A 288358-nucleotide genomic window follows, 5' to 3' on the forward strand; every position below is an offset into this window, starting at 1 on the left:
CTAATATCCCCTATAAGCCGACGACACCCAACTCTATTACAAAATCAAGTCACCCAGTGACATACTACATCTCAACGCCACACTGAGCAAGATACAATCTTGGTTTAACTCCAACCACCTAAAGTTAAAACCCAAGAAAACAGAAGTAATAATGTTCTCCACCAAAAGTAGCTACCTACCAATCCAAGACTGGCACAACGACCTGAATGCACTAAATTGTTCTCTCACTCTTTCCAACTGGGCAAAATCCTTAGGCATCACCCTGGACAAAAACATGTCAATGAAGGATCAGATCAAAAACTCTGCCAAAGGAGCGCTTTACACACTGAAGCACCTCAAAAAAATTAAACCTGAGAGGAGGAGCTTAGCACGCATCCAAGATGGTCGCGTGAGCTGTGAGCTCCCGAAACCCTCGCCGCCTCCACCGTCTATCCTGGGGCAAATCCTGTTTCTGACGGCGGGTTCTAATAGCTAAGACTCTCCTGAACTGAAAGGCCTTTTTCAGAATTTGAATCGGATGCCGGACGCCCGAATTACTCCTTCCTGAAGCCTGGAGGCCTACAACGTGGCTCATCCCGTGACTTGGGCATCTGGAGCACCCCGAAAGTAGTTGAACAACAACGGCTTGTGGTAGGGGATGGCTACCCGGGGTCTACTTTTGGTTTCGTTTTCTCTGGCTACGAAGATTGGAGGTTGCTACCTAGTGATCAAGCTGGCCTGTGAGCGCAGTCGCTTGACTGATCTTCACCGACGCCCTGCATTTCAGTCTCTCGTGGTTTTTCCTTGTGGGGAGCCATTTACACCAGGTCCCAAAAGCCCCTGAGGGGTGCGCAACCCACCATGGCGGCCAAATCTGATAGTGACAAGCGGTCCCTCAAGAATGTGACTTGCGGTGGCGTGACTCAGACCACCATTATGGACAGCTTTGCGCGCAATAAGGTCTCGCCCAGCGGGACTGGTAAAACCCCGGAGGACCTTGGTGGTGGCCCCCCTGAGTCGGAGGAGCCAACTCTTCGAGACGTGATGGGCGCCATCGCTAGCATACAATCATCGATGGGCCAACAATACGAAACCTTGGCAGCCAAGATCGACACGGTGGCGGTGGATGTGGGCCTGATCAGGGCGGACTTGGCCAAGACTAACGAGAGAGTCAAGTCGTTGAATGTCAAGACAGCCAGTCTCACCACTGATGTCTCCGAACTCCAGACTGAGATCGGGACTCTTCGTACCTCGAGTGACCAGTTTGCCCGCCGGCTTGAGGATTTCGAAAGTCGCGCTAGGCGCAATAATGTCCGCATAGTCGGAGTTCCGGAGTCCTCAGCCGATCAATCGACGGACTTACTCGTTGAAGATCTGATCATCAACCACCTCGCCCCTAAGGGCCTGAGTAACCTTTTTGTGGTGGAGCGTGCCCACAGAGTCCTGGGCGGCAGACGCAAGCAGGGGGCTGCCCCGCAACCCATCATTGCACGGATCTTTAACTACAGGGACAGGGACGCCATTTTGCAGGCTTCGAGGACTAGCGGCCCCACCAAGTTTGAGAATGCGTCCATCAACTTTTACCCTGATTTTACCCCTTCGGTGCAGAAGCAGAGACTGGGATTTTCTGGGGTGAAGCGGAGATTAAGAGACCTGGGCATGAAGTATGCTATGCTTTTCCCCGCCCGATTGCGCATTGAACATAGCGAGCGGGTGCTCTTCTTTGATATGCCAGAGGTGGTCAGTGACTGGTTGGACATATTATCTATGCCACGGGACAATGCGGAACAATCCAGAGGTGCTGAAGGCAGTCAACGGGACCAGGAGGAGTAGGGGCACCGGTGTGTGCTACCATCGTATCGTGTTACGGTGGATTGTTATCCTTTTTTGGGTCGATGACATTATTAAAGACAAGCCCTGGGGCGGCGGGGAGTTCCGGACTTTTTCCTCCTCCGGGGGTGTTTCCTTTTTTACTTGTAGTTTAGTTTTCTGGGGTAGGGCGACAGGCACACTGCTGAATGGGGTGGTTTTCTGGTTTTATCGAAGGGGTGCAGGGTGGGGGGTTGTTGTTCTGGTATCCTGGGGGAGAGGGGAGGGGTTTTCTTTTTCTTGTTTGCATTGTTCTTGAGGCTACGTATTGTTGTATGGCTTATTCTGTGCTTCCTTCGTGGGGTTTGGGGGACCCGACTACTCACTTTCGGGATGGAGGGTAGGGGGTTGAGAGTCTTGAGTTGGAATGTCAACGGCTTGGGGGACAAATTAAAACGGGGAATTGTACTCCAATATGTGAAGCGCCATTCTCTCGACATTGTATTACTGCAAGAAATGCATCTGGTGGGGAACACGTTCCATGCAATGAACCGGAGGGGCTACCGGTTGGTGGCACACTTGGGATTCACTTCGGGCTCTAGAGGGGCTGGTATTATGATCCATAGTTCCCTTCCCTTGGAGATTGATGAAACGATATTGGATGACAGGGGAAGGTATGCGGCGATTGTTGGTAGGTGGGAGGGGAGAACGGTTGCCATCCTCTCGATATATGTCCCCCCGGGTTTACAGGCCACCACATTTTTCAACATGGGGAAAATGGTATTGAGGCATCCTGAGGGGCTTCTGGTGGTTGGAGGGGACTTCAACTCGGTGGTTGATGGCCTTGAAGATCAACATCCTCCCAGGGCTCTTACACCATTGCAGTCCTGCCTGAGTGGTTTCTTGGAAACGTTTGATATGGTGGATTGTTGGCGGATGCTTCACCCAGGGCAGGCCCAATATACTTTCCACTCCGGGGTCCATGGGTGCTTAGCCAGGCTTGACTATATTCTTGTGCCCGCAGCCCAGGCCACGACGGTGCGAGAGGCCCGACATTTGCCTAGAGGCATTTTGGATCACTCCCCGCTATGGATCCATATAGATCTCCATTAAGACTCAGGGGACCGGGTCGCCCCAATTAATCCCTGGCATCTCCGTGTTCCAGGGACCAGGGCTGGGGTGATTAAAGCTATAGACCACTACTTCGCTGACAATGTGGGATCGGTGTCTTCGTCTGTGTCCCTATGGGAGGCTTTTAAAACTGTGATACGGGGTCAGACACTGTCGCTAGTCGCCAGCTCTAAGAAGCACCACAATGGAGAGGTTGAACAGCTGGAGTCTGATAAAGTGGCTTTGGAGAGGGATCTTGAGTGTGGGGTCAGAGTGAAAAAGTGCATGTTTTGCAACTGAAGCAGTCTGATTATAAAGCCTTGGTCACGAATGCCGCGAAAGCTATGAGTCGAGAACAACAGGGCCGTTTGTATGATGTGGGCGACAAGGCGGGGAAGTTGATAGCTTGGTTGGACAAGAGGGAGAGATTAAATCGTGTGGTGCCTGTGGTTGAGCGAGTGGATGGTGTACGTGTGACGGATCCGTTGGAGATTGTGGAGGAGTTTGCTTGTCACTTTCGAACGGTGTACGCGCCGGTCCCGGACCGGCCGGAGGAAGACTCCCATCTTTTGCTTAGGGATATCGCTTTGCCTTGCCTGTTCGACTCTGACAGAGAGCTAATGGAGGCGGATTTCTCCACTGATCAAGTAGCGCTTGCTATTCACTCCATCCGCTCTGGAAAAGCCACGGGCCCAAACGGCATACCCATTGAGCTGTACAAGCTGTGTCCGAACAAAATGGAGTCCAGGGAGAGGGGTTCGCTTCCCCATGGCCAGCGCTTAGCGTCTATCGTGGTGATCCCTAAAGAGGGGAAACCCTGTGAATTCTGTACCTCCTATAGACCTATTTCACTTCTGAATGTGGAACCTAAAGTTTTGGCGAAAATATTAGCTAACCGTCTGATTAAAGTGATTGGAGATTTGGTGCACCCAGACCAGTCTGGCTTTGTTCCAGCCCGTAATACCGCACTGAATTTACGCCGTCTTCATGACGTGCTGGCGAGGGTGGAGACGCTACGTGAGCCGGCCATTTTGGTTTCTTTAGATGCCACTATGGCATTTGACACAGTGGAATGGCCATATCTATGGGCGGCTCTGGCAAAGTTTGGCTTCGGACCGGTGTTCATCGGGTGGGTCCGATAACTTTATGAGGAGCCTCTGGCCCAGGTGGTCGTTAACGGTCGTGTGTCGGCTCCCTTTGTTCTGGGGAGGGGTACGCGGCAAGGATGCCCTCTTTCTCTGCTGCTTTTTGCCTTGGCTCTAGAGCCCTTGGCCGCTTGGTTGCGATGGGAGCCGTCCCTTAGGGGTATCAGGTGGACCCCAGGTTTTGAAGATCGCTTTTCACTTTATGCGGACGACATTCTCCTTTACCTCACCTCCCCTCGGAAATCTCTGGGGGTATTGTTCGACGTCCTTAATTCCTTTGGGAGGAACTCTGGACTGGTCATCAATTGGGGTAAGTCTTGTGTGTATTCGCTCACAGACGATGCTCCACTCGTACCGCGCAACTGTCCAATACAAATTTCGTCCACCGGGTTTAAATATTTAGGTATCTATATTTCGCGTGATTCGGCTGTCAGGTATCAGCGCAACTTACTCCCCCCGCTTATTCGCTTAAAAGCAGATGTGAAAGCCTGGAGCAGACTGCCGCTGTCCCTGGTGGGCAGAGCAGCCTTTTTAAAATGATGTCCCTTCCCAGATTTTTGTATGCGCTTCAGAATACACTGGATCTAGTGCCTTCCAGCTACTTCCATGAGATCGAGTGCCTACAGAGGAAACTGCTGTGGGCCGGACGTCCCCGGATTGCCTTGGCTAAGCTTACGTTGCCTTGGTATGATGGCGGTATTGCGTTGCCGGATACACGACGATATTACTGGGCCTCACAACTGAGCTCGGTTAATCATGCGATGTATGGTCCATCTTCTAACCCGGCTTTTGCTATGGATAAATGGCTGCTGCCGGGCGGAGACTATAACAGGGCGCTTTATTCCAAACGGTCCGATGTGGCATTGACTGGGCCTACCAGAGTTGCGGTGCGGGTCTGGTACATCACTAATGCTGCTATGGGCTGGTCAGACACTCTCACTCGAGCGATTTCACTTTACGCAGCTGAGAGGTTGGGCAACTTGTGGACTACAAAGGGTTTCGAAAAATGGGACCTTATTGGGATTAGTAAGGTGGGGGACCTTTGGCGGAAAGACAAGATAAAGTCTTTTGAAGAGTTGCAACTACAATTCAAACCCAGTCATCGAGAATACTTTCGGTACCTACAGGTCCGACACGCCCTTTCCTCTGTTTTTACGGCTGGCACGCTCGTTCCAGAATCCTCTCCCCTGGAGGACAGAGTACTCAGTGGAAACGTCCCGGACAGTACGATCTCTCTTATATATAAAAAGCTGATAAACGACCGAGCAGACCTTCTTCTACAGCTCCGTACGGCCTGGACCGGCGATGGGCTGGAACTTGATGATGAGGACTGGCAGGCGGCGATATCCTCCCCACAGGAGGTAGCAATCTCGGCCCGTCTGAGATTGGTGCAGTTAAAAATCCTACACCGAGTGTACATGACGGGTCCTCGCTTGTTGCGTATGGGGTATGTCTCGGATGATTTGTGTAAGCGTGGGTGTGGCATGGTGGGTACATTCCTTCATATTTTGTGGGAATGTCCGGCGGTAGCGTCCTTTTGGAATCGTGTGCATGGTGTTATGACTGAGGTGACGGGTGTTTCGCTTTTGCCTGAGGCCCGAAGGTGTCTATTGAATGTGTGGGAGCCCAATGATTATAATGTGGCGCAGACGCAGTGGGCCACCGTGGGTAATATGATCGCTAAGCGTGACATTGCGCAATTGTGGGGATCGTCGAGGGCACCCAGTCTGTCGGCCTGGTCTAGAAACATGGACTGGTGCATGTTTCGTGAAAAAACAGTCTACATTGCTCGGGGCAGGCCCAAGAAATGGGGGAGGGTGTGGAATCAGTGGAATCAATATCGTGGTGAAATTTGCACCCCCCCATTTGAGCCTCCACCGGAGGTGTTACACTCCCCTTAGAGTGATGTTGCTTCTAGTTTGGATTTTGTCTATGTATTGCTGGCCATCTCTCTTTCCCCCTTACCCCCTCCCGTCTGCTCTTCCTATAGACTATGTAACAGTTGTGGATGTGGTACTCCGTCCCCAGAAGGATCACTTATGTCTCTGCCTTCCGTTTAGCCTCTGCAGTTATTTTCTTTACTTTTTGGTTGGTTGGTTTTTTCAAAAAACACAAAACAAAAACCTTATTCCTCCTGTGATGTAATGTACGACATGCATGATTGTTTAATTGCCGCCGGGCCCTAGGGTTGTCGGCTGAAGGGCTGTGTATTCATTCATCCTGATATGATTATTGGAAGTGTTGCCAGCCGACCCGATGTGGCCGTATGGCTGCTTTTGTATCTCCATGTTTATCAATAAAGGTTTTTAAAAATAAATAAATAAATTAAACCTTTTATTCCCTTCGATGATTTCAAAATGGTAGTACAATTGCTTGATTATGGGAATGCTATCCTCCCAGGGACCCCAAAAACTCACCTCGCCCTGCTTAGATCAGTTCAAACATGCATGCCCGGCTCATAACAGGTATGAAAAGGTTTGAAAACATCACATCTGCCCTCAAGATTCTCAACTGGCTTCCCATCAAAGGAAGATGTACTTACAAGACTGCCTGTATCACCCACAAAGCCCTTCATTCTTATACCCCCAACTATTTAGACAACAAACTCACAACATCAGGAAGAACTAGAACTTTGAGAAGTTCCAACACACTTATCCTTGTTCCTCCCAAGCCAAAAAGGAAATCAACTCAAACTCGCTCTTTTTCTGGACACACACCCAGCATATGGTAATCTTTCCCCAGTGATCTTCAATGCAAGCCCTCCTTCTACTGCTTCAAAAGAGACCTGAAACCTCATCTCCTCCACTAATACTTTAACACGGGAGCAAACTGAACTATGTTTAAATATTCTCTCTTTCTAAAGACTAGAGATTGCCTGTGACAGTCAGTTATTTTTGTTTTGTTTTTCTCTACTGTCTATTATGTCTTTCTCCCTCAACTCACTATGTGCTCATTGACCACATATGGTAACCACCTTTATTGCCTAACTTTTTTCCCCTGTATATATGTTGTGTGGATTTGAATCTAATATGTCTCGCATCATATGTCATGCAACTTGATTATTGTCTAGTTCACTATTATGTAAAGCGCACTGATACCTACGGGTCTAGCTAGCACTATATAAAACCTATAAAAATAAAAAAAGTCATTTACAAGATTTACTTTCCTAGTATTAAAATGCCCTTTCTTGTTCCACTTCGAACACACTTTTCCATTGCAGGACAATATTTAAAATTACCGGCATGAGACCAGCTGCCACATCTATAGCACAAGACAGGTACCTTCATGGACTTATTTTTGTGTAACATGGTTGTCTTAAATATATCCGCACTGTTTTTCATCACAATATGAACATCACTGTGGAAACGTCCTCTATTTTCTTGGGACACATTTCTCTTAGTGTTCAATACCTTTAGCAATTTCCATAGTTGTGTTGAGTGACTTATCAGTGCTTGTCCATAACCTTTCCTGAATTGCTTTGTTATTAGTTTTCATTGAAATCAGATCTCGTAATACTTGTTCACAGTTTATGTGTTCAAAATCACAGGTTGATGCTTATGATCAATCTTAATACAGATACATATTCTTTACATAGGTGTTGATTCACCAAAATGCCAAGAGTAGCGGAAGTGACATCCCATGCCCTTTGACCCCAGTGAAATAACAGGAAGTGACATCATATGGCCATTGATGTATTCCCAGGAGTGATGCCATGTGACCTTTGACCCTGATGATGTCACAAGTTGTACATCACTAAAGGTATGAATTCTATAATTAGTGCAATATTAATAAAATAGATATACCGTTCATACCAATATCATATCATCCCATGTCTCTTCCATTACCCATCTCTACCTCTCACCGCCCAGCCTCAGGATCTCTCTCACCTCCATATCTGCAACCTACAGACTCCCTTCCCCATCTTCCTCTAATCTTCATTTTTTTATATCATACTCATCACTTTAACATTTTTTCTACATCATCCTATGATGTTTTCTCCTCTCCGAGTTCACCTATTGACCACACTTTTATAAACAAGCCCCTCTCTCTTATTCTCACAGTTCTATTACCTGTTCCCTCCCACTATCAATTCTCATTACCATTGTTCACATATTTCCCTTCATATCCCCCTCGTATCCTCTCATCTCTGTATCAGACATGTGTTTTCTCTTCTTTCTCCATTCTCTGCACACCCATGGCTGGCTCTAATATGGATTCAGAATCTCCCTCTAATTCCTGACGTCATCACTCTAATGTGCTCAGATTTCTCTCCATATTTCACGTTCACCTTCATCTTCCCATTTTCCCTCCCAACCCAAGCCACCATTCTCATTACCGCCACCATTCCCTGTTACACCAGCTGGCTCGAGTTCTCTCAGTTTGTTCCCATACAATCTTCACCCTTTTCTTCCACAACTAATTATATCTGTCTCTTGATTCGTCCTCTCTCTAACCATGCATGGGTGGATCCGTGAGGTGGGTGGGTGCAATGACTGGGCAACACGAGGTGCAGAATGAGGATACCTTCAGAAATGAGGAATTACGCAGAAAATCAGGAATGCCTCGCTGTATTCCCCTTTTAGTTCTCTACTGCTGTACAAAATGTCTTCTATTAATTTCAGCTATTATCAGGGGCTGAAGCTTGCACTGGCGCCGCGGCGTTACCGCAGGTCTTGTAACCCCCATTAGGCCGGAACTTTTTATCTGGAATTTTGTTCATCTCCAGGCAGCGGAGAAAGTGAAAATGCACTGTTCAAGCAAGTGCGTTATTGACCACACCCAAGAAAGGCTCCATACACAGCATGGGGGTCTGTCCAGCCCTCCTTGTGACCTGCTTTTGAAAGTGTCCTTCGCCTAGAACGGTAACAATAAACAGTGGTCACCAGCAACCTGGGGCAGCTGTGGAGGTGTTTGTTACGCCTCTGCATGACAGCATCATGTTCATTCATTAGTGTGTGTATTGGGTTTCAGTATGTCTATTTACAAACTAATCATTTTTTACATTTTTTGGACAGTTGAATACATTAAAATGTTACAGTTTGGGCGGTGCACTGGAAAGTAAACAGGACTCTGTTACTGGCACTACTTTTGCATCTCAGAGTTTACCTTTAAGGACATCCATGGAAAGTCTTCCTGACCTCGCAGCGGTCTCCATATTGCTTTGGCATCTCTCTTTTGGACTTGCAATTAAGTGCTAAAAATTAACTCATTTTTTATAAGGTTAAAGGTAATCCTGCTCAAAAGTAGCTTCGTTGGTATTCCCAGTCACTGCAAGGACTATCCATCCAGGGTAGGATTGCCAGTTTCAGGAAAACAGGAGCCTTGTTTTGCCGTCATGAAGCCTTAAGGCATACATTTCACTCTATATAAATATTTAACTATCTCACTAAGGAGTGCATGGAAGCTGCAGACGCCACGGAGGCCACAAGAAAGTTCCCCCTCTGTTGTGGACGCTCATGTTCAATCCCCCCCTTCATTAAAAAAATATCCTTTCAAGCTTTTCAATTCATGAAGCTGTCGCAGTTTTAAAACCCACGGTTTTAGAGCCTCCTCACAGCTTCTCACATCTGAGTTATTAATTGCCACTAAAAGGCCCTCATTAAGGGTTGAGTTGAGCAGATTTCCAGTATTAGTAAGGCCAACCCTAACAGCTGTGCTACGTTCTGTATCCTGAGTTTGTGCTTCACAAAGATTAAGGACTCTTAAAAAATGCCTACCACTATGGTGACATGCGAATCTTTCCCCTTGCAGTCCCCTTTGTGTTATGTAATATTGTCTATACACTGATTTTCACTCATATGATTCATTGCCTCTGTATGTGTGTGTGATGTAAAGTGCTCCGACACCCTACAGTAGTATGAGAAGCACTATTAAACAAATGAAATACTTGTGGGAGAGGGGCTATGGGAAGATGAAATGCTCTGTGGGAGGGTGATAGTGAGGGAAATAGGCGCCCCCACAAAGATTGTTGTATCCTGGTGCACTTTAAGGTCATCATTTACTATGTTTTAAAAGCTGATACAAATGAATAAATGCTAAAACGTGCTGCGAAATGCACCATTTTTGCCATTTGTTCCCAACTCCCTTGTGGTGGCCAGGATCACTCACTATGCACCTTACAGGGGCTGGTCCGACATTATTTGCCAGGGCTGCTTTGGGTTCCCAGTCCCGCCTTGTGAGAAAGTGCCATCTTTCTTGCACGGTATGCCCCCACATTTCGCTGAATTGCTGATGTGCTTTGACTGAGTGTGCCCTGGACTCCTGCCAATCGGGTACCCAGGGCCTGTGTTCCTTCCTAAAACTGCATTGAAGCCAAAACCCAATTGGCGTCTCTGGCCTCCTATCAGCCCGTGGTAAACTGTACCCTAGGTACCCACGGCATTGTGACCAGAGAAGGCCCCTAACGGGTGAAGCACTTATTGTGCCACCCTTAGAGGTCCTGTGCCTGGACACACACATACTACCCTTGTAGGCCGTGAGTCCTGGTGCAGAACAAAACAGAGAGTCAACATGGCACACATCCCTGGGTGCCATGCCCACAACACACTGCCCTGGCATACCTCATTCACCCCTCCAGCTGAGTGCCCTATGCCAGTGGTGAGGGTACAGGTGCATGAGCCCTGTACCCCTACAGTACCCAGGTCCATTCCTGAGCCCTGTAAGTGCAGTGCTGCCATTAGGAGTATATGGTGCTGAGAGGTCGTCATCACAAACTCCACAATACCATGGTGGCTTCACTGAAGACTGAGAAGTTTGGTATCAAACTTCTCAGCACATCAAACCCACACTGATGCCAGTGTGGACTTTAATGTGAAATGCACGACAGAGAGCATCGTAGAGATGCCCCCTGAAACTAACCAACAACCCGTGTTCTGACTGAGACGCTACCTAGGCTGCCACCCAGCAGACATGTTGCTGGACCCCTGGGTAGAGAGCCATCCGCTCTCATGGGCCTGCAACAATGCACATCCTGAGCGAGGTGCTAGGCCTCCACCCCCAAAATGGGCGGAGGGAGCTTCAAAGGCATGCCGCCTTTGTGAGCTTCTCCAGGCTACTTACTGTACTCAGCAACTGGCCCCCACTGGTTCTGACCTCCACTCTAGTTGGAAGATAGGTGGGAAAACCTAAGTGAGGAAAGTGGGTGTGCCAGTCTCTACCAACCCCACCCCTCAGGTGGGGGAGGCGAGGTGAAGCACAACTCCGGGCTCTCGCCATCTTGAGGATGAGGAGCCCTACCCATTCAGAGACAGGCTCCTGCCCCCTCCCACTGGAGAGTGGCACGTTAGTTGGTGTACTCACCCCAGGGAAGGGACCCATTGGTCCCTGACCTTCCCCTACCTGTAACGCCCCTGGATTTAGTATTTAGGGGCATCCTCAACCTTCCTTCCTCAGATCCCGATTCCAAAACTACAAAGAAGAACAAGAAGAAGAAAACCTGCTGTGCAGCTGTTAACAAGTGGATGACACCAACTGACTTGGCCCCAGCCCTTCCAGCCTGTCGACCCTAGAACCTGCTCCTGCTAAACCCCGGCGGCTCCTGTGGTCAGCAACCTCGATAACCCCGGAGGACCTGACTGCTTTGCTCATCCAAAGACTGGGACTCCCATGAGCAGTGGTTCTGCTCAAAGATCTACAAACCCTGGTGCCAGCCAGGAACCGCAAATCCAGCACGCTCTGCACCCGTCGAACCCAGCCTGTGCCTGAGTGAACAAAGACCACAAGGACGTCCCCCCAGCGACTGTGACCACGAATCCAGCACCCAAGGACCCTCCTTGACGCTCCTGACGACACCTGTACCCTCACAGCCAGGGACACCTCCAACCGCGACCAGCCGAGGGTAAGATTTTCCGACACCAAAAGACACCCCTGCACACGGCACCCCACGACCCACTGTACCCAACTCCTGGGTGTCTACCCTACCCACAGCTTCCAAACTTACCTCTTAAAGTGATGGTCGCACCAGAAGAATCTCCGTCCCCGAGCTTGCAGCCTTTGTTTGTCTTGAAGCTTTCCCATTCAAACCCATTGAACGCCCAACAGCCCAAAAGCACCCTGCACCCAGCCGCCCGAGTGCCACTGGAAGTGCAGCATCTGTTCTATTCTACTTCCCCACTTGCCCTGTGTAAGTGACCAGGAGCTCAGTTCCCACAGCCGTGTGGCCTGCCTGCTAGCAGCCACCAACCAAAGGCCCCCTACCTGCCATAGACTAACATTGGGCCAACACACTCTGCACCCGGCTGCCCCTGTGCTCCTGAGGGTGTAACTACTGTACCTTCCTGCACCTGGGAGACCCTTGAGTCTAACCCCAGAACCTTAACTCTGCCAGCCGAGTACTTACCTGAAAACCAATAACTCACATTTTCTACATAGGGTAACATTGGCTGGTTTTCACTTGGAAATTCTTCCAAGTGTTGAGATTTGCAACTATTGAAATATTCACTCAAAATCATCCGATCAACTAAAACAAAATTAGTCACCTGTTACCAGGAGAGATCCCAGTGCTGGATCTTTGTGCCCAGCACTGACCCTCAAAAGTAATAACAACTGTGATTTTCCGATAACCTAATTTCCTTCCACAGGATAACATTGCCTGGTTTTTACCAGAAATTCTTCTGTGTCGATTTTTTAAACCTACAAATATTCCCTAAAAATCGCCTGTGTAACAAAAACGATTTCTTTTAACTGTTTATAGGAGATGCACCAGGGCTGAATCTTGGATCCAGCCCCGAGTAAGAAAAACGTACGCAAAGTAATTAATATTGTATTTTCTTATAATTCCCATTGAGCTCAATGTTATAATTGTGCTTAACTTGTGTTGCATATAGCAACAACTGTATCTATTGCATTGCAAAGTCTATTGCTATTTGGAAGTATTCAACTGTAGCATCTCATTCTGAGAAAGTATTTGTATACCTACCTGTGGTTCTAAAATAAAACAACAATATATTTTATATACAAAACAATTGGCCTAGAGTTCAGCTCTTGTGTGTGTGAGACTATTTGCTGACTGAGTGTGTACAACAAATGGTTTACACTGTCCTCTGATACTGCCTTACTGCTCGACCAAGCTGCCACTTTAGAGAGTACGTTTATATCTAACTTTAACCTCTGCCAAACCTCTGGAGACTATGGACTCTGTGCACACTGAACCTTACTTTGGTGCAATATATACAGAGCCACTTTCTTACACGCCCTGCTTGGCAGACACGTAACGAACATAATCATGAATTGGTTTGTAAATCTGAAACAAAATTAAACACAAAGCAAAATTAAACCGCTTACTGGGATTGTCATTCTGTGATTGCAGCTAGGTGGCAAAAATGCTTCATTCTGTAAAAGTGCAGGTCATATACCTGAAAGAAAGCAGGGGTGCAGCAATATTGGAAGCAGCCAGTCTATAAACATTCCAAAATCCACACACAGCCTTCAGGCAAAGCAGACTCATGCTTGGTGGAGGCTGGAGGCCTCAAAAGGTGTGGCTAAGCAGCAATTTAGCTGTTCCGACAAGTTGAAACATTTAAATGTTTCAATTTTACTCTGTGCCCAGAGGAATGAAAATGCCTGTTACTGGATTTCTGTTGCTTCCTTTGCATCCTCTAAGGCCAGGGGTCACAAAGGAAGTGCTAGGGGTTGCAAGGAGCAAACTAGTTGCTGCAACCGCGACCCCTACCCAATGTCCATTACTCCTCCACAGACTCATCTATGCCTTGTTTCCTAGAATAAAATTTGAATCTTTCCTTTACAACATTTGTTTTTCTATCATACCTTATGCAAGTTTGTTTAGAAGCATACTGGTAGATGCCTAAATTATCTGGATTAGCTAAAACAGGTAAATTTGTATATTCTTTTAAACATAAAACCATCTAAACAGTGTTTAATAATAGTTTATCAATGTTATTATTATTTTTTAAACATAAGTTAAAATAAGAAAGGTAGTCACCACTGTCGAAATTACTTGCAGGTGAACGCATCACTGTAACTTTACAGTTGCGCATGTAGATGCTGCCGAAGGTCCTCCTTACAATTAGCTGATTGCGATGCACTGTGCGTAGGCGACCATGCGTTATAATAGGGGTTCCCGGCAGAAATTCTGATGTTCGGTGCAAATATACGTGCTTATCCCCAAGGCAAAATGGCTTCCAGTAGTAACATTATTATCCAGGGTAGAGCATGTTACACAGCAACGTGACTCTATGAGCCAGGAAGTAATGGAGATTTTCAGGAAGGGTGCGAGACTTTGCATATGTTCACCCGACCCAATCCGTCAAGTGGTAGACGGCAAACTACATCCAAATATTACAAGAACTGGGGTTAATGATGTCAAAATCGATGTCCAGAGCCTTCCTGAACTTGAACTCTCTGATCCCAATGGTAATTTCCTGAAAGACGTCCAAAAAAAATGTAATTCTTTTCCCACTTGTAGCCAATGTAAGGTAAGTAAGGTTCCCCAAAAATGTCACGGTAACATTTGTCGGAGTTACGACAATCTTTTAATGTGTACAGAAGATAACATCCACAAGAGTATGTCTTTGTCCCGATGTATCCAAGGAATTGGTCCTGACTGAACATTTGCGCCTCCCTTCATCCTACTCGTACATATCCTCCCCGTACATTCCAGTTAACGCTCGCATCATACTAACGTATACATTTCCAATGACAATGTATCATTTAATAATATCATGTGTTACAAAATCTACCTCAACTAGAGCTTCGCAGTCCTGTGAGCTGGCTGGTCATCACACCTACAAGCAAACACTTGGAGGGAACTAGGGGCCAGATGTAGGTCACCAATTACCGGTCGGTAACGGCTGATTAAAGCTGTTACCGACCGGTAATTGGTTTTTGAGATTTATTTATTTATTTATTTATATTCTTATATAGCGCCTGATTCGACCCCCGAAGGGGTATCTCCGCGCTTGTAGGGGCCATTTTTTTACAGAATCGGTAAATTTACCGATTCTGTAAAATACAGAATCGGTAAATTTACCGATTCTGTAAAATACCGAATCGGTAATTTTACCGATTCGGTAAAACCCAGATGTAGGTAGCACTGTTTACAGTGCTACAGGCCTTCAGAATTCAGGGCCCGATGTAGGTAGGCCGTTACCGATCGGTAACGGCCGAAAATACCGATTTTGGGCCCTTACCGATCGGTATACTGCCATCGAGATGTAGGGCAAAGAAAAAACGTCCAAATGGGTACAAATACCGATTCGGAATGACTACCGAATCGAAAATAATCCGATACCTACATACCCCGAATCGGAAATGTAACGAATCGGTAACACACCGAATCGGATAAAAATACCGATTCGGTCCATGTACCGAATCGGTAGTGACACCGAATCGGGAAATATCCGATTCGGTCCATGTACCGATTCGGTAGTGACACCGAATCGGAAAATATCCGAATCGGTCCATGTACCGATTCGGTAGTTACACCGAATCGGAATAATTCCGATTCGGTCCATGTATCGATTCGGTAGAGACAGCGATTCGGAAATAAGCCGAATCGGATAACCTACCGAATCGGTAGAATCACCGATTGGGAAAATCCCCGATTCGGACAGATAGGGAGATGTAGGGAAGCACAGAAATACCGATTTTGGCTCCAAATCGGTATTTTTCACTCGGTATTTAACATGGATCACAATCAGGTGGTAACCAACTCCAACCCATAAAAATAGACCCAAAATGCATTGTAACTTGCAGGATGGCAGCTTTTTATGTCATTGCAAGGCGGCTACGGCTACAGCAGGAAGGACAGAGGGAATGGCAAAGAGAGGAACAGGTCTACAGACAGATGATCACCCTGTTCATGCTCACAGAGGCAGAGATCCTACAGAGGTACAGGCTGGACTCAGACACCATTCTGGAGCTCATCAGGGACCTCAAACCACTGTTGGACCACCCCACCCCAAGGGCACACGCCATCCCAGCGCACGTCCAGGTGCTATGCAGCTTACACCTGCTTTCGTCTGGCAGCTATCAAAGTGGAGTTGCAGCGGTAGGAGGGGTGACCCAGAGCAGCCTGTCAAGGTTCTTCCACACATTTCTTGACTCCATGATACACAGGATAAACCAATACATCTCTTTCCGTGCAACCCACGCAGAACTGGTACAAACTAAAGCTGACTTCTACCAGATGGCACAATTTCCCCAAATCATTGGCTGCATAGATGGCACGCACATTCCGATTTGCCCCCCAGCTGACACAGAATACATATACCGCAATCGGAAGTCTACGCACACCATCAACGTTCAGGTGATCTGCAATGCGAAGTGCACCATCACAGACCTGGTAGCAAAATTCCCAGGGAGTACCCACGACTCCTACATTTTTCAACAGAGCGGCATCTATGCACGGCTGATGGTTGGCGAATTTGGTGAAGGATACCTCCTAGGTGAGACACATCATCAGACCCCCATAACACAAAGTAGCTAAGTGTAATACATGTATGCATGTGAGTAATGTTACCCCTTTTCCTTCTAGGCGACAGTGCATATGCCCTCCGCTCATTCATACTCACCCCCTACCTCAACCCCTCCACACCCAGCCAAAGGAGGTATAACCGGGCCCACAAAAGCACAAGGAATGTAGTTGAACGGACCTTTGGCATCTGGAAAAGTAGATTCCGATGCCTGCACAAGAGTGGAGGTGCAAGGCAGTATACCCCCATCACCTGCTGCAAGATCATAGCTGTCTGTGCAATGTTGCACAACCTTGCGGTGAAGAAGGGCACTGAGGTCGAGTTGTCTGACTACGAGGACCATGACGACGACGATGCTGTGCCACAAACACAACCTGCTGGGGTGTCTACGCCAAGTGATGGCAGATACAGACGTGAGGAGATTACCGAAAACTATTTCTGAGTGAGTACAGATGCACAGACAGGTAAATGGATGTGAGGAAAAGCAAATTTTAATAATGTTGCAACACCGTTACTGCACTGATGTGCAACAAAAGAAAATGTCAATGTAAAGAAAACAAATGTCAAAGGTCCGGGTTGCCTCACCGGCCCTGGCAAGCCTACTTTTTGGTGCGCTTGGCAGCCCCACTGGGGTGTGCCTCACCCCCTTCCGCATGTCCAGCGGCTTCTGCAGAGCGCCTGGTGCTCCGGCGCGGCTCCGACACAGCGCTGGCCGGGCTGCTGCGGCTGCTGCTGTCCCCAGCCTCCCCCAGGTCCAGGGCTGGATTGGCCGCAGTGTTGGAGATGATCATTGCCTCCATGGCTGTTGTTATGCGGGCCATTCCCCTGGTGACCTCAGCGGTGTTCTGTGTCAAGCTTGCCTCCATATTCGCCCCACGTTGGCACAGTTGCGCGGTAGCAGCAGCAAGGCGGCTAATAGAGCGGTTGTGCATGCGGGCATCCCGCCTGCGCGAGTGCTCGTGCTTGTCAAGTCGGCCACATAGCTGTGTGATGGCTGTGGTCAGCCTGCCAAGACCTGCAGCAACTTCCTTATTTGTGTCAACAAAAGCCTTAAACCCTTGCACCATCTCGCCCATCTGCAGGTTGTGCTGGCGGAGCTGGCGCTGGCAGGCCATGATGGACTTTGCCTGCATGCGCTGGATTTTGACCATGCTGCCTTCAAGCCCCTGGAAGACGCTGCCCCCCTGTGCCGGAGGTGCAGTGCTGGAAATGGCACGCCTCCGGGAACTGCTGCTGCCGCCCTGCTGTGTGGGCTGGGGTGCCACTGGTGTTGTGGTGGTGGTGGCTGGGGCCTGACCCGCTGCTCCCTGGATAGGGTTGAGTGGAGCCACAACCATACTCCTGGCTGGAGATGTGGTAGGTGCAGGGTGGGCCGTTGTCGGAGAGTTCTCAGGGGAGAACAGCAATGGGGGTGTGCCAGACATTTGTGGGGAGTGAAGGAATGCGTAGTCAAGTACCAGGTCTCCCTCATTTCCCTGGCCAATGGTGTTGTCCTCCTCCTCCTCCTCCTCCAGGGCAGCCTGACTTTTGCTAGGCCCTGCCACCGCACTGGGAGTTGTTGCTGGTGCTGGTGCCACAGTTGCTTGTGTTCCTCCGCCTGATGGTGCCCCTAGGTATAAAGAAGCATTTGTGAATTGAGTGCCGATGTATTACAGTCACTACAATTAAAGCATTGCACATGTCCTTGCATATCCTGTGACTGTGTTCCACTGTTTTCTATATTGTGGTTCTGCACTGCCATATTTTGCCTACTTCTGCTGCCTACATTTACCATGATGCTTTTCTCTTGTATGTTGGTTACAGTACTGGGCTGGGGTTTGGCTGTGCATTGTGTCTGAAGGGGAGGTGTCTGGTAGGGTGTGTCATGATGCGCATGCTTCTTACCTGTAGCTGTAGGTCTGGCTGAGCTATCCAGGGTCCCGATTCCTGTCACACTCTCCCTCTCAATGGTGCTGGACACCAGTTCCTCCAGCTCAGTGAGGGGTGGCGCCGGGTTCCTGCCTCCACCAGTCAGTTCAGCTTGCCTCTGCAGCTCAGCCATTTTGCGTTTCGTCAGGCTGCGGATGTCATAAAATCGTTTTTTAAGGTCATCAAGGGTCCTGGGGGTGACACCAACTGAGTTGACCTTCTCAGCAATCTCGCTCCAGAGCCTCCTCTTCGTGCTGTCTGGCACAGTGAGGGACAGCCTCCCAAAGAGCTGCCTGTGCACCCTCACCACCTCCTCCACCAACACCTGCAGCTCCATGGTACTAAACTTGGGCTTTCTCTTGTGGCCAGCCTTCTGGCTCTCACTGCTGCTTGCCATCTTGCTATCACAGTTCTCTGGCTCCTGCTCCCACTGCTGCTCACTGTGAGTGTTCAGCTCAGGCTGCCTCTCCAGAAAGTTCTTAATGAGCTGCACCTGCCTGGGTAGCCACTCCCTGCTTGGGTGGGGGAGGGTGGATCTACCTCATTGGCTGTTTCGGATTTTACCGAATCGGATTTTACTGAATCGGATTCTAACGAATCGGATTTTGCCGAATCGGATTGTTCAATGCATTTCTATGGGCATTTTGGCCATGGGGGTGTATTTCGACCTCTGAATCGGTAATTGCCGATTCGGTATGTGCCGATTCGGCAATTTCCGATTCGGTGGTAGCCGATTCGGTACATTCCGATTCGGTCCGTGCCGATCCGGTACGTATCGAATCACAATACCGATGACGAACGAATCGGTATTTTTTCGTTTTCTTTTTCCTACATCTCGTTTTCCGATTTCAGTATACCGATTCGGTGCGCCTCGGTATTTTGAAATCGGAAAAACCGATTTACCTACATCGGGCCCTCAGTATTTTACCACCCAATCCAATTGGGTGGTAAAATACCGAATTCAGGTGTACATGCACATCTGTGCATGTACACCTTTGCCATGTGACACACAGACATGCCCTTAGGGCATGTATGTGTGCCACATGTCACACAAGCCTGTACTTGGGGTGCTAGAGGGTGTCAAAGTGACACCCCCTGCACCCTTGCAGGATTCGGTATTGACCGATTCAGTAAATACCGAATCGGTATTTCCCATTGATTCCTATGGGCTTTATGGCCCATAGGAATCAATGGGCAATACCGATTTGGTATTTACCGAATCGGTAAATACCGAATCATTATGATTCGGTAATTCTAAAATTAGAATTACCTACATCTGCCCCCTTCCTATTTACTGACTCCTAAATACCAAATAGGTAAAATTCGGTATTTAAGAGTCGGTAAATAGGAATTACCTACATCTGGCCCTTGGGAATTATGATTGACAATAAATTCTCTATGGAGGACCATGTGAAGACGGTTTCGAGTACATGCTTTGGAATAATGCTGATGTTGAGAAAGATTTTTCTGTGGATCCCCCTTGCGGCCAGAAAGACCCTAATACAGGCACTGCTAGTCAGTAGACTAGATTCCGGTAATTCACTATTAGATGGAATGAGGGAGGATCTATCATCAAGGCTGCAAGTAGTTCAAAATACAGCAGCGCGTTGGCACTCAATAAACCGGTACACACCCCGTCATTCTCTCTCTTGCGACAATAGCTCTGGCTGCGTTTTTAAGCTTTTGTCTATAGTGTTTAAAGCACTGCAAGGGACAGGTCCGGCGTACCTAAGGAAGAAGTTAATTCCTTATGTCCCCGTGCGCCAACTGAGATCGAGGAATCGGAAACTGCTCTGTCCGGTGAAAATCAATAAAACTAAAATGGGTGGGCGAGCTTTCTCACATCTTGCCCCCTTCCACTGGAACAAACTACCAGACAAGATCCGAGCCTGCTCTACCCTGATTCAGTTTAAGAAACAGCTTAAAACATGGATGTTCTAACAGTTATGAGTCGCCAGCAATGTGCCACCAAGGCGCCGAGAGATCCCTCTGGTGATGATTCATTGTGCGATACAAGTCCCGATAATAATAATAATTGCATATAAAAAAGGGAGATTTTGAAAACAAATTGGAGATATTTTTCCTGTTCATTTACATTGAACTAGAACGAATTTATAAGTAGAGCCTATGTAGATAGGAAGGGTGGGAACTCTGCCCACCTAGGTTTGCAATAATTGAGATTTAGGACCACATTGAACAAAGCCTGGCACAGGTATATATAACTTGAAGCAGGTACATATAGAAGTCTTGATTGACAGACTGAGTATTCAGTGTAGGTAGCCAGGTCAATGGGTTAGAGCTTGATGCTTATGGCTCAGTCCCTTGACAGATTTAGCGAAGTCCCAGTAACACCCTCTGAATCGGGAGAGTGAACTGTGTGACATCACTTGCAGCACTATGACAAGGCGCAGCAGGACAGCGAGGGAGGTACACCAGTGGCCATCAGAGAGACGCAAGATGCAAGACATCTCGCTTCTTTAAGCACTCCGACTAAAGGGCTGTGAACCCTACTCTCAACAACAGGACACGCAACACTCACAACTATCATTGAGTCTGATCAAGTCCCTTAACCTGTCCAGCGAAGCAACCTAGAGATACACTGACATGCAACAATAATATAAGTCTGTCTCAGGCAGTGGCACCCTAGGTGGGGCTTTTAACAGGGTGGAAACCTTTACACTGCTGAGCAGCCCCGACTTATGAAAAGACTACAAAATATATTCACAACCACCCTGCAAGACTTTCTCGATGGAATGGAGACAGACCCCAAGTGTAGAGCTCTCATGTGCCCTTGTGCTCTACTCTACGCTGCACCCCCAGTAAGCAGAAAATGCATGCACCATTGACATAACCTGACCAGCTGCAATATTGAAAGAACATGAGACGCAGACCCATAAGGGGGGTCTCAACATTCACTGGGTGGGGGGGGGGGCGAAGGAGAGAAGATAATACCAATCCAAGGTGTTACAAACAGGGCCCCTCAAAATATGTCTGTACCAGGGCCCCAAAAATCCTTAAGTCGGCACGGATCTATGTGTTGGAGCTCTCTCAGAATCCTTCAGGGGCTGCTAGAGCCATCGGGGTGGTCGGTCCTCTCAAAGTACTCGTAAGTGCTGTTCGACTGCTGATGCCCTGCTCTGGGGTATCGCAGGGAAGCGGAAAGATGGCGCTCTGCAAGTGGGTCTAAGTACCGACATGCTGATCCTCATTTATTTATAAAAGTGAGAACAGAAGCCCCTTCCCCAGGACCTCTGTTACTGCCTGTCACTGCTTGTGCTCCACGGTCATGATGATTACTCACACCACACTTTCACACAAGCACAGTTAAAATCATTAAGTTGACACTGAAAAAGAAGAGAGGCAGGCAGAGAGGAGAGAAGTCGAAATATAGGAATAGACAGAGGTGAGCTAGAGATAGTAATTCATTTTCTGATTGGGCCCCTAGGTAAGTGGGGGCCCTGGGCAAATGTCCGCTTTGCCCGTGTTGCAGCTCTATTGTGAAGCGAATAAATCGGCAGCCTGGGACCTTCCTGGCCTTTTCATTATCTCATCTTGGTGTCAAAATGGATCTGGTGCACACCATCCTCCTGGATTCGAGCCTCGCTTCCTGCATCCATTCCATCGCATCTAACAATTACAGTGCAGTGCGTCTCGCCTAAATCTCCTTGACACACAGTGCTTAATTTGAGCCGGTGCTTTCCGGTGCTCAGCACCGGCACTTAATTGCTAGCACCGGCGCTTCTGACAGGCTGCCATGTGTTTGTATTTTTTAACGGTAATATAGCGCTTACTACTCCAATGTGTTGCGTAGAAGCACTCTTGCCTACATGTGTAAAACTCTGCACTGTAAAGGGTGTGTGTGTGTGAGAAGAAATGATGAAATACCCAACTACTTCCCCACCGACGATCCTGTGTGGCGTGTTGCCGTTTGTCTGTGACAGAAGAACTACGCAAACCATGAAATCGGTGCCTCTAGGTTTATTTTTCGATTTTTCATTTATTTTAATATTTTACCTCGAATTAGGAGCCCACTTAAATTTGCACCCTAAAGGGATGGGGAGTTCGTCCATATGACGTGTCGCCTTGTCTTCACCATATAAGGACTAAAGGATGCGGCAGGAATTGTGCACTCCGCCTCCTTCTCCACAATGTAAAGCGCTTTGAAGCAGGTGTCAAGCGGTGCGGTGCTGTAATACAGGAAAAAATGAATTCTCCCTCGTAGACAGTGGGACGTTTAACAAACAAATGAGGCAATCCATGCGACCTACGCAAGTCCCAATACAGAATGTGCGTCACCCTCGATATCTCCGGAGTGACGTGCTAGACACAGACCACCCAGTACCGCCACATATCACGCCTCCAGTCAATAAGGACCTGTGTGGGAGAGGGCTAAAGGGACCCCAAGGACTTTACAGAGATGCCATTCGCGAGGAGAGGGTAGAAAGTTCTGCGCCTGGGCGCTAGGATGAACTTTACATCCAGGTCTGTAAATTGGACAGTCGAGCAAGGCGTTTCATCATAATGGAAACAGCTACTTCGGAACGGGGATTCCCCCATAGGATTGGGGAATGAAACCATATTTTAATTTATTTACTATTCCTATGTCGTATTTCCTATTGGATTAAATGATTTAAACTTCTGAACAGCTTTCAGTGAGATTTAATTTAAATCTCACTGAAAGCTGTGCAAAAGTTGCTAAACCGAGTTTTTCCACAACAGTATTTCATTTTCAGTGTGCCCTGCACTCGGCTCCCGGGGCCGTCTCGGAGTCTGTAGCTGTGGCTGCTACGTGTTAATGTAACATTTAGGATTCACCACCGGCAGCGGCAAGGCATATTTTCTACATTCGTAACTTCCGTGACTTAGAGTCAGGAGGTCAAGACGAGCTTTGTAGCACACATATCCTGCTGCCACTGTAACGTTTCTCCTTCTCCCCCACAGGACACTAGGGGCCAGATGTAGGTAAGTAACATTTACCGAATCTTAATTACCGAAAATTACCGAATTTTACCGATTCGGTAATTAAGATTCGGTAAATGTGAGGGGTTGGTATGTAGGGAATCCAGATGTTCCCTTTTACCGAATCGGTAAAATTCGGTATTTACCGAATCGGTAAATACCGAATCGGTAAAGCCTATTGATTCCTATGGGCTTCAAAGCCCATAGAAATCAATAGGCTTTACCGATTCGGTATTTACCGAATCGGTAAATACCGAATTTCACAAGGGTGCAGGGGGTGTCACTTTGACAACCCCTGGCACCCCCTAAACAGGATTGGGTGCCATGTGGCAGGCATACCTGCCCTAAGGGCAGGTCTGCCTGTCATATGGCACAGGTGTGCATGCACACATGTGCATGCACACCAGAATCGGTATTTTACCATCAAATAGTTTTTGATGGTAAAATACCGATTCTGTCAGCCATGTGCCAAAGGTAAATAGCCTACCTACATTGCATTTTCGGTAATTTTACCGAATCGGTAAATATTACCGAATCGGTAATTATTTTACCGATTCGGTACATATTACCGAATCGGTAAATTTACCGATTCGGTAATGATACCGATTCGGTAAAATTACCGAAAATGTGCCCCTACATCTCGATAGCCCTTTACCGATCGGAAACGGCCGAAAATCGGTATTTTCGGCCGATTCCGATCGGTAAAGGGCTACCTACATCTGGCCCTAGGACACTGGTTGAAGTGTGGAACACTCGTTTATTGTATAACAAGAAATATACACGAGCTAAGGGCACCGAGCGTCTAACTGTGACAGCTCCGGTCGCCAACTGCCGTTGCTCGCGTTCGCGCCTTTCCTTTCTCCCTTCTCTGCGCATGCGCGCTTATCCGCTCTAGCCTACGGCGTAACGCGTCATCGCGTATACGCCCGTAGACTAGAGCGCATACCACATATCTCCCCCCTTTAATGAAAACAAAGTTATACATTTCCCCTCAACAGTAAAGTGTCCTTCTGCTGCGCACATTGTCAATGTGGGGCACCCAAGGGGGGGGCCGGCACCCAGCTAGTGTCCATCCATCACAAAGTCACTATAACGGGAGGGCACAACAACTGCCCTTCCGCTGCGGGTGTGTCTTACCGGCACGTTCTCTCTCGCCTCTGTCTGTTGTTGGGACACCCCAGCTTCTCTCACGTCTGTTCTCTGCTCTGCATTCGCTTGTACTCCTCCTCCGTCGGTCGGCCTAGCTCCCGGGACTGCTGCTTCACTGTCCTCGCCTGCACCTTCCCCTTGGTTGTCTATGCCGTGCTCAGGAAGGGGTCCAACCTCCGGGTGATCCATGTATCTGTCGACTTCCTCGGCCTTGGGCCAGACTAATATTTTGTTGACTCTGGCCATGCGATCTTGTGACCAGACCTTGCCGTCACTGAGGAGGGCCGCCCTGCCACGCACCTCTTTGACTTGTAGTGGTTGGCTGAATTTGCTTTCGCCCTTCTTTTGTAGGGTGGGGAGTTTGATCCTGACCCACTCCCCTTCTTCCAACGCCGTTTCTTTCGTGCTGCGCCGCTTGTCATAGTGTGCCGCATAGATCTTCTGGGCCTTCTCCAGATTGCGTTGCACCACCGCTGGGGACCACTTGCTGGTGATGGTCTTCTCCCTCCATGCTACGTTGTCCCGGGTGAAGGGATGCCGTCCTCTTAGTACTTGGAACGGACTATACCCCACTACAGAGGGCGTTATCCGGTAGGCCCATATCATGTTCATTACTTCCGCCTCCAAGTCTTTTCCTTGCGATATGGCTGCCTGGATGGAGCCCATGAGCACCCTGTTGAACCTTTCGACCTGGCCGTTGCAAGCTGGATGGTACACGGCCGTTTGTCTCACCTCGATCCCATTCCTCTTCATGTATCTTCCCCATTTGTCCGACACAAATTGCGGGCCATTGTCGCTGAGGATAGTTCTGGGTATTCCCTCTCTGAGGAACACCTCGGTTAGGAACTTCAAGATCGTGTCCGTGTCCATCGACTCTTGTATGTCCACTTCTGGCCACTTAGAATACTTATCTATCAACACACAGATGTACTTATTCACACCTCTACTGTCCAGCACGGGCCCCAGAATGTCTATGGCCACATCCTCCCAGGGGCCATGCGGGGTGTCGAACTTTCCCAGGGCTGGTCGGAGTGGGCGGAGCACCTTGTCCGCTCCTTGGCACTGCCCGCACTCCCGCACTTGTCTCTCAATGTGGGCATCCATTCCTGGCCACCAATACATCTGTTTGACCAACGCCTTGGTTTTCACTATGCCCAGATGCCCCTCATGGAGCAATTTCAGCAGTCGAGGTATTAGTGTCGCTGGGGGCACCACTCTCTCTCCTCTGTACAAGAATATCCCCGAGTCACTCAGGGATAGTTCTTCTCTCATTTCGTAAAACCTTCGGACACCCTCCGTTAGCTTCTTCTTGTCCGGCCACCCCGACGTGAGATGTTTCCTTACTTCCATCTTCTCCTCATCGAGCTCGTAAGCCGCCTGCCATTCCTGTGCACTGATCGACGTCTCGTGATCCTCCATGCTGGCAACCATTTCCTCTGTGTCCGGGGTCTCTCCCGGCGCTTCTTCCATGGCTGATGCCCTGCTGAGGTAATCAGCTACCTTGTTCTGCGTACCTGGGAGGTATTCTACGTCGTACGTGTAATCTAGCAACTTCAGGGTCATTTTCGCTATTCTCGGGGTGGCGGTGTCATGGCCCGATGACGTCAACACCTTGACAAGTGGCTTGTGGTCCGTTTGGAGCCTGAATCTCGTGCCCCATATGAACTGACGAAACTTGTTCAACGCCCACGTGACCGCCAGCATCTCCTTTTCTATTACGCTGTACCTTTGTTCCGTCGGGGACAGCGCCCGGGATGCAAAACTGATTGTTTCTTTGGTGCCGTCTTCCCTTTCCTGTGCCAAGACAGCCCCCAAGCCCTTGTCGCTTGCGTCCGTTGTTACAATAGTCTTGCCCGTGGGGACATACCCCTGCAATGGGATGGCATGGCTGATACAGTCTTTGACGGACTCAAATTCGGACTGGGCCTCCCTGTCCCATTCGAATTTTGTGTTGTGCCTGATTAGCTGTCTCATCCTGTACGTTCTCGTGGCAAAATGTCTGACAAACTTGCTGTAATACTCGGCCATTCCAAGGAATGACCGTACCTCCTCTTTGGTCGTTGGGGCTTTGGCATCCTTTATTGCCTTCACATTTAGTTCCTTCGGCGAGATGCCATGCGTTCCTATCTCGTGCCCTAAGTAGGTCACTGAGCGAGACCCAATTCTGCACTTGCTCCATTCCGCCGTCATTCCTTTGCTTTGCAACACTCCCAACACTTGATGTAGTTTCTTGTCGTGCTCACCCTTGTTGGAGCCCATCACTAGGATGTCGTCTTGGAAGTATTGTACTCCTGAGATGTCTTTAAACAACCTGTGCATCAACTTCTGGAAAACGGCCGCAGCGGATGCCAGGCCGAAGGGCATTCTCCTGAATTGGTAGCATCCAAAGGGTGTTATGAAGGCTGTGTACTTCCTGCTCGACGGGTGCAGTTCTACCTGGTAATATGCGGACGTGAGGTCAATGGTGGAAAAGTGTGTGATGCCTTTTGTCCTTGCTAGCATCTCTTCTATTCTGGGGAGCGGGAACCTCTCCACTATGAGGTTTTTGTTGAGCTCCCTCAGGTCCACACAGAGTCTGACCTTACCATTAGGCTTTTTAACTACCACCAAGGGCGATAGCCATTCCGCACTGTCCACTGGCTCGATGATTTCTAGCTCTTCCAACTTCCGTAGTTCCTGGCGCACCGCCTCACTCGTGGATATCGGTATGTTCCTGACCTTATGCACTACTGGTACTGCTCCCTCCTTGAGGACCAATTTATGCACAAATTTGTCCAGTTTGCCTACCGTGCCCTCGAAGACTTTGGGGTATGCTGCCTTCCAGTCCTCCTCCTTCGAGAGGGGCCATTCATCTGTTAGCAAGATCTGTTCTTTCCCTCCAGGATTGAGTATGATGCCGAGGTCACCTGCGTCTCTCCATCCTAGTACCGATGGGCCCTTCTCCGCTACGTACAGGGTGCACGTGGCTGACCGTCCTCTGAATTCGAACTCCAAGTCCCTGCATCCAACCAGTGGAATGGAATCTTCGGTGTACGAGATGGGTCTGATGTCCGGCGGCCATAGGTCGGGCCCTATGACTGGCGCGAAGTCCTCTTCCCATATCGACCTTTGCACGATGGTCCAGGGGGACCCTGAATCCACGGCCACATGTACTTTGACGCCCCCGATGAGCATGTCGGTGCGGGGTTTGTCCCTCCGCTTTCCTGATACGTCCAACACTTGATCCTCTATGCACAGCACCAGGTCATCCTCTTCCAGGTCGTCCTCCTCACTTACGTTGGCCGTGGCCGCGTCGATGCACTTGATCGTGGACTTCGTCCCTTTCTTCCGGCATACTTTTTCGAAGTGACCGGTCAGTCCACAAAATGAGCATCTGGCGCGAAACGCGGGACATCGTCTGTCCTGGGCCGAGTGCGCTGCACTGCCACACCTGTAGCACGCGAACTTCGTTCCCTGGCTGGGGCGAGACATCTGCTTCCCAGGCCCCCTCGTGTCCTTCCTCGGGTCTCCGTTGGCGCCTTTGGGTTTGCTGGATTGTGGTGCCTCATCGATCTTGTTGATCATCTGTCTCGGCCCACTTTCCCTTTTAGCCGCATCTGCGCCTCTCTTCGACATTTCCGCCGTCTTGACCATCGCCACCACTTCCTTCAGGGTTGTCTCATTCATCGCCCACAGCTTGTCTTGGACTGCTCTGCTGGTAGTGTGCATTACAATTTGGTCTTTGATGTATTCATCCTGCAGGTTCCCGTACCTACACGTGATTGCCAGCCTGCGGAGAGCTGCTACATAGTCGTCGATGGATTCCCCCGCCTCTTGTTTTCTCTGCTGGAAGTTATAGCGGTCTATCGAGACACAAACTGCTGGGCGATAATGGCTGTCCAGGTCGTCCAATGCATTCACAAAGACATCCGTCTCCGCTGCACCCCTCTCTTTGGGCACCAGGTTCTTAAACACCCTTACCCCTTCTGGGCCTAAGTTGTGGAGCAATAGTCTCTTTTTCCTTTCCGGCTTGTATTCACCCTCACTTTCATCTTCAAGGGCCTCAATGTAGTTGAGGAAATATTCTTTCCAGTCTTCCCATTTTAGTTGGGGTTCTCCTGGTCTGGTTAGGAACGGTTAGGCTCGATTTTGCTCGCAATAAAGTGTCTCTCAAAGTCGTTGAAATGTGACTCATAATTGCAATTAAATTATTTAAATGTCACACATACCTATCTGAAATCTTGGCAGCTATGTTTCCGGGTCATGGACGGCAGAGCCACTCACAGTAAAGAGAGTGAGATGCAACCAAGGCTGTGAAAGGTTTCTCTGCCTTGGAACGGAAATGAAAAGCAGACAGAAATACACGGGCCATGAATACTAGAAGCACCATGTGTGGCACAGCTGGAAAGTGTTCAGTTTTTTGGGTAGGGGCTCATAATAGCAGGTTCCTCTGACAGCGAACAATGCAGCCTGCAGGGGCTTGCAGCCAGCCTGGCCTGTCACAGGCCCGCGCAGCTTTTGTATATGATCTTATGTTTCTGGGGACCCTGCAGGGCGGGGCCCCTGAGGACGAGGCTGCCCACTCTCCGAGGTCCAGGCGCAGGTGTCCAGTGTGGAGGAGAAATGAGAAGCCTGGAGGAGGCTCCAGATTTGCACCACCTGCAGGAGAAACCTTTGGGGATAGGCGAGGCGCAAGGGGTGCACGTGCACCACATGCGGGATGAGACACAGACCCCAAATGATCATGCGAGGGCAGTCCATCATGTGCAAGAAGAAGCAAGTAGGCCAGTCAATGCATAACAGAGAGGAGGGTCATGGAACACCATCTACCACCGTACACTACCTAGGGTTGCAGAATAGATTATTTCGCAGCCTTGTGCATTATGGAGCTGTGTTGGAAATTAAAGGTGGTGTCAGAACTCATGTGGCTGCAATTGGATTATACATGGTGGTTGTCGACATTTGGGCTATGCTTGGACACTAGAGGCAGAGCGTGGGTGGTGAATTTGAAGCAATATATAGCGCATATTATGACTGTGCAAGCCTAATGCACCTGGATATTTGATGGACCTGACCCACTATATATCATGGAATCACGGGGTATTACATCTGGCTTTCAGAAGTGCCAGTTGAGGATGTGGGTAGAACCAAAAGAGTAAGTGGGTGGGGCCAGTGGAAGAAGTGGGTGGAGCTGGGAAAGTGGGTGTGGCCTCCTAAAGAAATTGAGCACCTGCACCTAATATTTTACAAATTAAGCACTGTTGACACACTACCATACCCCTGGTTTTTCATATCTCCTTGCCGCACTACCATACTGCTGGTTTTTCATATCTATGTGACCCACTACCATACTCCTGTTTTTTCATATCTCCTTGCCCCACTACCATACTCCTGGTTTTTCATATCTCCTTGACCCACTACCATACTCCTGGTTTTTCATATCTCCTTGACCCACTACCATACTTCTGGTTTTCCATATCTCCTTGACCCACTACCATACCCACTACTATACTCCTGTTTTTTCATATCTCCTTGACCCACTACCATACTCCTGTTTTTTCATATCTCCTTGACCCACTGCCATACTCCTGGGTTTTCATATCTCCGTGACCCACTACCATACTCCTGGTTTTTCATATCTCCTTGACCCACTACCATACTCCTGCTTTTTCATATCTCCTTGACCCACTACCATACTCCTGGTTTTTAATATCTCCTTGACCCACTACCATACCCCTGATTTTTCATATCTTCTTGACCACTACCATACTCCTGGTTTTTCATACATAGTGTTCATGCTTGCAACAGGTTGCAGCAAAATAGCACTAATGATATATAATATATGCATGCGTTTCCTGTACTGTGGGGTGAGACAGATTACCCGGGGTATACAGAGACAGAGTGTGGCAGAGGGACTTAGTAACTACTCCCGTGCACGGCACAGGGATATTTTCTCAATCAAGCCACGCTAGGATTCTTCAACTTCATCCAGACCTTCCTCTTTTTAGGAACATTGCCAACCTCTTGATTAGATGCAGACTGTCTCCTGCAGCTTCCCTCGCTCTTCCTGTTCTCTCCCCTCCCAGGGAGGGACTTGGCCGAATATGTGTAAAATGCCGGGATCGGCTTAGTTCTGAGGGAGGGCAGTGTGAGCATCGGCTCATCCGTGGCATCCTCCCTGCAGTGTTCAGATGCGCCTTTGATACCATGCTTACGTCACATTAACATCACTCTCCCCTAAAAACGCTCTCCAGCTGACAGACCACAGTGGGGGCTATCTTTGATGTCACAAGAATTCGAGGAAGAAAAACACAGGTGGTGATAATGCAATAAGCAAGCAGTGGTGCAACACAGGCTGCAAAAAATGTGAATGACCAGCAAAGAGCAAACGTAAATATGATAAAACAATGCAAGACGAACACTCAGGTAAAGCAACAAGAGCTCGGCAAACATTAGCATGTAACACGACTGTCAATGACACTGAATGACCAGAGCAAACTTAAATATAATACAACAATGCAAGACGAACACTCAGGAGTAAAGCAACAAGAGCTTGGCAAACATTAGCATGTAACACGACTGTCAAAGACACTGAATGACCAGAGCAAACTTAAATATAATACAACAATGCAAGACGAACACTCAGGAGTAAAGCAACAAGAGCTTGGCAAACATTAGCATGTAACACGACTGTCAAAGACACTGAATGACCAGAGCAAACTTAAATATAATACAACAATGCAAGACGAACACTCAGGAGTAAAGCAACAAGAGCTTGGCAAACATTAGCATGTAACACGACTGTCAAAGACACTGAATGACCAGAGCAAACTTAAATATAATACAACAATGCAAGACGAACACTCAGGAGTAAAGCAACAAGAGCTTGGCAAACATTAGCATGTAACACGACTGTCAATGACACTGAATGACCAGAGCAAACTTAAATATAATACAACAATGCAAGACGAACACTCAGGTAAAGCAACAAGAGCTTGGCAAACATTAGCATGTAACACAACTGTCAAAGACACTGAATGACCAGAGCAAACTTAAATATAATACAACAATGCAAGACGAACACTCAGGAGTAAAGCAACAAGAGCTTGGCAAACATTAGCATGTAACACGACTGTCAAAGACACTGAATGACCAGAGCAAACTTAAATATAATACAACAATGCAAGACGAACACTCAGGAGTAAAGCAACAAGAGCTTGGCAAACATTAGCATGTAACACGACTGTCAAAGACACTGAATGACCAGAGCAAACTTAAATATAATACAACAATGCAAGACGAACACTCAGGAGTAAAGCAACAAGAGCTTGGCAAACATTAGCATGTAACACGACTGTCAAAGACACTGAATGACCAGAGCAAACTTAAATATAATACAACAATGCAAGACGAACACTCAGGAGTAAAGCAACAAGAGCTTGGCAAACATTAGCATGCAACAGGACTGTCAAAGACACTGAATGACCAGAGCAAACTTAAATATAATACAACAATGCAAGACGAACACTCAGGTAAAGCAACAAGAGCTTGGCAAACATTATCATGTAACACGACTGTCAAAGACACTGAATGACCAGAGCAAACTTAAATATAATACAACAATGCAAGACGAACACTCAGGAGTAAAGCAACAAGAGCTTGGCAAACATTAGCATGTAACACGACTGTCAAAGACACTGAATGACCAGAGCAAACTTAAATATAATACAACAATGCAAGACGAACACTCAGGAGTAAAGCAACAAGAGCTTGGCAAACATTAGCATGTAACACGACTGTCAAAGACACTGAATGACCAGAGCAAACTTAAATATAATACAACAATGCAAGACGAACACTCAGGAGTAAAGCAACAAGAGCTTGGCAAACATTAGCATGTAACACGACTGTCAAAGACACTGAATGACCAGAGCAAACTTAAATATAATACAACAATGCAAGACGAACACTCAGGAGTAAAGCAACAAGAGCTTGGCAAACATTAGCATGTAACACGACTGTCAATGACACTGAATGACCAGAGCAAACTTAAATATAATACAACAATGCAAGACGAACACTCAGGAGTAAAGCAACAAGAGCTTGGCAAACATTAGCATGTAACACGACTGTCAAAGACACTGAATGACCAGAGCAAACTTAAATATAATACAACAATGCAAGACGAACACTCAGGTAAAGCAACAAGAGCTTGGCAAACATTAGCACGTAACACGACTGTCAAAGACACTGAATGACCAGAGCAAACTTAAATATAATACAACAATGCAAGACGAACACTCAGGAGTAAAGCAACAAGAGCTTGGCAAACATTAGCATGTAACACGACTGTCAAAGACACTGAATGACCAGAGCAAACTTAAATATAATACAACAATGCAAGACGAACACTCAGGAGTAAAGCAACAAGAGCTTGGCAAACATTAGCATGCAACACGAGTGTCAAAGACACTGAATGACCAGCAAAGATCAAACGTAAATATGATAAAACATTGCAAGACGAACACTCAGGTAAAGCAACAAGAGCTTGGCAAACATTAGCATGTAACACGACTGTCAATGACACTGAATGACCAGAGAAAACTTAAATATGATACAACAATGCAAGACGAACACTCAGGAGTAAAGCAACAAGAGCTTGGCAAACATTAGCATGCAACACGACTGTCAAAGACACTGAATGACCAGCAAAGAGCAAACGTAAATATAATACAGCAATGCAAGACAAACACTCAGGAGTAAAGCAACAAGAGCTTGGCAAACATTAGCATGTAACACGACTGTCAAAGACACTGAATGACCAGAGCAAACTTAAATATAATACAACAATGCAAGACGAACACTCAGGAGTAAAGCAACAAGAGCTTGGCAAACATTAGCATGTAACACGACTGTCAAAGACACTGAATGACCAGAGCAAACTTAAATATGATACAACAATGCAAGACGAACACTCAGGTAAAGCAACAAGAGCTTGGCAAACATTAGCATGTAACACGACTGTCAATGACACTGAATGACCAGAGCAAACTTAAATATGATACAACAATGCAAGACGAACACTCAGGAGTAAAGCAACAAGAGCTTGGCAAACATTAGCATGTAACACGACTGTCAAAGACACTGAATGACCAGAGCAAACTTAAATATAATACAACAATGCAAGACGAACACTCAGGAGTAAAGCAACAAGAGCTTGGCAAACATTAGCATGTAACACGACTGTCAAAGACACTGAATGACCAGAGCAAACTTAAATATAATACAACAATGCAAGACGAACACTCAGGAGTAAAGCAACAAGAGCTTGGCAAACATTAGCATGTAACACGACTGTCAAAGACACTGAATGACCAAAGCAAACTTAAATATAATACAACAATGCAAGACGAACACTCAGGAGTAAAGCAACAAGAGCTTGGCAAACATTAGCATGTAACACGACTGTCAAAGACACTGAATGACCAGAGCAAACTTAAATATGATACAGCAATGCAAGACGAACACTCAGGAGTAAAGCAACAAGAGCTTGGCAAACATTAGCATGTAACACGACTGTCAAAGACACTGAATGACCAGAGCAAACTTAAATATAATACAACAATGCAAGACGAACACTCAGGAGTAAAGCAACAAGAGCTTGGCAAACATTAGCATGTAACACGACTGTCAAAGACACTGAATGACCAGAGCAAACTTAAATATAATACAACAATGCAAGACGAACACTCAGGAGTAAAGCAACAAGAGCTTGGCAAACATTAGCATGTAACACGACTGTCAAAGACACTGAATGACCAGAGCAAACTTAAATATAATACAACAATGCAAGACGAACACTCAGGAGTAAAGCAACAAGAGCTTGGCAAACATTAGCATGTAACACGACTGTCAAAGACACTGAATGACCAGAGCAAACTTAAATATAATACAACAATGCAAGACGAACACTCAGGTAAAGCAACAAGAGCTTGGCAAACATTAGCATGTAACACGACTGTCAAAGACACTGAATGACCAGAGCAAACTTAAATATAATACAACAATGCAAGACGAACACTCAGGAGTAAAGCAACAAGAGCTTGGCAAACATTAGCATGTAACACGACTGTCAAAGACACTGAATGACTAGAGCAAACTTAAATATAATACAACAATGCAAGACGAACACTCAGGAGTAAAGCAACAAGAGCTTGGCAAACATTAGCATGTAACACGACTGTCAAAGACACTGAATGACCAGAGCAAACTTAAATATAATACAACAATGCAAGACGAACACTCAGGAGTAAAGCAACAAGAGCTTGGCAAACATTAGCATGTAACACGACTGTCAAAGACACTGAATGACCAGAGCAAACTTAAATATAATACAACAATGCAAGACGAACACTCAGGAGTAAAGCAACAAGAGCTTGGCAAACATTAGCATGTAACACGACTGTCAAAGACACTGAATGACCAGAGCAAACTTAAATATAATACAACAATGCAAGACGAACACTCAGGTAAAGCAACAAGAGCTTGGCAAACATTAGCATGTAACACGACTGTCAAATACACTGAATGACCAGAGCAAACTTAAATATAATACAACAATGCAAGACGAACACTCAGGAGTAAAGCAACAAGAGCTTGGCAAACATTAGCATGTAACACGACTGTCAAAGACACTGAATGACCAGAGCAAACTTAAATATAATACAACAATGCAAGACGAACACTCAGGAGTAAAGCAACAAGAGCTTGGCAAACATTAGCATGTAACACGACTGTCAAAGACACTGAATGACCAGAGCAAACTTAAATATAATACAACAATGCAAGACGAACACTCAGGTAAAGTAACAAGAGCTTGGCAAACATTAGCATGTAACACGACTGTCAAAGACACTGAATGACCAGAGCAAACTTAAATATAATACAACAATGCAAGACGAGCACTCAGGTAAAGCAACAAGAGCTTGGCAAACATTAGCATGTAACACGACTGTCAAAGACACTGAATGACCAGAGCAAACTTAAATATAATACAACATTGCAAGACGAACACTCAGGAGTAAAGCAACAACAGCTTGGCAAACATTAGCATGTAACACGACTGTCAAAGAAATTGAATTACCAGCAAAGAGCAAATTTAAATATTGATACACAACTTCTTTTCAACTGTGTGATAAGGGACTAGACTTTGAGGGTGAGAAGATTAGAATTTTCCTCACTAATGTGTGTAAGTGGCTAAGGAGGAATCAATTGAAATTCAATTTGTAGAAGTTTGAAATGATCTTTTTTGGCTCTCCGCCCTCTGAAGAGTGGAGACGCTGCTGGTCTGGGGATATGTCACCTCCTCTCTCTGTGAAAACTACTGTAAAAAATCTATGCCTCGCGGTGGATGGCACTCTCTCGATGAGATCTCAAGTCCAGTCGGCAGTCGCAACTGCTTAGGCCTACTTCGAATGCTGAGAAAATGTCTTCCCCTTCAAGAGGATCCGTGCCTGGAGGAACAGCAAAACAATTTCCAGATGGAGAATATAGTGATTGCTAGACCTGACAGCCTTTGGTGTGGTCTTCCTCCAAGCGTTTTGCTTTCTCCTCTCTTGTTTGCTAAAATTCATTTTTGTGGGCATTAGGACTTTGTGCACTTTACCACTGCATGGAAAAGTTGGCTTACACCCAACTGGATTTTTTAATTTACTTAGAAATCCTTAGTAACGTGGTACTTCATGTACCCAGTGCTTGTAAAGTAAATACTACTAGTGTTACTCACTTAAGTAGCCCTTGAAAACAGGCCATAGGCCAGCAATAGCAGTCTGTATGCAGATTTAAACTGCCACTATAAACTGGTAAAATAAACCTTAAGTCAGAGCTAAACCTCCCTTTTTGAAACATTTAAGTCACCCTTACGGTAGGTCCTAAACAGCCCATAGGGCAGGGTGCATTGTATTTAAAAGGTAGGACATGTGTTTTTAACTTCTACTTGTCCTGGTAATGAAACACTCCTAAATTCGTTTTTCACTACTGTTAGGCCTACCTCTCTCATAAGATAACATTTGGTTATCTCATTACATTTAATAAGTGCTAACCTTTGATTGGGAACAGATAGAAATACCAAGTTTGGTCGCAAAATAATTATAATTCAGAATCCTCTTTAATGGTAAAGTTGGATTTGAAGTCACAATTCTAAAAATTCTAGTTTTAGAAAGTTAGCATTTTCTTGTCCTAACCATTTGGTGACTGTGTCTTGGGTCACACGACTTGGTGTTGTTGGCCTTTGTGTATTCCTCCCAAACAGTTAGACAAAGAAGGACTAGGTGTTGTCAGGATGGGCCATCCTTACAATTACTGGAGAGTAACTTGTCCTAAAAGAAATAAAAGCAGGTCTATTTGGTTGCTGGAAGGACTATTAATAGTGACTTTTTCAAAAGATCGGTTGTATGAGGTAGTCTCCTTTTTGAAGAAGTGCCCTCACACACCCCAGTGGATGTCATTCTTCATCATGGGGCTTTGCTCCTCATGGGGGTGGTGCTGCAGTCCCCACGGGCCCGCACTAGTGCTGTATTTTTTATTCACTCACGTCACTTCCCACACACCCGCACTCACCACTGCAGCGTTTCTACAAAACAATCTCAAATAAAGAGCCCTCTTGCATGGCCCATGGGGGAAAGCAGTGCCACCCCCACGAGGAGCAACGCCTGATGATGAAGCATGACACCCGCTTGGGTGTGTGAGGGCACTTCTTCAAAAAGGAGGAATTCCCCCCTCTGAGACTACCTCATCCAACCGATATTTTGAAAAAGTCACTTTCACTAGTCCTCCCAGCAACCAAATTGGCCTGCTTTTCTTTCTTTAGGAACAGTTACCCTCCAGTGATTGTAACGTTAGCCTTGGGAGCTCGGGTACTGGACCTCCCTTTTTCCATTTTCTCCCAGTCCCCCCCTTCTTGTGTTCTCGTGGATGGGCCATCCTGCCAGGATGGGAGAGGCAGAACTATTCCCTGCCCAACTTCCATTTTAAAGGTCTGTGTCCAGCAGACTCACGAAGAAACTTGACACCACCCTTTTGTCACCCAAGATCTCTTGGAGCCTGTGATGCGAAAGAAAGGGGAAAAAAAGGAGTATCCAGACCTAGATGTGGGGATGGACTAGAAGTTTTCCCCACCTCAAAGGATGGCACCAGGTTTAAATTTTGGACCTCCTGAATCACTCATCGGTACACTGCTGGACCTTCAGACATTACAGAAGGAGGTCTTCCTTGATCCTCAGAGCACTGCCGCGCTGCTTGAGGCTTGTCTTCTTCACCCAAAGGGCTGCACTTGTGTGTGAGGCTTGCTTTGTTCCCCAAAGGACTGCCTTGCTGCATGAGGCCTGCCTTGCTCTGTGGGAAGGAAGGCTGGACTTGCTTCCTTCAGCCAACTGACTCCAAAGGTCAGTTGGCTGACCTCCTGTTCTGAGCTACAGGGACAGCCTCCCAGTAGCTGCCCAGATAGCCGGGTGCAGCTGGCCCTCCCTGGCCCTGCAACTGCCCTCTGCAGGACTGTGTTCCTAATCCCGAAGAGGTGCTTCCTGTACCCTTAGCTGGTATATTGTGAACTTTGAGAAGGTAACTTTTTAGCGGGACTAACCTGGTCCCTGTAACCGGCCTGCCGTTCATCGCAGTTGGCATGAACTTATGACTTGTTTCAGTCTATCGCAACCTGATACCAACAGTTAGCGGTTTCTGCTTCTTGGTGCTATTTTTACTTAAATCTTTAAAATAGCGTATCTCTGAGTCTACTGAGAAGACGTTTGTGTTTTTGGGCTCATTTCATTTATTAAAGTTTACTCTCTGTTCCTAAATTGGTTTGGGATATCTATTGTGTTGTGTTTTAACTTTATTGCTGCTTGTGGCCGGCATAAATACTTAATGCACTGTCTCTAAGTTAAGCCTGACTACTGTTGATTAATATACCAGAGGGTTAAGCACAGTAGTGTAGCTTGTAGTGACTTTCGTGGTTCACTCTTACAAGTATTTTGGTTGTTGCTTGAGAAGGGTTTTCACCCTCCTCAATCAAAAACCCAATTTCTTTTGGGAGGAAACAGCCATAAGAGATGGTTCTTGTTTTAATCCAGTATACAACCAAACAGTTTGGTTCTAAACTACAGATCACAGTCTGTGTAAGATGATATATCCGGTATGCTTCCAGGAACGCACTGGGGATCTAAGAAAGCATGAGTGATAACAACACATACTTTGTTATCTTGAGTGTCTGGATCCATTAAATATTTGCACTTTGTTTGCATTGTAAAAAGAACAGCAAATTGCATGAGCCCTGAAGAAGGTGAATATACTTTACTTTATTCCACCGAAAACCTGGATTAATTTTTCTGTTTACGATTGCCTACCATCACACTGTTATCACTGGAAAACAAGATTTAGTCAAGTTATATTTTGATAAAAGTAGGGTGGGCGCACACTGCCTCACACCTCAGTCTTCATCAGTGGAGAGCAACAAGTCTCTTTGGGGGTGCTTGAAAGACTTGTTGCTCTGTATTGATGAAGGACTAAACCCAGAAACTAGTGTTTAGAGGTATACAGCACTGGTTGCACCATGAAGGGTGAAAAATTAAAGACTACAACTGAAGTAAGTACTATCATACACTGCATTTACCATAATGCATTGTGTCAAACTGAGTGATATGATGTGATTCAATAAGCGCCCACCCTCCCTTTGTTTGAAAAGGCTCCCTTCATCTAATGAGCTGATGAGCTCTTGTTGATGCTTCTGTGCCCAGCGAGTGGTACAGAGACCTGAGAAGAATTTGGACAGAATTTCCAGCACCCCCAAAAAGACTTGTGGCTCTCTACTGATGAAGGACTATCTCCAGAAACACATGTCTAGAAATATTCAGCACTGGCTACACCAACAAGGGTGAAGAACGAAAGACTACCACTGGAGTAAGTGTTATTATGCATTGCCTTTACTATAATGCTTTGTGGCAAACTGCTAGCTGGGATAAGACGCAGTGTACACCCACCCTCCTTATGCAGAATTCCTGGAGACTATATGATATGATGATGTGTGAAAGGAATAAATATAGAGTTTAGATATGGGTGGATGTATTTTTTAAGAAGTGAACATTGGATTAATTAAGTGTATTTTGTCATAAAGTAATTTATGATTTACATTAATTCAAAACAATTATCTGTAAGACTAAAGGCCTGGTTTAGAGTTTGGTTGACGGGTTACACCGTCAAAAACGTAATGGATGTCCTGTCCGCTTTATTACAGGTGTCAAAGAATATAATGCACTTGTAATAAGGAGTACAGCATAGCCATAACATTCATTAGTAAGTATTTTATCCGCCAAACTCTAATTCCCAACCTAAGTATGTAGTTCTATTCCAAATGATAATCGGTGCAAATTCTTCATACATTTTTATTTACAATAAAAAGAAGAAATGTAAACGTCCAACAGAACCATGAGTTATGGATTACATTTAGTTTAAATTGCTTCAGCATAGGCACATCTGGATAATAGTTCTGTCTGGGCGCCACTAGCTTTCTATAATATGACTCTGAGCCACACACTTTCTCCTCATTGGAAGCTTGTGGCTGCCGTCCCAGCAGTCTACACTGCGGCCAGTCTAGATTCCTCTTCGACTGCAGGCACCATTTGTTTTGATGTGTTTATCTAACCAGTACAAATGGGGGTGGTGATGGACGGAGCATCTGAACCAATCAAACACTCACACCCAGTCAACAGATCTGGGTTTAATCCATCACCGTTCTTTAGGACCGGTTTCTGGCATTCCAGCCGTCTTCAGCCCGGCTTGCTTGAATCCAGTGGCAAAGTGAGCAAGGGACTCGCGTCTGAGCATACCCTGCGACACTTATGGCGGCCAAAAGCGGTACAAAAGGGGGTGGTGATGGATGGAGCATCTGAACCAATCAAACACTCACACCCAGTCAACAGATCTGGGTTTAATCCATCACCGTTCTTTAGCCCACTCTGCCACCCCAGTTCAGACATGGCCATATGCAAATCAGTCTGACCCTGTGCCTCATGGGAACAGTCCAGCCCGAACTGCCAAGCCATGCCTTCCCTGGACTGGAAACACGCTTCCTAGGACCGGTATTTGGCATTACAGCCGTCTTCAGCCAGGCTTGCTTGAATCCACTGGCAAAGTAAGCAAGGAACTCACGTCTGAGCATACCCTGCCAAACTTATGGCGATTTATCTAACCAGCTTTACTGAAGATGGTACCAGTTACAAAGTGCACTTGAATGTTCATGCCCGGGACTTCTAGGTGACCATTCACAAATCTTGGGTTGTAAAATCCCACAGCGGCTGTGCTACAGGAAGAATGTGCCCAACATCCTCTGTATACACCCAGCAGGGGCATATCAAGGGGTATAGTGCTACTCCAACTGTCTTGGCTTTAAGCTAGTGGTTGCCCAGGGTAGGTTTTAGCAAGAAAGAAGGGGGACCCCACATCAATGACAGGCAGGTTGACGGGAAAAATAAGATTCAAGCAAGGAAGGGTAACCTGCCCAATATATTCTACAGATGCCCTCAAAGAGGTCCAGCACAATTTATATTAAACTCTGAACCACAAGAGACTTTCTCATACACAAATTTACAAAGATATAAAAAAGTGTTTTATTGAATGAATGATTTTTTTCATTTTATAAAGTTAATACATATGAATTCATTGTATATGAATCAAGGCTAATAAAAATAGAAAAGATACATAAAAAATGCTTCAGTTACATCCTAACCACGGCCCACACACCATTCAACAACAACATACAGACATGCATACAACTCCAATCAAGCAATCACAAAACACTCCACAAAGATGTCATAATCAATGATGAATTTGGGGACAGTTGGAACAAAATTTCAGACAATTCAGATGATTCCCAGATGGAGAAAACGTCAACGAGCGTTTCGGTGTATAGCGCCAGCCGGGGCTACACCTTCATCAGGGCGGGAGAGATGGGAGGAAGACGGGGCCACAGGGGGGACGGACGTCTTTTTAATATGTCGGGGGCCCAATAAGATATCTCCGGTAAAGGCTGGTCACAATAGGAGTAGATCGTCAGGGCGCGACACAGATCCCAAGGAGGGTATCAGAAAGGTTCAATCCCTTTCTGATTTTCAAGGAGCCATCAGTCCTGGAGATACAATTTGTGAGAATGGGATCGGTTTATCTTGTGAGGATGGGTCCTTTTCCACCGGAGTTCGGGGAAAATCCGGGCACAAATATTGGCGCCGACGCTGCCGAAAGAGATTTGGTTTTAGCAACATCTGTGTAGGGTGTGAGTGAAAAGGAAAATAGGTTATAGATGCTATAGTTCAAGCATTTATGTAAAAAAAATCATTTCAACTGCCACAAAACCTACTTGGGAGTGCCTTTAGGCATTGCACCTTCTAGTAACCTAGAGCCCTCAGCCTAAGTTTGCATCTTCTCTCCTTCGCCGTGGGGGGTCTATTTCTCAGGATTCAGTGCATTCCCCATTTGCAAAAAAGAAGCTAAGTTTAAGCCTCATAAAGATGCCTTGAAAATGTAAAGCCTCTTTTCTGGCATAAGAGCACATCCTACTAAATGAGGACTATCAGCCACCTCTGACAGAACTGGTGCTGAATGCCATGGGCTCAGACTCCTCAGAATCCTGACATGAAGAGGAAGGCAGGACTCAAACTGTTTTCTGAAGACTCTGAATCAGAGGACACTTCAGGGTTTTGCAACACTCCCTTCAGACCGAATAAATAAAAGAAGCACTGTGATCCACCTTCTGACCATCATCTTGATTGGTCAGAGAGTTCCATGATACAAGATATATTGGACGTGCTTAACCCGCATAAGCTAATACACCAGGCCCACTTTATGTCCAGTCTAGATTATAAAATCCTTTCAACAGGCACAGTAGGAACACACTCAGGACAGGGTGTACAGTCCGATACCTTCCTTGACTGTTAAAGAGGCTGCCATCCCCGAATTTGACCCAAAGATGTTCATTTTCATGGAGAAACTTTCAAGGGACTCTAAGAAGGAGTTTGATAGGTCACTGAGTGAATGCTAGGATACACTGTTTGATTTAATGGGCCCCTGACTTAAAAGCTTGATCTACCAATCACAGCATAAGACAGGCTTTAGCTATTAGCCATTGTGTCCTGGCAGAATGGGCACAAAGAGGAAGTTACCTGCTAGGGAATGTGAATTTTGCTAAGGCTTTGAAGAACTGCTTGGTTTGGATCGGGGTGGATCCCAAGTTATGGGATCTCTTCTCTTAAGAGGGGGTTAGGGTGTGCAGTGATTTGGGTTCTGGAACAACTTGGAACTCACACCACTTACTAAACTGTCCCAAGCTGTGGAAAAAGGTAGGGCCGATGACCTTTTTCAGAGTTGCCCGGCGTTAACCGCCTCTATACCCACTCAAGTTACCCAACAAAGAGGCAGGCGCTGGAGACTGGAAGGCAGGAAACAGAAGGTTTATTCCGACGGAGCAGAACACATCAAATCAGACAACAGGGTATCTTCTCGAGGTGCTCTAACCGCATCTCTGAGGCCTGGCCCCTTATACACAAGTTTATTGCTTTATTGCGTAAAACACATCTCTGTCAATACTTTGATGTACGGAAAGACATCCTCGGAATCCCCGCTTCAGGCCCGTTCCCACACACATTTACAGTTGAAGTCCCCACCCCGGTCACAACAGGTGATGATTATCACGCAGCTGGACATTCCGCCGATTCACGGAATGTATGAGGTTGATCGGATCTCATAGGGTGGGGGCTTTGATCAACTCGTGGATCCTTTGATGGGGGAAGCTTCCTACTGTACAGGGGGACAATAAACAGTATCCGCAGGGCCAGGTGGCGGCCTGGGAACGAGTAGGACAAACGGGCACACAGGAAAGGGGCGTTTTATCAAAGGACCCGGGACCATGAAAGGAATGAAGGGAGGTGTCGCGCTGGGAACAGGATGGGGTTCCGAGGCAGAGCTGCGCTGAAGAGGGGTTTATGACCCAAGGCATGTGAGAGCGGGGGCTGTCAGCGTGCGGGGGATGCTTGCGAGGTCAGGAGAGAGAGAGAGAGACGCGCTGGCTATCGGCGATGGGCAGAGAGGCCATGGTACTCAAAATGGCTGCCGCTTACGCGCACGAATGGGCTCGAAAAGGGGGCAAGATGGCGCCGATAATGTTGACACTGCAGCCTAAGTTTTAACAGTCCTCCCTTTTCAACATATCTAGCCAGCTTGTCTACTCAATGTCAATCTTCATTAAATTCCTAACCTCGGCATCATACAATGCTCCCATGCGTTCATTTCCAAAGTCCACAGTCTTAGGGCAAATGCAATTCGCACATAATGAACACAGAGGCGGCAGGCATTGAATTCCTAAGCATAATCCACATATTACAACTACAGGAATCAGGATAATGGTAAACAGTCTCCAGCCCCAGTTCTTAACAGTACTCCAGAACCATCCACCAAGCGACCATTCTTCCTGCTCCTGGTGGACTTCTGAAGAGAGTCTGTGGAGGTGTTCGATGGCCTTGTACACTGAGGGTGAGTTGTCCGGTATATATGTACAGCAGCTGGACCCAATAATGCGGCATGCTCCACCACGGTCCGCAAGAACCACATCTAGAACAAGGCGGTTCTGGAGAGCCACCAGGCGGACCGCTTGAAGCTTGGCTGTGTTGTTAGCAAGGATACCAGCTGTGATGTTCATTGTTGTCTCGACTGCCTGAGTCAGATGTCGGATGGCACGGCTGTTTGCCATCGGGCCCCAGAGTGGAACAAGTCCCTTCATAGCATCGAGGAACTGTGCTCCTGTTGAGTCGGCTTGTTCAATGTCCTTGGCTCGCTTTTGTCTATGGTGACTTGCTGGGGCCACATAGGTCGGAGGAAGGATGAAGGAGATGAAACAAGTGCCCGCCCCCCCAGCCTTTGGGGAGCCAGGTGTAAGCCTTTGTGCCGCAAACGAAGTACATATTTGGAGAGGATACAAAGGAAGGTGGATCGGTAGAGTCCAAAGTTCTGGTGAAACGGCAAGCACTGCGGCCTACCAGCTGTGTCCCAAGCCCTTCTATGCACATATGGCCTGTGACGTTGATGACAGATAGAGCCATAGTCAGAGTGGCAGCAATTCGTTTCCGCAGGTAGGAGAAGGTGGGTCTGGTTGGATTGTTGAACACCTGCATTTCAATTCGTTCTTTAGCAGGGATGTCCATGTGGATAGAGTCGTTGGAGGTCTGCGGGCAGAAGTGTGTCTTGGTTTTGTTTCGCCAGACCTCATGAAAGAAATGCGTCATGGTTTTGCTGGAGGTGGCATTGTCCTTATAGCTTTCTTGCAGGAGGATCAGCCAAGCAAGGCAGGAGCCGTGAATTGAGAAGGGTGAAGGGATGAAAGGTATCGAATGTCCAGTGGTGTGGGGTAGCAACCCACAGATCCAGCAGTTGGTGGCATTGGTGGCAAGATTGTGCTGGTGCAGCAGCTGCACAAAGGAGTTATTCCAAAACTCCTTTCGCCTTTCTCTGAGTTGAGGAGAGAGCGAGATCAGATAATGTTCCTTCATGGTGGTAGGCTGTGCAGTGGTCAGGAATGTTTCATGAGCAGGTGCATTTTCTTCCACAATCCAGAGTGTGGTCATGAGGAGAAAGCAGAAAAGGATTGCGATGAAAAGTGCAATTGTCTTTGAGCTGTGGAGTCTGTCTGTCTTTGGGTTTCTGTAGCAAATGTTCGGGTGTCCGGTTGCTTCCATCACCTTCTTATCGGGCGCTTCCATCACCTTCTTATCGGGCGCTTCCATCACCTTCAAGGGAGCTCGGTAGCGGGCAGAACCAAAGACCTCGTCTGGCTTTCTCTCCTGACAGCCCTTGTTGTGTTAGGCCACCGATCTGAGAATTATGACTTAGTCAATGGTCTGCTTAGCCGAAACTCCCTCCTTTCGACGCAAGTTATACCCTTCTTTGGGTGGCACAGTAGGGTCAGGAATCTTTGCAAGTTCAAGTGTCTCTGTGTACGGGTAGCAATTCAGCGATGGTCGGTCTTTGTTCAGGAGCTCTTCCTGGGTGGTCACGTCTTCAGTTGTCATCAGAGTCGGGGGAATCTTCTTACAATGGTGCGCATGCACCCAGGTCCGCTTTCCTTCCACTCGAAGAGCTGTTCGGGTGGTGGGTAGGACTTGCCAGGGGCCCGTCCACCGGGGTTCCAGACTCTTGGCGCGCTGAAAGTTTTTTATGAGGATAAAATCCCCAGGTTGCAGGTTGTGTCCGGGACCCCTGGAAGCGTCAGGGATGGCATGCAGCACCTGTTGGTGAATGACAGACAGAGTTTCAGTCAACTTATACAAATAATCAGACATTAGGACGTCCAGGACGTCATGAATGGAAGTCGGTTTTGGTGCAGACCAGACGCTCATGGGTCGGCCGAAAACAACCTCATAAAGTGTCAAGTGGTGTTTAGTGGGGGTGGAACGCATCGATAGCAATGCCAGTGGGAGAGCGTCTGGCCATTTCAGTCCCGTGGTAGCCACTATCTTGGCCAGTTTGAGCTTTAGTGTGGCATTGTGTCGCTCGACAAGTCCAGCGGACTGGGGGTGGAAGACTGCGTGGAACTTTTGCTTGATACCCAGCCCCTTTAAGATGAGCTGGATGACTTCGGCTACGAAGTGGGGGCCATTGTCACTCCATAAAATTCGACAAAGGCCGTAGCGAGGGAAGAATTCTTTTAACAGTACTTTTGCAGTGGCCATAGCAGTGTTATCACGGGTTGGGTATACTTCCACCCATTTGCTAAATGCACACACCACGACAAGTACGTATTTCAGGCCTTGGCATCTGTCTAGTTGGATGTAGTCCATCTGCAGGACTTCAAACGGGTGATTGGGAACCCCCGAACCCTCCCCGGGGGACCACAGTTCCTTTCCCAGGGTTATGTTGCAGGCATATCAGGCATTGTTGGACCAGACGTTTGGCGGAGTCTGTGATTTTATCGTTGTGCCAAACTCTGGAGACAAGTTCAATCATGGGGGCTGACCCTATGTGAGCAGGGGAGTGTGCCATAGTCAGTATGGGAATCAGGTATGAGTCAGGTAGCAACCATTTGTTTGTGTCTTTTGTCCGCCAGCAGCCTTCGTCGTCTTTCAATCCCACCCGTGCCCATTCAGCCAATTCGTGTTGTGTGCTAGCCATTTGAATGTCTCTAATAGTGTCCCTAGCGTCGGTCCATTTCTCTGCTTGTGACCTGGTCACGTACATGCGTGTTGTCGTCCTATTTTCAGCTGTCGTTCGAGCAGTGAGGTCGGCTAGTGCATTTCCCTGTCCAATAATGTCTGTCACTTTCTTGTGTGCCTGGCATTTGATGACCGCAAGTCTTTTGGGGAGAAGGACAGCTTCGATCAAGGCGGAGACTAGATCTCCATGTAAGATGGGAGTGCCGTGCGAGGTCAAGAATCCCCTTTCCTTCCAAAGGAGCCCAAAATGGTGAACCACCCCGAAGGCATACTGGCTGTCGGTGTAAATGTTCGCTGTGGTTCCTGCTGTTAGGATGCATGCTCGTGTCAGGGCAATCAGTTCCGCTGCCTGTGCAGATCGTTGTGTAATGCGGGCTGTCTCTACCACAGTTCGGGCTGTGGTGACTGCATAGGCAGCTGAAGTGGTGCCATCGGGGAGTTTGATGCAAGAGCCGTCCACCCACAGCTTTCCGTCGGGGTCAGGAAAAGCCGTGTCTCTGAGGTCAACTCTACTTCTAGTCTGTTCGTCCGTGAGGGTCACACAGTCGTGTACAGGGGGCACATTGGGATCGTTCTCTGGTAGGGGTAACAGAGTTGCTGGGTTCAGTGTGGTGCATCTTTTCAGGGTGATGTGGGGTGCGAGCAGAGTTAGTTCGTATCCAGTCAGTTGTGCACTCGTCAGGTGTTGCGTCTTGGTTTGGTTCAGGAGGGTGTCAACTGCATGGGGTACTAATACCGTGAGGGAATTCGAGAGCACGATCCCCTCACTCTGTCGGATAGAGATAGCAGCGGCAGGTACAGCTCGAAGGCAGGCAGGTAAGGCTCAGGCTACGGGGTCAAGAGTGGCAGAGAAGTAAGCGCACGGCCGTTGCTTTGGGCCAATGGACTGGGTCAGGACAGATAAAGCGCACCCCTCCCTTTCGTGAGTGTAGAGGGAGAAGGGCTTTGTGTAATCGGGGGTACCTAGGACAGGGGCCGAACAAAGGGCATCTCGTAGTTCCGTGAAGGAGGATTGGCATTCAGTGGTCCAAGGGAGGGGGAAAGGGACATCTTTAGCTAGCAGAGAAAGCAGCGGTTTCACAATGAGGCTGAAGTTTGGCAACCACTGTCGGCAGAAGGAGGTGAGGCCAAGTAGGGAGCGGAACTGTTTCTGAGTCTTAGGGACAGGGGTGTCAAGAATGGTTTGGATCTGGTCGGGAGTAAGTTTCCTTCCGTCTTTGGACAGGAGGTGGCCTAAGTAAGTGACCTGGGGTTGGCAGAATTGCAACTTCTTTTTGGAGACCTTGTGGCCATTTTCCGCAAGGAAGTGCAGGAGTTGAATGGTGGCTGTGACTGCTAGTGGAGTGGTGTCGGCCGCCAAAAGGATGTCATCGACGTACTGTATTAACACCACTCCATCGGGTAACTGGACCTGATCCAGCTGTCTCTTGAGGGCCTGACTGTAGATGCTGGGGCTTTCTGTGTAGCCTTGGGGTGCTCGGCAGAACCTATATGAGCGGGCTTTTAGGGTGAAGCCGAAGAGATATCGGCTGTCTGGGTGGATAGGGATAGAGAAAAATGCGTTTTTTAGGTCAATGACAGTGAAGGTGGTGGCAGTAGAAGGAGTCAAGTTCAGGATAGTGGTGATGTCTGAGACCACGGGGTACTGGGGTACAACCACTTTGTTGATCTCTCGAAGGTCAATGATGAAGCGGTATGCTTTCTCATCTCCCTCTCCTTGTTTCTTGATGATGGGCAAGATAGGGCTGTTACAAACGTTGCTAACCACTTCCTCTACCACTCCTGCATCTATCAGTGACTGAATAATCTTTACCAATGCCTTCTCGCCCTCGGGCGATATCCGATATTGTGGGAGTTTCGGGAGTATTGCGTCCGGTCGGACAGTAATGTGCACTGGGTCAATCATCATGCGCCCTACGTCCGAATCTGTCTTGGCCCACAGATACGGAGGCAGAGTGTCAAGCAGGGACGTGTCAGCGTCATTGATAGAAAACATGCGTCGGGAAGGGCAATGTCTAAGCAGAATGGGGTTGTCGTACAGGAAGACTCGAACTCCGTCTTGGGTACATCTAATGGCCGCTCGGAAGTGCTTCAGTAAGTCAAGTCCCATAATGGCGTCAGGAGTATTGGAGGAAAGCAAAAACGTTGTGTCAGTGGTATTGTTTTCTAAGTCGAAGGGGATCGGAGTGGACAAAGGGTTAGTGGAGGGCGTTCCATCGAAACCTATCGATGTCACAAGTGAGCCAGACAAGGGTGCCCTTGGAATCAGTCGTTTAGATAACGCACTACGTGTTGCACCAGTGTCTACCAGAAATGGAGACTTTGTACCCAGGACCTTAGCAGTGACATAAGGGCCTTGCTGGTCAACATAGAGCTCGACTGGATCCCTCCCTTGCCCTTGGCAGTCCTATGCGAAGTTGTGGGCATCGTCACAGTCAGATTGTTGGTACTGATTCTGTCTGGGTCGGTCAAATGTATTCGGTCGGTTTGATCTATCGTTAGTCGTGTCATTCGTGGGCCCCCGTTGCTGTCCTCTATTTCTTGGTCCACCCGCTACGTCTTTGGGGTCCCTATTTCTGTTCATCTCCAAAAGAACTGGGCACTGGGATTTCCAATGGCCGAATCCTTTACAGAAGGCGCACTGGTCCTCTCTAATGTCTATACGTCCAATGTGGGGTGTCGAGGTGCGGTCTTTAGGGGGTGCGTTCTTAGGGACATTTGTCTGGTAGTTTCCTTTGTATTGCTCTCGTCCTATAGTCACCCCTTGCAATTGTGCAATCATCACCCTCTCCTTTAAGTCTTTCTTCTTTTTCTCTGTTGCTCTATCCTTTTCATTTTTCTGGTGTTCGTAATATTGGGCCATCTGAAGGATAGCCGCGGGTTTGGAGGCTGCCCAACTACTCTCACTGGCCTGCAGTTTCTGGGAGACCTCCGGTGACAAACCTTTACCATAATTTTGGACAAACAGATGGTGTCCGGTTGCAGTGGTCATGTCCTGGCCGCTGTAATCGGAGAACACCGTTTCAACCCGGGAGAAGTAGTCCGATACATCCTCCTGGGGTTTCTGACGACAAGCCGTTACTATCGACCAGTCCACTTTCTTTTCTGGAATCAGGGTTTTCAATTTCTGTACAATTTTATCTGGAAGGTCTAAAATAGGTTTCAAAGGTTTCTGTCCAGGTTCTCGTTGTCTAACTATGCCATCGAGTTGTGACCAGGTATGTCCAAACAGCTCAAGGTGGTCGACTTTCCGGATTTGCTTCCACACATCAGCTGGTAGACATAACCCGAAAAACAAGTCGATGTCAGCCAGGGTCATAATCGTCGAACCTAGGGCTGTACCTAATTCAGTATAGAAGGCAGTGGGGTTTTTACGTAAATCGGGCAGAGATTTCCGGAACGTCAGAATATCTTGCCGATCCCATGGCTGGTAGACCCAGTTGTACACTACCCTCCCTCTTGCATCTTGGTGGTTGACGTCATCGTGTGTTCCTAGACCTCGTGGAGGAACCCAGTAGGGGGCAGCTTCTCTTATTGGCATCATGGTGCTAGCTCGCTCAGTTTGTGGTTCGGTTGCTACGGGTGTCGTGGGTTTAGCTTCCGATTCCTGTTCAGTGAGGTGGCGGAAAACCTCAAGCGTACGCGTAAGGAGGTCCGTCACATCACACTCGCCTTCATCCCCGATATCGACCTTCCTGTACAGAGTCGTTAGGCTCTCGGGACCTTTGTCTCGATATCGGTCCTCGTACGCATTCAAGACATGATAACACAGACATACGGTAAAATGTCGTCTGTGGGTCCCTGCATAGGAGTTGAACATATCCGTGATGTGCTCTTCACCTTCCTTTCTTTCTACCAATGTTCTCACTATCTTGTCAATCCCTGCTCGCTCATCCTTGCCTAATCTGTTTGTTCTTGCGGAATCAACCTTTCGGGTCTCAGGGTCATCTAACGCTGTTGCTTGTGCTGTATCTAATACAAGGGGTTCAGCCGGCACAGAGGCCATGGGGGCCGAAGCTCTGGTGCTACTCTCGTCTGTGCTTGGGGGTGGCGGGTGCTGTGCTAAGGGTTGGGAAGGGGCATATGGAAGGGGCATGTAGATGATCGGAGGACCTAACAAGAGATCATCGTTGGCTCGCTGTTTCAAGGGCAATTCAGGATAGAGCGTAGAGGGCGTTCTAACCGGACACTGGTTTGATGTTTCTACCTCTAGTTTCTGTTTGGCTTCCTCTCTTTCCTTAATCTCTTCTTCTAGTTTCTTAGCAGCTAGGTGGGCTGCCTTTCGCAGCTCTTTTCCCAACCTACTCTCATTTCTCTTTTTACGCTGTTCGGTTTCTTTGCGCCACATGCCGAGACTATCAAGCATAGTGGGCGTTGTCTTGTGTTTCCCAAGGGCTGTTTCTAGCGCGCTTATTTTATCCTCATCGAAGGATCCTATCAGTGGCCACTGACTTTCTCGATCCTTTTTCGTATATTTATGCCACAGCTTGCTATACGCTATAGCGATCAATCCATGCTTCATGAACATGTCCTTATTAGGGGTGCCTTCCAGTGGAGCCGGATGGTTCATCTCTAATAAGCGGTCCGGGCTAAACAGGCTACCAATCAGTGGGGAGAAGACAGGCATGACGGATTACAACGGGGACAAAAGTCTGCACTACCTATCTTATCACTGCGTGCAAAGACTAGACAGAATATTTCTATTCTTCGTTGTTTGCAGGCGGTGAATACCTCAAAAGAACCAATATCGAACAGTCAATGTTCGGTCAATCAAACAATCAATGGGGAGAATAAGTAGGCACGACGGGTTACAACGGGGACAAAAGTCTGCGTTACCTACCCTTTCACTACCTGCAAAGAGAGAACCTGTTCTTCCCTGTTTGCAGACAAAGAATCTCCAGAGAACAATCCGCGAACAACAGTTCGGGCCAAATAATCAATCAGTGGGGGAGGAAGATAGGCACGACGGATTACAACGGGGACAAAAGTCTGCGTTACCTATCCTTCACTGCTTGCAAAGAGAGAGCCTGTTGTTTCTCCGTTTGCAAACAGTGAATCTCCAAACAAATCAACAAAAGCGTAATACTAGTATTTTCCAAACAATCAAACAATCATTTCGCAATTCGTCGTGTTTACACGACCTTACCCGGACCGCATGGACAGTTTCTTGTCTTCCGAATCCAGCGCCTGATCGTCCTCTATTCTTCGTGATCTTCGCGGCACTCCTGATGGTTCCCAGTCAGGACCGTAGATCGCTCGAGAGAGGTCTGTTCGGAACCAGTGAAGTTCGGATGATCGGCTGTCAGACGAGGGTCTATCGGACAGGAGCTCTCCCGATCGTTGCAGTCGTTCACTCTGTCGTCGGGACCTCTCCCACTGGATCCACGAGTCGCTGATGGGCCCCACGTTTGGGACGCCAATTGTGGAAAAAGGTAGGGCCGATGACCTTTTTCAGAGTTGCCCGGCGTTAACCGCCTCTATACCCACTCAAGTTACCCAACAAAGAGGCAGGCGCTGGAGACTGGAAGGCAGGAAACAGAAGGTTTATTCCGACGGAGCAGAACACATTAAATCAGACAACAGGGTATCTTCTCGAGGTGCTCTAACCGCATCTCTGAGGCCTGGCCTCTTATATACAAGTTTATTGCTTTATTGCGTAAAACACATCTCTGTCAATACTTTGATGTACGGAAAGACATCCTCGGAATCCCCGCTTCAGGCCCGTTTCCACACACATTTACAGTAGAAGTCCCCACCCCGGTCACAACAGGTGATGATTATCGCGCAGCTGGACATTCCGCCGATTCACGGAATGTATGAGGTTGATCGGATCTCATAGGGTGGGGGCTTTGATCAACTCGTGGATCCTTTGATGGGGGAAGCTTCCTACTGTACAGGGGGGCAATAAACAGTATCGGCAGGGCCAGGTGGCGGCCTGGGAACGAGTAGGACAAACGGGCACACAGGAAAGGGGGGTTTTATCAAAGGACCCGGGACCATGAAAGGAATGAAGGGAGGTGTCGCGCTGGGAACAGGATGGGGTTCCGAGGCAGAGCTGCGCTGAAGAAGGGTTTATGACCCAAGGCATGTGAGAGCGGGGGCTGTCAGCGTGCGGGGGATGCTTGCGAGGTCAGGAGAGAGAGAGAGAGACGCGCTGGCTATCGGCGATGGGCAGAGAGGCCATGGTACTCAAAATTGCTGCCGCTTACGCGCACAAATGGGCTCGAAAAGGGGGCAATATGGCGCCGATAATGTTGACACTGCAGCCTAAGTTTTAACAAAGCCACTACTTACCACAGCCCTTCTCGGGACTTCTAAAAGCACCACACATAAACGCATAAAATACCAACCTGAGAAAGGAATAATACAGATAATTACACATACACAATTAAAGATACTAAGAATCTGAAGCCATAGTCTTAGGGGATATTCATAATAATGTAACAAGAACCAACACCTTCCGGTGACACAAAGCGCACTCTGCACAATACAACATCTTCCGAGGACTCAATGCCCTCTGGCAACACAACGCGCACTCTGCACGATACAACGTCTTCTGACGACTCAATGCCCTCTGGCAACACAACGCGCACTCTGCATGACACAACGTTTTCTGACGACTCAATGCCCTTTGGCAACACAACGTGCACTCTGCACGACACAACGTCTGCTGACGACTCAATGCCCTCTGGCAACACAACGCGCACTCTGCACGACACGAAGTCTCCTGACGACTCAATGCCCTCTGGCAACACAACGCGCACTCTGCACGACACACCGTTTTCTGACGACTCAATGCCCTCTGGCAACACAACGCGCACTCTGCACGATACTTACTTGTTTATAGTCTGCTGACTGTACCTATTTAATGTCTTCCGACGGCGCTGACCTATTTATAGTCTTCCGACTGTTCCTATAATTTGGACAAACCTGTTGGGGGCCGGTTTCCCTTACATGAACAAAAGATCTGAGCTTCCCTGACAGAATGTAGAAGATAAAGATTGCATTTGTAGTTATTCCCTGATTAGAAGCAGCACACCTTCCTGTCATCAGCTACGTATTAAGAAGGGAATTTCTCCATACTTCTCAGCTACCGTATCTGGCTAAGAAGAGCCCACTTGCTCCCTTTCAAAGGAAGACAGACAAATGATACTAATGCAAACTAGGGTCTTTTTATTATAGAATATCAAGGTGGCAAAAAAAGAAGTAAATCAACATTATCACAGTCATAAAACATTCATCCACAAAAAGGCTGGAAAATAAGCATGTGGTTAGATACAATGAACTAACTCGGAACATCTCACCAGTAAAGAAGGCATGTCGATCTCGTTCCTCTCTTTCCCTCTGGCTTGCTCAGGACTCTCTGCTTCACAGCCGTAAGTACACGTCTGTACCACGCTGCTTCAACAGACCACCATCGATAACTCACTCACCAGTTAATCTCTCCCTTCACTAATATAGAGCGCAGTTTCTTATCGAAGCTCCTAGCAAACTCCCCCTATGGTTCCCACTGAATTCCTGTGCCACCTGGTACCAAGGCCACTCCTCAGGGTAGCTAAGCCTTTGTTATGAACTCGGCGCAGAGCGAGCACATTCTTTTGATAAGAACCGGTCCTCTCTGGTTCATAACTAGCGAACAACACATTATAGAGAAAACATAGTCTTTCACCTACAAGCTGTTCAAAAAGATTGTGTCAAGCAGAACAGGGCGTCTCTCACACATAGGCTTTTAGGCCTGAAAAAGAGCAAAGATCATAGAAAGGAGGCATAAGATCATGCCAAAGCAAGGAGGTAAGTTCTGCCAAAAGGTGAGGTAAAGTCGGAAATAAAGTGAGCATCACGCATATACAAATAATAACAAAATATACTGAGATGGTGGTGGGCAATGGTCAACACGACGCCGAAGAGCGCAAAGTCTCTGTCAAAGTTTCTGTCACTACAGGGTGGCAAATGGTTGTTTGGGGGCCTGTATGTTAAGCAGCCTGGCAAATATGTCAGCACCTTTACAGCCTTGGACAATTAACCTCTTGAAGAGGTTTCAATTCTCCATGAAGCAAATCTTTAAGCAAGAGCTTTTTGCAAGGGTTGGCTGTGACTGGGGATGTGCACTTGGCCTCTTCAACTATTAAGGCTCCCTGCGAGCTACACACTTTAGGAACAAGAACATTTGTGTGGACCAAATATGCTTTAAAAATGTTTTCTTCTTCAGAGCACGAAGGAATCTCTAGAAGTGCCTGAAACTCCAGAATTGCCTCCAACAGCGATTTCAATTCAGGATTTTCAAGTGAGAATTATCATACTTTAACAAGTTCAAAATGGGGAAACTTGTGAAATTGTTTGGTCACCAATTGTGGAAGTTGATAAATGATACAAGGGTCTTGCAAACTATTCAATTATTTCACTTAAAGATTTTTGGGACACCTAACCGCCTTATTGCCCAGGGCCATTTTTGATTTCTTCACAGGAAAGACCCATTATAGCAGGCATTGCCTAGCTCCTGGAAAAAGGTGTGATCCAGGGTGCTGTTTTTGCCCAGCAGGTTTTCTGAGCAATATCTTCATGAAGTCACACAGCAGTGATAAATCAAATAGAGCAAAATTCACAGTTACTGTATAGTGGTTCTATCTTTTGAGAGACAACCTTCTGCGGGGCAAATAGATGGTTTATCTGGACTTAAAGGATGCCTGCTTGACCAAACCTATGTTCTGGTCCCACCACAGATTCCTTCACTTTCATTGGTGAGGCCGATCTTACGAGTTTACAGTCAGGCGCCGGTGCAGTGAAACCTGTAAAAAAGATTTTCGGCCTGAAGTCCAAAGACATTTTGCGGTCATAAAGCCTGCGATTTGTAAAATCGCAGGGTGTGAGGGCACTAAATGGCTTTTTTTAAAGGTGCAAAACTAATTTTGTGATCAGTAACAGGATACCAAATAGCAAAATGGGTTTTGAATCACTACTCAAAAAGTGTGTGTTTAGGGTGTTCCTTCTAATTAACAATTTGCTAATGACAGATTCATGTTTTAAAACTGAAATCCGGGTGAAAAACTTGAAAAGTTACGGACTCCTGAGATGAGATGGTAACTCATTAGTAAATGTGAATATAAAAAACAAAAGGCCTAATTTATAAGTTGGTGGTATGGATACTTCTGTCAAAGACAAGATCCCTTTGGACTCCTTCTTAAGCATACAGGTACACCGAACTATCACACATGCACTGTTCAAATTACCAGCATTCATAAGAAAACAAAAAGATAATATAACAATTATACTATATTTTATTATATGTGATCCTGATAGGATTCCAAATGTACAAATTTAAAAAAGCAAATTCATTTTAAAACAACATATACATCGTCAATATGCATCAAATGATCAAATTAGATTAAAACACTTCCTACAAGAACACAATCTGAAAGACTATAATGAGGGAGCAAGCCACAGTTACTTCAGTTTACTACAACTGGTGAATTGCAGTGTCTTTTTTAGGGTAAACTTTTATGTCTATGCTTTGATTGTGCACAGCGAGTGAAAGACACAGAAAATGTGCAGCTGTTCTCACAGCCCTGCCAGCAGCCAAACCCAGCATACACACGGCCTTCATCTATATGCAAGGGTTATTTAGGTCGAGCCTAAACATCGCTTGCACTATCAGCGATCTATTGTATGGGCTTTGTAGGGTCTGACTCCTCCTTTGCTTAGGATTGGCTTTTGTCTGTGTCATTAAAAAATAGTAGTTTGCAAATGGCTAACATTTGCTGCTGTCCCACCTTTTCTCTCAGGTTAATGCCCATGGAGTAATGGCTCGGGAAAGAGCCGCGACGCGCACGCTGCCGTTACCACCTCCACCCAAGCCAGAAAAGACCAGCTGTTGAGCTCCGATCGAGCCGCTGAGAACGGGCGTGTGCCTTTGTGATGCAGAGGGATTCCCCGAGAATGGGCAGCCGTGGTGAAAGCCACAACGCTTAATTCACGTTGACTTTGTTTACTTTTATTGCTTGTTTCAACCTCCTTTCAAACATCTGCGGAATTATTGTCAGGGATTTGAGCTGTTGAATATAAGACATTGCCGCTCTCCAGTGGAACGGAGCGGTATAACACACTACACGTCTTCCTCAACAGTGATTGGTTTCATGCTCCAGGTGTGTCAGGCAGCCAGGACAGGGGATGGCGAGGCAGTGGCACAGTCCTTTGACTCTAAGCAGGGGTGTAACAAACGCCCCCCAACGTGGTGCGGGGGCCCCACTCTCTTCAGTAAATGAAGGGGTCCACTCAGCTGTGAGAGAGGCCTGTGCTAAAGCAGGCCTCTCTCACTCCTAAGCAGGTGCAGGATGTCTGCAGCGCTCTGAGCCCCTCGCCCCCTCCTTCTGACTGAAGAGAAACAAAGTATCAACATACATTGTTTCTCTTCAGTCAGAACGAGCAAAGCCTGGAAAGAGGATGGGGTGGGGGCCCCAGAGAGCAGGAGGCAGCACAGAGCACTGCTCGGGACCCTGATAAGGGTGGGAGTGGGGGCCCCCAGAGAGATGAGATGCAGCACAGAGCACTGCTCGGGACCCTGACAATGACTGGGTGGGGGCCCCAGAGAGAGAGCAGGAGGCAGCACAGAGCACTGCTCGGGACCCTGACAATGACTGGGTGGGGGCCCCAGAGAGAGAGCAGGAGGCAGCACAGAGCACTGCTCGGGACCCTGACAAGGGTGGGTGTGGGGGCCCCCAGAGAACATTCTCCAGGGCAAAGCTCATATGAGAAGGAATGAGGCAGCAAAATGGTGCACTCAGGTAAGCACTCTTGTTAGAACGCACCATGTGGGCATCTGCAGGGGGGGGCAAGGGAGGGCTGAGAAGGGTGCAAGGCAGAGGGGAGAAGGGTGCAAGGTAGAGAGGAGAAGGGTGCAAGGCAGAGAGAAGGGTGCAAAGGCAGAGGGGTGAAGGGTGCAAGGCAGGGAGGAGCAGGGTGCAAGGTAGAGAGGAGAAGGGTGCAAGGTAGAGAGGAGAAGGGTGCAAGGTAGAGAGAAGGGTGCAAAGGCAGAGGGGTGAAGGGTGCAAGGCAGGGAGGAGCAGGGTGCAAGGCAGAGGGGAGAAGAGTGCAAGGGGGAGGGGAGATGGGTGCAAGGCAGAGAGGAGATTGGTGCAAGCCAGAGGGGTGAAGGGTGCAAGGCAGAGGGGAGAAGGGTGCAAGGTAGGGAGGAGAAGGGTGCAAGGCAGAGAGGAGAAGGGTGCAAGGCGGAGGGGTAAAGGGTGAAAGGTAGAAGGGAGAAGGGTGCAAGAGGGAGGGGAGAGGGTGCAAGGGGGAGGGGAGAAGGGTGCAAGACAGAGAGGAGAAGGGTGCAAGGCAGAGAGGAGAAGGGCGCAAGGCAGAGAGGGGAAGGGTGCAAGGCAGAGGGGAGAAGGGTGCAAAGCAGAGAGGAGAAGGGTCCAAGGCAGAAGGGAGAAGGGTGCAAGGCAGAGGGAGAGAAGGGTGCAAGGCAGGGAGGAGAAGGGCACAAGGTAGAGAGGAGAAGAGCACAAGGTAAAGAGGAGAAGGGCGCAAGGCAGAGGGGAGAAGGGCGCAAGGCAGAGTTCGAGAAGGGTGCAAGGCAGAGGGCGAGAAGGGTGCAAGGCAGAGGGCAAGAAGTGTGCAAGGTAGAGGAGAAGGGTGCAAGGTAGAGAGGAGAAGGGTACAAGGTAGAGAGGAGAAGGGTACAAAGCAGAGGGGAGTAGGGTGCAAGGAAGAGGGGAGAAGAGTGCAAGCAGGAGTGGAGATGGGTGCAAGGCAGAGAGGAGATGGGTGCAAGGTGGAGGGAAGAAGGGTGCAAGACAGAGGGGAGAAGGGTGCAAGGTAGAGAGGAGAAGGGTGCAAGGTAGAGAGGAGAAGTGTGCAAGGCAGAGAGGAGAAGGGTGCAAGGCCAAGGGGTGAAGGGTGAAAGGCAGTGGGGAGAAGGGTGGAAGGCAAAGGGGAGAAGGGTGCAAGAGGGAGGGGAGTAGGGTGCAAGGGGGAGGGGAGAAGGGTGCAAGGCAGAGGGGAGAAGGGTGCAAGACAGAGGGGAGAAGGGTGCAAGAGGGAGGGGAGAATGGTGCAAGGCGGAGAGGAGAAGGGTGCAAGGCAGAGAGGAGAAGGGCGCAAGAGGGAGGGGAGAAGGGTGCAAGAGGGAGGGGAGAATGGTGCAAGGGGGAGAGGAGAAGGGTGCAAGGCAGAGGGGAGAAGGGTGCAAGGCAGAGGGGAGAAGGGTGCAAGAGGGAGGGGAGAATGGTGCAAGGGGGAGAGGAGAAGTTTGCAAGGCAGAGGGGAGAAGGGTGCAAGAGGGAGGGGGAGAAGGGTGCAAGGTGGGGGGGGAGAAGGGTGCAAGGCGGAGGGGAGAAGGGTGCTAGGCAGAGAGGAGAAGGGTGCAAGGCAGAGAGGAGAAGGGCGCAAGGCAGAGAGGAAAAGGGTGCAAGGCAGAGAGAAGATGGGTGCCAGGCAGAGAGGAGAAGGGTGCAAGGCAGAGGGGTGATGGGTGAAAGACTTAGGGGAGACGGGTGCAAGAGGGAGGGGAGAAGTGTGCAAGGGGGAGGGGAGAAGGGTACAAGGCAGAAGGGAAAAGGGTGCAAGGGGGTGGCCGAGAAGGGTGCAAGGCAGAGAGGAGAAGGGTGCAAGGCAGAGGGGAGAAGGGTGCAAGGCAGAGAGGAGAAGGGTGCAAGGCAGAGAGGAGAAGAGCTTATGGCAGTGAGGAGAAAGGTGCAAGGTAGAGAGGAGATGGGTGCAAGGCAGAGAGGAGATGGGTGCAAGGCAGAGAGGAGATGGGTGCAAGGCAGAGGGGAGAAGGGTGCAAGGCAGAGGGGAGAAGGGTGCAAGGCAGAGGGGAGAATGGCGCAAGGTAGAAATGGGTGCAAGGGGAGGGGAGAAGGGTGCAAGGGGGAGGAGGAGAAGGGTGCAAGTGGGAGGGGGAGATGGGTGCAAGGCAGAGGGGAGAAGGGTGCAAGGCAGAGGGGAGAAGGGTGCAAGGCAGAGGATAGAAGGGTGCAAGGCAGAGGGGAGAATGGTGCAAGGTAGAAAAGTGTGCAAGGGGGAGATGGAGAAGGGTGCAAGGTAGAAATGGGTGCAAGGGGAGGGGAGAAGGGTGCAAGGGGGAGGGGGAGAAGGGTGCAAGTGGGAGGGGGAGTTGGGTGCAAGGCAGAGGGGAGAAGGGTGCAAGGCAGAGGGGAGAAGGGTGCAAGGCAGAGGATAGAAGGGTGCAAGGCAGAGGGGAGAATGGTGCAAGGTAGAAAAGTGTGCAAGGGGGAGATGGAGAAGGGTGCAAGGGGGAGGGGGAGACAATTAGTGTTGCTGGGGTGCGTTCCCAGCAACATCCATTGCTTTATGACACTGCCTCAGGTTTAGAAGAAATTATAACTCTGAGGCAGCACCAAAAACATATGCCTCCCAAGGGGAGGCATAAGGGAGGAACAAGATGGGTGCCAGGCAGAGAGGAGAAGGGTGCAAGGCAGAGGGGTGATGGGTGAAAGACTTAGGGGAGACGGGTGCAAGAGGGAGGGGAGAAGTGTGCAAGGGGGAGGGGAGAAGGGTACAAGGCAGAAGGGAGAAGGGTGCAAGGGGGTGGCCGAGAAGGGTGCAAGGCAGAGAGGAGAAGTGTGCAAGGCAGAGGGGAGAAGGGTGCAAGGCAGAGAGGAGAAGGGTGCAAGGCAGAGAGGAGAAGGGCTTATGGCAGTGAGGAGAAGGGTGCAAGGTAGAGAGGAGATGGGTGCATGGCAGAGAGGAGATGGGTGCAAGGCAGAGAGGAGATGGGTGCAAGGCAGAGGGGAGAAGGGTGCAAGGGGGAGGGGGAGAAGGGTGCAAGTGGGAGGGGGAGATGGGTGCAAGGCAGAGGGGAGAAGGGTGCAAGGCAGAGGGGAGAAGGGTGCAAGGCAGAGGATAGAAGGGTGCAAGGCAGAGGGGAGAATGGTGCAAGGTAGAAATGGGTGCAAGGGGGAGATGGAGAAGGGTGCAAGGTAGAAATGGGTGCAAGGGGAGGGGAGAAGGGTGCAAGGGGGAGGGGGAGAAGGGTGCAAGTGGGAGGGGGAGTTGGGTGCAAGGCAGAGGGGAGAAGGGTGCAAGGCAGAGGGGAGAAGGGTGCAAGGCAGAGGATAGAAGGGTGCAAGGTAGAAAAGTGTGCAAGGGGGAGATGGAGAAGGGTGCAAGGGGGAGGGGGAGACAATTAGTGTTGCTGGGGTGCGTTCCCAGCAACATCCATTGCTTTATGACACTGCCTCAGGTTTAGAAGAAATTATAACTCTGAGGCAGCACCAAAAACATATGCCTCCCAAGGGGAGGCATAAGGGAGGAACAACGAGGAGAAATATCTTTATTTCTCCTCGTTTTTCCTTTTTAGGTCGAGCCTTGCGCAACACTCATGCGCTGCTCTATGGAAGGCTACTTGTGAGCACTCCACACTGTTCCTAAACTTCTCTGTGGGAGTTAGTTTACATATTCTATTGGCCTTTGCGTGTTGCTTTCAGTAATGAAAGCGCGCAAATGGCTAAAGACGGCAGCACGTCCCACCTTTCTTTCAAACGTTAAATCCCACGGCCTAAGGTTCTGGGGAGCAAGCAGCGGCGCGCTGCATTCCTCACCGTGGATCAGGTTACTGCGACTCTGCTTTCACTTTCGCATGCATCGGCAGCCACAATGCCAGCTGCATTCATTACAGCGTGCGCACACTACTCTTTTCGAGCTGGCATTCGGGCTGTTTCTTCCATATCCACTGCCCTTTGGAATAATCCCCCAGGTACTTCAGAAATATGGCCCAGCTTATGACCTTGAAAAAAGCATTAAACGTATTCCTCTTCTAGAGTCGTTGCGGAAGGGCCATTTCATCGCTTTGAGCCCGGGGGTAATTAGCGCAAAACAAATCCGTTTTGGTGCTGATGAGCCTTGGGCGATCCTGCTCTGGCCAGATAGAGACAGCGAACAATTAATCATTCTGTGATTTTTCCACCAGAATTCCCACCGTTATGGGGATTTTCTCAGCATATGCCAATCATTACCAGCCCCACTTCCGTGTTCTCACATTAACAGCCCCACTTCCGCGTTCTCACATTTAACCTTGCCTCTCGAGGGACCTGGGAAACCACCTGTAGTACAACTTGCACACACTAAAATATTGATTCTTTTGCACAGTTTCAAACTTCTGATGCATATATTTGATCTCTCGTTCACAAATATCGGATTCTGTTTCTGTGCCAAGTGTAGTCTATTATCTTCCCCTTCCCCTTCACCAATTAAAAGCTCTTAATAATTGTGAGACATCGCTTTTCACTAGTGCGCGTTTCTGCTGATTTAGTGCTCCGTTCGGTTCTGTTTTGTCGAATGATGACGTCATCTAAGTGCCTTGAAGTAGAAGAATTACCCTGTTACTGCATAGGGTTCGAAATTAATTTAGAGGACACAGGTGTTCAAGAAACCTGACACAAATCACCATAGCATTGGGGACCACTCAGCTGTTTATTCTTCTGAGGCTGAACATACGTCTGTTTTTTTCAGCAACAGGATACTGTTCACACTGAGGCTGAGTTTACAAATACACTTATTAGTTTACTCTGTGTCTGCTTGGCCTTGTTAGGACAAGTAAATCGACACAATTTTTTGCACAACTTAGTGCCAGACAACCGCCCACGTGATACACTTAAATAACCCAGTCATGAGGTTTCACTTGTGAGTGTAGACACTACTTAAAGGGAGGTCCCATTCACGAGTGTGCACGATCATCTTGTAATCCAAAACTCAATTATAAGTGCACACAACCGTCCAGGGGGCTGCTGGGCAAATTTGTGCACAAAGTCCCCTTACATTGGTGCCATCTTCGTGTGGAGACAGTGCTAGGAGGAAAGGTTTCACTAAAGATTGTGCACTGTCCTCCTCTTGAGGTATATTTAGTGAGTGTCCACAATTCTGGTGAAACCTTGCTCGTACATGCAGAGAGTACACATGTGGTCTCAGTAAGAAGGGCACACAACAGCCCAGGTGAAGTCTCACTAGTGACTGTGATGGAGCAAGGATTCGCACGTAACGCGACTTGCTCTCTTCATGAACCTCGGCCTAAATCATAACTGTACTAACTCTGATTGTTTGTCATTTATTTGTATTTCCCCAACACACGGGTGTCCCTAGGAGGCTTGCCTATGTGTTTTTCATCATAATCAAGCTTGCACATTAATAAAATGGCCGCTTTGCAGAAATTCAGTCTGCGCATGCGTCGGTCATACCCATGTGACGTGACGCACTCGCAATCTGGAGGGAAAAGTTCGCACATGCGCAGTGGTGTTAAAATGGCCGCTTGTCACTAATCATGCTTCCTGCTATCTTAAGCCGCTTTTGTCTATGCATCTTTTCTGCACTAACTCTTAATGCTATAAGTATTATAAAATAAGGGATTAAGAGTAGTTGGTCATGGTGTACAGTGTATTCATTTTATTCTGTGTTATTCATTTGTTTTCGCTTACTTTTCATGTACCGCGTAAATGAGGGCCTTGAAGCGGGGATGGGATCCATTTGAAGCTGACGTATCCCTCATCACGTGATCAAAGATCTGGGACGTGCAGCAATGGAACCTGGCCAGTTGGCCATTGAAAAGGGGACTGTCCTTTCCAGGCGCACCTTTGCCCTTGAAGATGTACTATTTATATTCTGAAATGCGCAACAATGTTGCAAACCTTTTCTTCACTATTGTACTTTCCCACACGTAGGCCTGGGAACCAGGTGTTAGGGGGAGGGGTAATGTCACGTGCAGTATAGGTGGTACCTATGACCAAACCACCTCCCTTGACCAATCAGAAGATGGGACTTTGTCATTTTGCAACATTTATGGGTGGTCTTGGGGATCTAAACTTGTATAAATAGCCTAGCTTAGCTTAGAGAAATTGTCCGACTTGTCCGACTAGCAGACCTGTCACTGACCCTACGAACTCTATAGGTGCCTGATACAGAGTGCTGCGGAGCATTCTGCCTGAAACTTTCCACAAACTCCAAGGGGTGGAAATTAGTCCTAAGTGCTAAGCGAAGCACTTTGCTGGGAGATTCGAAAACCCAATCGGGGTTATTGGCGGATTCCGTGCAGAAGAGGGGGTAACGCTGGCGTTGCATCCGATGCTGTAAGGGGTTGGTCGTGCCTTGGTGAACCCAGTCCTGACCCAGACCTGAGGGGTATCCTGTCCTGACTGTCCATGAGCTGTACCTGCTCGCCTTCTGGTATTTCCCTGAATCCTTGAGGGTCCTTGTCCCGTTCTTTCCCAACTGACCCGTGGCCAGGGTTAGTCCTCATTCTCACCTAGGTAACTATTGACATTGGTGTCTGTCTGTACTTACTCTCAACTTTTCCTTCTCTGATTAAAGCAAATCTTGCCTGTGATATTCTCCATATCTCCTTTGAATGTAATTTCATGCAATTGATTATTAGTAAATGTTCCACTTTTACCCTTCCTATAGGACATTGCTAAACCCGACTGTTTATCTAGATTGTTCCACTTATTCCCTTTCCCTTAGTATGGTTGCCGTGAAGTTAGAAAGATAGCATCAGGTTTAAGAAATAGTATAAAATTATTAATTCAAACATTAGGTTTTCCTCACGTCCTTGCCCTAGATTAAACTGTATTAGATAAATGTCCATATGATTTATGCCCTATAGTGTTCCCTTTTACTCTATGATACTCACTTTGATCCAGAGTTACATTCTGGTCTTAATACTGATCATTGATGTATTACTTTGCATTTGCCTGCTTGTAATGGCATTTTCGTCCTAAACTTATACTATATAAAACCCTTAAAACCCATCAAGTTGTCTGTGGTCATTATACATTAAAATAATATTAAAGGTATTAAATGTGTAAATCAGAATTTTCTCCCTTTTAGGAAAACCCTTATCACCTGTCCACTGCTAGCTCCTGATCTGTCAAGAGTAATGTGCCTGTGGTAAGTCAGGTACATGAATAGTATGTGGTGTAAGAGTCACCCAACCGATTACTCATAAGAGCGTGCGTGAAATCGCCTGGTTCACCCCAGTAAAACGTTAACATTGGAAATAATCACGCCAGGGCCCAGTGCGTGGAAAAGTTTGGTGAGCCGGGTGACCCGCGCGCTCTATCAGTAATTTCTGGTAGCAGAGGAATGGTTAGGACTAGTAAGATAGGTAGATAAGATAGTTAGAAAATAAACCGTGAAAAATAAATGTGCTGCTAAAATTGTTTTTTTAATATTGATTATGTTACTTAATATTTTATTGCAAAAGAAATCGATTTCAAAATTTTTTAAATGATTTTATATATGTATTGCTGCTAAATATTATATGTTTTGTTAACCAATTGTGTGTGATTGTTGAGTGTTGTCTGAAATCCCCGGGGAATTGTATAACGGATGGTGAGTAGAATCCATCGCGTTCAGAGGTCATTTGTAGGGAGGAAAGATTAGTGCATGGTTCAAGTGGAACTGGAAGCACTAATTAGGTCTTTTCGGAAAACTGTATGAATGAAAGTAACGGGATTCTGATAGAAACCTTGGTCTGATATCACCTAGTAAGGGTCACACTAAGGGAGTAATAGAGTCATCGGAGCTTGTATGATAGCAAAGGGAAACGCTGACGAACCCCAGGCTTAGTATATATCCCGGGAAGAAGTGGATGAGACTGGGTAATAGCAGGTTTTCTAATGCTTGCGTGAGGGTGGGCAAGAGAAGTCTATCCGAAGTGTATGAAAAGTAGACAGAAGTGGTTTACTTGTAGTAAAAGAAGAACTTTCTATCTCTTTAGAACACTCCTACACAATGGCGAATGTTATACGTTGTTGACTAAAATTAACAATAGCACCTTAGAGAAAATACAAAGTTTCCGTTACCTTGTGAAGGAGGGAGTCAGTCGAAGGGCTGCTCTGACGTCACTTCGTGCCGCGCTGGTATTGGTTAAACCAGCGGGTGTGTAGTGAAGCCGAAATTGTAAGGGAGGGGTGAGTGCCTGAGCGTGAGAACACGTCTCGCGAAAAGGCCACACACCCATTGGTCGAGAACTTTTGCAACCTCTGCACTGATTGGTTGTTGAGAAATTGGAGTCGCGCTAGCATTGGAAGCACAAACGAAGTAAACATTTTCCGCACCGAGCTTATAGGTTGTCACGAGCGGTGTATGTGGTACCCTGATTTTCTGCCTGATCCACGAAATCTAGGGTGTCATAAAGAGTTGATGAGCAAAGGCAGACCTCACAACATGTACGGAGGAAAGAGAAAAATGTCATTTGTCAGCAAAATAAAGAATTTCTTCAAAACTGACAAACCCGTACGGACTAGGGAAGGTGTGATCATTCCTCCGCAAAATACTCCAGCCTCTTTCATGATGTTAGAGAAAGGGTATCATACTTGTGTATGGTTAGAGAACTGGGTAAAGTACACTGCGGAGGATGGAGTTTTAGCTTTTCCCATTGATGGTACTTTTAACGGGAGAATCCTATTTAACCTGAGGACCCGAATGAATGAATTACATCCCAGACCTAGATTAACCCAGTATGAAGCTTTAGAGGAATGGGAAATTGAGGCTCTAGAGCGAGACAGACCCCGAATGGACAAGGGAGTGACCCGATGGTATCCAAAAATGGTAAAAGAAACCAAGGAGCAGAAATTGAAACAGTGGAGACAAAATATGATGGTAGAAGGGTTATTCCCCATGTTCGGAGCTAATGAAATGGCGGGAGGGAAGAAATGTACTGAGAAAACCAGACACATGATGCCCCTGGGTGAATCGGAAGATGAGTTCTTAGAGGACTTATTTATGAAAGGTCCCCCGCCTTATAATGAAGAAGCCAGATCTCAGAGCTCAACTACTCCATTGAGACCTTCAGGAAGAAGAAGTACTAGTGAAGCCGATTCCACAGGGATAGAACAGAGAAGAGCGGGAGGAGAGGGATTTGGTAGACCCGACCCTGTGGTCCCGAATTACAACCCTTTTGGTGAAGGACTAGTTTTGTCCACTCCATCAGCTCCGAATCTATATCCTTCTCTAGTACCCCAAATGATACAGGATCCCCCCATGAATCGAGTATTACACGAGCAGGAAAGGGATGCCCTGAGAGGACAGCGGAATGATCTCATACATGCCATAGCTCAGATAAATCCAAATCCTGAAGCCCTGACGATTCCAGTAACTATTGGTCCAGTTTTTCCTCTATATGGGGACAGAATGAATACTCCTAAAACTCCAGTCATAACCCCGATGATGCCCCCGCCCAGAAGGGAACCACTCATTATTGATGACCAAGCAAGTGAATGTGAGTCCATGGCTTCCTTGATGGATCTGCCCAATAGGGAGCAGGGACCTAGTATGTCTCGAATGAGAACTCAGACTGGAAACAAAGACGTACTAATAGAGTCCTCATCAGGAACTCAAAGTGCGACAGTGGTAACTCCCGAGGAAATAGAAAGATGGACCCGAGAATTAGAAAAGGGAACCCCTCATCCGAAACCACTAGATATTTATAAGCTAAGAATAGAGCTAGAGGAACTGAGCGCAGGGAATGTGGGTTTAGAACGATTGAATGTCCGAGAGGAAGATGAGTTGTTGTTCATGTGCAAACATCTTACTAGGAACGCCAAAATATACTATGACAAATTAATGGACACAGCAGTATGTATGGGAATAGATATCAGCAGATCCAAAGTACTACAGAAATCCTACAGAGTAGAATTTTCAGACAAAGATCTAGAAAACCTGAATACCGCAGGGAAGAAGACGCAGATTAAAGAACTGATAAACTTAGCACAGAAATGGGGAGATCTAGACAAGTGGAAAGCCAGATGGGCAAAGAAAAAGGAGGATAGCAAGGAGAGACCACGGACTGCTGAGTACGTCTTACAAGAAGCTGACAAACCAGAAAAATTGTGTCCCATGAGAGAAGTCCCAGGGGGAAAATATGTCCATGTCCCTTGGTCCAGACAAGATATAGTATCTTTTACCAATGACTTTCCAAAATTACGGGAGAAACCAGTCGATTGGTACCGACAGGTCGAACGCTTCATAAAAGTTCAGAAATGTCTTCTGAAAGACCTGGATGGTTTTTTCGACATTGTGGTCCCTGTAGATTTGTGGACCGACTGCAAAATTGAAATTGATTGGCCTAGCGAAGAATATGCGAGAGACGAGATAACAGGAGCTCCCGCACCTGAAGTAATGAGGAAGTATGAGCAAGTCATACAGTACCTCAAGAAGAAGGTGCCCGCAAAAGAAACTGATTGGACCCGCATAGATAGAACTACCCAAGAGCGTGATGAATCAGTCCACTCTTATTATGAAAGGTTACTGCAGGTCTTCAAAACTTACAGTGGAATCGATAATGTGGATCTGAAGGACATGACACATTTCTGTTATCGATTCGTGTTAGGATTGAGACCTGAAATATCCCAGTGGATTAGGGATAACAAAATCAGTTGGCAAGGAAAACCCATTGATGATGTTCTCAAATATGCCAAATACTGCGAAGATGAGATCGAGAACAAAAAGAAAGCCCTAAAGGAGAAAGTCATGTGGGCTCAGGTGAAATTAGCTGAACAACAAGAAAAACAGTTAAGTAAAATGACTAACAGTAATAATGCTCCAAATCCGAATGCTGGGGGTGGAGGCAGGCCCCGGGTAAAGATGAGTAGGGAAGAGGCTATGGAAAAATTCCCCTGTCACGGATGTGGTCACATGGGACATTGGAGAGATAAATGTCCGCAATTGCAGGCTGGTAATGCCCCCGTAAATGGTTTAAATCCACAGGTGCAGAAAGAGGGGATCCGAAAGACCCAACAGCAGGTAAATCAATCTCAACCCCCGGTGCCACGCGCACCTAGACAGAATTTTAGGAATCAGGGTCAACAGAATGAAAGGGTCGAAGTGTGGGAAGGAGAGAATGAAAGAAATGCACCCATTCCACAGTACCTGTTAAATGATACTTTTCTCTGCGATGAACAATACTGACGGGGCCTGAGAGGGGAGGACAAGGAGTGCGTGCTTGGTGCCTCCTTACCGGTAGACCAGACTGGACCATACATTGAAGGAAAGGTTGAAGGGACAGATGTCACCTTTCTGTTGGACACTGGTGCTACCCGTTCCACTGTGAGAACAGCGGACGTTCCTAACCTACCCCTCTCGGGAGAAGCTATCCAAGTAGTGGGAGTTTCAAATCAGATAATCAGTACTCCGGTAACAGAACCTATGGAAATTTCCATAGGAAATTTCAAGGAAATGCACAGATTTGTGGTCTGTGATTCCAGTCCCGTAAACCTATTAGGACGAGATCTGTTATGCAAAATGCGTTGCACCATCTTTTGCTCACCAAATGGTGTTGAAATCCAGACCCCAGATGAAGATGGCCTATATAAATTGATGTTACTAAGGCCCGACACAGACATTAAGCCCATGTCCATTGAAAGTCTACCTGAAGAACTGCAATCAAGCGTAATACCTGAAGTTTGGGATTTTACTGGAAAGGATGTAGGCTTAATGGCAAATGTAGACCCAGTTAAAATAACTATAAAAGCAAATGCTGTATACCCTAATACCAAACAGTATAAAATGAGTGCAGAAGTGAAAGAAGGAGTCGCAAAGGAATTAAACAGATTGCTCAAAGCAAACATCATTCAGGAAGTGATGAGTAGTCCCTGTAATTCACCCATACTTGGAATTAAGAAGCCTAGCAGAAAGTATAGGGTAGTGCAGGACCTGCGCAAGGTAAACCAAATTGTAGTACCTTGCTGTCCCATAGTGCCAAACCCCGCAGTAATACTGTATCAAATTCCTTGGGAGGCGGAATGGTTCACTGTCATAGACTTGTGCCATGCGTTCTTTTCCATCCCAGTGCATCCAGAAAGCAAATTCCTTTTCAGTTTTGAATTCAACAGCCAGGTCTATGTCTGGAATCGTGTCCCCCAGGGGTACACCGAAAGTCCATCGATTTTCAACCAGATCCTAAAGAAATGTCTTGAATCCTTAGTACTGCCTAAAGAGTCTGTCCTGGTACAGTACATAGATGACCTACTGGTGGCATCTAGAAGTCAAGACGACTGTGTCACTGATACCATTGCCTTGCTGAATCACCTAGGAAAAGGAGGACATAAGGTCTCGCCCGACAAATTACAGTTCTGCAAAACCTCAGTAAAATATCTGGGACACCAGATAGAGAAAGGGATCAGGAAAGTCACTACAGAAAGAATTAAAATAATTCGAGAAATGTCACTACCAGTAACCCAGAAAGAAGTAAGAATGTTCCTAGGAGTTGTTGGGTACTGCAGACAATGGATCGTGGGTTTCGCGGCTATAGCTAAACCCTTGATTAACATGACAAAGAAAGGAGCGGAAGACCCAGTTTGTTGGAATGATGAATGCATGACTGCTTGGGTAACATTGCGAAATTGTCTGTGCACAGCTCCTGCATTAGGAATGCCTGACTATTCTAAGAACTTTGAATTGTTCTGTGACACGAGAGACAATTGTGCGCTCTCGGTCCTAACCCAGGAACATGGTCTGATTAGACGTCCCGTGGCCTACTTTTCGGCCGCCCTAGATCCAGTGGCTGCTGGATTACCTGGGTGCCTGAAAGCAGTAGCTGCTACCTGTACAAGCCTAGAGCAGAGTGAGAACATTGTGATGGGACATCCTGTCACTGTATTTGTTCCACATTCCGTTGTGATCTTGCTCACCCGAACCAAGACACAGTATCTCACCCCTAGTCGGCTGACTAAGTATGAGAGGATTCTTATTGGTGCCGAAAATGTAATAATCTCCCGATGTAATATCTTAAACCCCGCCACTCTATTGCCCCTTCCCATTGATGTAGAGGCAGGAGGTGAAATTGACCATAACTGCATAGACTTGACTGAATTTAGCACAAAACCCCGTCCTGATATCAGAGAAGTGGCCTTAGTTGATGAAGACCTCAAAATGTTTGTGGATGGTTCATGCTTGAGACATGAGAATGGAGGTTTGAGTGCTGCCTATGCTGTAGTCACATTGGAAAAGACCCTGGAAGCTTCCTATCTTTGGGAAGTTAAATCTGCTCAAGTAGCGGAGCTCATTGCCCTGACAAGAGCTTGTAAAATTGGGAAAAACAAAAGGGTTTCTGTTTATACTGACAGTCAGTACTGTTACGGGGTTGTTCATGACTTCGGCCAGCTCTGGTTGCAAAGAGAATTCATGACTTCCTCAGGTTCTCCTATCCGAAATGGAAAACCAGTACAAAACTTACTAGAAGCCATCCAATTGCCCAAAGAATTGGCTGTGGTCAAGTGTGCGGCTCACCGATCTGGAAATGACGAGGTGACAGCCGGGAACAGATATGCAGACCAAATTGCCCAGTACTGCGCCCGACACAAAATGTCCCTCCTAATTAAATTATGGGGAGGTGAAAGCAGCTGCCAACTGATGTTGTTTGAGAGATTGGGAACATGGGATGAATTGAGAGAATTACAACAGACATCAGACAAGAAAGAAAGGGACATGTGGAGGCAGGATGAATGTCAACCCAGGAAAGGAGATGGTGTTGTGGTCCACGTGACTGGTAGGCCTGTACTACCTGAACGACTGGTTACCGCAATGGCACGGATAATACATGAACCAACACATATTGGGAGGGATGCCATGTGCCGAATGTTTGAAAAGGTGTTCTACAGTTCAAAATTCAGGAGCACAGCAGACAAACTTTGTCAGAGGTGTTTAGTGTGTCAACAGTTCAATGCAGGAAAGAAGACAGTAGTGGAACAAAGTACCATTGGGAGAGCAGAAGGTCCCTTCATTAGGATGCAGGCAGACTTCATAAAACTGCCCCTGTGCAAAGGATATCAATATGTCCTGGTCATAGTTTGCTTGTTTTCCCGGTGGGTGGAGGCTTATCCAACCAAGAAGAATGATGCCCTGACTGTAGCAAAATTATTACTTAGGGAATTGATCCCACGCTTTGGAATTCCAGAGACAATTGAAACAGACCAAGGTGGACATTTTTCAAACGAAGTCCTAAAAGAACTCTGCAAAGCATTCAAAATGGAGCAAAGGCTGCACTGTGCCTATCATCCAGAGGCTTCTGGAATAGTCGAGCAGATAAACGGCACTCTCAAGTCCAGGCTGGCAAAACTGTGTGACTCCACAAGAATGAATTGGATAGAAGCTTTGCCCATGGTGCTGATGAGCTTGAGAAGTATTCCAAACAGAAAGACAGGCTTGAGCCCCCATGAAGTGCTGATGGGAAGAATGATGCGACAGGCATGGGTACCTGAACACAAACTGCTAAGTATTTCTGATGATATGGTGCTAGAATACTGCAGGCAGTTGGGTGACCAAGTGCGTTCTATCTCTCACCAGATTGGAGAGACTGCTGTCGAATGGCCTACCACCCCAGCACACAAGCTGAAACCTGGTGATTGGGTAGTGTTGAAGAAACATACCCGGAAGAGTTGCCTTAAACCGAAGTGGGGCATGCCTCGACAAGTGATCCTTGTCACCACAACTGCTGTGAAGTGTGCTGGTGTACCAAAGTGGATCCATGCAAGTCACACGAAGAAGGTGACTGGAGAAAACGCGACTGAAGCCGAGGGTGGTCCAGCTGAGGAGACTCCAGAAGAGGGTCCGGATCCCGCTGACATCGAACTACCCGGCACAAGTCAAGAAGTTGAATGGTTTCCTGTTGATGACCAGGTTCTTGATCCAATAAGAACCAGAAAATACTCTTACCTAGGTAGTGAGTGGGACAGTGCAGGTGAGTCAGAACAAGAAGGAGAAGGTCAGATCATCAAAGCCATCATAACATCTGATCAGGGAATAGGCCAAGTAGGGACAGAACAAGTCATCGACACTCCTCCTCCTGAGCCAGAGGAGACTGGAAAGGGACAGATAGTAGTCAAAGCAGAAGTTCATGCGGAAGAAAATCAAGAGATCGAAGAGCATGAACCAGGCCAGTTAGTAATAGATGAACGTGTTCAGGAAGAAGAGTCCAGTGAATCACTGACCAACGAAGATCAAATACAGTCTACCCCTGAACTAGGTCAGATTAAGGACCAGGCAGAAGAAATAGATAAAAGACCTGGAACTAGTCAGACAGGTAGGGAAAAGGACACTGCTGAAGCAATAGTGCGACAAAGAAGAAAAAGCAAAAGGGTTCACGAGGAAGAGCAAGTTTCCTCGACTACAAACAGGATCGAAAAGAAGGATGAACCCCGATATGTAAAAAGACTAAGAATAAGAATAAAAACAGTCGAAGAAAAACTAAAGGACCAACAACGGGCTGAAAGTGAAAGAAAAGAAGCCCGAGGAAAGTCCATCCGAAAGGGCGGCAGAGTAAAGAAACAGAACAAACTGTATCGGAGCCCTGAGTGGACCTATCTGGTGTTGGAAGAAATTGATGAGCACGAAGCTTGTGGCAAGAGCGACGAAGGGTCCATTGCTGATCGGAGTTCTGACGAAGACCCTCCCTGAGGTGAAGCGAAGTAAAAACCTCAGCTGAGAAGAAACGAAGAGGGGTTGGGAAACGCCACCTGTAAGATAAAATGTCTGATTCAAATGTCACTGGAAGGTCCAGATTTAGCTGTTGCAAGACATGCTGTAAAATATGCATCTGTAGTGTAGTGGTACTAGTAATAATATGGATAGGATTAACAGTGTTTATACCTTTTATGATAAGCAAAGACCCTAACATGTATCCTACAGACTTGACGACACAAGACGCAGAAGTTGTACATACTGAAGAAACACCACGAAGTGTAGAAAGACATGACAATGCAATGAGTCTGAGACATACACGACCCGACTTTGAAGCATCAGATGAGGGAGAACTACATTATCCCCAAATGAAGAACAGGACACACTTAAATGTTTTCGCAAACCTTTTAGTGCACTATGTAGAAGCTATGGAAATAGAAGATTGCTATGTCTGCATGATGCTACCTACTTCAGTAGCTGAAGGCGTGACATACCACCATTTACCCCTGACTTATGGAATCTCCTGTAGTATTCTAGCTAGCTTGTTCTATAGAAGCACTTTACAGTACTATTACTCCAACACTGACGTTATCTTTTCAGAACTTCCTATTAGAGGGAACCTGAACCTTGTACATACCCTTGGTGGAGTGACTCGCTACATGGGGGAATATTTCCTGACTATAGGTGACATAGATCTGAATGAAGCTCGTAGAGACAACTTGACGTGTTCCTTACATGCTCAAGAGAAAATGTTCTTGAAAATGGCAGAGAAGAGAAGGGAAAAGTTTCAGAAAAAGGCAAATGACGAACAGAACAGAACCCCTAGATGGGCAGAAAACATGGATAACACCTCACAAAGCGAAGTTACTCCTGCTCTGTTGCTGGATTTTGAACGGAAAGGGAAACTCTGTCTTCATAGAGAAAAGACTAGTTATTATAACAATGTATTCATTGGTTCCAGCGAGTGTAAACATAATTACAAGGTAATTGGAGGTTGGGGTTTCAAAAATGGGTCAGAACCTGTGTTTCCAGGAATTTATTATATATGTGGAAACAAGGCTTATTTCAAATTGCGGGATCACTGGTATGGAAGCTGCTACTTTGGCATTGTCTTTCCGAAAATATACCATGTGAACAATGCAGCTGGAAGCAATGAGATTACTAATGGCTTAGTGCGTAGAAAACGTGAAAGTGTAGGAGAAATTATAGGTGATATTTTTAGCGCACTGATACCTGGAATGGGGGTAGCTCTGAATACTCATAGAATCTGCAAATTATCTACAGTATTGGATCGGTTATCAACTGACACTGCTGCTGGATTTCTGATGATCAATACCGAAATGGTTGCGATTAGATCAATGGTTTTACAGAATCGCCTTGCTCTTGATACCTTATTGGCAAAAGAGGGCGGAGTCTGCAGGATGCTGAGGGCACAACATTGTTGCACTTACATTCCTGATAAAAGTGTCGAAATTAAGAAGTATATAAGAAACATTACTAATTTGGAAAAAGAGCTCAAACCATTAGAGGTTGACAGTGCCTGGAAGAGACTGACTGATGGTCTCTCCTCTGTAGGTAGTTGGTTCTCTAACTTAGGAAAAAGCCTTTTATGGAAGATACTGATGCCAATAGTTGGAATAGGTGTGATTGTTCTGATCATATTCATCTGTTGCAAATGCCAGAAATGCAGAAAATATGTAGTGAATAAAAGAGGAAAGCGAAAAGCTGAAGACTTAGAATTAGAAGAATTAAGAAACCAGATATATAAGAAAATAAAGAACAATCATACACACAGAGAGGCGGAGAGAAAGCTCAACAATAAGTTCATTGAGGTTGAGATGGATGAATTTGATGAATGAAGTTGGCATCTGTTTTCATATGTAGTGATGATAGTAAATATCATCAAAGAGGGGATTGATGGAGCAAGGATTCGCACGTAACGCGACTTGCTCTCTTCATGAACCTCGGCCTAAATCATAACTGTACTAACTCTGATTGTTTGTCATTTATTTGTATTTCCCCAACACACGGGTGTCCCTAGGAGGCTTGCCTATGTGTTTTTCATCATAATCAAGCTTGCACATTAATAAAATGGCCGCTTTGCAGAAATTCAGTCTGCGCATGCGTCGGTCATACCCATGTGACGTGACGCACTCGCAATCTGGAGGGAAAAGTTCGCACATGCGCAGTGGTGTTAAAATGGCCGCTTGTCACTAATCATGCTTCCTGCTATCTTAAGCCGCTTTTGTCTATGCATCTTTTCTGCACTAACTCTTAATGCTATAAGTATTATAAAATAAGGGATTAAGAGTAGTTGGTCATGGTGTACAGTGTATTCATTTTATTCTGTGTTATTAATTTGTTTTCGCTTACTTTTCATGTACCGCGTAAATGAGGGCCTTGAACTAGGGATGGGATCCATCTTGATGCTGACGTATCACACATCACGTGACCTAAGATCTGGGACGTGCAGCAATGGAACCTGGCCAGTTGGCCATTGAAAAGGGGACTGTCCTTTCCAGGCGCACCTTTGCCCTTGAAGATGTACTATTTATATTCTGAAATGCGCAACAATGTTGCAAACCTTTTCTTCACTATTGTACTTTCCCACACGTAGGCCTGGGAACCAGGTGTTAGGGGGAGGGGTAATGTCACGTGCAGTATAGGTGGTACCTATGACCAAACCACCTCCCTTGACCAATCAGAAGATGGGACTTTGTCATTTTGCAACATTTATGGGTGGTCTTGGGGATCTAAACTTGTATAAATAGCCTAGCTTAGCTTAGAGAAATTGTCCGACTTGTCCGACTAGCAGACCTGTCACTGACCCTACGAACTCTATAGGTGCCTGATACAGAGTGCTGCGGAGCATTCTGCCTGAAACTTTCCACAAACTCCAAGGGGTGGAAATTAGTCCTAAGTGCTAAGCGAAGCACTTTGCTGGGAGATTCGAAAACCCAATCGGGGTTATTGGCGGATTCCGTGCAGAAGAGGGGGTAACGCTGGCGTTGCATCCGATGCTGTAAGGGGTTGGTCGTGCCTTGGTGAACCCAGTCCTGACCCAGACCTGAGGGGTATCCTGTCCTGACTGTCCATGAGCTGTACCTGCTCGCCTTCTGGTATTTCCCTGAATCCTTGAGGGTCCTTGTCCCGTTCTTTCCCAACTGACCCGTGGCCAGGGTTAGTCCTCATTCTCACCTAGGTAACTATTGACATAGGTGTCTGTCTGTACTTACTCTCAACTTTTCCTTCTCTGATTAAAGCAAATCTTGCCTGTGATATTCTCCATATCTCCTTTGAATGTAATTTCATGCAATTGATTATTAGTAAATGTTCCACTTTTACCCTTCCTATAGGACATTGCTAAACCCGACTGTTTATCTAGATTGTTCCACTTATTCCCTTTCCCTTAGTATGGTTGCCGTGAAGTTAGAAAGATAGCATCAGGTTTAGGAAATAGTATAAAATTATTAATTCAAACATTAGGTTTTCCTCACGTCCTTGCCCTAGATTAAACTGTATTAGATAAATGTCCATATGATTTATGCCCTATAGTGTTCCCTTTTACTCTATGATACTCACTTTGATCCAGAGTTACATTCTGGTCTTAATACTGATCATTGATGTATTACTTTGCATTTGCCTGCTTGTAATGGCATTTTCGTCCTAAACTTATACTATATAAAACCCTTAAAACCCATCAAGGTGTCTGTGGTCATTATACATTAAAATAATATTAAAGGTATTAAATGTGTAAATCAGAATTTTCTCCCTTTTAGGAAAACCCTTATCACCTGTCCACTGCTAGCTCCTGATCTGTCAAGAGTAATGTGCCTGTGGTAAGTCAGGTACATGAATAGTATGTGGTGTAAGAGTCACCCAACCGATTACTCATAAGAGCGTGCGTGAAATCGCCTGGTTCACCCCAGTAAAACGTTAACATTGGAAATAATCACGCCAGGGCCCAGTGCGTGGAAAAGTTTGGTGAGCCGGGTGACCCGCGCGCTCTATCAACTGCACACAATGCAGCAGAGAAGGCAGTCAGTGCAAACAATATTCAAGGTAATCTCACTAACGTGCACAAGTAGTACAGAAGGTGAGGTCCTACCAGTGACTGCATATAATACTCTGAGTGAGATCTCTCCAATGAATACACAAATCACCCTAGAATTTTTTTTAGTTATGTGTGCACGCAATGCAGCAAAGAAGGCCTCACTACTCAGTGCAAACAACATTCAAGGTAATCTCACTAACATGCACAAGCAGTATGGAAGATGAGGTCCTACCAGTGTAATGTTGGAGTAGGTGGCCATGTAATTGGGGAGAATTTGCTAGATGGCTAAAAACCTATAAGGTCCCAAAGGCGAGACCTATTGGCTGTGCCGATGCTTGTTCTATCTGTGCTGCATTCTGCAGCACACATAAAAGGAGAAAAAAGCCTCTTGTAATTGTTTTCGTGGAGGAAGGTTTCCCTTCCTGCACAAAAATAATCATCCCTGCAAAGCAGGCACCTTTGCACCATCTTGCAAAGGGGCCTGCGTTGGCGCAGGGCAGCCCATTGAGCGCCAGCACAGGGGAAAAGGACAGGAATGTGCTGTATCTGATAGATACAGCGCATTCCTGCCCTTTTCTTTTGCCATAGGGGAGCGTATCAGGAAGAACCGTGGAACTGCCTATGGCAAAACCTCATAAATTCGGCCCTTAGAATGTTGAGGTGAAGCTCTCTATGACACAATTGAAGTTACACTTGGAGAGAAGTTGAAGTACTGAGTGGATGCAGCTTCAACCGGGCTCTGCCCAGAATGTTATAGGATATTGATATGAAGATATGTTCCACAGTCAGTCGCCTTTCTTGCAGCTTGAATGAAACCACCATTGGCAAGTGATACCCCAAGCTCAATGGTCCCATTAATATCAGTCTGAAACTTTAATTCGCACCCAAAATGGGATTGTTATCTGGTGGCAGTGTATGGGTGTTTATGCCCTCAATTTGCAGCAGGAGAGATCTCATGCAATTCGTCAATACATGTTGCACTTATACGTGTTTTACACATGCCGCAACAGGAGTTACATGTGAGTTACATGAGCTCATAATGAGTTGTTCCCTAATCTAGTGTATTTTGGGCTTAAAAGTCAGACCTGCTTATTGGTGAACTCTGGCCTTTTGCAAACTTGTAAGTGTTCAATTTGCTCCTTCAAAATATGGCCTCATTGTGATAAGGACCTGAAACATAAAACAGCATTGTTTATGTTATGACGTAGATCCCAGAAGGACGTCCGGAGTACCGACGGACAGAGCGGTGCTCCGTTTTTACCTGCGCTGTGGCCAGGTGAGGTGGGGCTACATTCTCCTACAAATAGGGAGAATCTCAGGTGACAATTAATATGTTATTTCACATGTATTTAGTTCACAACACTCAGCAGTAGCAGATTAGGTCCTGATGAAGCAGTAGGTGACCTATGGGCCCAAGGTAAACTGCAGAAACATGTCGACCATTACTTACATCCAGGTAGTTATTTGTTAACACTACCCTTTGCACTGTTTTTTAACGTTGGGAAAAGGGAGGTGCCTATTAAAGTACTTTTCCTCCTTCTTACCCAATTTTATTTTATATTGTTTTCACCTTCAAACACTTTTTGATTTTCACTTTCTTGTGCACTGCTACTCAGATACCACCTGATACCGAGTTAAGAACATACATACATTGGGACATATATAGTAGATTCGGCAAATTCTGGCCAAATCTTCTACTGGGTATGTTTTCCCATCCTGCCATGTGAAGGTTCCCAAATGATGTAGGGCGGTACAGGTCGGGATTCTGATGGGAATACCTCGACGCACTAAGAGATTACCCAGTGATAGATTTCGCTATCAAATCGTCACAGTTTAGGTTGCTTTCTACAGACACACACCACTAATTCTCGTTTCGACCCCCTGCTACTTGTTAGTTGGTAATTGCGTAGTCATAAGGGTTGTAGCACGGCTTGGTCATTAACAATTCCCTTGGACCCCCCTTCTTTGTTGTCATAAATGACGTAGATCCAGCCACAAACCCAGGGTTATTGTTTAATAGCATTGCCATAAATGGGTGATATGCCTACACGCTACAGTTATTCACATTTTGTCGTGTCCTTCTCTATGAGTTTCTGCACAAGCAGACAGGCATTGAATTACTATACCAAATGTTTTCCCAGAATGTTTGGGCCACCATGTAATGGTGGCTTTTCACAAAGTTAACTCAGTCAGACCTGGTAGTTGACATCTGTGGAGTGGCAGATCCATCTGGTGGTGTGACCACTTTGAGGGAGTGATGCCGAAGCCAGAGGAGTCGCTGCTTGCTACATGTCCACCATTTGGACAACACTTAGGGCTGGATTACGATTTTGGCGGTGCGGCACCGGGTCCACCCCACTGCCAAAGCCATGGTCAGACCGCCTGCCAGATTAGGAGTGTCTGGCGGGCTTGTTTTTGACGTCTTGTCCTCAGAAAATGGGCTCCACAATGGGAACGCCAAAAAACAGTTCCTGCACGGCATGGACCGATAAGTCCATGCCATGCAGGATCCCATGCAGGAACTGGGGCGCATGCACACAGGGAGGCACATGTTGTGCCCTTCTGCATGCATCTCAAAGAAGAGGAGGCACTAGGGGCCCTGCAAGGCCCCTTTTGTTTGCAATCCACTACAGTGTTCATGGATTAGGAACCTCAACGACACCGCCAGCAGAGCAGAAACTCGTAATATGCTTGGCGTGACTGTGGCAGTCACGCTAAGCATATTGTGGCCTCCTGACCACCACTACACCGACGTGGCGGTGCCCTGACATCTGCGCGGGGTTGTGGCAGACTGGTCGCACAAATTGTAATAGGGCAGTAGTGAGATCGCCACGCCACGACAAGTCTGGTGGTTTATAGAACGGCGAACTCGTAATTGGGCCCTAAGTTTGGAAGTAAACTTATGGAGATGCAGACTAGGAATTTGTCATTTTTGGGGCAAATTTTGATCTATTATCTTTTCTTAAATCATGGTAAATGTGTCTAGCAAGAACACAAAGGAGCAAGGGAGGTTCTACTAGAGATAAGCAAATACCAACTGAAACCAATAAATGTCAAAAGAAAGTAGGCACTAGTTCAACTGGAATTTTCTCTATCACAGTTGATTATATGTCCAAAAGGCCAACTGCACACCTAAGGTAGTTGAAATCATTTGCAGCTAGTAAGGGCAAAGGGATATAATGAACGTCAGTACTTCTGGAAGAGAGCACAGAGCATATCTTTCCTAGAGTCTATGAAGCATGAGGGCACCAAGTGGGTAGTGCTCATCTGCTCTGTCACTGTGCACCAGGAAAGAAGATCTGACTTAACCACATTAGCTGCCATTTGAGCATTCCAAGGATCAAGTGCTGTAATGGCTACCACATTGACTTCCATTTTTAAAACAGTAATTCAATCCAGCCCAGGTCTCATTTACTCAACTCTTGTAATATGCATCTTATGAGTCTCTTTTATCCACTGTTACTCTAATGTTTGGGAGCAAGTGAAAAGATGTGTTGATTCAAGCTAGCTAGGCTGATGAGGGGTGATGCCCCGAAACCGGTCCCAGGATGCTTGTTTCCGGTCCACGGAAGACCTGGTTTGGCAGTTCAGGGTGGCGTGGTGAGCAAAAGAACAATTAATTAAACCCAGATCTTTGTGACTGGGGGTGAATGTTTGCACTGTTTAGCATTCCGTCCATCTTTTGTTCCTTTTACACAAATTAACAGCACACCACATAATCCAAATCCACAACATGCCACTCCACAACAATAATACCATTCCACATAATAAATTCCATAACACACAGTCTCACTCTACATAATTCCAGTACACTTAATAGCATTTAATTATTATCCACATAATTCCACAGCACACCATGCCACATATTTCTACTACACCAATCCACCCTACACAATTTAACACCACACAATACCACAACTAACATGATACAACCACATACATACGCTCCATAACAGATAGGGAAAACACGTAGCCATTTACAATGCCAAATAGCTCTAACTCAAACAAATGCGAGACCTATTGCATTGTCACAGTTTATTTTCAGTTTCACTTAGAACAAACTCGACTCAAAGGTATCGGAGTACCAGTTCAAAATTTGCGAACATTTGTGAGAAGAATTTTCAATTCTATTAAGGACACAGAGGCGAGGATTATGCTTTTTCTTTACTGAAAATTCTCAGCAGCCAATCAGAAAAGTAAAAAACAAAATACACACTACAATACCCATAAACCCTAGTGGGTATCACATGGTAACCATAGAGTAGACCCCTATATAAGGAGCATAAGAGAGTACTACATCCTCTTTCTTTGTGTGAAATAACAGTTAAGTCCAAGAACAACACAGTCTGATATCTGGCAACAACTGGAAAGAAAAGTCCATCCTTCATAAGGAAATCCACGGGCCAACGGCAACAATGAAAACTTGAAGCCAGCTTCAACGAAACAGCATCCTCACGGAGATCACGAATATCCACTTCCAAGGTGAGACAGCAAACTTTACTTGAGATCAGAACCTGAAATGTAAACAGAAAGCCGTAATACCACATTCCCAGGAAGAAAAATAACATAAGGGAAGGGTAAGAAAACAGCATAAGGAGACATTTGCAGTACATAAATCAAATCAAATCAAATCAAATCAGACATCACAGTACTGAATTATATGTGGGATAATCCTCGCCTCCGTGTCCTCAGTAGAATTGAAAATTCTTGTCACAAATGTTTGCAAATTTTGAATTCTATGTCAGGACAGGAGGCTCCGATTATGCTTGTTCAAAGCTGCGCCAGCACAACAGATGCAACATTCACAATAGGTTTGTAATAAAATGTCTTAAATGTAGAATCAGGGGACCAATCAGCTGCCTTCATAATGTCCAACAAACTGACTCCCACAGAAAAAGCATGGGATGCCATAGCACCACGAGCAGAATGAGCACCAAATCTGGACACATCAATACCTGCTTTGCCCATGAGCCAACGCCCCCATCTTGTCAGTGTAGCTGGGCTCATTGGGCGGAAAGGTTTCTGCAAAGCAATCAACAATTGACCTGTCATATCTTGACGAAAACCTGCAGTACTCACCTCATAATCCCGATAACATTGAACCACACACAATTTTGGATTATCTGGAAATGCAGGATAAGTGACAGAAGAGGTGTTACATTTAGTGCGTCTTGTGATCAAAAAGGTAACACCCTCCGGAGAGAATTTGCGGCCCGCTAGATCAAGAGCACAAATATCTGAAACGCGTTTACAGGATACCAGACAAAGCAGCATAGCGAGTTTGGCAGAAAGTTGTTTACAAGACAAACATTGATTTACAGGCCAGGAGTCTAAAAAACGTAAAATAATGGAGACATCCCAATTCTCTGAATATTTAGAAGAGGGTGGTTTTATCAACCTGATACCCCTTAGAAGTCTACATAACAACGGATGCTCACCAAGAGGTTTGCCCTCAATGGCCACATGACCTGCAGAGACGGCGGACCGGAAATTATTGACAGTGTGATAAGCAAGGCCTGAACCGGCTAAGGACGCAAGGAAATTCACTACCATGAAGACATCTGCTGTAGTGGGATCCACCTCCTGTGGAGAGCACCAATCACACCATTGTTTCCATGCTGTAGCATAACGCTTGTGTGTGTTGGGTTACCAAGCTTCGCTGATAAATCAGGTAGCGTCTTGTGAAAGGCCTGGCACTTTCCAGCGATCCCCGAAATTCGCCACGCTACCAGCATTAGATGACCTGATATTATCAACGGGTGCGGAGACTTCAGAGGGTCTAACAGCAAATTCCACCTCTGGGGAAGAAGGACCGGAATCGCGCATACCATTTCCAGAAGTACCGGGAACCACCCCTGAGCCCTCCAGAGAGGAGTGATCAGAATCCACTCTGATTGATAACACTTGGCTCGGGCCAGGACCCTCGGAATCATCACAAATGGGGGAAACACATAACAAAGAGCTGGAGGCGACACCTGCAGAGAAGCCTCCATGGCTAGAGCCTCTGGATCCAGACGCCAACTTGAAGAACACTGGAATCTGTTTGTTGAGTCTGGAGGCAAACAGATCGATCAGGCGTGGACCACACATCTTGGTCAACAATTGGAACACACGAGGGTGAAGCCTCCAATCGCTTAAATCCTGAAGAAGTTGGGAATTCCAATCGGCAACCTGGTTGCTGCACCCTGGAAGATACCCCGCAACTACAAACAATTTGTTCTGAAGGCAAAAGTGCCAAAAGTCCTTTCCAATTTCTGCTAGAAGTCAGGCTGGGTCCTGCCCAACTTGTTCACATAACGAACCGCAGACACGTTGTCCATGCGGAGAAGGATGCAACAATTCGTTTGACGGGAGAGAGGCACGAATCGCAAAAGAACCTGCCAGAAGTTCCAGACAATTGATGTGGAGATTCAACTCCTCTGGAGACCAACGGCCGCCTGTGGATACTGGACGGCACCGGGCTCCCCAACCCCACCGACTGGCATCGGATTCGATCACCACCTCCGGAGTGGTGCCGAATAGGACTCGACCGTTCCACGATTCCATATGTTCCAGCCACCACAACATCTCCCACCTCGCCTCCTCTGAGAGGGGAATCGGATCGGAATATTTGAGGCCTTTCTGGAGATGGCGTATCTTGAGGCGTTGAAGTGCTCGGTAATGAAGGGGACCCGGGAAGATAACTTGTATAGAAGAAACTAACAATCCGACGACCGGGGCTACAGACCTCAAGGACACAGTCTGCTTGTTCAAAGTCAACCTCAACTCTCTCTTGATCGATCTGATCTTCTGAGTGGGCAAGAGGAGTTGACAGGTAAAGAAATTGACTTGAAAGCCCAGAAACTCCACAGATTGAACAACCATCTCCTGAGGCGGAAGCCGGGAGAACGATCGCCATTATTTTTAAAATTTGAGTGTACTTACTGTGTTTTTATCCATCTGATCTCCTCTCCCTGGGCACTAAATCTTGGATCAAAACGTACTGGGCACCCCCGCGCAGCGGATATTAGCGCTGTTGCGGGCTTTAAAAACATTATTGCCGCCATTACCGGAGAACCCAAGGCCACGCCCACTATCGTAAGGCCACACCCCCCGCCTACATCTCCTCTCTCCTATAAACTATGTGCATTCCCCGGACGCGCAGCGGACGAGCGTAGCGGGCGCGACGTCTGCGCGCCGAAGGCGCGCCTAAGGCCAGCCCGTCTGCGCCCGTCCGCACCGGGACCGGGCCCAGGGCCATGCCCCCTGACCAAAATCATACCGATAAAAGAGAATGGACTTATTCCAGCCAGGAGCTCCTATCACTAAGACCTTGCACCACATGCACTCCGATCGACTTACATAAGGAAGGTAAGACCTGTCCAACTTGCTCACGAGCATTTGCTTTCTCACGGATTAGAGCTCTTAATATGACCCACAACCAACCTAAGATACCAATCTATAGAAATTCAACTATTAAAGCAGGTCTAATCAATGTTAGATCTATGCTTAAACATAATGTCCACACAGCAGAGTTAATTGAAAGCCAAAATATAGATCTTCTATTCGTTACTGAAACGTGGGCAGACGAAGCATCTGACGCTGATCTGACCCTGGCGCTTCCAGAGGGTTTTTCTATCTTCAGAGCCGATAGAAAAATGAAACGCGGAGGAGGATTAGCAATTATAGCTAAGGAGGAATTTAAGATCAAAAGTTCAGACAAAGGAAGTAACCCAGATTGTGAAACGTTGACTTTTCAAATAAAAATCACCAACAATTATACGTTTAATGGCCTACTGATCTATAGACCACCTAATGCCAAAACGCCTTTAATTGAGCTTTTAAGTCCATTTCTAGAATCAAGCGTGACGAGTCTTGACTATACAAATCTAGGAGACTTTAATTTACATCTGGAGAAAACATCTGACCCCAAGGTAATTTCATTTAAAGATGAAATGGCAGGGGGCGGAGCCGGGCCGGCGGCCAAGATGGCCGCACCGAGTCCCGGCTCCGCCGACCTTCTCCCCTCACCGCCTGCTCCGCTTGCCTGTCCCGTGAGAGTACGGAGCTCCCGTGCGTCGGAAGGGACGCCGAGGTGAGGCGTCCGACTCCGGCGAAATTCCTGGCTCCGGGGACGGAGATATGCTCCTCAGCGCAGGGCGGCCTGCCCGATGCCGGCGACCGGGACCTCGCGTTTCGCTGCACCCGACCGCCAGTGCAACAACAACGGCCACATGGACCTGTGGGGCGCCGGTCTTCCGTCAGGAGCCCGAAAATACCCTCGACACCGCCGAAGCCCTCAACAGGTGCCATGCACAGTCCTCCTGTGCTGCTTACTTCTCCCCCCCCCACTTTTTCCCCCCCAGCGCTCTTTATTGGCTGCTGGATTCTGGGAACTGCTCCTTGTCTATCTGGATGTACGTTGCCTGCCTGCATATTGAACTGACATTTCATCACCAGCTCACTGGCGCCGGCGAGGGCACGATGTTAATGTGTCTTTTTGGGCTGGGGGGGCCCGCAAGCGATACCCAGTGGTGGGGAGAAGGGCATCCTGTGTTACTTCATTGCTGATGCACAGGCGATTCGCCATCTTGATCTGGAGGGGGCTGAAGACTCTTAAGCTTGCCTGTACTGCGCCGTGGCGCCGCTTGTTGGGACAGTGGCGACCTGATGGATTATATCTTGTGGCGGCGGCCGGGTGTACTGGATGCTGGGGGATGGCGACTGTATGTCCCCAGGGGGCCGAAGACCTACGTTCTGGTGAAGGTGGGAAGTAGTCCTGATTATTATTGAACCGATGTCTCACTGTGAGCCGTCACCAGCTTTGCCCGTCACTTTCTCTGTGATAACTGTTACTGCTATCAGCGGAGGGACTGCGGCTCGACATGGAGGTGGCTTAACGATGGCGGCATTGCGGACTTGCTCCCTTGGGAGACTTTCTGGTGTCTCACAGCGGATTGACTACAGGACAACGGACCCCGTGGACGACGATTGGTGGTGGCTGACTGATCGCTTCATGTGACTTGAAGAGGTTTTGGTTTTTCCGTGACTGACATGAGTGCTCTATTTTGTGCTTTCTGACCCGGTCCGGCATTTTGGGGCGGGTGGGACCTGTACTATTGATCCTGTTGGCCCGTGGGAGTCGAGTGCGCTCAGGGCGCCATTTCTGCTGCTGGGGGTGCACTACGCCCTCCTGTGGGACTTGAACTGCGTAGCGACCGATAACATCCTGTTTAAGTGGGTGCTCCCAATATTGTGTTTTTGCTCTCTGATTAATTTCAACGGTGTGTGAAGACGGGGGGGAGGTTGGGATTCCCGTACTGGGAGTCTCCCTCATGTTTCCTTCCCTATCGTGGGCTGTTGGTTAATTCCTTTCCTCTTCCTTTTTTACCTCCGGTGTGTTACTCCTTTTTTCCTTATTTCTCTTAATCTCTTATCTATATTTCGGGTTCATAATGGGCGACAGGCACGCTGCTAGGGGGGTAGGCCGTAGCCACATGCAGGGGTGCAGGGTGGGGGGGATGGGGGAGGGGTGTTGTTGTTTTCTTCTTTTTCTTTGTCTCTATGGCCTTCTTTATTCTTTTTGCTCTTGGCTGACTCTATCTTTCTCCCTTCCTTTTTATTTGGGATCTTTGTGGTGCTAGTCCTCTGCACACTCGCCCTAATTCAACCAATAAGGGGGATTTTGATTGCTTTGCTACCGCGGTCAGGAACTGGTTGGTGGGCGAACTGCTTGCACTTTGACTATCCTGGTACTGAGTTGACTCATTACGTCCCACCGACAGTACTCCTGGACTATGATCATCCTGCCTCTTGAACTTCCCCTGATTTGTTTTGTTCTACGTGTAATGCCACAGATCCTGCCCCTTCCACTTTATTTTAAAATGAAACCTTCTTTGATCCTGTTGTTTTCCGACAAAATTGCTCTCCTGGGTTGCAACCGAACACTTGCGGAACGGAGCCCTGCACTGCCATGGTCTAATTGCTTTGCTCTGTTTGAACCTGTTCTGATGGCTGATTATGATGTTCTGCTTTGTATCGATTGTAACTGAACTCATTTCTAATAAAGGTTTTCCAAAAATAAAAAATAAATAAAAAGATGAAATGGCAAACTTTGACTTAGAACAAAAGTACATTTAGATACGCACTGCGCCAGCCACACTCTGGATGGTATTTTTACATCATGTCAGAAGATAAATAAAATTGATAAGCTCACGATCCCGTGGTCAGATCACAAGATGGTCTCCTTCTCATTAGAAATTGCACAAGATACAGGTTGACGGGTTGAAGCCATAAAAAAACCACATATCATGACTGGTCCAAAATCCAACCCCAGGCATTTATGGACACTCTAAGCTCATCTTATCCAACTCTAGATGTAGACAGCAATACAGCCTGTAAAAAATTCAATAAGTGGCTGGAGAACGCAGTCCGACTTACAGTTCCACAAAAGAAAGTTACTTTTAAAAGAAAGACCCCTTCACAACCATGGTTCTCAGAAGCTCTGAAGGAACAAAAACAATTGTGTAGAAGAGCAGAAAAAAAGTGGAGAACCAATCACGACGTACAGCAAAAAAAAGAATATAAAGCAGCTTTAGCTAGTTATAAAAAATTTATAACATCGGAGAAAAGCAAATACTTTGTTCAAAAAATTAATGAATCAAAAAACTCCAGTAAAGCCCTCTTCTCTACTGTTAAAAAACTTTCAAAAATTGAAAATAATACTTTGGAAGAAATGTCATCAGAATTCTGCAATACTCTAGGTGAATTTTTCGTTAAAAAACTTTCCTCAGTTTATGACTCTTTTAAAAGCCATAATACAGATAGGGCAAACCAGGCAGATCAGGCCACCTCACAATCAACAAATTTAGTGGAACAAACAGTCCAACCCACACTGTTCCAATTTACCCCTCCAACAAAGGATCAAATTCAGAAAGAATTACTCACCATTAACTCATGTAGTCCAACAGACCCTTGTCCACCTAAAACAATGCAAATCTGTTCAGAACAACTGAGCCTGGTATTAGAAAAATTATTTGGTCAAATACTCGGAACTAAAACCTTTCCAGATGACTGGAAAAAGATATCAATCAGACCATTACTAAAAAAATCAAATCTGGACTGTGAAGAACCAAGTAACTACAGACCAATAGCCAGGATCCCTTTCGCCTCTAAAATATTAGAGAAACTCTTAAACAAACAGCTATCCCGCTATCTGATGGACAGTAACTGGCTGGACCACTCTCAGTTTGGTTTCCGCGAAGGACACGGAACAGAAACTGCTTTAATTACAGCTGTGGAGGAACTCAGGAAAGTGATGGACAACGGAGCGAAGGCCGCCTTGATACTACTCGACCTATCAGCGGCCTTCGATACGGTTAGTCATGAGATTCTTCTAAATCGTTTAAAAACAGCAGAAATACATGATTCAGCATGTACCCTCATTGCATCCTACCTAGCCAACAGAACTTTCTCAGTAGAAGTAGGAGGAGCGAAATCCAAATCTTTTAATCTACCATGCGGAGTCCCGCAGGGATCCTCGCTGAGTCCCACCCTTTTTAACTTATACGTGGCCCCCCTTGCAGAAATAATAAGAAACTGTGGTTTCACCCCAATATTTTACACTGACGACACTCAAATTGTGGTGACCATCAGCAAGGATGTAGAGGAAACAGCAGAAAAATTCCAAATTTGTATGACACAGGTCAGTCAATGGATGGAAAGGAACTGCCTAAAGCTCAACGGAGATAAGAGTGAAGTGATGATACTAGGGGGTGACACAAACATCTGGTCCCCCGCCTGGTGGCCCAAGGACTTGGGTAGATGCCCGGGGTCATCAGAAAAAGTGAAGAATCTGGGCTTCACTCTTGACATCAATTTATCATTTGAAGCCCAAGCCAGCAAGCTGTCATCAACACTCTTGTATATTCTAAAAATGATAAAAAAGTTACTTCCCTATCTACCACAGGATTCACGTAAAACAGTAGTAACAGCATTAGCATTGGCGAGACTGGATTACGGAAATGGTTTATATGCCGGAGCTAGGACAAAAGTTATAGACAAACTACAACGTCTGCAAAATGCAGCAGTCAGACTGGTTCTAGGCATACCTAAGTTTGAGCCAATCAGTCACAAACTAAAAACTTTGCATTGGCTGCCAATTGCAAAGAGGGTGAAATTTAAATCACTCTGCCTGGCCTACAAGGCATTTCAGGGAAAAGGATCACAATTTTTGAGGTATCATCTGAAACAATATGAACCAACTAGACCTCTGAGATCCGGCCAATTGAAACTAATTACCGTTCCCAGATTTAGACGAGCTAGCTGGGGCGGTAGAAGTTTCCTTGTACACGCAGCACGTACTTGGAATCAGCTGCCTCTTGCCATAAAAACCTGCCTATCTTTGGAATCCTTTAGAAAGGACGTAAAAACATGGCTATTCTCTGCATAACTTTAGACACTGTTCAGGAGATGGAAGGATTTATCATAGCGATAAGACACCCACGGGCATTCGCACGCTTTACAAGTTGACAAATCAAATCAAAATCAAAATCATTGAGAGGGAATCAACGCAGATTTCTGAGGGTTGACCAAGAATCCCAGATTCTGTAACAGATCTATGGTCCGGGCAAGATGTTGTAAGACCAGACGAGGACATTGACCCATGATGAGAATGTCGTCTAGATAAATGATAAGGCGAACGCCCAGAGCGTGCAGAATTTCGACCACAGGCCTCAGAAGTGTCGTGAAGCACCAAGGTGCTGACGAGAGGCCGAAGGGAAGGACTTTGTACTCGTACCAGATCCCCTGCCAGTGGATTTGAAGAAAACGACGATGAGGTCCCTAAATGGGCGCTGACAGATAGGCATCTTTCAGATCAAGGCGGACCATCCAGTCCCCTTTCCAAAGAAGATCGCGAAGAAGATGGATCCCCTACCCATTCATTGAACTCCTTGAGATTTAAAACCAGCCTGGATCCACCCCCTCCTTCTGAACCAGAAAGACGTTGCTGACAAAGCCCTGAGGATGACGGGAGATCCGAACTATGGCCCCTTTTTGAAGCAGAGACTCTATGTCGCTGGAAATGAACATCTGATCTTGAAGGGAAAAAATCATCGGACATGGGGGAAGATTCTGAGAGGGGGAATGAAAAATCTCTATTTTGTAACCCTACACTGAATCCAGGATCCCCGCATCCTGCGAGATCTTTTGCCAATTTTCTAGAAAATACTGGATTCGACCCCCCAATTAATCCTCTGAAAAGGGGATTAGGCTCACCTGAAGCTGCGGTATTGCGCTGACCACCTTGGTGTCCGGCATATCGACCTTTCTTGTTGTTATTCCGGGATCCACGTGTGGGGTAGAAAGAGGCGGAGGAGTTGGAGTCCTGATACTTGCCACGTTGGGAATTATATCCTCGCTGGGTGCCTTGCTGGTAACCTCGGCCGAACAACCGCCCGATGTCGTCCGGCCTGGCCAAAAACCGGACGAAAAGCCAGTTTTCGAGAACCTTGTGCTTTGTCAAGGCCACTGAAAGTAGCTACAAACTCAGAGAGCTCTTTCAGAAAAGGTTGGCCAAACGGAAGACCTTGCGCCAAAGGACCGGACTCAGAGGAGGACAACTCTGCCAAATTAGGATCGAGTTTGAGCAGAATAGAGCGCCGCCGCTCACAGGACATGGCACAATTAGCATTGCCCAATAGACAGATAGCCCGTTGGGCCCATCCTATCAAATCACCTGGATTAATAATTTGTCCAGTTGTTTTAGACTTGAAACCCAAGTCTAGATCCTGACAGGATCTCCATGAACGATCGAGCCCTTTCTTAGGATCTTTGGTATATTTTTTGAGATAGGTGAGCATAGAAGGATCCACATCAGGGGTATGCGCAACCTTGTCCGCCAAATCCGGTCTGTGGTATTCCGAGCGCAGACGCGCCCTGACATCCTTATCAAAGGCCTGGCACAGGTGCGACTGCACATACTTAGCAACATCAGTAGAGGGGAGCCAGGAAGAGAAATTAGGATGGACAATGGCAGTGGGATAAAATTAAGTAACTGTGGATGAGACGGAGCATCCACAAAACGCTCTTTGCGCTGCTTCTTAGCTGGGGGAGGAGAAGCCTCCGCCTCAGACGCCGTAGCAGAGGAGGTACTATCATCATCTCTCATAGGCGAGTTAGAAGAAGTAGTTTTGGACGCCCACCATGGGAGGAAGATCCTTCTCCTACCTGGCGGTTAAGACCTGGAATTCTCTCCTCACTCACCGCCGCCTCACACAGAATCACATTTCATTCAGAAAGGAACTTAAAACCTGGCTATTCGACAAATAATACACCCCCTCCCTCAAGCGCCTTGAGACCCTCTGGGTGAGTAGTGCGCTATACAAATTTCTGAACTTGAACTTGAACTTGACCCTTACATGAGGCAGGAAGCGTAGAAAGGAATCAAGCACACTCTTCACAGTCCTCTTTCGCAGACAGTCAAGACCTTGGGCAAATGATAAAAGCAATTTCAGAGTCTCAAAACAAACAAGGAGTCAGACGCCCAGTCCGCAAGGATAAAGTGACTGGTAAAGATACCCGGGTTGTGCAGCAAGAGAAGAAAATAAAACTACGCAAAAACGAATTGGAAGAAGTAGCACATAGGGTAAATCAGCAAATGCCGGGACAAAGCAGCTCGAGGGGTGACGAAGCACAAAATAGTCAACAATTAACACGGCAAGTACAAGAGACGCAAGAGGGGCCCAACGTCGCAGAACTTAAGCAAAACAGGTTAGCGGGAACATTGTCAACTATCCCTCAATTCCCCCTGAAACCAATTGCTGTAACACTAAGGGGGAAGGATCGTCACTGCAAGCTCTTAGTCCATGAGCAAGAGGTTCCACAAATAAAGATGTCGACCCAAAAACATTTGGGACCTCCAACGGTTAGGCTAGAGGTAAAAATTAAAAACTCGGCAGAGTACGAACGGGGAGGCAGTGAAGAACCCCTGCAAATTCTCAAAGGGCCAGGGGGAGGAAATGGCAGCATTCCACAGTCGTCTGAAAAGCAAGAAGTAAAAGACTGGTGTGAACTGAAGCTGTCTTTCATCCAGGAATACTCATCAAAAGGCGCCCAGGACACGCTCAATAGGGGAAACCTCTTGAGACTTTTCCATGAAATCCCCGAACTAAAAGGAATCTGTTCACGTGATTTAATTTCAGTGGAATTCAAGGAAACATCCGGAAGGGGGGTAGAGGAGTCCCTGACAATGTGGGCATCTAAGGACCTGGTGGATAACATTGTAGCAATGAGTGGAAGATTTGAGACATGGGGAATCAGGCTCCAGGCAGTGCAACGCCCAAGGTACTCGTACCCCTTCTTGAACAGTCTAAACGAAGAGCAAAGCCCACGAAGACATTAGCACACATGTTTACGGGAGCACGTTCCAACTCACAAACGACATCCGTGCGAAACAATAGGCCCCCCAAAAGCGACAGCCTGGGTACAACTGGGGGAAGCCCCCAGGACCTCAAGAACTGGGCCTGGATCGCAAAAACTTTGAATGACAGGTATTCCTAACAAAGGAATACAAACATCGGAACCAGTAAAGGAATACAAGATATCAACTAACATCTCGCTCTGTTCATGGAATGTGCACGGCTTAGGGACATGGGCCAAGACCAAGATACAGTAACCTTTTTAAACCAACAGCAAATAATTATGCTTCAGGAAACATGGAACATGGGAGCAACCTCAATACCTGGTTTCATTGAACATCATTTGTTCTAAGAAGTTGTTCCTTCAGTGGTCATATATATCAATAGGTAATGTACATCAAATCATTAAGAAAGGTGACAGAATTATATAAGAATGTTTACTTTATCATAGTTTTTATTTTCATTTAATTAGGTTTTTTTCTTTCAGTTTTTCATATAAAAAAATACATGAATAAATACATTTTGCAACAGCCTGCTCTCTGTGTGTAGGTGCGGCGGCGACGGGGGGGGGGGGCTGGGGAGGTGTAGTGTGTGTCTGTATGTGTGCGCTCGTGTCTGCCTGCGTGTGCATGTGTTGTGAACAGCCTGCTCTCTGTGTGTGTGTGTAGGTGCGGCGGCGAGGGGGGGGGGGGGCTGGGGAGGTGTAGTGTGTGTCTGTATGTGTGCACTCGTGTCTGCCTGCGTGTGCATGTGTTGTGAACAGCCTGCTCTCTGTGTGTGTGTGTAGGTGCGGCGGCGACGGGGGGGGGGCTGGGGAGGTGTAGTGTGTGTCTGTATGTGTGCGCTCGTGTCTGCCTGCGTGTGCATGTGTTGTGAACAGCCTGCTCTGTGTGTGTGTAGGTGCGGCGGCGGCGGCGGCGGCGGGGGGGGGGGGGAAGGAGGGAGGGAGGAGGTGTGGCTGTGATCTATTTATTTCGTGTTCGTGAGAATGCCCATTGTTAAACGGTCAGTAAAAACAAACACGCTCTGCTCTAAGACAGGAAACGAAAGTCAAGGCAGAAAGAAACATGATATTCTATTTATTTCATTAAAACATCAAGCACAGTAGTGTCACCTTCGATGCCTCTGCAATCACCCGTGCATCGCACACTTTTAAATGCCGCATTTCTATTTATTTCGTGTTCAAAGAATGCCCATAGTAAAAGCGAACAGTGGAAACAAACACGCTCTGGTCTAAGACAGGAAACGAAAGTGAAGGCAAGCTCACACAAAGAAAGAAACATTGTGAAAGAAACTGAAGGAAAAAGCGCGTGCACGCAGCTGAATCCAGCCGAGAAAAAGCTCGTGACAGTTTCTTGTCCTTCATTCCCCCGAGTCAGGCAACTAAAGAGCTCCAGCTGGACGCATCCTTCGGATGCAGTACCAGCGAGCCCTAAAAAGGGAGATCACGGTAAGCCAGGGAATTATAGATTAATCTCCTTGATTGACGTGGAAGCCAAACTATACGCCTCGTGCCTATTGAACCATCTGCAACGTTGGATCGAGGAACAAAACATCATCCCCAACTTCCAAACAGGATTCAGGCAAGGCATGGGCACTCAATCGAACCTTGCAAACCTAGCTCTCTTGACGGAACAGGCGCAAAGAAGGAAAGTCCGCCTCCTAGCCTGCTTCGTGGATATCAAATTAGCATTTGACAGAGTGAGCAGGAATCATTTATGGAGCAAACTTAAAATATGGGGCATACCAAATGCACTCCTCACCGCAATTGTAACTTTGCACACCGACACCTGGACATGAGTCAAGTTGGGAAACGGGTCGAGCACCACTGGAAGTATCCCAACACAAAGTAGTCGAAGCAAGGCTGTGTCTTGGCCCCAAGTCTTTTTAATCTGTATTTATCAGACATTGCCCGATACTTTGAAAACCCTGATTGCCACCCCCCGAAACTGGCCAACAAGCCAGTCGCAATCCTCCAATATGCAGATGATATAGTCCTGCTAAGCCAAACCCCAGTGGGACTACAAAGATCGATAAACAACCTGGCATCCTACTTGGATTCGAATCAGCTAGAGATAAACAAAGATTAAACAAAAATCGTCCGTCTGGTTGATAGTAGGAAATTAAAGTTCAAATGGAGGGTTAAGGGGGCCCATGTGGAAGAAATAAGTTCATACAAATATTTGGGCGTAATTATCGGGCAGGGCACAAGTCACAGGGAACACAAATTGTCCCTCAAAGCAAAGACCCAGTCCCTGATCTATGCCTACAGATCCCTTCGTAGAAAATTGGACTGCCCTAACCATTCGCATTTGTTAAAAGTTATGGCTGCTCAAATCCAACCAAGCTTGTCATACGGTCTTATCTCCTGGTGTGGCAAAGATTCACATTTCCAGAACGAATTGCAGTCAAAAATCTACAAAGCAGTTTTTGATTTGCCAAAATGTGCCTCACCCGCCCAGGTAAGACTGGAATTCGGGCTTCAGGACCTCAATTACAGGGAAATGTGCAACTTTATCAAATTCTGTCACACCCTCCGGTTATCCGAAGTGGACATCTAAATAGACTCTGTTGGGATGAAGTAAGGACACAGAACGAGCAAGAAACCCCAAACTCTTGGGGGAGCTACCTGAGTACATCTTTGGCCACTTTGGAACTCCAATCAGCATGGGACAACAAGATGGACCGAGCGTCCTTTAACAAAACTGTCAATGTTGCAAGTAAAAAGAAATCTTGATTGGAAGATAGATTTGCACTCATAAAGAGACGGCATGGATGGACAGTCATGAACTCATACAAGTCTTCGAAGCCACAAACCTACTTATCTGCCAATTTTAGCTCCTTTTTGAAGATGTACTATCTAAAGTTCAGGTTGGGGGTGCATGTCTCCAAGGATTTATTCCCCTCTTGGTTGACAGTTTTTAACTCAGAACGTTGTCGCTTATGCGAATACCAAAAGGAAACCTTGGCCCATTTGCTGTACGCATGCCCAGTTATGTTAACCCAAAGGAGACAATACCTAAAAGCGATTTTTATCAACCTGAACATTCGCTCTAGCAGACAAGCAGTGATAAGGTGGCTGGAGGGTTCGTCATGCATCTTGTCTTGCCGAGGAGTCAAGTTTATGAGATTAGTCAACAGTTGCCTATTGCAAGCGGACGATCTTTAATCATAATTGTAGGTAACAAATTCCCATACTTTTTAAAGTGGTTGGTACATAATTTTAACTTTTTGCTGTAATTTGATCTAAATATAGTTTTAGAATGATTTTAAAATAAGATTGTTTTCACATTTGAAACATATGGGAGTCAGAGCACAGTTGCACTTTTGTATATAGAACACCTCTAGCTGTTTGATAAGATGAAACTTACTCTTTTAATGTAGGGGGGGCAATGTGATGATTTTAATTAGTAAAGCAATAAACATTAAACTACACAACAACAGGTTAATTTTTAGACTTTTAGGCACGCGGAAATAAGTGATTAGGCGAAGACACAGACTTGTCTCGAACCTAGTTCTCCAGTAACCAGGTGGGCAGCTCCACCGATATGCCACATTCTCTAGTGTGTTTCCCAAAAAGTTAAACCTACTTTTACCCATGTATACGTATTTTTGCTTATTTTCGAATATATTGAAATATGAATGTTAATAAGAAGAGATAACAGATGGCAAGTTTTCTTTTTAATTATAACAGTATGCACAATGTCCACGAGTGTTGCTGTCTACTTCCATTAAGGCCTTTATGCGTTTCTCGAGATAGAAACCCACCGTTTCCACACGTTTACACTTATTTACTAAAATAGCCTAAACCTCGGACGAGACGCCAAAACGCAACGTCGTTCCGTCCACCTTTCAAGATGTATCCGCCGCGTCGGTGCTACTAAAATCGAAAGAGGACGGCGCCGAGAATGCTTCTTTCGATGCTAAAGCGCGGCCGCCATCTTGAAAATGAAGAGGAAACCCGCAGACGATATGAAACACGGACAACCACAACTAAAATCCAATGAATCTGTCACAGTACAATTGCAAATATATGTTAATTATGTGAAAAAGTGCGGTTTTTAACACCCCTGATGTTTTAAAATTTAAATACACGTAACAGAATTTCATTTGAAATCCACCAGTAAACTAAAAAAAGGATATACAAAGTATTATCGTCTAATTTGTCTGTTGGGGACAGATAGGAGGAGGATCGGAAACGGTGACCACTTGTACTCCTGGTTGTGTGATGGAGAATGTTACAGTACGTCTTTACTTTTCAAAGCTAATTCTTCTAAAGCCTGCTCTCGTCCTTGTGTAGGATGTCCCTTTTTTGGGCATTATTTTGCCACTATTTTGTCTAAAATAGACATGCCAGCTTTGAACCTGAAAACGTATCCGCTCACGTTAGGAATTAAGAAAACTTCGGTCCGGCGACTTTATTACAAAGGGGGAAGTTATTGCTACACTGCGGGATCTCAGGTACAGCGACCTACTAGAAAATAATAATGTAACACAACAAGCAAGTAATTAATCTGTTAGTTTCTGGAAAGTATTGCCCTCAAATATTTAATCTATGCCTTCCTCTGTAAAATATTAGTTAACAGTTTTTCATGTTCGGTGATCTTAGAATGACAAAACCCCCAAACACGTAAAATCGTGTTACTGGGTATTCTTGTTCCCAAATTGTACTTTATGTATATTATAAGACTGCCAGTGTGTATGCTTCTGTGCCCTTGTTACCCTGTTTTACGTAAATCTTGTGTTTCCTGCAGTGCTCTTTAATAGCGCAAACCTTGCAGAATCATACTTGCTTGTCCATATACCAAAGTTTGCAACTTTACCCTGTAGACCACAGCTCTTCCTCAACTATCAGTTCACCATTATTTTCCAAATTATTTGATTGAGATTCTGCAGACAATCCTCAAAGCCATTCTACTACTCGAATATTTGAATTCCCATCCATATAAACAAGCATTTGCAATGCAATGGGTCTCGAATTTGCGAGAGTTTGATCAATTGGCATTGTAAATGACAATGCCTTTTATTTATGTTTTAAAAATCAACACATAATTTAAAGGCATTGTCATTTACAATGCCAATAGTTCAAATATGAGACCTATTGCATTGCAAATACAATTGCATTGTTGGGCTCCCAAGGGTACTGAATCTTTGGAGCAGGGCACAAGTCCTAAAGAAAGAAGTGGGGGGACGCTGTCACCGGAAGTGATGTCACAACAGGAAGTGACGTCACAAAAGGTGCAAGGGCCGGGATCAGGGGGGGATTAGCGATAGGGATGCGGGCGGGGCAGTTTTTCAATATTTTTATTCTTCTTCAACTTCCAGGTTAATTGGTCATGGGAATGTGATTAATGGCACCTGTTCTGGATTTTCAGGGGTGTGGAGGGACAGAGAAGATGTGTGTATGTGAGCGTGTGTGTATGGGGGTGGGGGCGCACTTTAGCCATCCATTGGACGCCCTCGCGACGCAGGTGTGAATGTCAGCCCTGAAGAGGGGGCAAGGATTCCTCGGGACTTCCGCGAGTCCATTATATGATGGGGAGGGATGAAATAATAATTAGCGATGGAAGCGCCGTCTCATTTGTAAAGGGGGGGGGGCTCTTTATTCTGCCACTTCAAGAATCTGCCTCTCACCCTCCCCTCTCACCGCCGAGTGATGATAAAGAAATCTGGAAGGTAGTAGTAGCAGCTCAGAGAGCCCCGAACGCCCCCCCCCCCTTCCACTCCCCCAAGTGATGCAAGGTGTTGGGGGCGTGTGTAATTATCAATAATAGAAACCCCGTCGCTTGTGATTGGGGGAGGTGAGTGGGCGGCTCCTCCCTTCTCGCTCCAGATGCAAGATGCCGGCCGTGTGGGCGAGTAACGCCATAATCGAAAGTCCAGCTTTTGCACAGGGGGGACGGCGTCCACCCGGTAAAACCCCTTAAAATAAGTGGGGGGATGCCGTCCACCTGCGTGGTACCCCGACTCGAGCCCTGCTTTGGACTGACAGATATTGAGAACTTTCTTTGATAAAAAGCAAGTAAGGCTGAGAAGGGATAATTTCGGAAGGGGTCTGAGTTCTCATCCCTCACCTTCAAGATAGACCTATGGCCTCTCAATGCGTGAGAGGTGCTCTAATATGAGATGAGGTGCTCTAATATGAGATGAGGTTCTAAGCCTGAGTTCAATTCAGCTGCAAAAAATATAAATACTGTTACTCTAAAAGCAACACATTAAAAACTACAAAGCTGGTACAACAACCTCTTTAGCTGTCAATCGTCAGAAACTACAAGTGCAAAAGCACCATCAAGAACAATAACTGAGCGGTAAACAAAAACGAGGAGCAATGCATCGATAATAATTAGCAACTTTAAAACAACTCCTCCATAACTGTGTAGATAGTAAACCGAAGCGTTCCCGCAGGATTTATGCAGTTTCCCTTGCGTGGGAGAGCATCTTATTTCATTGACAGCTTAACATCAACAGCGTGTGGTAAAGTGAGGCCTAATTATCAGGATAAAGGCCCTCCACTGGAAAGCAGGCCCACGCTGAACTATGCATGTAAAGTTTATAAAGCTTAATTCACGTGTTCCATACTCTGACCTGCCCCGCTGTACATTGTACGTGAATCAGCACACTTAATGACTTCAGACAACACTTACATTTACCCAGATATTTTCGATCAGTAATATATCTGGGCGGGTAAAAATAAACAAGCTAGGATATGGGCAGTGTAAACGGCCTCGTGGAGGTGGCGGGGCTTTAGGTCTGGTTGGTGGGGGTAACAGACACGAGGGCGAGACTAATCAGGGATGGGGTGGGTGGGGCATTGAGACAATACCGGCCGAATGGCCGTGATACAGTGAAAGTGGGCACCCGTAGTGTTATTGAAAGCAGGCGCCCATGTGCTGCCTGCAGTAAAAGAAGAAAATAGTGCTTACACGACTAAATAACACGTACAATGTAACAACCGACGTAAAAGGACCAGTCGCCATTGGAGGTTACTCCGGGCCGCGGATGTGCTACGAACTAAGTAGCCTGTTGGGAGTCGTCGTCTTAGAAAATTACCACAGCATGAACATTACCCCTGCCATGGGAGCCCATGGAGCAAACTTTTCTACTTTTGTTAATTACGGGCCCTGGTGATGTCTGGGTGAGCCTACATGGGTGAAACCGTGAGTTTTTTATTTTAACACACATATATCCCCTTGGATTGGGTGCGCCTCAGCATGCGTACACTGCCGGAGGATAATTTTTGATCCTGAGGAATGCGGAGCTGAATTAGCATTTAATAGCTGAAACATGTCAACCTTAATTTTTTAGGGCACAAGGTTTCAAATTTACAAACCTATAAGTGTCCGTCACACTACTTTTCATTGATGCCGGCTAGCCCTTTATTAAAGTCAGTACAGGGCACAGTTGGTCATCTTTTAACTACCAATTTTTAAATCACTGACACTGCACCTTGAGCACTACTTCACTACACTATATCACACACAAAAAAACCAGCTCTGCTGTAAATCAGGCGTTGCAGCACACTGGGGGGACATTCGGTCTCCCCAGTGGGAACCCAATGATGAAGCATGTCACCAACTAGCAGTGAGTGAGGGTTCTTATAAAGAAAAAAGGTTTTTCTTCCCCTTTTTTCACCTTTCCACATCTTTCTTTGGTTATTGCATATATAGTTGCAAAATTTGGATTTTTTTCATTTGTTTGCACAATTAGTCACTCCTATGTTGTTGTTATATAGTATCTTTGAGGGGTAGAGGAGTGACCAAGCCACCCTAACTCTCCTGTTGTTTAGGGCTCGTCCTATTTCATTCCGCAGGAATGAATAGGACAAGCCCTATTGAGGTGAAACTAAGAGCTAAACTAAGCTCTTGGAAATGCGGATTTCCAGAAAATGCACGAGACCTCGATGAGGTCTCGTTAACGCGCTTCTATCCGCCCGAGCCGCCTGCCTCCACATCAAAGCCATCTGTTGCTTTGCGCTCGGCCTCAGGCCGGCATTTCTCCTCCCCTAATTATTCACTGCATGGCCGGCCGGCACATCAAAGGCTGCTGCTCCCCATGCGTCTCGTTCGTTATGTAAGTGATGTGGGCACGCTTTAGGAAATATTTGCTCGTTTCCGGATGTTGAAGCCCCTGTGCTTACATTTGTGATGGACTTTAAAAAAAAATAATGAAATGATGCCTCATAGCTTAGCTTGTCTTTTCAACAACCTCGCCTGCCTTCTGGCAAGCCTTTGACACGATTATTCGGGGTGCTTCACACAGCATGTTATGACTATTTTGCATGGTTTTCAATTATGGTTCTGTTTCTGGCATGGGTAGACTTAATTGCATTTTTGTTTCAGAGTGCAATCTCCGATGGGTGATTAGCTCACGTTTCTGAAAGAAAATATCAGAGCCAGCTTAGCTGTTGGCCCGTGATTTTCTTACTATGCATTCAGTCACGTTTGTTTTCCCTTGGCTGCGCTTACCTTATCTATACTACTATTATAAAGAGAGAACTTGCACCTTTGAGCCAGGTAAACTCGAAAACTACACCACCAATCGAAACACCCAAGACATCTTAGAAAACCTCAGGAGGAGCAGAAGGACATAGGCTACATAAAAATTAAAAAAAACGTTGTTTAAAATATTTAGAAATAAAAATAAAGTAGTGCCTTGCAAGTAGCTCCGGCCGGACGTCTGCGTGAGGGGAGGAGCGGCGTTCACCAGCAACAGGAAGAGCGGAGGACATGAGCGCCGGGAGGAGCTGCGGAGCGGAGTGCGACTTCATTTCGGGATCCTGTGGATGACAAAGGATTGGAGAGGAAATACAAAAACAGCAGTGGTTCTGCCTTGAAGCCCCGCACCTAAATGAGCGCCATGCAAATCCGGCATCCTGAACCAAATAAGAAGTAACTTTAAAAGTCCGGGCTGCGGTGCTCGCTGACTGGAATGATTCATTACTGAGGAATTGTAAATGAAGCAGAACAACACGTCACCCGATGGAAAACTCCTCGAGGTAAGCCTGTGTGTATGTGCCTGCATTTAAACAACAAAGACTGAAAACTTGAAGCAAACCTTCCCAAATCACCAGTCGGTTCATAGTGAAAGATATGTGTTTCTTTTAGGCAGGCTGCGCAATATAAAACATGCAATCGTGAGTTTGAAAGTAAACCAGCATTTATAAAAGGCGGCAAAGTGCTAATTAAAACACGAACTTTCAATCACATTTGAAAATCATAACGCAGATTGTCATTAAGTAATTGCGTGCACAGCAGTAACAGACAAAAGCAAGAAAGGAACATTAAACAAATATAGGCGAAGATGGACAAAAGGGATGTAAAAAGGAAAGAGCTTTTAACAACAATGTTTGAAAAGGGTAACAAACAAGCTGCAACAACAAGTGATCCAGATAAACAAAACACATCAATAACAACGGACATGAAAAGCAAACTGAGACAATGGGAGAAATTAAGCAGGAAATAAATAAATAAATCCTGGGAATTAATTACCCTAAACAAATATTTGGAAGTACGTCGTATCCCAAGGGGATTAAGAATCATGCTAATACCAAATCAACAAGATGCTTCCAATGAGCTCCTACAGCAATGGGGTGAATACACAGGAAAGCGGAGAACATGAGCGCCGGGAGGAGCGTCTGCGTGAGGGCTGCGATGCAGCCCCCAGCCCCTTTCTGCCCCGAGCAATCCCGGGGCGGGCTGCTAGTATCTTCATAACTTTGTTTAATCGTCTATTGTATCTGCTTTCCTCGGTTGTTCACGAGCGCCCGAGCCGCCTGCCTCCACATCAAAGCCATCTGTTGCTTTGCGCTCGGCCTCAGGCAAGCATTTCTCCTCCCCTAATTATTCACTGCATGGCCGGCCAGCACATCAAAGGCTGCTGCTCCCCATGCGTCTCGTCACCCTTCCTCCCTTGTTTAGAAGCCTGTGCTGGCCTTGCAGATTTATCTCTTGAACACTGTGAACAATGTTGCATGGAAAAGCAAGTACAACGGAGCACTTGGGCATTGGTAAAGGACACTGAATATGACGGCTATAACGGGCATCAACAGATATTGTTTTCTTAGGCATTGTTCAGTGCAGCCAAGGTTCATTTTGTGCAGCTGCTGATGAACACACACAGTCTGATGTATGTCTTTGACGACCTACCAACCCCATCACAGAGGGGCTTTGAGAATGCCCACTCATCTCCATTAACTCTTACTGTATTGTCTAAAAATGGACAATACATGGGAGATATTACAGCAACATATTTTTTCAAGTGTTATTTATATATTTTGTAAATGCACAATAGAGGTGTGAAGTTATACTTTTTATTTTCGATGCCTTATGTTATTTAACACTGGTTGAGCTTACAGTAAATCGTTGTCTTATGTGAACTAGTTAGTTTACAAATTCGGCTGCAAAGTAAATTTTGGCCTGTGCTTAAAGTGAAACCATTGTTCGCATATTTTACAGAGGCAGAGTTCAAACGTGCATGTTTTCAGGATGTTAGTTCTCTTGGTGTTGTGCATGTGTCAGCTCAGCTAAACCAGTTGCATGAGCTATAAACACAGAACAACATTTTGGGATGATCCATCAGTTCCATTGCATTAAAGTGCATACACTTCCAGTGACTGTGGTAATGGCAATGATATCCTGCGCATAAAAAGTATTTTCTTATGGATAAACAAGACATTTCACTGTTTTAGTCAACATGGTTGTTCTTGAGAGTGTAGAAAGTTGTCAAGAACCCAGGAATATGCTCAACTCCACACCACCGCTCAACTCCACACCACCGCTCAACTCCACACCACCGCTCAACTCCACACCACCGCTCAACTCCACATCACCGCTCAACTCCACACCACCGCTCAACTCCACACCATCCCTCAACTCCACACCACCGCTCAACTCCACACCATCCCTCAACTCCACACCATCCCTCAACTCCACACCATCCCTCAACTCCACACCACCGCTCAACTCCACACCACCGGCAACTCCACACCACCGCTCAACTCCACACCACCGCTTCATCCATCCATCCAACCACTCCATCCATCCATCCATCTCCCCACTCCATCCATCCATCCCCGCACTCCATCCATCCATCCATTCCCCCGACTCCATCCATCCCTCCCCCACCCCACACTCCATCCCTCCCCCGCCCCACACTCCATCCCTTGCCCACACTCCATCCCTCGCCCACACTCCATCCCTCGCCCACACTCCATCCCTTGCCCTCTTGCCCTGCCTCTATCTCTCACCCTTTCTCTATCTCTCGCCCTTTCTCTATCTATCTTTCGCCCTCCCTCTATCTATCGCCCTCACTATCCATTGCATCACCACAGCATCACTCAGGGGCACCACAACATCACTATGCGCTACCAGAGCATCACTGAACGCCACAGCATCACTCGTCGCCGCCACAACATCATTCAGAGCCACCACAGCATCAATCTGTGCAACCATTCAACAACAACTGATTCAAATATGTTCTCTCAATGTTTCAAACTTTATTACAAATGTCACAAAAAAAGTTAATATTTCACTTCTGTTCTTGTATTTTCATCACAATAAAATACACTAAACATAATCTTCCAAAAAGTTATTTGCAAAAGTTTAAGCTATTGCCATTATAAATTACAATAACTTTTATTTAAGTATTAAATATTTAATATTAATACATCTAAGACATGTAAATACAACACATATTGCATTACAAATGCTATAGGTGTCACGTTTGCAAAAGTTAACACTATTGGCATTGTAAATGACTGTAAGGGAGGGTCAGGAACGGGCTGGACACGGTGCCTGGGTAAAGAGGGTTTTATTTTAACATACAGCTTCTTTTTACGCAAAGTTAGTCTCTCCTAAGCAAAATCGGCAGGATCCGTGGTGCCGGCTGGGGGGTGACAACAAACCCTATGCACACACTTGACAAGTAAAAAAAACGGATACAATGTCCAGATGTAAGAATTCGATAGAGCAGAGAAACCACAGTAATGTTCAGGAATTAATAAGTATCCATGAATGAATAAGTATCAATGAAGAAGTCTTGATCTCCTTGTTTTATTCCAACACAGTATGTGAACAACCAGCCGACACGTGTTTCATCGCATCTTGCGAATCTTCAGGGCTCTATTGGTTGTGTATCGGACTATATGGTCGCTCTTCCGGTGATACTTCCGACCCGGAAGGGCCCAAGACCATCCAAGCTCTATTGAAAAGTGAGGTATAATAGCTTGCAAGCGTAGTGCGCTTGTTATGGGGTACCCGGGGGAAGATGTTGTACTCGGTCACTTTGTATCTGAAAATCCGATGTTACTCAATAATTAGGGATAGTTCCGTAGCCTGTACCGGATTCGGTGTCTTAAAGCGTTCTGTTGTTTCCTTCTTCTCCCGGGTCTCCTCGTTCGAAGTGCGAACCTGGGGGGTGTTCTCTCCTCTAGGGCGGTCCTGGTCAGGTTGGCGTTTCTCCCAAAGGGCCTCTCGCGTCGGGTTTACCGGGAGACAAAATAATAACAGAAAAGGACCAATTACTTTCTCGTCCTGTAACTTTTGTTTCAGGGGTACCAGGGAGTGAGGGACACCTTCTAGTGCTCAGGCTTTACCGCGTTCTAAGTGTCAGGTGTGAGGGAGGGTAATTTTACAGGGAAAGGGTAGTGCAGGAATACTAGGAAGTAGAGGGTCTTTTTACTGCGGGTAGATAACCCCGCCGTCCCACCCAGTTTGAGAACCTGTCCCGTACCTGTCGTAGCCACACTCCTCCCTCGGGAGTGTGGCACGGCGCAGCGCGGTCTCGTTGGCCTCCTGGCTCGTCTTCTTCGGTTAGCAGGGCTTCGCCTTTCCCCGCCTCGTCTGCTTCTCGTCCTGGTTTGGCGTTCTCCTCGTCTCCCCGGCGTTCTTCCTCCGCGCTTTCCTCTCCTCGGCTCACTCCCGGATCGGTGACATCACACGCCGACTCCCAAGGTTCCGGGTCTTTATCCAATGCAATGAAGGATACGTCACGGTGGGCAGTCCCTGCGTCCCGGTCAGTCTGCCAGTTAAAGGGGCCTGTTTGCATTTCGTTCGAAGGTATTCTCCACGCAAAGGGTTCGTCCTGTGAGGAAGGAGTAATCATTTCTTCATCATTGACAGACCACCAGTTAATTTCCTTGTCGCTGCCCTGATTACCAGTCATCGTACCAGTCACCTGGTTACACTCCTCCCCCCCTTGTTTCTCCTGATCGGGGAGAATGGGCGATCTAGATAAAAAGTCAGCATTAGCATTGTCCCTCCCCTTGCGGTGTTTAATCACAAAGGAGAATGGCTGAAGAAACAAGGACCACCTGAGGACTCTCGGATTGAGGGAGGTGTTCCTTTGCATCCACTGTAATGGAGCATGGTCAGTATAGAGCACAAAGGGACGGCCTTCCAGATAATACCGTAGTTTATCCACAGCCCACCTAATAGCTAAACATTCACGTTCAATTGTCGGGTACTTCCTTTCCCTGGGGTGCAACTTGCGGCTTAGGAACAGTATAGGGTGTTCTATTCCATCCTCCCCCTCTTGCGACAACACTGCCCCAATCCCTACCTCAGAGGCATCGGTGGCTAACGAAAACGTTTTGTTGTAGTCGGGCGGTATCAGCACTGGATTCGTAGTGATAGCTCGTTTGAGTGCATCAAACGCCTCCCTAGCCTCCCTTGACGGATGATTCAACTGAGAGGGCTTAGATGCTTTGCTTAGTAAGTCTGTCAAGGGACTGGCCGTAGCCGCAAAGTTCTCGATAAAGCGTCTATAGTATCCTATTAGGCCTAGGAATCCCCTCAAGTCTCTTTTGGTGGATGGAAAAGGGGTCTGCATAATAGCCTTGATTTTCTCTTCTTGTGGTGCTATGACCCCCTCTCCTAGCAGAAAACCTAAATACTTCACCCTGGGAAACGCAGCTCTTGATTTTTTTGCGTTAACATGCAAACCTGCTTTTTTAAGGGCCTGTAGGACGTTCTGTACATGTCTCAAATGTTCTTCCCAGGTCTTACTAAAGATAACAATATCGTCTAGATAGACGGAACAATATTGGTTCTGTTTAGAGAGGACCCGGTTCATTAATCTTTGAAAGGTGGCTGGAGCCCCATGTAAGCCAAATGGCAGTACATTGAATTCAAAGAGGCCGTCTTCTGTAGAAAATGCTGTTTTTTTTCTGTCCTCTTCTCTCAGGGGCACTTGCCAGTAGCCTTTCGTGAGGTCTAATGTTGTTATATACTTCGCCTCTCCTATCCTTTCAACTAACTCGTCCACTCTTGGTATGGGATAGGCATCAAAGGCAGAAATGGCATTCAAAGCCCGGAAATCCATACAAAAACGAGTGGATCCATCTGGCTTTGGAATCATCACTATAGGAGATGACCAGTTGCTGTGAGATGGCCTGATGACTCCTAGTTTGAGCATCTCTTCTACTTCTCTTTTTACATCCCCTCGCCTAGCGGCCGGAATCCTATAAGGTCGTTGTTTGACTATCTTTCCTTCCTCTGTCTGAATTTGGTGTTCTGTCAGATGAGTTAGACCAGGGTTATCTGAGAATATGGGAGAAAACGGACTGAGAGTCTTTAATAGACCGTCTTTCTCCTGTTCCGTTAATTCGGGGTTGACAGGTAACTGCTCTAAGGTGCTTTGGGAACCATTGACAGGTAAACCAAAGTGGGCTGCTTTAGGAGGGGGTCCTATCCATTTTTTCAGTAGGTTTATATGAAAGGTCTGGCTTCTGGAGGGAGATAGTTGTATTCTGTATGTAGTGTGTCCTATTGTGTCTACTACGGGATATGGTCCTAACCACTCACTCTTGAACTTCTGTGTAGAAGAAGGAGGTAGTACCAACACCCAGTCTCCCTTGTCAAGAGTGCGCCACCTTTTCCCCTTATCATAGTAGAACTTTTGTTTTCGTTGGCTTTGTTCTACATGGGAATATGCCAAATCTCGGAGCTTTCCCAACTTGGATTTTAGTTGTTGGGTATAATCTAAGAGAGACCTTTGTTCCTCCAAGCCTTCCTGTTCCCAGGCTTCTTTGGTTATCTCTAAGAGAGATCTTGGTTGTCTGCCATACAATAACTCAAAAGAGGAACATCCCAAAGTACTCTGTACTTGAGCCCTCAACACAAACAGGGCGAGGGGTAGAACCTTATCCCAGTCCTTGCTTTCTACTGTTAGCATCTTCTTCAGTGTTGTTTTCAGTGAGCGGTTATACCTCTCAACGAGGCCATCCGTCTGGGGATGATATGCCGATGTTTTTATCTGATGTAAATCTAACATTTTGCATACTTCCCTCATTAACTTCGATACAAAAGGGGTACCTTGATCCGTCAGGATCTCTTTTGGGAATCCTACTCTCGCGAACAGTTCAACCATTTTGTCTGCTATATTCTTAGTAGTGGGAGCCTTTAAGGCAAAAGCCTCAGGAAACCTAGTATGATAATCCACTATGACCAAGGCATAGGTGTTCCCGCTGGTAGACCTGGGTAAGGGTCCTATAAGGTCCATCCCAACCCTTTCAAAGGGTTTACCTATGAGGGGCATAGGTTGCATAGGGACAGCTTGGGGACGAGTCATGTTTTTCTTTTGACAGATTGCACATTTCTTGCAGTATAGCTCCGCCTCTTTATAAATGCCAGGCCAAAAGAAATGTCGGGTTATGTTCTGTGTGGTTTTCTCTGTACCTGAATGTCCTGCTGTGAGATGTGAGTGGGCATAATAAAGGATCTGTTCCCGGAAAGCAGACGGTACTACTAACTGAGGGTCATCTCCTGCCTTTCCTTCCCTGTATAGTAAATCATTTTGTATCACAAATCTGGGGTACGTCTGTGAGGTGAGGGTTTGGGCAGCATGTGCGGCTTCCCAAGCATTCAAAAGTGTAGTGTCATTAGCCTGTGCGAACCTAAAATTCCTATCTAGTACCCAAGGTTCCTTTACTATGTAAGCATCTTCTGGTTTGACATGAGCGGAAAATTTATCCTGGAAGAGGGACATAAAGTCGGGATTGTCAATGCCCAAAATGATATCTTCCGGCAAGGTTGATATGACTCCAACTTTGATTTGCACAGGGGTTCTATTCTGAGGTTCAATGACCAACTGGGCCACAGGATAGGGTCGCACATCACCGTGAACGCACCTAATATGCACTTGTTCATTAGGAACAATCTGTGTTGGCAGAACTAATTTCTCCTGTACTACAGACTGTCGACACCCCGAGTCCAACAAACCCCTTATGTATTTATCATTAATCCTGATACGTACATAGAACGATGGACCCATCTCTGCGGTGTACATTACAGCTCTGGGGATATAGCCAACCTCCATTGGTTCTTCGGCTGGTTTACTTTTTGGACACATCCGTGCGATGTGTCCCCACTCCCCGCAGTCAAAACACTGGGGTCCCTTAAACGGTACGCTATCCACCCTCAACGGTTTTTGCCTGACTGGAGGTGGTAGCTCCGGTTTCTTTTTGTCACCTTTCAATGTTGCAATCGGTTTGCTGCTCTTCTCAGAGTCCCAAGCAAATGTTCTAGGTTGGGCTCGTGAATAGTTGGTGGCCATTTCAATTGCTTGGGCCACGGTTAGGCCAGAGTGTTGGCGTAGCCACCTTTGAGTTCCGTATGGCAACGCCTCCATGAATTGTTCTAATACTATGCTGTCCATAACATCCTCTTTACTTCTTTGGTTTGGTTTTAACCATTTTTCTGCAGCCATCTTCAGCCTCAAATACAGGGTTTTAGGATTTTCCCCTGCCACTCCTCTTTCTTTTCTAAACCGGACGCGGTATGCCTCAGGGTCTAGTCCTAGGTGATCCAGGATAACTTCCTTAATATCGGCATAAGGGGTATTGCCTGCATGGTTAGCCACCTGATAGGCTGCTTGAGCTTCCCCAGATAACAAGGGGGCTAAGAAAAAGGGCCATTTCTCTGTGGGCCATCCACAGGCTTGGGCTGCTCTCTCAAAATTTGAGAGGAAGGCGTCAGGGTCCTCCCCGGTGACATATTTTTGTAGTGAGACGCCTGAGGGATGGGGACTTCCGGCTCTACGATCGGTGCTGAGTACTGGTGTCTGGGCTACTTTCTGCAGGCTTTCTATCTGGGCGTTGATAGCGTTCTTAAACAGTTCCCGGTCAGCATCAGCTACCGTAATTTGGTTTTTTATAGCCCATTCTAGCTTATCTTGTCCTTCAATGAGATGTTGGATTACTTGATCCATCAGTGATTGCTGGTGGGGGTCAGGCAATCCCACTTCTGACACCACTTGTAAGGGAGGGTCAGGAACGGGCTGGACACGGTGCCTGGGTAAAGAGGGTTTTATTTTAACATACAGCTTCTTTTTACGCAAAGTTAGTCTCTCCTTAGCAAAATCGGCAGGATCCGTGGTGCCGGCTGGGGGGTGTTCTCTCCTCTAGGGCGGTCCTGGTCAGGTTGGCGTTTCTCCCAAAGGGCCTCTCTCGTCGGGTTTACCGGGAGACAAAATAATAACAGAAAAGGACCAATTACTTTCTCGTCCTGTAACTTTTGTTTCAGGGGTACCAGGGAGTGAGGGACACCTTCTAGTGCTCAGGCTTTACCGCGTTCTAAGTGTCAGGTGTGAGGGAGGGTAATTTTACAGGGAAAGGGTAGTGCAGGAATACTAGGAGGTAGAGGGTCTTTTTACTGCGGGTAGATAACCCCGCCGTCCCACCCAGTTCGAGAACCTGTCCCGTACCTGTCGTAGCCACACTCCTCCCTCGGGAGTGTGGCACGGCGCAGCGCGGTCTCGTTGGCCTCCTGGCTCGTCTTCTTCGGTTAGCAGGGCTTCGCCTTTCCCCGCCTCGTCTGCTTCTCGTCCTGGTTTGGCGTTCTCCTCGTCTCCCCGGCGTTCTTCCTCCGCGCTTTCCTCTCCTCGGCTCACTCCCGGATCGGTGACGTCACACGCCGACTCCCAAGGTTCCGGGTCTTTATCCAATGCAATGAAAGATACGTCACGGTGGGCAGTCCCTGCGTCCCGGTCAGTCTGCCAGTTAAAGGGGCCTGTTTGCATTTCGTTCGAAGGTATTCTCCACGCAAAGGGTTCGTCCTGTGAGGAAGGAGTAATCATTTCTTCATCATTGACAGACCACCAGTTAATTTCCTTGTCGCTGCCCTGATTACCAGTCATCGTACCAGTCACCTGGTTACAATGACAAAGTTATTAATTTCGCTATTTTCAAAACAAAAACATAAATAAAAAATGTGTAATTTACAATACTAATACCTCTATCTTTACTAATGCGAGCCCTATTGCATTGCAAATGCTTGTTTTGTGTGTGGAGGTTACAAATAAAGACAAGGTGGTACTAAGGAGGGACTAACAAGCCTATTTACGAATCAGAATCCAGCATTTACTAAGGGCAATGACACAAGCCAATGACAAATGTGGGTGGGGTGTCTATTCCATATTCCACTACAACAAGTCTCTCAGAGCAGTGCATGCGAGCTGGCTCTAGGCTCGACCTAAAAACTAATCCCACACACTGTTTGCCCAGGCAAGAGAGGGCTGGTGGTCCCCTTGAGACATAACCAATCACTAGTTTTCACTAAAAGAGTACAGTTTCCTCTAAAGCAGTGGTCTTCAAACTTTTTAATCCCGCGCACCCCCAGTGGGGAAAAAAAGTCACTTGGGCCTACCTCAATTTTCACAATTATTCTATTAAACTTGCAATGTTTAAATATGTATAGACTTATTTAAACATTAAAGTTTAGTTCTGTTACCGTTTTACAAATGCAATCAAATACATAATTGTCAAACATACCATTCTTTGCAGGCAGGCTTTTTTAATGTGTAAAAGTATCCACAGTATGATTATTTGAAATGGGGTTGGGGTTTTTTAATAATATTTAGAGTCCCTTTCCTTTTGACACCTTCTCCCAGCCAGAATATAAATGACAAAAGTGGTTAATGATGGCCCATAACAGAGCGACTTAGTGCCGCTAATTTTTTTCTGCTGGTCAGAAAGCACCGTAGTCAGCATAATGCTTCTTTTGGCCAGAGCTTGGCGCCCCCCCCCCCCCTCCCTGCCCCCACCACCCCAGGATCACTCAAGGCCCCCCAGTCTGAAGACCCCTGTTTTAAAGCATGTACTTTCTTGATCCTCCTCTGGTTTGCACCAAGGAGTGGATCGGCTCCTCAAGCTCTGCCAGGAGCCTCAGGCCGCTTGCGGGTAATTTGAGAGGAAGCACATTGGGAGTGAGCAGGATCTTCGGAGTTTTGGGATTGAGCAGGGGCCTTAGGATCTTTGTGTGAGCATAGCACAAGTGGAGCTGAGGGTAAACAAGCTGCCAGGAATCTTATGATGAGTGTAGAGTTTCCAGGTAATAGTGCACAAAACTTAAATGGCATAAGGGAGAACATGATATCATGTTGCCTTAGAGTGAGAAGGATTCCAAGGGCACCAACATAAGGAGCCTCAGGGGACCAGAGAGTGAAACTGCTCCTGCAGGGGAGTAGGTAGTTAAGGGACCAACTGATGATGAGCAGTAGCCATGAGGCCTTAGTGTGAGAAAGTCCTATGGGTCAATGAGGGTGCCCAGAAGTCTCCGGACTCAGGATTTTGAGGGTGTGTATTTTTCAGTGGAAAATGAGAATTCCTAAGGATGTGCATGAACTTTAGGGTTTGAATATGTGAGTAATATTCAGGTATCTCAGCTATGGACCTAAATGTGAACAGCAAATTCGGGGTCTTGAGGGCTGAGATTTATAAACTTGCAGATGAGCTTCCAGGGAGCTATGGATAAGCTGCAGTGGAATAATGTTCTTTTTAGTGTTCACCAGTGTTAATGATGCTACAACATTTTAAACAGCTTCATTAAGCATAAGTACTCCTAACCTGGACTCCCTGATACAAGCAGTGTTTTTCCGCAAAGTCTGCGATAGTGGGTCACTATTTTTTGGACGTTCGGCCTACTTTTTGTCCCACTATAGTCCAAACAATGGTTCAAGTACACCACTTGAACTAGAGACAATTTTTAGAGAAACAATCTAGGGAAAAGACCTCCCAACATAAGAAAATAAAAAAAGGGAGAAAAGTGCTACCCAACTATTAAAACACCCATACCCATGTACAAAATAAGTAATTTTGTAATATTATCAAAAAAGGGTATCAAAGACATATACAATAACGATGGCGCTCATACAGTTACACAAACAGTGTTACAAATGTGAACAATGACAGGTGTAAACAGACAAGTTAAGGCTGAGGAAGAAATACAAAAGGCAGGTTTCGAAACTAAACAGAAATACACAACAAAACAATTTGTGTCCTCGTTAATTTAAGCCACTCTTTTGGCGTCGACGGTGTTTTAACTCATAAATAAATGGAGGGTCATCATCAGGACAAAATGTCAAATGTAGGAGTGTCCACTGTGTTTCAATAAAAACGTCTCAGTCGTCATGAAGAGTGTATCAACATGAAATGTGCATCAAGCAGTGGTGCATTCATAAACCCAATGCAAGAGGAATAAAGACACAATCTGCTGGTATGTCAGAAAATTTCTCAAGAGAATGAATCAGAACCTATAATTGTAGAGGGTGAAGCCAAATTGGCTGAAAAAACGCAGTCATCTAATATCCAGTCATAGATATTCCTTGGAGCAGACGCCGAGGAAGTAGCATGAGCCGGCATGCGGGTGGGACGAGGCGGCTTAAACTTGACACATAATTGAGCGCACCGACTGGGATCCCCGGAACCAGCATGACTGCTGGATAGTCCCCCTGTATGCAACTGTAACACACACCTTCTCCACACCTGTGTTGAAGTCCTTTTGTCAGCATGTCTTCTGCTTCATCTCCTTTCCCTTCATTTGCTGTCTTCTTCTGCAGGTAGTTTCTTTTGTCTCGTTGACATCATCAGACCCCTAATACCACTACCACCAACACTCACTGCCCGTTTCTGCTCCCCTGCGCACCAGGTGCGTTGCAGCCAGTGCAGAGTGTGCACTCGCTGTCCATCACTCCTCCCCTGCACTCCAGGCCCTGGGTTGTCAGTGCACAGTGTGCCCTCACAGTCCATCTCTGCTCCCCTTCACACCAGGTGCGTTTCAGTCAGTGCAGAGTGTGCACTCGCTGTCCGTCTCTGCTCCCCTGCACACCAGGTCCTTCCCAGTCACTGCAGTGTGTGCACTCGCTGTCCATCTGCTTCCCTGCACAAACGGTCTGTTGCCGTCAGTGCAGTGCGTGCACTCACTGTCCGTCTCTGATCCTCTGCACAACAGGTCTGTTGAAGTCAGTGCACTGTGTGCACTCACTTGCCGTCTCTGCTCCCCTGCACACCTGGTGTGTTGTAGTCAGTACAGTCTGTGCACTCACTTGCCGTCTCTGCTCCCCTGCACACCTGGTGTGTTGTAGTCAGTACAGTCTGTGCACTCACTGTCCGTCTCTGCTCCCCTGCACAGCAGGTGCGTCGCAGCTGCTGCAGCGTGTGCACTCTCTGTCCATCTCTCCTCCCCTGCACTCTAAGCCCCGGTTGTCAGTGCACATTGTGCCCTCAGTGTCCTGCTGTGCTCCCCAGCACACCCGGTCTGTTACAGTCAGTGCAGTGTGTGTACTCACGTCCCACAGTCCATCTCTGTTCCCCTTCACTCCGGATGCGTTTCAGCCAGTGCAGGGTATGCACTCACTGTCCGTCTCTGCACACCAGGCCCTGGGTTGTCAGTACAGACAGTGACCTCACTGTCCGTCTCTGCTCCCTGGTACATCAGGCTCACCAGAAAAGCACTTCAACACCCATTAGGGGTAACAGGTGCTATATGAATGCAAACCTTTCTTCCCCTTCTATCCCTCTGCTATCCTTCTCACTCCAAATAACGGACTAATATCCACCACTCAAATTACTTACATATTTCACCTTACTCATTCACCACTAATCCTTTAGGGGTTTTCGGAGTAGCGCACTACTCACCCAAAAAAAAAAGCACTTCAACATCCCATACCTTTTTAGGTCTCGCTGGCGTCGCAGCGCAAAGCGCTGTCGCCAGCGACACTTATTGTTGCTGTGTAAGTAGTGAAGTGGGACGGAAGAGGTGCACAAGCTTAATAAACCCAGTGCAGACAATGGCTGTGAAGGCGCGCTTTAGGAGACACGCGCTGTGAATGCACGTGCTTTAGGAGACGCGCATCTCTTCTCGCGCTCTCCCACACTTTCACAGCACGTGTCTCCTACAGCGCGCGGTCACAGCCATTGTCTGCAATGGCTTTAGTAAGCTCGTCAGCAATGTGTCCCCGGACTCAGATAACACCCCCTAACCCTGCCCCCACTACTCGGCGGCAGAACTTGTTCTATATTGTGAGTATGAGGAAGTATGCAGGTGTGATACACACGCTATACCTGCTCGGTTCACGTAAGGTAAGGATAGCTTGCGATGCTGTTGCCTGTTTTTAAAATACATTTGAAACATTGCCATGGCTAAGACAATGCACAGCATCAAGGTAAGATTGCCTAATTAAATGGGACTCAAACTATCGGCATCGGAAGGATGAGAAGTCGAGATTGCCATCACACGTAACCTTGTGTCTGGCAAGTCGCGACAGATGGCAATAGGTAGTGCTTAACTCGCACAGCCTTAAGCAGATGTACTTCTCACAACAAAGACCAATCAAGCGTTGTGGGAAGCAAGAACACTGTAAAATAAACAGAACGGGCTCGCTGTTTTCAATACAGAACGTGACGCAAGCACACAAAACTTGGTAGATGCTAAGTTCGCTCTTACGCGTCACCACTCATCTCTTCGGAAGTGGCGATGTTTGGAAACGGACTCACTCTTTGTAATCTCGAGGATGCTTCTTGTTCAATCAATCATCAATGAAATAATTACTAACTTTATGTTGGGAGCAACCAAGAGCATACATATTCAGCCCCTACAATACTGTTCATCCCCCGAGGTTTGTGCTGGCCAGTATCACACACAGCGCTCGTAAACAAAAGGTTACCCCTCCTGATGAGTCTGGTTTGCACCAGACATGGAATATTGACTCAAAAGGGAACTGCGTAACAAGGTCACACCTGCTCCTGGTAAAGTGGTGTAACAAAGCGAAATCTTCTACACGTACCCCCACTGAATGGGTCTGTTATGTTGGACATGCAGTGTGAAATCTCAGCTTGAGACTGATTTTGGAGAAGTCAGCAGTAATGTTCATTAGACAGCGTCGTTGTTTAATTTGTACATATTTTTTTTTCAAATGCTGAGGCACACATTTTTTTTTTTTTTTTTTAAGAGGCTGCCCTCGGTGCTCCCAAATGCCCAGTTCGCCAAATACAGGGCCTGCCTAGACCCGATTCGACGTCATGCCTTTCTTCCACCCGCCTACACTTCCTGTATGTTTGTCTCACCTTGCATGTTCTTTTTCTTCCCTTTCTTGTCCCTTTGTCTCTCATTTGCTGCCTTTTCTATCTTTCTCTAGGAAACAGTCTGATTATAAAATAGATATTACGCGCCCCGAAACTGAGAGCTGGTGCCCAACACTTGCAACCACTGTCACCAATTAAGCCCTGACGCAGCATCCTTCGAGAACTGCAGCATAATTAGCCACCCAGGCAATTCCTCGCCGTTTACCTAAAGCTGTGTTCGTCGGTACTGTGCATTTCGGCGTGTTTGGCAATCGGACAGGATAGGACAGGCTCAATTGCACTCGAAATAAACATGAAAGCCCATCATCTCCAAGCACCGAGGCGACCCGCAGCAGACAAAATGATTGTTCCAGCGCTATAATTAAGGCCCTGGGGAGATCAAGTTTGAGGCTCAAGACTAATGCCCGGATAAAGAACAGCAATAATCTTGTAATCAGGCACAGTGTTACTCGTGCCCAAAATTGGACAGTGATGTCCAACTGTGAGGAGGGAACAGAACTCAGTACACATCGCACTCTTCCTGTCTGTAGCCAAATCATGTGACCTAAATTACCTTTTTTGCCTCTTTTTCTACCTAGCGCATATTGCATAAATATATTTTTTCATAGTGGTGTATGTTCTTATTATTGTTATTTGGCAATTAGATAGCGTATAATTTGTCATTAGAGTGGTATTACAGCATTGTTCGCTTTCTGGGTCGAGGTTCGTATCGCAGACCGGAGTATAAGTCTGAATACGTTCCTGGAGATGTGCTGTCACTGTCAGCAGGGTAAGTGGCTCAGTTAGTTTAAGTTCCTAATAATCAGTGGCCTGGTAATGCTAACTGGGTCGGTAACAAGTGTTACCAGCCCTGTCAGAATTACAAGGTCCACTGCGCAGTGGAGCACTCTGGAGGAAAATGAAATTTACCTGGTATTTTTTTCTTATGATATCACAGGCACACACACCACCAGCTATCAGTGCACAATTTCTGCAGGCACACACACCACCAGCCATAAGTGCACACATCAATTGTTAATGCATCCACAATTAACTATTGTAGCAATCGCAGTATGGCACACTTTACTATTAAACATATTCATCTAAAGCGCAGCATGCCACCATTGCTACAAAACTAAATACACATTTTTTTGGCCTACAATTTATAGACTTTTGTTGCAATTGGTGTTGCAATAATTAGCAATCCCAATAGCTCAAACGTAATTAATGCGAGACCTATTGCATTGCAAATGCTTGTTTCCCCTTCTATCCTTCTGCTATCCTACCGAATTAAATGACTGACTAACCTATCCACCACTTAAAAGTTACTTTTATGTTTCACTATACTAATTCAACACTAATCCTCTATGGGTCCCGGAGTAGCATGCTACTCGCCGAAAACGTGCCCTGATGCCTCGTCAGGGGTAGTAAGCGCTATATAAATGCAATTACAATTACAATACATTTACCAGGCCCTAGGTTGTCACTGCAGAGTGTGCACTTACTTTCCATCTCTGCTCCCCTGCACAGCAGGTGTGTTGCTGTCAGTGCAGTGTGTGCACACTCTGTCCGTCTCTACTCCCCTGCACATCAGGCCCTGGGATGTCACTGCAGAGTTTGCACTCACTGTCCGTCTCTGCTCCCTTGCACACCAGGCCCTAGGTTGTCAGTGCAGAGTGTACACTTACTGTCCATCTCTGCTCCCCTGCACAGCAGGTGTGTTGCTGTCAGTGCAGAGTGTGCACTCACTGTCTGTCTCTGCTCCCCTGCACACAAGGCGCTGGGTTGTCAGTGCAGAGTGCTCACTCCCTGTCGCCTCTGCTCCCCAGGCCCTGGGTTGTCAGTGCAGAGTGTGCTCTCACTGTCCGGCTCTGCTCCTGAACACACCCAGTCTGGTGCAGTAAGTTCAGTGTGTGCACTCTGTGAACTCACTGTCTCTACTTTCCGGTACACCAGGCATTGGGTTGTCAGTGCAGTGTGTGCACTCGCACACCAGGTGCGTTGCAGTCATTGCAGGGTGTGCACTCTCTGTACGTCTCTGCTCCCCTGCCCTCCAGGCCCTGGGTTGTCAGTGCAGAGTGTGCTCTCACAGCCTGTCTCTGTTCCTCTAAACACCAGGTGCGTTGATGTCAGTGCACTGTGTGCACTCACTGTACGTCTCTGCTCACCTGCACACCAGGCCCTTGGTTGTCAGTGCAGAGTGTACACTTACTGTCCATCTCTGCTCCCCTGCACAGCAGGTGTGTTGCTGTCAGTGCAGTGTGTGCACTCACTGTCTGTCTCTGCTCCCCTGCACACAAGGCCCTGGGTTGTCAGTGCAGAGTGCTCACTCCCTGTCGCCTCTGCTCCCCAGGCCCTGGGTTGTCAGTGCAGAGTGTGCTCTCACTGTCCGTCTCTGCTCCCTTGCACACCAGGCCCTAGGTTGTCAGTGCAGAGTGTACACTTACTGTCCATCTCTGCTCCCCTGCACAGCAGGTGTGTTGCTGTCAGTGCAGTGTGTGCACTCACTGTCTGTCTCTGCTCCCCTGCACACAAGGCCCTGTGTTGTCAGTGCAGAGTGCTCACTCCCTGCCGCCTCTGCTCCCCAGGCCCTGGGTTGTCAGTGCAGAGTTTGCACTCACTGTCCGTCTCTGCTCCCTTGCACACCAGGCCCTAGGTTGTCAGTGCAGAGTGTACACTTACTGTCCATCTCTGCTCCCCTGCACAGCAGGTGTGTTGCTGTCAGTGCAGAGTGTGCACTCACTGTCTGTCTCTGCTCCCCTGCACACAAGGCGCTGGGTTGTCAGTGCAGAGTGCTCACTCCCTGTCGCCTCTGCTCCCCAGGCCCTGGGTTGTCAGTGCAGAGTGTGCTCTCACTGTCCGGCTCTGCTCCTGAACACACCCAGTCTGGTGCAGTAAGTTCAGTGTGTGCACTCTGTGAACTCACTGTCTCTACTTTCCGGTACACCAGGCATTGGGTTGTCAGTGCAGTGTGTGCACTCGCACACCAGGTGCGTTGCAGTCATTGCAGGGTGTGCACTCTCTGTACGTCTCTGCTCCCCTGCCCTCCAGGCCCTGGGTTGTCAGTGCAGAGTGTGCTCTCACAGCCTGTCTCTGTTCCTCTAAACACCAGGTGCGTTGATGTCAGTGCACTGTGTGCACTCACTGTACGTCTCTGCTCACCTGCACACCAGGCCCTTGGTTGTCAGTGCAGAGTGTACACTTACTGTCCATCTCTGCTCCCCTGCACAGCAGGTGTGTTGCTGTCAGTGCAGTGTGTGCACTCTGTCCATCTCTCCTCCCCCGCACTCGAGGCCCTGGGTTGTCGGTGCAGATTGTGCACTCACTGTCCCTCTCTGCTCCTGAACACACCCAGTCTGGTGCAGTAAGTTCAGAGTGTGCACTCACTGTCCCACAGTCCATCTCTGCTCCCCTGCACAGCAGGTGCATTGCTGTCAGTGCACTGTGTGCAGTCACTGTCCGTCTCTGCTCCCCTGCACACCAGGCCCTAGGTTGTCAGTACATACTGTGAACTCACTGTCTGTCTCTGCTCTCCGGTACACCAGGCCTTGGGTTGTTAGTGCAGTGTGTGCTCTCACTGCCTGTCTCTGCTCCTCTGAACACCAGGTGCGTCAGTGCACTGTGTGCAGTCACTGTCCGTCTTTGCTCCCCTGCACACCAGGCCCTAGGTTGTCATTACATACTGTGAACTCACTGTCTGTCTCTGCTCTCCGGTACACCAGGCCTTGGGTTGTCAGTGCGGTGTGTGCTCTCACTGCCTGTCTCTGCTCCTCTGAACACCAGGTGCGTCAGTGCACTGTGTGCACTCACCGTCCCTCTCTGCTACCCTGCACACCACCTGGGTTGTTAGTGAGTGCAGAGTGTGCACTCACTGTCCGTCTCTCTGCTCCTGAACACACCCAGTCTGGTGCAGTAAGTTCAGTGTGTGCACTCACTGTCCCACAGTCCATCTCTGCTCCCCTGCACAGCAGGTGCGTTGCTGTCAGTGCAGAGTGTGCACTCACTGTCCGTCTCTGCTCCCCAGTCCCTGGATGTTCGGTGCAAAGTGTGCACTCACCGTCCCTCTCTGTTCCCGGGTTGTCTGTGCAGAGTGTGCACTCACTCCCCAGCACACCCGCTCCGTGGTCGCCGTGCAGTGCGTGTCGCAAGCGCCCTCTGCCCGGTGACGCAGTCGCTCCCTTTGCCGCGGGCACAAAGGTGGACGCCTCGGCTTGGTTTCGTTTCCTCGCCTCACACTCCTTGAGCTCAGTGGAGTGGCGGCTTCGGCGTGAGGAGGCCCCTCCCTGGGACAGCGGAGGAGAGAGCCTGGAGACAGCGGAGTAGGGACGAGAGGAGACGCACCGGGCCGGCCGCCTCACCCTCCGCTCCAGGGAGCCGCTCCGACAGGTCGGTACCTCAGGGCCATTAATGTCTCTTCCCGCCAGGCTCGCATCCTCCCGGGTCCCGAGGGTGGGATGTTCTGCAAAGTCAAGCAGACCTCGGATGGGAGAGTTCTTTTAGTGTTCGTGCCGCACTTTGTAGGGGGTTTTGGACAATATCTCTTTATTAACGTTCGAGGGCATGTGGGGTAGATACGGGGGTGACCCACCTGTGGGACACCCCCGCGCCGCACGGCCACCAGCTGCTGCGTGTGCCCCTTGCCTGCCCTCTGCCTCGCTGCCTGCCTCGTTTGCCGGCTGCCGGCTGCCCCCGCTGCTGTTGTTATTGCCGTGTTTTGTCTGTAAATTGTGCCTGTTTTTCTTTTTTTTATTCATTCCATTGTGCCCGTGTTTTTTGGTTTTCCTTCCTTGTTGTCCGCCTACCTCGCCGCCCTCCGCTCTCCCTTCCCGCCACCGCCGCTTTTCCCCGCCCCTTTTTCTATTCTGTACCCTCCCCGCTCCCGCCTCCCAGCTGCTCCGCCCACCCGCGCACTTGGCCTTAAATGGTGACCGTGCGACGCAGGTGAGTGTGACCCACCTGTGGGTCACCCCCGCGCCGCACGGCCATCAGCTGCTGCATGTGCCCCTTGCCTGCCCTCTGCCTCGCTGCCTGCCTCGTTTGCCGGCTGCCGGCTGCCCCCGCTGCTGTTGTTTTTGCCGTGTTTTGTCTGTAAATTGTGCCTGTTTTTCTTTTTTTTATTCATTCCATTGTGCCCGTGTTTTTTGGTTTTCCTTCCTTGTTGTCCGCCTACCTCGCCGCCCTCCGCTCTCCCTTCCCGCCACCGCCGCTTTTCCCCGCCCCTTTTTCTATTCTGTACCCTCCCCGCTCCCGCCTCCCAGCTGCTCCGCCCACCCGCGCACTTCGCCTTAAATGGCGACCGTGCGAACGCGCAGCCGTCACGCGCAGCGGGCGCGCCGTTTGTGCGCCGAAGGCGCGCCAAAGGTAAGCCCGTCTACGCCCGTCCGCGCCTGGACCGCGCCCAGTGCCAGGACCCCTGGCCCACGAGGACCCCGACCGACCCGCCTGACGTACTCCGCCGCCACCCTCATCGCACTCAACACCGGCCGACTCCCAGAATGCCATCAAGCCACTCCACGACGTACCCACGGACCTTTCAGCTGCCACGCCTGCAAGTTCACCTGCATCCGGACCAGCCTCGCACCAGCACCCGCCAAGTCGAACACCAGCAGCACCCACCTCAAGTGCATCCTGCTCAACACCCGCTCCGTCCACAGACACGCCATCGAACTCTGGAACCTTCTAGACGCCACAGCCCCTGACGTTGCCTTCCTCACGGAGACCTGGATGAACGCCTCTTCAGCTCCCGACATCGCCATCGCTATCCCAGAGGGCTACAAGATCGTCCGGAGGGACCGAAACGCCAACCAGATGGGAGGAGGCATCGCCATCATCCACAGGAACACCATCCGTCTCACGACCAGCACCGACAACACCCTGACCAGCGCCGAACACCTGCATTTCCAGATCCACACCAACCCGAACACCACCCTCAGAGGCACCCTGATCTACCGACCCCCGGGACCACGCACACAATTCAGCGAGGACATCGCCGACTTCGTCAGCCCGCATGCCCTCCCCTCCGCTGACTACATCCTCCTGGGAGACCTCAACTTCCATCTGGAGAACAACAACGACCGCAACACCAGCACCCTGCTCGACAACCTCGCCAACCTTGGACTCAAGCAACTGGTGTCCACCCCCACCCACCTCGCCGGACACACACTCGACGCAGTCTTCTCTTCCAGCACAGACATCGACTTCAGTCACGCCACAGAGCTTCAATGGACGGACCACAGCTGCGTCCACTTCACCTTCAAGAGAACGACGACCCACCAACACCAGCAACAGGCCGCCCGCAGAAGCTGGAACAAGATCACAGCAGACCAGCTCGCCACCTCCCTGAGCCAGCACCCTCCTGCCAGCTCAGCGAACCCCGGCCAGGCCGCCGACAACCTCACGAAGTGGATCAGCAACTGCGCGGACGAACTCGCCCCACTGAGGACCCCGCCTAGCAGACCCGGCAGCAAGAAGGCCCCATGGTTCACCGACGAACTCAAGAGCTCCAAGAAGAACTGCCGAGCCCTCGAGAAAGTCTGGAGAAGGGAACCGACACCGGACAACAGGACCTCCTTCAAACTTGCCACCCGGAAACACCACCAGCTGATCCGCGCCGCCAAGAAAACAGCATTCAAGGACCGGTTGGACAACAACGCACACAACTGCAAGGAACTCTTCAACATCGTGAAAGAGCTCTCCAACCCCAGCGCAGGAAACAACGACATCACCCCATCGCAAGACCTCTGCAACTCCCTCGCTTCATACTTCCACAACAAGATCGCGGACATACACAACAGCTTCAACAACCAACCAACGCACACCATGACCGAACAACCAGCCCCCACCACCACCCTCCACGCCTGGACCCCGATCAGCACCGAAGACACCATCCGCACGATGAACTCCATCCACTCCGGATCACCGACCGACCCCTGCCCTCACCACGTCTTCAACAAGGCCGACGCTGTCATCGCACCCCACCTGCGAGACATCATCAACACATCCTTCGACACCGCCATCTTCCCTGAGAGCTGGAAACACGCCGAACTCAGCGCTCTACTCAAGAAACCAACAGCGGACCCCACCGACCTCAAGAATTACCGCCCCATCTCGCTCCTCCCGTTTCCAGCCAAAGTCATCGAGAAGACCCTCAACAAGCAGATGGCCGCCTTCCTCGAGACGAACGGATCCCTCGACCCCTCACAGTCCGGCTTCCGAGCCAATCACAGCACCGAGACCGCCCTCATCGCCGCCACCGATGACATCCGAGCCCTGATGGACAATGGAGAAACAGCGGCCCTCATCCTCGTAGACCTCTCCGCGGCATTCGACACGGTCTGCCACCGCACCCTAGTACGGCGCCTCAGCAACATCGGAATCCAGGACAAGGCACTGGAATGGATCATCTCCTTCCTCGACGGAAGAACACAGAGAGTCCGCCTACCACCGTACAAGTCAGAGGCCTCCGAAGTCATCTGCGGCGTCCCTCAAGGATCATCTCTGAGCCCCACCCTCTTCAACGTCTACATGAGCCCCCTCGCGGCCATCGTACGCAAACACAACCTCAGCATAATCTCCTACGCCGACAACACCCAGCTGATCCTCTCCCTGACCAACAACCCCGCCGCCGCCAGAGCCAACCTGCACGAAGGGATGAAAGAGGTAGCCGAGTGGATGACGACCAGCCGCCTGAAACTGAACTCGGACAAGACGGAGGTCCTCATCCTGGGCTCCTCTCCCTCCGCCTGGGACGACTCCTGGTGGCCTCCCGCCCTGGGCACCGCACCCAAACCGACAGACCATGCACGCAACCTGGGCTTCATCCTGGACTCCTCCCTCTCCATGACCAGGCAAGTCAACAACGTCTCCTCGGCGTGCTTCAACATCCTACGCATGCTACGGAAGATCTTCTGGTGGATCCCCACCGAGACCAGGAAGACCGTCACCCAGGCCCTCGTCACCAGCCGACTGGACTACGGCAACGGCCTCTACGCCGGTACCACCGCCAAGCTCCAGAAGAGACTCCAGCGGATCCAGAACGCCTCAGCCAGACTCATCCTCGACATCCACCGAACCAGCCACATCTCCGGACATCTGAGAGACCTTCACTGGCTCCCCGTCAACAAAAGAATCACCTTCCGCCTCCTCACCCACGCACACAAAGCCCTACACGACCAAGGCCCGAGCTACCTCAACAGCCGAGTCAACTTCTACGCTCCCAAACGCCACCTCCGATCAGCCAACCACGCCCTCGCCGCCGTCCCCCGCATCCGAAGAGCGACTACAGGAGGAAGGTCCTTCTCCTACCTGGCCGCCAAGACCTGGAACTCCCTCCCGACCGACCTGCGCCTGACCCAAGACCACCTCTCCTTCAGGAAGAAGCTGAAGACCTGGCTGTTCGAGCAGTAGCGCCTCCCCCCCCCCCCAGCGCCTTGAGACCCTACGGGTATGTAGCGCGCTTTATAAATGTCACTGATTGATTGATTGAATATATGTAAGTGACCGTCTGGATAATGATTTTAACGTTCATTAAACTTCCTGATCTATTTGTAGTTTTTTGGGCTGCCCCCCTCATCCATGGTTTCAAGTGGGAACTGGGGCCATGTTCACCAGTGCACTTAGATTCTCCATGTTTGAAGTGAGATTACATCAAACTCACACCTGTCGTCTTCACGTCCACACGCACCTGTCTGGCGCACCCCATTCAGTACAGGAAATGAGGGGGGCGCAGCCAGATCCGGCAGCTGCTTTAAGCCGCATCCCCAGCGAAACATGCTGATTTCCTTCCAGTTTAATTCGCCACCTCGAGCCACCATTCATCAGCGCCCCCTTCCTCGCAGGGCTTTCTTATATTCACTTCCAGGTTGGCCCAGACAAAGGCCTGGTATGAATAGTCCCTGCCTCACCTTTTGTTCAGCATCATCCTGGCAGGGGGCTGTCTGAAACCCCAACACCTCCATGCAAATGCAATGAAAGGAAACACAGGCACACAGCTTATCTCTTCACAAGTACTTAAGCGAAAATTTGGATGCAAGCTTTTGACTTTGTTCAGCCTTTGTATATGTGAAATATGCATGAACTGTAATGTGTTGGGTGTATGACTAATACACAAATAAGAATTTAAATAGCAATTCTTTTGTAGTTTTACTCATCCCAACGTAGGGTGTTGGAGAACTTCACCTCACATGCACACATTATAAAGAGATCACTCCTACAAGTTTTTAAATCAATCTACAGGAAATGTTACATAAGAATAAGAGCATTACAGGGTCTAAGAGTCACTTATCGTCACCCTTGCTGTAGGCAGCATATGTTAAGAGTGCATGGTCAGGAGAAGGTCAAGAAAAGAAAAGTGGCTCCCCCCAACGACCCTGCTCCTATTCGAATCCTAAAACAAGTTGGACCTACCATATCCCACCTGGCCACTAACCTAATTAATACCTCGCTGGGCCAAGGAGTGGTCCCCCCCAGCTGGAAGCATGCCATGGTCAAGGCATTACAGAAGAAACCAGGACATGACCCATCAGACCTATCCAACCTTCGACCGATCTCTCTCCTGCCTGGCTTGAGCAAAATCGCAGAGAAGGCAGTTAACCAGCAATTGTCAGCCTTCCTCGAATCCAATAATCTTCTTCGACCCTCACAAACAGGCTTCCGGCCAGGCCAGGGGACCGAGACAGCCCTCCTGAAAGTGGTAGAGGAGGCTAGATGCATCTTGGATTCAGGGGGATCGGTTTTACTGATCCTCCTGGATCTAAGCGCTGCATTTGATACAGTGGACCACAAGATCCTAATACAGCGACTATCGGAACTAGGAGTGAGAAGCACGGCACTATGCTGGCTCTCCTCCTTCTTAGAAAACCGTACCTTCCAGGTTTGTGAAGGGAACATCCGTTCAGATATCCTTTCCCCCCAGTGTGGGGTCCCCCAGGGCTCTTCACTGAGCCCTACACTGTTTAATACATATATGGCCCCCCTGGAGGATGTGGTCACCCCATTTGGGATAAAAGCCGTCACCTACGCTGACGACACCCAAATGATCGTATCATTTTCACTCGAGGAAGAAAAAATCAAAAACCTCCATGACTGCCTAGAAGGTATACATACCTGGATGTCCAACTCAAGGCTTAAGCTCAATGGCTCAAAGACCGAGCTTATGCTCCTGGGACACCAACCACCATCCCTCCCCATTGCTATGTGGCCTTCATGCCTAGGACCCACCCCCCAGCCTAAAACTGAAATTAAAAGTCTAGGCTTCTGGCTGGAACAGAATCTTTCCATGACAACACAAGCCAAAAAAACAGCCGGCACCTGTGTTGGTCTACTCCGATCAACTAGGAAGGTTCTTCCACTACTCCCCGCAACCTCCCAAAAAATGCTCATGCAAGGTCTAATACTATCAAGATTAGACTATTGCAATGCCCTTTTTTTGGGTGCCCCTGAAGCGACGCTCAATGTCCTGCAGCGAACACAAAATGCCGCTGCACGGATACTCACTGGCACCCCTCGCAGAGTTTCAGCCAAACCTGCCCTTAAGGCACTGCACTGGTTGCCGATCCGCGAAAGGGTCAAATTCAAGTCCCTATGTACCACTCATAGAGCCATGCAAAACCAAGGACCCCCAATGCTGAAATCTATGCTCTACCCATACACACCTAACAGACCCTTACGATCAGCACAAGGCAACATGGCCAAGGTCCACCGAACTAAAAGAGTTCGGACTGGTGGACGCCGTTTCTCGGTGGTCGCCGCAACCCTCTGGAACTCTCTCCCAATCCAACTCCGGTCTGAACCTAATCATATGAAATTCCGAAAGCTTCTCAAATCTCACCTCTTTCCACAATAACCTTTCCCTTCCCTCTCAACCTCTATCCTCAGTTGTTTGTCTGCAATCACAGCGCTGGGACGCTTCCGGGGAGCCATGCGCTATACAAATCCCAAATTCATTCATTCATTCAAGATTTAAAACACAACAAAACAGTTGAGGTTATTTGTGCTAATAAGACTTTCCCTAAGGAAAACCTTTTAGCAACCTTGGAATAAAGATAGATTGAGGGGGGAAAAAACAATAAGATTTTAACCCACGCCTTTAAGTTTGCTTGTTGCTCTTTGATGCCAGTTCCTAGCTCACTGTGCTATATTAGATAGAGGTGGGGGAGCCGAACCAGAGCTGAGCCAACAGTCTGGCTCAGATCTTAGAGCCCGTGCACAAGCCGAGTTCTAAAAATATTTGCTATGTAAATCATGCTACTAACCTCATGTAAAATATGGTAAAGTCTCTGTTTGGGGTATGCGGAAACCAATGCCGCACAACAGTTCCGTCACTGCCTCCCAATACGTACTCAGTTGCGGGCAGCCCAACACCCAACCTACGTCCCACAGTAGCTACTGAGGACTACAACCCAAAATAATGGAGGGAGGTGGCCAAGAAGCCATTACGTAACACGCCTTCATTATCTGGCGCCATACCCCATCGCTTGCACAGCCCCCAACTCTCTGGGGCCCACACCTTAGTAAAAGCCACTATTTTACTAAGAATAATCAATTCAATTCAAGTTAGTTTTTATTCGATCATAGGCAATCATAAAAGACACATATAAACAGCAATTAGAAAAATCAAAACAACTCATTAAAACCAATTACGGTGTCGCAAGATAAAATTCAATAAAATTCCATTAAAACGAAACAGACTAATAATACATGTCGTCATAAAACCTTTTGTCTTAAAACGAAATATTAATTCCTAGAAAGATAGGAATAATCATCCCCAGGGCTCACCAACCACCTTTACCGGCGGGTGCATGCTTGAGATCACGGGATACCACGGGCACGTTGCACTTGTCTGATCACATTCTGGGATGGAATCAAAGAGCCGTATTTTCACCAAAAGCTTCTTGAAATCAGTTATTTCAGTTTAAACGTGAGCTCACCCACATATCACCAAGCCTTCCCCCGCCCCCACTGCAGGATGTGTCCACGACACGCAGTTATCTCCTGCCTTTAGATCATGCCATCACCTCGTACCTTCGGGCGATGCATGGATGTGCGTGCTCTAGTGCACGCTCATTCCCCTAGATCTACCTCCCAACGTGTACAGCAATAATGAATAACCACCAGGTTACAGAGTAGCGTGCCACCTGCCATCAACACCTGATCATGGGGTAGTAGGTGCTATATAAATGCAATTGCAATACATTACAACGCCTCCATGTGCACCGTCATTATATCACTTTTCCCTCATTTCCTTTAAGCTCGTAATGATGTACATCCACCTAAAGATACTATAATCACAGCTCGCGCTATTAACCTTCCCTTAACCCTAATGTTAAAGCGAACTTATGGCTGTGTATTGTCCTGGAAATTGCATGTAGATAATCTTGCATTTGAGTGGCTTGAATGCCCATGAGAACCTGTGCCTTTTTTTTATAATTTTGCAATAAAAATATTAAAAAAAAAAAATGTTAAAGCGAACTGTAACTCTGGCCTGCCTTGTACCATAACCCTTCCTTTACTCCCGCCGCTCCCCATAGCCTCTCCCTTTACGGTGAGCACAAAGAGAAGGTGCTGTGGGAGTGGGCATATCTTTGCTTTAAGTGTGCAAGAACACCTTTTTGGTCGCATTGTGGGTACTGGGTACACAAGAACGTGCAGTGCACTTAGAAGGGGCACAGGGCGCAGTCCCTGGTGCTACAGTGCTACAGAGCACGGCGGAGGGGACCGGCCAGGCTACACTGGCTGCAGGGGGTCTCGGAGAGTTTGTGTAGGATTGGTGCACCAAGGGGTGTGCATTAAGGAGTCACAGACACCTCTTTCCTTACGCTGACCCCGAGGAGAGTTGACACCTGTTTACTCGCTGGCACTGCAGACCTGAGGGGAGACGCCTGCTGGTTGCACATGGCTTGGGCTCTGTGCGTTACTAGATAACTTCTTGCACTTAGTCCATGGTGGGTGTGGTGGCACCTGCCTGCATACAGTGGCCGGCTTGCGATCTAGACACCTGCCTGCGCAGCGGAAGGGGCGGGATGGGGACGAAAAGTGTCCTGTGCCATGGTGATGTGACTACACAAAGTGACATGCTAATGAAAAAGACACATGCCTGCACACAGTGGTCTGTTATTTAACCCACACACGCAGGGGCAGGCTAGTGCAGCAGCCAGGCCCCTGCATGTACGTAATGGTAGGGTAGCAAACACCTGCATGCACAAAGCGTGGGGTCAGTGCAGTAGACACCAACCTGCATAGAGTAGCTTTTTAATGGAGTAGGCAGGGCTTTAATTGGGCTGCGTCTCACCGGAGGCCTTGAAACGCCTCTATTGGGATCGGTTTTGTGCTCTGCCGAAAATAAAATGACACTGCTAGCAAGAACAAGGAATGGGTTGTTTTGAAGCAGCACACACCGAGACTGAAGCGGCTTTGCTACCTTGGGCTTGAAGTGCAGTACAATAAATCACTGCATGAATTATGTCTAATCGGCTACCATTTCTATGTATGAGTGTGTCTCAGTCACCGAGTGTGTTTTAGCCAATGAGTGAATTTGAACCGTGTTAGTTACTACACGTTTGTGTGAGTGATTGCGCAAGTATGTGTGTGTGCAAGCCTGTATGTGTGCAGAAGTGGCTAGGGAGGTATGTAAGTGTGTGTGTTTGTTTTTAGGTGGATGTGGAGGACTGTGCTGTGTGTATGTCTGCCCATAGCGCCATGGGCACAAATCTGCTGACAGTAAAGAATTTGGGGGACAAGAGAGTGGCGAGTGGCACTGTTCTTTTTCCACATTAGGTTTTTGTCTTGCCTCATGTCCAGCCCATCATGTTTCTTTCCAGTCTTAGTCATTTGACGATGTAAGCATCACAGGAGTTGTAGTCTTTGCTGGCTTATATCACATAGGCTAACACACAGGTAACAATGATTTCTATCAAAGGTGTCCAGAAATGGGAACACAGTGTCTGCAGTTATATGGCGAGGTGGCAAACCTATGCAGTGTTTTTCACGTGACTGCCACCTATACGTCAAACTACGCTTGCTACTATTACAACTATTACGGAAACTCCTCATGCTCTTTTCTGAACCACGCTCAGTGCACTACTGCTTCCTTCTCTCTTCCACATCACCCCCAAACTCTACCCCCCACCCCCATCTTCACCTTTCTTTCTATAATCTGAATTCACCTTTCCTGTGCCCCTCGCCTCCTCACATCAGTCTCTGCAGGTACCCTTCCTAGCTATTGTTTTCCATAGATTACACAGGCTAAGCATTGTTCCATCCTATCGATGCTCCCTTCTTTCAGCTAAACGTTTTGGTTTCAGTACTCGTTCAGCAGGGCTTACTACAACATTCCTTTGGTTCGAATCATTTTCATAAACATTTTTCTACTTTTCGGCACACTCTACAACCTAGCTTCTTCAACAGTTAATGAGGGACTTGCATTGTCCATGCAACTTATATCTAGGGTGACCGGAATCTTAAAGTAAAAACAACTAGGGACATTTCACAAAATTGGGAGAAGGACTACTATCTTACTTCAAGCTACAAGTGCATTCCTTAGCAGAGAGCTACAGAACGGTCAGTAAGAATTTACATAAATTGCGAATTTTAAACCTGGCAGCTTGCTTGTCAATTAAATCTTTTCTGGAAACAACGGCTAACTTCTATCAGGCTTAGTCAATTTATTTTTTTTAAAACCGGGACATGAGCTACATTTCTTAAAATTTTCTGGGACAGCTGGTACAAAACTGGGACCATCCTGGAAAAACGGGGACGTATGTGCAATGGGCAGAATAATATGAACGATGAAGGTTGTGCCACTAAGGCACTAAAACAAAAAGACACTGACATTTAGTTCCCTTATAAAGGCCAGATTAGGGGACATCAGTCGTCTCACCTTTCCTTTCTTTCTCAGCCAATTTAGTTCCATCAATTTACAGAAAGGAGAGGTAGTAATATGGCAAAATATGATATTTTGTTTCTGTCAATTTGTTCAAACACTGTCGTGTTTAAAGCCATTTCGGCGAGTACCGGTGAGGTACAGTGTCGTTATTTATTCTAAAGTGAGCTCTCAGAGAGAGAGCGTTGGGCACAACAATAGGCTATTCAGCCCGAGCATAACATAGAGAGAGAGAGAGGGAGAGAGAGATAGAGAGCGTGTACAATAATAGGCTATTCAGTACATATGCAACATAGAACAGTACAGGTCGGTTTACAAATAAAACACACAAGCCGAGGGAAAACATAAATGCATAGTTTACGTACACACAAATACTGAATAGGGCGTGACAGTGCATGCATCAAGTACAAAATCCGAAGACAAAACACAGAGTTGTTTTGGACAAAAAAAAGACTTTCTCATGCATATTGCGTATTCTCTGTACTCTACTTAATTTATTTTGGGGTCAGGCTCCTTCTTTCCTAATAGTCGACAATTTTTAGCTGGTGGCCTATTTTGAAAATACTTACTCCCTTTTAATTGGTCGGACACTAGCCGAGTCGTACTTATACTCACGGTGGGGTCCCCCAGCATCTAGCAACGATGATTCAAGCTGAAGTAAAGGAGGGATGTCAGTCGGACGTGTGATGGTACATTTCTTATTTTTCTATGTGGATGGAAGAAGAAGGGGTACATTTAAACCATGACCATATCTCTAACTTCTGAGTGGAGGAGGATTTGGATGAGCCCCAACTCGGGGGACTCTTCATTTCTCTATTTGGTCAGCTCACAGGTGCGCATTACTTTGGTCACACACTTGTGATATTGGTTGGAGTCAGGCTCAATGTACTGCAATAATCCTTCAAGCTCCTATTGTAGGTTACCTTCCCATTTGCTAGCTTTAGAGAGAGACTCGTTTCTAAGTAAAGAATGTGCTATATTTAAGAAAACTCTATATTCGTTTTTCGCATGTAGGTACCATGTTTAGGCCTATTTTTCTCATTCCATTAACCGTTCGATCAGTACCTCAGTCATACAAAAAGCATTCTCTTATCAACCCAGGCGTACACAACACATACGCATTCACATCATGCAAATCAGGGCGTGCACACGCATTCATAACCAGGCGTGCGCGACACATACGCATTCATACTATAAAAATCAGGACACACACGCATTCATACCATACTAATCAGGACACACACGCATTCATACCATACAATTTTTCACATTCCCAGAGATAGCCTCTGCATACAACATACCATCTCACAGTACTGGCCTATTTTCAGCGTGGAACACAGTGCGTTTAGGCCTTTTCCATTCTTCAGCTGAAACTCCGATGTAACCTACAGAAAAAGAAAAGAGGGGGAGGGGGCAGCATTCAAAGACATCAGCGCGCATTATAACGAAAATATTTTTACTTACTATATACCTGACTTATCTCTTGGGATGCAGTCCTTGGCATCTCGGCATTGAAGCCCAGAAGAACTGTTAGTGCGGCAAAGATTACCAATGATAGGATGCTCACTAAGATGATCGTCCAAGTGCGGTATTACAGACCGCTTGTAGGAAAGGGTCAGAGGCCAGAGGTACTCCAGTATAAGGTGAGGGGAGGGTGATGGATCAATGTTCTCATTGAAGAAAACGATCAGCCTGGGGCCATTCCTATTCGTTGAGTAGGGAAACTATAGGAGGTAGCGAGTTTAGCTGGGTGCATTCGCGCTGTCAATGGTATGCATTTTTGCTACACGGTAAGACCACTAACAGACTTGTCTAATGTCTGCATGGAGATCAGTTTTGCGGGCGGGTGGAGGACACAGCGCAGTTCTAGTTCGATAACGCGGGAGCACAGTTGTGCCCGAAAATCGCAGATTCGTACTTGCCGAGGCTGGCAGACCTATTCATGGGGTCCATAAACACGGACTATACCATGCCTGAAATGCTTGTGCAAGGCATACCAATCTATAACACACAAAAGAAACTGCGCCTTTCTAAAAACCGATAATATGCATTTGTGCCCGACTGCTAAAATACAGTGCCTAGAAATGCCTTTCATATATAATCTAAACAGATGACCGCTGCGTTTAGGAGGTTACGAGAGGTTAAAACACAGCGGGACTTTCCTAAAAATTTTCATTCTAATCATATGACTTGTGCAAGGACATCAAACGCTAACATTTAAAACGAGCTTTCTTGTGATGTTTTTCGAGCCCTGGCTTTGGCCATGCAGGCAAATAGGTTCTAAGGAAGATTTTTCTCTCCTTTTTACTTAATACATTTATAACTTACTCCTGCCTAATGTTAGACTGGATGGTATTCCTTTGGTGAGGCTTAGGAGCATTTGAAAAACTTTTCTGAAACATGTGGTGTGTAAAACAAAGATTACGATGTTTAGGACTCCAAGGACCAGAATGCACTTGGGGTTCATAGCTAACAAATTTCGAGCTAATGTACTTCTTTGGGAACCTTACAACAAAAAATTCCTAATTTGAAAAAGGCACGCTTTTGCTTCTCTGAGGGAGCTGCTAAGAAAAAGAGGTTCGATCTACTGTCCTCTTCATTGATATATCTAAATATCAGGATCTTTACCAATTGCTTACGTTGTAAGAGTGTAAGAGCAAAAAAATAAAACAGATCTTGACCATTGTTTTGACATTGCTTCTGTGTACTGTATCCTTTTTAACTTTTTATAATCGAGTTATTTCATTTTACTGGCCATTTAAATTTGAGTTCCTTCTTTGCGAATTTGTTCCTCAATGAGTCATACATTATGGGACAAATACCATACTTTTTGTTCAACAAACAAATCAAGCTAAAACAACCATTTTCCAATAACTTCAGAAAAGACAGGCATGATGGATATCGGTCAAAAGAATCTCTCAAATAATCCTAAATTCAGACAAGGAGTCTGCATTATCTGTCCTTTACTATTTGCAAATAGTAACCATTATTCAAAAACTACCAAACAATCAATATTTATGTTGCTAATTCCATATTTCTCGTGAAGGGCGATTCCTGGCGTTTCCATTTTAGCGGGGTCAAAAGATCCCATCAGTGGCCTACTGATTTACTCGATTTTTCCTAGTTAGTTTTATGCTATAGTTTGCTAAAAGCTACAGCGGCTAATCCATATTATACATGCCCTTTTTATTAGGGGTACCTTCCGGTGGAGCCGGATGATTGACCTCTAATAAACAGTCCGGGTTGAACCAATTACCAATCAGTGGGGAGAAGATAGGCATGACGTATAATCGGACAAGTGAAAATCTCAAACAATTGTGGACAAAGGTCCGCACTACCCATCCTTCGCTGTCTGCAAAGAGAGAGAATATTCCTATTCTTCGTTGTTTGCAAGCAGGGAATATCTCAAAGAGAACCAACGTACCAACTAGCTAACGAGCTAAACGAACCAATAAAGCGCAATATTAGTATTTCAATCCAAACAATTCCAATACAATCAATCAAACAATCGGATGGATAAACCATCCTACCAATCAGACAATCAGACGTATAAACGTCCTACTTAATCTTACCCGGACCACGTGGACAGTTCTTTGCCTTCCCTTTCCAGCACCCGAGCGTTCTCTTACTCCAATTTTACAGCAGCACTCCAGTGGGATCCCAGTCATGACCGCAGGTCACTCGAGAGAGGTCCATTCGGAACCGGTGAAGTTCAGATTGGTCGGCAGCCAGACGAGGGTCCTCTCAAGGCAGGTTAACTTCCAACCGTTTAGATGTTCACTCCGTCGTTAGGACCTCTCTACCTGGACCCGCATGTCTCTGATGGGCGCCACGTTGGGACGCCAATTGTGGAAAAACAGCTAATCTTTAACGAATAACAAGACTGTTTGGCGCATGACGCCTCTAATTCCCAATATCAATAGTACCAAAATGAAGAGACAGGCGCTGGGAATTGGACGGCAATGAACAGGTTTATTCACTCCAGAGGAGAACACAACAGGCCTGACACAAGTCAATGTCTTCAGGAGGTGTTCTGACAACAGCTCTCTTGCAGGTCACTTTTATACATTATCAGGACAAAGTAATCTTTATGATCAGTGTCATGTAAGCTTGGTATCCCCGCCCCGGACAGGTTGTCACACAAGCCAAACATTGTTTCATCAGCATGGTTACACAAGCCCAACAGTTATTCTCCTCCCACCCAAGCCAAACAGACAGTTTTATTTTCTAGCTGGACCTTGCTTCAGGGTCTAAAACATGTGAGACCGAACAGATCTTAGAGTCTGTTCTGTTGATAAAAACAGGTCCCATTGTTAGCAAAAACATGTCTTGCTGTGTGCAGTGCAATAAACCATGCTTGCAAGAGTCTGTTTGGTATTTGGAACCTGTTTGTGTAAGGGTGTCCATGGGTTTGCCTGTAAACAGAGATGAGAGGAAAAACGAGTTTGTGGCAGCAAGTGCTGTTGATGTTTGTCCTGGCGATTGTTTATAGCCCCCAGCTCACATACCAGGTTGGTCAGAGGGATGCTAGTATGGGCAGGGTGAAATAAAAGGTGACCAACGGAATACAAAATGGCTGCGGTGGTCAGAATGACTGCAGTTTATGTGCACGTAGGAACTTCCATCAGACAAGATGGCACAGATAATGTTCATGCTTGTTATTTTAATTCTAACAAAAGGACGAATGTATTTTAGGGTGGGAAGTGGCTCTGGGGCTTTGTCAGGCTGACAAGGTTTTATGACCTTAGTGCATTTGGTCATGCTGAATCAGGGCACCAGGGATGGTTTCAAGGTCAGGGTGAATCATGGGTGACTTGCAAAGTGCGAGATGGCCGTGGCACCTAAAATTGATGCCGTTTACATGTGGGCGATGGCTTCTTGTTAGGCAAGATGACGCCGGTGATGTTCACGTTTGTCGATTCTATTTTCAACATCTGAACACCCCAAAATGTCCAGTTAGCCAGCTGCTCTTCATTCTCTCCCTTCTTCATGGCCAATTGATTTGTTTTGCATCTGTATCACTTTCAAATCCTACCAGCCGCCACTGCTCTATATATCTATCGCATCACCACAGCATCACTCAGCACCACCACAGCATCACTCAGTACCACCACATCCCTATGCGCTACCACAGCATCACTAAACGCCACAGCATCACTCGTCGCCACCACAACCTCACTCAGTGCCACCACAGCATCACTCTATGCAACCATTCAACAACAACTAGTTCAAATATGTTCTCTGAATGTTTCAAGCTTCATTACAAATGTCACAAAAATATATTAATATTTCACTTCTGTTCTTGGATTTTCGTCACAATAAAATACACTGAACATAACCTTCACAAAAGTTATTTACAAAAGTTTAAGCTATTGCCATTATAAATTACAATAACTTTTATTTAAGTATTAATTATTTAAAAAAATTAAAAGCCATTGTTATTGGTAATATCAATACACCTACGTCACGTAAATACAACACATATTGCATTACAAATGCTTAAGGTATCACATTTGCGAAAGTTAAAACTATCGGCATTGTAAATCACAAAGCTACTAATTTCGCTATTTTGAAAACTAACACATAAATAAATAATTTGTCATTTACAATACCAATAGCTCAAACTTTCCTAATGCGAGACCTATTGCTTTGCAAATGCTTGTTTATTCATGCATGTTTTCTGAGAAGGATTTATCTGATACACAGGGTGCACTTGTTGCCAAAATACATGTTTTTCTACAAAATACGAATTTATCTTGTGCGTCTACATTGAGCCCTATATATATTTCCTTGCAGACCCGTTAGGTCCTTCTTTCCCCGATCTTCCAAATGAGATCTTTTCTGCTTTCCCGGTCTGTTGGTTGTGCCCTGGGGAAGGTGGTTTTCCATCCCGGTGTTCACAGAAACGCGCGTCCGCGCCACAGGGAGTGGAAAGTGAACCAGAAGACCACATGTTAGGTATATTAAAAAAGGAGTTTGCTCGTTTCTGCCCCATATATATAACGATCTGTATTTGTTATTGAAAGATTCATGTGCTTATGATAGCAGTTACTCTGTAGGAAACATAAATTATGTGTTGGAGTGTCATCCGGTTTCAGTGTATTCAATTATTTCTAATGTATTTAGTTTGTGTGCGGTGAAATGAATGAAGTGTGGTTGATACAAGAGTGTATGTATATGTAGTGCTTTTAGTAAGAGTGGGATGTCGGGAGATTATGTTAAATGAAAGTTTTTTGTTTTATATATACTTTTGCTAAATGAAAGCTATTGTTTCGAATGTAATGTTGTAGAAGAGGAACTATTATTGTGAACTCTTCTGATACTGTCAGAAAGAAATATTTAATAAATTCTGGTTTGTACATTTGTGGGTTCAAAACTAGATGATATTGAATATAAATTGAGGATTCTTCCCTGTGTCTTGTGTTACGTGAGTTGGCAGATGTACACTTTTGTAGCTGTTCTTTAACTGAAACCCTGTGGTTTCATCAATTCCAGATTTTAACAACATATAAGCTCTTCTCTGCCTCCCTGTTTACCAAGTGCTCATGCACCAGGGGCTGAGGAAACGAGCCTCCATTTCCTATTTCGAAATGCATATTATACCCAGCTACCTTTTTTCCAGCTACTGTAGTTATTAGATTTTTCGTCTATTGAGAAGTAATTGGGAATCCCACCGAGCTATTAGTAAATGTCTATGGACCGAGTTTGTGTATTTGATCTTAAAAGATAAATATAAGCGCCTTCCTAGGTAATTTTATAGCATTAAATTGATGCTTACTCACATGGGCATTCGTCTGACCACCACCCCCCTCTATCCCCAAAAGTTTTTGAGGTCGTACGGAACTGTCTTCCTGAATGAATTAAGCCCCAGGAGATGCACACGTTGAATACAATTTGAAAAACGACGACGACCCTACTTTCTGAACCCAATTAAGGGAGAGAATTGGAAAAAGGGTGATTGAAGGGGTTGGGGGAGTTGCAGAAATAGAAGAGGGATTTTGCGAGAAAGAAGGCACAGAGTGAAGTAGAGACTGAACGATGGAAGTAGGTCCAACCTGCCTTTGCATGACCCCATGCATTAACCTGAATTAACTACTATGCGTTTTTAAATTGTTTTTTTGTGTGGCCTTTTTCAGATCTACAATGTCTGCCATACAAGTTCGGGAGGAGGACCTTCTCGAAATGAGCACTGTGCTCAAGTCCAGCCCCATGCTTGAGGTCAATGAACTGGTGCAGTCCTTGATAACATCGCTGGAAGCCACTACTCTGGATATTGCAGTTGTAGGTGAATCTGGTGCAGGCAAATCCACGTTCGTCAATGCTATGCGTGGCCTTGGGGATGACGATGTTGGAGCTGCCCGAACTGGGGTCACAGAGACCACCAGAGTGCCAACCGCATACCAGCACCCAAAGCTGACAACTGTTCGCCTTTGGGACCTCCCAGGCATTGGGACTTCCAACTTTCAAGCAGACCAGTACCTGGACCTGGTAAACTTTCAGAGGTATGATTTCTTTATCATCGTTGCCTCCGAACGATTCAGGGAGAACCACGCCAGGCTGGCCCGCAGCATCCGGGCAACGAAGAAGAACTTCTACTTTGTCCGTACCAAGGTTGACCTGGATTTGAATGCCAGCAGGAGACGCAGAAAGATGCAGTTCAGTGAGGAGAAGGTCCTCAATGAGATTCTTGCCGAATGCACACGATGCTTGGAAAAGGATGGCGAGCGCGATCCCAAAGTGTTCCTCCTCTCTAGCTTCGAGCTGCACAAATATGACTTCCAAAAGCTGCAGAACACCCTCGAGCAAGATCTGGATGGGCAGAAGAGGCACGCCTTGCTTCTGTCCTTTCCAAGCATCAACAAAGAGATCATTAGGAAGAAGAAGTGTTCCTTACAAAGGCAGATTTGGAAAAAAGCCATACTGGCGTTTATCATATCATCCATGCCATCCATACCAGTGCATTTGAACATGCCTATGCTCATGGAGACCATAGCATCCTACAAGCAGGCCTTTGGACTGGACGATGAGTCCCTTGGCTCTTTGGCATCCAAAGTTAACAAATCGCCTCACAGCCTCAGAAATGAGATCATCAGTCCTGTGGGGAGAGGCATGAATGAAGACTCTGTTAAAGCTGCATTACGTACCGCGGCTGTCGCAGGCCACACAGTTTCCAACCTAGTGGAGAAGCGAGTCCCCGTAGTTGGCAACCTCGTGGCTGGAGCAATCTCTTTTGTGGCTGTCTACTTTCTTCTCCTCAGTTCGTTGGACAACCTTGCCAAAGATGCTCAAAAGGTCCTGGAAAGGGCTTTCTGTTCCGAGGAGGAAGAAAAGATGGAGGCCTACCAGCGACTAGACCCTGGCTTTCTGTATGACTGATGGGTGCCGCAGAGTTTGAGATGTGGCTCTTCATAAACCTGTCAAACGACTGAATGCAAGGCAGATGTCCACTGTCTCTTGAAAATGAGCTTTTTCTATTTGGTTTAAATGCAGCTTTATCATAGGGACCCTAAAGTGTTCAGCGCAGAATGGTGTATCACACCATATAAAAGGTACTACCCTCTGTTTGTTTGGCTTTGAATAAAGCTGGAGAAATTGTTGGCAAATATTTGGCTTAGGGTGCAGTGTGTTGTACTGTCAGAAATATCCATTTTGCTTCTACCAACACCCTGGGCACCCTTACTTGGAAACGATGCAGTCAGAAACCTCCAAGCATGCAGCTGCGCCATTGGGTTCTGTAAATTTGGTTGAACCTTTCAAGTCTCAAATCAACAATGCATGTTTCATTTTGCCCTCTGATTGGGGAGCTGTAACGTTTGTTAAACAAGCATATTGCGTTCCGCTCAAGCAAAGGGCTGCTTCTTATTATTTTGCTGAGGTTGCTTCTGCTGACTTTAGTCTCACCATATTGTCTTAGCTTATTGTGTTCAAGTAAATCCTGTGCTATCCAAAGCATATGCGTTTGACAGAATATTCCGTGCAGCATCAGAGCTTAGATGTTAACGATTCTCATAGTCTAAACCTGAAGTTGACGATGTTGTCCACAAGTGCCACACCCATTCCAGATTTTCAGAATTTCCACAGAAGATACATTTATATACATTTCATCTAACTATAAATAAGTCATATAGTTAGTGGTTATGTTGAAATTCTGAGAAAGATTTAGGTTTCACATTGGTCTAAACAATTGACGTTCTCTACGTTAAGTTCAAGCACCAGCTTGGTAAAGTCCTTTGCCTCTCCCAGTGTCTAGGGACATGCCACTAGCATTCTCTAAATATCAGAACCACTGGATTTCTGATTCTGACAATGGAAGCCAACCTGAAACTACCAATGGTGGCTGTACGCGTCTCCCCGAGAATCACCAAATGAACGAAATCGGGTAGAAAAATCCATGCAGACATATGTGCTCTCCTTCAAGTCTATGGGAATTCAGTTTGATGCCCAGAACATTTAGCATGCATGGTTTGTCTAATCCAGACACACCTTACCATTGAATACTCCTTCACAAGGACTGTCCTAGTCCATTACACCAAGATGTGCATCCTAAAATGTAACAAACTATAGAAATCACAGATGTCTGTTACCACATCTGTAGGCTATCCACCGAGATCTAGAGGGAAGCAGGAACTCTGGTACTACTGCCGGACAATGCACAACCGAATTAAGTAAGATCTCAGAATTCCCCTGGCACCGCTGAATGCGGTTTGTCTGGAATTAGGAGGGGTTCTAAAACATTTGATAAAGTAAAAGAGGACATTTCTAAATCCCCGTTAGTCGACCTGTTTCGGCTTCTCTGATATTGGCAGTTAAGAGAATGTGTGGTGTAATATTTAAGCTATACACTGAAAGTTCTAAAACTCCTGGCTAGTCTGTCCTTCTTTCTGTTAAAGTTACTAGGAACATGTTTGTGGTAGTGGATTTTCGTTTGGGTGATGGAGGCTTCGACCACATTTCCAGAACATTGCGGGCTGCCTCCCATGTGCTTGTATACAGTGTTTGTCTTATCTGTAGCAAGCATTTGGTCCAGTCATGTTTGGAAAATTGCTTCTCTGTCATTCTAATATCTATACAATGATTTCAACCGAAATGCACCTAAATTAAATGGAAATTAATATTTTCTCTGTGTATATGTTTTTGTATGTTCGAGTTGGGTTTGGGGTTATTAGGCCTATATTGGAGATAGTGGAACAAAGTGTTATTGATGCTGCTGAACAAACCTCCAGAGAGGGGACCCAGACTGAAATGGCATGTCTCATGCAAATGAAATTAAATTTTGCTCACTAAAGTGGGATTTGGATGGCAAACTAATGTTTTTATAACTGCGTATTTTATTAAATGAAGGTTTTTTTTCTAGTGGGATTGAAATAGAAACAGCACTGTAGAAGTATGAAGAATATTTTATGTCTTTATTTTAATAATCAATAAAGGATTTATTCATAATGGTTTGGGTACTGTTCTGCTTTATGTGGCCTGTTTTATTCTCATGCGTTATACAGGTCTACTTCGCTTTGATACATTTCCAAATTGTAGTATAGCCATTGGCCAACGTACAAATATACATTTGGGTGAAATTCAATTTAATGTTAATATTGGTCTGATAAGAAATGCAAGGTCCCTACCCAAAAAATAAAATTGTTGAAAAAAAGATTAGAAAGCAATTTAAAAATAAATGTAAGTTACTCAGGTGGTGCAAAAAAGACACATTGATATCCGGTTGCCTAAGCTTCTTTACTTTATAATTATAAGTGACATGTAGAAAACCCGCCAGGAATTAGATGTGTCTTGCCAAGTCTTCATATCTACAATGTGTAAAGAGTAAGTCATGAGCGCTACGAGGCCTCCGGGTAGATAGCGCTATACAAGTGTAATTTAATAATAATAATAATAATAATAATAATAATGTGTAGCATATTGGTCACTCTTGGACTTGGCCCTCTCTGCAGGGTCACCCCCAAAGTTTTTGCCTTCACCCTCTCGTTTTCTTAAACTTTTATGTTTGCATATAGGGCTCTTTTCACATTACCATTGCTAACCAGTGCTAAAGTGCTTATGCTTTCTCTTTTAAACATAGTAAAATTGGGTTGCACCCAATTGTACGTCCCTAATAAAGAGGTACTACAGGTACGCAGGACCTGCAAATTAAATGCTACTCTACTAGTGGGCCTGCAGCACTGATTGTGTCACCCACTTAAGTAGCCCTTTAAAACATGTCCCAAGCTTGCCATTGAAGCCTGTGTGTACAAATTTTAACTGCCATTTTGACCTGGCAAAATAAACCTTTTGTCAGGCCTAAATCTTCCTTTTTAATACATGTAAGTCAGCCTATATGGCACAGTGCACTGTATTTAAATTGAACATGTACTTATAAGGTTTACAAGTCCTGGTACTGAAAAACTCTCAAATTCGTTTTTCACTATTGCAAGGCCTACATCTCCCATAGGATAACATTGGGTTACCTTATTACAATTAATATGTGATCATTTGTGATTGGGAGCAGGTAGGACATTTGTATTTGGTATCTGAGAAATTGAAGTTAAACCCCTCTTTAATGGTAAAGTAGAATTTTAAGGCACCCAGCTGATCCTGTCCCTCACCAACGACCCCGCAACCGTCAGATCCAACCTACACGAAGGGATGAAAGACGTAGCCGAGTGGATGATGAACAGCCGCCTGAAACTGAACTCAGATAAGACGGAAGTCCTCTTCCTGGGACCATCACCCTCCGCCTGGGACGACTCCTGGTGGCCCCCTGCCTCGGGCAGCGCACCCAAACCAACGGACCACGCACGCAACCTGGGCTTCATCCTGGACTCCTCCCTCTCGATGACCAGACAAGTCAACGCTGTCTCCTCGTCATGCTTCAACATCCTACGCATGCTACGCAAGATCTTCTGGTGGATCCCCACCGAAAGCAGGAAGACTGTCACCCAGGCCCAGTCACCAGCCGACTGGACTAGGCAACTCCCTCCACGCCGGAACCACAGCCAAACTTCAGAAAAGACTCCAGCACATCCAGAACGCCTCAGCACGACTCATCCTGGACATCCCATGACACAGCCACATCGCCGGACACCTGAGAGACCTGCACTGGCTCCCCGTCAGCAAGAGAATCACGTTCCGACTCCTCACCCACGCACACAAAGCTCTCCACAACCAAGGCCCCGGATACCTCAACGACCGCCTGACCTTCTACACTCCCACCCGCCTGCTACGATCGACCAACCACACCCTCGCCGCCGTTCCCCGCATCCGAAGAGCCACAACGGGAGGAAGATCCTTCTCCTACCTGGCTGCCAAGACGTGGAACTCCCTCCCCATCCACCTCCGCCTGACCCAAGATCACCTCTCCTTCAGGAAGAAACTCAAGACCTGGCTGTTCGAACAGTAGAGGACCCCCCTCCCCCAAGCGCCTTGAGACCCTCCGGGTGAGTAGCGCGCTATACAAATGCTTTATTGATTGATTGATTGATTGACTCTGAAAATGACACTTTTAGAAAGTTTTCAGAAAGTGATGGATTGAATGCTTGAATTAATCTCAGCCTCTGGCAATTACTCAGGCCGCATCCCAGTTCATTGTTAATTTGCACGCCATGCTGCATAAGTTATGACCCAGCTACATGCAACCGCTCTTGACTCTACTCCAATGGGAACAGTCCAGCCCGAACTGCCAAGCCAAGTCCTCCTTTAACCGGAACACAAGCAACCCAGGACCGTTTTCTCCCTTGTTATCAGGGCTTCAGCCAGGTATAGCTTGGTTCTAATGACACCGTGAGCATGTGACCCACATCTGGGCATACCCGTCCAGCTTAGGGTGACATATTATATAGCCTTATAACCCACTGTGGCGGGCCATACTGCCCATTAAAGGCCTGCTCCAGCATTCAGCGACAGCCTTTAACAAGGGAGCTGGACTATAATGCCAGTATAGCCCAGCTACGCAGGGCTATAAGGCTATTAGAACATTCCGCCACTAGAGGGCATAACGTTCTAACAAAACCGGCCTCGCAGAGCCCGAGGGAATCTAAATCCCCTCGGGTTCTGTGAGGCCTTTGTTCATAGCAACAGCTGTGAAAACCCAACATTGGAATGTTGGAGCTCTGGACTTCTACTGGCCTTTAGAAGCCCAGGGCACCCTATTGTTTTCAATGGATCTCCGAACATTCCAGTGTTCTAATAAAGTATGCAGAAAGTGTTGGAACGAATACCTGAATTCATCTCAGCCACTGGTATTTACTAAGGCTGCATCCAGTCCATCTTTAGTTGCTCACCATGCCACCTCAGTTTGACCCTGCTATATGTAAATAAATCTTGACCCTGCTGCAGTAGGAGAAGTCCAGCCTGAACTGCTAAGCCAGGCCTTCCCTGAACCAGACCACAAACAACGCAGGGCCGGTTTTGCCCTTGTTATGGGCTCCTCAAGCAGGTGCACCTTGCTTCCAGTGGTACTGTGAGCACTGGACCCACATCTGGGCATACCTTTGCCGCATAAGCTGGTAAACATACAAAATTTAATGGAAGGAATGTTTGCATTTTGTTTAAGCACTGGCAATTGCTCTGGGTAATATCCCAACCCATCGTTCTTTTTCTCACCATGCTACTTCAGTTTATTTATTTATTTATTTATAGCATTTGTAAAGCGCTTCTGCAACCCTACGGGCATCCTGGCGCTGTGTACATATTGCTGAATAAATACTGTGCATCAGAGGAGGGGAGGATAGTATTAAAGTTCTGGTGAGATTAAGCTTTGGGGAAGAGCCATGTTTTCACCTTTTTTCGGAAGGCCATCAATTCGTCTGTTTTCCTGATGTCGATAGGCAATTTATTCCACAGATGGGCTGCGGCTATGCTGAAGGCTCTGCCGCCATAAGTGGCTTTCCTGATCCCAGCCATGTGCAAATCAGTCTTGACCCTGCTCCAGTGGGAACAGTTCAGCTCGAACTGCCAGGACAGGTCCTCACTGAACCTGAACACAAGCAACCTAGTACTGGATTCGTCCTGATAAGGGATCATCAGGCAGGTTTAGCTTCATTTTAGTGCCCCAGTGAGCACGGGATCCATGTCTGGGCATACCCTGGCCACGTTCAGTGTTCCCATTGGAGCAGTCAATTCTGATTTACATATAGCTTGCTTCAAACTGAGGCATCATGGTGTGCAAAGTAACAATGGACTGGGATGTGACCCGAGGATTACCAGTGGCTGAGATGAATTCAACGCATTCCGTCCATCACTGTTTTGTACACATTGAGTGAACGCCATTGGGAGGTGGAGGGGGGAGTGGTCCATTGGACCAGTGTCTGCTGCTTGATGCTGCCCAATATGATTCCCAAAGGGAATCCTGTCCTTCGAGATGGTTTTCCCTTTCCAAATTGGCTGCCATCCAATCTGTCTGTCTGTAAATCATCCGTAACTTGCAGTGACACCGATGCATACCACTGCGGAAGATGACCCCCTCCTAATTGCAATGGGTTGTAGAAAGCCAGTTTGCAGGTCAGGAATTTGCTGTCACACAATTCATTTTGCAGGTTGCACACATTTCTTTTTCAGTTGCAAAGTTTGTGTTTTTGTGAATTGCAGGGCTACTGACCCGAGAAGCACATGACCCCAATGTGCCCTTGGTTAGAAGATCGCTGCTCTGGCTACCAGGGATAGCTCTCGATGCAATGGCTCCTTCATAAAACTCGATGGGATGGCATTCCTAGGCCAGTCCCCCATTTCATTATTGTCCCTCCAGGACCCAAGCAGCTCCAGAAGAAACCTGCTGTGTGTTGCAAAAAGGGAGAATACAATGTTGGGGGCATGCTTTCCGCGCCTGGGGAGTGCGACTGGAATTATCCGAATCTCAAATTCAGGAAACTGTTAAAATACATCCAGATGTTTACCTGTATTATTTGCCCAGCTACAGGGTAAAGAGACAGGAGCTCAGTGCCACGAGACAGTTTAGTTCGTAGTAGGCACTCTTCTCTCGACCTTGCATTGCCTTGAACTGTCACGCGCGCCCAGTGCCCGGTGTACTTTATTTGCAGTGCTCTGTGCGTATATAATGCTTGCATAGGTTGTGGGTGCAAGCAATGCTGCCACACTGCACAGGTGCTCTGGTGACACAGGCCACCGAGCAGCATCACAGCACCTCGGGCATTCTAGTTGCCCTGAGTGGATTATAGATGCCAGGCAGAGCGGAACCTGTGTCTGAAATACGGGTTGCAGTGATTGGCCACTGGATGGAAGTCTAAGAAATAGATGCATTCTCTTCGATGAAGTACGTCGATACCCCTATTTGTACTTGCATCAACCCCAGATAGGATGTGCGCGCCCGTTCATTGTAATGTGCTAACTCAAGCGTCCACTGGGGGGCAGCAACAGATCAGGAAACTTGCTATCGACAAGGTCACAAACCGCTAGTATAGCCTTCGATAGGCCTTCCCTTCCAGTGATATTGTGAACACAAAACCAGGGCCGGTCCTAGGAATTGTTGTGCCCTGGACGAAATGGAAGATGCGAGGCCCCTCTAATTTGCATGTGACATCACAAAAAGTGACATCATAGAAAACTGACATCCAGTGGCGGAGGGGGGTCGCCCCACTGCTTTTAAGCAGTGTCACTTAAGGAAAAATAAAATTATAATAGCGGAGTTATTTTATTTTTTTCCTTGTTGCGGCAGCTTTGCGGGAGGGATAGGGCGTGGCTGCTCTGCTGACAGAGCAGGGGAGTTTAGGAGTGGTTTGCACTCCCTAAAGTGCGCATGAACGTTTGGCCGGCCATTGGGGCCTGCCAAACATGAATGCGCACTTTGCATGTTCTCCTTGCAGGCTGCATTACAGCCTGCATGGAGAACATGCCCAGCCTCCAATTCTCTGGCTGAGCTCAGACCATTCACAACGCTGCATTGCATCATTGTGATTGGCTGTCAGGAGGCTGGGAGCGGGATGCATCCTGCTTCCTGCCCTGGAAACGGGGAAGAGGACCGAGAGGAGGCGGCAGTCATGGCGAATGGCAGACAGGTAAGTGTGGTTTTAAAAAAATTTAATTCCTCTCCCCCGCTCCATAAAGTGTGTTTGTGCTCAGTACATGCAACAAACAAGGCAAAATAAGTGCAAGGCCTGGATCCTTGTGTGTGGTCGCTAATAATTGAGTAATTAGATTGGATAGTAAATCTGTTGACCAACAAACCCTGGAGGCGAGGCAAGCAAAGGCCTCCGTTTCTTCACAGATGATAGCAGAATATTTTTGTGAGTTTCCCCCTGGCTGTATAACTGCAGATCAGTAGTTTAAATCTGAGCGTCATTAAATAGTATAATAACAACTCCTTAGAAAAAGTGGAATGAAACACTTTGATATGGTAGTGGTAATTCAAATGACAGCCAAAAAATACCTTTGGCATACCACCACATAGGTATTGTGCTTTTCACCGCTGTGTTAACACCCAATGTGTTGTGTGCATCTTTTCATGGTAAATGTTCTTGGGAAAGGCTCAGAATAACATCACCATTAACAAGCATTGGCAAAGCCAATAGGTCTCGCCTATAAGAGCAATTGGCTTTGGCAATGTATATTTGGCATGTTGTACACCAGCATTACTGCTGTTCAGCATGGTTAAAAGTTAGTGGCACAGAGTGCCCTTGAGTGGAGTGGTGGGAGTAGAGTGTCATAGACTGGATTTGTTGGAGTAGAGTGTTGCAGAGTGGAGTAGCGGGGAGTACAGTGTCATACAGGTGAGTAGAGGGGAGTAGAGTTCAGTGGCAGAGTGCAGTGTCATATAGTGTAGTACGATAGAATGGAGTGGGTTGGTTTGGAATCGGGTGGAGTGGGTTTTGAGTGGATTGAGGCAGTGGGTAGATTGTATTGGAGAAGATAGGGGTGGATTGGACTGTAGAGTGAGTTTGATTGAGTGGAGTGACGTTGATTGAAGTGGATGGACTTGATTGGATTGCAGAGAGGTGGATTAAAATGGGGTGAGTTGGATTGGATTGAGGTGAATTGTAGTAGGGTGTATTAGATTGGTTTGAGGTAGGGTGGATTGGCTTGGGTGGATTGGATTAGAGTAGGGTGGTTTGAAGTGGGGTGAATTAGAGTGGACTGGAGGGAGTGGATTGGACTGGACTGGAGGGGGTGGATTGGACTGGTGTAGTGGGGTGGATTGGACTGTATTGGGGTGAATTGTAATGTGGTGGGCTGGAGGGATTGGATTTAGTGGGGTGGATTGAACTGGGGCGGGGTGGATTGGATTGGGATAGAGTGAGGTGGATTGAAGCAGATTGGGGTTGATTGGACTGCAGTGGGGTGGACTGAATGGAGTGGATTGGAGTGGGGTGGGGTGGATGGAGTGGAGTGAACAGGAGTGCTGTGAACCGGGGTGGGGTGGACTGAAGTGGGGTGGATTTAATTGGGGTGGGGTGGAGTGGAGTGTGGTGCACAGGAGGGGTGAAGTGGGGTGGAATGTAGTGAGGTGGGGCGGATTGGAGTGGGGCAGATTGTTGTGGATTAGAGTGGGGCAGATTGTTGTGGATTGGAGTGGGGCAGATTGTTGTGGATTGGAGTGAGGCAGATTGTTGTGGATTGGAGTGGGGCAGAATGAAGTAGGGCAGATTGGAGTGGGGCAGATTGTTTTGGAGTGTAGTGGGGTAAATTGGAGAGGGGCAGATTGTTTTGGATTGGAGTGGGGAAGATTGTTTTGGATTGGAGTGGGGTAAATTGGAGAGGGGCATATTGTTTTGGATTGGAGTGGGGTAAATTGAAGTGGGGCAGATTGTGGTGGGAGGATTGGAATGAGGTGGGGTGGGGTGGATTGCGTTGGTGTGGATTGTATTAAGTGGAGTGGATTGGTGTGGGGTGAGGTGGGTGGGGTGGATTGGAGTGGGGCGGATTGGGGTGTACTGCACAAATATGTGTCAAAGCATAATTTCAGAAAATACACATAAGAAAGAAAAAATATTGCTTTGCAATAAAATAATCCTCATCTTTTGAGAACAGTGTCCACAAGCAAAAACAAAACCAAGCATGAGTGCAAATTAAGAAAAGAAGAGATGGCAAACTAAAAGAAACTTGACTATAGAAAATAAATCTTTGCAATTTTGTTTGTCCTGCTGGGCATGTTTATGCCAGTCGCGTGCCTGCTACTTGCAGGTCACTAAAAGTTAAACAGAACAGAATAGTACCTCAATGACGTCCAGAGCTGTAGACAGGCACTGATTAAGTTGACTCAATCAGTGCTTCGTCTCTGCTCCACAGTGAGGAACAGAAATGATGGTAGGCCTGCCTTGACGAATTACGAGGCTGTAAAGAAGAGTGCCACGCAAATCAACACATGATAAGCAACGGGCGGGCTCTAAGTCCTTTTATGTATACAACAATGTCTCGCAAGCAAGACACATGAGGTAGCTCATGCTCTTGCAGGGTCGACCCTAAAAATACTCATAGTAGCACTAACAAATGTTCAACAAATACGTGCGCAGCTGCATTTGGATCTCTTCAGCGATCAAGAAGAAGAACGAAAAAATCAGATGTGTAGGGACCCTGGATTGCTTTTCATAAGGAACTGAATGGGGGCTGGGGGCTGGGGCCTGTGGCCTGTGGATAAAGGGTGGCCTTGACTGGAGTAGTTCATGAGAAAAAATCTATACCTTTGCACATTACACTTAATAGGTTTTTCAAAGTCTTTCCACTCATCACATCAAGTACGTTGCTTGATATTTCTACATTTAAAAAGGCAGGTAGTGAGGTTTCATGGCTGCTGGCTGACAGTGTGTCGCACTCTTTCACAACGAGAAACGTTGTCTAGCTACAGTAGATCCTTTCTGTCTGCCCCTGCACCCCACCCTCACTGCACTGTTAAATAAGACCCAGGAGCAGTACTCGCCATGGGCTGTCGAAACTGTATCTATGAAATCTCCTACAAGTAATTATATAGACAATAAATTACTAATTCACAGCCCCTGGGACATAAGTGGGCCGGGGGACTCAAAGTGTGTAATGGAGCAGTTAATCTGCTACAATCACGAAAAGAGGGGCCACAGAGCTCCCTGCTGGGGAAATTGGGTGGTTATCAGGTTTTCTGCACTTAGCTGCATTTATCCCTCTAGCCCTCTAAGTTTAGCACTGGTGGCCTGGTCTGGGAAGCAAACATGCTAGTCCCTGTGTGGAATAAAATATAGTGATCTAACAGTATAGCACTGCTAGGCCAAGGACAGGGCCACCCTGCCCTGGGCCTCCCAGCACTACATAATGTATACAAGGCCCTGCAAAGGGGGCCCCACACCGGGACCTTGCAGCCTAATGGAATGCTGTGAGGCCCACCTGCTCTGAGCTGCACAGCACTGGATAATGGGCCTAGTCCCAGTGAAAGGGGCCCTATAGATGACCTTGTAGCCTGACCCACTGCTTTGAGGCCCATGGGATGGAGAGACACCTCCCCTGTGCCTCAAAGCAGTAGCAAGACACTGTGCTAAACACTGCACTAGTGTGCCCTGGCAGTCTGATCTGAATGCTCCCTCCCCCCCACAGCCACCTCTCCTTACCTGTTAATATCCGGCTAGTCCTGGAAACAAAAGAGCCTTCTTTTGCCTGGAAACGGAATATACAAAGGGCAGGCAAAACTTCACCATAGGCTTTTAACCGAGGTGCTGCCCCGCCCTTGTCCCTGAGAGGCGGCATAATTGCTGGCCTAACTGCTGTCACCTCCTATACCCAGTCTTTCCCCACCACCCACCACTGCACCTCTATGAATGACACCACTCCGTGAGCAGCGAGGTCGAGACACCTCGCTTGAAAACACATTAGCGATGTGATTGCTTTGGGGAGGGGGCCCTGAAGGAGTAGGTGGGCTGACTGAGAAAGTGTGGCCTTTCACACAAATGATGACCCATGTTTCTGAGCTGAACGCGAGGCCCTGGGCAGCTGCCCACACTGCCCATGCCTAGCGCTGGCCCTGTACAAAACTACCACTAAGCCTTTTCATGAGTTCATAAAATCGGATTGTAGTAAGCACACATTGAAGTGGTGGTGGGGGACGACACGCCTCTGTTGCACCCGGGCCCGTCTGCTGGTGCGTGGAAAACACTAAACAGTCTCACACACAACGCACGTTCATTTGATTCTTTTTGTTCGCGTTTCAGAGGTTTAAGTGGTCCGGGTCATAAACCCGGTAATAATTAACAAGCATTTGCAATGCAATAGGGCTCGTATTTGTGAGCGTTTGAGCAATTGGCATTGTAAATGACAATGCCTTTAATTTATGTGTTTTGAAAACCTGCAGGTGGTGTGTAAACACGCACTTTGTACTTGTCATTGTCGTTACTTACGAGAAGCACAGCTGGCAGTAACTGTGCCTCTGTTACTGCCAGCCTTGCTTCTCGTAAGCAAGAACTATTAGTACATAGTGCGACAAAACAAAAACACAATTCAGGCACAAACTGAGTAAAGACTGTTTAACTACTTTGGTGCTCATGATGGCTCCAGGCTGTCATGAGTCATGGTAGTCATGTGCTCATGACAGCCTGGAGCTGTCTGAACATTGCCGCTACGCCCACGCGCAATTAATTCCCCCGCCTGTGCGGGTGAATTAATCAGTGGGCAGAGTTCTGACGACTCCAGGCCGTCATGAGCACACGCCTACCTTATGACGACCAGGAACCGTCATGAGCACCGCGGCGCCGCAACACCTCTCCCCGCTCAATGCGGCGAAATTCGCACCCCGAAGAAGGGGTTAATAATTTTTACCCAGCACATGGACAGGCAGAGGATTAGACCCAGGCACTTGAAAGGAGAAGTGAAAAAGAAAAAAGCGACCCATGCTGTGCTTTCACTAATGACGGCCACACCCCTTTCTTTAGACACAACTTGTTTACAGAAAGGGGCACAGCTGCCATTAAAGTGAAAGCACGGAATGAGGCGCTGTTACAAAAAAAAAAAACAATTGTTTCTCAAATTGACAAACATGTTTTTTTTTGTAAAAGCGCCCCATTCCGCGATTTCACTTCAATAGTGGCCGCGCACCTTAGTTTAGACAAGCCCAGTCTAAAGAAAGTGGCCGGCCACTCTTAAAGTGAAAGCGAGGAATGGGGCGCTTATTAAAAAAAATAAAGTAGTCCACAAATAAATACATAAAGAACTAAGTTTAGGGAAACTGTAGTTGGCGGGTGCTACTAATTCCCAAACGGAAGTGATGTATCTGGAGCCCCGGCCAATAAGGAGCCAGTAAATAAAAGCCTTGGAGTTATGAACCAATGGCAAGCTGCTGCTGTAAAATCACTCTGTAGAGTGATTACAGTAGGTCTTGCAGACAGGGCATGCATGCTAATGCTCGACCTAAAAACGGTAATTGAAGCAAGTCCCTGTGGGGCCCTGTTTTAAAAAATTAGTTAATTTGTGAACAATTAATGTAATAACTTTAAGGTAACCCATGTCAGCGATGGAGTTAGTTCCTGTTTATTTTTCACGTTTAACCCCTTCGCTGCTCGGCCTTCTCCCCCTGTGGTAAGCCTTTTTAGGTCTCGCCTGTCGATGCGCATGCGCATCGAGCTTGCGAGACTATGGGGGCTTAAACACTCTTTAACTAACTTGCAAGGAATCGTGGGGATTCCTTGCAGTGCCCGTGAAATTCAAGCTCAATGCGCATGCGCATTGAGCTTGAAATCGCGTGCACATGCCCCCAGCCGCCTGCCTTGCATGGATTTTCCCTCGCTCGCATTTCTCCTCCCCCCTCCCCAGCCGCCAGCACCTCCCCTCTCTCTCCCTGCAGTTTCACGGCCGCCATTTTTATTTCCTTTCAGCCCGGCCGCACGGCCAATGCTTGTTGGTAAACTATGTCCTTCGCAAGTGACACTCCGTTCAGTGGTCTTCCTTGATTGCAGTTTCCTATTTCCTGGCGAGTGTCCGTGCAGTTGTCCCCAGCCTGAAGAAACACGGTCTGGAGTTTAATTTAATCTACTGCTTGTTATTCTTTCCCTCGGCTCGTGTATCAGCCCGCTTCATGGACGCAGCGATTTTTCTTGCAACCCCAGCCGCCTGCCTTGCATGGATTTTCCCTCGCTCGCATTTCTCCTCCCCCCTCCCCAGCCGCCAGCACCTCCCCTCTCTCTCCCTGCAGTTTCACGGCCGCCATTTTTATTTCCTTTCAGCCCGGCCGCACGGCCAATGCTTGTTGGTAAACTATGTCCTTCGCAAGTGACACTCCGTTCAGTGGTCTTCCTTGATTGCAGTTTCCTATTTCCTGGCGAGTGTCCGTGCAGTTGTCCCCAGCCTGAAGAAACACGGTCTGGAGTTTAATTTAATCTACTGCTTGTTATTCTTTCCCTCTGCTTGTGTATCAGCCCGCTTCATGGACGCAGCGATTTTTCTTGCAACCCCAGCCGCCTGCCTTGCATGGATTTTCCCTCGCTCGCATTTCTCCTCCCCCCTCCCCAGCCGCCAGCACCTCCCCTCTCTCTCCCTGCAGTTTCACGGCCGACATTTTTATTTCCTTTCAGCCCGGCCGCACGGCCAATGCTTGTTGGTAAACTATGTCCTTCGCAAGTGACACTCCGTTCAGTGGTCTTCCTTGATTGCAGTTTCCTATTTCCTGGCGAGTGTCCGTGCAGTTGTCCCCAGCCTGAAGAAACACGGTCTGGAGTTTAATTTAATCTACTGCTTGTTATTCTTTCCCTCGGCTCGTGTATCAGCCCGCTTCATGGACGCAGCGATTTTTCTTACAATCAAAAGCAAAGCTTGCCCCGGCTTGAAAACATGTCTGTAAATCTTCTTTTGAGGAATTATGCCCCTCTTCCGCCCCACCCCCTTTCCGCCCGTCACTGCCTGTTATTTTCAATGCTTCGTGACTTAATATCCCATGCCGTGGTCCCCCCTCTCCGCGCCCATCGCTGCCTATTATTGTTCAGTGCTGCAGCACCCGTTGCAGTCACTTAAGATCCCTGTGCCTTCCCCTCCACCACCACCATTTCCCGCTCGTCGCTGCGAGTGTCCGTGCAGTTGTCCCCAGCCTGAAGAAACACGGTCTGGAGTTTAATTTAATCTACTGCTTGTTATTCTTTCCCTTGGCTCGTGTATCAGCCCGCTTCATGGACGCAGCGATTTTTCTTGCAATCAAAAGCAAAGCTTGCCCCGGCTTGAAAACATGTCTGTAAATCTTCTTTTGAGGTATTATGCCCCTCTGCCGCCCCACCCCTTTCCGCCCGTCACTGCCTGTTATTTTCAATGCTTCGTGACTTAATATCCCATGCCGTGGTCCCCCCTCTCCGCGCCCATCGCTGCCTATTATTGTTCAGTGCTGCAGCACCCGTTGCAGTTACTTAAGATCCCCGTGCCTTCCCCTCCACCACCACCACTTCCCGCTCGTCGCTGCCTGTTAATTTTAGTGCTTCGGCACTGGTCACCGTCACTAGCTGCTGCTCAACAAGTTAGTTAATTTTACACCTGTACTGTGACTCATGTGAGAGAACAATAATACTATTAAATCTTAAAAGAACAGCAACGTTTCAAAGCTCAGTATAACTTCTTAGGGGAAACCATTTCTAAGCATAGGGCATAAGTAACACATGCTTCCATAGCACATACCTTTGCCTACACATCCAGTACACGCCGTTCTTCAAACGGTCCTAAGTGATGGCGCCTGGTTATAAAAAAGCATCCGCACAGATGTACTGGGAGGCAATCTTGTTTTTAAGTGCTTTGCCGACAACAACTCACCTGAGAGCACAGAAGCATGACCAACTCCACCATAGAACTTCTGGATTTTATGCACACCAAAACGAAAAAAACCAAATAGATATCTGGTCACATCTCAAAGACAGTCTGCTCAGCCCACGGTGACACGTAGCAATACTTTTCACACGTAAACTAAAACGAGCAAGTGGCTACATTTATGTAATTTCATTCTTAAGGAGAGCAAAGAGACACATTTCAGTGTAAAACAATCTACGTTACAATTAAAAGTATAGAATGGCGAAAATTGCCCATTAGAAGTTTGGAAAGAGGAAAATGCCTGCGTTAGTAAGAAAGAATAATAGCACATGCGGTTTGTGTGTCTCTCAAAACGTATCCCTTAACTCATCTCTGTACCACACATTAGTCGTGTCAATTGAAGACAAAAACAACTGCAACTTTAGATCTGTTTGCGTTTATATTACTGGTGACAATGTGCAGGGCATCTGCTGTATTGATCCATAGTATCTACGTTATGCTGCTTCACAGCGTGTGGTCATTACATGCAGAGAAGGGAAATTGCTCCATGACCTTTGCTTTCTCCGTTGCTCTTCTGCCTTCAGCCTTCTAGCTATCAAACAAGCTTCCAGTTTGTTTGGTGGCAGCAGACATCCCAAACACTCTCATTAATACGTTGACCCTTGACCTGCAGTAATCCTTCGCAGAAGTGCAAGTGGTAGCACATTAGATGTTTGCAAGTGTTTATAAATACATTTTGAGTATTCCTTTGTTGAACATTTGTAATACATTCTCAAAACCCCACACTTTTGCATGCACATATTGATTTACAGGGATGCACTCAGCGCAACCACAGCATCACTCAGCGCAAACCACAGCATCACTCAGCGCAAACCACAGCCTCACTCAGCTCAAACCACAGCCTCACTCAGCTCAAACCACAGCCTCACTCAGCGCAAACCACAGCCTCACTCAGCGCAAACCACAGCCTCACTCAGCGCAAACCACAGCCTCACTCAGCGCAAACCACAGCCTCACTCAGCGCAGACCACAGCCTCACTCAGCGCAGACCACAGCCTCACTCAGCGCAGACCACAGCCTCACTCAGCGCAACCACAGCCTCACTCAGCGCAACCACAGCCTCACTCAGCTCAACCACAGCCTCACTCAGCTCAACCACAGCCTCACTCAGCGCAACCACAGCCTCACTCAGCGCAACCACAGCCTCACTCAGCGCAACCACAGCCTCACTCAGCGCAACCACAGCCTCACTCAGCATCACCACAGCATCACTGGTTCAAATATGTTCTCTCAATGTTTCAAGCTTTATTACAAATGACAAAAAAGATGTTAATATTTCACTTCTGTTCTTGGATTTTCGTCACAATAAAATACACAGAACATAATTAACTAAAGATATTTTTAAAAGTTTAAGCTATTGCAATTATAAAATAAAATCACTTTTATTTACGAATTAATTATTTAAAAGCCATTGTTATTTGTAATATCAATACTTCTAAGTCACGTAAATACAAAACATGTTGCATTACAAATGCTAGAGGTGTCACATTTGCGAAAGTTATAACTATTGGCATTGTAAATGACAAAGCTATTTATTTAGCTATTTTAAAAAACACATAAATAAAAAAAAATGTCATTTATAAGACCAATAGCTCCAACTTTCCTATTGCGAGACCTGTTGCATTTCCAATGCTTGTTTGGCTATATGGTGTGGCTCGCCCTTAGATCCAGATCAGGTATCCACACCAAATTTACGTCCCTTTCTTCCAACATTTTTTTGAGGGAATACATGGAGAATAAGTACTGCAGAAGAAAGTGTCTGGTTTTTATCTGCAAATGGTATCAACTGAGGGTTTGTTGTGCTAAAATCACCATCTTCCCAGGTTTCAGGAACAGGTTGACTTTTGTCAGAAAACCAACATTTTCTACACAATTCTTGGCATTTTACTGGGACATAGCCTTTTTTTTGAGCTTTCAATCTTCTTCCAGTTAGTGAATGGGTGTGAAACCAATAATGGATCCCGGAAAGCTATACATTTCTGAAAAGTATAAACAATTCTGAATTCAGCAAGAGGTCATTTGGGTAGATCCTTCAAGGTTTCCTATAGAAAGTAACTGTTAAAATAAAAAACATTGAAATTGAGTTAAAAAAACAGGCCTTTGTGCCAATGTTTTCACCTGTATCTTCTTTTAAGTATGGGAAATATTTTAAAGCAGTATACCGGTTCATCTGCTGGAACCTTCTAGTTGCGGGGATATATAGGACGTGTATGTTCACCAAGAACCCAAGGTACCCAAAGCCAAGAACTGAGCTGCTCTTTGTAATGGTTATTCATTATGTACCGGGTATACAGCAATTCATTTGGTAAAATATAAAGAGTGAAAATAGGTATCAAGTAAGCCTATGTATTTCTAAAATAGGAACAACATATGGAGTTTAGAAGCAGTGGTTATTTGCACATCTCTGAATTTGTGGATACCCGTACTAACATGTGAATCAGAGGGCATTTTTTTTACACATTGTCGATGCATTTGGAAGGCGGAAATGCATAGAACGTCAGTTTATAATAAGTTATGTTCTATAATTCTATGTTGCTCTAAGTCTCCTGATAAAAATGGTACCTCACTTGTGTGGAAAGGCCAGTGCCTGCAACAGGAAACAGCCGAACACACAACATGGAAATTTCATATTTTTCCACTGAAAAATGACCATTTCTTTGCAATGTGTCTAGCTGTGGATTTTGAGCCCTATCTCATCCGGCACCTAGGGAAACCTGGCAAACCTGTACATTTTTTAAAACTAGATCATTTGGATGTCTCCACAAAATGTTTTGGGCCCTTTCCTGTCATAGGTACTTGACTCACCCACCTAAGTGAGGCAGCATTTTTATTGGGAGACCTGTGGGAACACTGGGTTGTAGGAAATGTGTGTAAACACAGTGAGCCACAACTTTCCCACACAGAAATGTGAGGAAAATATGATTCATTTAGCTAACTTTGAGGTTTTCAGACGATTCTGGGTAAGACATCTTTGGAGGATCCAAGCAAGCCAAACCTCACCTGACTCCCCCCTAGTGTTTAGTTATCAGAAATATCTGGGTTTGGTAGGTTTCCCTAGATGGCCACCGAGCCCCTGACCAAAAACGCAAGTGACCCTCTTGCAAAACCAGGTCGTTTTGTGATAGATAATTTTGATGTCGCCACAATACGTTTTTGGCCCATTCCTGTTGCAGGTACTTTTCCCACCCACACGTGTGATGCTCCATTTTCATTGGGCGACCTGGGGGAACGCTGGATGGTAGGAAATTTGTGGTTTCTTTCTGATTATGGCAAGGTAATGCAAGGAAAATGTGGGACTTCAGTCACATTTTAAGGTTTTCAGGGCATTGTGGGAAAGAAAACTTGTTGGGATCCATGAGAGAGACACCACCTTGTACTCCCAATGGTGTTTAGTTTACAAAAATATCTAGAGTTGGTAGATTGTCCCTAGAGATAATGTACGCATTGGCAGAGAAAGAAAAGACAAATATTACTGCTCAACCACCTATTCCTCAAGTACACACACATACTGGTTGGATTTGACACAAGGGTAAGAAATTGTTAAATATATAACATTTTATTAACATGAGATGTCACAAAAATGAAATGCACTGTTAATAATTGAAAGGTCTAAAACTGAACCAGTGACTCACAGCTTGTGAGCTGTAAAGCCACATCAAGGCCTCAAACGCTTTACAGTCCGTTCACACACCGTTCATATGTGACACACAGAAGACCATTCCAGTCATCAGCCGTGGGCCCAGCACATTACAACAATCACATAAACAGACAACGCCATTTAAGGGCCCATCACTTTCAGACCCCCACATGTCTGACCCAGCAACCACACTGGCTTACAGAGTGTGTGGACTGGCATTTGGCTAGCAGTGTGTGTAGTGACCAGCAGCAAGTCAGTACTCAAGCGCCAGTCCACACACCGTCAGCCAAGCACCAGTCCACACACACCGTCAGCCAAGCGCCAGTCCATGCACACCACCAGCCAAGTGTCCAAACACACTGCCAGCCAAGCCCTGGCCCGCACACTGTCAGCCAAGCCCCAGGCCACGCACACCGCCAGTCAAGTACCAGTCCATACACACCCCCAGCCAAGCACCAGTACACAGACACCACCAACCAAGCACTAGTCTACGCACCCCACCAGCCAAGCACCAGTCCTCGCACACCACCAGCCAAACACCAGTCCAGGCACATCTCCATCATATTTTTTTTTTGCAAAAAAGAAAACCCAAACCAACTGTAAGTAGATGCAAAACTACAAACACAAAAGCTCTAACCAAATACAGCGCACTAATGCCTACCTTGAAACTTGACAAAAAATATACAGGCAGTTCACTTTTACACTCACGGTTGCTCCCAAAAACTCTTTTGCATATGGTACAATCTAAAACAAGCAGCTATACACAGCGCAGGTTTAGAGGGGCACTTGGGCAGTACATACGATTCTCCTTCCGCATACCTCTTTGCATACAGACTCAACATCTCCTACTGGGAAAGACTTTTTTGGACGTTGGAGGAATGTGATACGCAAAGTGGCGATCTTTCAATCTAGCCACATCCTCTCCCACTCGTACTCTAGGAACACTAGCCTGTTCCACTACAACAAGGCTGCCTATCACAGACTCTTGAAACCTAACAAATGTCATCTTTGACTCTGGAGAACAATCCTTAAATACAACAAAAGCATTAAAGGTTGCTAAGTGGAAAAGATGGATAGCCAACTTCTTATACTAAATATAAGCCTTATAAAGGGCAGTGTAAGGTTCCAACCTCTGATCTACTCTATTAACACCACCCGTGTGCCTATTATATTCTAAAATGCACACAGGTTTGCGCACTTCAGCAACAAGACCCCATCATGGATGGTAGCATGTAGACATCTCTCCTGCCTGCAAACTTCATGGCTAGAAGTTCATCACTATGCAAAGCACTTGACAGTCCCCTTTCAAGTTTTTGACAGACAAGTTCTTTTGGGTAACCTTACCGGTTAGAGCTGATTGTGCCACAAGCGACAGTGTCCACTTTGTCCAATTCCCTGAATAATTGCACACCAGTGTCGAAGTTATCTACATATAAACGGTGACCTTTGTTAAACAGTCCTCTACCAAGTTCCCAGACAATTTTCTCAGTAACTTCGAAAGTGGACAGACAACCAGGGAGGTCAGTCCTGGAATTCCTACCCGTGTACACCCTGAAATTAGAGACATATCCAGTCCTATTCTCAAACAGCATATGCAATTTAATTCCATAATGTGCCCTCTTGCTAGGAATGTACTGTCTAACAAGCAAAACAGCCCTTGAACAAGACCAAAGACTCTTCCACAGCTGTTTCTTTCCCTGGAGCATAGATCTCTGAAAAATGATCTACATAGGTGATTAAGGACAGGCTGAATCTTAAAAAGACTGTCACAATCAGGGTGATCGTGTGGCAACGCTAAACCATTATCAACAGAATGCAGCATCCGAAGCAGAAGAACTACGGATCACGACTCATGATTGCAGGAAATATAGCCGTTACCATCAAGGGACTAGTAGACCAATATGAAGACATCGACGGCTTCCTTATAAAACCCATCAAAAAAGTTAAACCCAAGAACTTCTTCAACTCATCCAGATCTGTGGGAGTCCACCGATTAGCTCTAGAGTGATGCTTGAGTCTGTCACTGTTGTCCCTCAATTACTGGCCAGCATACAAATTAGTCTACTCAACAATCTCATCTAAAAAGACATCGTCCGTAAACAACAGAAAGAAATGTATAGGCAAAAAGCTTCCAGTATCCACTCTACACCCTGTGACACCAGAAAAGGCAAGCAACCCCATCTGCACAATGTGTGGGGCAACCCAGAGGTCAGCTCTTCCAATGGGAAGCCTTGTAGCCCCAGGCTACAATTCAGATTCCTCTTGCTGCACTATCAGCACTTCAATGTCCTCCTTTAAAACAGGCCCTTCATCTGCACAGAGAGTGGCTTCTTCATCAGATGGTTCCTCTCTGACAGAAAATTCGCTGCCAGAGTCAGTCTCTGAACCTTGGTCAGAGGAAGACTAGAAAAGCCTCCATCAACCTGCTGAGTGTTCATCCTGCAGCTACCCATAAGTCTTACTAAGAGAAGAAACTTCACACACAAGTAAAAAAAATCCAACAGTGTGTAAAATAAGTAATAAACCAAGTTTGGCTTTATCACAAGCATCTATATACTCAAAAACAATACCACTCACTTGCCAGAGACAACTAGACTCACTAGCACCTACTGCACAGACACAGCAAAACACTAACTTCGTCCCACTGGAAAGAAAAAACCAAAAACTTTTAAGACAACACATTAAACATTGTGCACACATGCAAAAAGATTTTCACATACTATTACAGAAGCTAAAAATGCTCTTATTGTTACACCGTTAAGAAGGACGCACTCATGAAGGGAAATGATACTCATTTACAGGAAATAGTACAAAAAACGTTTCCTTACCAAACAGGTAACTACACAAACCGCAGAACTACCAGTGACGAAACTGCAAGCAGGAATAACAGCAAAAAAAGTGAAAGCTTTGAGCTAGAATAAAAAGAAGAAATAAAACATAACAATCACAAATGCAAATGACTAGAAATAAAAAGTAACATTATAAAACGCTATGGCACTACCCACCTGCCAATCCACACACACCGCCAGCCACGCGATAGTCCACACACACTGCCAGTGGAACTGCAGACACACTCAAAAACTTTCCCTGGCGTCTAGTGCTTTTTGGCCTAAAATATGGCCTATCTGAAACAAAGGGGGACAGAAAAAACTGCCAAAAGTAAATATTAACCGATGCCCCACCCCATTGGGGCAACCCTTACCCAAGGGGCCACCCCAAACATAATTATTTACATATCCCTGGTGCTAGTGGGGTTTTCTGCCCCCCCCCCCTCCCCCCCCCCCCCCCCCCCCCCCAGGCAGATGGGCTTCTAAAGATTGGCAATCTGACCTCAGGAGGCAAAAAACACCAAAAGTAAATAAAAAAAATGTCATCTCCAATTGGGGGCGACCCTTGCCCAAGGGGCCGCCCCCAAACAGAACATGATATCCCTGGTGATAATGGGTTTTCTCACCGCAGGGGCAGATGGGCTTCCAAATACGGCCAATCTGCCAAAGGGGGAGGGGCAGAAAACGGCAGAACCTATTTGCCACCGTTTCCAAGGTGAGAGGTACGACTGAAGGTGTGAATGCTGTGTTTAAGTTGGAATGATGAAAATGCACCTCTAGACCGAGTTGTTGACTTTGAGTGATAAAACTCAGACTACAATGATGATAATTGAATAAATTGTATATTTTTAATGAAGTTTAAAAAAAATGTGAATTGTTAATAAAAAAAAAATCTTTTAACCTCACAGAGTTACTTTTTTCTTGAGTCCTATAATGTAGATCGGAAACTAGTCTGTAATTTGTTAGGAACTGCTCCAGAACCCAAAAAGGTGGTAAAGATACTGCACTTCCCAATAGACGACTCTCTTTCCCTACCAGCAGCCGCGGCCCGTGCAGGTGAGAGCAGTGGGGCCAGGTGGGTGGGGATTCGACGGACGAACACGAGGGGAAATGAAAAAAATAATTTATTTTCCCTTGTGGTTGTCTGTCAAAATCCCGCCCACCTGGCCCCACCGCTCTTACCTGCACGGGCCACGGCTGCCTACAAGAACAAGTAACTAGGGTATTGGGGATCAGTTTTGGTCTTTTACACACCTTTCGGAAACTATTTTGCTGGATCCCGATGACATGGAGAAGAAATATTTTTAAGCCTTGATTATGAATGGATTGGACTATGGAAACGCATTGTATGTAGGCCTGGTAGAGTATTTGTTCAAACGGCACCAGCAGTTCAGAAGGCAGCAGCAAAATCGATGTGCAACAAAATGAATCGGAGCTCAGCCTTGGCTTGTCTCAATCATCTTCTCTGGCTCCCAGTTCGAAAAAGAGCAATTTTTAAGCTAATGTGTCATATGCACAAAGGGCTTTATGATACGAGCCCAGTAATAGAGTAACTTTTCATAACCCTGTTCGGAACCTTCGGTCAGCCAACCAGGCTTTAGCGACCTACTCTCATAATCTTCCCCAGAGTTTACGTGCAGTGCCAGCGTTATTAGCATTTCAGAGATAGTTGAAGACCTGGCTGTATTCACTTTAAGGACTTGACTGGAACTAACAAAGTAAGGTCCAGCGCTAGGATATCCCTTTGGGGATGAGGGTGCACTCTATAAATATTCAAAATAAATAAAAGGTTAAATAATCTATTTCAGGTTGTGTTTCTGTAGTTCCAACGTGTAGCGTATTACTCTTGTATAGTGCATACTTTGCACTGAGTTGCCTCCAAGTGTTTATAACGGCCAAGATTGAGAGGTCTGGAATAGGGGCTGAAGGCCTGCTTCTCACAGTGCCTGTCAGAGGATCAGAAAGGTGTTCAGAATACTTGATCATCCAATCTTTGGCCTCTCTGCGAAGCGCACAGAGCAATAGTTTCCTATTGCAGTTGCAACTGTGATTCTGTACAGTTGTTAAAATATTCACAAGGCTAAAGTAAAATATCGGGAATATGTTTTATGATCAGGGGTGGTAAAGAGAAGGAGTTGTGAGGGAGTGTATTCAGGAGAGTAAAAAGAGGATGCTGAAGAAGAAAGAGATGAGGTGTAAGATATGCAGATGGACGAGATGTGGAGAGAAAAAGGGAACACATGTTTAACATATAGTGAATATAAAAAAGTGACTGAGACAATCTGAAGCCCACTACCACTTCCAAAGGCATCAATAATGTTTAATTCACAGTGTCGCAATTTCAGAACTGAAACATTTTCAACATAATTTTCAAGAAATTCATAATTACTCCTTTATCTTAAACAGCTAACAACCATTCACAAAGCCAATATTCCTGGCTGGTGTTAGCTATATGTCTGTTATTGTGGGTATATCTGGATGGAATAACAGAAAGCTTGGGTGGATGCAATAACATCGAGCTCGAGTTACATGAGCTACACCCCTTTAATAGACTCCAAACATGCGCACTTTTTTCATCTCACTTAAAAGGCCGCACTGTCCTGCAGGCTGTTATGTCTATGATTGAGCAATGGGACTCTTCCCCACACCATAGCCCCAGTCCATGAACACATTGGTTTGCCCCTTCTTTGACAAGGAATGGAATAAATAGCTGTTATGGGACAGGGTTCATGCATCTCTGAGCAGAATCGAAACCAATGATGCTCCCTGCTCTAGGCCAACCCTAAGCCCTTCCACCCATGGCGCTCGGCTGCCACACCACATAATCCTACTGTCGTACAGCTTATACTTTCGCAGTAAAAACTGTGCTTTTGTTGGTCAATATAAACATCAGGATTGTGTGAAACTGATTCTACTCGCACCATCCAGGTATGTTGGCCTAAGTACTGCTACCTCACAGTGCACCAACTGTGCCCAAACCTAATCAGGTAAGAAATGGATTGTGCAACCTCAGAACATGACAACTCTCACTCCCCAAGGTGGGGGAGGCGAGGTGAAGCACAACTCTCAGTCCCTGCCCTCTTACAGATGGGGTGACACAGCCAACCAGGGAAAGGCTTATTTCCCCCTCCCACTGGAACGTGGCATAATAGGGGGTGCACCCACCCCAGGGAAGGGACCTATTGGTCCCAACCTTTTACCTACCTGTAACGCCCCCAAATCTAGTATTTAGGGGAACCCCTGAACCTTGCTTTCTCAGACAAGGACCTGCAACAAGAAAAGAAGAAGGATTGAACAGCCATGCCGAAGCTAACAAGAGGAAGACGCCCATTGACTTGGCCCGAACAAAGCGATATCAAAAGGGATGATGGACCGAGTGTTGGAGCAAATCAAACACTCACCCCCAGTCAACTGATCTGGGTTTAATCCATCATCATTCTTTAACTCACTCCACTACCCCAGTTCAGACATGGCCATATGGTGTGCCTACCGGCCTGTCTCCACCTCGAACCTGCTCCTGCGAATTCCCGGTGTGTCCCTCAGCAAGCAACTTCGAAAACCCTGGAGGACCTGCCTGCCTTCAAACACAGATTGTGTCTCCTGTGAACACAGGATTTGTTCATCAACAACCTCTGACCCCGGCCGGAAACTGCGAATCCGCACCAGTCTGCACCCGCCGTCGATTGATGAACATTGATCATACCATGGACATTTGAGTGAACAATCAGCTTTTTGTGGAGTTCTCCTAGGCAAAGGGTCGAGGTTGATAGTCCGCTACATTAAGATCTGCTGCACACCGGGCAAAAAGCAGCCTCCAGAACGACAGAGGGCCCATTCCACTAGTGCTGAGGCTGCTACCACTGCATTGACCGGCAGAATGCCTGTCCTTAACACCTGCCAGGCTTTGACATGGGCGTTGTAACAGGCATTCAAGAAGCACTACTGCCTTGGCAACCAGGCCCAAGGGAAAGACATTTCTCCCATTCGATCCTGCAAGAATTGGTAGTCTCAGTCTACTACACAGAGTTTCCACCTTTGGAAGGTACTGCTTTGGTATCTATTCGAAAGACGAGGAATGTGGGGTTAGAGGTATTGATCACTAGAACTAGTTACTTACCTTCGGTTGCGCTCTTTCTGGCGGATACTCTATGTAACCGCAGATTCCTCACCATCTTCCAACTTCCCCGTCCAGTCGAATGGCGTCTTTTAACCCCTTCGGCCCGGGGGGAGGTGGGCTGCGCGCGGTGCTTGTGATGAGCTTGGCTCGTCACACTGCACAATGGCGCTGTGCTCATGACGAGCTGAGCTCGCCATGACCACGCCCATTTCATGGAACGTTCAGCACAGCAGGGAAATTATCCCCGTGTGGAAGTTCTGCGGCGTTTATGACGAGCTGAGCTCGTCATGAGCACAGCGCTACTGTGCCCCCTGACGAGCTGAGCTCGTCATGAGCACAGAAGGTTTTAACATCTAAAGTGATCACCAGCTCGGAATCTACAAACTACAACGGATGATTGTGCCACGCTACGCATCTTAAAGAGTTAAACAAGAAACTGACGCCAGCACGCATGGATGGCGCTTCTAAGCAGCTCCGGTCTATCATATCATACCGGGGTCGTACAGAGCCGCCACCTACCAGCACGTAGGCGCATTGCTATAAACTTTTCAGATCCAGTCTAGTGCCTGAGGAATATGGTAAAGGTGAGGAATCAGCGGTTAAATAGAGCATCCACCAGGAAGCGCTTTACTGAAGGTAAGCAACTTGTTCTTCTGGTCTCCGCGGTTCTTTGTAAACCCTACAACCACCTGGACACTGCAATCATGAAGGTAAACCCCACAATTAAACCCCAAGCTCCATAATGAGCCTGGAGCTGAGCCATGGGGAGTGCCGGCTGAACACATGCAGTGCCTAGAAGTCTAGGAAAGGGGGATGCGGTTGGATGGAATAATGGACCTGGCCCTGGGTGTTTCAGTGTGAAGGCGCGTGCACCTGCATAAGCCGTGTCCCAGAGACCCCCAGGGCGCACAGCCTGCTTCCTCTGCCTTTTGGGAGTATCAATTAACTAGTTGCTTCCCTTGTATAAGTGACCCCTCATTTGCAACTTTGGGCTTCCATTAAGAACAAGTGTTGTTTTGTGCGTTAAGCCTATTGCTTCAGCTGTGATGACCGTGGGACTTCAGCTCCCAGAATACGTCAGTGTGAGCAGCCATGTGCTCACCTCTCCCTCCCAGACGATCAGGGGCCGGTCCCTGTCAGCAGCGCGGGGACCGGCAAGTTTCGCTTTCCTGTCAGAGGGCGGCGGCCCCGAGCTGGAAACCGCCTCGGAGGAAGAGACCGCCTGAGAGGGAGGGTGAGACGGACCGCACAGAGAAAGTAAAGCAACCGAGGAGGGAGAGAGGCAGAGCACAGAGGCAAGCGAGGAGGGAGCACAAGAAGCGCGAAACCGAGGGAGAGGCGAAAAGAAACGAAAAGTGGCCGAGCGATCAGAGAGAAACCGAAGAAGGGAAAAGGGCAGAAGAGCATTCCCGTGGAAGGAGGAGAACGGAGGAACGCAGACTACAGAGGGGGACACCCGGTGACTGGAGGCCGAGAGGCCCGCGACGGAAGGGGAAAGGAACGAAAGGTCATCGAGTGAAAGAAAAGCAGAGGCAGCCGGAGGACGTCGAGTGGGCCGACCGGAAACGAAAGAGAAAGGGCCAGACACCACAAGTAAGAAGATGCCCCTTCTTTTCAGTGCCCCTTCGCTCTACCTCTACCCCCCCCCCCCCTCTCCTTCTGTCTCAGCCAGTGGGGTGGAGGGAGTAGCAAAATCGGATTCCTTTCTGTGTATAATGCAGAGATAAATATCGGAATGTGATGATAGAGTGAACTTATACAAGGCAAACTGGCCACTACCACGAGGGTCCTCTAAGTAGACCAAAGTCCCACAATCCACGCGATACACGGGCTGACTGAAGGCGTCGAACAAGAGATCCGTGTCCAGGCTATGCTGTCATGTCATTCCATCATCTCTCGTTGTTTTGTTTATGCTCTCCTTGCCCTCTTTCTCTTTGTCCTACTACACCTCTTAGGATGTTCACACATATGCTGTTATCAACAGGCACACCTCTAGGCACATTAAAATAGGTCCTGCTTCCTTCCGAACAGCTTGCCTTCCCGAACCTTCTTCTCACCTGTCCTGTATCCATTCTTACACCTGTCTGTTGCCACCTGCTCTGGCGCCGGCTTTATATCTGTCTGCTGTCACCTGTGCTGAATCCCTCTTTACACCTGTCTGCTGTCACCTGTGCTGAATCCCTCTTTACACCTGTCTGCTGTCACCTGTGCTGTGTCCCTCTTTATACCTCTCCGCTGAGTCCCTCTTTATACCTCTCCGCTGTCACCTGTGCTGTGTCCCTCTTTATACCTCTGTGCTGAGTCCCTCTTTATACCTCTCCGCTGTCACCTGTGCTGAGACCCTCTTTATACCTCTGTGCTGGGTCCCTCTTTATACCTCTCTGCTGTCACCTGTGCTGAATCCCTCTTTACACCTGTCTGCTGTCACCTGTGCTGTGTCCCTCTTTATACCTCTGTGCTGAGTCCCTCTTTATACCTCTCCGCTGTCACCTGTGCTGAGTCCCTCTTTATACCTCTGTGCCGAGTCCCTCTTTATACCTCTCCGCTGTCAACTGTGCTGAGTCCCTCTTTATACCTCTCTGCTGTCAACTGTTCTGAGTCCCTCTTTATACCTCTCTGCTGTCACCTGTGCTGAATCCCTCTTTACACCTGTCTGCTGTCACCTTGTCTGTGTCCCTCTTTATACCTCTGTGCCGAGTCCCTCTTTATACCTCTCCGCTGTCACCTGTGCTGAAACCCCCTCTACACACCTCTCTGCTGTCACCTGTGCTGTGTCCCTCTTTATACCTCTGTGCTGAGTCCCTCTTTATACCTCTACGCTGTAACCTGTGCTGAGACCCTCTCTACACACCTCTCTGCTGTCACCTGTGCTCTGTCCCTCTTTATACCTCTGTGCTGAGTCCCTCTTTATACCTCTCCACTGTCACCTGTGCTGAGACCCTCTCTACACACCTCTGTGCAGAGTCCCTCTTTATACCTCTCCGCTGTCACCTGTGCTGAGACCCTCTCTACACACCTCTCTGCTGTCACATGTGCTGAGTCCCTGTTTATACCTCTCTGCTGTCACCTGTGCGGAGCCCCTCTTTATACCTCTCTTCTGTGCCCAGCAGATCCTCGGGTATTTCCTGCCCTCTATATCCCTCAACTCTATTCTGCCTTGGGACTTTTTCTGCCCATTTCATCCCTCAGCTCCTCACTTGCTCCCCCATACCTGTGCCGTCACCTTCCCTGTCCCTCGCTATCCCTGTCCTTGCTACTTCACACCCCCTAGTTTTTAGGGCTCGCGAAGCGAAAAGCCCTCTTACTAGCGTTTCAGAAATGGACCTGCACATTCCACAAATACCACAAGCTCGTGCGTGTGTTTTTTGCTTTCCGGTCTGCTATTGGCCTTTACATGTGTGTTTGTTTTAACCCTTTCGCTGCGGCGGCTATTCCGCCGCAGCGCTAACGGGGCGGGGTGGCCGCATGCTGGTGACAGAACCGCTCCGTCACCAGCTGCGGTTGAGCTGTGCTGGTGACGGAGCGGTTCCGTCATGACCCGCCCCGCTCAATACAACTGCAGCGCAGGCGCGAAATCAGCACCGCGCAGGCGCGGCGGCCGGGCCATGACGGAACCGCTCCGTCATCAGCACAGCCCAACCGTAGCTGATGACGGAGCGGTTCCGTCATCAGCAGGGGAGGGGTTAAAGGAAGCATACCATAGGTCAGAGGCGGGCGCATAGCTCCGCCCCTGGCCTATTGGTGTCTGTTACGCGCATTTCAGGCAGCCCTCGCGCACCAATGGCCATACATCAATTATCGCGGGTGTCACGGCCGAAGCGGTAATTGAAAATATAAGCTCGCAGTGGTGTGCGCACCACTCTAGAGCATCTTTTATTTTTTTGCATCCATTTCACGGCGACGCTCTTTCGCCATCTTTACCCCCTGCGGCGGGAAGGGGCGACTGGCTGGGGCTACTGTTGTGCTTCGGCGACTCACCCTGAAGCACAACAGTAGCCCCGCAGTCCGCAACCTCACAGCCATACTGAGAGCTGGTACCCTCAGCGGGGCATAACAATCACGGACCATAGGGGGTGATGCGCAGCGCCTCCGACACCCGGGTCTGCCCTCAACACAGCTTGGCTCCAGCAGCGTGCAGCGGGATGCCCTGTGTGTGTAGGAATGCAGTCCGGCTCCTGTGAGGACCCTCCCTCCCCAATCCTGTGGGGACCCTCCCTCCCCTCCGCTGTCTCCATTTTGTCCCACTCACCAGCCCTGGCACCCGAGGCACCAGCCAGGAGCTGTCTGTTTGCATCTGGCCTGGCACGAATCAGGCCCCTCACACACCTCGGGATCACGGCCCCGCAGAGCTGCGCCATGTGCAGCGCCAGGCAGCGGGACGTGCACCTGGCCCTGGAGACCTGCTGTGCCAGCTCTGCTCCGGACCCTCTTCACGGTCCCTGCGCCGGGAAGGGGCGACTGGCAGCACCCCGAAGCACAACAGTAGCCCCACAGTCCACAACCTTGCAGCCATACTGAGAGCTAAAGAAGGATAGCGTTTCTGTTCACGCCCTTCTTGCTTATTTATAAGCAGAAACTAGGGTTGGATTAGGATTGAAAATCGGCCCGGGCACGCAAAAATAAAATAGGCCCACATTTGCATAATCACTCCTCAAATCACTGCTTTGGCGTAATCTTATAAAAAAAACTTTAGGAGGGGGGTAAAAAAATGCAAGCGTTAGTTTCCACTGGTGAAACAAGTGAGGCCACTTCTTCTCAGGCCCACTGCCCCCACTCAGTATTTGCACACATTAATGGGCCGGCCAGCGAGACAGAGGGAGTGACACCTCTGCCTGTTGATAAACGGAGGTAATGAGTGCCCATCGCCTCTAGAAAGGCCACTCAGACACCCACTGGGTCACTGGCTGTATTTTAACAATAGAGCCAGCGCCCAAATGGCCCCCAGACTGCCAAATAAAGCAGCCCACAGCTGTACGTATTCTGGGACACAGCCGAAGCTTGCACTGCTTGCTGCCCCTGCTGTACGTATTCTGGGACAGAGGTGAGGCTTGCACTGCTGCTGCGCCTGCTGTACATATTCTGGGACAGAGGGGAAGCTTGCACTGCTACGCGCCTGCTGTACGTATTCTGGGACAGAGGGGAAGCTTGCACTGCTGATTGCCCCTGCTGTACGTGTTCTGGGACAGAGGGAAATCTTGCACTGCTGCTGCCCCTGCTGTACGTACTTTGGGACAGAGGAGAAGCTTGCACTGCTGCTGCCCCTGCTGTACGTATTCTGGGACACAGCCGAAGCTTGCACTGTTGCTGCCCCTACTGTACTTCTGGTACACAGGAAGCTTGCACTGCTGCTGCCCTTGCTGTGCGTATTCTGGGAAAAAAGGGGAAGCTTGCGCCTGCTGTACATATTCTGGGACAGAGGGGAAGCTTGCACTGCTGCGCGCCTGCTGTACGTATTCTGAGACAGAGGGGAAGCTTGCACTGCTGCTGCCCCTGATCTATGTATTCTGGGACAGAGGGGAAGCTTGCACTGCTGCTGCACCTGCTGTACGTATTCTGGGACAGAGGGAAATCTTGCACTGCTGCTGCCCCTGCTGTACGTATTCTGGGACAGAGGGGAAGCTTGCACTGCTGCTGCCCCTGCTGTACGTATTCTGGGACAGAGGGGAATCTTGCACTACTGCTGCCCCTGCTGTACGTATTCTGGGACAGAGGGAAAGCTTGCACTGCTGCTGCTCCTGCTGTACATATTCTGGGACAGAGGGGAAGCTTGCACTGCTGCTGCGCCTGCTGTACATATTCTGGGACAGAGGGGAAGCTTGCACTGCTGGTGCGCCTGCTGTACGTACTCTGGGAGAGGGGGGAATCTTGCACTGCTGCTGCCCCTGCTGTACGTATTCTGGGACAGAGGGGAACCTTGCACTGCTGCTGCTGCCCCTGCTGTACGTATTCTGGGACAGAGGGGAAGCTTGCACTGCTGCTGCCCCTGATGTATGTATTCTGGGACAGAGGGGAAGCTTGCACTGCTACTGCCCCTGCAGTACATGTTTAGGGACATAAGGGAAGCTTGCACTGCTGCTGCCCCTGATGTATGTATTCTGGGACAGAGGGGAATCTTGCACTGCTGCTGCGCCTGCTGTACGCATTCTGGGACAGAGGGGAAGCTTGCACTGCTGCTGCCCCTGATGTATGTATTCTGGGACAGAGGGGAAGCTTGCACTGCTGCTGCCCCTGCTGTCTGTATTCTGGGACAGAGGGGAATCTTGCACTGCTGCTGCGCCTGCTGTACGCATTCTGGGACAGAGGGGAAGCTTGCATTGCTGCTGCCCCTGCTGTACGTATTCTGGGACACAGCCGAAGTTTGCACTGCTGCTGCCCCTGCTGTACTTCTGGTACACAGGGAGCTTGCACTGCTGCTGCACATCTTCTGAGACAGAGGGGAATCTTGCACTGCTGCTCCCCTGCTGTACATATTGTGGGACAGAGAAGAAGCTTACACTGCTGCTGCCTGTGAGAAGTTGGCCTGGTATGTGATGCTCACTAATTCTAGTGATCACCTTGTACCATGCCAAGCAACCCTTACGATGATTGGTTGTAAGTCAACCTTATAGACCAGTTATCCTAGTGGTAACGTGGACAAAGCAGTCTTAGGCTAAACTCTGAAAGGCATGTGAAGCCAGCTGTATTACCATACACAACCCCCTTGAATACCAGATGAAAGGACACCACACAGATATATATTGAAAATATATATAGATTTATTAACTACAAATTTCCCCTGGACTCTTTATGAGCACAAAAGCACAAGCGTTAACCACAAGACAGTTTAAAATACACAAAAGTTGCACCTAAACCATATACTAAGAAAGTGGTATAAGAGATACCAATCGAAAAGGAAACAGGCCTAGTGCCTTGGGAATCGCTGGAGCTGATCGGGACTAGCAGTGACTAAGTCGGGAAAGGCCCGCGGGACTCGAGTGCAGTGTTTAAAGTGCACGCACTCACCAATACAAAGTCTATGGTGCGTAAAAGTTGCAAAGTTAGTTAGGAACCTTCCGAGTGACCTAGAAAGCTGAAACTTGAGACACAGGCCCTAGAGGTGTGTACCAGTGTGGGAACACCGGCGTTGCTGAGTTACCTCACCCACAGGAAGCGGGAGCATAGGGTCGAAGTAGTGTCGGGTTTCGTCATGCTGGTCGATGGTGCTTGGAGCTGAAGATGCTGCAGGCGGCTCGATATGAAGAGTTCCGGTGGATCCAAGGGTGGATCTGAAGTTGTGAAGACCTGAAAGCAGAGGGGACAATGTTCAAAGTCACTAGCCAGTGACTACCGTGGAACCAGATTGGAACCAGGCAATGTCGGGTGCAAACAGGCGTTGAGGTGTAGCTTCTCTCTGCAGCCACGTGGACACCGGGGGTCGAGGACGTCCAGGAGTTGGTCACGAGCTGTCCCACGCAGGCTTCTCGCTGTTGGCGGTGTCGGCAACTTGATTGAAGCAAACAGGCCTTGGCTAATGCAAGCCACCCAGGATTCGAAAAAGGCTTATCACTCGGACCAGCAAGGTCAGAGCGGGTGCTCCTTTTTACAGGAGCGAGGGCAAGTCTGGAGCAACCAGACCCGCAGTGTAGTTCGTCGGTTTCTTCGCCAAGATGGCCACTGACCACGTGGCTAGTGGCCGGGATGGCGCGTCGAGTGGCACAATGCAAAAGGGCCCCACGCAGATCGTGGAGATGCTGGGGGGCTGATCTTCGGTGCAAGGGCTGCTCGGTGGTGGGGGTTCTCAGTCCCCAAAGCACAACGTCGAGGGTGCCTCTGATGCTGCGCAGTCAGCTCTTCGGGTGTCTTCCAAGAGGTCCGGTCCCACGTCTCTCGGTGCCTCCACGGGTCCCTTCTTTGCAGGGACTGTGGATCGGGCTGTGAGAAGTCTGGGAGTCCAAGCCTCCCTCGCTGGAAGGACTCCCAGCAACAGGAGGTCAGACTTGTGTCTGTGGTGGCAGCATCCATTTTGTGATGCTGAGGCTCTGGTTAACTTTAACCGGGGTTAAGGCTACACACATGTCGTGTCCCTCTAGAAGGGTGGAATGCTATCCCTGTCGACAGAACTGTCGAGGGGATAGTATTCCAAATCGTATGACACCTTACTCGACATGTTTTGATAAAGCCAAACCAAAGTTAGCATATAACTGCGGGGATTATAATGCACTTAAGAGTATATGGTATGGCAATATCCCGGAACGGCTAAGGGAGTTGTTCCCGACAGCTGCAGACAGGCTCAGCTCATGCTAGAGCACCATCTCACATGTAACCACGCACTCTGCCCCCAGGATTGCAGGGGCCTTCCATAGGAATGGCTTATAGGTTAACATGTGTCCAGTTAAGGTTAGATATAGGGATACTATATCTAAGCAAGAGGTGATTACACCAACTTACCCCAGATGAGTGATCAGCCAGTTGTGTCAAATATGGAGGCCAGGCCTGGGGTGGCACAATACATGCTGCAGCCCCTGGTAGGCCTTGGAAAAACCTATGCCCTGGGTACCTAGGGTACACTGTTACAGGGGCCAATAAGGTGAATCAGTTCCAATTGTGTATGCACCTAAGGTACATGGAGTCCATTTTAAGGAGAGAGCAATCAGCCTGGGGCCCTAAATAGCAGGATCCCAGGCCAACTATGTCAAAAACCAGCTAAACACCAGGCAAAAAGTTTGGGGGTAACCATAGTCAGATGTCCACCTTCCTACACTGCCCCTGCTGTACGTCTTCTGAGACATAGGGACATCGTGCACTGCTGCTGCGCCTGCTGTGCGTATTCTGGGACAGAGGGGAAGCTTGCATTGCTGCTGCCCCTGCTGTACGTATTCTGGGACAGAGGGGAATCTTGCACTGCTGCTACCCCTGCTCTACATATTCTGGGACAGAGGGGAAGCTTGCATTGCTGCTGCCCCTGCTGTACGTATTCTGGGACAGAGGGGAATCTTGCACTGCTGCTGTGCCTGCTGTACGTATTCTGGGATAGAGGGGAAGCTTGCACTGCTGCTGCCCCTGCTGTACATATTCTGGGAAAGAGGGGAATCTTGCACTGCTGCTGCCCTTGCTGTGCGTATTCTGGGGCAGAGGGGAAGCTTGCACTGCTGCGGCCCCTGCAGTACATGTTCAGGGACATAAGGGAAGCTTGCACTGCTGCTGTCCCGGCTGTACATATTCTGGAACACAGCCGAAGCTTGCACTGTTACTGCCTCTGCTGTACTTCTGTTACACAGGAAGCTTGCACTGCTGCTGCCCTTGCTGTACGTATTCTGGGACAGAGGGGAAGCTTGCACTGCTGCAGCCCCTGCTGTATGTATTCTGGGACAAAGGGGAAGCTTGCACTGCTGCGCGCCTGCTGTACGTATTCTGAGACAGAGGGGAAGCTTGCACTGCTGCTGCCCCTGATCTATGTATTCTGGGACAGAGGGGAAGCTTGCACTGCTGCTGCACCTGCTGTACGTATTCTGGGACAGAGGGAAATCTTGCACTGCTGCTGCCCCTGCTGTACGTATTCTGGGACAGAGGGGAAGCTTGCACTGCTGCTGCCCCTGCTGTACGTATTCTGGGACAGAGGGGAATCTTGCACTACTGCTGCCCCTGCTGTACGTATTCTGGGACAGAGGGAAAGCTTGCACTGCTGCTGCTCCTGCTGTACATATTCTGGGACAGAGGGGAAGCTTGCACTGCTGCTGCGCCTGCTGTACATATTCTGGGACAGAGGGGAAGCTTGCACTGCTGGTGCGCCTGCTGTACGTACTCTGGGAGAGGGGGGAATCTTGCACTGCTGCTGCCCCTGCTGTACGTATTCTGGGACAGAGGGGAACCTTGCACTGCTGCTGCTGCCCCTGCTGTACGTATTCTGGGACAGAGGGGAAGCTTGCACTGCTGCTGCCCCTGATGTATGTATTCTGGGACAGAGGGGAAGCTTGCACTGCTACTGCCCCTGCAGTACATGTTTAGGGACATAAGGGAAGCTTGCACTGCTGCTGCCCCTGATGTATGTATTCTGGGACAGAGGGGAATCTTGCACTGCTGCTGCGCCTGCTGTACGCATTCTGGGACAGAGGGGAAGCTTGCACTGCTGCTGCCCCTGATGTATGTATTCTGGGACAGAGGGGAAGCTTGCACTGCTGCTGCCCCTGCTGTCTGTATTCTGGGACAGAGGGGAATCTTGCACTGCTGCTGCGCCTGCTGTACGCATTCTGGGACAGAGGGGAAGCTTGCATTGCTGCTGCCCCTGCTGTACGTATTCTGGGACACAGCCGAAGTTTGCACTGCTGCTGCCCCTGCTGTACTTCTGGTACACAGGGAGCTTGCACTGCTGCTGCACATCTTCTGAGACAGAGGGGAATCTTGCACTGCTGCTCCCCTGCTGTACATATTGTGGGACAGAGGAGAAGCTTACACTGCTGCTGCCTGTGAGAAGTTGGCCTGGTATGTGATGCTCACTAATTCTAGTGATCACCTTGTACCATGCCAAGCAACCCTTACGATGATTGGTTGTAAGTCAACCTTATAGACCAGTTATCCTAGTGGTAACGTGGACAAAGCAGTCTTAGGCTAAACTCTGAAAGGCATGTGAAGCCAGCTGTATTACCATACACAACCCCCTTGAATACCAGATGAAAGGACACCACACAGATATATATTGAAAATATATATAGATTTATTAACTACAAATTTCCCCTGGACTCTTTATGAGCACAAAAGCACAAGCGTTAACCACAAGACAGTTTAAAATACACAAAAGTTGCACCTAAACCATATACTAAGAAAGTGGTATAAGAGATACCAATCGAAAAGGAAACAGGCCTAGTGCCTTGGGAATCGCTGGAGCTGATCGGGACTAGCAGTGACTAAGTCGGGAAAGGCCCGCGGGACTCGAGTGCAGTGTTTAAAGTGCACGCACTCACCAATACAAAGTCTATGGTGCGTAAAAGTTGCAAAGTTAGTTAGGAACCTTCCGAGTGACCTAGAAAGCTGAAACTTGAGACACAGGCCCTAGAGGTGTGTACCAGTGTGGGAACACCGGCGTTGCTGAGTTACCTCACCCACAGGAAGCGGGAGCATAGGGTCGAAGTAGTGTCGGGTTTCGTCATGCTGGTCGATGGTGCTTGGAGCTGAAGATGCTGCAGGCGGCTCGATATGAAGAGTTCCGGTGGATCCAAGGGTGGATCTGAAGTTGTGAAGACCTGAAAGCAGAGGGGACAATGTTCAAAGTCACTAGCCAGTGACTACCGTGGAACCAGATTGGAACCAGGCAATGTCGGGTGCAAACAGGCGTTGAGGTGTAGCTTCTCTCTGCAGCCACGTGGACACCGGGGGTCGAGGACGTCCAGGAGTTGGTCACGAGCTGTCCCACGCAGGCTTCTCGCTGTTGGCGGTGTCGGCAACTTGATTGAAGCAAACAGGCCTTGGCTAATGCAAGCCACCCAGGATTCGAAAAAGGCTTATCACTCGGACCAGCAAGGTCAGAGCGGGTGCTCCTTTTTACAGGAGCGAGGGCAAGTCTGGAGCAACCAGACCCGCAGTGTAGTTCGTCGGTTTCTTCGCCAAGATGGCCACTGACCACGTGGCTAGTGGCCGGGATGGCGCGTCGAGTGGCACAATGCAAAAGGGCCCCACGCAGATCGTGGAGATGCTGGGGGGCTGATCTTCGGTGCAAGGGCTGCTCGGTGGTGGGGGTTCTCAGTCCCCAAAGCACAACGTCGAGGGTGCCTCTGATGCTGCGCAGTCAGCTCTTCGGGTGTCTTCCAAGAGGTCCGGTCCCACGTCTCTCGGTGCCTCCACGGGTCCCTTCTTTGCAGGGACTGTGGATCGGGCTGTGAGAAGTCTGGGAGTCCAAGCCTCCCTCGCTGGAAGGACTCCCAGCAACAGGAGGTCAGACTTGTGTCTGTGGTGGCAGCATCCATTTTGTGATGCTGAGGCTCTGGTTAACTTTAACCGGGGTTAAGGCTACACACATGTCGTGTCCCTCTAGAAGGGTGGAATGCTATCCCTGTCGACAGAACTGTCGAGGGGATAGTATTTCAAATCGTATGACACCTTACTCGACATGTTTTGATAAAGCCAAACCAAAGTTAGCATATAACTGCGGGGATTATAATGCACTTAAGAGTATATGGTATGGCAATATCCCGGAACGGCTAAGGGAGTTGTTCCCGACAGCTGCAGACAGGCTCAGCTCATGCTAGAGCACCATCTCACATGTAACCACGCACTCTGCCCCCAGGATTGCAGGGGCCTTCCATAGGAATGGCTTATAGGTTAACATGTGTCCAGTTAAGGTTAGATATAGGGATACTATATCTAAGCAAGAGGTGATTACACCAACTTACCCCAGATGAGTGATCAGCCAGTTGTGTCAAATATGGAGGCCAGGCCTGGGGTGGCACAATACATGCTGCAGCTCCTGGTAGGCCTTGGAAAAACCTATGCCCTGGGTACCTAGGGTACACTGTTACAGGGGCCAATAAGGTGAATCAGTTCCAATTGTGTATGCACCTAAGGTACATGGAGTCCATTTTAAGGAGAGAGCAATCAGCCTGGGGCCCTAAATAGCAGGATCCCAGGCCAACTATGTCAAAAACCAGCTAAACACCAGGCAAAAAGTTTGGGGGTAACCATAGTCAGATGTCCACCTTCCTACACTGCCCCTGCTGTACGTCTTCTGAGACATAGGGACATCGTGCACTGCTGCTGCGCCTGCTGTGCGTATTCTGGGACAGAGGGGAAGCTTGCATTGCTGCTGCCCCTGCTGTACGTATTCTGGGACAGAGGGGAATCTTGCACTGCTGCTACCCCTGCTCTACATATTCTGGGACAGAGGGGAAGCTTGCATTGCTGCTGCCCCTGCTGTACGTATTCTGGGACAGAGGGGAATCTTGCACTGCTGCTGTGCCTGCTGTACGTATTCTGGGATAGAGGGGAAGCTTGCACTGCTGCTGCCCCTGCTGTACATATTCTGGGAAAGAGGGGAATCTTGCACTGCTGCTGCCCTTGCTGTGCGTATTCTGGGGCAGAGGGGAAGCTTGCACTGCTGCGGCCCCTGCAGTACATGTTCAGGGACATAAGGGAAGCTTGCACTGCTGCTGTCCCGGCTGTACATATTCTGGAACACAGCCGAAGCTTGCACTGTTACTGCCTCTGCTGTACTTCTGTTACACAGGAAGCTTGCACTGCTGCTGCCCTTGCTGTACGTATTCTGGGACAGAGGGGAAGCTTGCACTGCTGCAGCCCCTGCTGTATGTATTCTGGGACAAAGGGGAAGCTTGAACTGCTGCTGCCCTTGCTGTACGTATTCTGGGACACAGCCTAAGTTTGCACTGCTGCTGCCCCTGCTGTACTTCTTGTACAGAGGGAGCTTGCACTGCTGCTCCCCTGCTGTACGTATTCTGGGACAGAGGAGAATCTTGCACTGCTGCTGCCCCTGCTGTACGTATTGTGGGACAGAGGGGAAGCTTGCACTGCTGCTGCGCCCGCTGTACTTGTTCTGGGATGTAGAGGAAGCTTGCATTGCTGCTGCCCCTTCTGTACGTATTCTGGGACACAGCTGAAGCTTACACTGCTGCTGCCCCTGCTGTACGTCTTCTGAGACGGAGGGAAATCTTGCAATGCTGCTGCCCCTGCTGTACATATTCTGAGACAGAGGGGAATCTTGCACTGCTGCTGCCCCTGCTGTAAGTATTCTGGGACAGAGGGGAAGCTTGCACTGCTGCTGCCCCTGCTGTACGTATTCTGGGACAGAGGGGAAGCTTGCGCTGCTGCTGCCCCTGCTGTACATATTCTGGGAAAGAGGGGAATCTTGCACTGCTGCTGTGCCTGCTGTACATATTCTGGGACAGAGGGGAAGCTTGCACTGCTGCTGCCCCTGCTGTACATATTCTGAGAAAGAGGGGAATCTTGCACTGCTGCTGCCCCTGCTGTGCGTATTCTGGGGCAGAGGGGAAGCTTGCACTGCTGCGGCCCCTGCAGTACATGTTCAGGGACATAAGAGAAGCTTGCACTGCTGCTGTCCCTGCTGTACATATTCTGGGACACAGCCGAAGCTTGCACTGTTGCTGCCTCTGCTGTACTACTGGTACACAGGAAGCTTGCCCTGCTGCTGCCCTTGCTGTACGTATTCTGGGACAGAGGGGAAGCTTGCACTGCTGCTACCCCTGCTGTACATATTCTGGGACAGAGGGGAAGCTTGCACCGCTGCTGCCCCTGCTGTCTGTATTCTGGGACAGAGAGGAAGCTTGCACTGCTGCTGCGCCTGCTGTATGTATTCTGGGACAGAGGGGAAGCTTGCACTGCTACTATCCCTGCTTTACGCATTCTGGGACAGAGGGGAAGCTTGTACTGCTGCTGCCCCTCCTGTATGTATTCTGTGACAGAGGGGAAGCTCGCACTGCTGCTGCGCCTGCTGTAGGTATTCTGGGACAGAGGGGAAGCTTGCACTGCTGCTGCACCTGCTGTACGTATTCTGGGACAGAAGGGTATCTTGCACTGCTGCTGCCCCTGCTGTACGTATTCTGGGACAGAGGTGAAGCTTGCTCTGCTGATGCGCCTGCTGTACGCATTCTGGGACAGAGGGGAAGCTTGCACTGCTGCTGCCCCTGCGGTACGTATTCTGGGACAGAGGGGAAGCTTGCATTAGTGCTATAGTGTGTACTGTGGGTGTAGTTCACGGTTTGTTCTGTACTCCTCTATCAGCTTGAGGCAAGTTTTAGCTGCCGCAGTCTGTGGTACACCTGTTCCATGTGAGAGGAGCATGCTCCATATGTTATCACCTGTGCCGCAGGCGCAGCACGTCCTTGGGTGGCTTTCCGTATACACAATGCAATGTACAGGTGTTCTATGAAGAACTGGACAGATGGATGGACAGGAGTATGGAAACATGATTGGTTCAGGAGGGATACTGTCACATCCAGCCAGATTGACTAACCTTGATATCCGGTACAGCAGGAGCGATGCCGAAGCTAGCTTCCTTCCTCCCTAGACACGGTACCACAGGCGAGCGTAAGACCAACACTCGCCTATGAGGACCCCACCCAGGGAAGGGGAAAAGTGGATAAATAAAATATAAAGAAGTGGCAGCCAGAAACCATCTACAGGACTTGACAGCAGGAGAAACGCCAAACGTAGAGGTTGTAGGTAGATACCTGCACAGGGATACAAGAGCAGGACAGTTACCCTTTGCCCTATAACTCTCTATCTTTCTATGTATGTTATAGGAGGACTTACACTTACTCAATAAGGCTTCCACTCTTGCACAGGAAAAAGAAGGCAAAATAGGAAAAATAAAGTAAAAGAAAAGAAGAAAGGATCTGCCTAAGATCCCTATATCCAGAAAGAAGCTAGAGGCTTCTCAAGTAATCTTCTGCCGTGCAATAGGCTGGTATCTCCAAGAATAAGATCAAGGTTCCTTTAGAATGTTCTAACTTCCAGACTTGAAAAACAATAGGTAACAGAGTTCTTTATCCAAGCCACTCAACAGCTCTCCAGAATTCCAAAAATGTTCAGCAAGGTACCAATGCCAAGAAAAACATATGTAAATAATCAAGTCTTGCAAAATAACAAGAAGAGTTTCCAAAACACTCTTCTTTTGCTAGCAACCCGCTAGAATTCAACACTGCTGAATGACGGTAAAGGGAGAACAGTTAAAGAGGTTAGAGCAGCAAGCTCCGAATACTGAAATTCTAGTTCAAGCACAACGTGTCTCCCCCAGCTCACCACACGGCTCTTCGTGTTAGCGCGGCTCCCCGGCGCTGCTTCTCTCACAGCGCGGCTCTCCGTGTCAGCGCGGCTCCCCTGCGCTGCTTGTCTCACCAGCTCCAGCGCGGCTCTTCGTGTCAGCGCGGCTCCCCGGCGCTGCTTCTCTCACAGCGCGGATCTCCGTGTCTCTCGGCGTCCACGCCCCAAATAAACGATCGGGAATAATAAATCTCCAGTGGCCAACTCCTGAGACTTCTAACCACAGAAACGTGCACTTAATCACAGAAGGCTTAGTCCAAAAGAAGGTACGATCAAACACAGGTGACAAGCACCGCGGCAGGCGCTGAGGAAGAATAAATAGAAAACGGACAAAACAAGTAGAGAGAGAAAAAAGACTGCAGCAAGCATTCTGGTATTTGTAGTCTCCCTAACGGGCTTGAATCGTGACAGATACAAGCACTCTGAAGTAATTATCAAACGTAGAATAAATACCGCCAAGAGTAAAGAAACATTCCATCTCCCAGAGTATTCTATTCTAAGTTGGAACACTACACACTCATCTTTCACAAAGCCATCCGAGCAGGTACATTGACCCTAGATACACGTGGCTTGATTTATGAGTGCAAATTGATTTTAGAAATTGACAAAATAGGACTATGCAGTGGTAAAATGTTATGTTATGTTATATTCCATTTATACAGCGCACGGCTACTTGAAGTGTCCCGGTGCTTGCTCCAGAAAGTTAATCCACACTCAGAACCAAAGTGAAAAGAGCAGCGTTTTTAGTTTTTTCCTAAAAAGCAAAAGGTCATGAACACTCCTGAAGAGCCAACGGTAACAAATTCCAGGCCAAACCAGATTTGCGGACAAAGGAGCTCCCGCCAAGCCTATGGCGATTAAACCGAGGATTCTGAATTAGTAGTTGATCAGAAAATCGAAGTTGTCTAGTAGGTGTATAAAAATACAAATCTCTTCTGCAAATAAATAGGACCTAGCTTATAAAGGGCCCGATGAACAATGGACAGCATTTTAAATTTGAGTCGGGACTCCACTGTGAGCCAATGCAAAGTACGTAGATGGATACGAACACTCTGTCTAGACGGAAGTCCCAGTAGCAGTCTAGCTGCCGCATTTTGGACCACTTGCAATTTCCTAGTCAGATAGTCGGGGCTGCCGACCAAAAGAGCATTAGCATAGTCTAAACTAGTCAAAATCAAAGCCCGGACCACAGTGTCACTAGCGCTGACTGGCAAAAGGGGAAGACATTTTTTCAAAATTTTTAGGGTGGCAAAACAGGTCCCTGTCAGCTTTTTTACCTGTGTCAAAAAGTTCAGGTCTTCATCAAACCAGACCCCAAGATTTTTGGCAGTGCCCTTACTCGCAGTGAGGCGGGGGAAGTCTGGAGGCCTATCTCTGAAATCCACTGGAAATGAACCACACAGGAGTACTTCAGATTTTTCTTCATTGCACTTCAACTGTGCGCTCGCCAGCCAGTGGAACACCAAGGATAGACAGTGCTGCACAGCACCCACCGAGTCATCCCCAAGAGAACAGGAGCTGTGTGTCATCCGCATAGGCCATCATCTTAGCCCCCAGTGACTCCGCAAGATAAACCAGCGGAGTCACGTAGATGTTAAAATGGAGAGGGCTAAGTGATGACCCCTGTGGAACGCCAGTAGACAAATTTATTTATTTATTTATTTATTTATGGGCTTGTTACGCGCCGGCATCACACCCGAAGGTGTATCTCCGCGCGGTGCTGTGAGGTGAGCAGGTCGAAGAACTCCTCCTAGAATAGTACAGTCTTTAGGCGTTTCCTGAAAGCTGAGTGACTCTGGCATTCTCTAAGGGAGAGGGGGAGGTTGTTCCATAGACGTGGACCCATGGTGGAGAGGGCACGGCCTCCCTGTCTGGTCTTATGATGTCTAGGAACCTGAAGCAGCTGTTGGTTGGAGGACCTGAGGATGCGGGATGGACGGTGATAAACAAATTTGTCTGCCAAGTAATGTGGTCCCAGATTGTGTAAATGCATCGGCGCAGAGGCACAAGGAGGAAGCCACACCTGCTGTGATCTATCCTCCAGAAAAGATCAAATCCAACTCAATGCCGAACCCGAGATACCAATTTCCATTAGGCGATCAAGGAGTAGAGAGTGGGGCACCTTGTTGAATGACGCCGAGAGATCAAGCATAACCAAAGCTGCTCTCTCGCTGGCATCCAGCAAAATGATTTAAACTGGTGTAAATGTACAGAGTATGGGGATCATGCCGAATATTGCACTAATGTGGTCTAGTATCCCTGACGAGTAAAGCCTATTCCAGGGGCGGAGGGAGGTAGAGAGACCTTGGGGTTCATCCCCAGAATGCCCCACGAGGTCTGCTCACTGCCACACCCGCAGGTTTCTGTGGCATTCACAAGGGTCTCCTAGAAAAATTGCCACTGGGTGTACTCGCAGACTTACTCCACTATAAACATTTTTTCCTCGAGTAGTTAAGAGAAAAATAATCTACTGTAACCCACATTGTCCATTTTAAGCAACCTACCACTGCATGGAAAAGAAAATAATTAACGATGTTCTTTCCCAGAAAAATAAGGAACCCTAGAAAAGGGAGAGAGGCTGTGGCATTATGGCCAGAGAGGATTGATTTTGGAACTGCGGAGGCAGGTTCGAGTCTCGGCGGGGGCTCAACATCCTGTGATTCTGTGCAAATTACTGAATCGCCCCATGCCTTAAAACATGAACGGTATCTTGTGTAATGTGACTGGTGCTGATGTATAGCGCTCCAATGCACCTATATATAAACTGCAAAACCAAACAAACATTAGCAATGCAATCGATCATGCCTTTGGGACATTATAAGTATTTAGCGATGCAGCCAGGGCTTTAAGTGGGCTGGGTCTCACCTGTGCTGAGCACCGGCAGTTTTTTAAAGGAGGCCGCGAAACACATCTCTGTCGGCCTCTGTTTTATGCTCTGGCACGGGTGGTCCGTTTTTTTGCAGACTTCAGTGACAGCAGGCACACCCATGTGCGCTGCTCACACTGCTCACTTCTCACATGTGGAGAAGTTACGGCATGACGTCATGCCAGGTGAGCGTTGTAGGAGAAGGGAAATCCTTTAAAGAGTGGAAGACTTTTCAATATTATATATTAGTCATAGTTGCAGCTTATTTATCTTATGCAACTAACAACCATTGACAAAACCAATAGTCCTGACTTGTAGTTATGATGTTACTTGTATCATATCTGGATGCAATGGCAAACAGCAAAATACAGGTATGCTAAGATTTTCAGCTTATGTGTTTGAAGCCACGCCCCTGATTAAATTGGCCTCTGTGCGACCCCCAGTTTTTTCATCCCACTTAAAGCCCTGGATGCAGCACATTACTGCAACGAGGCTGGTTTTGATGGTGCTTGCCAACTGCTAATAAGGACTGAGGGCATCACCAGCTGTGACAACGCTACGTGTTGGCCTGGTGATGACATATTAATAAGCTATAAAGTCAAGTCTGTTGATGTGATATCAATTTCAGGGATGTCATAATTAATTTGCTAGCTCGGGCTCGACCTAAAAATGAACGCTTCACTGTCCATTCACAGCAATGCACGGAAGCACACTCCAGCAAAGGAAGGGTTTGGGATGGATCCAGCTGTTTTGTGCAACGTCCATTGTTGTTTCACATTCTGCGCTCACAGTTTTTCCTTAGTTGAGATAAAATCCTACTATGTAAATATAAATAGAAAGTGAATCAATCTTTCTTACAGGAAGAGTACGCTAAACAGTAGCTGGCAGGCTCGCCTCTTAGATGCGATTACATCAGAGAAGCCAGCCCGTGAGCAGCGTTCTGAGTGAGCTCCGATCTCGCCCCAGAGAGGCCAAAGAGTGAATGTGTGGCTCCATTTGCTCCAGTTATCGAGCTCCCGGTAAAATAAGTGGGGGGGACGCCGTCCACCCGCGTGGTACCCCGACTTGAGCCCTGGGCTCACCTAACAAAACAGAAAGACAGCAAAGAGAAACTCCCGAAATTTGAGGTATGTGTCGAAGCCTTGCACACGAATCATCCGGGACAAAGAAAGGAAATTACAAGCATTGGAAATGCAACAGGTCTCGCAATATTGAAGTTTGAGCAGTTGGCATTGAAAATGGAAATGTTGTTAGTGTTAGTTATGGAATTGCAATTATACTGAAATACAATCGCATGTAATGCGTAGGTGTATTAAAAAGTTAAATGATAGATAATGGTGTTGAAGAAGTAGTTAATAAATATTGATGTATGTATTTTGCATCTTTTAAAAAAAATCTTAGTTATGCAATGGGTATGTACGTAAAATATGTGTTTGTGACTTTGATTTACAGTTTGCGAAAAACAACTAATTTTGCAATTAAAATATGCTTGTGTGTGGCGTGCAGCAGTGTGCGGCGTGCAGCAGTTTGCGGCGTGCAGCAGTGTGTGGCGTGCAGCAGTGTGAGTAATGCAGCAGTGTGTGGTGTGCAGCAGTGTGAGTAATGCAGCAGTGTGCAGCGTGCAGCAGTATGATGCGTGCAGCAGTGTGATGCGTGCAGCAGTGAGGCGTGCAGCAGTGAGGCGTGCAGCAGTGTACAGCATGCAGCAGTGTGAGTAATGCAGCAGTGTGCAACATGTAGCAGTGTGCGGCGTGCAGCAGTGTGTGGCATGCAGCAGCGTGCAGCAGGCAGCAGTGTGCGGCGTGCTGCAGTGTGCGGCGTGCTGCAGTGTGTGGCGTGCTGCGCGGTGCAGCAGTGTGAGGCGTGCAGCAGTGTGAGGCGTGCAGCAGTGTGAAGCGTGCAGCAGTGTGCGGCGCGCAACAGTGTGAGGCATGCAGCAGTGTGCAGCCGTGTGAGTAATGCAGCAGTGTGAGGCGCGCAGCAGTGTGAGGCGCGCAGCAGTGTGAGGCGCGCAGCAGGGTGAGGCGCGCAGCAGGGTGAGGCGCGCAGCAGGGTGAGGCGCGCAGCAGGGTGAGGCGTGCAGCAGTGTGAGGCGTGCAGCAGTGTGAGGCGTGCAGCAGTGTGAGGCGTGCAGCAGTGTGAGGCGCGCAGCAGTGTGAGGCGCGCAGCAGTGTGAGGTGCGCAGCAGTGTGAGGTGCGCAGCAGTGTGAGGTGCGCAGCAGTGTGAGGCCTGCAGCAGTGTGAGGCCTGCAGCAGTGTGAGGTGCGCAGCAGTGTGAGGTGCGCAGCAGTGTGAGGTGCGCAGCAGTGTGAGGTGCGCAGCAGTGTGAGGCGCGCAGCAGTGTGAGGCGCGCAGCAGTGTGAGGCGCGCAGCAGTGTGAGGCGCGCAGCAGTGTGAGGCGCGCAGCAGTGTGCAGAGTGCCGCAGTGTGCGGCGTGCCGCAGTGTGCGGCGTGCAGCTGTGTGCAGCGTGCAGCAGTGTACGGCGTGCAGCAGTGTGCGGCGTGCAGCAGTGGGCGGCAGTACAGCAGTGTGAGTAGTGCAGCAGTGTGAGTAGTGCAGCAGTGTGAGTAGTGCAGCAGTGTGAGTAGTGCAGCAGTGTGAGTAGTGCAGCAGTGTGAGTAGTGCAGCAGTGTGAGTAGTGCAGCAGTGTGAGTAGTGCAGCAGTGTGAGTAGTGCAGCAGTGTGAGTAGTGCAGCAGTGTGAGTAGTGCAGCAGTGTGCGGCATGCAGCAGTGTGCGGCGTGCAGCCGTGTGAGGCGCGCAGCAGGGTGAGGCGCGCAGCAGGGTGAGGCGCGCAGCAGGGTGAGGCGCGCAGCAGGGTGAGGCGCGCAGCAGGGTGAGGCGCGCAGCAGGGTGAGGCGCGCAGCAGGGTGAGGCGCGCAGCAGGGTGAGGCGCGCAGCAGTGTGAGGTCTGCAGCAGTGTGATGCGCGCAGCAATGTGGGGCGCGCAGCAGTGTGAGGCGCGCAGCAGTGTGAGGCGCTCAGCAGTGTGAGGCGTGCAGCAATGTGAGGCATGCAGCAATGTGAGGCGTGCAGCAATGTGAGGCGTGCAGCAGTGTGCGGCGCGCAGCAGTGTGGGGCGCGCAGCAGTGTGGGGCGCGCAGCAGTGTGAGGCACGCAGCAGTGTGAAGCGCGCAGCAGTGTGAGACGCGCAGCAGTGTGCAGCATGCAGCAGTGTGAGTAATGCAGGAGTGTGCGGCCTGCAGCATGTGAGGCGTGCAGCAGTGTGAGGCGTGCAGCAGTGTGCAGAGTGCCGCAGTGTGCGACATGCAACAGTGTGCGGCGTGCAGCAGTGTGCGGCAGTGTGCGGCGTGCAGCAGTGTCCAGCATGCAGCAGTGTGCGGCAGTGCAGTAGTGTGAGTAGTGCAGTAGTGTGAGTAGTGCAGCAGTGTGAGTAGTTGAGCAGTGTGAGTAGTGCAGCAGTGTGAGTAGTGCAGCAGTGTGAGTAGTGCAGCAGTGTGCGTAGTGCAGCAGTGTGCGGCGTGCAGCAGTGTGTGAATACTTGAAATAAATGTCAGATATACTGAACCGAGTTGTAAGGTTCATTACATAAAAATCAAGGTCCAAGAGACCATAAACACAGTCCATATTCGTAGTAACACCCATGACAAGGAAAAATGCAAGCACATCTGCTTTTCCGAAAAATCGTTCTCTAGTCTTACGTTTTAAAATCTGCAAATGTCACTTTAACAGTCAATATTGCTCTTTTATGCAGTATTACCAGAAAGTCAAATGTATAGTCAATCAATCAATCAATCAGAGCATTTATATAGCGCGCTACTCACCCGGAGGGTCTCAAGGCGCTTGGGGAGGGGGGGTCCACTACTGCTCGAACAGCCAGGTCTTGAGATGCTTCCTGAAGGCGAGGTGGTCTTGAGTCCGGCGGAGGTGGGTCGGGAGGGAGTTCCACGTCTTGGCGGCCAGGTAGGAGAAGGACCTTCCTCCTGTGGTGGCTCTTCGGATGCGGGGGATGGCGGCGAGGGCGTGGTTGGTCGAACGGAGCTGGCGTGTGGGAGTGTAGAAGTTGAGGCGGTTGTTGAGGTATCTTGGGCCTTGGTTGTATAAGGCTTTGTGTGCGTGGGTGAGGAGTCGGAACGTGATTCTCTTGTTGACCGGGAGCCAGTGCAGGTCTCTCAGGTGTCTGGAGATGTGGCTGTGTCGGGGGATGTCGAGGATGAGTCTTGCTGAGGCGTTCTGGATTCGCTGGAGTCTCTTCTGGAGTTTGGCAGTGGTTCCGGCGTAGAGGGAGTTGCCGTAGTCCAGTCGGCTGGTGACGAGGGCCTGGGTGACCGTCTTCCTGGTCTCTGTGGGGATCCACCGGAAGATCTTGCGTAGCATGCGCAGGATGTTGAAGCACGATGAGGAGACGGCGTTGACTTGTCTGGTCTTGGAGAGGGAGGAGTCCAGGATGAAGCCCAGGTTGCGTGCGTGGTCTGTAGGTACGGGTGCGCAACCCAGGGCGGGGGGCCACCAGGAGTCGTCCCAGGCGGAGGGCGACGAGCCCAGGATCAGGACTTCCGTCTTGTCTGAGTTCAGTTTCAGGCGGCTGTTCATCATCCACTTGGCTACGTCTGTCATCCCGTCGTGTAGGTTGGCTCTGGCGGTGGCGGGGTCGTTGGTGAGGGAGAGGATCAGCTGGGTGTCGTCGGCGTAGGAGATGATGTTGAGGTTGTGTTGGCGTGCGATGGCCGCGAGGGGTCTCATGTAGACATTGAAGAGGGTGGGGCTGAGCGAGGAGTCTTGAGGGAGGCCACAGATGACTTTGATGGCTTCTAATCTGAATGGGGGGAGGCGGACTCTCTGTGTCCTTCCGGCGAGGAAGGAGATGATCCATTCTAGGGCCTTCTCTTGGATTCCGACGTCGTCGAGGCGCTGCACTAGGGTGCGGTGGCAGACAGTGTCGAATGCCGCGGAGAGGTCCAGGAGGATGAGGGCCGCAGTCTCCCCGTTGTCGAGCAGGGCCCGGATGTCATCGGTGGCTGCGATGAGGGCGGTCTCGGTGCTGTGGTTGGTCCGGAAGCCAGACTGCGAGAGGTCGAGGGATCCGTTCGTCTCGAGGAAGGCGGCCAGCTGCTTGTTGACGGTCTTCTCGATGACTTTGGCCGGAAACGGGAGGAGCGAGATAGGGCGGTAGTTTTTGAGGTCGGTGGGGTCCGCTGATGGTTTCTTCAGTAGAGCGCTGAGTTCGGCGTGCTTCCAGCTCTCCGGGAAGGTAGCAGTGTTGAAGGAGGTGTTGATGATGTCCCGCAGGTGGGGTGTGATGACGGCGTCTGCCTTGTTGAAGACGTGGTGGGGGCAGGGGTCGGTCGGAGATCCGGAGTGGATGGAGTTCATCGTGTGTTGGGTTTCTTCGATGTTGATCGGGGTCTAGGCGCGGAGGGTGGTGGTGGGGGGTGCCGGTGTGGTCGTGGGGTGCGTTGGCTGTGTGCTGAAGCAGTTGTGTACGTCTGCGATCTTGCGGTGGAAGTAGGAGGCGAGCGAGTTGCAGAGGTCTTGCGATGGGGTGATGTCGTTGTTTCCGGCAGTAAAAATCGGTCAGGATCAATTGTTTTAAAAAAATAAATTAAAGTTCGAGTTCATGATGAAAATTAAAAGACAATTCTATCCTGCCATAAACATAGCTGCAAAGTCAGAACGTTTCTTCTGTGTCGGGGAAGTGGCTACTATATGTTTTGGAAAATCTGAAGCGTGGCCATGTGTTTATTTCTTGTTAAAGCTACTAAAAAAGGAGGCTAGCGTTTCTATTCTTCCCCTGCTTGATACCTGTGACATCATACCTCAACAAAGGGCATGTCTGGGACCTGGCTGTTTTACCCAAGTATCGCCTCTGTAGTACTAAAGGTGACAGGGGGCTGGTAGGGACCTTTACGTAGAGGTCTGGCCCTTTGCAAGTTCTCCACAGAGTGCCCTGGGGGTTTGGGAATGTGGCACTTGCACTAGAGAACCACGTTTGGCACACTTCCCAGGCTCCTCTCTTGAAGAGTGCCAGGGCCGATGCCTTTGCCATGTTTTGGGTCGGCGTGTAAGCTGGCACTGTTCCATGCTTTGGCAACTGCGTAGGTTCCTAAGTGGCTTGAGTGTACGTGGGGCCTGACGTAAGCAACCAGGAAGAGCAAGATGGTGGTAAATCAGGAGGCCAATTTGCCAGTGTGATGGCTGGTGTTACGACTTCAGTACACAGTGTTTTTTTTCTGTGCCTACCAACATGTAAACAAAGGATGTACAGTATGTAAATAGTGTTAATGTGATATTGTTTATGCAAGTTTTTCGTTTGTGTCAATTGAGTCTTGTTTTAAATTTTGAATAAATACTGCCTAGAACCTTTCTGAAACAACACAACGTTTATGGTCGGGGTCGGTCACGGTGTGGTCTTACAGGTCTCTACCTAGCTCAGTAGGTTCCCTCCTTGTTTCTTTGGAAAATACCGACCATGTGTCTTTGCGTTCTGTGCAAAATTGTGGGCTAGGAAGTTCCTCGGAAATCATAATTGACTGCACTACTACTGATGGATCTGCAATTGATTTAACATGACCGCTTATTTGGTACATGTTCTAAATACAAACCGTGCCTGCTTCCCCATGCAAGGATGCAGCTTTTCTGTTTTGCCCATTGGAGTCTGACTTGCAATCGTGATAGAGACCTTAACAAGATGCAAGAAAACCAACCAGTGCCAGAGTACTAATAAATTGCTGCTACCACCAAAGAGCTCCTGGAAGTTCATATGCTATTTTCCGTTCTCTAAGCTTTAAATATCGAGCACTTATCTTTTAATGCACGACTGTCTACTCGTTTACACACTATCGTACTAACGCTGAGCGGTAGACAAAGATAAGACTTTGTCAGTAACAAGTTCAGTAATGACATCATCGAACATGATGTCACCCAAAGACTAAAAATGTAGTTGTTAAAAAGAAGCACCGCCTCATCTAAAGCCCTTCCACAGACACTGCCAGACACATGATACATTCATAAAGCTATACAAGAATCAGTTTGTAGGCACCTGACATTTCTATTCTGAAACAAATACTATCAAAGGCAGCTGCGATGCAACATTATCCTTGTCCCTTTTCACATTCTACTGACGTGGAATACATTTTTAGGTCGACCTCTGCCAATGCGCTTGCGCATTGAAGATGTCAATCAATAGTAGCTGAAACAAACTCTTGAAACCAAGCGTGGATTCGGATTACATGCAGTTCATGTGATGTATTGTAGCGTGACGCTTCGCCAGCGCGCGCTTGGCCTCATTCACCCCCCATCCCCATATGCTGTTCCCTCCCACTCTCCCTCCTACTCGCTCGCTCCCCGCGCTCCCTTTGCACCGATAAGCATCTTCCCTCTGACTCGCGTCCATTAAACGTCATCCCAGATGATGTATTCGTCACTAATAGTTTTACTTGCACAACGTTACTCTCCTTGTGACAATGGGTTCTGAATCTCCGACAAACCATGTACTGCGCATGCTCGAAGCACAGAAACTAATTACATGACACTTCTCACTGCCTAGCTCAGAGTGAGGGCGCCCATGGTTCTTTGCGCGAGCTTGAGTAGTGTCTCTACTTTGAACATGCGCATTTGTTGCAAGAACAAACCTGATAACATTTCGAGCCGGAGAACAGACGAGACCTATGTGAGAGTGGTTACGGTTTACAATTCAGAGCATCTTTGCAAAGCGTGGTGTATCTTTGGCTCAATTCTCCCGCTCTCCGTTGGCATAGGCACCGTGAGAGCTGACTGTCTACCTTTCCGGGAGAGTACCTCGTGTTTACCCTTAGGCTTAGAGCATACCTTACGGGTCACTTTTAATGAAATCGAAGAAAGACATGGCTCTGCGGGATTCAGAAAAGGTAATCCACTTCTCACGTAAGGTTTAAGTTAATAACATTTGTAAAATTAATAGTTAATGCAGCCTTTTCCCTACCGACGATTCACAACTGTATTTTTTTTATTCGCAGTCACTTTAGGCACTTCTCCGCACATTGGGTTGCCCAAAATTTCTACTGTTTTTGTGAATATTTTACTGTGTTTATTTAAAACGTTTTTCGAGGGTACAAAACTGTAAAATGGCTTCACGTTTGCGGTATTTCCGCTTATTAATCAGCAGTATTTGTGCATGCTTCTGCTTTAAGGCCCATGACAATAAAGGTAATGACTCGATTACTTACTGATAATTACAGGGAGAATGGACGGGTTGTAATGACTGTAGCAAGGGTGTAACAGACTGAAGGTTACTTGCGAGTTACCGGGGCTTTATCCTTACGGCCTCGTCCAGGTCATTTCTTGTTACCATATGTCTCAATCACTGCCCTCTCTGTCAGGAGGAAGACTATTCCAAAATCGGTCTGGAATTGTGCAGTAGTGAACACTAAGTGCTGGAATAATCTAATTTTTTTAATATATTTATCAAAAGTCACTATTCTTGCAGTCCCTCCTGAATGGTTTCCCATCCCAGAAGTGCTTCCATCTTCGATGCTGCCTGCTGCCTGGAGCAACCAGTTGTCCAAGCAGTTGTAATTCTCCCGCTTTCGAGATATAGTAGGCCGCCAACTGAGTCATCTTGGTGGACACTATTGGTGCCGATTTTATCTCGAAAGATAGAACCTGTAACTGAAAGTAGCAACCCCAAAGGCAAAACCTCAGGAATCTTTGATGGTTGATGACATAGGCACATGTAGATAAGCATCTTCGAGAATCATAAATCTACTTTCAAAATGAGAAGAAATGTGTTTTGGAGAATCTTCATCTTGAAAGACCTCATTATATGGTTTGACAGACCGAATATGCCACACGCCAGAACCATCCTCACTGGCCTATGCACACACAACCTTCAACACATCGTTACAAATCCCACACACATTGCTTGAAACACATTAGATATAATCTGCGCCAACCTAGGCTTAGTTACGTTTCAAACAGTTATACCAGTTACTATCTTGCTGCTATACAACACAAGACGTCAAAACTCACCCCAACTAAAATCATCATGCCCTCTACTACATATTGATGCTAGAACAAGCTAAATTTGCAGAAACTAGAAAGCCTGCATACCTCAACCAGAGCTGGTCAAAATCAATTCTGTACAAACACTCTGTAGGTGGCTCCTGAAAGTTTTTGATCTCATTATTCATCTGAAAACATCTACGCATACGCAATAACTTTTATTTAAGTATTAATTATTAAACAAAATTAAAAGCCATTCTTATTTGTAATATCAATACATCTAAGTCACGTAAATACAACACATATTGCATTACAAATGCCTTGAATCAAATGTATCACTCGCACTAATCCTAACCTTCACCCTCAAGAAAGACCTGCTCCAATGCCTCGCCCCACACAACCCCAAACACAACACACAACCACACACACAACCCCACACACACAACCCCCCCACACACACAACCCCACACACACACACACAACCCCAAACACAACACACACAACCCCCCACACACACACAACCCCCCCACACACACAACCCCACCCCACACACACACACAACCCCCCCACACACACAACCCCCCCCCCACACACACACACAACCCCCCCAAACACACACAACCCCCCAAACACACACAACCCCCCACACACACACAACCCCCCCACACACACAACCCCCCCCCCACACACACAACCCCCCCACACACAACCCCCCACACACACACAACCCCACACACACAACCCCACACACACACACAACCACACAAACACAACCACACACACAACCATCTATCTATCGCCCTCACTCTATCTATCGCACTCTATCTATCGTATCACCACAGCATCACTTAGCACCACCACAGCATCACTCAGCACCACCACAACATCACTATGCGCTACCACAGCATCACTAAATGCCACAGCATCACTCGTCGCCGCCACAGCATCACTCGTCACCGCAACATCACTCGTCGCCACCACAACATCACTAGTCGCCACCACAACATCACTCATCGCCACAACAACATCACTCATCGCCACAACAACATCACTCGTCGCCACCACAGCATCAATCTGTGCAACCATCCAACAACAACTGGTTCAAATATGTTCTCTCAGTGTCTCAAGCTTTATTACAGATGTCACAAAAAGATGTTAATATTTCACTTCTGGTCTTGGATTCTCGTCACAATAAAATACACTGAACATAATCTTCACAAAAGTTAATTACAAAAGTTTAAGCTATTGCCATTATAAATTACAATAACTTGTATTTAAGTATTAATTATAAAAAAAATAAAAGCCATTGTTATTTGTAATATCAATACATCTAAGTCACGTAAATACAACACATATTGCATTACAAATGCTATAGGTGTCACATTTGCGAAAGTTATAACTATTGGTATTGTAAATGACAAAGCCATTTCACTATTTTCAAAACCAACACATAAATAAAGAAATTGTCATTTACAATAACAATAGCTCAAACTTTCCTAATGCGAGACCTATTGCATTGCAAATGCTTGTTCTCTGGGAAATTAACTTTGCTTGGTAGCGACGTATAGTGTGATCGTCTACAAACACCAAAAGGATTCTCAAATGTCTACATCTGCACAGCAACCTGTTGTTCTATCCGACTCAACAGTGCAAGGAAACATTCAAAGGCCAGTCTAATGGAGGTCTGTCCTCCTCATGCATGAATTTAAGAAAAAAAAAAGAATGCTATTTCACGGAAGACCGTAAGCTTGAGCCTCCCAAAAACAGGCGAGAGAACGAGAGAGTGAGAGAGAAGGGCTGCAGTTCCAAGATCTGGCATTCTCAGAACACAAAAATAAAAATTGCCTAATCGACTCTGTCAAAGCGTTGCCTGGGGAGAGAAAAGTGTGTGGATTAAATAAACCTCAACGTGACTTTACGCAGCACATTTTGTACTCTGGACTGTAATGGAAGTATTTCACAACTGCAGATGTTATTCAAATGCGTCATATTGGTCTTCGCTATCAAATCGAATGTTAATGTAGATGTATACAACAGGATGCTCTGCGCCCAATAGGTGCTTAAAGAGCAGAACGTAACAAACCAAATGGGACTTGTAACCCAGAAGTCGCAAGTTTCACAGACATGCAGCACAACGCCGTCAAGTTACACTGATCTCACAGCAGAGCACGGTTTCTGCCAGCGTCGGATTGGTAACGCGGGCCTTCAGGCAATGCCCGGGGGGCCGGCGTCCGAGTTCTGCTCCCTTATGTCCCTGAACATGTACTACATGGGCAGCAGCAGTGCAAGTTTATCCCCTGTCCCAGAATATGTACAGCAGGCGCAGCAGCAATGCAAGATTTCCCTCTGTCTCAGAAGAAGTACAGCAGGGGCAGCAGCAGTGTAAGCTTCAGCTGTGTCCCAGAATACGTACAGAACGGGCAGCAGCAATGCAAGCTTCCTCTACATCCCAGAACAAGTACAGCAGGCGCAGCAGCAGTGCAAGCTTCCCCTCTGTCCCACAATACGTACAGCAGGGGCAGCAGCAGTGCAGGCTCCCCCTGTGTCCCAGAACAAGTACAGCAGGGGCCTATTGTGGGTGCTGGAGGATCGGATGCATCGGTGGAAGCTTTTTTAAGGGGAAGTGCAGTGTTAGGCTGAGTGCCAGAAGGTGGACTAGGGTGCAGTTTGGGTGCGGTCTGGTAAAAGCGCTAGTCTTCGAGGTCTTGTGTTGTTTTTATGGGCCAAAGAAGTGTTTCCAGTGGGCCGACAAGGCCTGCTCCTTGTTGCAGTGACCTAGGTAGGGTGATCGAGGGATAGGTGGGTATGGGAATGGGGTTATTTATTTATTTATTTTATTACTTGAATTTATAATGTGCAACAACTACCCAAAAAAGATTTCCCGGCGCAGAAAGCAGATCCGAGACGTACATGAAAAACATGCTGGCAAGTTATTCGTCAAAAAGCCATGTCTTTAAGGATTTGCGAAATTGAACATAGTAAGTTTTGTTTCGTAGTGTTGTGGGCAGTGCGTTCCACAGTGAGGGATCTAGATAGAAGGACCTTCCACCCATCCGGGATAGTTTGATTTTGGGAACGATGAACCTCCCCTGCGTGGAGGAGCGAAGGTTTCGAGAGGAAAAGTAGGGACAGACCAGGGATTGAAGGTATTGCGGAGCATGTCCTGTTTTGATTTTGTGCATATAGCTCAGGGCTTTGAACTTTACTCGGTTCGCTACCCTGAGCCATTGCAAATTTCGTCGATGGACGGAAATGTAGGTGGCCTTCGGGACCCTGCACAGGAGCCTGACTGCTGAATTTTGCACCATCTGTAGTCTGTGGACTACAGCTTTGTTTGAGCCCAAGTACAGCACATTTCCGTAGTTCAGCCTTGATGTGATTAAGGCATTGACCATGGGACCGAGAGTGTTGAACAATATAGTAACGCTTCATCGCTATGCCTGTGCAGACATGTATTGTTAGAGCTTCATTCTTTACCATAATCGTTCTATATTCTGATTATATATTAATTATTCAATGATGGAAGGAACGTTGATCAGTGCCTTGCCGCGCAGTCTATATACCCAGTAAAGGTTTTCTGGACGGAGAAGTGCCCAGTTTTGTCTGTTTAGGCCTTTGGTTGGCTGCCCTCCTCACACACCGCCAGGGTATCCGCTCCTTTTTCTACCACCTCGCAGCACCCACAACCTTTCTTTGTTATTTAGCTTTTGAAACTTTGTGATTTACTCTTTGTATTTGGTACAGTGGGACAGAGCATGATTGTGTTTCTTCTATAAGCTCCATTGCTCATTGCTTGCAGATCCTGTCTTCCAGATCTGTGTGTCTTCTTGTTTCTGATTGTATCCAATAGCCTCTTACTTTTTACTTGGCCTTTGAGCATGATGTTTTTAATTCTTGTTTATTCTTCAAGGCTGTAGTTCCTCTTCAATGTTCTGTAACATTTAGTCTTCTTTCATTATCTCATTATGTGTTTCCCTCCTAGGTTTATGTAGTCATTCAGCTGCATCATGTCAGTGGTAACCTTTTTTTGTGTTTTATTGTATTGTGTGTTTTTAACTTGAAAGAGGTTGGCTACAGTTCACTTGCTTTTAGTGATTCCTGAAATGTCAGTACCATTTTTGGTACCCAGCAGTAAAGGGGATGTGCCAGTGTCTGCTCTGCTTGCGTTGTTGGTGGCGTTTCTGTGGACTTTATAATCCTGATAGACAACAGTGGATGTCTTTCTCCTGTTGGTTTTATCAATGCCTCGGTTCAGAGTGGGTCCCCAGACTACACTGCAGTCAGCTAGTGTTAGTGGTAGTTGTGCTGATGGCTCATATCGACTTGTTTGGATTGTGTGGTACACATTGCTTAAATTGTTTTTTCCTGAAGAGCTTTTGTAGCTTGTGAAAAGATTCGCAGGCAAAAAGGATTAGTGGCCGATAGGTTTTGTTCCCTGTGTTTCGGGGCTCATGCTTCAAATAAAAAGAACCTTATTTACAGGGTCTTATTACGAACTACGGTGTTAAATAACGATAACATGGGGTGCGTTATTTATCAGGTGCAATAAATTACCTATTACGAGTTCATGTGGAATAAAATGGGTACTTTGGTGTTTAACGCACCAGAATCCTCATGATACAGTAAATAAGGTAAGTTTCTACTGTAAATTTCTGCAGGTTTGACCTGTCAAAATTTAACAAAGGTTGGATTTATTTAACTCTTCCAACAATTATAATATTTGTTCATACCTTCAGACTCCTAATTCAGGAGTTTACACATGCGCCGGAAAATGCAACTTAACAATAAGTTGTTACATCCTTCCCAGAGTGATAGTGGTGGTCTAGTTTCCTCATTTGGATGCAGGTGCTCCAAAGGTAGCTCGTGTAGGAGTGTGCTGGACCATGGAATGTTTTTAGTGCAATGCACCCATCACCCGAGCGAGGGTAGCATGAGTGTCCACTCATCCACCGGCAGTGGCACTGAGTGCCTCAGGAGGATCAAAGGGTGGGTCCCTGAACACTGAAGGTCAGTGCTTGAGTGCCTCAGGTGGACCCAAGGGTGGGTCCCTGGACACTGAAGGTCAGTGCTTGAGTGCCTCAGGTGGACCCGAGGGTGGGTCCCTGGACACTGAAGATCAGTGCTTGAGGGCCTCCGGAAGACCCACTGAAGATCAGTGCTTGAGTGCCTCAGGAGGAACCACTGAAGATCAGTGCTTGAGTGCCTCCGGAAGACGCACTGAAGATCAGTGCTTGAGTGCCTCAGGAGGATCCATTGAAGATCAGTGCTTGAGTGCCTCAGGTGGACCCAAGGGTGGGTTCCTGGACACTGAAGATCAAAGCTCGAGTGCCTCAGGAGGACCCACTGAAGATCTTGGAACCAAAGGAGGGTTCCTGGACACTGAAGATCAGTGCTTTAGTGCCTCAGGAGGACCCAAGGGAGGGTTCCTGGGGACACTGAAGATCAGTGCTTGAGTGCCTCAGGATGACCCAAGGGAGGGTTCCTGGGGACACTGAAGATCAGTGCTTGAGGGCCTCAGGAGTATCAAAGGGAGGGTTCCTGGGGACACTGAAGATCAGTGCTTGAGGGCCTCAGGAGTATCAAAGGGAGGGTTCCTGGGGACACTGAAGATCAGTGCTTGAGTGCCTCAGGAGGACCCATGGGAGGGTTCCTGGGGACACTGAAGATCAGTGCTTGAGTGCCTCAGGAGGATCAAAGGGTGGGTTCCTGGGGACACTGAAGATCAGTGCTTGAGTGCCTCAGGAGGACCCATGGGAGGGTTCCTGGGGACACTGAAGATCAGTGCTTGAGTGCCTCAGGAGGATCAAAGGGTGGGTTCCTGGGGACACTGAAGATCAGTGCTTGAGTGCCTCAGGAGGACCCACTGAAGATCAGAGCTTGAGTGCCTCGGGAAGCCCCACTGAAGATCAGTGCTTGAGTGCCTCAGGAGGAACCATGGGAGGGTTCCTGGGGACACTGAAGATCAATGCTTGAGTGCCTCAGGAGAATCAAATGGAGGGTTCCTGGGGACACTGAAGATCAGAGCTTGAGTGACTCAGGAGGACCCATGGGAGGGTTCCTGGGGACATGGAAGATCAGTGCTTGAGTGCGTCAGGGGGACACAATGGTAGGTTCCTGGAAAAAGATTTATTTTTATTTTTGTATTTATTTATAAAGTTTTATATAGCGCTAGCTAGGCCTGTGGGTATCAGATCGCTTTACATACATAAAGGAAAAGAAAAATTACATAACATTGCAGGACATGAGGATGCATAAAGATAAGAGCAAAGACAAAATACTTATGATCCGGTGAAGGGAGAACGACGCAGGTGGTTTACACAGTCAGATATTTGCCATCCTTGAAGGTTAGAGTTGGGGTGGAGACCATTAGGTTAATGATGCCTAGGTTGGTTGACTTGGTCGGTGACTTATTGGTTGAGGAGAAGGATTTTCAGGTCTTTTTTGAAGCAAGAGAAGGAGGGGTTGCATCTGAGGTCGATAGGGCGTGCGTCCCACATCCTGGGAACGTTACCAGAGAAGGACCTGCACTGGGTCGTTTTCTTTTCCAGTTTCGGTGGGATGAGAAGAAGTGAGCTGGTGCTTCTCAGAGATCTGGATTTTCCTGCTTTCACTAGTTTGCCTTTTAGGTAGTTGGGGGATTGGGCATGAAGGGCCATATCTTCGATGCAGGCAAGTTTGTAAATACATCTACCCTCTATGGGAAGCCAGTTGAGAGCGTTATGGGTTGGTGAGATGTGTTCAGATCTTTTTACACCCGTTATGAGTCGAGCGGCCATGTTAAGGACTGACCTTAAGGAGGCTAGGTGAGGTTTTGGTGACCCTGTAAGGATGGGGTTTCCATAGTCCAGTTTAGAAAGGACTAGGGATTGTACTATTGTCTTGAGATCATCATGAGGAATGAAAGGTTTAATTTTCTTGAGGTGTTTTAGAGATTAAAGCGCATTTTGTGCAGAGTTCTTTATGTGGTCCTGCGTTGACAAGTTCTTATCCAGGGTAATGCCAAGTGACTTTACCGAGCCAGATAGGACGAGTGAGCAGTTTAGAGCATAAAGTTCTTGAGCCAGTCTTGAATTGGTCTGTGGTTACTTTTCGGAGAGAACAGTATTAATTCTATTTTGTCCGGGTTCAGTTTTAAGTGGTTTGCGTTAAACCAAGTTTGGATCTTGGTTAGCGTGACATTGAGGTGTCGGACATCACTGGGTGATTTGATTTTGTAGTATATTTGTGTGTCTGCATATAGGTGGCATTGAACACCTGCTTGTTTCAGAATAATTGCAAGAGGTTCCATGAAGAGATTGAAGTGGGATGGTGAGAGGATCGATCCTTGCGGAACTCCAAGTTTGACTCTTGTTGGTACAGAGAGGCAGGAGTTGATTTTAATCTGTTGCGAACGGTGCTGAAGGAAGGAAGGAAGTCAACCATTCTAGTACTGTGTCATTAATGCCAGAGCGCCTCTTTAGAGTCTCAAGTTAAGCTCGATGGTTGATTGTGTCAAATGCCAGTGATAAGTCAATAAGGATGAGGAGGCAGGCTTTACCTTCATCTAAGGCTCTGTGGAAATCATCTGCAATATTGAGCATCGCTGTTTCGGTGCTACAACCTTTCCTGAAACCCGTATGAAAGGTGGCGAGGAGGTTGAGGTCATTAATATGTTTAAGTTGTTGGAGAACGCACTTCTCCAGTGTTTTAGCTAGGAACAGAAGGTTGGAGATCGGTCTGAGGTTGTTGAGCTCGTTAGGGTCAGCCCCTGGTTTCTTGAGTATAGGTTTGATTTGTCCTAGCTGAAAGGGAGTCGGGGACATAACCAGAAGTGAGAGAGGAGTTGATGATTTTTGTCCAGAAAGGGGTAATAATGTGGTTGAATTTTTTTACATTGTGTGGGAAGTAGGCTTTAAGCTTGCAATTATGGTGAAGACTTCGATTTTTGACATTAGTTCAAAGTTCGACCAATTGGCGTCATTCTTCAGTTGGAAGCGGGCCTGGTTGACCAAGGTATGGTTTCAGTCTGTATGGTCAAGGGGTGGCTAAAGTGGGGCAAGTTGTGAGGGCCTGGTTGTCCATGGTATGGTTTCTCTCTGTTTGGTCAAGGGTGGCTAAAGTGGGGCACGTTGTGATGGAGGGAGGATTTGGGATTTTGATGAAGGATTGCTCAATTTTCTGTGAAGAAGCTGGTGATTTCTTCGCATCGTTCTATGGTGGCTTTTATTTCTTGTGGCAGTATGCTGTTTGTTTGACTTTTGACAATGTTGAAGAGTTCTCTAGGTCTGTTCTTCATCTGGTCTAGTTTGCTGAGGAAGAACGCAACTTTTTCTCTAAAAATTTGTTTTTTATATGCCAACCGGGTTGATCTAGGTTGCGCTAGGTTATGAGTGGAAGGGTTTAGTCTGCAAGTCCTTTCTTATTGTCTGGGTTGCCTTCTTCCGTAGTTGAGATCCAAATTGAACCAAGATTTAGATTTGATGAATCTCAAATGTTTGATTTTGAATGGTGCTACTTGATCTAATATTGCTGTCCTTGTGGAATTAAAGTGGGCTGTGAGGTCTTTAGCCGTCGTAATGAAGGGCTGAGGTAGAAAGATGGTCCTGAATCCTGCATTCCAGTTCGGTTATTAGGACTCCTTTGATGTTCCTGGTCCATTGCATAGGTTTGTCAGGTCTTATAGGATGGTTTATAACATGAGAGTCGATATTAAACAATATGAGGTGGTGTTCGGACCAGTCGATGGGAGAAATCAATCTCAAAGAGACCAGCTCGTTTTTGGTGATGATCGTATCCAGAGTTGCTCCCTTGATGTGTGTTGGTTCATTGTTGAGTTGTTTGAGATTGGTAATTTCAAGCAGGTTAGAGAGGTTCTGGGTTGTAGTGTCTTCTGGGTTGTTCCAGTGGATATTGAAGTCAGCCAGGAACACGTCATCTGTGTCTGTTGGGGAGAAATGAGTTATTAGCTCGGTTAGTTCTTCCGCAAAGAGGGCACGATCACCAGGAGGATGGTAGATGGACGTGGGGCCTTTGACTGTAAGTTCAATAACGAGGTACTCAAGTGTCAGGTATTCTGTGGGTTTTAATCTGGTGAGCTGTATTCCTTCTTTATGATTGATAGCTAGTCTGCCACCAGTTTTGATTGGTCCGTCGTGTCTGATGCTGTTGTAGCCTGGAGGGGTGAGAACGTCTAGGATGAGGGTAGAATGGCCATTGAGCCAGGATTCTGTGAGGAATGGGATGTCTATTTCTTCCGCGAGTATAACTTCAGCAATATCTGTGGTGTGTTGTACTGCTGATCTACAGTTGAGGAGTATGCACAATAGAGGACGGGGCGCCTCAGGGTTGGTGTGTAATGTATGTTTAGGAGTGTATTGAGAAGGGGGTCTGGGCGAGAAGACGGGTCTCGGTATTCTATTAGTGCTCACTAAAACTGGGGTTGCCAACAGGGCTGAGATCTGTCTAATTTCGAGGTAAGAGTCATTGATATCATCTGCTTCTCGTTCCAACATAGGGCGGAGAGCTCGGCTAGGCCGATGTGCCTGATTCTTCATAGGGTTGATGGCCATGGAAGAGGCTGTAGGGGGGGAAGGTGTGTAGTTGCCTGGAGTGTGTGAGCAAGGTGGCTTAATCCTGTTGGGAAGGTCTTGCTGTAGGTGTAGGATATCCGCCGCTAAGGAGTCAATTTTCTGCTCCATTCGGGTCAGTAGCTGAGTAAGAGTGCTGAAAGAGCATGTATCCTATGTCTGGGGCAGTATAGGACCAGGGTCTACGGGAGGAGAGGGTGCTTGTTTGCAAGATTGAGTGGCATCTTTGAGATTAGGGATAGGGCTAGATTGGACATGCGGAGTCTGGTTGTTGTTGCTTCTCGTCCAGAGGTTAGGAGGAGGTGTTGTGGGTCTTTGGTTGAAGGGAGGGGAGTGAGCAATAGTAAGGAGGAAGTCGGTGTCCATGGGATTGGTAGAGTGATTAGAGGTGGGTGCTGACTGGGCATGTGGCGTAGGGTCGGGTGGGGGAGAGTGTGCAGTTGAAGGGAGGTTCTTGTCCGAGGGAATTTCTTTTTTTTTTTTTTTTGTATGTTCTTATATAGCGCTCGACTACCCGGAGGCATCTCGGCGCTTGCCTTGGGAACCCGTCCTGGCTTTTCCCCGTGAGATAGCCCCTAACGGGCATCCCCAAGGTGAAAGCCAGGCATCCCGCCGCGGGGGGCCGTTGTGAAGATTAAGCAAGCTTAATGGCCAGAGTTGCAGAGTGTGAACCCATGATTAGGTCAGGCACCGAAGCGAGAATTATCAAGTCTGTGGACATTTGAGCTCAAGACCCTGCCGCGTCGGGAATTGAAACCTGGTCCCGGGTCTGACCTCTGCTTCAGGGTCTGCCTGCTCTAACCAGTGAGCCACACTTCTCCACTGAATATTGCTGAAGTTGGATGAAGTTGGATATGGAGATGGTTGGTAACGGGGAGTAGTGACAGTGGTGGAGTTAAGTATGGATAGTTTGCGAAGTTAGTCGGTTCTTCTACGGTCGAGGGGGATATGCCTGTAGTGGGTTCAGTAACGGAAAATCTGTCATGTGAGTTCGAACTGACTCTCTCAGGATTAGCCTTGCAGGGTTTATTAACTGTGCGTTTGCTGGACGTGGTGGTATAGGTTGAAGCCCCTTGTAGAGGATGTTTGGCGGCGGAGTGTGATGATAGGGGTGGGGAGATTATAATTAGTAATGGTGGATGTCCATGAGTTGTAGTGTGGGTCGTCCGGGGAGGCAGATTGGGTCGGTTCCAGGTTTATAGTCGGGATTGGGTTTGATGGTATTGATGAGTTAGAGAGGAGAGTAATGTTGGGAGGTGCCGATCAAAGTTGGTGAGGTGCGGGTCAATGGCCTGTATGAGAATGTTTCCTGTTCTGAAGATGGAAACTGTGAGTTTCCCTTTAAAGGTAAGGGGGACTGTTGTGGAGATATTTTCACCATAGGGAATATTTACTGATTTGGAGACTTGAAAGTGAAGAAAGAAGGTGTTTTTCCACTTAGTCTGGCGATTTGTGTAATAGATGAAGTTAGTTTTCATCTTGCCTTTAGTCACGGTGAGGTAGTTGTCTACTATACGTGTTTCCGGGTGCTGTTTTAAGGTACTGTGCTTTAGGTTCTTTTTATCATTGCTGGACAGATTTTCTTGGTACTTTATGGACCATGAGTTGCGTCTTTAACGCTAAAGTTTGGAGTTTCGGGTGTGGTTTGGCGGGTGCATAGTTAAAGACTGAGTGTTTGGGTCCATATGATGGGAGGAGAGGATAGTTGCGCCTTAGCATCCTGTAGCGGTGAGTGGTTGGACTAAATAAAGAGGGAAGTGCCAGTTAGATGGTTGATATCATGTTTGTGCAAAGATTGTCCCCATTCTCTATTTCCATGGAGAGAGATAAAAGGTCAGCGCATGTCGGATAATGTAGAGAGGGTGGTAGGAGGTGTGGCCTGCAAGCAGCAGAGGCTACTGTGGAGGTGAGGCAGAGCAGCCCAGCGTTGGAAAGACAGTACCCGGTAGTCCTGACTGATATGGTGTGGGGTGCTCCAGTGCCGACTCTGTCCTTACAGGCCGGGCTTAATAGTCACTGGGGGGGAGGAGTTGATCATCTTGGGACCTCTTGCTACAACTCAGAACTATGGATCGTTTATGAGAGAGCGATTTAGGCTTTTTTCTAGTAGCTCTGCTGGATTACAGAGGTTGGTGGGTGGCAGGGTATCGTCGGGATGTTTGAATATTAATGAACTCGGTTCAGGGAGCTTCTTTGTCTAGTTTCAGTTTGCCAGCCATCATAGTACTGTCTGTTTATCCACTAATTGTCCTTCGCCTCAGATTGATTCACTGTCGCTCAAGCGTGTATGGCTTTTAGGTTGAAGATCCACACGAACAAGGACTCCGCATTAGCTGCTGCTTTTAGGCCACCAGAATAAGTTTGTTCTCTGGGGTGCCCACGTCTTAGAACTGCCTAAAGATCATGTTGAGAGATCGGTGAAGCCTCCATTTTGAAGCCGGGTAGCCCGGGTCAGGTCTCTCGTGCTTGTCTGTGTCTGCCATTTAGAGGTCAGGCATCTTGTGCCTGTCTAAGACAAAACAAAATTGGCCCCCAAAAACTTGTAGTGGCTGCAACTCCGGCTCCCCCCCCCCCCCCCCCCTGTTTGTCGTTTTACCCCGCCACCCCTCTCACCGTATTTCGTCGAGGTCAGGAGGCAGGCCCAGGATTCCTCATTGCTGCACCATCTCTCTGAATGAGACCTTCCGGTCATAAACACTTATTGTCTGCAGCCCGGCATCACTGTTCAGCCCCACCATACCATAGCCGCTCGGCGTTCTTGTCTTCTCGCAACCTGACGCCCGTGCGCACGAGTCCTTCAGTGCTGTGAACGGGCTAGAGGGGGCGGTCAGACAGGTGGGAACTTCTCAGCAGAGCTTACCTGCGATGCGGCCACAGCACTCTTAATTAAACCGCCACTCGAATTCCCGGAATAGTAGCATGACAGCTTTAGGGGCTGTGTGGAGGTGGGAGAACACAGCGTCCTTGTGCAGCAGGATCGATCTATGCTCTGGGAGGAGGAAACGCTCTCTCCTTGCTGAACCCGATCCACTTGAGTTCAGGTCCTCTCGGGTTCTTCAGAAAGTGCACAACAGGTCGTCATGCGATTTCTGGACTGACCCTCATCCCCCTCAGTACGGGATCTGGCAAGAAGAAAAATGATAGGAGATGGAGGAGGATGGCTAGGCTAGTTGGGAATTTAAAACATAAGTTTATCCCCAGCCTGGAGTTTCTTCAGCGAGCTCCTCTCCGGCGGCCATCTTATTGACATAAAGTGCTTGAGTGCCTCAGGAGGATCCACTGAAGATCAGTGCTTTAGTGCCATGGGTGGGTTCCTAGAGTCACTGAAGATCAGTGCTTGAGTGCCTCAGGAGGACCCAAGGGTGGGTTCCTGGGAACACTGAAGATCAGTGCAAACTCCTTTAAGCCAATGAGTCAAGATGCAGCGACTGTCCTCCCTCTGAGATGTTTCTACTGGTCCTGTTCACTCACTCTGGTTATTGAACTTCTAACTCAGTTGGTTTTACAGCAGTTTAAGACTTTTTAGAGCATCATCGTGCAGCTGTACACAGGACGCTGTTGGTTCCAGGGGTTACTTTCAAGCATGGATGTGAGCAGCATCGCTGGCAGCTAGGCTCATGCAGAGGTCATTGGATGATGCGTTTGGTTCGAATAATATACAGAGCAGATGCACAAACCAAGATCGATGGTGCCACAGAGAAGGCAGAAGGAGCCGGTGTGCTTATTGGCAAGACGCAGAGGATGCGCCTCATCTCAAAGCAAAGGTTCTTTTTTGACATTTAAATGGCCATGGACAGTAAGATCAGATGAGACACTTTTCTTCTCTGAACAAAGTCCTGGTGAGGTAAGATCTGAGTGCAACGTTATGTCAAGGAATAGAGCGCTTCAACCATAACCTGGGACCAGTTGGAGTGGCTTTGCTTGGAGAAGCCTGGCTCAGAGTTGTACTTGATTTGAGGGGAAAAAAATGCTGTGATTTAAGATTCTTCTAAAGAGCAGTGCGCCGACGCTGCTGAATGCCAGTGCTGCCAAATTTCAAATGCAAGAAGAACAATTGATGGACAGAATGCAGAACAATGTCATACATATTCCCCAGTACAGAGATCTGGGACTAAATCCATCATCAATCTCTTCCCATGACACTCGCAAAGACATAGTGCATGCACTAATTACCTCTAGGTTGGATTATGCAAACATACTTTACCTATTTTCCCCCAGAATCCGATGTCACGTTTGCTGCATGTACAAAATGTCGCAGCTAGCTCATTTTGAATATCCCCAAACGTCAGTTATTAGAAAAGAGCACAAAGAACTCCACTGGCTTCCAATCAATTCTCAGATAAAATTAAAAACGATAATGATCACTCACAGAGCACTCCACCATAGGGGTCCTAGCTACATCCTGGACAAGCTTACACACTACTCTCCTGCTAGGGCCCTACGCTCTTCCAGCCACAACCTATTGTGCATCCCTAGATTCCGCAAAGCAGGTCCTTTACTATCCTGGCTCGTGGATTTTGGAATGCTCTTCCACCCTCCCTTGGTGCCATCTCCAGCGAAAGCCTGTTTAAGGCACAGCTGAAAACATTGCTGTTTGGTGAGCTGTAATTTTTGGTCCTACTTGACTTGCATGAGCCCCAGGAATTTTGGAGCAGCAGTTGCACTCTACAAATATCTCTTAATTCATCCATACCTTATAGTCGTATACATGAGTGTATGCCCTGAACCTTCCTTTCACCTCTAGAAAAGACATTGTGTAGAAAGGGACCCAAATCTGAATGCCCCACTCACCTTGCATGAGACCTTATCTAGAAAGTGGCCCTGGACTGTACCCCCCTACACCCACACTCTGCAGGGCATCTTACCTAGAAAGCAGCCCTGGACTGTTCCTCCACACCCACACTCTGCAAGACCTCTTATCTAGAAAGAGGTCCTGGACTTTACTCCCCACTCACCCTGCATGAAACCTTATCTAAAAAGAGACCCACACCTGTGTGTCCCACTCACTCTGCCTGAGACCTTATCTAGAAAGAAGCCCTGGGCTGTACTCGCCACACACACTGCATGAGACCTTATCTAGAAAGAGGCCCTAGATTGTACGTCCCGCTCATCCTGCATGAGACCTTATCTAGAAAGCGGCCCTCTACGGTACCCCACCACACATACCCACACTCTGCAGGTAATCTGATCTACCAAGAGGCCCTGCTCTGCTCTCCCTATGCACTCTACATGAGACCATGTCTAGAAAGATGCTATGGACTGTACTCTAGGAAGAGGTCCTTAACTCTACTTGACTCTATCTGGAAATTGAGACCCATGTCTGTACTCAGTCCTTCACTCTGGATGAGAGCCGGTCAAACAAGCTGTCCAGGGCCGCACTACCCCACTCCTCTAGAAGAGACCTTTGAACAGAAACAAAACATTGGAGCAGTGTTTCATGATCCAATCTTTGGTGATTCAGGAAAGTCCAAGCAATAAATAAAATGTCTTTCAAATTCTATATTCATCTGGTCACATTTGTTGCGAGTCAAAGTCAGAGGTAAAAAAAAAAATAATAATAATACTGTGATTTGTAAAGCGCGCACAGCTACCTCCTAGGAGGTGTCCCGGCGCTACACCGACAGGTGGCCTGCAGGATAACCTACTAGCCGCAGAAAGTATAGCCGGTTATTCCAGATTAAAGCCAAGTTTTAATTGATTTCCTGAAAATAGTTTCAAATACCAAGCTGTCTTCTGGCAAATTGCTGCTTATGTGTTTTTAACATGGGGATTGGTGTTTACAAACTCCGCTCACTTTTCAGACAGACAAAGAAAAGTAAGGTGAATTATGTGACCGCCTGTTGAATAGTTCTCTTTACTCTATGAAAGGAAAGGCTGTAGGATGTCAGTTTTTTGTAACACACAACAACATGTAACTACCTGTAGATGAACTGTACATATCAAGAGTTAGTACAGCAAAAATGAGCACATCGTTTTTGTAATTCTGAAGTGTGATGGAAACAAAGACTTTAATTGGATCAAAACAGACCAAGACACTGTACTTGGTGATTCACAAATGGTGAATATTCACCGAACCTCGATTTAGACATATTATCGTTTGTGAACAATATAGTTTTATCAGTAAAACTGTATGTCTGTGCAAATGTATGGCCATTTCAATGGAAAATGTGCTGTCTGTAAATGACAGTGCGCTACCACGCGTTGCTTGCATTGCATATAAAAATCGCCCGGCGCATGTCCATTAAAATTAGGTGGGTCACAAATGTTTGTTGTTCTAAAAATAGTTTTTAACAAGTTTGGGAAGCTCTTTAGAAACTACACTTCCCATTCGCTCTAAGGGAGACCTGATGTAGAAAGACCCTGACTGAATTGCAGGAGATGGTCACCACACCACTACAAGGGATGTCTCAGCAGAAAGACAAAGAACAATGTAGAATGGACATAGTGGCATCATTTCCATAGTCATCTCTAGGAATAATGTTTCCAAAGTGAAACCTAAATACGACATTGCCTCTTGTATCTGTTGAAGCTATTTTTTTTCAACGAGAAACAAAATATTGAGCGTGCAAATAGACTACAGTTTGGCGTTGCTATTACAACAGTTCATGTATGCTTCACTCTCCGCACAATCCCGACGGAAGAGTCCCTTTTTGAAAGAAGCCAAGGTTTGAATGTTCATGAGTGCATCCACTAGAGACCATCCATCCAGGGAAGTTCCGATGATATAACATTCTAGCACTCGAGGTGATGCACCAGGAGACACTGTGAGCTAAAAACAGGGTGATCATCCGTGGGCACATCAGTGCTTCCTTGGGCACTGAGACTAAACTCCACTCCCTCTCCTCACAGGTGGTGAATCGAACGAGATGCCAGGCTGATCATTAAATGTGTTCAGAGACACTCACCTGTAGAGTCTTCAAGGAAGGCACCCACCTTGGACTATGCACAGACACTGAAAGCCACTTCCTTCCCGCGAGTCAACTCCATGAAGATGCAGCATGGATAGGAGTCGGATTTGTTTTGTTTGAATCTCTTTTATTGAGTTTTAAACAAAGGCAAAGAGTTGACAAAGCAGGCCAAAATGCAGTGACATTCAGACATGGGTACAGTATGTAAAAGGTTGGCTGGCAGTATTATACTACAGAGTACGACATTGCTGTATGGAAAAGTTTAGCAAACATTTGGCAATGCATGAAAAATAGGGTGCACATACATCTCATCGCATAGGCGTCTCTGTCGACTGTTCATGTGGCACGGACTGTAGGTGATGGAAAAGAGTCTGATGCCACTTATTCAACTTTCAATGTTGTCATTTTAACTCTGGTGTAGTGTGCTTATGATAGAAAGAACTAACAGCATATTCTCTCTCTTCTTTCCCTTTCTACAGACAGGATGTGTGCCATGGCGGTTCGGGAGCTGGACATGAAGGAAATGAGTACCATGATTCAATCCAAGGTGGTGTCGGAAGTCTCCAACCAGATCCAGTCCCTCCTGAGGTCACTGGAGACCACCACACTTGACATCGCCATTACTGGGGAATCTGGGGCAGGGAAATCCACCTTCATCAATGCCATACGCGACGTCGGCGATGAAGAGCCCGGGGCTGCTAAAACTGGTGTCACTGAGACCACCATGGTGACAGAGGGCTACCCACATCCAAAACTACCAACCGTTCAGCTCTGGGATCTGCCGGGCATTGGAACCCCAAACTTTCAGGCATCTGAGTACCTGCAGCAGGTGAACTTTGAAAAATACGACTTCTATATTGTCCTTGCCTCTGGACGTTTTCGTGAGAACCATGCAGACCTCGCAAGGAGCATCAAGGCAATGAACAAAAACTTCTACTTTGTACGGTCGAAGATAGACCAGGATATGGAGGCATGCAAGAGAAGAAAGAAGGCCAACTTCTCTGAGGCGCAAGTCCTCAATGAGATGCGTGAAGACTGCATCAGGAGCTTGGAAAAGGTAGGTGTGGAGGACCCCAAGGTGTTCTTGTTGTCTAGCTTTGAACTCCATAAATATGATTTTCAGAAGCTACACAGTACACTTGTTGATGAACTTACTGGACAGAAGAGGCATGTGCTACTTCTGTCCCTGCCGAACATCACTGCTGAGGTCATTGAGAAGAAGAAGGAGTCACTGAAGAGACACGTTTGGAAGAAGGCCCTGAGCACCTGCATCATCTCCGTCCTTCCTAACCACCCCGTGGACTGCAGTATCCCTATGTTGATAGAGTCTCTGAGCGGCTACCAGAAGCATTTCGGTCTTGACGACGAATCCCTTCTAGCACTGTCCAAAAGAGCCAATGCTAAACCCAGCAACCTGAAGTGCCAGATCAAGTCTATGCTGGGGAAGGACCTTTCAGAGCACGAGGTGCAGACAGTTCTGAAAGACGCTGCCCAGAGTGGACAAATGGTGGCAAGCCTGGTGAGGAGTCAAGTGCCAATTCTGAGCCATATTGTTTCTGGGGGCATCTCCTTTGTGGCAGCATACACCCTTCTGAACAGTGCCCTGGATGAATTCTGCCGGGACACGCAGCGGGTGCTCAAGACCGCCTTTGGCGAGGAGGAGGTGGACATGGACCAGCCATATGAGGTGCCCGACCCAGGATATTTCTACTTTGACTAAAATGCTGTACCTTATCAGCACTTAAAGCAACCAGGAGTGGAAAGGCCCTCAGAAGGAGGTGGGCGCAGATGGATAGGGTACTCAACTTTTTAGATTGAATAGTCCCTTCTGACCTGCGACTTCATCTTCAATATGTTCTCTTCCAGGAATTGCTTTATTGAGAGACTAAATATGCAAAGTCAGTAGCCTTAAACAAACCCTAACGAGAAAGTCACAATTAAACAAATCTCTATGAGTAACATTTCTATGTTTAACAAAATGTACAAGAACAATTAAACTTTTCTAAAATATAGAAGACATTGTTTGATTTGTGTTTCTTTGTTATAGATAATTTACTTTTCTCAAGTTGAAGTAGTCTCTGTTTTTTATTCTGCTGGTATGAGTTTGATCTTTTAATTTCAATCCTTTGCTGAATTTGCAGTTAAATATTTCAGTATGTATTTGGTCTCATATTTCGAAACAGACATATGTGAAAAAACTTGGCCCAAGACCTGCTTGGAAGAAGCAATTGGGTCATGGACTATGGAACAAGATGTTGTCTGTTTCTTACACAATCAAACATTGATGGACTCCGGGGCATTCCTTGATTTAATATGACCACAAGGATATTCATGTGTTGAATTATCCCTCTGAGAGACAACGGTTTTCGAAGTTTCAACTGGTGGTAATCTTTGGTTGGGTATTACAAGAGATTGGGTAGATCTGAAAGTCATGCCCATGCACAAACATCTAATGAGAGTGAATTTAAAACATGATGGAATTTATTTTTTGCTGCATTGGACTGTGACTCAGGAAATGCTGTTTAAGCCAATGACAGGCTTCACGGGGCGGTGCAGCCAGCCTTTCCTTACTCCACCCCTACGGTGCCAGTCTGCGCGAACCAGCTTTCCAATTGGTGTTCTTTGCCTTCGATTTTCAAGTTCTTTCGGAGTCGATAGCAAAGCAGAAGTAATCGGATGCTTAAAGATTTTCTTTCGGGAGGCGAAAGGAGGTCTGGCCTGATGCCTGACAGTGCAGCTGTCGCGTGATCTTATATGAATAACAGAAAACTATCCTTAAGAAGCATGAAAGAGCAGCATTGGCTCTGACCACATGTTGAATCTCCCGACTGCAACATTTGATTATGAAGATATGGGGTCTCATTGAAAAAGAGTGCTTGTGTTGGGATTTCGTTGCCGACCCTGACCGACGGACACCTCACCCGAGGGAGGAACCGAGGGAGCCAGTGTCTCTGCTGCACGCCGCCACCCCTCGCCGGACCCGCTGCGCGGGTCCCGCATCGCGGCTGCAGCCCTTTTCTTTGCTGCTTGTCAAGGGGCATACTTTGGAGCAACCGGCAGGGCTGCGAGCACAGCGGCGGACTCCGAGGACCAGGAGTCCCCGCGAGCCCCTCTCCAGCTGGGCTGCTCTCCCTGCCGGCCCCGCCCTCACTCCTGATCACCATAAGCAGCTGCCTCACCTGGACTCGGCGGATTTCGTTGCCGACCCTGACCGACGGACACCTCACCCGAGGGAGGAACCGAGGGAGCCAGTGTCTCTGCTGCACGCCGCCACCCCTCGCCGGACCCGCTGCTCGGGTCCCGCATCGCGGCTGCAGCCCTTTTCTTTGCTGCTTGTCAAGGGGCATACTTTGGAGCAACCGGCAGGGCTGCGAGCACAGCGGCGGACTCCGAGGACCAGGAGTCCCCGCGAGCCCCTCTCCAGCTGGGCTGCTCTCCCTGCCGGCCCCGCCCTCCTGGTAGCTACTTGGACACCTACATATAGGAACTAACACTCCCGCGGCGCGGGAGCGCGCGGGAGGGCGCCGGGAGAAGCCCGGGACAAGGGCGGGACTGTCTGTGGCCGTCAGGGGCCGAAGGAGGCCGGGCCGGGCCCCCCCTCTTGATCCCCTCCAGAGCCACAACCAAGGATATGCCTACGCCCCCCCCACGGGAAACGCCCTCCAGGGAGGGTGCCTCCTGTTCCGGGACACTGGACAATTACTTTAAATCCAACAAAGGTGAAACGGACTCGGAAGGCTCACTTGAGAGACGTAGGGCGGAGCGTAGACGCTCCATTGAATCTATGAAAACCAGGCCTCTGTTAGATATCATCCCCCACCCCACTACCCAAGAGGTAGGTGCGCTATCCACTAGCCTAGACACCTCAACAATAGAGGATTTCCCTGCTCTATTAAGGGAAGTTTCTTCGACCCAAGGGACACCACCTGACCAAATCACAGAGTCAGCCCCCTTAGAGATCTCCCATACCCCTGTCGACTTGGTAACTCAAACCCAATCAGTACCAATGGCTAATAAGAACAAGCCTAAATTAAATGTCATGGCAGAGATACACAGGCCCCCACCCAGTAAACGGGCTCGGAAATCAGCGGGGGGACGGGGGAAATCCAAAACATCGCACTTGGATTTCGGTAAGAGGAATACTAACACTATCATATCAAAGAATAACACGGAGACAGCTCCACCATCTAAGCTCCCAAATACTAGCATAATTGTGACTTCCAAAGAGCCAGAGGCTGATATACCGAATCTTAATCATCCATTCTTTGCTAAGGGGAGCATTGAATTCTTACTCCGCTCCCTACTGCAGCCCATCACTGACAGTCTAAAAAAAGTTGAGATTAGGCTTACTCTACTAGAGACTTCTCTTACCACTCTGAACTCTCTAGTAAGTAAGCAGACAAAGTTAGTGGAAACTCATTCCTCGGGTGGGGAACCTTCTAAAACAGAAACCGCAGCTAACGATAGCAAAGCCCCCCCAAAAAGCACGCCACCGGCTGCACCTCTGCAACCCCTCATGTCTGTCCAACTCCAAGCACGGCACAATAACGCAAGCAACAGACCTATTGATCCAGTGGCTTTAGCCCCACATAGTTCACATTCAGAGCCCACTGGAACAAATCAAGATCAGGTAAATGACCTTCCACCCACGCCAGCTTGCCCAACCCCTAGACCACGGAGGCCAGATCTCCCACCCGAGGCCAATAGATTAACGGTGGTCCTAGCTGGTGCACCCCATCTAAGATCAGGAGAACATGAGGATTATCAATCCCTCAAGAAAAAGGTAATCAAATGGTTAAACTGGAACCGACCCCTGCCACCTCACTTTAATAACGAAATCATTATGGTGAGGAGGGTTCCATGGCTAGGGAAGACCAGGAAAACCATAGTGGGGGATTGCATCCTGGTAACCTTTAAAGACCCAGGCACGGTTCGACACATCTGTGAAGGAATGAACCGATCCCTCGATTCCACGATACAAACCCTCCCAGTATCCTTTTTCTTTCCCCCAATTCCCAGTCACCAGGCTCAAACATATGACAAATGGACAAGGGTGGACTATAGACACAACCATAAAGGCTTTGCCCAACGCCCATATTACCAACCACCGGACACACCTTTCTGCGATTTTAATCGCTTTAACTGTCTGAACGGGCTGGACGGGGTCGACTGACTTACTGCCCATAAGTCTGCGCTAAGGGAACCAGGCTTATGTGGCCCTCCGGACCCACCGATGATGTGCCCTGTTGCAATTCCGGCCCCACTGAACGATCTATCCATCCCAGAACACGGCCAAATTGAATTCTTCAACCCTACCACTGATGGAGTAGTTCCTGCAGAGCGAACAACTATGGTTCCTATCCCTGAGGGCGAGGGGGAGCTGGGATCCACGGAGTCACATGCTCCTTCTGCTGCCCCAGCTACAGGCCCTATAACGCAAGTGGAATATGGTCTTACCCCCTCCATCCCCCTTGCTATGACACCCCCATCCATTGAACATTTGAGGATAATCTCTTGGAACATTGCGGGTCTAACAAATAAATTGGAAGAGCCTGCCTGGGGAAAGTACATAGAAACTGGTGACATATGTATGTTCCAGGAAACCTGGGCCAGAGAGGACTATGAGTATCCAGGGTATGCATGCTTTTTCATTCCAGCCAGGTGGGAAGGCAAAGGCCGACCTTCAGGGGGTCTCGCTACATGGATTGCTGTTCACCTGGGCTGTGTGGCAACACGGCTCCCATGCTGCACCGACGATATCCTCGTGGTCTTACTAACATGGCCAAATAAAGTTAGCCTCCTGCTGGTCAACATCTATTCTAGGCCAACGGGAAAGGCAAAAGAATCACCGACTTTTAATGAACTGTCGAACTTTTTATCTGAACTGTCGACTGATTCTTACTATGTGGTGGGTGGAGACTTTAACTCCCACTATGAGCCACTTCCCGGCCTTCAGGAAGGATTCCTATCAGAAGAAGAGGATAGGTGGGCAGTACCAGGGGCAGATGTGACTCCTCCTAAAGCTTGGACCCCGCTAGCATTACAAATTACTGCCCTCACGCTAAGGTATGGTCTCAGAGCGTGTAATGGGCGAACCATCTCGGATACACCAGGCAAAATTACTTATAATCGCCAGGGAAGGGAGTCACACTTAGACTATATTCTGGTCCAACTAACGAGGTGGCCATTAATTCAGGATTTTAGGGTTATTGACAGGATGGACAGTGACCACAATGCACTCGAGTTAGACCTCGCCCACCCAGCACCGCAGGGTTTAGTGACCCATGAGGTAGGGAACTATCCCCCACTCCTTTTAGACAACACCAGGAGAAGAATTAGGTGGGAGCATATGGTCACAAACAAGGACAAAATCCCACTGCTTTATGCAGAGATTACTCCCATCCTGGAAACTGTTGGGGCCCTGGATAGTGTGGCAAACCAAATAGATATAAGGGGTAAACTGTCTGATGCCCACAAAGAACTCATAAAAGTGGCGGCACCCCATTTGACACGCAAAATACAAAAGCCAAGAGTGAGGCCCCTAGGCAAAACACAATGGTATAACACAGCCTGTAGACGAGCCAAAGCAGAACTCCTTGGAGTCATTAAGGATGGCATAGGAGGGGAATGTCTTAAGCAATGTAGACAAGCTTACAAGAAGCTTCTCACACAAGCCAAAATAGAATGGGAGGAAAATCAGTGGGAAGAGCTCACAAAGGCCCTAGCAGTACAAGATCAACGACTGTTCTGGAGAATGGTGAATGGGGGATCAGAGAGTCTTCACTCGGCAGTGGAGCCTAACATAGCGCCGGGAGTGTGGCAGGCCCACTTCGAGTCGCTATATAGTGCTGAGCCTGGAGAAATCCCTGTGATAATTGAACCAGTGAGACAGGGCTTGCAGGCGGACCAAATAACATTAAGTGAGGTAATAGCTGCCATTTCAGGCCTGGCTCCGGGGAAGGCGCCCGGGCTAGACGGGCTTCCGGGAGACCTGTACAAGCAGGAGACCACCGTCTGGGCGCCCTACCTCGCAGCCCTTTTTAATGGCGTCCTTAGTGGGATGGAAATCCCCAGTACTTGGCTGGGGGCCGAGGTGGTCCCGATATTCAAAAAAGGATCCCCCCTGCTCCCAGCCAACTACAGACCAATTAGCCTGATAGATGTAGCACAGAAGCTGTTCGGCAGGGTCCTCCTGAACAGGCTTCAGGAATGGATTGAGGAGGTGGGCGCCCTCAGTCCATACCAGGCAGGCTTTAGGAAAGGGGTATCAACCGTAGACCAGGTCTTCAGACTAAATCTGATCTATTGGAGGACAGTAAGGTTTGAAGGCGGTAGTCTGTACACGATTTTCGTGGACCTAAAAGCCGCCTTCGACCTTGTGCCTAGGGGTAAACTATGGGTCATCTTAGCAGGGATGGGCGTCCCACCAGATATCCTATCGATCCTGCAGAGGCTCCATCATAATAATTATGCCCAGGTGAGGTGTGGGAGGTCGGGGGAGCTGACTGATAGATTCCCCGTGGGCAGAGGGGTGAGACAGGGTTGTGTGCTGGCGCCGACCCTGTTTTGCCTCTTTGTTAACGGGGTAATCGCCCATCTAAACGCCACCGACTACACAGATGCCCCCAAATTGAATGGCAACAGTGTACCCGCAATAATGTTTGCGGACGATACACTGTTGGTATCCAAAACACCCATGGGCATTCAAAAGATACTTGATGCTTTTGTGGCCTTCTGCCAGGATAGAGGGTTGGAAATCAATGCCTCAAAAACCAAATATATGGTATTGAACCCAAACACTAAACAGCGCCCAAACCCCCTATTGGGAGTAGTACGACTGGAAAGAGTAGCCACGTTCGAATATCTTGGCGTGACACTCAATGAAAATATGACTTGGGAGAGCCATCAAACGAGGGCTAACCTTAAGTTAGTACAAACTACCGGGGGTATTTCCCGGATGATGACTGGTTCGGCCTACCGCCCATTGGGGGCCCTAATTCAGATTTATAAGGCACAGGCAAGGGGGGCTATTTTGTATGGGGCTGAATTGTGGGGGCACATTCCATGCCGGAACCTGTCAAATACAGAAAACAGGTTTTTAAGGCAAATTACCGCACTTCCCCCCAGTACTCCCCTTCTCCCCCTGAGGCTTGATTTAGGGCTACGGCCACTTGCCGACGAGATAAGCCTAAGACCCATTGCCTTCTGGCGCAGGCTATGGAGCAGCGACAATCTCGCCGATTACAGGGCGGAACTGGTCGAATTATTAAAACATCCTAAGGCGCTCAGTATCCCCTGGGTCCAAAACATCCAGTCAGTTTGCACAGATATGGGGCTCCCTGAATTGTGGACTGAACCAGCAGATACAGCACCAAGAATCCCCAGGAGAGCACTGGCGAAGCTGTACCACGAGCACAAAAGGGTAAGGGCTATAGCTACCCAGACGGAGGGGTCCCTTTCCTCTATATTCTTGCAAACCAAGGATCTTCATATATTTGAGAAAGCTCTGGACCCTGTTTACCCCATACTCTCTAGAAAGTTATTCCTCCAGTGGAGATACAGCACACTCCCACTACGGTCCTTTTGCAGTACCTGGTCAAAACTCCCTTCTACCAAGTTCTGTCCCCTCTGTGCTGACAAAGAGGAGAACGATTTGCACGTGATCTTTTTCTGCCCAGCATACAAGGCAGCAAGAAAGTACTGGCTGCTGCCCTTGATCAAGAATTTGGGTGGCAGGGAATATGGACCGATGTACAGGATTTTGAAAAGTGATGCTTCCGGCCCAATTGTCTTTGCACTTTCCAAATTCTTTACGAATGTTTGGCACACGCGCAGTCGTCTTTTAAAAACTGCTGGGTAGATTGTAGAATTGCTTACTTTTTAATAATCACTTGCATTATCTGGTTATGGCTTTTAATTGTATGTACTGATGTTTTATATGAATGTGTTGGAATGTATGTGATTTTATTGTTCATGTATCTTTTATGACCAAACGGTCGAAATAAAGATTTCAAAAGTAAAAGTTTAAGCAACTATAGTATGCAAAAAATTGATGGATGAAATGCTTGAGTTAATCTCAGCTGCTGGTAATCACTCGGGCCACATCCCAGGCAATCATTATTTTGCACTCCATGCCACCTCAGTTTGAACCCAAACATATGCAAATCAGTCTTGACCCTGCTCTAATAGAAACAGTCCAGCCCAAACCCCCCAAGCCAAGGGCCTCCTGAACTGGAACACTTCACCCAGACCTGTTTTTCTCTTTTTAGGGCTCAGCAGTCGGGTACAGCTTGGTTCCAGGGGCATAGTATGCATGAACCAAAGCTTGGGTTTGTTATTCAAGATGATGACGTTTTTAGGCTGGTCTCCCTTTTGAATTTCCTCAGTTACTGCTATAGAAAAGCTGATGACTGCTAGGTGCAGAAATCTAACACTAAATTGTGCTCATGCGTAGGGTCCTTCTTCTTTGAGACCGCCCCAATGCTACCTCCTATGAGAACCATCGCTTCACACAAAGATTGTCTCTGGAGAGCAGGCTGAGAAAGACACTTGAAAAAGAACCACATGAAATCAGATATGATGTTTGGGAGAATGGATGTACAGCTGATGCCTAGAAAATGTCTCTAAAAATGGCGTTCAAACCATCCCATTTTTGCCCTGACTTTACAAGAGTAGTCTGTCAAGGAAGAGAAGCCCTGTATGTTCCCCTGTGAGTGTATCACCCAGATGAAGCGGACGATGCCGGCAAGCGAAACCTGAAGAGAACCATATCTTGAGGTGGGTCCCACCATTCTCTGTGCATGAGTCTTGACCATGAACTGACATTAAAACACTGTACGTTGCAAGACTAGGCCGTATCCGCTGTCCACGGTGACTGAGAAGCCTTGCACTCCTCGCATAGCTACCATGAGAGTCCAGTGCGGAAAGGCTTGTTCTTGGCCCAGTTTGCAGAACCTTAGTATGACGTACTCAAGTACCATGGTTGCCCCAGTCTGCCCATGATCCACCTTCGCCCGAACAGAGTCGGACCCCCCCCCCCCCCCCCTTGTCAAGGTTTGTCATACCATTGTTTATTTTTTTTTCATACATAAGTTGCTCTATTGCCTTTGATATAACATATAAGTAAATTTTCTTTTTCTTTTTTTTAAGCAATAGCTGTTAGTTTCGAGAGTTGCACTTTCTTCCAGATCCCACTGTTTCTACAACTGATGCAGTCAGAATTAAAAAATCAGCTGCCACTTTGGGCTTGCGGCACAGGAAATGTTCGCATGTTTGTAGAAACAAAAATACAGCAGTAGTCCACAGTGCTTAATTTGAGCTGGTGGCTGCTGGAGGGGCCCACCAGCACTTATTTTTCTGCATCAGACATTTGCTGAAAGCAGGAGAAAGTAAAACACACAAAGTGGAAAGACTGAGGAAGAGAAAGACACAAAATTTGTTACAAAGGGAGAAAACAGAAACCTGCAAGAACGAGTGGGATAGAGGGGCTGAGAGTGGATTAAAGAGGCGGGACTTGGATTCAAGACAACACAGCCTTGGTATTCAGTTTGCCGACATTCAGTATCCCCGACGGTGGGCTTCTGGGCAGATTTTTGGGCACCGGCATTCATTCTTTTACAAATTGACCACTGTAGTCCTTGAAATAGATTTCAGATGTATATTTCCAGGCGTACTCCAACTTGCAAGGAATTGCTAGGAAGAAGACCATTTCCTGTATAAACCTGTGAAATACACCACATGATTCCTCTCCTTTCTGATCTCTAAGAACACTTCTGGCTGCCTTTCACAAGGTCAGAAACACCTTTCCAAAAAAGGAGGCTACCTGCCAGAGGTTCTTGGATGCTCCCAAGCCTACTATCCCCTACGCCTACACTGCGCTTTTCAAGGCCCTCTCCAAGGAGTCAAGTGTTGTAAATGTAGTGTATTTTGTAAAGTGCACAGCTGCCCCAACGGGGCGCCCCGGCGCTGTATAACGCTGTGGAACCCTTCCTGGCTCTCCCTGTGAGATGCCCCTCCTGGGCATCCCCAAGGTGAAGCCAGGCATCCCAGTGTTGTTGGGGCCGTTGTGGAGATTAAGCAAGCTATTGCCCAGCGTTGCAGCGTGGGACCCATGATTAGAGTAGGCACCGAGGCGAGAATTATCGAGTCTGCGGACATTGATCCCAAGACCCTGCCGCTTCGGGACTTGAACCCTGGTCCCGGGCCTGATCTCTACTTCAGACTCTGCTGCTCTAACCAGTGAGCCACACTTCTCTACTTGTGTTTTGGACCCTTCACATTCATCAGTGCAGTTTACCAACATTAAAGCCCTAGTCTCAGGGTCTGAAATTTACTCCTGGACATTCCTGCACACCTACCTTGCAGTTAGGTGAGACAAGAGGTTTGGAATCGATCCTTAGCCACTAAACCATATCTTCACCTAAGAAACGTCATGTTGGGTTATGGTGAAAGAAAGATGCCCCAACAAGCGGGTGATAACTGCGGAAAAGCTGGTGGGGATGTGGCAGTCCTAGAATTGTTTGTCTAACATGTACTAAAGCGCTACATTCCTATTGGCTTCTCCATATGGTGTACTCCCAACGCCAGCGGAAGACTTCTTAGCACACATGCTAGTGTTTTTTTGTTTTTTTTTAATGTTATTTGGCTATTAGTAGAATCTTGCATGGCCGGAGTGTGGGCTTTTTTTTTTTTTCTGAACGGTCCTCTCACTGGCCCTTATAAGCGGGCCCATCTGGCAGTGCCAGACTGCCCACAAGACTAGTTCAAAATTCCGTGGCTGAATTTCTCCTCGTTCCCTCACTTTTAATATAAAGTAGACAGTTTTGCATTGTAGTTATGGCCAGGAAACCCTTTTTGGGTAGCTGTTGCACCTTATAAATTCAATTATAATAATAATAATAAAAAACGTTGTGTGATACAGTAACCTACCAAACAGAGAGAGCACTGCTTCTTTGAAAATCTTGAGTAAGCCACACAAAATCGGTGACTTCTTTTTAAGGGCTGCTGCACTTTGGACTCCTTTGATTGTTGTATCAAAGATCAAGAGTCCACCTATATCGCTTCGGCGGGTTGGGCGGTTGATGCTCTGGGACCAAAAAAGTAATTGGTCTGAAAAAAGGAGTGATTTCCAGGAGTGAGCTCCCTAAACCCAAGTCAGTCTTTGAGAGTGAATAAAAAGTGGATCCATAGGTTCAGAGGAGATGGCGATGCTGTGCGTACCGTGAGACCTCACTAAAGTTATCATAGTCTTTGAGACTCTCCGGTTTGGGAGATTTCAGATGATGGACCGGGCTAGCAATGATGTATGAGGGCTGAGGCGGAGACCTTGACACTGGCCGAGGTCTTAGACAATAAAGTCAACAGGGCCTACGCTTCTGTCAGAAGTGAGACTTTATTGAAAGTCTGCCGTGCCAATCAAGGTGTCCAGAGGGTGAGATTTCATTAAAGTCAATGGACATTGATTTTGGCCAAGATGTGATTCTCCCTTGAAGAACACACAAGGACTCCATTGAGGCATGCCAATACTAGAGACTCCATTAAAGCCAATAGGACCACTGAAACTGTTCAAGGAATGAGACTCCATTAAAGGCCATTAATGTCCACAGTGCAAACTCTTTTAGACTTAATTCCCCCGTGAAGGCTCGCCAAGAGTTGGTGCGAGACACCATTGAACGCCACTCATGTCTACAGTGCGATCCTCCATTAGACTCAATGCCACCAAGAGTGCGACTGTGATACGGTGTGAGATTCCATTGAAGGCCACTGATGTCCACAGTCAGTGTGATACTCCATTAGACTCAATGCCACCAAAAGAGACACTATCATGAGGTGTGAGACTCCATTGAAGGCTATTGATGTCCACTGTGCGATCCTCCATCATACTCTTTGCCCACAAGGGTGAGACTGTTTTGCGGTGTGAGATGCCATTGAAGTGGATGGGGTCACTGTGGCTGTCCACTGTGTCTTAGGTCTTGGCTAGACAGCGCATGTGCTGTATCAATGAGACATGTTGTGTTTAATCTGTGGGCTTCAGCCTGCCCACAGACTTCTATTTGCTTGCTTCATCTGTCTCATAATCTGTGTCACCATTTGTTCCTGGCATGCATGGTCATGCCTCTTCATGTGTTCGCCTGCCCTCCAGAGCATGGACCAAGTACTTGTAAACATCCACTGCACCCGTTTTTACAACCATTTTAGGACCTACTTTTTTCTTGGTTCTTCAGTACGCTACACAGTGCTTGTGCTTTCACCGGCTCCGTCTCTTCCCACCCGCCCCTCCCCGTCACTGCTTTTCTTATTGTTGCTGCTTTTCGTTTCCCCAGCTCCTCCCTTCTGTAGCTGCTTGCTCCCTCACACCTCCCAGTGCGTGCCTGGTCCACTAATCACCCCTCCCCGACCGCATCACTGCTTTAAGCTCCCATTGTAGTCTGTTTCATTCTAGTGAGTGATGGTTTTCTTTCTTTTAATGTGCTGTTGGTGTATAGATGATGTGTTGATTGGAGCTTGTGTGCACAGCTGCTAATATTGGCACATGTGTAGTCTGTTTCTTTTCACGGCATGTGGGTACTAGGTGTGTGCATGTTTACTCCATATGTGGTTGTTCAGGAATGTGGTTTAAGCTGGAAAATGAGACCTCAAATGAATCAGGTATGCATTATCACAGGACATGTCAAAGATTCTATAGTAATGATTAAGTTAAACGTGTTCTTTCCTTTGTAGTCTTTTGATGGCGTGCAATGCCCGCTTTGCGCTTCGTCTCAGGGCGCTGTAACAATACTATGAAACCACAAGGAACCTTCAATCCGATTCCCTCAAACACGCTCTAAGGTTTGAATCAATTTCATTATTTTGCTCTCGTTTTCTTTGTAAATTAACGGTCCATTTGACTCTTTTACTCTAATGTTGTGTTCAATTCATTTTACTCGATATTGTCCAAGCCATGCATTTATTCGCAAAAGCTCAGGAGTCCTGGTTGGGTTCCACGTGCCATGATTTTATTTTAGCAGCCCAATGCATTTCGAGAAGTTAAATTCCCTTCATCAGGGGCATCTACAAACACAAAATACATTTTTTAGCTAACATATTTCACTGTGTGAAGTACTCAATTGCATTTAAAAAACGAGATTAGTCAATTATGCAACAAAACCATATTTAAATGAATGAGCACGACATTGGAGTAAAATGGACTGTTAAATTACGAAGAAAACGAGAGTAAAATAATGAAATTGATTCATTTGATTCAAACCTTCGAGTGTGGCAGTGCAGCTTGAGGGAATCGGATTGAAGATTCCTTGTGGTTTCAAAGATTCTATAGTACCTGTGTCTTCTGCTGTAATTACATAGTCATGTTTCTCCTGTGTGGAATGATTGAACTATTGAGGTCTTATCTTTTTGCTTTCCTTTTCATAGGGTGGGACTCTGTTTCTTCAAATTTCTCCCGTCTGGACACTTTCTTACTTTTTCTGCATTCACCTGTGAAGTGTTTCCGTCTGCTGTTGCTTCTTAACTTGAATTCTGTTCAAAGGAGTCAGGCTGAGTGATGTTATCCAGGTGTGCCTGCCTTCCTAAGTGTCCATGGCAAAAGTAGGCCTTTTAATGTGGTTGCGGATCCTATGTATTTCCTCATGTTCACTACTGTACCAGCCCAACACTGGAACTCTTTCCGTTTTTTTATGCAGTTTTATATAGATCCAGCACCACCCAAAGATAGTGGAGGGCTTTACATTAGCACCAGTTACTTATTTGTGCAGTTTTATGTAGATTCAACACCACCTGAAGGTATTGGAGCACTTTACATTAGCAGCAGTTCTTTTACACAAGGACACATTCATTTTTGCAGGCACGGTAAGATGAAGGGACATATGTATCATCATGCCAATTTGCGATTTCTAAATAGCGATTTTTAAGGAATCGCTATTTAGAAATCGCAAAATGGTATGTATGTAGGAAATTGCTTCTTTTTAGCGATTCCTTAACATTCCTAAATTGCGATTAGCAAATTGCTAATCGCAATTTTCCCATTCATTTCTATGGGCCAGGAAAGCCCATAGAAATGAAAGGGAAAATTGCGATTAGCAATTTGCTAATCGCAATTTAGGAATATTTTCAAGGGTGCAGGGGTGTCACAAGGACACCCTGCTGCACCCCTGAAAATGACTTGTGTGGGCATATGGCGCACATACATGCCCTAAGGGCATGTATGAGCGTCATATGCCACCTTTGGATTTTAAATAAATTGCTTTTTCAAAAGAATTCGCAACTTACCACCAACTAGAAGTTGGTGATAATTTGCGATTCCTTATGGCATTTTTGCATTAATTTTTATTTGATACATTGCATTTAAGGAATCGCTAAATGTGCGATTCCTTAAGTGCAATCGCAAAATAAGGAATGGCAAATTTTGCGATTCCTTAATTTGCTCCGGAAATGTTTCATACATTCCATTTAGCAAATTAGCATTCGCAAAGGCCTTTGCGGATGCTAATTTGCTTGATACATATGGCCCTAAGTGATTTGCCCAGAATCAAGGACTTTAAGCCAACGCAGAAACTGAAACCTGGTTTCCCAGCTCCATAGTCTGCCGCTGTGGCCCTTAAACCACATCCTCTCTCAAGAGGATACCACATAGTCTCCCTATCCTTGACCTCAGCTCTATATTTTGTGATTACAGGCAAATCACTGAATCTCCACATGGCAGCCCACATTTTCTGTTAGTTGCCTGTCCACCTCCTGCCTGTTGAAATCTGTTGCACAGATGCCCTCCTCCTCTGACTCTGTTTTTCACATTTGTTTTGTGCAGTTTGATATAGCGCCAACACCATTTTATATAGCGCCAACACCACCCGAAGATTTTGGAGTGCTTTACATTAACACAAGCTACTTTTCACGAGGATACCTTAAATGTAGGCAAATCTTTTAATCTCCCCGTGTCGGCCCGCATTTGCTGTTGGTTGCTCCTCAACCTCCTGCCCGGCGCTGCTTGGACACGATGAATTCCCATTTCACAGATAGCCACATCCTCCAGAGACCCTCCTCCCTCTACTCTGTTTTTCACATTTGACTTTTTTTGAAGTATTATATAGCGCAAGCACCACCTGAATGTATTGGACCGCTTTACAATAGCACCAAATGAACCGATTTGCTGAAAATCAAGAATGTTAAGCCAACGATGAAACTCAAATGTCAGCAACTCAGGCCCTTACGCCACATCCTATCCCAAAAGGATGCAATATCATCTCCCTAGGCTTGGCCTCAGTTCCACATTTTGTGATTACAGATAAATCACTTAATCTCACTGTTTCTAAACACAATAAGCATTGGCAAAGCCAGTAGGTTTCACCGGTACAAAAGCTATTGCTTTTAGGTCTCTGCTCGACAGCACATGTGTTGTCTCAAAGAGATGTGTTGTGTTCTGTCAGATGGCTTACAGGCAGCCCATCTCCTACCATTGGTAAGCTTCAGCATAGCCATCATTTTCTTTGATGGCATTCATCCTGGCATACAGGTGTCATGCACTCTTCTTGTGTTTAGCCCTCCCATACCTCCTGGACCGAGGACATGTCTCCTTCCACTGTTCCCAGTTTCGCAGCTATTTTTTCTTAGTGTTTTCAGGTCGTCTCCCTGATACACATACATGCATACCACTAAAATGCATGCAGATTTAGATAAACAAATGCATTTCTTAAAATGTTACAAAACAAACTTTTTTTTTTAGCACCATCCGATGGTATTGGAGCACTGACTCCGTCTTGCCATAGTGCAAACACGAGCTGATTGTATTGGAGCACTTTAAGTGCTAGTTAGTTATATTCCACAATGATACATACATTTTTGTCGCTGGTCCTGCTACAATTAGGTATTTTTTTTACCCCTTCATTGTTGCTTCAACCAGCACTCTCCCATCGTTGCTTGCCCATCTCCCCATCCAGTCTTGCTTCCCTGCTTGACCCGTCCCCCAACTATTTCCCTTGTCGCTGCTGCTTTTATTTTGTGTATGCTTCTATGGTATTTGAGTGCTCGTTCCCTCCTCCATCTTGCCACAGTCTCCCTTGTAAACATACACATGTACCACTAAAATGCCTGCCTTTATACATAAATGGATGCATTTCTTAAAAAGTAGCTTAACTAGTTTCCATTTTTTAGCACAGTCCGATGGTATCGGAGCGCTCACTCCGGTGCCAGGGTGACCCCCAGTACCTTATGTAGAGTGTCATGTATTTTGCGCTAGTAGGTGGTAATGTGTGCACACTCCCAGATTATATGCATAAAGGTACCGGTGAGACCACACTGTCATTTGCATAGCCCCATGTCCGACAATCCCATGCGTACTAGCCGGGTTTCCCTGATGTAGATCCTATGTAGGATCTTAAGCTGGACTAATCTCAGGCGGGCTGGGATGGCAACTTCCCTTGGGGATGACACTGCTGTCTGCCAGTATTCGTCATCTAGCTCTACCCCATCTTGTACCCATTTCTCTCTTAACGCCTCAGGGGATCAGCTTTGTGATTGATTAGTTTTTTTTATAAATCAAGGAGATCGTATTTTCGGGAAGGTGGCCATCCAGTATTCTATCCTCCAGAGGTGAGGCCTCTGGGGGCTCCATATCTCCAGGCAATCGAGAGAAGCGAGTGTCGGACTTGTATATAGCTGAAGTATTCTGTGTTTGCTAGTTCATATTCCTTCTGCATTTCCTCGAGGGATTTAATCCTCCCTTTCCCCCAGATATCCTTGACAGTGGAAATACCTATAAGGTCCCACTTAGCGAAACCTTTTGTCCTCAAGAGCCTACCTAGTCTCTCGGAGTCCCAGAGCGGGGTGGCCATGGTCAATTTGTCCCTCCAACCCAGGGCACTCGTGGCAACATGCCAGATCTGGTTCTGCATGTTTCATTGGCCCTGTTAATGCAAGTTTCTTCGGTCGGGTATACAGGGCCCTGTGATATCTGCCCCCGTGGAGAAGCCATCGATCCATGGCGTAACCGGGATCATTAACTCTGCCATATGTGCCATGGTTAATCGCAGCCAGCTGTGAGACCCAATAGTATTGTCTGAAATCCGGGAGGCCATGCCACATCCTACTAAGTAAGTGTCAGTTTGTTCAGGGCAATGCGGGGCCTGCCATCCCATAGCAGACTCCGCTGAAGGCTCTCAATTTCACTGAAGTAGCCAGCTGGCACAACATCTAAGGTATTTTGCAGGGCATAAAGAAAGCGAGGCAGAGCCATCTTCTTAAAGAGGGCAGCCCTGCCCAACAATGAGAGAGGAAGCTTTCTCCAGTGGGCAATGTCACTCTTAAGCCTCTGCAGGGGGGGAAGGAGGTTCGAGGCATACCCAACCGTGGGATCCAGAGAGACAAAGATTCCCAAATATTTGAACCCCTCTGTGTTGCCATGTATAGGACAGTTTCGCGGAGGGACAGGGAGATCCCCCTTAAAACAAATAACAAGGATTTCTCCCAATTGATTGAGTGTCCCGAGTATTTCCCAAAGGAGGCCAGGAAATCAAGGATCACAATAAGGGACTTATGGGGAGAGGTCAGGTAAAGCAAAATATCATCTGCATACAAGGATATGCGATCCTCCCATAGGGGGGGACCACCGCATTCCCCTAATAGTTGGTTCCCAAAGTATCCAGGCGGCCAGAGACTCCAAGGCCAGTGAAGAGATTTCATATTTATGTCTTTATCTGGAAGTTTTGTACACTGTGAACCAGAGCCAAAAGGACACGCAAGGCCTGCTCAGTGAAGAGAAACGACACATAACCCCATGTGTAAGGCTTGATGGGAATAACATAGATGGCTGTACAAAGAAGCATTGGCAGCGGTAATAATAGCCACAAACCTAAGTACATAGTCACCCAACATCAGTTAGCGAACAGAAGCACGTGTGACTACATGGTCCCAACCTTACTGACCTCTTACACCCTGGCACGTCTGCAGGATAGAGTGGGATCCAGACATATTCCAAACTTGGCAGCTATTCTTCAGCCATATCCTGAATCCTATTTTTCGATGGGGCCACTGAGGCTGTCGAATAAAGGACTCGGTTACAGCCAACATGGGCATTGAGGCAGACTGAAGTGCAGCAATCCACAGAGTCAATGGAGTCACTGAGGCACGCCTAGGGAGAGTGCTCGAGGCGCGAGACTGTAGTATATCACTTTAAGAGTGATGTATTGTGTAGAATCTTTAGTAGATCTAGAATTGTTTATATGTGTAATAGGGAACATTCCCTAGAAGCTGTTATGAAATAAGCTCTGTTACCTACCAGCTGTATATTGATTCCTACAGTGCTGGGGGTTTAAATAAAGAACCTAACTTCAAGAAATGAATGGTGTATCTTTCGTTACTACACCGATTTGGCGACGAGAATGGGATGCTCTCAGCACAACCTTCAAAAGAAAATGTAAAAGGAAATGTTATCAACCTTTTCAAGGAACGAACTATTTCAACGTTGTATTGTGGTATCTTCCTTTGTGCAAATTGATTCAGCTTGTTATTTCACTGACGACGGATCCCTGACATTCTTATCCAACCTTCTGAGCAGCAACTTCCGCGAGCCAGCTAGTGCGTGGACGGCATTGTTTATCTTTGAAACTTGGCCTCTGCATGGCCACGGACTCCGAACACGAGAGTTGATGTTTGTTCTTGGAAAGACAGTGTGCATGTGAAGGCTTCTACGTGTACCAATCTAACCGGAAATTCAACGTGCTGATGTCATACAAAGGTCACGCAGCGTGATATTTTCAGCCAAGTTCGTTTTTTTTTTCTTCTCACTCTTAATTAAGCACGAACACGAAATTGTGGATTTAACAACTCCTATTTCAGTCATTTATCATTTCTACACAGTTAGACTTTAAACATTACTATTTAATTCTTGACAATAGTGTTTGATATTTGTTTAAAAAAAATGAATGGTGAATCTAGTACAGCTTCTATTTCACAAAGAAGCACGAGCATTACTTTAAGTGATCCTAAAGAATTCCTAGTTAATCCAGGTGAATTGGTCTACAATTACAACCTACAGATGTGATTCCTGAAAGTTACACTGGACAGAAAATTGTCATGTTAGGCTTTAGATCTTTGATGTTTGAGTTCAAGGGTAGAAGGGCTGTATGTAAACTCTATGTAGCCGAGGATGGTCCACCTGTTTTGGGCTGGAGGGATCAGCGTTCGCGTGATATAATCCTAAACCTTAATAGCCCTGAGCAAGTGTTGATTGTGTGTGAATCTGAAAACACAAAGAATTGGGTTTTGAAAGAATTTCCCGAGGTTTTCAATGAAGGTATCGGAAATCTCCAAGGTTTTTCACACAAGATCAGAGTCAAACCTAATACTGTTTCAAAAATTCATAAGGTGCGTCGCATACCTCTAATTGCATGTGATGAAGTAAAATTAGAAATTGATAAATTGTTAAATGCTGGAATAATCGAACCTGTGGAAGCGTCCGATTGGATATCTACGATCGTGATCGCTAGACGTTCCAATGGTAAGATGCGCATGTGCATAGATTTAAGGTATTTAAATGATAACATTATAATTGATCAATTTCCTCTCCCCAGGATTGATGAGATGCTTACTCTGACAGGAGGTGCTAAATGGTTCTCAATCATCGATTTATCTTGTGCATATCATCCGATTTCCCTGCATCCCATGAGTAAACATCTCACTGTTTTTTGTACCCCTTTTAGATGTTTCCAATTTTGCCGCATGCCTTTCGGACTTGCGTCCGCGGCTGCAGTTTGTCAGAGGCTTATGCATGAGTTATTTGGTGATATGCAAGGGGTGATGTTCTTTCAAGATGACATCCTTGTCATGGGGTCAAACAAGAGTATACATGATGAGCGTTTGAGAAAAGTAATGTGTATTCTACAGAGTAAAGGTGTTACAGCAGAACCATCAAAATGTAAATTTGCAGAAAGAAGTGTCACTTACCTTGGACACGAGGTTAGCTCATCAGGAATAAGACCAAAGTCTAGTTTGGTAAGTGCCATCCGAGATGCTCCTGCACCAAAATCCAAAGAAGATCTGAGATCATTCTTAGGTCTTGCAGAATTCTATGCAACATTTGTGGACACATTTTCTGAAAAAACTCATATCATGAGGTCTCTTTTGAAAAACAGAACACAGTTTAATTGGTGTAATCTTTGTCAAAAATCCTTTGAGGAGATAAAAAAAGCCATTGCTCAAGCACCTAGTTTACAAGGTTTTGATCCTGGAGCTAATACCATTGTTACAACTGATGCCAGCAGCAAAGGTTTAGGCAGTGTCCTTACCCAATGTAATGATAACAATGAAGAAGTTATCATTACGTTTGCTTCACGTTCCCTTACTCCTACTGAAGAACATAATTCAGTTGTTGAAAGGGAAACACTTGCTGTAGTATGGGCCTTAGAACACTTCAGGAAATTTTTGTGGGGAAGGAAATTCACTGTTCGGTGCTACCACAAACCTTTAACCAAATTGCTAACAACGGATGGTCTCACCAATGCTACGGCTAGAATAGCCAGATTATCCACGAGACTTCAAGATTTCATGTATGACATTCGTTATGTTCCTGGTACAAGGAATTTTACTGCTGATTTTTTAAGATGCATGTCCTTACCTTTAATTGAATTAGACAAAAATCAATGGAATGATTTTTCTGTCGCACACATCTCCTTTGATGGAACTCAGAAAAGTTTTAGCAAAGAGGAATGGTTTGAGGCAGAAAATTCTGATCAAATCTTACAGTTGATCATTAAAGGGTGGGGTGGAATGGACAAAAAGATTGTCAACGACGATTTAAGAGGATTCTGGGAAGTTCGTGATGAACTTGGGATCTCAGATATATTTGTAACACGCGGTAATAGGATTGTCCCACCTAAAGACTTGAGAAAATAAATTAAAGACTTATGTCATGAAGGACATTCGAGAATCACTCGCACTAAGCTTCTATTAAAGAACTGTATTGGTGGCCAAAAATGAACATAGAGATTGAGAGGTGCGTGAGGTCTTGTGTGAAGTGTGAGCTTTCTGATAAAACTTTTGAAACTTTTAATCCACCATTGGCATCACCTGAGTGTCCACAATTTCCTTGGGAGGTTGTAGCTATTGATTACATGAGCCCAGTCACTTTGCAAGACAATGTACAGAAATACATCTTAGTTTTGATTGATACATTTTCTAGATGGTTAGAAATCTGTGTTTTAAACATTATCAATACTAAGACTGTTATTGGTTTCCTAGATGAAATTTTCTTGAGGGAAGGCTTTCCTAAATACATCTTATCGGATAATGGAGTGCAGTTCAAATCCCAAGAGATGAAAAATTATTTGTCAGCATCTGGGATACAACAAAGATTTACTGCTCTTTATCATCTTAGTGGAAATGGCATCGTGGAAAGGGCTAACCGTAGTATTAAGGGTGTTTTGCAGTTAGCAAATAAAGGGAATTTATCATGGGATGTTGAATTGAAAAAATTACTTTGGGCTTATAGAAGTACTAATCATGGCTCAACAAGTCAAAGTCCCTTTTCATTAATGAGGCAGAATTCCACATTCAAAAATCAACCCAGGTTGGATGGACAAAAGTGGTATGAGTATTTGTAATTTATCTAAAGTCAGAGAGAGCATTAAGGATTCACAAATAAAGAACAAAAACTATTATGACTTTAAACATGGAGCAAAAGAGGTCAATTTCTGTAAGGGTCAATGGGTTCGAGTAAAGAGTGCCAGGAAGATCACTAAAGGTGAAAGTAAATATAGTGAACCCAAAATGGTTATCAAAGTTATGAACAACACAGCTTTGTTACAAAATGGTGAAGTATGGCATTTTAGCCGTCTGGCACCTGCGTCTCAGGGTGATGTGAATGAAAACAAGGAAGTGTGCAGAGACTCTACTTCATGGTGGTGGGATATTTCTAATGATGATTCTTCATTTGGAAATGATTCACCATCTAGAATTAATTGTGAGAATGATAATTCACCATCTGGAATTAATTGTGAGGATGATAATCCCATTATTCATGACAGTAAATTCTGAACCTAGAAATAATTATCAAACCACAGAAAATATATCTAATGCTTCCAACATCATTCCAGAGGAATCTATTGTTAAAACATCTAAAGGTAGAATTGTTAAAAAACCTAAGAATTTATAAATGTATGTTTGCAATTAGTTATTTTTTGTTGTTGTTTTTTTTGTTTGTTTTCCTTTAAGAAGGGGGATTGGGGGATTGTGTAGTATATCACTTTAAGAGTGATGTATTGTGTAGAATCTTTAGTAGATCTAGAATTGTTTATATGTGTAATAGGGAACATTCCCTAGAAGCTGTTATGAAAGAAGCTCTGTTGCCTACCAGCTGTATATTGATTCCTACAGTGCTGGGGGTTTAAATAAAGAACCTAACTTCAAGAAATTAATGGTGTATCTTTCGTTACTACAGAGACCCACGCGAAATGAGTGATAATCTGCCGGTAAGCGGTCTGTTCGTCAGAGTACAGTACATAGTCTTGAGGGTGCACACTTTGCCGCATGCAGATTATGGGTAAAGTCATAGCAGCCCTGCACCTCCTGCTGTATGTTAACAGCCCCATTCTTGGTCACAGAGGCCTCGGGATGCATCCTGGCTTCCAGAGGGGCTGGTGTCATAATAACATGTTCAAGTACATAGTGCTTCATTCCAAGCTTGTGTTATTTCTAAGCACTATAAATCACAGATGGTACTGTTATATACTGCACTCTGGTTATAATCCTGTAAAGCCTAATTTGTAATCAGTTTTACTAGGATTCAAACTCCTCACCTCCAGACAGTGCTTTAAATGGGAAGTTACTGTCTGGTACATTCATTTCTTTAACTTAAGTTAGAAAGTACCAGCATTTCTCATCAGCGGGGCAATGCTTTAATGGCAGAGTACCTGCACTTATCAGTAGCAAAGAGGTACTCTGGATTAGTGAGTACTTGGACATCTCAAGAACTACCTCCAGATGTTTGGAAATTGGGTGGACTGCACTTCACGGTACCTGCCTGCCTGGCTGGAGTCATCATTCAACGCTCCTGGAAGGGATGTGTGGCCCGTCTCTAGAGCGATGACAGGCCCTCCCCAGGTAGCCTCATTGCCCACCCAAGGCCCCTTTACTATTATGTAACCAGCTTTTCCTTAAAGAGCCACCTGGACCTGCGGCCTCGATTTCTCAGCGTCATTGTTTAGCTTTTATGTTTAACACCAATGCCCTGGGCTGCTTGTAGAGTCTTCTATAGCTGTGACGTCATTCTGGGTGTTACCTTGTGAGAACAGCATCCTGCCATCAATAGAAAAATTCTGAGCTCGCAGGTGTCCCTGATCTGGATAGACACACTTATTTGAGGTTCAAGTAATGGTAACGTTTTGAGGCATGGTGAAAGGTGGAGTGCATAACTGCCCTCTAAATGGTAGAAGAACCCATAAGCTGTGGACGTGGTCGACTCCTTTCATTAGAAGTCCTAAAAAGCACAGGGCCGCTGTCTGTACAACTGTTGTGCTTGATGAATTCTCTGTAAAACCATCACCTTAACCCAAGGAGCTATTCACACATTACTCATCAGTGGGGCCTATAACACTGTGAGTCACTCATACACACATCTACCCTGCTCCGAGGATATGGTGAATACCAAAGGAGAGCTGCTGGATTATAGCATAGTGTCCAAACTAAATTTATACATTATTTACATCTACAGTTTATTTCTGATACCATAATTTTGATTTAAGAAAAACATTTAAAACACCCCACCATTATTTGTCATAGGATCAGCAAGTAAAAGTTAACTAAAGGACAACAAGACCAGCTTAATTCTCCATTTATTTAATTCTTCTTTAGAGACTAAGGGCCCGATGTAGGTAATCCCAGATTACCACTTCTTAAATACCGAACCATACCGATTGGGTATTTAAGAACTGGCAATGGGGATGTAGGTATTTTTACCTAATTGATTACCGAATCGGTAAGATTCGGTATTTACCGATTCGGTAATTACCGAATCGGTATTTGGCGTTGATTCCTGTGGGCCTTGAAGCCCATAGGAATCAATGGCAAATACCGATTTGGTAATTACCGAATCGGTAAATACCGAATCCTGCCAGGGGGAACAGGGTGTCACTTTGACACCCTGTAGCACCCCTGTTTTTGGCTTATGTGCAATGTGACAAACATGCATGCCCTTAGGGCATGTATGTGTGCCATGTACACAGGAATTCCTTATTTACCACCCAATTGTATTGGGTGGTAAATAACGAATTCTTAGAGGCCTCTAGCACTGTCAACAGTGCTACCTAAATTAGAATTTACAGATTCAGTATTTTTACCGAGTCTGTATTTAGCGAATCGGTAATTTTACCGATTCGGTAAATACAGAATCGGTAAAAATACTGAATCTGTAAATAAATGCCTCCTACATAGGAAAAGGCATTTACCGGTCGGTAACGGCCGAATTTGGCCGTTACCGACCGGTAAATGCCTACCTACATCAGGCCCTAAATCTCCTAGCATGACCTTTATCTTTTAATCCCAAAGAAATTATTTAAACATCAATAGCCTAGAAGAAAAAGTTTTAAGATTCAAAACATTCATTTATTAGCATGCCAGTTTGAAAATAAGAAAAGTTTCATATTACAAAAATTTGGAAACGCAGACATCAGCATAAGGACAGAATAGTTCCCAATGAACACCTCTCTATCTCTCTCGATGTCCCCCTCTCATAGGACTCCGCACCTGTGAGGAAGTGGCTCTATATATACTGGATTAGAATGAAGTACAGTGTGTATAGAGTCCACCAACCCCAGAGGTATAACAGAGGTTAAAGTCAGAACTGACCTTACTCTCCAAAGTGGTAGCTTGGTTGAGCAGTAAGGCAGTACCAGAGGACAGTGTAAAGCATTTGTTGTACACACTCGGTCAGCAAAAGGTTTCACACACTCAAGGACTGAACTCCAGGCCAATTGTTTTTATATCCACAGATATAGGTGTTTTATTTTTAGAACCAATAGTTATAAAAATATACTTTTCTTGTTATGAGTTCTCTCATGTAATTACTTTGCAAAGGAGCACTAAAGTTCGTGCGCACAATTAATACAGTATTGACAGGAAGCAACACAATCCTAAAACACACTATAGCATTGAGCTGAATGGGGTTTCCACATGTAAGTACAGTTGATTACTATACAGATTACTTTAGTAGTCCCAGGACGAGATCTTAGATTCAGTCCTGGGGTCTAAGCTGAAACAAGATTAGCCAAAACATTTTATTTACTGTAATGAATTTTCATTAATATAAAGTTGTTTTAAAAGTTCACACTTAGAAACTTTTCAATGGAAATCTGACAATGTTATTCAATGGGAGAAAATTCAGGTTGCAGGTAAAGTACGATTGTGCTACTTTTGTAACCCAGCACTGGTCTCCTACGGCCAGCACTGGGGTCTTAACTCAAAACAGGCAGGTAATTGCGTTTCAGTATTTCGTGTGATTTTTAAAAATATTTCAAGTTTTCAAAAGTAGGCCCTTAGAAGAAATTTCATAGAAAAGCAGACAATGGGTTCCTAGGGAGAAAATACAGGTTACTAGTAACCCCGCTAGGGATTACTTTTGTGCTTCAGTACTGGGCTGAAAGGTACAGTACTGGCTTCTCCCCTGATCACAGGTGAGTCCTTCGGAATTCGGACTTTGGCTGATTTTATGTGAATATTTTCAGATTTCAAAACTTCACACTTTTCGAGTCAAAATGAATCAATGTTATCCAATGGCAGGTAAGTAAATTGCAGATTTCCCGGTGAGTACTTGGTTGGTGAAGTTAAGGTTCTGGGCATAGACTCAGGGGTCCCCCAGGGTCAGGTAAGTACAGTTAATTCACTCCCAGCGGCACAGGGGCGCCCTGGTGCAGAGGTAGTTAGGCCAAATGATATCCAACGAGGGAAGAGGGGCCTACGGTTGGTGGCTTCTGGCTAGCAGGCCACGCGGCTGTGGGAGCTGGGCTCCTGGTCACTTGCTAAGGGCAAGGGAGGAAGTAGGATAGGACACAGGGGTCACAGCCAGCGGCACTCAGGCGGCTGGGTGCAGGGTGCTTTTGAGCCGTTTGGCGCTCAATGTTATCCAATAGGAAAGGTCAAAAAGGAACAAAGGCTGCAGGCTCTGGGACGGAGACTCTCCAGGGGCGACCAGCACTTTGAGAGGTAAGTTGGGATCTTGGAGCACAGGTAGGTACCACAAAGGGAGGCACAGGGGTCTGTATGGCGCCGGGTGTCTTTGGGTGTCGGAAAAGCTTACCCTCGGCAAGTCGCGGTTGGGGTGGCCCCTGGTTCTGAGTCTGCAGGCGTCAGCTGGTTCGTCGAGGAGGGTCTTTGGGCACTGGACTTCGAGTCCCAGTCACCGGGGGGACGTCCTCGTGGTCTTGGTTCGGTTGGGCCCGGCCCAAGTTAGTCGGGTGAAGAGTGGGCTGGTCCGGAGCTTTCTGGTTGGCACCAGGTGGGTGGTTGCAGCAGAGCCTCTGCTGATGGGAGTCCCAGTCTTCAAGAGGGTCAAGGCAGGCAGGTCCTCCGGGTGTCCCAAGGTTGCTGTCCGCAGGAGTCACCGGGATTAAGCAGGAGCAGGTTCCAGGATCGACAGGCCGGTAGGGCTGGGGCCAAGTCAGTTGTTGTCGTCCTGTTGTTAGCAGCTGCATGGCGGGTCTTCTTCTTCTTCTTGATCTTCTTTTCGTATCGGGATCTGAGGAAGGAAGGTTTAGGGAGCCCCTAAATACTGAATTTATGGGTGTTACAGGTAGGGCAAGGACGGGGTCCAATGGGTCCCTGCCCTGGGGTGAGTACACCCCCTAGCCTGCTCCTCTCCTGTTGGAGGGGGAAGGAGCCTAGCTGTGATTGGGCAGGGCTCCCCATATTCAAGAATGCCAGAGCCCGGAGTCGTGCTTCACCTCGTCTCCCCCACCTGAGGGGTGGGGTTGGCACAGGCTGGCACCCCCCCTTCCTGATGTAGTTTTTCCCGCCAGTCTTCCCACCAGAGTGGGGGGGCAGGACTGGTGGGGGCTGGTTGCTGGGTACAGAAAATGGTCTGGAGAAGCTCACAGAGGGGGCATGTCTTTGAAGCTTCCCCCTGCCCATCCTGGGGGAGGAGACCTAGCACCTCGCCCAGGATGTGCATTATTGCAGGCCCAGGAGAGCAGGGGCTCTCCTACCCAGGGTCCAGCAACATGTCTGCTGTGTGGCAGCCTCTGCAGCCACTCAGCCAGATGTGGATTATAGGTTAGGTTTTCAAGGGGCCTCTCTAAGATGCCCTCTGGTGCATTTTACATTAAATCTCACACTGGCATCAGTGTGGGTTTAATATGCTGAGAAGTTTGGTACCAAACTTGTCAGTCTTCAGTGTAGCCATTGTGGTACTGTGGAGTTCATAATGACAACCTCCCAGCACCATATACTCTTAATGGCATCACTGCACTTACAGTGCCCAGGAATGGCCCTGGGTACTGTAGGGGCACAGGGCTCATGCACCTGGGCCCACACTACTGGCATAGGGCACCCAGCTAGAGGGGTGACTGATGTATGCCAGGGCGGTGGGTTTGTGGGCATGATATACAGGGATGTGTGCCATGTCGACTCTTTGGTTAGTTCTGTACCTAGGCACTCACTCTTGTGGGTACCCAGGTACAGGGCCCCTAAGGGTGGCACAATAAGTGCTACAGCCCTTAGGGGTCTTCTTTGGTCACCATGCCCTCGGTACCTAGGGTATCATTTACTAGGGCTGATAGGTGGCCAGAGATGCCAATTGGGTTTTGTTTCAACACAGTTTTTAGGGAAGGAACAAAGGCCCTGGGTACCTGGTTGGCAGGAGCCCAGGGCACACTCAGTCAAAGCACATCAATCAGAAACAAGCATTGGAAATGCAATGGGGCTCGCATTAGGAACGTTTTTTATTTATGTGTTATTTTTTAAAATAGCTAAATTAATAGCTTTGTCATTTACAATGCCAATAGTTATAACTTTCGCAAATGTGACAACTATAGCATTTGTAATGCAACATGTTTTGTATTTACGTGACTTAGATGTATTGATATTACAAATAACAATGGCTTTTAATTTTTTTAAATAATTAATACTTAAATAATTTATTTAATTTGTAATGGCAATAGCTGAAACTTTTGTGAATAACTTTTGTGAAGATTATGTTCAGTGTTTTTTATTGTGACGAAAATCCAAGAACAGAAGTGAAATATTAACATTTTTTTGTGATTTGTAATTAAGCGTGAAAGCTAGAAAACAGCTTGAAACATTGAAAGAACATATTTGAACCAGTGATGCTGTGGTTGCGCTGAGTGATGCTGTGGTTGCGCTGAGTGATGCTGTGGTTGCGCTGAGTGATGCTGTGGTGGTGCTGAGTGATGCTGTGGTTGCGCTGAGTGATGCTGTGGTTGCGCTGAGTGATGCTGTGGTGGTGCTGAGTGATGCTGTGGTGGTGCTGAGTGATGCTGTGGTTGCGCTGAGTGAAGCTGTGATTGCGCTGAGTGGTGTGTGCATCGGTGGAGCTTAGTGGGTGCATTGGTGGAGCTGTGTGGTGGGTGCATTGGTGGAGCTTAGTTGGAGCATCGGTGGAGCTGTGTGGTGGGTGCATCGGTGGAGCTGTGTGGTGGGTGCATCAGTGGAGCTGTGTGGTGGGTGCATCGGTGGAGCTGTGTCGGTGGAGCTGGGTGGTGGGTGCATCGGTGGAGCTGGGTGGTGGGTGCATCGGTGGAGCTGTGTAGGTGGAGCTGTGTGGTGGGTGCATCGGTGGAGCTGGGTGGTGGGTGCATCGGTGGATCTGTGTGGTGGGTGCATCGGTGGAGCTGTGTGGTGGGTGCATCGGTGGAGCTTAGTGGGTGCATTGGTGGAGCTGTGTGGTGGGTGCATTGGTGGAGCTGTGTGGTGGGTGCATCGGTGGAGCTGTGTGGTGGGTGCATCGGTAGAGCTGTGTGGTGGGTGCCTCGGTGGAGCTGTGTGGTGGGTGCATCGGTGGAGCTGTGTGGTGGGTACATCGGTGGAGCTGTGTGGTGGGTACATCGGTGGAGCTGTGTGGTGGGTGCATCGGTAAAGCTGCGTGGTGGGTGCATCGGTGGAGCTGTGTGGTGGGTGCTTCGGTGGAGCTGTGTGGTGGGTGCATCTGTGGAGCTGTGTGGTGGGTGCCTCTGTGGAGCTGTGTGGTGGGTGCATCTGTTGAGCTGTGTGGTGGGTGCCTCGGTGGGGCTGTGTTGGGGGTGCATAGGTGGAGCTGTGTGGTGGGTGCATCGGTGGAGCTGTGTGGTGGGTGCATCGGTGGAGCTGTGTGGTGGGTGCATCGGTGGAGCTGTGTGGTAGGTGCCTCGGTGGAGCTGTGTGGTAGGTGCCTCGGTGGAGCTGTGTGGTTGGTGCCTTGTTGAGCTGTGTGGTGGGGGCAGTGGGGGCATCGGTGGAGCTGTGTGGTGGGGGCATCTGTGGTGGGGACATCGGTGGAGCTCTGTGGTGGGTGCATCGGTGGAGCTCTGTGGTGGGTGCATCGGTGGAGCTGTGTGGTGGGTGCATCGGTGGAGCTGTGTGGTGGGTGCATCGGTGGAGCTGTGTGGTAGGTGCCTCGGTGGAGCTGTGTGGTAGGTGCCTCGGTGGAGCTGTGTGGTGGGTGCCTTGTTGAGCTGTGTGGTGGGGGCAGTGGGGGCATCGGTGGAGCTGTGTGGTGGGGGCATCTGTGGTGGGGACATCGGTGGAGCTCTGTGGTGGGTGCATCGGTGGAGCTCTGTGGTGGGTGCATCGGTGGAGCTCTGTGGTGGGTGCATCAGTGGAGCTCTGTGGTGGGTGCATCAGTGGAGCTGTGTGGTGGGTGCATCGGTAGAGCTGTGTGGTGGGTACATCGGTTGAGCTGTGTGGTGGGTGCTTCGGCGGAGCTGTGTGGTGGGTGCATCGGTGGAGCTGTGTGGTGGGTGAATCGGTGGAGCTGGGTGGTGGGTGAAAATAACCAAAGGCAGACACAAAGAAGAAATAGCTTCTATTATACACTAACAACTGAGTGCATGGCACAATAAAAAGCATGAATTACTTTGTTTTCAAATTTGCGACACATTTTCTTTAACACTCAGCTTGGCGTCCCAACTCAGGCAACACAGTCCTCATTCCCCAAAATGATGTGTGCCAAAAGAAATAACTGATTAACTCGATCTGAGCTACATATTGCACTTTCTAAACTGGCAGTCGACTTATGTGATTCTACTACATATGGAACTACCTCTGTAATGAATACTACTGGTAGTTTTAGAACACTAGCAAAAGGAGGGGCGAATGGGAGCATTAGGTGAGAGTAAGGGTGACGATACGCAGGGGAGCAGCAGCCTTTGATGTGCCGGCCGGCCGTGGGCAGTGAATAATTAGATAATTAGGGGAGGAGAAATGCCAGAGCGCACGCTGGGGAAAGCTTGTGGGAGGGAGGCTGGTGGCTTTGATGCGTAATTGGCAATGGCGGAGCATGTGTAAGAAACACCAACATTTACTCAGCGTTGGATAGATGGTCTCGCTGCAGTCAAACTTCAGTGTTGTGTTCGAAAAGAGTAAAGACCCAGCGTGCTGCACCCTTCTGATGAAAATAACGCGGCTGAGCTGCCAAACCAGGCTGAGGCAACAAGTACATGTGATAAACCACTGGTACCAGGCAAATCTGTCCTGGGGCGTGCTGAAACCTCCCGCTTCAGCAGCTACCGCAGGGGCACGGCTCTAACGGCCTCTTCTGTCCGCAACTCACAAGATAATACCGCATAAAGAGAGATGGAATGACAGAAAAGGGAAAGAAAGATGAACGATTACCAGGAAGGATGGGTGCAAGGATTGGTGGCTGGGAGAAAGAATGAGTTAATGGGTGGATTGGATAAAGAATGCATTGGTGCATGGATGAAAGGATGCTTGGATGGATGAAAAGATGCTTGGATGGATGAAAGGATGCTTGGATGGATGAAAGGATGTTTGGATGGATGGATGAAAGGATGCTTGGATAGATGAAAGGATAATGGATGGATGGATTCGGGGTGGGTGAAAAGAAGCGTGGGAGGGTTAAAAGATGCGTGGGTGGGTGAAAAGATGCTAGGGTGGGTCCGCGAAAGGGAGGGTGGGTCTGCAAAAGGGACGGTGGGTGGGTCAGCGAAAGGGTGGGTGGGTGGGAAAATGGCACTGTGAAAAGTTGGTCCGTGAGCGGGTGGGCAAAGTATGCATGGGTGGGGGGGCTTTGTGCTTTTTACATTATGTTGCCTCCAAATGGTGCTACAGGATCAGAGATTGCGCGGCTTCCACACTAGCTCAGCGCCCTTCGGTCATGGGTATTCATAGTCTTTCATTCGCTCAAGCTGGTTCTGTGATGCAAGTGATTGTGATGTCTGTGCCATTAACGTATTGCCGTTATTAACTGAAGCTTGTGCTTCGATCTGTTTGACTGTCCCTTAACTAGGATTCTTGCTAAAATCCATCATGATAAAACACCAGGTAAATAAGAACATTTTATAACACAGGGTGAAGTACATCACGCGGACGATTAAATTTAGGCCACAGAAAAGCTATTTAATTTAACAAAACATTTAAGATAGGAAGGCACTTTCATGCCTAGAATGTTCTGTGCCAGTGATTGGGACAGACAGCTGTTCACACGGTCCTAAGCGTGTGATGGCTTCAGACTGGAGGAAGGCCACACAGCAATCCTACTTACTAGTCACCGCGAGGAAAATAACCAAAGGCAGACACAAAGAAGAAATAGCTTCCATTATACACTAACAACTGAGTGCATGGCACAATAAAAAGAATGAATTACTTTGTTTTCAAATTTGCGACACATTTTCTTTAACACTCAGCTTGGCGTCCCAACTCAGGCAACACAGTCCTCATTCCCCAAAATGATGTGTGCCAAAAGGAATAACTGATTAACTCGATCTGAGCTACATATTGCACTTTCTAAACTGGCAGTCGACTTATGTGATTCTACTACATATGGAACTACCTCTGTAATGAATACTACTGGTAGTTTTAGAACACTAGCAAAAGGAGGGGCGAATGGGAGCATTAGGTGAGAGTAAGGGTGACGATACGCAGGGGAGCAGCAGCCTTTGATGTGCCGGCCGGCCGTGGGCAGTGAATAATTAGGGGAGGAGAAATGCCAGAGCGCACGCTGGGGAAAGCTTGTGGGAGGGAGGCTGGTGGCTTTGATGCGTAATTGGCAATGGCGGAGCATGTGTAAGAAACACCAACATTTACTCAGCGTTGGATAGATGGTCTCGCTGCAGTCAAACTTCAGTGTTGTGTTCGAAAAGAGTAAAGACCCAGCGTGCTGCACCCTTCTGATGAAAATAACGCGGCTGAGCTGCCAAACCAGGCTGAGGCAACAAGTACATGTGATAAACCACTGGTACCAGGCAAATCTGTCCTGGGGCGTGCTGAAACCTCCCGCTTTAGCAGCTACCGCAGGGGCACGGCTCTAACGGCCTCTTCTGTCCGCAACTCACGAGATAATACCGCATAAAGAGAGATGGAATGACAGAAAAGGGAAAGAAAGATGAACGATTACCAGGAAGGATGGGTGCAAGGATTGGTGGCTGGGAGAAAGAATGAGTTAATGGGTGGATTGGATAAAGAATGCATGGGTGCATGGATGAAAGGATGCTTGGATGGATGAAAAGATGCTTGGATGGATGAAAGGATGCTTGGATGGATGAAAGGATGTTTGGATGGATGGATGAAAGGATGCTTGGATAGATGAAAGGATAATGGATGGATGGATTCGGGGTGGGTGAAAAGAAGCGTGGGAGGGTTAAAAGATGCGTGGGTGGGTGAAAAGATGCTAGGGTGGGTCCGCGAAAGGGAGGGTGGGTCTGCAAAAGGGACGGTGGGTGGGTCAGCGAAAGGGTGGGTGGGTGGGAAAATGGCACTGTGAAAAGTTGGTCCGTGAACGGGTGGGCAAAGTATGCATGGGTGGGGGGGCTTTGTGCTTTTTACATTATGTTGCTTCCAAATGGTGCTACAGGATCAGAGATTGCGCGGCTTCCACACTAGCTCAGCGCCCTTCAGTCATGGGTATTCATAGTCTTTCATTCGCTCAAGCTGGTTCTGTGATGCAAGTGATTGTGATGTCTGTGCCATTAACGTGTTGCCGTTATTAACTGAAGCTTGTGCTTCGATCTGTTTGACTGTCCCTTAACTAGGATTCTTGCTAAAATCCATCATGATAAAACACCAGGTAAATAAGAACATTTTATAACACAGGGTGAAGTACATCACGCGGACGATTAAATTTAGGCCACAGAAAAGCTATTTAATTCAACAAAACATTTAAGATAGGAAGGCACTTTCATGCCGAGAATGTTCTGTGCCAGTGATTGGGACAGACAGCTGTTCACACGGTCCTAAGCGTGTGATGGCTTCAGACTGGAGGAAGGCCACACAGCAATCCTACTTACTAGTCACCACGAGGAAAATAACCAAAGGCAGACGCAAAGAAGAAATAGCTTCCATTATACACTAACAACTGATTGCATGGCACAATAAAAAGAATGAATTACTTTGTTTTCAAATTTGCAAAACATTTTCTTTAACACTCAGCTTGGCGTCCCAACTCAGGCAACACAATCCTCATTCCCCAAAATGATGTGTGCCAAAAGGAATAACTGATTAACTCGATCTGAGCTACATATTGCACTTTCTAAACTGGCAGTCGACTTATGTGATTCTACTACATATGGAACTACCTCTGTAATGAATACTACTGGTAGTTTTAGAACACTAGCAAAAGGAGGGGCGAATGGGAGCATTAGGTGAGAGTAAGGGTGACGATACGCAGGGGAGCAGCAGCCTTTGATGTGCCGGCCGGCCGTGGGCAGTGAATAATTAGGGGAGGAGAAATGCCAGAGCGCACGCTGGGGACAGCTTGTGGGAGGGAGGCTGGTGGCTTTGATGCTGTGCACGCGCTTTTTCACGGGCACAGCAACAAATCGCCCCTTTGGGTAAGCTCTGGATAAGTCCCAATATGTCTCGTACTTCTGCAATGCTTGCGCATTGCAGAGGTCGAGCCCTAAAAAGTGGGGGCATACCAATGCAAGAAAGATAGCACTTTCTCACAGCACCCATTCAAAAGTTAAAGTTCAGATATATTTCAAAGTCCCTGCGCCATAGGAAAGTTGCGCAGTCCGGCAGCATGTCGGGGTGCAAAGAAAATATCAGAAAAGCAATCATACCTCATCCTTCCAAATGTCCTCTTTTATACCCTTTTTCAATAACTTATCTATCTAAAAGTTGTAACTTTGGAGTATTAGACTGTCTGTGATTGGTCACTTTGGTGGATGGATGAGCATTACCTCAGCACCTTATTGTTCAATTTCCGCAGAGTCATCGTATAATTTAGAAAATAAGGTTTCTATTGTTCGTATCATTCCTCTTCCGCTTGTGTCCTTTAATTTGTTATTCGATGCCCTATTCCCACGTTCACGATGCTGACATTCTAAAAAGATGGCATCCATTCCAATATGCAGGCCACACTGTCATTGACCCATTCTGCAAAGGCACAGGCTGCTCATGCTTCTCCTTTCCTAACCTCCCGCATGCATGCTTCATCTCAAACTCGTAGTCGCGGTCAGCTTCCATCTTTTTAGGCCACATAGGCCACATTTAGGAACCATTATAGAAACAAACACAAATAAACGTTAATTTGAGGAATAAATCCCTTCTGTTTACCTCCCCCCATACTAAGGTATCCCAATTAGTCGTTACCTAGCTTTTAAGCAACATATAGGCACGGTTTACTCACCAATCTCCATTATTTATGCCACAATAAAATGGAAGAAAAGCATATTTCATGCAATTTTCAATTAGATTATGACAAATGCGTACAGTTTTTACAAAACATCACTAAATTAGTAGACTATAGTTCGCAATTACATGCAATTTAGTATACCACATGTGTTTGTGTATGTGCATTCTATTCTATGTTGGTTAATTTCAAAACCACACGATTAGTTCGTATTACTGTTATGGAGAAGTAATTTCCCAAGGGGTATACAAAATCTTTTGTTTTCAACCTTGCTCCTTCAACTCCCTCCTTTGGTGATTTATCACCAAATAACTCCCAAAAATGTGTAAATTTTCATCTCCACATGTTTCAAATTCTTTTAATTAGTATCAGTTACACTCTAGTTTCTTCCATTTTCTTTCTGTCTTGAAAAAAGTTTCTCTTTAATCTCTTCCATCTCAATATCACCTTTGTCTTGTTCTCTGTCTTGTTTTTCTTCAATTACTTTCTTTAAAGATCTTTTGACATTTCTTCTCTTTTTAAATTGACAACTTAATCTCAAAACTAAGATCACTATTATTATTACTGTTACTGGAATTAGTACCTTCCCTATAATAGATCTACCTATTTCATAAAACCAATTTTTAACTGCTGAAAAACTTCTACCAAGTTTCTCGAACACCATCAACCTCCAGTGGTTCAACTTCCTTATGCAACTCTGTAAGATTTGTAATATATCTCTCAATGTTTTGACTTTTATCTGGAATGTAGGTACAATAGTGTTGTACCTTTAAATTTCCACATACTCCTCCTTCTTTCGCCAAAATTATGTCTAAAGCAAGTTGATTTTGCATCACCATACTTCTCATAGCAACCATTTCAGTGTTTACCATTAAAAATCCTGCAGCTGTGTCTGTTGATAAACGATCTACTATTGTTGACAATTTTCGAATTCTATTTGCATTAAAAGATATTCCCACTGCTGGTATCAGTGCTCCAAAAACATCACCTATTATTTCAAACACACTTGCTCTTCTTCTACGACTTAAAGGTTTACCTGTTTCATGAATTCCATTAGTACCTCTATCTACATGGAAAGTTTTAGGAAAGACCAAGCTGATATAGCAAGACCAGTACCAATGGTCTGGTAATTTGTAATAAGCTTTGTTCCCACACAAGAAATAAATACCAGGAAAAACTGTGTCATTACCATCTTTAAATCCGCAAACCCCTTTTATGATGTAGATATCTTCACATTGACTCGCTCCCACAAAATAATTGTTATACACAGTGTTATCTCTTCGAATACATAGTTTCCCTAATAATTGTGTATCTACATTAACATTATATCCTTCAATATTATCATCTGCAAACGTCCACATTGTAGATTTAGTTTTTCACTTTTTCTTTCCTTTTATATTGTTGCCTTCTTTCCTCAACCATATTTAAAAAGACTTTCCCTTCATTTCTCATTTTACAAGTCAAATTATGTTTGAATGCATATTCATGTGTGAATTCTTAGGTTTCTAAAAAATATTCTCCAAAAACTTTAGCAAGCTTAATTTGATTCAATTCAGCTACAACTTCAATTTAGCAAATACATAATCAGAATCTGAATAATAATACTCTAATTTCCCTGTTCTATCGAATAAACTTGTTAATACACTACATGTAACCCCATATGTTAATGGAAGATGATGATAGGTGACACCCTCAGACACAGATGCTGGCAACTTCACACAGACATAGCAGTCGCAGGCATCCATTGTCCTTACATACTCCGATAATAATCTTGAAAAAGTGTTCCGTGAGAAATCACTAATAGAGTTATCTTAATGAATATCCGGCCTATTCACATATAATTTTTTTCATTTTTCAAAACATTATTCTTTTCCTTCATGCTCTCATTTGTTTTCAATTTTTCAAAGTCTGGTCTAAACGGAATAATAATAGCAAGAATCAACCATACTAACATTAATAACCCAGTACACAATAACCACATTCTACACCATTTTCTAATAATAGAACACTTAGATCGGCTTACTTCATTAGTAGCCATTATTTTATTTTTATTTTTTTACACAGCAATTTTCACAATCTTTTCACCTTCAAATTGTCTCTCCTTTATCTTTATTTACACTTACAATGTTTATTTCAATCAAAAATTCAAAATGTTGTTTCATATACGGTTTTCTTCTTCAGTTTTCCCAAAAACTTTTCAAATATCTCTTCTCTTTCTTTGGGTCGCAGTTTACTCACTTTCTTTTTCTTTAACTTGGCAACTTAAGTTTTCTTGGCTGCTATTCACTTCACTTATTGGAGGCAATAACATGTATGTCCACTCAGGTGATTTATATTTTTGATTTGATGTTTTTTGGCCTTTGCCCATTCTCTATTTTCTTTCCCAACAACTCCTTTTGACAGGTTATTTCATTTACTTGATCCTCTGGTACTTTTGCTTTATTAACCAGTTTAATTTTCAGTCCATCAGATCCTATACGCCAATTATCTCCTTTTCGAACTCTCTTTATTTCAGACTCAACAGTGTTTCGTTCCACCCTCCAAGCTCTTTTTCTTGAGCTTCTCCTTAATTGAGTTTCATCATCACTGTCATCAGTCTCCGTTTCAGATCTCTCTTCAGTTTTATTGATAGTTAACTTTATAAGGTTTGATTCTTTCTCTGAACTTATTTTCTCTTTGGTCAGTTCTTTCACTCTGTTAGGAACTTCTCCATAGCTGGTACTTCGAAGCTCATCCTCATCGTGAGTTATTTCCTTTTCACCAGTTTTGAGATTTCGGTTCCTGCTTTCAGAGCTTTCAGACTGTCCTTCAGTACCTTCTTGATTACCAATTTTGTTTTCACTTATTTCAGTGTCCTTATTGGTATCAGTTTCTACCAAATCTCAACTTACAGGCCGAACTTCAAAATTTGGTATTTCAACAATTTCACTTTCTCCTTAGATGCAGAGCTAGTATTTGATATCTCCAGATGTCGACGAACAGGTCGAGCTTCAGTATCTGGATCTTTTTCTGATTCACCTTCAGAGTCTGAATCGGTAGTGCTTTCACCCTCTTCCTGTGGATCTTCAGGCTCAGGCACACGGATGGTGTGACTGGCATGCACCCATCTCTTTACTCCAGCACATTTAACTGTAGTCATGCTAACCAGAATGACTTGTCTGGGCTTTTGCCAGCGAGGCACTAGACAGTTTCTTCTCCTGTGAACTTTTATCCGAACCCACTCTCCCGGGACTAGATCATGAGCTGGATGTTTCTCTTTCTTGTTTGCCTCAGTTCCCACCTGATGGAACACAGAAGTTACCATGCCAGACAGATTTTTGCAGTAATCCAGTATGATATCATCATTAATAGTCAACAGTATATCAACTGGCACAAATGCTTGCTCAACTCTCTTCCTATCAAAATCTCATGAGGACTTAATCCTGTCCTTTTGTCAGGTATGCTCCTCAAGGTCATTAGAACAAGTGGCAGTGTATCGGGCCATTTCAGTCCTGTGGCCAAACACATTTTTGCAAATCTGTATTTTATTGTTCCTTTTACTTGTTCAACTACCTCAGAAGCTTTTGGTCTGTAAGCACAGTGTAACTTCTGACGAATGTCCAGTGCTTCACAAATCATTTGCATTAATTCATTGTGAAAATGTGTTCCACGATCTGTCTCAATAGTTACTGGAAAACCGTATTGTGGTATTATCTCACGCAACAGTAGTTTTGCAACAGTTACTCCATCGTTTCTCCTGGTTGGAAAGACCTCCACCCACCGTGAAAACAGACAAATGATCACCAATACATATCGAAGTCTGTTACAAGGTGGAAGTTCTATAAAATCCAATTGCATCCTGATAAATGGACCTCCCTCCCGTCCTATGGTTCCCAAACTCACAACTGTTTTTCTTCTTGGATTCAATTGCTGGCAAACAAGACATCTCTGGTGCAGGCTTTCAGCAATCATCCTAAAGTCAGGAATATACCATGTCTGTCTGAACATCCTAATCATAGAGTCCCTCCCAATGTGAGCTTGACCATGGTACATTCCGGCCATATTGTAAATCATGTTATCAGGCATTACTGGTCTTTCATTTTGTAAACCCAAATTTCATCTTCTCTTTATCTACATCCTGCTTTTAACCAGTTATCTTTCCTTTCTTCACTGGCTTCTTTCTGCATTTGCCTCACTTCCTGCCACGTCTCAACTACAGTGGCTAGCATTAAAGGACTTGAAACATGTTCCGTTTGTCTGTCCCGATTTATAGATGCAAGGTTTTTGGCACAGTATTTTGCAATCGAATCGACATACCTATTACCTCTGGTAATGGAGTCACCTCCTTTCTTGTGAGCTGCACATTTTACGACAGCAATTTTATCAGGTAATTGAATTGCATCAATCACATTCTCACAAATTCAGCATTTCTAATGGGGGATCCTGCCGAAGTCCTATAACCTCTTGACCATAATTATGGACAACCCCAAATCCATACTGACTGTCAGTCACTATGGTGACCCTTATCTCTTTTCCCAGCACGCATGCTCGAACCAAAGCAATCAACTCTGCTATTTGAGCAGAACAAATTCCTTTCAGACTAGGGGCATATTACCAAGCAATAGCGATAATTATCGCTATTGCTTGGTTAGCGGGAAAAATTTACCGCTGAGCTGCGGCGATTTTTACCGCAAATAAACCTTGGTATTACCAAGGTTTAACGCAAATGCGATAAAAATCGCCGCAAAGCATGAATATCGCTGAAAAGTCAGCGATATTCATGCATTACCGAGCTAATGCTCTTAACCATGTTATCCACCTCCCATTGGATAACATGGCTAAGAACTGCTCAGGGCAGGTGTTAGCTTTTGGAGATATTCGCGCTTAGCGCGATTATCTCCAAAAGTTGGTAATAGGAGATAGCGATGTTAGCAACTGTTTTCAGTCGCTAACATCTTGGCACGCCCACTTTGCATCTCATTAGTGATAAATATCACTGACATGCAAAGCGGGGCCCAAGATGGTCGCTATATCCTACTAGCTGTCGCTAACTGGTGTTAGCGACAGCTAGGTAATAGGGAGATAATTTTATCTCCGCTTTCTTGGCTTTTAAACCCCCTTGATAATATGCCCCAAGATGCTTCTAGGACATCTGCCACTGTACATACAGCATATGCAGCACTCAGAGCACCTCCATCTGTTCTCAAACATGAGCCATCAACAAACATTACATAATCAGATTCAGGTAATGATTCATCTTTGATATCAGGCCTTGGTTTGGTACAGTATTCAAGAATATCCAAACATGTGTGATCAACTTAATTTCTTACTTCCACATCCATAACATCAGGTAGAAGTGTAGATGGATTTACATTCACACACTGTGAAATTGTTACATTGTCTGCACCTAGGATTGTTTTCTCATATTTTGTCATTCTGTTATTAGTGAGGTACTACGTTTTTGTCCTAGTGAGGAGAATCTCCACCGAATGAGGTACATATACTCTCAAGGGAAATCCCATCACTATGCCTTCACTTTGTTCCAGACTTACACTTCTGGCAGCTACTGCTTTTAAACATCCCAGCAATGCCCTTACAACAGGATCCAGAACAGCAGAGAAATATGCAATTGGCTTTCTTGGTTTTCCATGTCTTTGAATCAAAACTGATAATACACATCCTTCTCTCTCACTGCAATACAGCTCAAATTCTTTTTCATAGGCAGGCATTCCTAATGCGGGTGCTTCACATAGACTAGTTTTCAATTGCTCACAAGCTTCCATTTCTGCTTTATTCAATGTTATGGGATCTTTTACATCTGCCTTTGTCAGCCTCTGTAAAGGTTTTGCTATTAGTGAGAATCCGCTAATCAATTGTCGACAGTATCCTACCATTCCAAGAAACATTCTCACCTGTCTGTTTTTTTGGAGGTTTCATTCCTTGTATCATTTTGATTCTTTCTATAGTGACTTGCCTAATTCCTTCAGCAATCTTATGACCTAAATAGTGTACTTCTTTCTGACAAAACTGTAATTTTGACGGAGACACTTTATGCCCTTCTCCTGCCAAAAGATTTAGCAGTGTAACAGTGCCTGAAACACATGCATCTTTTGTTTTTGATGCCACTAGCAGATCATCAATGTACTGCACGAGAACTGATTCTCCAGGCATAATTAAACTTTCCAATGATTTCTTTAGCAATTGATTAAAGATAGCTGGACTCTCAGTATACCCCTGAGGAATTCAACATCATACAAAATACGGTCTCCAAATTGGAATGCAAATATTGGCTGGCTCTCAGGATGTAATGGAACAGTAAAGAACGCATTACATAAATCAATGACTGTGTACCATTCCGCATCATGTGGAATTTGGTATAGAATTACTGCTGGGTTTGGCACAATTGGACAACATGGAACAACAATTTTATTACCTTTCGCAAATCTTTTACCATTCTAAACCTTCCATTTGGCTTTTTCAATCCCATTATAGGTGAATTACAAGGACTACTTTCTATTTCTCTCAAAATTCCTTGTTTAATCATTTTATTTATCACTGGAGTTATTCCTTCAATTATTTCAGCTGTCATTTTGTATTGAGGGATGTTTGGGTCATTTACTCCTTCTTTTACGGAAACTTTCACAGGAGCTACATTTTTCATCAATCCAATATCTTCTCCTGTGAAATCCCACACTTGTTCTTTGACTACTTCTTTCAATTCAACAGGTATTTTCCCTCAATCAAACACAGGAAACTTACTATTCTTCTCTGATTATATCAGTGACCTAGTCATTTTATACAAGCTCTCCTCATCTGGTATTTGAAGCTCAATGCCATCTGCTGAACAGTAAATGGCACAGTTAATTTTGCACAATATGTCTCTGCCAAGAAGGTTAACCGGACTACTGTCACAAACCACAAATCGATGCATGTCTTTGAAATTTCTAATTTCTACTTCAACTGGTTTTGTTAGGAATGTTTTGATCTCCCTATTAGCTACACCTACAACTTGTATATGTTCTCCCGAGAGAGGAAGATTTTGAACTTCCACTGATCTAACAGTAGAACGGGTAGCACATGTGTCCACTAGGAAAGTCACATCTACATCATTCACCTTCCCATTCACATATGGACCAGATCGATCTACCTCTAGAGTAGTGCGTAGTACGCACTCCTCTCCCACTCTCAGGCACCGTCAGAAACTGTCATCCGACTTACTCCCATCTTCCTTCAACCAATACTGCGGACTCACATTCACTCTTGGATTTCTCATTACCTGTTCTCCTCCGCAGAATCCTGTCTCTGCACTGTATTTTTTGTAGATTTACACTGTGTAGAAGTGGAGGTTGTGGCACCTGACTTTGCTGATTAACTAGTTGTCAAAAAGGGGAGAGAATGATCAATTGATCCGAAGGGCACTCGTTACCACTCAAGGAAGTGGAAGGTCCAGTTTCAGCCTGTGCCCCCACCAAGTCAATGTTAACCAAAAAGGGTAGCTGAACTGTTCCTGATAGAGAAGAAGCTGTATGTTAGGCGTGACCATGGGTGTAGATGTGACACCCTTGGGCATCCATTTTGTTGGAAAATATTTGCCTCACACACCCGAATGGGTGTCATGCTTCATCATCGGCGTTGCTCCTCGTCGGGGAGGCGGTGCAATCCCCGACGGGCTCACCTCAAAGAGGGGCTCTTTGACGGAGATCTTTTCTTCCAACAGCCTTATGGTGAAGTGTGGGTGTGTGGGCAATAGAATAAGGGAAGGTGATTTAAAATGTAGTAGGGGGTACCGCAAAGTACTACTTTATTCTGGGGGTCTCCCTCTACGGTTAAAAACGTGAAACCAACTTCCTAAGTACCACTGGGTTATGTGTGGTGGAACTCGGTGAAATTGGATATTAACATGGTCAACATGTTTCTCGCACAAGGAATTTTCCGCGATTCTTCAGGACCTAGAGTGTGTACTATGCAGTCATACAACAGCATGCAGGTGTCATGTGTGTAAATGCAAGCACTGTCGGGTTATGTTACCTGTGCCAGCATATCCTCTGCCTAAAAGTCTGGGATTAAGTGCCGCATGAGTCTTCGGCAGTAATAGAACATCGGGGGAGAGCCATAAGGTGTAGCTCAATCTGCCCGTGTTCTTCCTCCTATGCCTACCCGTTACCACCGAGCTCGGAAAGGTGCTGATTAACTACCTGCTGCTATGACGATGGCTGTTGAATTATCTCATTCTGCACCTGCGGATTCAATGATGTGTTTTCGGGGTTAACCTTCGGTGGATACTTACGCTCTTTTCTCCAATGCCCTATCCTGACGCAATTATGACATGGATACTTCTTCTTTAGCTCATCTATAGTTCGCCATAATTTTGGTTTACTAAAATTTCCCTTCAATCTGTTCTGATTTCCTTCTGCACTTTTATTTTCTAATTGAGCTACTTGATGTTCTGCAACCTTCACTTGTGCCCACATCACTTTCTCTTTAAGCTTTCTTTGTTTTACCTCAATTTCATCACTACAGTATTTTGCATGTCTCAAGACTTCATCAACTGAGCAGGGTTGCCATCCCTTTAAACTATGCTTGATCATGTCCCCTATTTCTGGTCTTAATCCAACACAAAGCGATATACAAAATTACTCATATCTTTTTCATTTATTTCTTCATATCCACTGTACTGTTTAAACACTAATAACAGTCTCTCATAAAATGCATGTACTGATTCTTTTGGATCTTGCAATGTTCTGTCAATCCTTACCCAATCTGTCTCATTTGGTGGGATTTTATTTTTCAGAAATACTATTACTTGCTCATATTTTTGCATTACTTCAGGTCCAGGAGCACCTGTTACTTTATCTCATGGATATTCAGGTTTAGGCCAATCCACAGTGATTTTGCACTCTGACCATAAATCTGCTGGTACCACTATTTAAAACAATCCATCTAAATCTTCCCATAATACCTTTGTCACTTTCACAAATCGATCCTCTTGTAGATACTATTCTACTGGTTTTTCTCTTAATCTGGGAAAATCATTTGTAAATGATAATATATCCTGTCTAGTCCAAGGAACATGTACATATCCTCCTCCCGGTATTTCTCTCATAGGAAATTAACTTACCACAGCTTCCTTTTCTCTTACTGGGAATGCCAATGTTGATTATCATTGTTTTCCTCTTTTTTTATTTGCCCATATTATTTTGCACTTATCAATGTCTCCCCATTTTCTCAACAACACAATCAATTCTTTTATTTGAGTTATTCTTCCTGCTGTATTCAGATTCTCAATATCCTTTTCTGTAAAATCCATTCTATAGGGTTTCTGTAATGCTTTATATTTTGTAAAATCTACATCCATTTCACTTGCTAACCCTTCAAATCAGTCATGCATATTTTTGGTTTTCCAAGTAATGCTTTTCCACATAAACATTAATTCATCATCTTGGTAGGTTTTTAGTCTATCTGTTCCAATTATTCCAATTATTAATTCCTCCATATCAATTTTTAGTCTAGCCACATCTAACGTTTTTGGTTCGTTTTCTTCTGCTTTCAAAGTTTTAATCCAATCACTTAATTCCTGTTCTGATGGTCCTACTGGGGTTTGTGACAAATCAATTTTCTCTATACTTTTCTCAGGAGTCACAGAATCAGATTCCACACCTGTTGGAAACTTGTACAGAAGACTTTGATTGAAAGTTAAATCAGGCCGTATCATATGACTAGTGCGCCTAACTTCTGACAAATCTGGATACACTTTTCCCTTCACTTTTTGCAAACTCTGATTCAAAGGAATAGTTAAAGACCTTTCTTTTATTTTCTGATTCTCAAACACTGGAACTACAGGACCTATTGCTACTGAAACAGTTACAGCTTCTATATTTTTTGCGAGTTCTTGTATCTTTTCAGTTAATTCATTTGTTGAACGTATATATTCAGAAGTACTTGGTTGTTCTTCAATTTGCCTCTCTACTCTAATCAAATTTGTTCTTGTTTAATCTCTTTGCTTGGGTGTACCAGTAAATCTGGTTTCTATTAATAGAGCATTAGAGTCGTATCTCATTTCTACTTTTTCCGGAAGATCTCTGAAATTTGAAAATTGCTTTGGAGTTTCTGCAAACCTAACCTCCATTTGTGGAGCATTTGGGGTCGTACTTATAGAACTTGGTTGATATGGTGCTCGTCTTCTATTTAAGATCTCCTCCAGCACTGTATCCTCTGATTCACAATCCTCATAACCTTTCCTTCCTATCTCCACATTATTTCTCTTTTCCATGCATCCTACCCTTTCATCAACCATTCTAACTGGATACATCCCATCAAATATATTAGCATTTCTCCATCTCCGCATTCAGTTCTCATGAGTTTCTCTCCAAACTCCACATCTATTCCTTGGTCCTATGTAATACTCAAACCTTTCTCGCTCCAAATCATGCATCTCATCTTCCCACTCAGCTAATGCTTCAAATTGAGTCGGTCTAGGTCTTGGTTCAAGCTTTATCATTTTGTCTCTCAAATTTCTTAACACTGCAAGACTGAAAGATCCTAGTTCTGGGAAAGCTAATGCACCATAATTTTTGGTATATCTGGCCCAATTCTCTAACCATATGCCTGTATGGTAACCATATTTTGTCATCATGTATGTTGCAGGCGTTTTAGGCGGAGGAAGCAATTTTCCCTCTCTTGTCTCAATTATCATATCCTTTTTAAACACATTTTTTACTTTTTGAAATCATGAAGATTTTTCTCTCTCCGCTCCATAATAAAACTCAATTTTTCTGTTAATTTCCTGTCTTTCAAACGATTGCCCACTCTACCGTAAACTGTTTTGTAACACCAGCCTATCACAGCACAGTTCAAACTAACGCACCAATTAGAACAAGATGCGTTTCATTAGTGCTTAACCAATTATTTCGCTGCTTTCACTGATGCACCAATCAGCCCGTACTTTGTCTTGGTCACGTGAACCAATCCCAGCGCGACACTTTTGACGTCAGCCCTGCTCCGGCTTCTGCAGCTTCAACTGACCACTCCTTTACAAAATTTATCGGCACACCGTATTTACGTGCCTATACAGCAAAATCAGTTAATAACTGCATAAAACAGTTCCATTCGTCTGTTTCGCTAAAACCAAAGTGATAGTTTCCTTAATCAAGCAAGTATTCTGTATTTCCAGTAGACAGCGCTTACCTCTTCTCTACTACAGAATTTTAATTTTGCCGATAAAGAAGCACTTCCCTCTACCTTCCCCTTATCTCAAGCTTAGGTTAAACTTTATTACCCTCTCCAGGTAGAGTTTTAAGACAGAATACGCAATGATCCCTATACTCAGACCCAAGATTCCACAGGTTGCCCTCGCTATACATTCATCACTTTTACACGTAAAAGTCCCTAAACTTGTAACATACGACGATGTCACCACTTTGAAACAGACTATGTGATGGGTGACTTCACTTGCTACACTTCCTCTGCCTGCAGATAGTGACCAGCTCCCCACACTTTCCAGAAGCCTTTTCCAGACTACAAATAACGTAAAACGAACTCAACAGATGTTAGTCATAAATTCTGTACACCAAAATTCCATTCCATATACTCTACTCTATACATAATATATCCAAGTTAAACTATAGCAACCTATGCTCTGCTACCATGTAATATAATGCAGCACGTCTTCAGAAATTCTCTGTAAAACCATCACCTTAACCCAGGGAGCTATTCACACATTACTCATCAGTGGGGCCCATAACACTGTGAGTCACTCATACACACATCTACCCTGCTCCGAGGATATGGTGAAGACCAAAGGAGAGCTGCTGGATTATAGCGGAGTGTCCAAACTAAATTTTATACTTTACATCTACAGTTTATTTCTGATACCCCACCATTATTTGTCAATGGATCAGCTAGTAAAAGTTAACTAAAGGACAACAAGACCGGCTTAATTCTCCATTTATTTAATTCTTCTTCAGAGACTAAATCTCCTAGCATGACCTTTATCTTTTAATCCTAAAGAAATTATTTAAACATCAATAGCCTAGAAGAAAACGTTTTAAGATTCAAATCATTCTTTTATTAGCATGACAGTTTGAAAATAAGAAAAGTTTCATATTACGAAAATTTGTATACGCAGACATCAGCATAAGGACAGAATAGTTCCCAATGAACACCTCTCTATCTCTCGCGATGTTCCCCTCTCATAGAACTCCGCACCCATTTAAAAGTTAAAGTTCAGAACAATTTCAAAGTCCCTGCGCCATTGAAAAGTTGCGCAGTCCAGCAGCATGTCGGTGTGCAAAGATATCAGAAAAGCAAGCATATCTCATCCTTCCAAATGTCCTCTTTTATACCCTTTTTCAATAACTTATCTATCTAAAAGTTGTAACTTTGGAGTATTAGACTGTCGGTGATTGGTCACTTTGGAGGATGGATGAGCATCACTTCATCACCTTATTGTTCAATTTCCGCAGAGTCATCATTATAATTTAGAAAATAAGGTTTCAATTGTTCGTATCATTCCTCTTCCGCTTGTGTCCTTTAATTTGTTATTCGATGCCCTATTCCCACGATCACGAAGCTGACATTCTAAAAAGTTAGAAAAGGGGGGATAGGCCCAATAGACCGGAGCCAGGTGGGGCCTTCAAATATAGTATACACAAAAAATGTACCTGGTATCCTTGTCACTTAAACTTTTTAACTTGAAAGAAACCACGCTATATTCCTTTCGTGATTGGGTTATTTAATCACCCTGTTTTCCCGATCATTTTTTTTGAGAGAAGGAATCTGGCCTTCACACAGTTACACCACCAATATAAAGACATATATCACATACATTTATATAATACACAATTTACATTTATACATACAACTAACACACAAATCTGGCCAATAAATGAGACATTTAAACTTTAACATTACATGAACACAATATCAATGTGGAACAAAGATTTAACTCTTTTTTACACAAAAAATGGGGAGATGTTCTTATTTAATTTATGAACGCTATTGTGTATTTATCAGGTATCATTCCAATATGCAGGCCACACTGTCCTTGACCCATTCTGCACAGGCACAGGCTGCTCACGCTTCTCCTCTCATAACCTTGCGCATGCGTGCTTCATCGCGAACTCGGAGTTGCAGTCAGCCTCCATCTTTTTAGGCCACATAGGCCTCATTTAGGAACTATTATAGAAACAAACACAAATAAAGGTAATTTTGAGAAATAAAGCCCTTCTGTTTACCTCCCCCATTCTAAGGTATCCCAACAATTAGTCGTTACCTAGCTTATAAGCAACATATAGGCACGGTTTACTCCCCAATCTCCATTATTTATGCCACAATAAAACGGATAAAAGCACATTTCATGCAATTTTCAATTAGATTATGACTAATGCGTACAGTTTTGACAAAACACATCACATAATTAGTAAATTATACTTCGCAATTACATGCAATTTACTATCCCACGTGTGTTTATGTACGTGCATTCTATTCTATGTTGGTTAATTTCAAAACCACACGATTAGTTCATATTACTGGTATGGAGAAGTGATTTCACAAGGGGTATACAAACATTTTTGTTTTCAATCTTTGCTCCATCATGCTAAAGGGCAGCAAACACGATCAAACATTGACAAGAGGAAAAGGTGTAGGGGCACAGAGGTGACAGATGAGTGATTACAGGAGAGATATGGGATGGAAAAGGTAAAGGAAAGGAAAAAGAAAAGAATTAGGCAAATGAATGGCAAAGAAAGGTGCCTGAAAAAGTAGTAAAGCAGAACGTAAAAGAAGAATTATGACAGAGAGGTGTGATTAGAGAGAAGTTAGATGGCCATGAGTGTCAAAATAGAGAAGGCGGTAAAGATGCTGTGAGAGGCGGACAGAGGAAGATGACAGAGGTGTCCGAGGAAGTATCTGCATGGAGCATCAGTGGCGTAGCTGGGGGGTGGAGTGGTGGTTTGTCCCAGGCTGCACTGTTTTTGGGAGAGGCGAAGGTGAGCAAGTCGTGTTTGTCGACAACCACCACCATCTTCCCCCCAGAACAAGTCATCCGCCACCCCCGTGAACAAGTCGACTATCGACACCCCAACCCCACTCTTACCTGCACTGGGCGGCAAACTTAGGCTCCGCCCCAGGTGACAGTTGGTCAAACTATAACTGCATCAAATGATGGACGAAATGCTCAATGATTCAAATATTCTCCCCAGTCAAGAGATCTGGGTTAAATTCATTGTTCTTTTGCCCACTACACCACCCCAGTTTGAACCCAGCCGTATGCAAATCAGTCTTGAAACTGTGCCTCATGGGAACAGTCCAGACCGAACTGCCAAGCCAGGTCCTCCCTGGACCGGAAACAAGCATCCTGGGACCGGTTTTAGGGTATGTCACCCTTCATCAGGCAGGCTAGCTTGAATCCAGTGGCAAAGTGAGCAAGAGACCCACGTCTGGGCATACCCATCCTACTTAGGGCGAAAAGTGTAACTGCAACAAGTGATGGATGGAATGTTATGTTATGTTATGTTAAGTCTGCTTGTATAGCGCATGGCTACCCCAGCAATGGGGCGTCCCAGCGCTGCGGACATACCTAAGAGCAGTGCAACACAACAGAAAAGGTGAAGTTAGATGGAAGAGAACAGCCAAGTTTTAATCTGTTTACAGAACAGCAGGTGGTTAGAAGTGGCCCGAGCCCCCAGAGGGATCGAATTCCACAGCTTCGGCTCCAAATGCCTAAAAGAGCGACCACCGGCTCGGCACCTTCGGATCTTAGTCGTGCGTGCCAGTGACAGGTCGGCTGAGCGAAAGGCACGCGAGGGGACATAGAAGGAACAAAGTCCCTGCAAGGTTTGAGGGGCGGTGTTATACAAAATTTTATGAATTAGACATAGACTTTTGAACTGGATACGTTGTTTAACCGGTAGCCAGTGTAACCGATGGAGAATAGGAGAGGTTTGGCATTTGTTTGGCAGTGCAAATAAAATGCGAGCCGCGGCATTCTGGGCTCTCTGTAGTCTGTTTATCACCGTCAAGTTAGAACCTAACATAAGGGCATTACAGTAGTCTAGATGGGATAAGACTAAGGCCTGAATTATAATCTGGCGGATGCAGGGCTCAAAGAATCCGAGGATAGGTTTAAGAGAGCGCAGGCGACCATAGCAGGTGCCTGCCACTCTCTTGGCATGAATTTCCATGGAGAGTGAGTTGTCCAACATCACACCCAGGTTTTTGACAACCTCTTTGGGGGCAGGAGAGGGTCCCAGAGTGGGAGGCCACCAATGTGCATCCCATTTCTGGGTGTCCCTACCTACAAGGAGTATCTCCGTCTTAGAAGAGTTTAGCTGGAGATAGTTCTGTGACAGCCAATTCGATATAGCCAGGATATCTTCCTGGAACTTAATTTGGTCAGCCCCTCTGTTCTTAGAAAAGGAGAAAATGAGTTGTGTATCGTCCGCGTATGATAGTAGTTTGATGTTGCGGTCCCTGGCCAACATGGCCAGGGGGCGGACGTACACATTGAACAATGTGGGGCTGAGCGCAGAGCCCTGCGGGACTCCACAGTCCAGGGGGTGTATGCTGGATGAGTACGGCGGGGCGTGCACTTGGAAGGAACGGTCAGATAGGAACGACGCGAACCATTCCAAGGCTCTCTCCCTGACTCCGATATCCCACAGTCTCGCAAGCAGGATCCTGTGGGAGACCGTGTCAAAGGCCGCACTCAACTTAACAGAGACCTGGCTCAAGGCAGACTCCCTTCCCAACGTCCTAGCCGCACTCCCCCCTTCCTATTCCATCATTCGGGCGGATCGCCCGGAGGGTAGGAGAGGTGCTGGTGTAGCCCTGATAACACATACTGACTCCCACTTTCAAATACTCCCCTCTCCTCCTATCCCTGAGGTAGACTGCCTAATAATTCGTGCTAGCTCCTACTCTACTCCCCTTACTGCTGTTCTCATCTATCGACCCCCTCACGCAACTTCCAATTTTGTGTCTTGCCTTCAAGACATCCTCGCCACACTGGTTATCAACAACTCCTCAGTGTTGGTGTTGGGTGACTTTAATTTTTGGCCTAACGATCCCGCCGAAACCCCCCTTTCTAAAGAATTCACCAGCCTCATGACCAGTCTTAACTTTTGTCCCCTCGTTCACAGCCCCACCCATGTTCATGGCCACTCGCTTGACCAGGTCTGGACCTTAAATATCCCTACCACTTCTCCTGTCATCTCCCCCTGCTCTTGGTCGGACCATTTTTCAATCTCCTTCTCCCTCGCGTTAGCCCCAGTGCCTAAACCTCCCCTCCCTAAGAACACCTGGGCTAGAAAATGGGGTAAGGCAGACATGCCATCCTTCTGCTCATCCCTGGCCAACTCCTGCCCTGACCTCTCGGGCCTCGCCGCCCCGGACCAGCTGACTACCATCGATGGCTGGCTGACCCGGGCAGGCGACGACTTTGCTCCCCTGAGACGGATCACGGTGAAGCGTGCCCATGCTGCCAATCGCTGGTTTACCCCCGACCTTAAGGAGAAGAAATCAGCTGCACGCAGAGCAGAGCGCGCATGGAGAAGAGAATACTGTTCCGCCAAAAAAACTATCTACCTCTCTGTGCTCAAAGTATATAAACAAAGTATACTTGATGCCAAGACCCTGTTTTACTCAAACAGGATACTAGCAGCTGAATCTCAATCTAAAGAGATTTTTGCCACAGTACATGAGCTTGCCTCATCTAACAGAGCCACGGCCTTGATCCCCCCTTCCCAACCGCTCTGCGACTCCCTCAACGACTTCTTCGTTGACAAGGTCGCAACGATCAAGGCAAACATCTCTCCCCCTTCCCCTGCCTTCATCAATCCCTCCCCCCCTGCCATCACTTCCAAACTCACTTCCTTCCCCCCTTTGACCACAGCTACACTTGTTCCCCTGCTCCAAAGGGTAAAGTCAGGTTCCCCCCTAGACTTCGCCCCTGCTCGTATCTTGCGAGAAGTCTTCCTACACTGCCCTACCCCTCCCCTTACACTTCTAAATGACTCACTTAAATCCGGAGTTGTCCCCACTGCCCATAAATTTGCGGCAGTCATCCCCATCTTAAAAAAACCCGGTGCCGACCCTTCATCCCCTTCCAATTACCGTCCCATCTCCCTTCTACCCTACTTGGCCAAGGTTTTAGAGACCCATGTAACCAGCACCCTGAGTACCTACGTGGAAGCCAACCACTGCCTCTCCCCCCGGCAGGCGGGCTTTCGCCCCCTCCATTCGACGGAGAAGGTAGTGATCTCAGTGATGGACAGCCTACGCGAGGGCATTGATACCAACGTCCCCCAGGCCCTCATTCTCCTAGACCTATCCGCCGCATTTGACACAGTGGACCACTCCATCCTCCTCACCCGTGTCAAGGCGGCGGGCATAGAGGGCCTGGCCCTCGCTTGGCTCAAGTCCTTCCTGAGTGACAGGGCTCAGGCAGTCCACCTTGCTGGTTTCACCGCTGCCTCTCGTAGGGTTGCATGTGGAGTTCCCCAAGGTTCCTCCCTCTCCCCTCTTTTGTTTAATTTGTACATCTATCCCCTCATTTTTATGTTACAGCAGCTCGAGGTCACGGTGTTCAATTACGCCGATGACCTCCAGCTAATTTTTAACCTTTCCCACCCCTCCTCCTCCGCCTCAAATGTCCAATCCGTCATGCTGTTCATCCAGGATTGGATGAACTGCAACCACCTCAAACTCAACCCGGACAAGACGGAGTTAGTCTTGACCAGAGGTGGTTGCAGTCCCTGGTCCCCCTCTCACTGGCCCTCCTCACTTGGTGCTCCCCCGCTCCCAGTTCCCAAGGTCAAGACCCTCGGCATCTTCCTGGACCCCTCACTTTTTGTTCACTCTCAGGTCAATTCAGTTGTTTCCTCCTGTTTCTTTTCCCTTCGAATCATTAGGAAGATTTCCCGTTTTTTTTCTTTACCCGCCCTAAAAGTTATAGTGATGGCCATGGTGCTTTCGCGCCTCGATTATGGGAACATCATTTATAATGGCGCTCCAGCTTACGCCATTCGCCGTCTGCAGCTAGTGCAGAATCAGGCTGCCCGCCTGATTCATGGCCTGCCTAAATACCATCGAGTCACCCCCCTATTGCAGGCCTTGCACTGGCTGCCGGTGAAAGAGCGTGCCCTGTTTAAGCTTGGCTGCACCACTTTCCAAGCCAAAACAGGCACCGCCCCGGAATTTATCTGTTCTGCCATCACTCCCTACATACCCGGACGAGAGCTTAGGTCCACTCATCAGGCTCTGTTAACCATCCCCCGCTTTAGCAAGAAAAAGACTGGTGGTACGAAATTCGCAGTGCTTGCTCCTGTGTTTTGGAACTCCCTCCCCTCGGAACTCCGTACGTCATCTTCCTATATTGAGTTCCGGAAGGGTCTCAAAACTTACCTTTTTTCTCGAGCCTACAATGCTTAATTCCCCCTCTGCTCCTGCCTGCTTCTCACAATCCAACAGCGCCAAGAAACCGCATGGTAAAAGTGCGCTATACAAATGTTTTTAAATTCAAATTCAAATCCAGCAGAACCAGGGCAGATGTCTCACCCTGGTCCAGCCCCTCCCTCAGATGTTCCGTAACGGCTAGCAAAGCAGATTCTGTGCTATGTTTAGCACGGAAGCCGTTCTGAGATTCGTCCAATATTCCATTCGACTCCAAATAGGTAGTCAGAATGGAATTTACATGGGCCTCCATCACCTTGGTAAGATAGGAATGCTGAAAGATTCAAACATTCTCCCCCAGTCCAGAGATCTGGGTTAAATCCATTGTTCAAACTATGCCACTTTCGAGCATGAGATTGATGAGCAAAGAGGGCGATGGAAGTAGAGTGATGCGTAAACATACTGAGTGGGGGCACTCCAAGGAAAGAGGATGTAGCCTATTAGCTAGGGCGGCCGATCTCAAATCTGGGGAACCGGGTTCAAGTCTAAGGATTGATGCTCAGCATCCTGTGATTCGGGGCAAATCACCTAGGGGCATATTATCAAGCATGGCGTTATAATTATTGCCGCTTTAGCGGCAGAAAACTGCAGCTAAAGCGGCTAGAACTGGCTTGATAATATGCCGTAGAGAATTCCCATAGAAGCCCATGTTCACACCAGCACATGAGCTTCTATGGGAATTCACAAGGGCATATTTTCAAGCCCATTATCGCAGCTTTAGCTGCAGTTTTCTGCCGCTAAAGCGGTGATAATTATAACGCGGTTCCTTGATAATGTGCCCCTGTATCGCTCCGTGCCTCACAAAAATGAATGTATCCTTGTATAACGCAACTGGTGTTCGTTTAAAGCGCTCTGATACCCAATACCTTCAGGTCAAGTTGGCACTATATAAAACTCAGGGGAAAAAAGGTAGAGGAGTGGAGTGGAGAAGGGGCAAGGCAAAGGATGAGTATGATGGGAAAGGAAGGTGTTTAGAGAGGAGGGTGATGTGCTAATGCTCAGTGGTGGGGAGGGACCAGAGAAGGATGCTGATAAGACAGGAGGATAATGGTAGAATTTAAAGGAGAGGCGGGTAGAGTGATGGAGATGGCGAGAGAGGGTGATGAGACTAGTGGGAAAGAAGAAGAGAACGCTAAAGAAGCAACAAAATGCCAGTCCCAATTTAGGAGTGACAGTGTAGATTTGAGGCGCTCACATTAGCTGGACCTTTTCTCTTTGTTCCCCTTAAAATACATTCTGTTAAAGAAACCAAATATTATTTGAGAAAACAACCACCCAATGCAAAGTCCAGTCGTCAACCTCGGGAGTGTACTCTTGACACAATGGCAGCTATGGCTGGAAACGGGCCCACATTTGATGTATGGTTGGTTCTCTTGCTCTTCCAATTGCCACCACTAATATTTTAAGTAAAGGTACAGCAGTAGACACTAACCACAAAAGTAGAAAGTTTGCACAGCCATTACGTCTCTTTATAATACATATGGCCCTCAGGTTTTGAAGATCTAGTGTATGCTCATGAATACACTCTACATAATCCACGGGTTGGTGCTGCAATTGTTCAAATATTGAGAGCTACCAGTAAAGAACGTGTTCAAGGCAGCAGGATCGTAAGGTCTGATTACACACACCTGCGCACCCAGACAAAAACACTCATACATTCTAAAATTGTTAATAGGATATGGGGGCTCTGCCCCCTCCCATAGGCCAACTTCGGACCAGGGGACCCCATCCACCAGGGCCCAGCCTATTTTTTATTCTTATTAGGTGAGGGGAGCCGCATGACTCCCCTCAGCCCTGAAGACCCCATCTCCCAGGGTCTAGCTATTATACCATGGGGAGGTTGGCAACATGTCCACCTTCCCCCGGCCGGGTTCGGCCATGTCTCCTGGGTTTCCCAAAGAGCACCCAGCGTGAAATGGGTCTACGGGGGGAGCCTCATTTTATTGCCCCAGGGAGATGGTGGTCCTGGGGCTTCTTAGAAGGCCAGGAGGAGGATCTGTGCGGCCCCCATCCATGATTCTAAAATAAGCCTTGGGAAGGTGGTGGTCCCCGGGGGAAATCCTCTTTAACCTGTTCTCTGGGATACGGCTGAAGCAGAGTCCCAAGATGGCTGCCAACACTTCCTGCTTGGAGTGTTGGCAGCCATTCGGATCTCAGCACAAGATCAGGAGGGTTCACTAAGCCTTCTCGTCCTTAGATATCCAAATTTGTTTTTCTTTAATAACTCAGCAACTTTTAAAATCTCAAAAACTACTGAAAGGATTTACACCAATTTACAAAATGGTTGCTTTCTGGACCAACAGCTACCATTATGCCGTATTTGGCTTAATTCCGTTCAGCGGTTCGTGCGCTAGTCATGTCTAAAATCCCTATGCGATATTGCATGAGGAAAACACGTTTTGGGATCCCCCTTTTTCTCTGCCCCTGCTTGACAAAACACCCTGAAACGTCCAGGACTGCTTCTAAAGTGAGTGTCGTACTAATTTTGAAAATATCATGAAGATTCGTCAGATAGCGCCAACGTTATAGGTAAAACAAAAAACGCTATCCAGTAGGTAATATATATATTGAGAAACAAAGTGGCCTGTTGCAGCGTGCTCTCCCGTGCCGCTGCACACATCGGAGACAGACCAGTCTCCAAAATATGTGGATTTTCAAAAGAAAATGTTACACTCAAAGGAATCTTTTATTTTCACCACAGTTTTATTCAACAAGCAGTTGCATCTGTACACCACACTGATGCATTTCTACATGTTTTGCTCACGGTTAGTGTGTCCTTCTTCAATTTCTATTTAAATACAAAAGCCCGGTTTGGCCATTTAACAGCATTATGGGAACTGTAGTTTAACACATAAAAATGCATTTTGTGGTTGACAAATCAAGTTAAAATTCTTAAACGTAAATGGTATATGCATGGAAGCAATGTTTACATCACATTTATTCCTCTAATTGCTATTCTCCTTATTTTACACAGTTTTAATTAAGGTTACGGTTTCATTTTAATCTCTGTATTCAAGCCGTTTTCCTCCGTTCGGCTTGGGAAGTTTGTGCTTTTCGCCTGCTATTACTGAGCAGTGGGTGTTCATATTTAGCATATTTACACTATTGTGCTAAGCCCCATTTGCCTCATTCATAATGTGACATACGTGTGAAAGGTGATGGGGTTAAAGGGGGATTAATTTGCTTGAGACAGTCTATATTATTTGCAGACTCTTCCTTAACAATTGAGGTTATTGTCTGCCGTATCTCTAGTATCATGCTAAGTGCACATATCCCAGTTATCACATTAGTTGTGTGTGAATCTTTATATGATTTGGGCTTGTAGTTCAAGTCAAGGTCATGTTATCCATCGCCAGCCTCCTTATTTGTTCCCTATTGTAGCAGTGATGGGATTAAAAGGGACTTGTGGAGGCTGGTGCTCTGGTGGAGGTGGTGGAAGCCATTAGGGAGTGCACGGACAAGGGTGGCAGAGCGGCGCTAATTTTATTGGACCTCTCTGCCGCCTTTGATACGGTTCCTCACCAACTCCTCCTGGCTCGCCTCACTGAGATTGGCATCACAGGGGCTGTGTGGTCGTGGCTGGAATCTTTTCTGGACTCCCGCTATCAGCAAGTCTGGATGCCCCCGTACTCTTCTTCGGCCAGGCTTGTTCTACATTGAGCCCACTTCTTTTTAACATCTATATGACCCCGCTGATCTACCTGGCCGAGGAGCTGGGTGCAAAAATTATGGCCTACGCCGATGACACCCAGCTCCTGTTTACATGGAGCAACTCGACAGTAGAAACTGATGTAGCACAAAAATGCTTGGCAGCCGTTTTCACCTGGTTAGCTCATGCCAAACTCAAATGCAATGAGGGAAAATCAGAGATCTTACTATACGGTCAATTTCCAAGCCAATTTACTGAATTAATTTGGCCCCCTGATTTTCCCCGTCCCCTCACTGAAGGTGGCCAAGCCAAGAACCTGGGCATATGGTTCAACGAAGATCTAAGGTTCGCAGAGCAGATCAAGCGACTGACGGGTGCCTGCTTCGGGACCCTCAGATCTCTGAGCAGATTCTTTCCTCTCTTACCCCAGCCAGCTAAAGAAACGGTCGCTATGGCCCTCATATTATCCCGCCTGAATTATGCTAACGCTTTGTATCTGGGCTCCCCTTCCTTTCTGGTTAATAAACTTCAGCTTATCCAGAATGCTGCCGCAAGACTCCTGCTGGGCATCTCCAGACGAAACAGCATAAGACATCAATTGGCTACTCTTCACTGGCTGCCGGTGGCCCAAAGAGTCCAATTCAAAGCCCTGGTACTTACGCATCGAGCCCTTCATGATACAGGTCCTGCCTATCTTAGGAAAAGAGTGACTTTCCATGTTCCAAGTCGCCATCTAAGGTCAGCTTCCCAACGAAGGATGGTAGTTCCCCGCTTCCGGCGAACCAGATTGGGCGGACAATCTTTTTCGGTCAAAGCCGCCACCCTCTGGAATTCCCTCCCATTCACTCTCAGATACACCAGAGACCTTGGTTGCTTTAAGAAGCTCCTTAAGACCCATCTTTTTAACATAGCCTACTAAGCTGCTTTGTTCTGCTGTTCAGCTCTCGACTTCTCTGTGGTTATGCTTCGCGCCAGGATACTCTTGAGTAGTTGTGCGCGCAATAAATATCCATATAACATATATAACTTGTCTAGTGTGGCAATAATTCCACATAGGTGGTTTAGCTGATAAGTATACAGACATATGGGGGTAATTAGGATGGCGGGCGTACTTTAGTCCGCCCGCCATCCTCGCGGGGCTGGGACCGGCCACCAGATGTGCAGCGATCCTGCACCGCTAATTAGGATGCAACCGCCACCCTGGCAGTGGCATTCCGCACTTCTAACATTGCGGCAACCTTCCACAATGGTAAAATGGCATGTTGTGCATTGCCATGCACAACGTGGCAGACACCGCGCGGTGCCTGCCACCTTGTGCATAGCAAAGTAGGGGGTGCCATAGGTACCCCCAAGTGCAGTCCCCCAGCTCCCCGGGGACCTGCAACGGGCCCCCAAAGTGAATCCCCGCCAGCCTTTCCATGGTGGCATCACCACCATGGAAAGGACTTGATTCCCACCCATCCTAATAGGGATGGTGGTACCTGCTAGGCACCACCACCATATTGAGGCCCAATTCCGCCCGGCCGGCAATCGGAACAATTGCCGACCGGCGGAAAAGAGTCTGCCGTGATACCCACACCATTATAATATGGCGGGGGTAAATTGGCTTGTGATATTGGGCGGATCGCCACCGCCGGGCCAGCGGTGGCGATTCGCCCGCCATCCTAATCAACCTCATAGTGTCCCATTTTCCTTTTACCTAATCATAACATTGTGTTACTCTGACAATACTCCCATCTTACTGCATAGGGTCAGTACATTTCACTGTTATGTGCTGGGGTAATTTTCAATTTTGACATACTGCTCATTCTATTGTGTCTCTCAGAATTTCCGGCTCAGTGACAATATTGTCCTGTCTCATTATAACCAGTGTTTAAACTGTCAGACGCCAATTGAATCTTGTGCATATCATCTTAGCTATTTACTAGGAATAAAATATACTGAATCACTTTTCATAAACTGTGTTAAAAGAAAACCATACTAATAATAAGGAATACAATAATAATACAGTTATATGTCACAAATGTGTGTTGAGTTTCTCATCAGCATTTAGTCCAAATGGAGCCTTTGTTCTTAGCCTAATGATGAGACGTGATTCCGCACTTCCTAATTTCTGGACTCCATCTCCACCCCTTTCATCTTTACATACACACGCTATCCTATAACAGCACATGCTCCTCAAATCTTTGTCTGGGTGTAGTTTCAGGTGTTTACCCAAGGCATAGTTCTTGTCTTTATTTGACACTGCTCTTATATGTTCCAATATGCACTTCTTGAGCGGCCATATCGTGCTGTCTTTGTATTTTAGCCCGCATTGGCATTCAATTACGTACACCACATAGGTTGTGTCACAAGTTACTCTTTTACTTGTGGTGATATTTTGGTCTTAATAGTCCTGGAATTCCTTCACACTTTTTCTGATTTGGCAGGCCTTGCACATATCACATCATACAAAGCTATTTCTTTGTTTGTCAAGCATGTTTGATGTTTCATGATAGTGAAGTGACTCCTCACTAGTTTATTTTGTAGTCACTGTACTTTTTTGTAGGTGAAATTCGGTCTCATGCTCACCTTCTGGCCTATGTCAGGATCTTTGCTCAATAAATTCCAATATTTATTCAAAGTATTGTAAATATTTTGCTTCTCCTTACTGAATTTGAGAATGACTCTGTTGTTTTTCTACCGAGTCTCTTTTTTCTTTTTTTTCTTTTTATTCACCAGTATTTGTATGCAAGATATTGATCTGGCACGTTCTTTGGCCTGTTTTATATCCCTGATCGGATAACCTCTCTTCAGAAATCTCTGTTCAGTTTCTTCAAATTGCTCCAGTATCTCTCTTTCATTGGAGCAATTATGTCTGATCCTGATGAATTCTCCATATGGAATACTATTTTTTGAGGAAGTTCGGGGGGAAACTTGATCCATGCAAAATGCTGTTGGTATCCATGGGCATGAAATAGTCATTTGTATGGTATTGTCCTTATTACACACCTTTACATCTAAGAATTCTACTTGTTCGGTACTGACATTACTGGTTAAGTGTAACCCCCATTCGTTGATGTAGAGGATATTGAAATACGCATGGGATTCTACATGTGTACCATTCCAAATGATGAAGAGATCATAAATAAATCTCAACCATAGCTCTATTTTCTCTGTGTAACTTTCATTCTCTTTTCTCCAAGCTACGTTATTCTCCCCCAACCAACGGTCAGTAAACTATCATCACTTTTCCACGAATGTGCGAGAATGTCTGATGATGAAAAAGAAATACATTGATTTTAAGACATATGTCGATCATGTTTAGTAGCATAGTGGAGTGTTCAGCTTGTACGGTAGCAAACCAAGCTTCCTTTACATACACAAATTAGTTACTCCATGTGCAGCAGCAGTGGAAGTGATGCTGACAGAAGATGGAGAGAAAGGAGGGTGAGGTGGAAAGAGGAGAAGGTGAAGCTGAGAAAGGAGAGGGTGATTGGTAGGAGAGTTAGTGAGACCGGAAGGAGGTGGGACAGTGAGAGGGAGGATTGCAAGAAAGAGGGAAGAAGGTGAAGAGAAGAAGGGTGGATTAGAGCGATAGATGAAGATGGAACATAGAGTTAGAGAAGGGTGAAGTGTACACAGAAGGGAGAGGTGGAGAGTAGGAGGTTGATGCTGAGGTGAGTGAGAAGAAGGTGAGGTGGAAAGAGAAGGGTGAGGTTGAGAAAGAAAGAGGGTGAGGGTGAAGCAGAGCAAGAGGTTGCAGCCCACAAGAAGAAAGGAGGACAAGGTGGAGTGAAAGACGGTGAAGTAGAGGAAGATGCAGTTAAGATAGTAAAAAGAGGGAGTGGTAGGCCGAAGAGCATGGTGAAGAGGAGAACACAGCTTGCGAGCCAGAGAAAATAGGGTAGAGAGCAGAACAGATAAAGCACCGACACAAACCTCCAGAAATACAGAGTAAAACTAGTAGGCACAACCCTACAATAGGCAGATATGCTACTTACCCTCCCTACAAGACTATCCTGCATTTCCAGAGCTAGCTCTCAGGGCACCCGGGAGATGTTAGGCAGCTCCATTCATCTTCACGGCTCACCCATGCTTCTTCATGGCCCTCCAGATCCTGTATTCAGGCCTGTGAATGGGATGAATATATATCTCCATCCATCCCATTGGTGGTCACCAGTAGGTAGTTAAATTTAGGACATGGTTTCCATAGGAAGAGTGTTTTTCGTTTTGCTAATATCTTTGGTGCAGTTTGACGAATCTTCACACATTTTTTTAAACTAATATGATGCTCACTTTAGCTGATGTCTTGAAAGGTTCAGGGTGATACGTCTTGCGGGGGGAGGTGGTCCCAAAACATGTGTTCCCCCATGTTATTTCCCATAGTCAAGTCAAGTCAAGTCAAAGAATTTATATAGCGCACTACATACCCAGAGGGTCTCAAGGCGCTTAGGGAGGGGAAGAGGATTACTTGTCAAATATCCACGTTTTAAGTTGCTTTCTGAATGCTAGGTGGTTCTGGGTAAGGCGAAGGTAAGTGGGGAGTGAGTTCCATGTTTTAGCAGCCAGGTATGAGAAGGATCTGCCTCCCATGGTTGTCTTGTTGATGCGGGGTACAGTGGCGAGGGCTTGGCTGAAAGAACGTAGTTGGCGGGAGGGGGTGTAGAAGGACAGTCGTGAGTTGAGGCCTTCTGGTCCGATGTCGTAGAGTGATTTGTGTGCGTGGGTTAGCAGTCGGAAAGTGATCCTCTTATTGACGGGTAGCCAGTGGAGGTCTTTCAGGTGACCCGAGATGTGTTCGTTACGCGGGATGTCTAATATGATCCTGGCTGAGGCGTTTTGGATTCGTTGGAGTTTCTTCTGGAGTTTAGCGGTAGTGCCTGCGTAGAGGGTGTTTCCGTAGTCCAGTCGGCTCGTGACCAGAGCATGGGTGACTGTTTTTCTGGTTTCGGTGGGGATCCAGCGAAATGTTTTTTTGAGCATGCGAAGAATGTTGAAGCAGGATGAGGAAACGGCGCTGACTTGTCTGTTCATTGAAAGTGAAGAATCCAGGATAACGCCTAGGTTCCGTGCGTGGTCTGTCGGGATGGGTGCTTTTCCAAGGGCTTCCGGCCACCAAGAGTCGTCCCATGCAGAGGGGGATGTACCTAAGATGAGGACTTCAGTTTTATCTGAGTTCAGTTTCAGACGGCTGTGTTTCATCCATTCGGCAACTTCTTTCATTCCTTCGTGTAGGTTGGTTTTGGCGGTGCGGGGGTCATTGGTGAGAGATAGGATCAGTTGAGTGTCATCCGCGTAAGAGATGATGTTGAGGTTATGTTGGCGTGCGATGGCCGCGAGGGGGCTCATGTATACGTTGAAGAGGGTGGGACTGAGTGAGGACCCTTGTGGTACGCCACAGATGACTTCAGTGGCCTCGGACTTGAATGGTGGAAGGCGGACTCTCTGGGTTCTTCCGGTGAGGAACGAGGTGATCCATTCAAGTGCTTTTCCTTGTATTCCGATGTTTCTGAGGCGTTGTAAAAGGGTGCTGTGGCAGACTGTGTCGAAGGCTGCAGAGAGGTCGAGGAGGATGAGGGCGACTGTGTCTCCATTGTCCAGTAGAGTTCGAATGTCGTCTGTTGCTGCGATGAGGGCGGTCTCAGTGCTGTGTTTTGCTCGGAAGCCAGATTGTGATGAGTCGAGGGATTTGTTGGCTTCGAGGAAAGCGGCGAGCTGGTTGTTGACAGCTTTCTCGATGACTTTGGCCGGGAAAGGAAGGAGTGATATTGGGCGGTAATTTTTGAGTTCGGTGGGGTCCGCTGTGGGTTTTTTCAGAAGGGCGGTGAGTTCAGCGTGTTTCCAGCTTTCCGGGAAGGTGGCGGAGTTGAAGGAGCAGTTGATGACGTCTCGGAGGTGCGGTGCTATGACGGAGTCTGCTTTGTTGAAGATGTGGTGAGGACATGGGTCTGTGGGGGATCCTGAGTGGATGGAGTTCATCAGGCGGATGGTGTCCTCAGTGGAGATTGGGTTCCAGTCGTTAAGGGTGTTCAAGGGGGGAGAATGTTCATCATATGGTTGGGTGGGTTGGTCTCCGGGTTTGTTGTCGAAGCTGTTGTGGATGTCTGCAATTTTGTTGTGGAAGAATGAGGCTAGGGAATCGCAGAGGGCTTGAGAGGGGGTGATGTCGTTGGAGTTGGCCGAGGGATTGGTAAATTCCTTGACGATGTTGAAAAGTTCCTTGCTGTTGTGGGCGTTGTTGTCTAGTCGATCCTTGAATGCTGTTTTCTTGGCCTTTCGGATTAGTTGGTGGTGTGAGCGGGTGGCGTTTTTGAAGGCGTCCTTGGTGCTAGTGGTTGGGTCTTTTTTCCAGGCCTTTTCAAGAGAGCGGCAGAGTTTCTTGGACTTCTTAAGATCATCGTTGAACCATGAGGCCTTCTTGCTGCCAGGTTTGCTTTGACGTTTTTTCAGTGGTGCTAAGGTGTCGGCGGTGTTGGATAACCATAGGGTGAAGTTGGCGGCGGCTTGGTCTGGGTTAGAAGAGTGGGCTGGGGTGTTTAGAAGGAGCGATGAGGAGATCTGGTCGATGGTGATTTTGTTCCAGTTTCTTTGCAGAGTTGGCTGGAGGTGGTTGATGGGTTTCGGCTTGTTGTAGGTGAAGTGAACGCAGCTGTGGTCAGTCCAGAGGAGATCCGTAGTATGGCTGAAGGAGACATGATTGCTGGAGGTGAAGATGGGGTCGAGTGTGTGACCTGCGATGTGGGTGGGGGAAGTGACCAGTTGTTTAAGTCCGAGGTTGGCGAGGTTGTCCAAGAGGGTGGTGGTGTAGCGGTCGTTGTTCTTTTCAAGGTGAAAGTTGAGGTCTCCCAGAAGGATGTAATCTTTGGAGGGGAGCGCGTGTGGAGTGATGAAGTCCGTGATGTCTTCACTGAATTTTGCGCGGTGTCCTGGTGGTCTGTAGAGGAGGGTGCCTCTGAGTGTGGTTTTGGGGTCGATGAGGATCTGGAAGTGAAGGTGTTCAGAGTTGGCGAGATTGACGTCGGAGCTTGTTGAGATGCGGATGGATTTCTTATGGACGATAGCGATTCCTCCTCCTGTGTGGCCGGTACGATCCTTGCGTATGATCTTATAATCTTCTGGGATGGCAATGGTGATGTCTGGGGCGGAAGAGGCGTTCATCCATGTTTCTGTTAGGAAGGCGACGTCCGGAGAGATGTTGTCTAGTAGATTCCATAGGTCAATGGCGTGCCTGTGGACCGATCGGGTGTTGAGCAGGATGCATTGTAGGTGGGTGGGGTCGGGAATCTGTGGTGTGGTCGTAGCGGAGTTGTTGTCGGTGCTGATGAATTTGCAGGAGTAGCATGAGAAAGGTCCATGGGTGTGTCCAGGATAACTGAGTAGTGATAATGCAAAAACTGCTGAACGTATTTACACCAAATTTGGCAGAAGGCTAGCTCTTGGTCCAGAAAGAGGCCTTTTTGTGATCTAGTGTAAATCTGTTCAGAAGTTTTACAGGAATTAACCGAAATCCAAATTTGTATATCAAGGGACGCTGCTCCGACCGTGCCCATGCTGAAATCTTATTGGCTGCCCACATTTCAACCAGGACGTATTGGCAACCAACTTGGAACTCTGCTTCAGCCGAGTCTAACAAAAAACGTTAAAAATAAAGAAAAGGGGGCAGGGTACGAATACTCTGACCCACTAGGTGTGGGGGTTAAAGACCTATATTTTTTCAATTTTGCTGCAGAACTGTGGGTAGATCCGCAGAGTTGCGCAATATTGGAGGAAAAAAAAACAAGCGTCTCAGTTGTTTATACTAAACCCCCCGGTTGGGCCAGGTCCCAGGGCATGCAGAGTTTACTAAATATATTGAAGGGGGTGCACGTGGTCCCCCTTTAAGGGCATCTTTATGTCCCGGGGACCACCACCTACCAGGGGCATTTGTTAAAAGGAGGGGGCCGCACAGCCCCTCCTCCTATGGTTTTTAGAAGCCCCAGGGAACACCACATCCCTGGGGCTAAAATAAACAATATGGAGGGGGTCTGTGCAGACCCCTGGCACCAAGGACTACCACCTCCCCGGGGCCAAATGCAAAATTAAAACATGGAGTGGGGCTGCACGATCCTCCTTCTGGGCCATATACAGCCAGAGGCACCACCACCTCCCTGGGGCCCGCGGGTGCAGCAGAAAGGGGAGGGGCCATGCAGCCCCCCCTCCTTGAGCCATGTATGGCACTGGGGACCGCTCTCCCCCAGAGCCGCTCCTGCTTTGCCCCGGGGTGCTCACCCCTGTGACATAGCTGTTTGATTTTGCTTGGTGGGAGCTGTGACAACTTCTGCAAAGCACAAGCAAACACTGCTTCCAGGAAGTGGGAGCTGTCAAACCATTCCTGCTTGTTGGAAGCAGAGTTTTTATCTCTTTTCCTTGCCCACAGACATACAGGCAAAGAGCCGCATGGGAACCCGGGGTCATTGAGGCTCTCCCTGCAGTCCCCATCCGGCAAACTGGGTGCCCTGGAAGACATGGGCGGGTCCTGAGGGGTGGAGTTCTCGGGTTGAAATTGGCCCAGGGAGTGGGCTGCACGGCCCCCTCCCCATTGAGTTAGTGCTGGACTCCGGGGGATGGGGTGGGATCCCTGGGGTAGCGCAATCCCCCTCTCCTATTGAATTATGGCCAGGGTCCCCAGGTCCAAAATCGGCCCGTGAAGGGGGGCACGCAGCCAACCTCCCCCATTAAGTTGTGGCCAGTCCAGCGGGGTGGGTTCCCCAGGGCTGTTCTGGCTCTTATGCTCATTTCACATAAATTAAACCTCAATAGTAAACATTTACACATATAATCATAGCAGGTGCCCCGGTTGAAGCTCCAGTTCTGTAAAGGACGTATGATCCTAGATCCTGGGTGGGGCGAAGGCAAAGCAAGTGTGTTTTCAAGGCAATTCCATGTTAAAAAAGAATCTGAAATCCCTTGTGGAGGTGACTGCATCATTGATCTATTGGAGCGCAATCTATATGTGACTGTGACGAGTGGGTTCTTTCTGGTCCTTTCATGGTTCTCCCTTTCAATTGCTAAAAGTATGCAAATGTGAAATGACTGGGATGCCCGCCCACCTGAGTATTATCCAATGGTCTTCCTTCCTTTTGCCCGCCCACCTGAGTATTATCCAATGGTCTTCCTTCCTTTTGCCAGGATGATGGACAGTTTAACAAGCACCCCCCCCCATAGTGCATTTTATGCTGATTTTGGTGAGGAGTCCTCGATGCCAAGGAGTAGGAGGACATTTCCACCAAGCAAAGAAGCACTTAATTCATATAGTTAAGAGGACGGACGCTTGTTTGGTGGAGATTTACATCTTTGTAGTCCTCTCTATAGGAGGATTCGTGTTATCATGTATTTCTGGATAAAGATGCACCAGAAACGCACGTTGCAAAAACGCACACAAGGCCACTGGTGTCTCTACCTTCGATTATCTGGGTATTTCATTGAATGACACAATGGATTGAAGTACCCAAATAACGAAGGCAAATTTGAGGCTAACCCAGTCCCTGGGAGGCATCCTTAAAGTGTTTAAAAAGAGCTCCCAAAAAGTAATAGGCCCATCCGCTGAAATGTATCATATACAAGCAAGGGGAGCATCTCTCTGTGGTGCTGAACTTTGGGGCCATTGTTCATCCCATTCACTACAGGTAACGGAGAATTCTTTCCTCAGACAGCTGCTAGGGCTGCCAAAGAGTACGCCTTTAACTCCGCTGATGTTATCGGCTCTTGCCCTCTCCTCTTCTGGCGCTGCATATGGAGTACGCCAGAGCTAATTAACTACAGAGAGGAATTGCGGGATGTAATGTACATACTGGGGGCAAAAAATGTGCCTTGGCTATCCTATGTTAGGAGCTTGTGCTTTTCTCTAGGTTATGGTAATCCATGGTGGAACCCAGAGGACCTTTGTCCTAGTATCTCGAAAAAAAGCCCTAGTTACAGCGATAAAGGAACACAAACTTGCTCGCTTAGTTAGGAGTACAAATACATGCTCATTGACATCAAGGTTTCTTGATGTCAAGCAGCAGTATAAATTGGAAAAGTCTTTGGATGATATCCAACCTTTTTTGGCTAAAAAACTATTTATCCAATTCAGATTTGGAACACTCCCACTGGGTGCTTTTGTAAATAAATGGAAGGGTTCAGCTCAATCCCTCTGCCCAGGCTGCACTGTAGCGGAGGAGACAGAACTCCATGTAATACTTTTCTGTCCTGCTTACCATAGGCCTAGATCGAAGTGGGTCTACCAGTTGTGTAGAAATCTAGGGTTAAGAAATTATAGTGAGGTTTTTAGGCTACTCAAATACGAAACATCACCACCTTTTGTAGCCACTACCTCAAAATTCCTACTTGCGATGTGGTGTACCTGCGGGGAATGAGATTTTGATATCAATTTATAATTATGATAAATTTAATAAAGAATCCCATTCATCTGTTTTGGACCGCTCGTATCTGTCATTGAGGAAAGGACCACCCCCGCCTTGGTTAGACAAACCCCATTAACTGACGCCACTCTGAAGAACCACTTACAACTGATAAGGTTTTAAGAGTTTATATAAAGATTAATTTGAATGCGATACAATCCACTCAGGATAAAATCTCAAAGTATACAAAATACAAAATCAGCTACAATATCAGCCTCTTAAGCTTCGGTGTGAAGTGGTTCCTTCTGCGTCATCTGCAGTAAGATAAAAACAATCATCAAGTTAATCTGTCCCTACTCTATACTATGTGTCAACCCTACTTCGTAAGTTTCTTCCCTAAAAAGGTGTCAGCAGTTTGACTTCCAAAGAAGTTCAAACTCTCTTTAGCCTCTAAAGGAAATCTTAAGTTTCAGAAGCAGTACCCTCTCTGCCTACCCATCCGTTCTCTGTAAGGGTCCTCGGCCTACTGCTCCCTTGCGCTCTGATGTCTTAGCGCATCTGCTCAAGGCATCTACCCTTCTAACTTGCCTCTCGCTGTTCTCTCTCTCTGAGCTCTTCGCTATCTTCTCCCCGGGGTGCTGTCCCTAAAATACACAATCACAGTGTGGGTGGAACGCCCCTTGACGCCCACCTCGGACTTTCCCCGATGATGTCAACTTCCTGCTTCTTCCATTGGTCCATTCCTTGCGTCGTTCGTTAAGTTGACCCTTCTCCTTTCGATGTCATCTTCATCATCTCATCGTCGACTTTTATTGACTCTTTCAGCTCGCATATCATAGAAACTTAGACAAGACTTTAACTCTATGTCTCTTAACTTGACCCTGCTAGGTCCTGTGAATGGCCTTGTCAAAACATAGTCCATATACAAAAGCGTCTCTCCTCACGTTCGGGCAATGAGCTCCGTCCGGCATTGTCACCTTAAATCTAACAAGTGCTAGACTTCTCGGCTCTCACGTCCACATCAAGCTATTTACGACTTTTACAAACCCCCTAAATTACATTCTTGTGACTATGCTCCTTCGAACTCTTGGTCAGTCAGGTTACAAACACAAATGACCTAAACTCTTCCAACATTCCTACAGAAACTCTATATACAGTATAACCTTTGGCATACATTTGTATACTCGTACTTTTAAGAAAGCCCTAGTTATACTTAAATACATTCCACATCAAATATGTAATATATAGAATACGACTACATAGAATATAACTTATGCATTCTCCTTGGTTACATTATCATGTACGTTCCCTACATTTCTCCACATTACAATTCACTACGTTTATGCTTTTCCACATTACATTTCGCTTCTCCATTTAAAGTTACACACGTACACGAATTCTACTGTGCACGTTCTACATTTCATAAGCATCTCTACATTTACCCATCATGTATACAGGCCTTCTAAATCTAATGCATTTTAACATGTAAATACATTTACGTTTCCTATAACATGTTATCACATTCGTTGGCTTTTATGTTATAATTGTCAACTTTACATTACGATATACGCTTCATTCCTACGGTTATAACATATACGTCTAAATATGGCTACGATGTACTTCGCATTCAAATTACGCTCTCTCAGTTCCCCCCTTTGATGACTTTTAGGAGTCATCACTAAAAGCAATTTGAATACATCATTTATACCGAACTAGTTACATCAGTTCCTCTTTTTATCGATTCAAGTGTTCTCAGACTTTTATACTGTTGATCTTGTAGCACAGCTAGTCTCCTTTCTTGGTCTCTCATCGATCTTTGTAACTGGTTCGACCTATACCACTTATACAGTTTTACTACTCCTAATAATGTAATTATGCAAATTAATACTATTAATACAGGCTTTAAAATATACCAAACTATACTTTTGCCTAGATTAGCAAACCAACTTCCAACCTTTCCCACTCCATTTCCTACTTTTTCCCAAACATTTACTTTTGATAAATCTTCAATTTCTTGATGAATCTGTGTAATGTTCTGTATGACTTTCTCAAGTGGTTTTGAATTATCAGGAATATAAGTACAACATTCCTGAACTTTCAAAGCTTTACAAACTCCGCCTTCCTTTGCTAATATCACATCTAAAGCAAGTCTGTTCTGTAAAACCATTGCTCTAATCGACTGCATCTCACCTTCTACTAACATTAATGATCTCGCAGTACTAGCAGACAATCTATCCACGACTGTCGCTAACCTTCTAATCTTAACATCGTTAAGAATCAAACCTAACAATGGAAACATCGCTCCAAATACATCTCCTACTACTTCTGCATCTCCTACTTCCCTTTTCGTCCTCCTCGAAGCCTTTCCTTCTATAATCGCTAAATCCTTTGCATGATATATTTTGGGGAAGACAATTGCCAAGTAACACGAACCATACCAATTGTCAGGCAGTTTTACATAGGCATTTCTCCCACATACAAAATACACATTCGGAATAGCTTGCATTCCTTTCATAAAATCTTTCGTGTAGTACTCTAGTTTAAAAGAGTGCTCACAACTAACTTCACCTACAAATTCACTCTCGTAATACGTCTTGCTTCGAGCTAAACATAACTTCCCTTTCTGCGTTCTATCCAATGCTATTGGACCATTGCTACATTTCTTTTTATGTGCCTTCTCTTCTTCTGTCCAGTCTATTTTCCATTGTCCTGACATTTTTAGAATCTTCTGCCGTCTGCATCGATCATCAACTTGTGCTATAAATCTTTTCTCTACTTCTGATACTTTGCAAGTCAGATTATTTCTACGTGCATATGATGTATCTAATGTGTCCCAAGGAAGAAAGAATTTAGCTAGTCTATCTGTGGAAAGTGAGCCCATAATCCTATCGATGCCCAGGCTGCTGGCGCAAACCGCCTCTCAGTTCCCATTCTGAATAATTATCAAATAAAGAGACGGGCGCTGGGAGCAGGAATCAAGAACAGAGTTTATTACTCATGAGGAGAGCATGTCATTTCGGACACGAAACACAGTGTCTTTCGGGAGGTGCTCTAACAAGTGAGCATGAGACTCCGGCTTTTATACATTTGCAGAACGTTTGATGACACAATCAGGTCAATGTGTCGCAAAAGGGAAACATTCCTATAATCCTCGTGATGATCCTATTCCACATACATTCACAATGGGGACCCTTGACCTGCTGATAAGAGGGGAGGGCAATCATGCAGCTGAGTGTGTCGTAGGATGTGTGCGCCTGATCATGGCCCAGGGGGTGGGGTGGCTAGGCATACAATAAGGGCAGTAAATGGTATCTCCTGGCTTAGGCGATGGCCTCGGACATGTGTGGTCAGCCGGACTCGGGGGAAGGGGTCATCAAAGGAGTGGTATTCATGTCTGCGTGGACAATCGAGCGTGGAGGGAAGGCTCGCCAACAGAGGGGCATTCATGGAAGGGAAGGAGGTGCTGGTCAGGCGCGGCCGTGACTCTCAAGGACAGGGGTTTTGCGGAAGAAGAGGGTTTATGACTTGTCCATGTGAGGAAAAGGAGGGGGGGGAATCAGGGTGCGTGCAGGGCCAGAGTCGCGCAGAGAGAGAGAGAGAGAGATCTTATGACCTGTACATGAGGGAACAGGGGCAGTCAGATACAATTGGGGGGGGGGGGCTATGTCAGCTGAGGCGAAGGATGCTTCTTCGAGAGGGAAATGGGGTAGGCCTGGGTCAAGCAGGAGGGTTACCTTTCACATCAGGGTCGCGCAAAGGGAGCGGGTTTCATGGCCTATACATGAGAGAGGGGGTGCAAGATACGCGCAGGAGGGAAGCTGGGGAGTCTAATGGGTAAAAAGGGCCATGGTGCCTAGAATGGCCGTACATATGCACAGGGGTACGGGTTCTTACTGACAGGGTGATACGGTCAATAATTTACAGTATCCATGGTGCTCACAAGGAGAGGAGTGGGAGAAGAGGTGAAATGAATGCTGTCTATGTACATCGAATTTGTCAGATTTCACAGTCGCCCCTTTTTACATAGCAGCAGTCATTTTTACAGCTGATGACATTACGGGCAGGCAAGCATCGATGACGAATTAGCACTTTGTCGATACTAACATGTGGCGTACAATCATAGACAGTTAAGGTGAAGGGAAGAATGCAGTACATACGAAATTACATTTTCGGTGTGTTCCTAACAGTTAAACGCATTACATAGCACAAGGCTTTCTGATTTAAAAAAAAAATGTGACCAATGAACAGTTTTGACCAGGCAGTTGAGAGCGGAATTTAGTTCAATGTACAGTATTTCTTCGTCACAGTGTCTTTTTATCAGCGAGCCATCACTGGTAGGCTCTAATCCCAGTGGTTGTTGTTGGCGCTGTTGAGCACCGGCGATGGAGCTACGGGTCCAGCTCGGTTCCATCCTCACGCGTTGCAGGGTGCGGTCAGTCCTCTGCTGTTAGACCACAGTCCTGTTCCCTAAACAGTCCATTTGGCGGTGCCTTATGCTCGGCACCTAGAGTTCTATGGCAACACCCTCTTCCCATAAAATTGCAGTTCTTTCCTTTGGCAAAAAGTCACGTGGGAAGGCGGGTGGATGTCGTTCAAACAGTCAATGGGAGAAAGAGTAAGCGGAGTTGGGTCAGAGTTCCTGGGACACACAAAAGGGACCAAGGGAGCAAAGGATAACAAGCAGGCAGGCCCATCAATCGGGCCCAGAGAAGGGGGACGGAGACTCCAGGCACACGTGGGTTAGCAGACGGAGGGCTTCAGGGCAGCCCGTCATTTTTCATTTTCCACGTTGAAAGTGCTGTCTCGTCCGTATCTTGTTGCTCTGCAGCTCCACCTTCGGTCGAGGTCACACGTGTCCCAAGATCTGTAGCCAGGCTGTACGTTACTTCCGACCCATCTCCTTCGGTGATCGTGCATCTTTGAATGAGTACAAGACAGTGTTTTAGAAAAATGGCAGAAGAAGATATCTACGCATGTGAATTCCTCCCTCAATTCTTCGCATTTGAGTTCTTATGGTCATTGGTCACAGTCAGAGGTCTATTACCAAGCAGTGCATGTGTCAGCATTCCTACTGGGTTTATGGCAGGTATATTCATTGTCCTATTTATAACTTATGCGAGGATAAATGACATTTCCATCAACTGTGCGTTATATTGCATTCAATATTACAGAGCATTTCCCTTCAGGACTTGGCTAACATTTTCAGACAGGGCGGGGATGCCATCATCGGGGGTCGGGCAAGACAAGATTTCCTCAAGGGCCAGCAGCTACCCAGGGTCATTATGTTCATACCTGGGACAACGGAAGCAGTTCTATCAAAAAGTGGGGCGGGGATGCTTCAGGCGCTTGCGCTTGGGTGCAAAGGGGTGGGGCAATCTGGGTATTGGGTGTCGATCTAGACGTTGGCGTTCGTCTCTGAAGAACAGACATGGGATGCCATTGACATACAGTTCCCCTAGAAATGGCCTGATTTGGGGGACTTTAGTCGTCTTACCTGTCCTTTCCCTTTTAGCCAATTCAAGTTCATTCATTTTGCAGAAAGGAGAGGCAGTAACATGGCAAGATACAGTCATTTTAGTTTTGGTCAATTTTGCTGAACACCTTCGTGTTCAAAATACGTATCAAATCGGGGTGGTGCCGGTGGGGCACAATTTTACCAAAAAGATGGACAGAAAATAGGGAGGCTCTCAAAGAGAGTGAGAGTCGTCCGCAATCTAAACGAGCCATTCGGTACACGTATGACATGTAAGGAGAGACAGAGAGAGATAGAGAAAGAGACAAGAAGGAGCGGAGAGAGAGACGTGTACGAAAATAGGTCATTTAGTGCGCTCACGACACAGAACGGCAAAGGTCAGGTGACCTATAGATACAGACAAAGGGAAGACACAAATTCGTACGTTACATACACACAGACTCAGACAGGGAAGACGGCACATGTATTACACATAGACAAGACATTCACAACAAGACGGGAGACAATTGTTAGTCCACAACATCTGCTTTTTATATATATATCCTACATATCTTTACTATCCTATTTATCTACGTGCTTAGCTCTTTCTGCCTTTCCCCCCTTTTTCTTCTCGTTTGTCACGCCTGTGAGCGTTCCCAATTACCAATACTCACACCTCCGTTGACTGATCGGAAATTAACCTGGTCATGCTAGTTACCCATGGTTGGATCTTAAACCATTTTTCTGTTCCCTCCTGTGGTGGGAAGTTCTCCAGGCTGAGGCAACGGCAAGTATTGATCGGGAAAACAGTCGGACAGCTTGGCTATATCTGCAAGAGTGTGAGAAAGGGAGTAGTGCATTTTGAACATCGGCGACATTTCTAACTTCCTAGACGGGTGGCGCCGTGGCAACCCTTATACGTACAATTTTCTTTTTGTCCTTTCCCTACCTAGTCAAAAACGTCCAGTCATTTCATCTAACGCGTCTTTTCTAGTCAATTTTATTTTTGTCACTTAGTACCTGTCCAGTCTCTATGTCAGTCCATCCTCTCAGTCGCTATGTCCTAAGGAAGAACAGTCATGTTAAGTCTACGTCTTTTGTTTTTAAGAACCTATCGTTATAACGACTTCACACATATTCCTTCTTTTCCTTTTTCGTAGGTGGTCTGACCGTCGCTCTTCCACACTTCAGCCGACGTTCCGACGTGACCTGCAGAAGGGAGGGAAAAGAAGGGGTGGGGGTGGCAGCATTCAAAGTACATCAGCATGTAGTAGCCCGAAAATGTTTTTACTTACCACATACTCGACCCATTTTCACGTACCGCCTTTCTTTACCATCTCGGCGTTTAAGCCCAGATTTGACCAGAGAGGTCAGACAGATAATCGTTGACGATCTGTGCGACATGAGCTATTTGGTCGTAACCTCTTTTGATCGGGTACAAGGGTGGCGGCCAGGTGGCATTTCTGTGGTGTCGCTTCAGGGCCTCTAAAGTACCTTTCCGGCTGCCTGTCACACATAGTGTGGCTGCTAAATATCGGGTCCTTTTTAACCTTTAACCTTCATCATACTTTCTCGTTGCTCATAGTAGTAATTCATTCAAAACTCATTAATGCAATCCGCTACAATGATGCTTTCGTTTCCAAAATACCTTTAATAAAAGAGGGTTGACACATAAATACAGGCCTACAACCCGGTGGGCTAGCCACGGAGCAGATTGGAACTGTGCATGGGAAGAACGAAGCTAGTGGCAGTTCATTGTATAAAGTGCGGCAGTGCAATAAAATCATATTAAACTTTCCTACAGAGCAAGCATGATGCATGTCAGTAATTCATTCTTAAATACGTTCATAAATACATCGTCCAATGATCATTCATTTATACCAATTCATTTCCCAACTCATAAACAGTACCCACCCTTAAGTCAATTCATTGTTTAAGCACATACTCAATACCCTTCATATTTACTTTCATTATCCAAACGTTATATATATCTCGGTGCAAAAAGGTTGCGCGTTCAAGGTTCAACAAAGTTCATTAAAAACGTCACATTTTGCGTCGGCGCCATTTTGGGTGGGGTCAGGCGAGTTCTAGCATAGTCAGAGTGTCTCTAGTCTCGCAAGGTTGGCCCAGAACTTTCCATTGGCAGTTCAGAAAGTCTCGTGCAATGTGGTTAACAGTCTAACAATATGGACCATGAGTCAAAGAGTGGGAAGGGCGGCAACAATTTTCCTACCGGGTCATTCTGGTGTTCCTCCGGAACTGAACAAGCTTGTGCCGTGGCGGTATCTTAGCCATTTCCGATCCGAGTCTGGTGCCGGCAGGAGCAGCACCGCTGTCGTGGTTCCCGGCGAAGGGGACGGGGGCACCCATGCAGGGGGTCGGGGGCCCCCCGGCTCTTATAGAATCTTCAAGGTCGAGGAGAGGCGATATGGAGCGGGTGCCCGTCCTGGGCAGAGGACCTTCTTTTTGATGTTGACCCTTAAGCAAAGAGCGTTGGGGTGTCGCTGGAAGCCTCCACCTGGAGGGAGGTGGGGGAGGGCCGTTCGCGGCATCTCCCCCTTCCAGCGACCCTGCGCCGTTCCCCGGCTCCATGGTTTTCGACATCGGCCATGCCAGCCATTGATGATGGGGGGGGGGTGGTCGGCGGCTGAGGCAAGACAGCCCCCTCTCTCCCCGCGGCCTGCAGGGCGGCAGAAGGGAGAAGACGGAGAGATCCTTGTCATCCTCTTTGGACCGCCTGCCCAACATCGTCTCCTTCTGACCGTGGGCAGGCGAGTCCCTCGTGCCTCCAGGCCTCGCCTCCCGGATGGGCGTAACCGTGGACCTGTTGCACTTCGGGAGCTTCCGGAATGGGGGTAGGTACCTATTGAGTTGTTTCTATTTCATGTGACCGTTATTTGGGCGTGGTGGGCAATGAGGCAGACATGTTGGGAACAGGAACAGGCAGAGAAGCCTAGCTACCTCGTGGCTATGTTCTGATATCGAATCGTTTCGCCATTTTACATTTCTTATCACGAACTACTTCTAATGTTTCTTATTTTTGGTGAAGTCAAAAGCTCATCAGGGGGTTACTGACTTAGCCTGATTTCTTTTTATTTTTCTTTCTCTTCCTTAGCGTGTTTCGAGCTAAAAGCTTTCTGTTAGTAGGGAACGGTGATCACTTCATATTTTTATGTGTCCTTTTCACTAGGGGGGTACGTTTGGACGGACCAGACGAGTCCCCTCCAATAAATGGTCCGGGGTGGAACGAGATTATCGATCAAAAGGGGAACATATATTCCTTCATTAGGGTATCATCCTGGACAGACCAAGCGATGTACTTCCACTTACTAGGGTAGCCTCCTGGACGGACCAGTCGGTCTATTTTCTACTAAATGGCCCATGAGTAGAGAACATATGTCCTCCATAAGAGTAGTCTCCTGGGCGGACCATGCGAGCTACCCCACAATAACCAACCAGTGGGGAGTGGGTAGGACTGACGAATTCACAAAGGGGCATAACCTACCCTTTTCTACTTGCAAAGACTAGACAGAGTGTTTCTATTTTACGTTGTTTGCAAATAGAAAATACCTCAAACGAAACAATTCCTGGAACAACAATGTCCAGGCAACCAACCAATCAGTGGGGAGAAAAACAGGCATGACGGATTACAACGGGGACAAATGTCTGCATTACCTGCCCTTCGCTATCCATAAAGGGAACAGAATATTCCTATTCATCTCTGTTTGTGGACAGGGAAGATCTCAAAGAGCAACAATCGATTATTAATCGACTTCAAACAATTCAGTGGGGAGAAAAGTAGGCATGACGGATTACAACGGGGACAAAAGTCTGCATTACCTACCCTTCTCTATCTGCAAAGAGGGACGACGTTCCTATTCGCCGCTGTTTGCAAACAGAGAATGTCTCGTTCTCACAAGAGAACCAATATGTCAAGTAGCCCTCAAAGCTAAATGAACCAATACCAACCAATACAATATCAGTATACAAATACCGATTTCAATACAAACAATCAATCAATCAGGTGGACAGGGCCACCCTACCAATCAGGTGTAAAAACACCCTACTTAATCTTACCCGGACCGGACCATACGGACAGTTCTTCGACTCCTTCCTCCAGCACCCGATCGTTCTCTTACTCCATGTAGCATTCCTGTGGGTTTCCAGTCAGGACAAAAGGTCACTCAAGAGAGGTCCGTTCAGAATTGGTGAAGTTCTGTCGATCGGCAGCCGGGCTAGGGCCCTCTCAAGGCAGGCATACCCCGATCATTTTAGACGTTCACTTTTTCGTCTGGATCTCTCTTACCGAACCCCATGTCACTGATGGACCCCGCGTTGGGACGCCAACTGTGGAAAGTGAGCCCATAATCCTATCGATGCCCAGGCTGCTGGCGCAAACCGCCTCTCAGTTCCCATTCTGAATAATTATCAAATAAAGAGACGGGCGCTGGGAGCAGGAATCAAGAACAGAGTTTATTACTCATGAGGAGAGCATGTCATTTCGGACACGAAACACAGTGTCTTTCGGGAGGTGCTCTAACAAGTGAGCATGAGACTCCGGCTTTTATACATTTGCAGAACGTTTGATGACACAATCAGGTCAATGTGTCGCAAAAGGGAAACATTCCTATAATCCTCGTGATGATCCTATTCCACATACATTCACAATGGGGACCCTTGACCTGCTGATAAGAGGGGAGGGCAATCATGCAGCTGAGTGTGTCGTAGGATGTGTGCGCCTGATCATGGCCCAGGGGGTGGGGTGGCTAGGCATACAATAAGGGCAGTAAATGGTATCTCCTGGCTTAGGCGATGGCCTCGGACATGTGTGGTCAGCCGGACTCGGGGGAAGGGGTCATCAAAGGAGTGGTATTCATGTCTGCGTGGACAATCGAGCGTGGAGGGAAGGCTCGCCAACAGAGGGGCATTCATGGAAGGGAAGGAGGTGCTGGTCAGGCGCGGCCGTGACTCTCAAGGACAGGGGTTTTGCGGAAGAAGAGGGTTTATGACTTGTCCATGTGAGGAAAAGGAGGGGGGGGAATCAGGGTGCGTGCAGGGCCAGAGTCGCGCAGAGAGAGAGAGAGAGAGATCTTATGACCTGTACATGAGGGAACAGGGGCAGTCAGATACAATTGGGGGGGGGGGGCTATGTCAGCTGAGGCGAAGGATGCTTCTTCGAGAGGGAAATGGGGTAGGCCTGGGTCAAGCAGGAGGGTTACCTTTCACATCAGGGTCGCGCAAAGGGAGCGGGTTTCATGGCCTATACATGAGAGAGGGGGTGCAAGATACGCGCAGGAGGGAAGCTGGGGAGTCTAATGGGTAAAAAGGGCCATGGTGCCTAGAATGGCCGTACATATGCACAGGGGTACGGGTTCTTACTGACAGGGTGATACGGTCAATAATTTACAGTATCCATGGTGCTCACAAGGAGAGGAGTGGGAGAAGAGGTGAAATGAATGCTGTCTATGTACATCGAATTTGTCAGATTTCACATATCCTCCTTTTTGTAGTAGTCCCACTTATTCATTTGTTTATAATTCGGAACTTCAGGCA

The 288358-nt window shown here is 46.9% G+C and overlaps 2 protein-coding genes across 3 annotated transcripts; both read left to right on the top strand.

The window, feature by feature from the left end:
- Nucleotides 1–96904: 96904 nt before the first annotated feature.
- On the top strand, nucleotides 96905–211153 carry LOC147701054 (interferon-inducible GTPase 5-like). Of its 2 annotated transcripts, none has more exons than XM_086929849.1 (2): nucleotides 96905–97035; nucleotides 209621–211153. In XM_086929849.1, the coding sequence occupies exon 2, from the start codon at nucleotides 209626–209628 to the stop codon at nucleotides 210859–210861; it is 1236 nt and encodes a 411-aa protein (XP_086785975.1). In that variant the 5' UTR covers nucleotides 96905–97035; nucleotides 209621–209625; the 3' UTR covers nucleotides 210862–211153. The 2 variants fall into 2 exon arrangements, with proteins under 2 accessions (XP_086785975.1, XP_086785976.1); XM_086929850.1 differs by lacking the exon at nucleotides 96905–97035 and adding an exon at nucleotides 166241–166692.
- LOC147701055 (interferon-inducible GTPase 5-like) lies at nucleotides 96928–141227 on the top strand. Its single transcript, XM_086929851.1, has 2 exons — nucleotides 96928–97035; nucleotides 137924–141227. The coding sequence occupies exon 2, from the start codon at nucleotides 137931–137933 to the stop codon at nucleotides 139161–139163; it is 1233 nt and encodes a 410-aa protein (XP_086785977.1). The 5' UTR covers nucleotides 96928–97035; nucleotides 137924–137930; the 3' UTR covers nucleotides 139164–141227.
- Nucleotides 211154–288358: the final 77205 nt, after the last annotated feature.

This window comes from Lissotriton vulgaris, chromosome 7, assembly GCF_964263255.1.
Source record: "Lissotriton vulgaris chromosome 7, aLisVul1.2, whole genome shotgun sequence".
Lineage (NCBI taxonomy): Eukaryota > Metazoa > Chordata > Amphibia > Caudata > Salamandridae > Lissotriton > Lissotriton vulgaris.

Excerpts from the sequence above, each read along its gene's own strand:
- LOC147701055 (XM_086929851.1), top strand. The coding sequence starts at position 137,931 with ATGTCTGCCATACAAGTTCGGGAGGAGGACCTTCTCGAAATGAGCACT.
- LOC147701054 (XM_086929849.1), top strand. The coding sequence starts at position 209,626 with ATGTGTGCCATGGCGGTTCGGGAGCTGGACATGAAGGAAATGAGTACC.